This window comes from Hemiscyllium ocellatum, chromosome 26 (genome assembly GCF_020745735.1).
Source record: "Hemiscyllium ocellatum isolate sHemOce1 chromosome 26, sHemOce1.pat.X.cur, whole genome shotgun sequence".
Classification (NCBI taxonomy): domain Eukaryota; kingdom Metazoa; phylum Chordata; class Chondrichthyes; order Orectolobiformes; family Hemiscylliidae; genus Hemiscyllium; species Hemiscyllium ocellatum.
Genome location: NC_083426.1, coordinates 3555903 through 3788242, shown reverse-complemented (window position 1 = coordinate 3788242; position 232340 = coordinate 3555903). Strand labels below are relative to the sequence as shown.

Here is a 232340-nt window from a genome sequence, read left to right as displayed (position 1 = left end):
ATACATTGGAATAATGACCACCAATCAGATAGTCCTCTGTATCGTTCTGAACTAGGAAGCAGACACTCAGACTAGTAAGAGGTTTGAAATTTAAAAGCTAAGAGCAAAAACATTGTAAACATAAGTATGAATCAGTTTTGTCCAGTAGTTCTCTAAATTGAAACTAAACTTTTAGCAACAACCTGCCATTATATGTCTCTAGGATGACCGCAGGGTAGTGATTAGCAGTGAATGGAAGTTTCCTTTGTTCACACGCTGTCATATGGTAGTGCGGAACTCATACATTGCTGGGAGAAAATATACACTCCGCTACGCTCTCAGTGCATTCCAAATTGCCACCACCCTGTGGGTGGGAAAACATTTCCTCCAATGCCATCCAAATCTTCTGCCTTTCAGCTAACAATTATACCCCCCCTCATTATTGAGCCTTCAACTAAGGTAGGTAACTGCATCCAATCCAACCTGTCCATGCCCTTCATAATCTTATACCTCTCACCCACCCAAGTCTTCTCTACTCTAAAGAAAATAACCCGAACTTATCCAGCCTCTCTTCATCACTGGAATGGGTCATCCCAGACCAACATCCTGGTGAATCTTCTCTGCAGTCACTCCAATGCAATCACATCCTTCCGATAGTGTAGTGACCTGGATTGCACACTGTAACTGAAACAAAGTCCGGTACAGAAAACAAATACTGGAGATCACAACGGGTCAGACAGCGTCCATGGAGAGCAAGAGCAAGCTAACTTTTCAAATCTCGGAATGTTAGCTTACTGTCTGACCCACTGTGACCTCCAGTATTTGTTGTTTTCGGTACATATTCCAGTATCTGAAGTAATTTGTGCCTACAAAAATCCTGTACAGCTCCAGCATAGCTTCCCTGCTCTTATTTATGCTGTGACTGATAAAGGCAAATACTCCACATGCCTCCACTGCCTGCTAACCCGATACCTGCCTTCAGGCATCTGTTGGCAAAGCCCTTCTACACCTTTGAGCTTCCTAGTGTCCTGCCATTCGTGAAGTGCTCGCTTGACTTGTTACTTCCAATGAGCGTTGCCACACAGTTTTCAGGATTAAATTCCATTTGTCAACCAGTTGAAATTTCTACAAACTTTTGCTCATAGCCAAACTTCTACAGTTCCAAGTTTAGGAATAGCTGCTTAGTATTGAATCGTTTCCGTGTTGTATTGGCCAAGGCTGGGGGCACAAACAACTCATTGTTTTGTTGAGGCAGATTGTTGGAGGCTCTCGTGTGGGGTTTCTGGTGCAGATAGGGAGACCGACTCTTACCTCTGGGGAAACCATTGTCAAGGAATTTCTGTTTACTGTTGGAGATCAGTCTCTTGTGATGCTGCTGGAGATAAATACCATCTGGTTTCATTACTTATTGAAGTCACAAAGGTAATCATTTGGTTCTGGGAACCATTTTATAAGATCCCCTGTGTATATTTTAAAGCCAAATTAACTTTTTATTTACAAAATATATGATTGCACGTTCATGATCGTGCATTTCATATTCACAGTTTAGCAGACTGGGTTTGTTTTCACTGCAGTTTAGAAACACGAGTGGTGACATGATTAAAATGTATAAAATCCTGAAGGATCGTGCTAAGAAGGTGAATACAGAAAGGATGTCTCCTCATGTGGGCGAGTCCAGAGCTAGGGGACACTATTTACAAATGAGTGTTCATACGTTTAGCAAAATTATGGAAACACTGAAAGTGTGTTGGTTAAATTCAGACTGATCTCAGGATGGGTAACTGAGTAAATATGTTGTAATTCAGAAAGCACAATAACAAAATCAGGAAGACTGGAGGTCCATCTAGGTTTGGGGGTCCACGGTTACATACAAACAGGAACAAAAAGTCTGATGCAACGTTAAGACTTTGTACTCTAGCCCCTAGCCACAGGGGAGGAGGAACCTTTTCGGAGTGTTGTGTAACTTTGGAACACTTTGCCTCAGAAGGCGATGGAGGCAGGGTCATTTAACATTGTTAGGCGGGAGACAGATTCTCCTTAGGCAGGAGAATTAAAGTCATCAGGGTTTGTTGGGATTGGAAACACGAGCAGATCAGCTATAATCTTATGGAATGCTGACGCAGGTTTGAGGGACCGAATGGTCTCCACTGCTCCTGATTTATATGTGACTACAGCAACTCAGTGGCTGCTCTGGACTTTAATTTGTTCCAGGTTCCCTGGCCCAAAACCCCTTTTTATATTCTTAGATTGTGAAAATATAAACAATCTCAGTTTTTAACTCATTTCATGGGAGTGTTCTACGCTTTTATCACCCTATTTGTGAGTGTTTCTTAAATTCTGTCTGGAATGATTTGGCTCTGATTTTAAGGTTATTATCCACTTGTCCTAGACCATTAACCATCTACATTCCAGGATACAGAGGCCCAATCTTAACTCTGACAGCCTTGGTAACGTTATGTTGAATCTATGCTGTGTGTTTTCAGGAGACAGTTTGTCCTTTCCATGGTGCAGTACCCAGGACTGTAATGTACACAGTGTTTTACGGGAACTAACCAGGTACTTGTTTGTAGCTGAATCAAAACTAACTCTGTGTATGACTCAGGGGCTACAGTACAAAGTCTTAACATTTCCTTTGCCTTTTTTATTCTTGATTACTACTGTTTCCATTTATCTGTGGACCCCTAAATCTCAATGGACGTCTACCCTTCCTAGATTTTGTTATTGTGCTTATCTGGACTGAAATAGATGACCTGAGTTACCTACACCCAAATCCATCTGTTGCAGTTTAGCTGATACTTCAGCAATGTCTCCATAATTTTGTGCTCTGGTTTGTACGCTATTGCCTACGCAGTGTTCAAAGTGACTTCCACAATTCCCTGTGTGAACACTGTCTGCACTTAATCAAATGCAGGTGTAGACTGTCACCTGCTGTCAAAATTTATCCTTTTTAGCCCCAATTTGTTCTGTAGGATATCTTGCCATTGGATAGCTAAGAATGTTATAAATTAGATTAGATTCCCTACAGTGTGGAAACAGCTCCTTCAGCCCAACAAGTCCACGTCGACCTTCTGAAGAGTAACCTACCCCAGGCCCATTCCCCTACCTTTACCCCTGACTAATGTCCCTACAGGAGAACAGTACCTAGCATTATGGGCAATTTAGCATAGCCAATTCAATTAACCTAATCTTTGGATTGTGGGAGGAAACTCACGTAGACATTGGGAGAATGTGCAAACTCCACACTGACAGAGACCCGAGGCAGCAATTGAACCCGGGTCCCTGTTACTGTGAGGCAGCAGGGCTAACCACTGAGCCACCGTGCCGCCCCTTTATCTGTGGACCCTTAAATCAGTTTGCAAATGTCAGTTTGTAACCTGACTTGCAGAAATAGAACAAGGGATTGCCTTGTAACATGGAGGAGGTAGGTTTAATTGAGACGTTTGAGAGGGTATTGAATTTATTTTGGATTGTAATGGTATATGAGGAATATGGGAAAAGAAAGAAAATTGACACAGGATAATAGAGCCAGACTAAATAAGGCCAGTGCAAGCACAATGGGCCAAATGGCCTACCTCTGCACTGTAATGATTTTGTGACTTTAGTAAAATGTTTTTCCCTTTACAGAGGGAAAGGATTGAGTGTTCCTGTTGTAGCATTTCCCTTTAAAATCTATCCCAATTTGCATGGATTATCAGTCCAGTCCCTGTAATAACCTATTGCATTCAGATTCATATTGGTTCCCAGCTTCATATTAATCTTCCATGGACTAGGTTCAATTGCATAATTCTGTCAAAGTCCAGCGTTGCTATTTTAAAATTCAGAAATTTACATTCTGTGAAAGCTGAATAACTCAAAATGATGTCATACTGGGAAGAATAGTTTGTGAGATGTTTTCTGTGAAAAGAGAATTACAATCGCAGGAATGAGGAGCCTCAGGAGGCCATTCAGCCAGTTGAGCCATTGCTGTCAACAAGATTTTGATGGATATTCAAGTTTCAAATTCCACATTCCCATCTGTCCTGAATAATGTCTAATTCCCTTGTCCAGCAAAACTGTATATACCTAAATCCTCAGGTTACAGTAAGAGCACTTACCAGGGCATGTACAGCACAGGGTTAATTGCAGAGTAAGGCTAATAATAGGTATTGTTAATCAACCTATTCATTGATGTTATTACACACATTTGGACCGGATGGGACTTGAACCCAGACCTGCTAGCTCAGAGATAGGGATACTACCAGGGTACCACAAGAGTCTAGTCAGTACTTGGTTGTTTCAGGCTGGAGGAATGTCGAGGTGAGAAAGTCTGTATTAGTACATTAGAAACCTCACAGTTCTGTTGTTTTTGAAGCTAAAGTTCTTCACAGCTGTTTGAAGTTTGTTTGAAGTTGTTGCTGCAATGTGGGAAGCCCAGCATTTACCTTGCACCCAGCCACCCTTCCAAACAACAATGAGATTTGGCAGGAAATCAGTTGTAGGTGTTCATTCAGGTATGCATGTTGGCAGATACTGAGACAAAATCCCCTTTGAAATACTGTCGGGGAATCAATTGTGTTCAATTGTCTAATAAAAGGGCAAACTCGGAAATTTATTCATAACTTCACCGACGAAAGGATAGAGTAAATAGAAGGAGATGGTTAGGGAGTCACAAGGAGGATAAGGCAAAACATAAGATTCAGAACAAAGGAAGGGAAAAGTGTCTTCACACACTGCTTGGAGGTTGATTGGAAGATTGTGGTTGAGAACCAGACCATCAACATCCAAGATTAGATTCGACAGTGCAAATGTAAGGGCAGATAAATATGGTTAGTATTATTTGATTGTGAGAGGGGGAAGGGTTAATGAGTACTCAGTGGGACAAATGACCAGTTTCTCAACTGTTACCTTTCAGAGTTTTTGTATTTAATTCTTGGAATAGTTTTGAATCCCACGAGTGTTGTAACTTCAGTGGGGTAGAGCTAACACCAACACCAAGCCATGGCCTGGTGTGGATTTGAAAGCTGTTTTTGAGGTTTTACTGGCTGGACACCGGGTGAGGGAGAGTAAACATTGGATCATAAGCCTTGCCCACAGTGACACTTGTCTATTCCCACTCATGTCCCATCACCCCCTGCTGTACCTCTGATGTCTCTGGTGCTGTGAACATGTCCTGGGTTCAAGTCCCACATCAGACCTTGATAATCACCAGAAGGTGGCTCATGAGATGGATAAACAAATTCACCGTCAATCCAGAAACCTAACTGTAGCAGGTGGTTTGACCTGAAACGTAAACTCTGATTTCTCTCCACAAATGCTGCCAGACCTGCTGAGCTTCTCCAGCAGTTTCTGTTTTTGAATCTGCCTCACTGACTTTCAACAAAGAGGGTCTGTATGATGTGTCAGTATTTACATGGGGGTCCCAGGGGGAGTGTGTCAGTATTTACAGAGGGGTCCCTGGGGGGGTGCGGGAGTGTGTCAGTATTTACAGGGTCGCCCTGGGTGAGTGTGTCAGTATTTACAGGGGGTCCCTGGGGGAGTGTGTCAGTATTTACAGGGGGGGTCACGGGGGGAGTGTGTCAGTATTTACAGGGGGGTCCCTGGGGGAGTGTGTCAGTATTTACAGGGGGGTCACGGGGGGAGTGTGTCAGTATTTACAGGGGGGTCCCTGGGGGAGTGTGTCAGTATTTACAGGGGTCCCTGGGGGGAGTGTGTCAGTGTTTACAGGGGGGGTCACGGGGGGAGTGTGTCAGTATTTACAGGGGGGTCCCTGCGGGAGTGTGTCAGTATTTACAGGGTCGCCCTGGGGGGAGTGTGTCAGTATTTACAGGGGGTCCCTGGGGGAGTGTGTCAGTATTTACAGGGGGTGTCATGGGGGGAGTGTGTCAGTATTTACAGGGGGGTCCCTGGGGGAGTGTGTCAGTATTTACAGGGGTCCCTGGGGGGAGTGTGTCAGTGTTTACAGGGGGGGTCATGGGGGGAGTGTGTCAGTATTTACAGGGGGTCCCTGGGGGAGTGTGTCAGTATTTACAGAGAGTGTCCCCGGGGGGGAGGAGGGAGTGTGTCGGTATTTACTGGGGGTGCCTGGTAGAGGGGGTGGGGGGAGCATGTCATTAATTACTTAGTCCCCCCTACCCCATCAGTAATTACAGAATGTCCCGGCGGGTAGGGGGAGCACGTCAGTATTTACCTCCCAAATGTTAGCTTGAAACCATATTTATGTTGGGAAATGTGATGCTGGAAAAGCACAGCAGGTCAGGCAGCATCTGAGGAGCAGGAGGGTTAACATTTCGGGCAAAAGCCCTTCAACAGGAATGTTGGGGGGTGGTTGTGCTCAAGGGGGCTGAGAGATAAATGGAAGGGGGTGGGGCTGGCAGGGAAGGTAGCTGGATAGGCGATAGATAAATGCAGGTGTGGGATGATAGTGATAGGTCAGAGAGGAGGGTGGAGTGGATAGGTGTGAAGGACGATGGACAGGTAGGACAGTTCAAAAGGATGGTGTGAAGTTGGAGGGTTGGATCTGAGACAAGGTGGGGGAAAGGGAGATGAGGAAACTGGTGAAATTGATGTTGATGCTGTGTGGTTGGAGGTTCCCAAGGTGGAAGATGAGGTGTTCTTCCTCCAGGTGTCGGGTGGCTGGGATTTGGTGATGGAGGAGGCCCATCTCATGTCCATGGTGGAGTGGGAGGAAGAGTTGACGTGGTCGGCCACAGGGTGGTGGCATTGTTTGGTGCATCTGTTCCCTGAAACATTCCACAAGTTGGCGTCTGGTCTCCCAAATGTAGAGAAGACTACATGGAGAGCAACAAATACAATAGAAAACATGTGGTGGTGCAGGAAAATCTCTAATCTCTGACAGATATGGAAAAATCCTTTGGGGCCTTGGACAGAGGTGAGGACACAGACTTTGCACCTCCTGCAGTGGCAGGGAGGAGGTATCAGGAGGGGAGGGTGGGTGGGTGGGGAATGTGGCCCTAACGAGAGAGTCGTAGAGGGGAGGGTCTCTACGGAATGATGAAACGGGTGGGAAGGGAGATATATTTCCGTTGGTGGGATATGTTTGTAGGTGGGGGAAAGGTTGGAAGATAATGCGATGTATCCGGGTGGGGTGGAAGGTGAGGACCAGGGGGGCTCTGTCCTTGTTGTGATTGGAGAGTTGGGGTTCAAGGACAGAGGTGTGGGGAGTGGAGGAGATGTGCTGGAAGGCATTGTTAATCATGGGGGAGAGGAAATTGCAGTCTTTGAAGTAGGGGGCCATCTGGGATATCCTGGAGTGGATTTGCTCCACCTGGGAGCAGATATGGTGGAGGTGGAGGAATTGGGAGTAAAGAATAGTGTTTTTACAGTGGGGAGTGTGGTGGGAGGAGGTGGAGTCGGGTTAGCTGTAGGACTCGTGTTGCCCTATCTTTGCTCTCTTTTCTCCAATCAATTAGTCATTAAAGGATCTGAGAATCTGCTGGGAATATCCCTGACCTGTGTATTCACCCCAGCCATTGTACATACTGGGTAGACAGGCAGGAGACTGGAAGGACACAGCAAGCCAGGCAGCATCAAGAGGTGGAGAAGTCAACGTTTCAGGTGTAACCCTTCTTCAGGACTAGGGGTGGGTGTAGGGGGAGCTGCAGATAAAGGGGTGGGGGAGGGTTTTGGATGGGGAGGGGCTGGGCTATTGAGGTAGTAATAGGTGAACACAGGGCAAAAGTGAGGGCTGGAGATGAGAGTCTAAACTAGAGTGTTGCTGGAAAAGCACAGCAGGTCAGGCAGCATCTGAGCAGCAGGAGAATCGCCGATCCAGGCAAAAGCCCTTCATCAGGAATGGAACACAGAAGTGAACACAGGTAGAGGATATGGCCTGGTTGGTCAATGGGAGGAATAAATCGGGTTGGTAGCCGGATGGACGGGTTGGTCAGAGGAATGGAAGGGAGGTGGAGGGGGTGGGAAGGGAAGTTATTTGAAATTGGAGAACTCAAAGTTGAGTCTTCCAGACCGTAGGACTCAGGCACGATCTGGTACGGTCAATAAATACTGAGCCAAATATTAGCATACAGTTGCACAAGCCCCCACACCCCTAACTCAGATCCAGCATCCCAAACCAGAATTCTGATCCAACCTCACTGTCCGCGGCTGTTTGGAGTGGGGTGTGATGATCTGAAACTGAGGGAAAAAGTCCCCATTGTGCCAGTCCACAGTCCCACTGTGTGCAGCTCAGTGACTGAGGGAGTGTGGTCGCCACCTGCTGCTCTTTGTCTGAAACTGCACATCACCCACCGGGAACAATGAAATTAATCAAAAAACAGGTACATTTTTGCAAATGATCAAATTCTGACAAAACCGGGAATGTGAGAAATACAGCAGGTCAGGCAGCCAAAGGAGGCAGGCAATTGATAACTTGAAAGATCATGTTGCAGAAAAATTAACAAAATGGATCAAAATAAAATTTTCTTAATCATCATTCTTTTAAAAGCTGAAATTTAGCCACACCTTAAATGGTTCCGATTACCCTTTGGATAGTCTGGTATTGACCCCTGACTTTAAAAAGACCCAATGATGCTGACACACTTCCACAGCTAGACAGCACTAACAGGCTCAAGCACCTAAGAAGCATTATTGTTCATTTATGTTTGTTTCTCAAAAGGTTTCCCAGGTCATAGGAACAGTCAGGAAAGGGATTTGATGTTAGAGATCTGTCTGTCACATTATGTGAAAGTTACATGTTAACCTTTTGTAAAATGCTTAGAGGGTGGCACGACCACCTCTATGTCAGATGATCATGATCTTAGTCCAGAGAATTGACTTTTAATTCCCAGCTGATGATCCCACTGCAGTGCTCAGGGAATGTCACACCTTCAGAGGGTCAGTACTGAGGGAGGGCCACACTGTTGGAGGGTCAGTAGTGAGGGAGTGCTGCACTGTTGGAGGGTTAGTACTGAGTGAGTGCTGCACTGTCGGAGGGTCAGTACTGAGAGGGTGCTGCACTGTCGGAGGGTCAGTGCTGAGGGAGTTGACACTGTCGGAGGGTCAGTACTGAGGGAGTGCTGCACTGTCAGAGGGTCACTGCTGGGGGAGTGCCGCACTGTTGGAGGGTCAGTACTGAGGGAATGCCGCACTGCTGGAGGGTCAGTCCTGAGGAGTGCCTCACTGTTGAGGGATCAGTAGTGAAGGAGTGCTGCACTGTCAGAGGACTTGTCTTTCAGATAAAATGTTTAATTTAGGCTCCTTCTAATCTTCCTCGTAGACATGAAAGATCCCATGGTACCTTAGTCGGGTGATGGTGTAGTGGTAATATCCATGGACTTGTAATCCCCCGACCCTGAAGATAATGTTCGAGACGTGAGTTTGAATCTCACCACTGCGATAGTGAAATTTGAATTCAGTAAAAATTGGGAATAAAAGACTAATCTGCTGATGAACCCATAGCAATTTTTGTAAATTCCCATCTGGTTCACTAACGTCCTTACAGGAAAGAAACTTTCATCCTTACCTGGTCAGGCCTACATGTGACTCCAGACCCACAGCACTGCCCTCTGGGTAGTTCAGGGTGGGCAATAAATGCTGGTCTTGCTCATGTCCCTCAAAACCTGTGAATGAAAAACTATTTTTAAAAATCAACTGTGAGACTTGTCTTTAGCTAATTTTTTAACTCTCAACATCAAATATGCAAATCCATAGGGGCGTGAATTAGATATCACCGGAATCTTTGGGTTTTACAGTTGTCTACACAAGAAAATGTGTGTGAATGTCACTGTATTAATTTTGATGCTTTCTGTAACAAAACAAAGAATTGGAGATCTGAAACAAACAAAAACTGAAATTGCGGGAGAAACTCAGCAGGGTCAAGCAGCATCATGGAGAGAAAATGAGAGTTAACGTTTTGTGTCCAGTGACTCTGACATCTCTATTTCCCTCTCCACAGATGCCACAGACCCACTGGGTTTCTCCAGCATTTTCTGTTTTTGTTTGTTTCAGAAGGCAGTTAAGAGTTATTGCTGTGTGTGAAGTCACCGCTAGCTGAAAATGTGTTACTGGTTAAAGCGCAGCAGGTCAGGCAGCATCCAAGGAACAGGAAATTCGACGTTTCGGCCTAAAGCCCTTCATCAGGAACCTAACCAGCAACACATTTTCAGCTCTGATCTCCAGCATCTGCAGACCTCACTTTTTACTCGAAGTCACCACTAGTCCAAGCTACACAAAAAAAGGTAGATTTCCCTCCCTAAAGGAAATTAGTGAACTCGTGTGGTACTTAGAACAATCCCACATCATCATTTCCACCAAATCAGCATTTTTATTGACAGAGTCATAGAGATGTACAGCATGGAAACAAACCCTTCAGTCCAACCCAATCTGGTCCCACCTGCCAGCACCCGGCCCATATCCCACCAAACCCTTCCTATTCATATACTCATCCAGATGCCTCTTAAATGTTGCAATTGTACCAGCCTCCACCACATCCTCTGGCAGCTCATTCCATACACGTACCACCCTCTGTGTGAAAACGTTGCCCCTTAGGTTTAGGGTGAGAGGGGAAACCTATGCCCTCTAGTTCTGGACGCCCTGACCCCAAGGAAAAGACTTTGTCTATTTACCCTATCCATGCCCCTCATAATCTTGTAAACCTCTATAAGGTCTCCCCTCAGCCTCCGACGCTCCAGGGAAAACAGCCCCAGCCTGTTCAGCCTCTCCCTGTAGCTCAGATCCTCCAAGCCTGGCAATTTCCTTGTAAATCTTTTCTGAAACCTTTCAAGTTTCACAACATCTTTCCGATAGGAAGGAGACCAGAATTGCATGCAATATTCCAACAGTGGCCTAACCAATGTCCTGTACAGCCGCAACATGACCTCCCAACTCCTGTACTCAATACTCTGACCAATAAAGGAAAGCATATCAAACACCTTCTTCACTATCCTATCTACCTGTGACTCCACTTTCAAGGAGCTATAAACCTGCACTCCAAGGTCTCTTTGTTCAGCAACACTCCCTAGGACCATACCATTAAGTGTATAAGTCCTGCTAAGATTTGCTTTCCCAAAATGCAACACCTCGCATTTATCCGAATTAAACTCCATCTGCCACTTCTCAGCCCATTGGCCCATTTTTTAACATCACAATTCAAATATTAGGACAGTAGTGGTGGGATTTGTTTTCTGGATTTTTGGCTCAGTTCTCCGGGTTATTTTCCATAAAATACTTTTCCAGTGAGTGGTTATGGTGCTTTAAAAATTGTGATTATTTGTCTTCTTCTGATTTAACAGCAGGTGGAACTATTGAGCCACAGGCTGAAAACAATTGCCAAATCAAATGAAAGCTGTTTTAATTCTGTGTATTCTTTGTGAAAGTTTAATTACATTTGCCAGTCCACCTTCTCCCAACCCTTCAATGCTGTCTGGGAGGAAATAATGTGGAGGTGCAGGTGTTGGACTGGGATGGACAAAGTTAAAAATCAACGAGGTAAAAACAATGATTGCAGATGCTGGAAACCAGATTCTGGATCAGTGGTGCTGGAAGAGCACAGCAGTTCAGGCAGCATCCAAGGAGCAGCGAAATCGACGTTTCGGGCAAAAGCCCTTCACACAACACCAGGTTATAGTCAACAGATTTGGAAGCAATAGCTTTCGGAGCGCTGCTCCTTTGACAGGTAACTATAGAAATGACAGTCAGTAAAATTTGTTGGGGTGGATTTTCACCCCATCAAATCCAATGACATGGAATAATCCCTTCTTGCCAGGATGAACGTGACACAATCCAGGACAAAGCAGCAAGTTTGATTGGCACCACATCCACAAAAATCCATTCCCTCCACCCCCCGATGCTCAGTAGCAGCAGTGTGTACTATCTACACGTTGCACCACAGAAATTCACCAAATATCCTCAGACAGCATCTTCCAATACCATGGCCACTTGCATCTAGAAGGACAAGGGCAGCAGATATATGGGAATACCACCCCCTTCAAGTTCCCCTCCAAGCCACTCACCATCCTGACTTGGAGGTATGTTCCCGTTCTTTCAGTGTCGCTGGGATAAAGTCTTTTCTTTAAAGCATGCTTGCCTACATGCAGCAGATAGACTGGAGCGGTTCAAGAAGGCAGCTCACCCCCCACCTTCTCAAGGACAATAAGTGCTGGCCCAGGTAAATGCCCACATCTTGTGAATAATAAAACAATTATGATTTTTAAAATGATTCTTTCATAGGATGAGAGTGTGTTGTTTATTGCCTATCTCTATTTGCCCATGAGGAGGCAGTGGTGAGCTGCTGCAGTCTCTGTGATTACACAAATTCTCAGTGTATTCACACGCTCACACTTGGACTCTGGCACTTGGATCTCATGTACTCACTTTCACACGCACATGGACAAACATGGACTCTCACACATCTTCTCACACTCACATCTTCTCACACCCACACCCCTGTGCGTACACACACGTACATGCACTCAAGTACTCACACACATTCGCCAACACACACATTAATGCACATTGAAATGCAAATCCATGATGAATGTGTAGTGATTTTAACACGGTCAGCAAAGTGGACCTCATAGAATCTGGGTTCCCTGTTTGGGCTGTTAATTAGGGAGCCCTGGCTGACAGATGGAAACAGAAGTGTCAAGGGTTCTGCTCACTCTGAGAGCTGGCTCTGGGGGAGCTGGATCAGTGTCAAGGACTGTGCCTCTGTAAATAAAGGGGAACTTGGTGACTGGATACCAGCCTCTGTGCAGTTATTTCAGAATGCGGAGAAGGTAAAAAGCTTTGGTACAGAGATGTTCATATGAAAAGAAGAAACAGACACAAGGGTGAAATGGTTTGAAGTTGTTGAACTCGCTGTTGACTCCATCAGCTTATGAAGTGACTAATGGGAAAATTAGTTGCCAACTGTACCACTCTGTTTGCTTTCTGTTCTATGACACTCCAATTGTCCTCACCCCATAACTTTCCCTGACCCACCATTCCCATTAACTTGTTGCCTCACCATCCTTTTCTTTTTTTTAAAGATATTTTTATTAGAAATTTAATATTTTGACAGATTTACAAAAATAAACAGAACTTTCAAGCACAAACATTAATATAAAAATAGATCTTAAATATATAATCATCAAAATTCAAAGGAATGATACTAAAGAAGAAAGAAAAACAATGAAACTCAGTTAACTACTAATCTAATCCACAATTATCCAGAGTGTATAGTTGAGTCACTTACATCCTTCAAACAAGAGAAAATGTTCTCTAATACACTCATAACAGTATAATAAAAAGGAAACTATTTCCAAACAATAAGAACAAAAAAAAACATGTTTGAATGGAGATCCTCCCCCTTGTTCTCAGGGGGCCTTACTTCCTTTCTAAAGGTCCACCATATCCTCTCCCAAACAGTGTCCCACCCTTGACCCGGGCGCTCCTTAATAGGATTTAGATATAATACCGAGCTAGAGTTAACAGTGAGCACCCCACCCCCACCCCTCCCCACCCATACCTGAGTATATCTGATAGCATCAATGCCACGTACAAACACACATAACTATAAAATTACAACTCCAACAAATTACAGTTAAGTATAATAACATAAAATAGCAAGGGAAGACAACCCTGCTCCCAGAAGCAAAAGTAAAGTAGAGTAAAGTATCCATTTCTCCCCACGGAGTGTGGAAGAGGCAAGCCAACATAAATTGTCTCTTACGATTTATTTAAACGAGTCTAAAAGTTCCTTAGCCTCTTCTGGTGATCTAAAATTATACTCAGATCCTTCGTGGGTAAAGCATAACGTCGCTGGGTAGCGTAAGGTGTATTGAATATTTAAGTTCCGTAGACATTTCTTCACCTCATCAAACGCCTTCCTCCTTCGTGCCAAAGCCGGGGAGAAGTCCTGAAATAACATAATCTTGGATCCTTCATGGATCATGGCTTTAGGATCCTTTCCAAGATTTCTGGAGGCATCCAGGAGTATCTGCCTCTCCCTATAACTCTGCAGCCGGAACAGGACCGGGCGTGGGCGCTGGTTTGGGCCAGATCCGCGTACTGCGACCCGGTAGGCCCACTCCACCCTTACCCGGTCAGTTTCAGCCCCCAGGTTTAAAAGCTGGGGCAGCCATCGCTCCAGAAATACTGCTAACTGTCCCTTCTCTTCTTGTTCAGGGAGGCCCAGAAGACGGATATTCTTTCTCCGATTTCTATTATCCAGGTCATCCATGTAGATTTCAAAGGCCCGGACTCTCTGCTCCAGAGCTCGCACCTGTTCTGCAGCTGTTTGTGCTGCAGCCTCGGAGGTCGTGGCCTTTAGCTCCGCACCCTTCACTCGGCCCTGTAATTCCTCGAGAGCCTGGCTGTGCTTTTGTAACTTTTCTTCGAATGCATTCCATCTCTGTCTGGATTCTGCGATGAAATTGACGAGTGTCGTTTCCAGCCTGGCAATCATCTCTTCAAGGCCTGTTTTTACATCAGCTGCAGCAGGAGGAGGAGAGGAGGGTGGGGGAGGGGTCTTTGTTTTCTGAGAGCTGCGGGATCCCTTTGGTTTACTCATTATCCACTTAATATTAAACTGCTTAAATATAATAGTAAACAGCTAATTAAGGTTAGAAAATTTTTTGGGTGGTTTGGTAAGTGAGGTGGGGGTGAGTAACTCACTTTACCCAGGTTTTGGGAAGAGCACTGTAAACTCAGACTTGCTGAGTCGCCGCCATCTTGGATCTCCACCATCCTTTTCAATGGCATAAACCTGTCATTTTTCCAACTAAAACAGAAATTGCTGGAGAAACTCAGCAGGTCCGACGGCACTTGTGCAGAGAGAAAGCAGAATTAACCCAGTGATCTTTCTTCAGACAGTGGACCGTCTGCTGAAAATGTTCAGGGGGGAGTTGGGGACGGTAAAGGTGTAATCAATAGGTGGATTGATTAGCCCAGGGAGAGAGAAAGACAGTGAGGCAGATAAAGGGATAGATAACAGTGAGGGAGGGAGAGCGAGGTGATGCTAATATTTACCATAAATACGTGAAGGAGAGTCACATTAGGATTGAGTAAATTGCAATGTCAAGTTGAGAGTCTATATCATTGCAATAATTGTCCTGGAATCTCTGGGAATGAAAGACTGGTTTCCAGGGCATTGCTGTTGGAAACAGCTGTGTGAGAAAACAATATGAGCACCATCAACCGTGGAGACAGTTTCCTGATGTGCTCCATAATCAGGACTGAAATCTGCACTGTTCAGGTCACACTGAAGTAACCAATAACATTTATTTGCATAACATCAAATCTTCTTTGATCATTGCAACTGGGTAACAAAGCATCCTTGAATCATTTCTCATTTTTCTGTCCATTAGGGAATAGTCTCTGACATATTTAAGTGGTGGTAACGTGTCAGCTTAATTAATTCAGGGGAAATAGAGTTTATCGCTGAAAATAATCAGGGTGTCCAGTCCATATCCCATGCGTAAACTGTTTAGAAAAGCTGAGAATGACTTTAAAACACTACACGGAGCCATTTAGTAATTTTATGAGTACGTACTAATCAGTTACTTAGCAAATCAAATAAATGCTAACACCTATCAGCCTGTGGAAATGAAGATAAATTGAAAACTTTCATGACAGAATGATTGACAGGATATCATAATCTAAATGGAAGCATGTTCGGTTTTGTGAGTGTATTAGAATAAAAAATCACTGAAAACACAGAAAGGAACATTTCTTTATTATTCACACTTAATTTTCTACTGAGTTATTTTGAGCCAGTTCAGCAGAGACAGATTGCCCAGTATAATAAGCTCTTGTTTCTGTTTTATTAAGATCCCACCTCAAAGGACCAGGAGAACAGATACATCGGAGCAGCACCATCTGCAAACTGCCTCCCCCTGAGCTCCTCACCATCCTGACTTCACCCAGAGAGTACGAAGCCTGTGGAATCCTCTGCTGCAGACAGTGGGGTTTTTTTATTCATTTATGGGATGTGGGTGTCACTGACTGGGTCAGTATTTATTGTCTGTCCCTAATTGCCCCTTGAGAAGGTAGGGGTGAGCTGCCTTCTTGAACCGCTGCAGTCCCTGTGCTGGAGGTAGACACACAATGCCCTTAGGGAGGGAATTCCAGGATTTTGACTCAGCAACACTGAAGGGATAGCAATATATTTCCATATCAGGATGTTGACTGGTTTGGAGGGGGACTTGCTAGTTGTGGTGATCCCTTGTCCTTCTCCAATGGAAGAGGTTGCGGTTTAGAAGGTACTGTAAGAAGATCTTTGGTGAATTTCTGCAGTGCATCTTGTGGGTATTACACACTGCAGCTACTGAGTATCATTGATGGAGGGATTAGTTAGCAAGGTTAGATCTCACGGAATACAGGGAGAATGAGCCATTTGTTTTTCAGACTGGAGGCCTGTGACCAGTGGAATGCCACAAGGATTGGTGCTGTGTCCACTACTTTTCATCATTTATATAAATGATTTGGATGCGAGCATCAGAGGTTTAGTTATTAAGTTTACAGATGGCACCAAAATTGGAGGTGTAGTGGACAGCGAAGAAGGTTACCTCAGATTACAACGGGATCTTGAACAGATGGGTCAATGGACTGAAGTGGCAGATAGAGTTTAATTCAGATAAATCTGAGGTGCTGCATTTTGGGAAAGCAAATCTTAGTAGGACTTATACACTTAATGCTGAACAAAGAGACCTTGGAGTGCAGGTTTATAGCTCCTTGAAAGTGGAGTCACAGGTAGGTAGGATAGTGAAGGCGGCATTTGGTATGCTTTCCTTTATTGGTCAGAGTATTGAGCACAGGAGTTGGGAGGTCATGTTGCGGCTGTACAGGACATTGGTTAGGCCACTGTTGGAATATTACATGCAATTCTGGTCTCCTTCCTATCGGAAAGATGTTGTGAAACTTGAAAAAGGTTCAGAAAAGATTTACGAGGATGTTGCCAGGGTTGGAGAATTTGAGCTATAGGGAGAGGCTGAACAGGCTGGGGCTGTTTTCCCTGGAGTGTCGGAGGCTGAGGAGTGACCTTATAGAGGTTTATAAAATCATGAGGAGTATGGATAGGGTAAATAGGCAAAGTCTTTTCCCTGAGGTGGGGGAGTCCAGAACTCGAGGGCATAGGTGTGTGAGAGGGGAAAGATATAAAAGAGACCTAAGGGGCAACTTTTTCACATAGAGGGTGGTGCATGTATGGAATGAGCTGCCAGAGGAAGTGGTGGAGGCTGGTACAATGGTAACATTTAAGAGGCATTTGGATGGGTAATGAATAGGAAGAGTTTAGAGGGATATGGGCCGGGTACTGACAGGTGGGACTAGATTGGGTTGAGATATCTGGTCGGCATGGACGAGTTGGGTCTGTACATCTCTATGACTATGACTCTATGACCGGATGTTTGTGGGTGGAGTACCAATCAAGCAAACTGCTTTGTCCTGGATGGTGTCGAGCTTTTTGAGTGTTTTTGAGCTGCACCCATCCAGGCAAGGGAGGGTGTTCCGCACACTCCTGAGCTGTGCCTTGTAGGTGGTGGACAGGCTTTGGGGAGTCAGGAGGTGAGCTACCCATCACAATATTCCTAGACTCTGACCTGCTTTTTTTTTTAGATTACTTACAGTGTGGAAACAGGCCCTTCGGCCCAACAATTCCACACCGACCCGCCGAAGTGCAACCCACCCATACCCCTACATTTACCCCTTACCTGACACTACAGGCAATTTAGCATGGCCAATTCACCTGACCCGCACATCTTTGGACTGTGGGAGGAAACCGGAGCACCCGGAGGAAACCCACGCAGACACGGGGAGAACGTGCAAACTCCACACAGTCAGTCGCCTGAGTCGGGAATTGAACCCGGGTCTCTGGTGCTGTGAGGCAGCAGTGCTAATCACTGTGCCACAGTGCCACTGTATTTATGTAGCAAGTCCTGTTGAGTTTCTGGTCAGTGGTAACCCCCAGGATGTTGATAATAGGAGATTCAGTGACGGTAACACCATTGAGTGTCAAGAGGTGGTGTTTAGATTATCTTTTATTGATGATGGTCACAACCTGGCATTTGTGTGATGTGAATGTTACTTGTCACTTGTCAGCCCAAGCCTGGATATTATCCAGATCTTATTGCATTTGAACATGGACTGTTTCAGTACCTGAGGAGTTGTGAATGGTTTAGATTAGACTTACAGTGTGGAAACAGGCCCTTCGGCCCAACAAGTCCACACCGACCCGCCGAAGCGCAACCCACCCATACCCCCTGTATTTACCCCTATCTAACACTACGGGCAATTTAGCATGGCCAATTCACCTGACCCGCACATCTTTGGACTGTGGGAGGAAACCGGAGCACCCGGAGGAAACCCACGCAGACACAGGGAGAACGTGCAAACTCCACACAATCAGTCGCCTGAGTCGGGAATTGAACCCGGGTCTCAGGCGCTGTGAGGCAGCAGTGCTAACCACTGTGCCACCGTGCCGCCCATTAAATGGTGCTGAACATTGTTCACTGATGATTGCACATCCCCACTTCTGACCTTATGGTCGAGGGAAGGTCATTGATGAAGCAGCTGAAGTTGGTTGGGCCTAGGACATGACCCTGAGGAACTCCTGCAGAGATGTCCTAGAGCTGAGATGACTGATCTCCAATAACCACAACCATTTTCCTATGTGCCAGGTATGAGTTCAACCATTGGAAAGTTTGCCCCCGATACCCAATGATTTCAGTTTTGCTAGGTGCTCTTGATGTCACCCTCTGTCGAATGCAGCTTTGATGTTAGGGACTGTCTCTCTCCCCTCCCCTCTGGAATTCAGCTCTTTTGTCCATGTTTGAACCAAGGCTGGAATGAGGTCAGGAGCTGAGTGGCCCTGGGGCATCCCAGGTTATTGAGCAGGTGCTGCTTAACAGCACTGTTAATGACACTTTCAAACACTTTACTGATGATCGAGGATAGACTGATGGATCGGTAATTGGCTGGTTTGGATTTGTCCTCCATTTTGTGTACAGGACATACCTGGGCAATTCTCGACATTGTCAGGTAAATGCTGGTGTTGTAACTGTACTGGGAGAAATTGGCTAGGGGAGCAGCAAGTTCTGTAGCTCAAGTCTTAGTACTATTGCTGGAATATCGTCAGGGCCCGTAGCCTTTGCAGAAAAAGATGTCTCCAACCATTTCTTGATATCATGCGGAGTAAATCAAATTAGCTGAAGACTAGTATCTGTAATGCTGGGGACCACTGGGAATTGGTTGAGGACAAAATATTGAATGTTTTCAGGAAGGAGTTCAATTTAGTTTTTAGGGTTAAAGGGATCAAGAAATATGTGGAGTAAGCAGGAACAGGAGACTGAGTTGGATGTGCAGCTGTGATCATATTGAGTGGCAGAGTAAGCCTCAATGGGCCGAATGGCCTACTCCTCTTATTTTCAACATTTCTATGCCTTGGGAATATATCACCGTTCTTTCAGTGTCACTGGGTTAGAATCCTGGACCTCCCTCCTAAGGGCATTGTAGGTCAACTCACAGCACATGGACTGCAGCGGGTCAAGAAGGCAGCTCACCCCCACCTTCTCAAGGGACAACTAGGGACGGGCAGTAAAAGTTAATCCACATTCCATGAATGTTTTAAAATGTTGCAAATTGAAAAGAAAATCTGTTTGGCTGACAGTGAAAGATCATTCAATTCTCTATTTGCTTTCTGCTTGGTCTCTGGGGTGGGGACAGGGGGAAGGAGATGAGCAAGTTAGTTAGAGTTATAGAGTCATGCGGTACAGAAATAGACTCCTCAGTCCAACGCACCCATGCTGACCCAACTTCCTAAAGGGAACTAGCCCCATTTGCCTGCTCTTGGCTCATGTCCCTGTAAATGTTTCCTATCCATGTACTTGTCCATATGTCTTTTAATTGTTGTAACTGTACTTGCACCTACCACCTCCTCTGGTAGTTCATTACAGACACATATACACACACTCCTCTGTGTGAAATATGTGCCTGGATGTTTGGAGGTCAAAAGTCAGCTCCAGGTACAAGTCTCACCAATACTGAGAAACTCTACACCAGCAGCTCAGGAGACTGAGAGATTTCTCAATGCACTGTCCCACTGGTGGCTGTCCCAGTTTCCTGGGTTTGTATGAGTGGGATATACAGGCAGTGAGAAAGCAAAAGTATGAAATATAAGATGGAAAAGAAGACAAGGTTTCTTGTGGATACATAGAGTCATAGAGATGTACAGCATGGAAACAGACCCTTCGGTCCAACCCGCCCATGCCGACCCAATCTAGTCCCACCTGCCAGCACCCGGCCCATATCCCTCCAAACCCTTCCTATTCATACACCCATCCAAATGCCTCTTAAATGTTGCAATTGTACCAGCCTCCACCACATCCTCTGGCAGCTCATTCCATACAAGTACCACCTTCTGCATGAAAAAGTTGCCCCTTAGGTCTCTTTTACATCTTTCCCCTCTCACCCTAAACCAATGCCCTCTAGTTCTGGACTCCCCGACACCAGGGGAAAGGCTCTGTCTATTTATCCTATCCATGCCCCTCATAATTTTGTAAACCTCTATAAGGTCACCCCTCAGCCTCCAACGCTCCAGGGAAAACAGCCCCAGCCTGGTCAGCCTCTCCCTGTAGCTCAGATCCTCTAACCCTGGCAAATTTCCTTGTAAATCTTTTCTGAACCCTTTCAAGATTCACAACATCTTTCCGATAGGAAGGAGACCAGAATTGCACACAATATTCTAACAGTGGCCTCACCAATGTCCTGTACAGCTGCAACATGACCTCCCAACTCCTGTACTCAATACTCTGACCAGTACGTTGACCACTACACCTCCAATTTTGGTGTCATCTGCAAACTTACTAACTGTACCTCTTATGCTTGCATCCATATCATTTGTATAAATAACAAAAAGTAAGAGACCCAGCATCGATCCTTGTGGCACTCCACTGGTCACAGGCCTCCAGTCTGAAAAACAACCCTCCACCATCACCCTCTGTCTTCTACCTTTGAGCCAGTTCTATATCCAAATGGCTAGTTCTCCCTGTATTCCGTGAGATATAACCTTGCTAATCAGTCTCCCATGGGGAACCTTGTCGAACGCCTTACTGAAGTCCATATAGATCACATCTACCGTTCTGTCCTCATCAATCTTCTTTGTTACTTCTTCAAAAAACTCAATCAAGTTTGTGAGACATGATTTCCCACACACAAAGCCATGTTGACTATTCAAGGTCGGATGGATTCAGTGACTTGTCCAGTCTTTACACGGATGTGCATCCAGAAAATGACAGGGAGGAAGGGTTTATAATTAGCCCTGGGACCACAAGTAAACTAAAAATATCAGACGTAATTGTAAGGTCAAATGGCATAACATTCAATTATGGTGCAGGTACAGAGTGATCGCAGGGAAAACTTTCAAACTTGTTCTTTCTTGAGTTTCTTACAGTCAGGGGGTGCACAGCCAACAGTCGCAAATAATGCATCTGAATTCTGAATACATTGTAAATGAAAATGAAGGATATTTCACAGTTTCATACTTGACTGTTAATCCTCATTGTGGCTTCTTGTGAAGATTCCCATCGGTAAACCTTGTCATGAAGGAACTCCTGGGATTTCCCAGATTCCAGAAAGACAGAAGGCGTGGCTGATGAACGTCCAGCCTTGAGTTGCTCTGGTGGTGGTGATGCTTCACCAAGCCAGGGCACTGTCAGCTGTGCCATTTTGTCAGGGGTGTTTTTGAGTACAGGCTGAGTATCATTGTGGGTCTGGAAAGGGTTAATGTTGGAACTGTGCTGAAGCTCCAACTCATGTATGAAATACGCACCTGGATGAAGCTTCTGAAACTCCTGAGCTGCAGTTGGAGGGATGTGCTGCTTTCTATTCTTCGTTTTTTTCTAGTAGAAGGTTTAACTGGGACATGAAGAATATCTTTTATATCCAGAGGGCAGGGAGTGTCTGGAATTTGTTGTCTGATTTGGTGATTGGGGCAGAAACCCTCAACTCATTAAGAAGGGTCCTAGATCTGTCTCTGATGCAGTGGAATCGGTGAGGCTCCAAATCACGGGCTGGGAAGTGGGATTTTTTTGGTTTATTAATTTGTAGGATGTGGCTGGGTTAGCATAAATCACCCAACCCTAATTTCCCAGAAGGCAAACACTGTGGGTCTGGAGTCACATGTAGGTCAGCACTTTCTGTCACTAAAGGACATTTAGGGAATGAACGGTCGGTTCTCCATTCCCATCAACAACAGTTTCATTGCCATCAGACACTTAATTCCAGCTTCCTATGGAATTCAAATTCCACCATCTGCCACAGCAGTGATTCAACCCCAGGTCCCCAGAACATTACCCAGGGCTCTGGATTTATAATCTGGTAATAATGCCAACAGGCCTTTCGCTTCCCCTAGAATGGGTGCCTAGTTTATTCAGCTGGTGTGGTTTATAAAATCATGAGGGGCATAGATAGGGTAAATAGGCAAGGTCTTTTCCCTGGGTGCAGGAGTCCAAAACTAGAGGGCACAGGTTTAGTGTGAGAGGGAAAAGATTTAAAAGGGACCGAAGGAGCAACTTTTTCACACAGAGGGCTGTGGGTGTATAGAATTAACTGCTAGAGGAAGGTTGGTACAATTACAGCATTTAAGAGGCATCTGGATGGGTATATGAATAGGAAGGGTTTAAAGGGATATGGTAAAAACAATGACTGCAGATGCTGGAAACCAGGTTTTGGATGAGTGGGGCTGGAAGAGCACAGCAGTTCAGGCAGCATCCAGGGAGCAGGAAAATTGACATTTCGGGCAAAAGCCCTTATTCCTGATGAAGGGCTTTTGCCTGAAACGTTGATTTTGCTGCTCCTCGGATGCTGCCTGACCTGCTGTGCTCTTCCAGCACCACTAATCCAAAATTAGAGGGATATGGGCCGGGTGCTGGCAAATGGGACTAGATTGGGTTGGGATATCTGGTCAGCATGGATGAGTTGGACCAAAGGATCTGTTTCCGTGTTGTACATCTCTACGACTCCATAATGGGCTGAATGGCCTCTTTCTGTGCTGTAACCTTTCTATGTTATCATCATGGAGTGGCACGGTGGCTGAGTGGTTGACAGTGCTGCCTCACAGCACCAGGAACCCAGGTTCAATTCCAGCTTCAGGTGACTGTGTTGAGTTTACACGTTCTCCCTGTGTCTGCGTGGGTTTCCTCCCACTGCCCAAAGTTGTGCAGGCTGGGTGAATTAGCCATGGGGAATGCAGGGTTACTGGGATATGGGGAAGTGGGTTTAACTGGGATGCTCTTCAGAGAGTTGTTGCGGCTTCAATGGGCTGAATGGCCTACTCCTGCACTGTAGGGGTTCTGTGATCAGTATAATGTAACCTGTATCTAGTTGCTAATCAAACTGATCTTGTTATCTAAGATAAAATCCTTTTCTTCTAATACTTAGTTGGCCGTGAAGGATCGGCCATGGATATGAGAATGCCCTGAACCAGCATCAGACAAAGGATTGGGTTCTCCCCAGGGTATGGATTAATGATGCTGGAAGAGCACAGCAGTTCAGGCAGCATCCAAGGGGTAGCTGAGCTATATCACTGCGATTATAAAGGGAGGCCATGGGGGAGTGGTTGTGTCACTGACCTAGTAATCCAGAGACCCCAGGTTAATGTTCTTGCTCCAGGGTTTGAATCCTACCATGGCAGATGGTGAGATTTGAACTCAATAAAAATCTGGAATTAAACCTGGCCAAATGGTGACCACTTTGTTGTTGAAACCTCATCTGGGTCACGATTGCTGTACTGAATGAAGAGGTGCTCTACTCTCAGCGATAACAAGGGAAATCTACCATCCTTATTCAGTCTGCCCTACACGTGACTCCAGACCCATAGCACTATGGCTGGCTCTGAAAGGGCCAGGTAAGACACTTAGATCAAGGATTGGACAACAAATACCGGCCCAGCTAGTGACACCCACATCCCATTAGTGAGTACAGGAAGCCTGACAATGCAGCATTTTAAATATTAATATTTAAATTTTAAATATTTAAGGACTAGTCACCTGCTTGGCAAAAGCCAGTGAAAATCACAGGAATATTTCAATGTTTTTCATATCATTTGCATGATATAAGTAACGGTACCATTGATGTTGCTCCAATATGTGAAGGAGGAAGTTTAAATGTTAAGTTCCCTGAAGGCGATGCTATTGATCATAAATCTCCTCGATAAAATCACACCCATTGCCCAGTTTTGTGCATCTGACACGGAAACAGATTTTTCTAACCAGCCCGTCCATGCTGACCAGGTTTCTAACCTAAACCAGCCCCATTTGCCAGCATTTGGCCCATATCCTTCTAAACCCTTCCTGTTAATGTGCTGGAAGAGCACAGCAGTTCAGGCAGCATCCGAGGAGCAGCAAAATCAACATTTCGGGCAAAAGCCCTTCATCAGGAATAAAGGCAGAGAGACTGAAGCGTGGAGAGATAGGCTTGGGGAAGGTGGGGGTGGGGAGAAAGTAGCATAGAGTACAATGGGTGAGTGGGGGAGGGGATGAAGGTGATAGGTCAGGGAGGAGGGTGGAGTGGGTAGGTGGAAAAGGAGCTAGGCAGGTAGGACAAGTCATGGGGTCAGTGCTGAGCTGGAAGTTTGGAACTAGGGTGAGGTGGGAGAAGGGGAAATGAGGAAACTGTTGAAGTCCACATTGATGCCCTGGGGTTGAAGTGTTCCGAGGCAGAAGATGAGGCGTTCTTCCTCCAGGTGTCTGGTGGTGAGGGAGCTGGGTGAAGGAGGCCCAGGACCTCCATGTCCTCGGCAGAGTGGGAGGGGGAGTTGAAATGTTGGGCCACAGGGCGGTGTGGTTGATGGCGCGGGTGTCCCAGAGATGTTCCCTGAAGCACTCTGCGAGGAGGCGCCCAGTCTCCCCAATGTAGGGGAGACCGCATCGGGTCAAAGGATACAATAAATGATATTGGTGGATGTGCAGGTAAAACTTTGATGGATGTGGAAGGCTCCTTTAGGGCCTTGGATAGAGGTGAGGGAGGAGGTGTGGGCACAGGTTTTACAGTTTTACAGGGGAAGGTGCCAGGATGGGAGGGTGGGTTGTAGGGGGACATGGACCTGACCAGGTAGTCACGGAGGGAACGATCTTTGCGGAAGGTGGAAAGGGGTGGGGAGGGAAATATATCCCTGGTCGTGGGGTCTTTTTGGAGGTGGCGGAAATGTCATCGGATGATTTGGTTTATGCGAAGGTTGGTAAGGTGGAAGATGAGCACACTCTCTCAGAATTGCAAAGGACCCACTCTGTACTACATCCTCAGGAGAATTCATACTCTCAACAAACAGTATTTCAACCCCATCTCAAACATCAAAAGCTGTAAGTACAACAAATGTTTATCTACCCACCTCCATAACCAGCGCTCCTCAAACATTCCAGAAGATTCCCCCGGGCCTCTGGAACTACTTGGACTCCATTAGCCATGCGGCTGGTGCAGCTGCCACCCCCACGCTGATTGATGATGTCACTTCCGCCCCATCATGACCACACCCACAACCACTTCCGTCCCTCACAATTCCTCTTGCACCACATGTGACATCACTTCCGCCCCTCACATCATCACTGATGTCACACACTCAGTGACTTCTGCCACCCCTACTGCCATGTCTGCCACTACTTCCGCCCCCACCAACGCCACTCACCTGCATTCTGCTGACACGCCCCCCCTCCCCCCCCAGATCCCACTGTCACCATTCCTGGCCCCCAGAACCGTGAGGGGAACACCACCCCTGCTCATGACTCCACCCCCATTATCCCCACCATAACACCCACTCTAGCTACTGGCTCCGCCCCAACTCCCAGCTCCACACCCACACTAGATCCCAGCTCCCAGCCCTGCCGAGTTTTCATCATTCCCCCAAGCCTTCCCCTCACTGAGGACGAACAATCAGTCCTCAGCAAAGGACTCACCTTCACCCCCCTCCATCCACACATCAATGAATTTAATAGACGCCATGACGTCGAATACTTCTTCCGTCGCCTCCACCTCCGAGCTTATTTTCACAATCAGGACTCCCGCCCACCTTCCGAGGACCCCTTCGCCCACCTCCAACACACTGCATCCACCTGGACACCCCGCGCTGGCCTATTACCTGCCCTCGACCTCTTCATTTCCAACTGCCGCCGGGATATTAACCTCCTCAACCTGTCTACCCCCCTTCCCCACTCCAACCTCTCACCCTCACAACGCACAGCCCTCCAATCCCTCTGCTCCAATCCCAACCTCACCATCAAGCCAGCAGATAAAGGGGGCGCAGTGGTAGTCTGGCGCACTGACCTCTACACCATTGAAGCCAAATGCCAACTCGAGGACACCTCTTCCTATCACCCCTTCGATCATGGCCCCACCCCCCCATCACCAAACCATCATCTCCCAGACCATACAGAACCTCATCACCTCAGGAGATCTCCCACCCACAGCTTCCAATCTCATAGCCCGGGAACCCCGCACTGCCCAGTTCTACCTCCTTCCCAAGATCCACAAGCCTGACCACCCCAGCCGACCCATTGTCTCAGCATGCTCCTGCCCCACTGAACTCATCTCTACCTACCTCGACAATGTCCTATCCCCCCTAGTCCAGGAACTCCCCACATACGTTCGAGACACCAGCCATGCTCCCCACCTCCTCCAAGACTTCCACTTCCCTGGCCCCAAGCCTCATCTTCACCATGGATATCTAATCCCTCTACACCTCCATCCACCATGACCAGGGCCTCCAAGTCTTCCATTTTGTTGTCTCCCGATATCCCCAACAGTACCCTTCCACCGACATTCTCATTCGTTTGGCCGAACTGGTCCTCACCCTTAACAATTTCTCCTTCGAATCCCTGCACTTCCTCCAGACCAAAGGGGTAGCCATGGACACACATATGGGCCCCAGCTATGCCTGTCTCTTTGTTGGCTACGTAGAACAGTCGATCTTCCGTAATTACACCGGCACCACTCCCCACCTCTTCCTCCGCTACATTGATGACTGCATTGGCGCCACCTCGTGCTCCCGCGAGGAGGTTGAGCAATTCATCAACTTCACCAACACACTTCACCCTGACCTTAAATATACCTGGGACCATCTCTGACACCTCCCTCCCCTTCCTGGACCTCTCCATCTCCATTAATGATGACTGACTTGACACTGACATTTTTTACAAACCCACCGACTCCCACAGCAACCTGGATTACACCTCTTCCCACCCTATCTCTTGCAAAAATGCCATCCCATATTCCCAATTCCTCTGCCTCTGCCGTATCTGCTCCCAGGAGGACATGTTCCACCATAGAACACACCAGATGGCCGCCTTCTTTAGAGACTGCAACTTCCCTTCCCACATGGTTAAAGATGTCTTCCAACACATCTCATCCATATCCCGCACCCCAGCCCTCAGACCCCACCCCTACAACCATAACAAGGACAGAACGCCCCTGGTGCTCACCCTCTACCCTACCAACCTTTGCATAAACCAAATCATCCGCCGACATTTCCGCCACCTCCAAAAAGACCCCGCCACCAGCGACATATTTCCCTCCCCACCCCTTTCCACATTCCGCAAAGACCGTTCCCTCCATGACTACCTGGTCAGGTCCAAGTCCCCCTACAACCCACCCTCCCATCCTGGCACCTTCCTCTGCCACCGCAGGAACTGTAAAACCTGTGCCCGCACCTCCTCCCTCACCTTTATCCAACACCTTAAAGGAGCCTTCCACATCCATCAAGGTTTTACCTGCACATCCACTAATATCATTTATTGTATCCGTTGCTCCCGATGTGGTCTCCTCTACATTGGGGAGACCGGACACCTCCTAGCAGAGCGCTTTAGGAAACATCTCTGGGACACCCGCACCAATCAACCACACCACCCTGTGCCCAACATCTCAACTCCCCCTCCCACTCTGCCGAGGACATGGAGGTCCTGGGCCTCCTTCACCGCCGCTCCCTCACCACCAGACGCCTGGAGGAAGAACGCCTCATCTTCTGCCTCGGAACACTTCAACCCCAGGGCATCAATGTGGACTTCAACAGTTTCCTCATTTCCCCTTCCCCCACCTCACCCTAATTTCAAACTTCCAGCTCAGCACTGTCCCCATGACTTGTTCTACCTGCCTATCTTCTTTTCCACCTATCCACTCCACCCTCTCCTCCCTGACCTATCACCTTCATCCCCTCCCCCACTCACCCATTGTACTCTATGCTACTTTCTCCCCACCCCCACCCTTCCCCAAGCCTATCTCTCCACACTTCAGGCTCTCTGCCTTTATTCCTGATGAAGGGCTTTTGCCCTAAACGTCGATTTCGCTGCACTTTGGATGCTGCCTGAACTGCTGTGCTCTTCCAGCACCACTGATCCAGAATCTGGTTTCCAGCATCTGCAGTCATTGTTTTTACCTCCCTGATAATGTACCTGTCCAAATATCTTTTAAATGTTATTATTGTAACCACTCCCACCACTTCCTCTGCAACTTGATCTATGCACACATTAACCTCTGTGTGAAAATGTTACCTGCCCCATCTCAATCTCTTTTACATTTATTCCCTCTCACCTTAAATCGATGCCCTCTAGTTTTGGACTCCCCTTCCCTGGGAAAAAGGCTATTCAAGTTATCCCTGTCCCTCATGATTTTATAAACCTCTAAAAGGCCACCTCTCAGCCCCAAACTCTCCACTAAAAGTAGGCTTATCCAGCTTCTCCTTATAACTCAAACCCCCCAGCGCCAATAACATCCTTCTAAATCTTTTCTGCAGCCTCTCCAATTTAATAATATCCTTCCTATAAACCTCACACCAGCTCTCCATCTGTGGCCCGTATGGAGTTCAGGAGAATGTGACAGGCTGGGATGGTACGGTGGCTCAGTGGTTAGCACTGCTACCTCACAGCACCAGGGACCTGGGTTCAATTCCAGCCTTGGGTGACTGTCTGTGTGGACTTTGCACATTCTCCCTGTGTCTGCTGGGGTTTCCTCCTATAATCCAAAGATATGCAGGTCAGGTAAATTGGCCCTAGTGTTAGGTGCATTAGATTACTTACTTTTACCCCTTCACCTAACATTAAGGCCAATTTAGCTTGGCCAATTCACCAGACACCCGCACATTTTTGGACTGTGGGAGGAAACCAGAGTACCCAGAGGGAACCCACACAGACACGGGGAGAATGTGCAAACTCCACACAGTCAGTTGCCAGAGGTGGGAATTGAACCCAGGTCTCTGGCGCTGTGAGGCAGCAGTGCTAACTGCTGTGCCACCGTCAGGGGTAAATACAGCATTGGGAATGGGTCTGGGTGGGTTACTCTTCAGACGGTCAGTGTGGAATTGTGGTGCCAAAGGGCCTGTTTCCATACTGTAGGGAATCTAATCTAATCAATAGCAGGGATTGAATCTGGGTTCGGCAGCCAGGGCTGAGAGTTTCGAGTTTACTGACGTGCTCCAGGGATACAGTGGGAATGATGGAAGCAGCGACTGAAGAACTGGATCGCATTTGAAGGCTGACGACAGATTGGTTGGATAGAGCTTCCAATGACAAACCATTTACCACCTGGTCAGTGAGCAGTCTCCTGCAGAATGGAGCCTGTAGCTAGCTCTCATTTCACAATAGAGTCTAGTATTTACACTTTTCACGAGAAGCTAGTCAATGTTGATGAGTATTCCCATGTGAGGTGCTGAGGGAGGAGGTGCTTCTGTCTCTGAAGTGACAAGGGAAATGGGAAGGCAAGTCTGCCCTTCATAGTGAAGATAGTTCCATGATCATTATTTGAAGAGGAGCTCTTTATAGTGTGTTGATTTACATCAATCCTCAATCAATCAATGCACTGACACTGCATTGTCACATTGCACTGAGACACTACACTGACGCAGTGCTTTATCATAAGGAGCTTGCGAAGGCCATTCAGCCCCTTGCATCTTTTCCACTATTTAATACAATTGTGACTGATTTTATCTTGGCCTCAACTGCACTTTCCTGCCCACCATCTACAACCTTTTAATCTGTTATTAATCAAACATCTGACCATCTTCTCTGTAGCTGAAAATGTGTTGCTGAAAAAGCGCAGCAGGTCAGGCAGCCTCCAAGGAACAGGAGATTCGACAGGATTCCTGAAGAAGGGCTTATGCCCGCAACATCGAATCTCCCGTTCCTTGGATGCTGCCTGACCTGCTGTGCTTTTTCAGCGACACATTTCAGCTCTGATCTCCAGCATCTGCAGACCTCACATTCTCCTCCATCTCCTCTGTAACATTACTCAATGTTCCAGCATCCACCGCACTCTGGGGGAGTGAATTCCACAGATTCTTTTGAGAGGAGTAACTTTTCCTCAACCCTGTTTTAAATCTGCTACCCTGATCATAAAACTATGATCCAGTTTGCCACACATGAGGAAACATCCTCTTTACTAGGCGAAAGTGGATACTACAGATGCTGGAGATTAGAGTCAAGATTAGAGTGGCATTCGGATTAGAATCCGAATGAAGGGCTTTTGATTTTCCTGCTCCTCAGATGCTGCCTTACCTGCTGTACTTCTCCAGCACCACTCTAATCTTAACATCCTCTCCATGTCTACTGTGTAGTACATTCTTTAGAACTCCTTTCGTTCTTCTCAATTCCAGAGAGTATCAACCTTAACTGCTCAAGCTCTCTTTATAAGACAAGCTCCTCACCTCTGGAATTAATCTAGTGAATCTCTTCTGAACTTCACTGGTGCTATCACAATGCTCTGCACTGTCAAATTACATTGGCATATTACAGTAACACTTGACAGTGGCACACTGCATGGTAACAATAACATGGTGTGTTGTATTGTTATTGCAGTTCATACTACACTGTCACACCGCCCTGACACACCGCCCTGTCACACCGCCCTGACACACCGCCCTGACACACTGCCCTGTCACACCGCCCTGACACACTGCCCTGACACACTGCCCTGACACACTGCCTTGTCACCCTGCAGTTGTACTGCACTGTCACTCCAGACTAACAGGTTATACTGATACACTGCATTGACATATTCTATCAGCACACTGTACTGTTGTATGGTATTAACATACTGTATTGTTTCATTGCACTGATCCAGTACATTTGCATATTTCACTGAACCATTACATTGACATGCTGCATTGTCACAATGCACTGACACTGTACTTACACACTGTACTGACACTGTACTTATACACTTCACTGACACTGTACTTACACACTGTACTTACACACTACACTGACACTGCACTTACACACTGCACTGACACTGCACTTACACACTGTACTGACACTGCACTTACACACTACACTGACACTGCACTTACACACTGCACTTACACACTGCACTGACACTGTACTTACACACTGTACTGACACTGTACTTACACACTGCACTGACACTGTACTTATACACTGTACTGACACTGCACTTACACACTGCACTGACACTGTACTTACACACTACACTGACACTGCACTTACACACTGTACTTACACACTGCACTGACACTGCACTTACACACTGTACTTACACACTGTACTTACACACTGCACTGACACTGTACTTACACACTGTACTGACACTGCACTTACACACTGCACTGATACTGTACTTACACACTGTACTGACACTGCACTTACACACTGCACTGATACTGTACTTACACAGTTCACTGACATTGTACTTACACACTGTACTGACACTGTACTTACACACTGCACTGACACACTGTACTGACACTGTACTTACTGCACTGACACTGTACTTACACACTGTACTGACACTGTACTTACACACTGTACTGACACTGTAATTACACACTGCACTGCTGTAATGCACTGTTCAACTGCACTGGCACACATTGATCTTGATGAAAGTGTGTGTACTAACAGTTACGATGCAGCCAGTTGTCAGCTGCCTACCTCACCTGAGTGACATAAATCATTGAAACTGTTGCCAACAACAAAACACACAACAATTTGGGTGACGTTGCTCATTGAATTTCCAAATCACAACAGTTGTTTACTCATGTTTCTAATACTAGATCAAAGAGAGAGCCCTGCAAGTCTGAACATAATGCAATGGAGTGCAGTAGGGAACAACCTGTTCAGTTTGAACTATGCACCATTCAGTAATTATTAACCTGAGCATTGTGCTTGGTGCTATCAACGCTCATACACCTGCTCCTGCAGTCTCGTTATGTGTTTCTGTAATCTATGATTTCCTACATTTTGAACATAAATATTAAAACAGCATTAATTCGCTCTGACGGCTGAGTTTTGTGTAGTTTACTCAGTATAGTGCAGGTTATGTTCAGTGTTCTTGTTTCCTGTCTCACTGTATGGACTTGGATCAGTAAGAAGCTGAATGCAGCCTAGTGTGATGTCACCACATTCAGATGGAAAACCAGCTTTGGAGGGGGCTAACGTTATTAGAATGTGGCAAAACGTTTATTGATGGGGATCAGGGTCACTTAGAATAAATGTGATTGCAGTTTTGGACACAGCTAAACAATTAAGTAGCCCTGACAAATGTGCAGGAGTGTTAGATACTTTTCTGTGTGTTATGTGCACCATTACATATTACATGGAGGAATTGGTCTCAACCTCAACCTTGAGAAGACTCAAATCTTTTACCTACTCTTCCCAGGTCAAGTTCGGGACCATCTCTCCATGAAGATCAATGGAGAATTCCTCCCAAACATGGAATATTTCTTCCACCTGGAAAGCTAGATCTCATCTAAGATGGATGTTGATGTAGAGGTTCAACATTGCATTCAATCTGTGAGCACCACCTTGGGATGTCTAAGGATGAGAGTTTTCGATGACCATGACATTCGTGCTGACACCAAGAACAGTTGTGAATAATGCAGTCATCCTTCTGACTCTTCGAAAAGGCTCTGAAACTTGGACAACATATAGACACAACCACAAGGGTCTGGAGATGTATCATCAACGCTGTTAGAAATGGATTCCCCACATCAGCTGGGAACTCAGATGTACTAATATCAATGCGCTTGGAATTTAGATTAGATTACTTACAATGTGGAAACAGCCAACAGGAGCCAATAGAACTAGCTTTGAGGTCATGATCATCCAAAACCATCTCCATAGGGCCATCCATGTACTTAGGATGGGAAGGGGGGTGGGGCTGGAGGTAAGGTAGCTGAGAGTACGATAGGTAGATGGAGGTGTCAGTAATGGTGATAGATTGGAGAGGAGGGTGGAGCAGATAGGTGGGAAGGAAGATTGACAGGTCAAGAGGCAGTGCTGAGTTGGAAAGTTGGATCTGGGATAAGGACAGGGAAGGGAGGTGAGGAAACTGGTGAAATCCACATTGATCCCAGGTGGTTGGAGTGTCCCAAGGTGGAAGATGAGGCGTTCTTCCTCTAGGCGGCTGGTGGTAAGGATTTGGCAATGGAGGTGGCCCAGGACCTGCACATCCTTGGGGGAGTGGGAGGAGGAGTTAAAGTGTTTGGCCACATGGCCTGCCTCTTCATTGGGTACATGGAACAGTCCGTCTTTCACAGCTACACTGGCACTATTCCCCATCTTCTTCTCCGCTACATCGATGACAGTGTTGGCGCCACCTCGTGCTTCCACGAGGAGGTCGAACAGTTCATCAACTTCAAGAACACCTGCCATCCCAACCTCAAGTTCACCTGGACCATGTCAGACACCTCCCTCCCCTTCCTGTACCTCTCCACCTCCATTACCCGTGATCAACTCAACACGGACATCTACTACAAACACACCGACTCCCACAGCTACCTGGACTACACCTCCTCACACCCTGCCTCCTGTAAAAATGCTATCCCTTATTCCCAATTCCTCCGCCACAGAACACACCAGATGGCCTCCTTCTTCAAAGACAGCAATTTCCCCTCTCACGTGGTTGAAGATACCCTCCACCACATCTCCTCCACTTCCTGCACCTCTGTCCTCGAACCCCACCCCACCGACCGCACAAGGACAGAACCACCATCCCCACTCTGCACCACCTCCCCCGATCCCTCCCCCCACCACCCTCTGGTCCTCACCTTCCACCCCACCAAACTCCAGATATATCGCATCATCCTCCACAACTTCTGACACCTATAAACAGACCTCAACACCCTACCTGCATTTGTGAGACATGATTTCCCATGCACAAAGCCATGTTGACTATCCCGAATCATTCCTGATGAAGGGCTTATGCCCGAAACATCGAATTTCCTGTTCCTTGGATGCTGCCTGACCTGCTGCGCTTTTCCAGCAACACATTTTCAGCTCTGATCTCCAGCATCTGCAGACCTCACTTTCTATCCCGAATCAGTCCTTGCCTTTCCAAATACATGTACATCCTGTCCCTCAGGATTCCCTCCAACAACCTGCCCACCACCAAGGTCGGGCTCACCATTCTATAGTTCCCTGGCTTGTCTTTACCGCCCTTCTTAAACAGTGGCACTGCGTTTGTCAACTTTCAGTCTTCCGGCACCTCACCTGTGACTATCAATGATACAAATATCTCAGCAAGAGGCCCAGCAATCACTTCTCTAGCTTCCCACAGAGTTCTCAGGTACACCTGATCAGGTCCTGGGGATTTATCCACCTTTAATCGTTTCAAAACATCCAGCACTTCCTCCTCTGTAATCTGGACATTTTGCAAGATGTCACCATCTATTTCCCTACAGTCTATATCTTCCATATCCTTTTCCACAGTAAATACTGATGCAAAATATTCATTTAGTATCTCCCCCATTTTCTGTGGCTCCACACAAAGGCCACCTTGCTGATCTTTGAGGGGCCCTATTCTCTCCCTAGTTACCTTTTTGTCCTTAATATATTTGGAAAAACCCATTGGATTCTCCTTAATTCTATTTGCCAAAGCTATCTCATGTACCCTTTTTGCCCTCCTGATTTCCCTCTTAAGTATACTCCTACTTTCTTTATACTCTTCTAAGGATTCACTTGATCTATCCTGTCTAAACATGACATATGTTTCCTTCTTTTTCTTAACCAAACCCTCAATTTCTTTAGTCATCCAGCATTCCCTATACCTACCAGCCTTACCTTTCACCCTGACAGGAACATACTTTCTCTGGATTCTTGTTATCTCATTTCTGAAGGCTTCCCATTTTCCAGCCGTCCCTTTACCTGCAAACATCTGCCTCCAATCAGCTTTTGAAAGTTCTTGCCTAATACTGTCAAAATTGGTCTTTCTCCAATTTAGAACTTCAACTTTTAGATCTGGTCTGTCCTTTTCTATCACTATTTTAAATCTAATAGAATTATGGTTGCTGGCCCCAAAGTGCTCCCCCACTGACACCTCAGTCACCTGCCCTGCCTTATTTCCCAGGAGTAGGTCAAGTTTTGCACCTTCTCTAGTAGGTACATCCACATACTGAATCAGAAAATTGTCTTGTACACACTTAAGAAATTCGTCTCCATCTAAACCTTTAACACTATGGCAGTCCCAGTCGATGTTTGGAAAGTTAAAATCCCCTACCACAACCACCCTATTATTCTTACAGATAGCTGAGATCTCCTTACAAGTTTGTTTCTCAATTTCCCTCTGACTATTGGGGGGGGGGGGGGGGTCTACAATACAATCCCAATAAGGTGATCATCCCTTTCTTATTTCCAAGTTCCACCCAAATAACTTCCCTGGATGTATTTCCAGGAATATCCTCCCTCAGCACAGCTGTAATGCTATCCCTTATCAAAAATGCCACACCTCCTCCTTTCTTGCCTCCCTTTCTACCCTTCCTGTAGCGTTTGTATCCTGGAACATTAAGCTGCCAGTCCTGCCCATCTCTGAGCCATGTTTCTGTTATTGCTATGATATCCCAGTCCCATGTTCCTAACCATGCCCTGAGTTCATCTGCCTTCCCTGTTAGGCCCCTTGCATTGAAATAAATGCAGTTTAATTTATCAGTCCTACCTTGTCCCTGCCTGTCCTGACTGTTTGACTCACTTCTGTTCTCAGCTGTACCCGTCTCAGATCGATCTCTTTCCTCACTATCTCCCTGGGTCCCGCCACCCCCCCCCCCCCCCCCCCCCCACCCCCACCCTACTAATTAAAATCCTCCCAAGCAGTTCTAGCAAATTTCCCTGCTGGTATATTAGTCCCCTTCCGATTTAGATGCACTCCGTCCAGTGGCTGCTCATGAGGACACCATTACGTTTTATAAACATTTCTGTGTTTCATTTTTGTAAAACTGTCAATTTCCAATTCTATAACGTCTCCCAACTCTGCTGTTTCAATCCCAACTGCAAATGTGTTGCTGGTCAAAGCACAGCAGGCCAGGCAGCATCTCAGGAATAGAGAATTCGACGTTTCGAGCATAAGCCCTTCATCAGGAATAAGAGAGAGAAACGTACCTGATGAAGGGCTTATGCTCGAAACGTCGAATTCTCTATTCCTGAGATGCTGCCTGGCCTGCTGTGCTTTGACCAGCAACACATTTGCAGCTGTGATCTCCAGCATCTGCAGTCCTCATTTTTTAGTGTTTCAATCCCAAGCCTTTCCTGATGAAGGGCGTTTGCCCGAAATATCAATTTTCCTGCTCCTCGGATGCTGCCTGACCAGCTGTACTTTTCCAGCACCACTGTAATCTTACTCTAATCCCCAGCATCTGCAGTACCCACTTCTGCCCTGTTGCATTTCCAATCCTTGTCTTTGTTTACCTCCAGAGCGGACTAAGTGTTTCTTCTGTAACATGATAGTTGTGTTCCTGTGTGACCCCATGCTAAACAAAAATCTCACAATGCAAATACCACATAAAGTGCTGGCGATGTAATCATTGTTATAGTCAACACACACTTTAAAAGTCTACATTTTAGAAACCGCCTTCGCTATTCACCCAATCGCCTTACAACCAATTTGTGTTAGCAAAACATATGTTATAGTAGAACTGACTGTGTTTGAATACAGTGCTCTGTAAGATTTCTGTCTTTCACATGTTACACGTCTTAACTTAGTCCTACTCTGTGACCACTGACTTACACCAGGTCTCTGTTGAGCAACATTGTGATTTTAAAATTCTCATCCTTGTTTTCAAATCCCTCCTTGGTCTCATCCCTTCCTGCCTCTGTCATCTTTTGTCCCAGACCCTGTAAGATTTCTATACTCCTCCAGTACTGGAATGTTGCACATTCCAGACTTTAATTACTCTGCTTCGCGAATTTGCAACCTTCTTTAATACAGGCCTTAAAGCTACCCCCTTAAACCAGCTTTTGCTCATTTGTCTTATTATCTAATTTTTTGTCTCAGTGTTGTAGTTTGTATACTAACAATCCCATGAAACACCTTTTACTGTGTTATTACATGACAGATGTAATATAAGTTTGTTGTGTATGTTCAATACATTTCTAGTTTATATAACTGTGTTCATTTTTGATATCGCCATGTTCTATAGTTCTCTGGATGTTAATGTGAATTGCATTCTTACAGACAGACTGCATTGCTATAAGACTTTTAATTAATTACTCACAGCTTTGCCACCGTTTTTATCATGTGGCAGGTCAGGAGTGTTGGGAAAGGAGTGATGCTGAAAGTGTGACAGGCAAGTGTTATAAAAACTGAGACTGATATGGGTAACACGCTGTATACACACAAGTTTTAGCATGTGGGATTCTGATCATTTCGTCAGTGTTTGATTTATCCAATAGAGTTTAGGAGATGAAGGGCATTTCATTGAAAGTTACAGAATACTGAGAGGTCTGGATAGAGTGGACAGAGAGAAGATTTTTCCACTGCGACCTGAGGGCACAGCCTCAGAGTGGACCGTTTTAAACTGAGATGAGGAGGAATTTCTTCAGCCAGAGACTGGTGTATCTGTGGGACTCATTTCCATAGAACGTTGTGGATGCCAAGTCATTGAGTGAACGTAAGACAGAGATAGGTTGATTCTTGATTGGAATTATGGTCATAGAGTCATTGAGTCACACAGCATGGAAACAGACCCTTCAGTCCAACCAGTCCACGGCAAACATAATCCCAAACTAAACTAGTGCCACTTGCCTGCTCCTGACCCATAAATCTCTAAACCTTTCCTATTCATATCCTTATCCAAATGTCTTTTGAATGTTGTAATTGTACCGACATCCACCACTTCCTTAGGAAGTTCATTCCACATGTGAACTACCCTTTCTGTAAAATATTTGCCCTTCATGTCTTTTTTAAAATCTCTCTCCTCTCATTTTAAAAATGTACCCCCTAGTCTCAAAATCCCCCATCCTTGGGAAAAGACAACTACCATTAACTTTATCTATACCGTCATTATTTTGTAAGCTTCTATCAGATCACCTCTCAACCGCCTATGCTCTAGTGAAGAAAGTCCCAGCCTTTCTTATAATTCAAACATTGCATACCCGGCAACATACTGGTAAATCTCTTCTGAACCCTCTCCAGTTTGATATTATCCTTCCTATAATTGGGTAACTAGAACTGGACACAGTATTCCAGAAGGGGCCTCACCAATGTCCTGTACAATCTCAACATCTATACTCAAAGGACTGAGCAATGAAGGCTAGGGGGCTAAATGCCTTTTTTATCACCCTGTCTACATATAATGTCAACGTCAAAGAATTATGGTACCTGCACCCCTTGGTCCCTCTGTTCCACAACACTACCCAAGGCCCTACCATTAATTGTATAAGCCCAAGCCTTGTATGTTGTATCAAAATGCAATACCTCACATTTACCCAGACTGAACTCCATCTGCCATTTTTCAGCCCATTGACCCTCTGTAATCTTAAAAAACTTTCTTCACTGTCTACCACGGTCAATTTTGATGTTGCCCGCAAACGTACTAGCCATGCTTTTTATGTCTCCTCATCCAAATAACTTATATAAATGATAAACAAACAAGGACCCAAAACCAATTCCTGCGGAACACTGCTGCTGATGGGCCTCCAGTCCGAAAAGCAGCCCTCCACTGCCACTTCCTGTCTCCAGCTGTCAAAGTCAATTATGTATCCAATTGGCAAGCCCATTGTGACCTAACTTTACTAATTAGTCTACCATGTGGAACCTTGTCAAAGGCTTTATTTAAAGTTCAAATAGACAATGTCTAATGCTCTGCCATCATCAATCTTTTTTGTAACTTCCTCAAAAAAACTCGATTAAGTTTGTGAGACACTATTTTCCTTGCAAAAAACCAGGCTGATTATCCTTAATCAATTTTTGCTTCTCTAAATGTCCATAAATCCTATTTTTTATAATCCCCTCCAACAATTTACTACAGCCAAAGTTAGACTCTTAGGTCTAAAGCTTCCTGGTTCCTCCTGACATCCTTTCTTAAACAAAGGTACAACATAAGTAAGGAGATCAAGGGTTATGGAGAGAAGGTAGGTGAATGGAGTTGAGAAACATATCAGCCACTATTAATGGGCCAAATGGCTTAATTCTGCTCCAATGGTCTTAATGGCACTGACTCTCCTTCATGGTCAAAGGGGACTGACCTACACTCTGAGCAATGGGCACTGAACTGCCACCAATCCCTGGTCAATGTGCAGTTATCCCACCCTCAACTCGCTGGTCAATGGGCACTGACCACACCCAGAGACAGTGGGGTCTGCAGATGCTGGACATCAGATTTGAGAGTGTGTTGCTGGAAAAGCACAGCAGGTCAGGCAGCATCCGAGGAGCAGGAAAATCGACATTCCTCATGAAGGACTCCGGCCAGAAATGTTGATTTACCTGCTCTTCAGATGCTGCCTGACTTGCTGTGCCTTTCCAGCAACACTCTCTCAACACTGACCATACCTCTCTGGACCAGAGACATAGAGTGTCCCAATGGGTAATAACCGTACTCCCGGTCCAGAGACACTGACTGTCCCACTCCCTGGTCAGTGGGTAATAACCGTACTCCCGGTCCAGAGACACTGACTGTCCCACTCCCTGGTCAGTGGGTAATAACCGTACTCCCGGTCCAGAGACACTGACTGTCCCACTCCCTAGTCAATGGGTAATAACCGTACTCCCGGTCCAGAGACACTGACTGTGCCACTCCCTGGTCAGTGGGTAATAACCGTACTCCCGGTCCAGAGACACTGACTGTCCCACTCCCTGGTCAGTGGGTAATAACCGTACTCCCGGTCCAGAGACACTGACTGTGCCACTCCCTGGTCAGTGGGTAATAACCGTACTCCCGGTCCAGAGACACTGACTGTGCCACTCCCTGGTCAGTGGGTAATAACCGTACTCCCGGTCCAGAGACACTGACTGTGCCACTCCCTGGTCAATGGGCACTGACACTGAGTGCAAAGGGAAAGGGGCGTGGCGGTAAGTGTAGGGCGGGGCCATGCCAATGGGCGGGACAGATGGTGGGGGGGCGGGTCGATGGTAGCCATCTTTGATTGGCTGTGACATGCCCAGCCCCTATCCTGACGTCAGGGGCAGCGTGCGGACGCGGTGACGCCATGACGCAGATGGCGGCCGCGGTGGTGGCTGGGCCCCACGGTCAGTGACAGCCCGGAGCCCGGAGCGGGAGCGGCCCCTGGCCCCGCGCCGCACACACACCCCGTCACCGTCAGAGTAACCCCGGCCAACAGGCAGCGGCACAGCCCGGGCCGGCTCGGCCCCGCCATGTCCAAGTCCCTCCGCCGGCGGCGGCACTGGCTGAGCCGGGCTCAGGAGGTGGCCGTGCCCGGGGACGCGCTGTCGCTGGGCGGCGGGGCCGAGTTCGGACAGTTCCCGGTCCTGGCGTCACCGCTCAGCGGCTCCGAGATCGGAGCCAGCCCCGGGCCCGGGGACATCCTGCTCGAGGTGAACGGGACCCCGGTGAGCGGCCTGACCCGCCGCGATGTCCGCGCCGTCATCAGGCACTTCCCCCAACCCGTCCGAGTGCGGACAGTGCGGCCAGGTAACCGCGGGGGGGGGGGGGGAGAGAGACGGGGGGGAGGGAGGGAGGGAGGGGGGATTGACGAGGGACGAGTTGACCTGGGTTGAAGGGGGCGTAGGGATGGGGGGGCAAAGGGGCCTGATGGGGGTGTAGGGAGAGGGGGTTGACGGGGGGTTGAAGGGGACGGAGCGATTGGGGGCTTGACGGGGGGGGGGGGGAAGGAGCGCGTAGGGATGGGGGGGTTAAGGGGGCGTAGGGATGGGGGGGTTAAGGGGGCGTAGGGATGGGGGGGTTAAGGGGGCGTAGGGATGGGGGGATTAAGGGGGCGAAGGGATGGGGTGTTGACAGGGCGTAGGGATGGGGTGTTGACGGGGGGAAGGGGCGTAGGGATGGGGGGATTAAGGGGGCGAAGGGATGGGGTGTTGACGGGGCGTAGGGATGGGGTGTTGACGGGGGGAAGGGGCGTAGGGATGGGGGGATTAAGGGGGCGTAGGGATGGGGTGTTGACGGGGGGAAGGGGGCGAAGGGATGGGGGGATTAAGGGGGCGAAGGGATGGGGGGATTAAGGGGGCGAAGGGATGGGGGGATTAAGGGGGCGTAGGGATGGGCGGTTGACGGGGCGTAGGGATGGGCGGTTGACAGGGCGTAGGGATGGGGTGTTGACGGGGGAAGGGGGCGTAGGGATGGGGTGTTGACGGGGGGAAGGAGGCGTAGGGATGGGGTGTTGACGGGGGGAAGGGGGCGTAGGGATGGGGTGTTGACGGGGGGAAGGGGGCGTAGGGATGGGGTGTTGACGGGGGAAAGGGGGCGTAGGGATGGGGGGGTTGACGGGGAAGTGGGCGTAGGGATGGCAGGGTTGACGTGGGGGAAGGGAGCGTAGGGATGGGGGATTGATGGCGGGTTAAGGGGGCATAGGGATGGAGGTTTGACAGGGGGAAGGGGGCTTGATGGAGTAGGGAGAGGGGGTTGATGGGGGTGAAAGGGGCGTAGGGATGAGGGGGTTGACAGGGGCAAGGTTGCATGGGGGGGTTGATGGGGGCAAGGGGGCGTGGGGAAGGGAGCATAGGGAGGGGGGTTGACGGGGGAAGGGGGCGTAGGGAGGGGGTTTGACCGGGGGAAGGGGGCGTAGGGAGGGGGGTTGACGGGGGGAAGGGGGCGTAGGGAGGGGGGTTGACGGGGGGAAGGGGGCGTAGGGAGGGGGGTTGACGGGGGGAAGGGGGCGTAGGGAGGGGGGTTGACGGGGGGAAGGGGGCGTAGGGAGGGGGGTTGACGGGGGGAAGGGGGCGTAGGTAGGGAGGTTGACGGGGAAGGGGGCGTAGGGAGGGTGGTTGACGGGGGGGAAGGGGCGTAGGGAGGGGGGTTGACGGGGGGAAGGGGCGTAGGGAGGGGGGTTGACGGGGGAAGGGGGCTAGGGAGGGGGTGTGACCGGGGGAAGGGGGCATAGGGAGGGGGTGTGACCGGGGGAAGGGGGCATAGGGAGGGGGTGTGACCGGGGGAAGGGGGCATAGGGAGGGGGTGTTGATGGGGGAAGGGGGCATAGGGAGGGGGTGTTGATGGGGGAAGGGGGCGTAGGGAGGGGGTGTTGACGGGGGAAGGGGGCGTAGGGAGGGAGGTTGACGGGGAAGGGGGCGTAGGGAGGGGGGTTGACGGGGAAGGGGGCGTAGGGAGGGGGGTTGACGGGGAAGGGGGCGTAGGGAGGGGGGTTGACGGGGGAAGGGGGCGTAGGGAGGGAGGGTTGACGGTGGAAGAGGGCGTAGGGAGGGAGGGTTGACGGTGGAAGGGGGCGTAGGGAGGGAGGGTTGCCAGGGGGAAGGGGGCGTAGGGAGGGAGGGTTGACGGTGGAAGGGGGCGTAGGGAGGGAGGGTTGCCGGGGGAAGGGGGCGTAGGGAGGGGGGGTTGACGGAAGGAAGGGTGTTTGACATGGGGAGGAGGTTTGACGGGGGCAGGGAGTGTAGGGAAGCAGGTTTGACAGGGAAGGGGGTTAACGGGTCAAGGGGGCATAGGGATGCGGGGGTGACTGGAAAAGAGGGAGAAGGGAAGGGCTGAGAGAAGTGGCTGCGGAATAGTGACTAGTGGCAAAGGAAGTGAGTCGTGTTAACTGGCTGGCAGGATTTTGAGAAAAAGTGAATGGGAATAAAGGACCACAGGATCTGCACAGTTGTGAGGCACAAGACTAAGTGGGAAGTAAATAGAATGGGGAAGACTATGAAATCTTGGAAGCAGGGAATGTGGTTACTAGGAATTTGAAATAACAGGATTTGTAAATGGAAGACAAACTGGGAGAGACAGAGAAGGGAGGTAAACAGAAGAGTTTGTATCGATAAAGTAGTGAGCTGCTGATGTTGGAAATCTAAATCAAAAACAAAAATTGCTGGAAAAACTCATCAGGTCTGGGAGAGTTAACGTTTTGGGTCCAATGACCCTTCTGTGTTTAGATCCCTGAACCTGAAGCATTAATTCTGCTTTATGTCCGCAGACGCTGCCACACCTGAGTTTCTCCTGTGATTTCCATTTTTGTTCAGAGTTAATGAAGAGACTGGGTTAGGGATGGGAGGAAGGGACATGGATTGAGAACAGTGACCTGGGAAGAGACGTGACATCCACAGTTAGAAGGATTTGACAATGATTACTGGTTACGTACATAGGTGTGCATCAGACAAATATTTCACATTGATTGTGGCTGTCACTGTATGAATGAGGTGGTGTTGGATTGACAAATTGAGATGTTGTGCTGGGTTTGCGGGGTTGAATTACTTCAGTGTGTCTTATCTCAACCAGTCTGTATGACTGGGTGTTGGGCCAGTACTTTTCTGCAGAAAGAACATGAGAGAACGATAAGAGAAAATCACCCTAGAATATATTCTTCACCTTATACTGAAGGGCAAATTAAATGATATAATTTCATTACTGTGTATTATGAGAGAGGGGAGAAGAAGGCGTTTTGGTAATGTTGCTAGACTTGTAATCCAGAGTTCCGGACTAATGGTAGTATAGGCTCAGATCCCACAATAATGTCTGGTACAATTTGGATTACATCAATACATGTGGAATTGAAAGCTAGCTGCTGGAATAGTGATCATGAAGCTGTTATTGATTATTCTAACAACTCATCTGGTTCATTAATATTCTTCAGGGAAGGAAATCTATCCTTATCCAGCCTTATCTCTATGTGACTTCAGTCCCTGAGCTAATTCACTTTGGGGCAATAAGGACAGATGCACCATAAATGCTGGCGTTGCCAATAATAGGAGGAAGTGAGAACTGCAGATGGTGGAGATCAGAGCTGAAAATGTGTTGCTGGAAAAGCGCAGCAGGTCAGGCAGCATCCAAGGAGCAGGAGAATCGATGTTTCGGGCATGAGCCCTTCTTCAGAAACAAAACATTTCTGACCTGATGCTGCCTGACCTGCGTTTTTCCAGCAACACATTTTCAGCTCTTGCCTGTAATAGCCATGTTCCATGGGCAATAAATATATAGTCATTTCCTGAATTGTTGCTATTTATAGGTAGTTGTTTATTATCTTATTATCAAAGTTTTGATTATTTTTTAAAAATCATTATCAGAAAAAGGCTCTTTAACCAGGATACTAAGTTAAAGTTCTAAGTGTTTGGTATGGATGGGATACAGCGTAGAAGCTTTAGTCTTGCTGGCTTACACTTTAGTTTTAAGATCAGCGAAGCTTGTGACAATGGGGTTAAAAAAATCAAGTTGTTGGGAATCCATCAAAAATTTGTTTTTGTTTATGACGATGGGGTAAATGTGCACTCGAGCAGTGGAGATCTTTGCTTCTGTTAAGAAGCTGCTAATCTCAAGCCAGTGCAATGTAAACCATTTCATATATTGTTCTTTAAACAGAATTGGGTTTTCAGTGTGTAATGAGTGTTGCCAATAATCATGTTAGACTTTGAACTATCTTCCCTTGGGCTCAGACAGCTCTTTGAAATAAGCCATTCTGTCAGCCTATCGCTTACCTGTCTCATCTTTGCTGTAAAGGGATTATTCCCAATTTTCATTTTCTACTGTCCAGCTGGGAGAGTTCTGCTTTGTTTTCGATGTCCATGCTGGGTGCATGAAATTAGTAACGCTTGTTTCTGCAGTCCTCCCCTCCCCTCCCCACAGTATGTGAATAGAGGTGGGAGAGAACAAGGGTACAGGGAAGAAACCTCCTCTATCTGATCATCCCTTTAGTAAACTGATGGGCAGTGGTTTGATAACATTTGTACATTGAGCAGGTGGTGGGATCAGTTTGATTCTGCTGTCTGTCAGGAGAGTTCGTCACTTGTGTTGAACGTCTTAGCAGCACCTACAGCTAGCTGGAAACCACTGTCTGAGTGAAGGAATGAGAATAAATTCAGGAGTGATCATTTAATTTCTCACGGAAGATGTGAAGGTTGAGAGATGATGCTGTAGCATTCTGAGGGGATTGGGTAACTTCCTCCGAAACAAACTGTTTCACCTTGGCTAGAGTAGAACCAGGGTGCACTACCTGCACCTGATGTGTGAAAATTCCATATGAATCTGAGGAGTCAAGTTTTTGGGTGATTTTAGTGAACGATTGGTCATTTTGTTATAGTTCCCTGGGGAGACATCATCAATTGATACAGATTAACTTAAAGTGTGCATCTTAAAGATATTTTTCAAAAAATGTTTTGGGATCCAGATTCTGAGTAATTTCAGATGTTTGGTTAGTGGAATGTACTCAAAAAGAAAGGATGACTTTCTGCAACGGTTTCTAACGCTGTCTTCCTTTGTGGGTTTCCTCAACTTGTATTTGGATCTGTTGTAGACTCATTGACTAATCACAGTGATCACTTTCTGTCACCAATGTTATTTCATGTGTCTATGTCAAAGGTGAATTTGTCGAATCCTGGCCTTTATTGCTTTGTAACTCGGACCTTCTTATTTGACCTAGCGTTACGTTTATCAATGCTCAGTCCCTAATTGATCCACTGGCACATTCAGTGTGCCTCGTTTGATGTTAAATTTTCAGCATATATTAAGTATTCCCTCAGACCCTTAGATGTTTTAAAAATAATTGTAATTCTGTTGGCTCTGTGCTCTACCATTGTATGTTACTTGTTAGCAGAGCTGTTGACTGTCTGTTTTGGCATCAGGTGATTTTATCATATATTTTCAGAGATGCCATGATTTAGATGAGATCTATACTGCTATGGGAGGAGAGCTGTTGAGGTGCATTGATAGTGTCCTGACCTCTGAACCAGGAGATGTGTCATAACATCTCTCTCAACAGGCTGATTTAGAAAATATTTATATTGCTGTGGGATCGTCAACATTCACAAAGTACAATTTGAGGAGCAGAGAAAGTGCCTGTCATATTATTGTTTGGATGCCATTGTTTAAATAGATCATCTGGTTTTTATCACAATGCTATTTGTGGAATTTTGCTGTGTACAAATTGGTGGTCATGTTTTTGTTTCTTTTACTTGGTCATAAACATGGGCATTGCTGGCTGTGTATTGCCTATCCTTTAATGCCCCGGCGAAGGTATTATTGGTGAGGTGCTTTCACGAACCCCTGCAGTCTTTGGAACATAGGGGCATTCACAGTGTTACCAGGAAGGGAATTCAAGGATTTGATCCAGTGACAGCGAATGCACGGCAATATATTTGCACGTCAGGATTGAGAGTGGCTTGGAGAGGAACTTGCAGGTGGTGGTGTTCTGTTGTCTTTATAGCTGGTGGAGGTTGTGAGTTTTAAAGTACTGGCGAAGGAACCTTGGTCCGTTGCTGCTGTACATACTGATGATGCACACTGCTGTCACTGTTCATTAGTGGTGTGTGAGGCACCAGTCCAGCCAGCTAATTTGCCCTGGGTGGTTCTTGTGTTGCTGGAGCTGCATTCATTCAGGCAAATTGAGAGCATTCTCTCATAGTCCCAATGTCTACCTTTTGGATGGTAGACAGATGCTGGGAAGATGTAAGGAGAGGAACTCGCCTCAGTTAATTTGAACTGAGTACCATTGTAAGTAGCATCGACCTTTCTCTTGTAGCCGTGGTATTGATATGGCTGATCCAGATTTCTGTTCATTGGTAATTTGCAAAGTATTTTTAAATTTTGTTCATGGTATCTGGATTACTGGTCAGGGCAGCATTTATAGTCCATCCTTAATTACCCTGGAGAAGATGATGATGGTGAATATCAAGTGGAAATGGTTTTATTCTCTTGTTAGAAGTACTTCCTCCCATATACTTGTTAGCACAAATCTGGAATTTGTCCTGGTCTCATTGCCTATGGACACAGGTTGCTTCGATATCTGAGGTGACTCAGTGGTTAGCACTGCTACCTCACAGCACCAGGTACCCAGGTTCAATGTCAGCCTTGAGTGAGCGACTGTGTGGAGTTTGCACTTTCTCCTCGTGTCTGTGTGGGTTTCCTCCAGGTGCTATGGTTTCCTCCCACAGTCCAAAGATGTGCAGGTTAGCTGGATTGACTATGATAAATTGTCTGCAGTTTGCTGGTTAAGTGGGTTAGTCATGGTCAATGTGGAGTTACATGGATAGGGTGAGAGTCTGGATGGGCTGAATGGCCCCTTTCTGCACTTTAGGGATTTTATGATTCTGAGTTTAATGGTCCTGAATATTATGCAATCATCTGTGAATATCCCCACTCCTGATTTTATGGTGAAGGAGTTTAGGACATTACTCTGAAGCACGAGAGCATTCTTGTGGTTCAATGCTAGTGTCTGAGCAAAGGGTTTCAGGTTAAATTCCCACCTGCACTAGCAGTGTGTCACAACATGTGCAGTTGCCTCCTTCATTTGAGTTAGTTGCCCACTGTTTATGACTGGAAATGGCAAGACTGCAAAACTTCGATCTAATCTGCTCACTGTGGGCTCATTTAGCCCTGTCTATTTTGTGTGTTGCACTTTCTCTCGGTTAACTCCACATTTTTTAGGTCTGCTTGGGGCTGCTCCTTGCATGCCCTATTGCACTGTTCATTGAACAAAGGTTGGTCCACTGTCTTGGTAATGACTGGATGAAATACTGGGTAACAGGGTTACAGGTTGTGGTTGAATACATTTCTGCTAATGGCAATACAGAATACAGCACAGTGCAGGCCCTTTGGTCTTCTATTCTACTCTAAGGTCATGATTTGGAGATGCTGGTGTTGGACTGGGGTGTACAAAGTTAAAACTCTAAGGTCAGACGAACCTACATACTCCTCATTGTACTGACTTCCGTGTGCCTGTCCAAGAATTGCTTAAATGTCCCAAACATAACTAACACCAATGAGCTATAGTATAACCTTGCGCCTCTTGAACTCAGTCCCCTGCTAATGAAAGCCAATGCACCATACCCCTTCTTAACAACCCTATTAACCTGGGTGGCAACTTTGAAGGATCTATGGACATGGACCCCAAGATCCTTCTGTTCCTCCACACTGCCTGCTTCAACCCTGTATTCTGCAATCGAATTTGACCTTCCAGAATGAATCACTTCACACTTTTCCAGGTTGAACTCCATCTCCCACTTATCAAACCAGTTCTGCATCCTGTCAATGTCCCATTGCAACCTGCAATAGCCCTCCACACTATCCACAATTCCATCAACCTTTGTGTCATCGGCAAACTTACTAACCCACCATTCCACTTCCTCATCTAAGTCATGATGATCCCTGCGGAACAGCACTGGTCACTGAGCTCTAGGCTGAATACTTTCATCTACCACAACCCTCTGTCTTCTGTGAGTCAGCTAATTCTATATCCAGGCAGATGGATTTCCCTGTATCTCATGCCTCCTTACTTTCTGAATGAACCTAACTTGGAGAACCTTGTCAGACATCTTGTTAAAATCCATGTACACCATAATCACTGCTCTACCTTCTTTGTGTTGTCACATCCTCAAAGAATTTAATAAGGTTTGTGAGGCAAGACCTGTCCCTCCCAAAGCCATGCTGACTACCTCTAATCAAGGTATGGTTTTCCAAGTAATCATAAATCCTGCCTCTCAGAATCCTCTCTAATACTTTGTCCACCACAGATGTAAAACTGACTGGTCTTTGATCCCCAGGATTATCCCTATTTCTTTTCTTGACCAAGGAAATAACATTTGCCACCCTGCAATCATCTGGCAGTACTCCAGTAGACAGTGAGGATGCAAAGATCATCACCAAAGGCACAGCAATCTTCCTTCACTTCCTGTAGTAACCCTAGGGTATATCCCATCTGGCCCAGGGGATGATTTTCAACACATTCTCCTTCCTAATATCAACCTTTCTAGCATATCATTCTGTTTCATGCTGTCCTCAGAAGCATCAAGGTCCCTCTCAGTAGTGAATAGTGAAGCAAAATATTCATTAAGGACCTCCCCTACTTCCTCTGGCTCCATGCTCTAGTTACCTCCGTTATCCCTTATTGGCCCTACCTTCACTCTGGCCATCCTCTTGTAGAATGCCTGAGGGTATTCCTTAATCCTAACCGCTGTTGTTTCCAAATTTATAACAATGACTGAACTTCAGAAGCACTTTATTATCTATTGGTTATTCATGGATATTGGTGCTAGGACAATTGTACTTGATCATTGGTTGCAGATGTATTAGTCTTCTAGACTTGGTAGTGAGAGTCAAAAAAAACTGCAGATGCTGAAATCTGAAGCAGACGAAGAAAGAGGGTGAGGAACACAGTAGGCAGGCAGCATCAGGAGGGAGAGGGACACAGCAAGGCAGGCAGCATCAGGAGGGAGAGGGACACAGCAAGGCAGGCTGCGTCAGGAGGGAGAGGAACACAGCAAGGCAGGCAGCATCAGGAGGGAGAGGAACACAGCAAGCCAGGCTGCGTCAGGAGGGAGAGGAACACAGCAAGGCAGGCAGCATCAGGAGGGAGAGGAACACAGCAAAGCAGGCAGCATCAGGAGGGAGGGGAAAACACAGCAAGGCAGGCAGCATCAGGAGGCTGGGGAAGTCGACATTTTGGTAGTGAAGCCTATCCATTACTGGCAAAATCTCATTGCCCGTAAAGTATTTGAAATGCACAAAGTAAGGAAGTGTGGTACATCACACTGTGAGGGAATGAATGTCTGCTGTTCATTACGGGCTTATGATTCATATAGTTTGGCCTGAGGTTTTGAGGGTTCAGGGAGGAGGCAGTACTGCTGCAGAGTAGTGTTCAGTTCAGATTCCTGTTACTCCAGCTGTGGTGACAGGCCACAATCGGTTGAAGCCGCAGAGCCTTCATGGTACAATTTAGTTTGCATGGATTCCAGGTTGGTCATGGCAAACTGTGCGCCTGCAACCTCTTGCGTTCCTACCTATATCCAGTCCATCTTTGAAATGTGTGTGTTATATGCAAGGTGATTATTAACCCTTCTTTCTCTCTGCTTTTTTTCTCATTTCACACACTTTTGTTACCATCATATTCCCCCCCTCCCTCTTGCACTGACATTTAAGTCTCTTGCTGTGCCTTTTAATTTCTTTCTCTTGCTGACTGCCTTTTTTTGTGGGACTCTTTTCCCAGTTACTTTTTCTCTCTCTTGCAATCCATCTCTGACTTTCATCCTCCATTTCCCGTCTATCTCTCTGCCCCGCCCCCCGCCTCCCCAATTCCTCGTTTTCCTATCTCGCTCTCTGCTTTTTTTTCCTGTAAGATTCTAGCAAATCTTTAACGTCAAATTATTTTCTCTCCTTTTTTTTTAAATGGAAAGCAGACCAGTGATCACCTCACTGACAGATGTGGGGCTTTATCCCAGCCGATCTAGCTCAAGCTGGATTGTATATCCCCCCCCTTCTCTGATGTTCCCTAGTTTTGTGAGAGGAATTGGGAGATTGCCAGATGCGGAGGTTTAACTTCAGCCTTGGGGAATGGTTAAATGTGAATTAGTCTCTCGCTTTGCAATATGGAGGCTCTAATGCTGAGCACTAATATTTTCCCACTTCCCCGCTTCCTTTGTGTAAAACAGCAGCAGCGCGACTTACTGGAAATTGCTGATTAACACTTGCTGTTTGTGCTTAACTGGTTTAAAGCTGCACTAAAAGCCAATGTCTTTGGGAAATTGGGTATTTGTAGATTACTTAGCAGGAGTCGTCTTTGCAGTATTTATTGGCAATGTGCGTCATCACTTGCCCAGTATACATGGAGTTCAGGGCATCATGAACTTAATGGGATGAATGAGCTGTGGTAAGTTTGACTGCATATGCCTTCCAGTTTTAATTGTTACCAAGCAAGGGATTGGCAGAGACTGGGTGCTGAGTATGAGATACTCCTAGTTAAGCTGTGTCTACAATCATCTGAGGAATGTTTTGATCTGGCTCAGCTCCAAGCTGCCCAACCCCTTGGAATTTGATTCGATGTCCAGTCATCTCATTGTTTCAAGTATTTATGCTAAGATAACTCTGACTTTGACCCCCTTTTTAAACGTTTATTAGAATTATTTTAATTCCTCCTGTGTATTCAGTATCCCATCTTCTGGATGACACCAGTGTTTAATTCCTCATCGAATGGTCAGTTTACTGTTTGTTTGTTGATTATGGATAGTTCTTGAGCTGATTTTGGGGAGGTGAATAAAGGTCTCCTGTCCCTGCATCATTCTTTGTGCTCGCCAAATTCTGGCCCCTTAGCATCCCTGATTTCCTGGCTCCACCATTATATTGTCTGTACCTTTTGTTAAGCATAGGAGGTTCAAGCGTGACCATATAGATGTTTATAAAATCATGAGGGGCATAAATAAAGTGGAACTTTTCTCTAGGGTGAGGGAGTCCAAAGCACGGGGTCGTATTTTTAAGGTGTGAAGGTAAAGTTTTCATGAGGGGAAGCTTCTTTTATACTGTTTTGTGTGTGAAATAAACTGCCAGAGGAAATGGTGGATTCAGGCACAGTTTTAACATTTAAAATACATTTGGATAAAAACATGAATAGGAAAGGTTTGGAAGGGTATGGACCAAATGAAGGCAAGTGGGACTAGCTTAGTCTGGGAGCATGGTTGGTGAGGACAAGTTAGACCGAAGGGTCTGTTTCCATGCTGTATAACTCAAATATCTTAATCTCTGGATTTCCTTGCATAACTCTTTTTCCTTGAAGACATTATTTAAAATTGGATATTTGATCACGTTGTTAGTTAGCTCTCCATATGTGGCCATGTGTTATACTTGTTTTTGTGAGTAACTTGCTATGTAAATGTAGTTGGAGTGTATTGAAATTGGGCTGGAAGTGTGACATCAGGTTATATTATACTGTAACATTGTGTGTCTTTGCAAATTGACTGCAGTGGTTCCAGAAGGACAACTTCTGGGGGCAGATAGGGTTGGACCAGCCAGTGATATGAAAGAATCTAAACTGATCCGTTATGAATGTTCATCTGTGAAATAGAACATTACAGCGCAGTACAGGCCCTACGGCCCTCAGTGTTACGCTGATCTGTGAAACCAATTTGAAGCCCATCTAACCTACACTATTCTATTTTCATCTTTTTTTTTAATCCAATGGCCATTTAAAAACTATTAAAGTTGTGGAGTCTACTACTGTTGCAGGCAGTGCATTCTACGCCCCTACTACTCTGAGTAAAGAACCTACCTCTGACATCTGTCCGACATCTATCACCCCTCAATTTAAAGCTATGTCCCCTCATACTAGCCATCGCCATCTGAGGAAGAAGGATCTCACTGTGCACCCTTTGATTATCTTATTTGTCTCAATTAAGTCATCTCTCAACCACCTTCTCTGTAACAAAAACAGCCTCCAGTTCCCTCAGCCTTTCATTAAAGGACCTTCCCTCCATACTGGGCAATATCCTAGTAAATCTCATCTGAACACTTTCCAAAGCTACCACATCCTTCCAAGAATACGGTGACCAGAATTGTACACAATATTGCAAGTGTGGCCGCACCAGAGTTTTCTACAGCTGCAACATGACCTCATGGCTCCGAAACACAATCCCTCTATCAATAAAAGTGAGCACATTGTACACCACCTTAACAACCCTATCAACTTGGGTGGCAACTTTGAGGGATCTATGTACATGGACGCTGAGATCTCTCTACTCATCTATACTACCGAGAATCATACCATTAGCCCACTACTCTGTATTCCTGTAGTTCCTTCTAAGTACACCCAGGCGCAAACTTAGCATCAATAGCAATGGATTCAGCAACTGGTTGGCAGGAATTACTGAGGCTGACAGTATGAGAGATAAGTTGCAATACAGTAGCAGCATTGTGACTGCAAAGTTAGTAAGCCCAACAGTGTGAGGACAAGAATTTACGTACAACATTGAAATTCTTCTAAGACAATGGTCATTCTTGGGGCCTGAGCAGAGTTTTTTTTTGTATTTTCTTTTTCCTTGCAGAGTTGTAATGTTTTTGGTTAACTGGTACAAGTTTTAACACTCTTGGATAAAAGGAGACACTGTAGTCTCCAGCAGTCAGCTTTGCAGGTGGAATTCTCTGACGAGCACAGTGTTAACTGATTTCACAGGTCAGAAGCTAAACGTGTCTCCTGGAGCCACAGATATGATGAAGAGACAAGTATTCTGAAAATAGATCTGCATTAGTGCCTATTTCTCACTTTTAATCAATTTCATCACTGAATGTTGTAGTGAGGAAATAGATTACAGGGATTACAGATTGATCAGTTAAGCTATGAATACTGCAGTCCTTTCATAAAGAATAAAGAAAGACATGCATTTCTTTCACGCCTTTCAGGACCTGCAGATATCCCAGGATTCACCTGCAACTCTTTCACATTGTTATACAGTTGTACAGCATGGAAATAGACCTTTCGGTCCAACTTGTCCATGCTGACCAAATATCCTAAATTAATCTAGTCCCATTTACCAGCATTTGGCCTATATCTCACTAAACCTTTCCTATTCATTTACCCATCCAGATGCTTTTTAAACACTGTAGTCATACCAGCCTCTATCACTTCCTCTGGCAGCTCATTCCACCCTTTGCATGAAAAAGTTGCCCCTGAGGTCCCTTTAAATCTTTCCTTCTCATCTTAAAACTATGCCCTCTAGTTTTAGTCTCCCCTGTGTTGGGAAAAAAGGCTTTGGCTATTCACTCTGTTGAATTCTGTCATGATTTTATAAACTTCTATAAGATCACCCCTCAATCTCATAAAAATAGCCCAGGCCTATTTTGTCTGACCCTATAGTTCAAACTCTCCAAACCTGGCAACTTCCTTGTAAATCTGTGCACTCTTTCACCCTTTCTGCCATCCTTACACGGTCTGATCTGCAAGTGACCCTATATCTGCAGCAATGGGACTGACTCTTAGCTACCCTCTGGGCACTTAGGGAAAGGCATTAAATGCTGGCCTAGCTAGCAACACCTACATCTCATTAATTAATTTTTAAAAAGCAAGAGCTGCCAGGAATGTTTTCCCCACTTCTCATGGCTTAAGTAGGAGTTTGCTCATGACTACTGTGTGTCCGCCGTACAGAATCTCCAGGTGATTTGACCAGGAATCCATGTCTTAGCTGATTCTTCACGTAGCAAAGTAGTCTCTGCCTGTTTGTGGGATGCTCCTGTATGTGAATTGGCAGCATCTTTTGACAGGCTAATGGCTGGCAGCACCTTCAAGTGTACTTCATCGGTTGTTTAATCTCTTTGGGATAACCAGAGGAATTGTGGAAGTCGATACGTAAACAGTGTTTTGTTTTTTGAAATATTGGAACTTGGTAATAATGAGGGGCTGTAGCTGGCATCCCTGCTTGGAGCTGAGTTTAGAATCTGTTGTAAAACTTCAGTGACAGAAAAGAAACCTTTCCTCATTGAAATAATTGGTTGATGTCTGGAATGCATGACTTAAGAGTCTGGTGTAGACAAGTTCAATCAAAGCATTCTAAATTGAGATTATTTGAAAATTGAGACAGAGGAAGGGGGCCATTAAATTTGTCGGGCTGGAACATTGGGCAGTGAGACTGGATGAGTTTGTGGGGAGCTGGTAATGAGATCAGGGAACTGAATGGCTTCCACCTTGCAGTGTTGTGATTCTGTGATGACTGGAACCTCTGGCCTCTCAGTATTGTTCAATACTTCTGTTTTCTAATGGGCGCCTTCTCTATATAAAATTACTCCATTAAGTTATTTACAGATTGGGAACTGATTGACTGGCATTTCACTCACCAAGCTATGTACAGAAATTCTGTGGACTTGTTAGGCAAGCTGAGGTGGCAATTAGTCACAGGAACTGCACAGTAATCAGATCTATAATTAGTTGTCAGGCAGGTTTTACGAAGGTGCAGGAGGGCATGCAGTATTTAAAATGGCAGGCACTTCCATTCTACAAAGTCATATTTAGAATGAAAATTTTATCAGCAAATCAGGGATGTCATAAAAGATTGCAAAGGCTGGTGCTTTTTATTTTCTCTGGAAAGAGAAGAAACTAAGTGGAGTCTTGAGTGGTTTTTAAAATTTGTTGTGCTCCCTGTAGAGATCTGTAAGTTTAGAAAGAGATTTGAACTTCTAGTCATTAGCTGAAAGACTGACGACAAGATTTTACGTCTTCAATTTTTTGCTTCAACAAATCATTGGAATCAATATTAGCTCAACACTTGTATTGTAACATGAGAGAAATAACATCATTCCCTCTTATATTTGTTAACTAGTGAGCTGTTCACAGAATTGCAGTACGCCGATACACCCAGCTTCCAATCTCCTCTTGGAGCACTATTTTGCTGACCTGTTAACGATCTGCAATGAGCCTCTCTAGTGCTTTCCTCAATTTTTGTAGAGTTTCTTAATTTCACCACCAGACATAATGCATGTTCTATTCTCTTTTTCTCACATAGAACTCTACCGACTGATATAGATTGAGTTATAGGGAAGCCTGTGACCTGATCTCAAAATGGCATCCTCTACCACCACTGTGGCAAGATGAAACACACAAATCTTGTATTTAGGAAGAGATGCAGATTTGTTATTCTTGACTTTCACTAGTTAAAAATCAATGAATAGTTTACAGCACAACTGTTTACAATCATGTACTTACAACATCTTTTCTAGGCTTTAGGAGACTGTTAGTCCATTTCATGCAAATTTGGTACTGGTGCCTTTGTTTCTGGGTGTCAAAACTTTGGACTTTGTTGGAGAGCAAAAACTTGTTTAATCAATAAAACTACCTAAGTTTACTCTCAGGCAGACTGCAGAATAGTAACGTACCCCCTCTTTGTTTAAAATTATTTAAACTTAAATCCCATTTCTGATATATTAAGCTGGTGTACGTGGAGAAGAACTGTTTCCACTTCACCATGAATCTAGAACAAGGAGCATGAATGTAAGACTGACACTCATAGCAAGTAGGAACAAATTTTTGAAGGGGTGGAGATAATTTAGAAAACTCATGGTCAGGTGAAATGATTGAGGTGAACAAGAGTGCATTTAAGAGGAGGTTTATTGCATACCTGAGAGAGATGTGAATATCTGGCAGGTTGTTTAACCTTTGCGAGGATGCCTGCCTTGAAGCAGTTTTCCTCCTCTCTCTACAAGAATCTCAGGGAGTCCCTCTCCCACTGCAACTCCCAGGTCATTTCCTCTGCCCTGCAGCTCTTCAACCATGTCCTGAAACAAACTCGGTACCACCGCCACATTTGCTTCCTCAGTGCCTGCCTCCGTAACCAACTCATCCCACACGGACTCCGGACCACCTTTAAACCAGCAGAGTTGGGACCCAAACAGGACAAACAGTACAGACTGCAGATTCAAAAACACCAGCAATGGTTCTCCTTCAATATCCTCCGTTCCACGCTCGCAGCCATGCGCCAGCACCGAACCCCTCTACAGTCAGCCCTGACTCAGCTGAGGGCCACTCTCTCAGAATTGCAAAGGACCCACGCTGTACTACATCCTCAGGAGAATTCATACCCTCAACAAACAGTGTTTCAACTCCTTCTCAAATATCAAAAACTGTAAGTACAACAAACTTTTATCTCCCCACCTCCATAACCAGCACTCCTCAAACATTGCAGTAGACTCCCCCCGGCCTCTGGAACTGCTCGGGCGCCATTAACCATGCGGCTCGTGCAGCCACCATCCCCATGCTGATTGATGTCACTTCCGTCCCCATCATGGCCGCTTCCACAGCCACTTCCGCCCCTCTCAATTCCTCATGCACCACACATGACACCACTTCCGTCCCTCACATCATCGCTGATGTCACATGCTCAGTGACTTCCGCCACCCCAACTGCCGTGTCTGCCACCACTTCCGCCCCCACCAACGCCACTCACCTGCATTCTGCTGGCACGCCCCCCCACAGATCCCACTGTCACCATCCCTGCCCCCAGAACCCTGAGGGGAACACCACCCCTGCTCATGACTCCACCCCCATTCCCCCCCACCATCACACCCACTCCAGTTACTGGCTCTGCCCCCACTCCCAGCTCCACACCCACACTAGATCCCAGCTCCCAGCCCTGCTGAGTTTTCACCATTCCCCCGGTCTCCCCCTCACTGAGGACGAACAATCAGTCCTCAGCAAAGGACTCACCTTCACCCCCCTCCATCCACACATCAATGAATTTAATATACGCCGTGACGTTGAACAATTCTTCCGTCGCCTCCGCCTCCGAGCTTACTTTCACAATCAGGACTCCCGCCCACCTTCCGAGGACCCCTTCACCCACATCCAACACACTGCATCCACCTGGGCACCCCGTGCTGGCCTATTACCTGTCCTCGACCTCTTCATTTCCAGTTGCCGCCGGGATATTAACCACCTAACCTGTCTACCCCCCCTCCCCCACTTCAACCTCTCACTCTCTCAACGCGCAGCCCTCCAATCCTGACCACACCATCAATCCAGCAGATAAAGGGGGCGCAGTGGTAGTCTGGCGCACTGACCTCTACATCGCTGAAGCCAAATGCCAACTCGAGGACACCTCTTCCTACCGCCCCCTCGACCATGACCCCACCCCCCATCACCAAACCATCATTTCCCAGACAGTACAGAACCTCATCACCTCAGGAGATCTCCCACCCACAGCTTCCAACGTCATAGTCCGGGAACCCCACACTGCCCAGTTCTACCTCCATCCCAAGATCCACAAGCCTGACCACCCCAGCCGACCCATTGTCTCAGCATGTTCCTGCCCCACTGGACTCATTTCTCCCAGCCTCGACACTGTCCTATCCCCCCTGGTCCAGGAACTCTCCACATACGTTCAAGACACCACCCATGCCCTCCACCTCCTCCAAGACTTCCATTTCCCCAGCCCCCAACACCTCATCTTCACCATGGATGTCCAATCCCTCTACACCTCCATCTGCCATGACCAGGGCCTCCAAGCCCTCTGTTTCTTCCTCTCCCGAGGTCCCCAAAAGTACTCTTCCACCGACACACTCATTCGTTTGGCTGAACTGATCCTCACCCTTAACAATTTCTCCTTCGAATCCTCCCACTTCCTCCAGACCAAAGGGGTAGCCATGGGCACACGTATGGGCCCCAGCTATGCCTGTCTCTTTGTTGGCTACGTAGAACAGTCCATCTTCTGTAATTACACCGGCACCACTCCCCACCTCTTCCTCCGCTACATTGATGACTGCATTGGCACCACCTCGTGCTCCCGCAAGGAGGTTGAGCAATTCATCAACTTCACCAACACATTCCACCCTGACCTTAAATTTACGTGGACCATCTCTGACACCTCCCTCCCCTTCCTGGACCCCTCCATCTCCATTAATGATGACCGACTTGACACTGACATTTTTTACAAACCCACCGACTCCCACAGCTACCTGGATTACACCTCTTCCCACCCTACCTCCTGCAAAAATGCCATCCCGTATTCCCAATTCCTCTGCCTCTGCCATATCTGCTCCCAGGAGGGCCAGTTCCACCACAGAACACACCAGATGGCCTCTTTCTTTAGAGACCGCAATTTCCCTTCCCACGTGGTTAAAGATGCCCTCCAATGCATCTTGTCCACATCCTGCACTTCCGCCCTCAGACCCCACCCCTCCAACCATAACAAGGACAGAACGCCCCTGGTGCTCACCTTCCACCCTACCAACCTTCGCATAAACCAAATCACCCGCCGACATTTCCGCCTCCTCCAAACAGACCCCGCCACCAGGGATATATTTCTCTTCCCACTCCTTTCCACCTTCCGCAAAGACCGTTCCCTCCGTGACTACCTGGTCAGGTCCACACCCCCCTACAACCCACCCTCTCATCCTGGCACCTTCCCCTGCCACCGCAGGAACTGTAAAACCTGTGCCCACCCCTCCTCCCTCACCTCCATTCAAGGCCCTAAAGGAGTCTTCCACATTCATCAAAATTCTACCTGCACATCCACCAATATCATTTATTGTATCCGTTGCTCCCGATGCAGTCTCCTCTACATTGGGGAGACTTGGACGCCTCCTCGCAGAGCACTTCAGGGAACATCAACCCGCACCAATCAACCACACTGCCCTGTGGCCCAACATATCAACTCCCCCTCCCACTCTGTCGAGGACATGGAGGTCCTGGGCCTCCTTCACTGCCGCTCCCTCACCACCAGACGTCTGGAGGAAGAACGCCTCAACTTCCACCTCAGAACACTTCAACCCCAGGGCATCAACGTGGACTTCAACAGTTTCCTCATTTCCCCTTCCCACACCTCAACCTAGTTCCAAACTTCCAGCTCAGCACTGTCCCCAGGACTTGTCCTACCTGCCTATCTTCTTTTCCACCTATCCACTCCACCCTCCCCCCGACCTATAACCTTCATCCCCTCCCCCACTCACTTATTGTACTCTATGCTACTTTCTCCCCACCCCCACCCTCCTCTCACTTATCTCTCTGCCTGTATTCCTGATGAAGAGCGTTTGCCCAAAATGTCGATTTTCCTGCTCCTCGGATGCTGCCTGAACTGTGCTTTTCCAGCACCACTCTGATCTAGACTCTGGTTTCCAGCATCTGCAGTCCTTGTTTTTACCTAACCTTTGAGGCAGCAGTGACTATGTTCTTCATCCCAGCTGTTTGGTAGTGCTTTGGTGGATGTCAGTGATTGTAAGGCTGATCTGTGCCTGTGCTAAATAGTACATGATGCTGCAGTCAGGTGGAATTTGGCTCGAGTTGCTACCTCAGATTTTTTTTTCTGATGTATGCATGCTTTGAAGGAGGCTGTCATTCAGTTGTTATTTGACAGCAATCCTGTATAAGCTTCCCCCTGGTTTTGAAGCTGCTATCAACCCTGCTAAGTGTGAATAGTTTGAAGTGTCGTTGCAGCACACTCCAGACTTGTGCTCTACATGGGAGATTTACTTTTGCTGAGAGTGTGTCTAGACGTTCTGATTCTGTGACCAGTCTCAAGCGGTCGTCACTGTCTTGATGTGGTGAGGATGCCTGACATGCCAACGTGGCTAAGTGCACAAAATAGGAGAATGAGGGGAGGTGCACAACATTTGGCCCCTCAACTCTGCTCTTGCATTCAGTATGATCATGGCCAATCGCTTTGCTTTGAATTCCACAATCAAAGGTTTTGGTCATGGGCTGAAACTTGGGTTTGATAAGCTTTCCTTGGGAGGGTTGATGCTTTCCTTCAGCTTTCTTTGTACTGATTGTGAGCCTGAAATTGCCACATGCTTTGGAGGCAAGCGTCCATATTAAATTTCATGTTGAGCTCTGAACTGGCAGCTAGTGCAGTCAATGGGAAACCAAAATTATGAAGTGTACCATAGAGACTTGATTTTTGCTGATTGTTTCAGATTAAGAAGCTACTCATCCTTGGGATATGTAAATTTTGTTGCCTGGATCACAGTCATGGAAAGCATTGAAGAACCTGGAGTAAAAGAAGGCAGCACAAGTGTGGAGCTCTGCTCACTACACTATTGACTGGGGATAGGCTAGACTCCCCAGCATCCAAGACCCCTGCAAGCATTCCACATGGGAATATGTAACTATTTGTCTGTGACTTTGTGACTTTCACTGCTGATTGTTTCAAAGGACTTAGTCAGGTCACTAAACATAGTGTCGAGGGTCCATGTTCTGAACTTGGCATTCCACCTGGAGCTGTCTAACTGCATACACCACATCAGGGGCTCCGCAGGCTTTGCTGAAACCGTACTGACGCTTGACAGCAGATTCTGATTGAAATGCGGCACAGAGCAGTTTAGGAGGATTCTGGTCAGGAGTGAGGTTCATCTAGGGTTATCACAACATCTTAAAATTCTTTTCTGCATGTACAGGTGAACCATGGAGACATTGGTTTATTTTTATCATAATTCCTTGCTTCCATGTGTTTGTGAAGATAATTAGGGCTAAGAGGTTAACATGAAGGAATATGCATTGTCTTAGAACAGGCTGAATGTTATGTTCTTGTGCATCAGATTTTGTGATGCTGTATTGCTGATATCAGTGTTTTGGATTTATCATGGAAAGCTGTTTTCCTTTTGTGCGTCTCACTGTCAACACTTGAGATTATTCAAGTTCACTACCTGGCCTGAAATGGTTAGTAATGGTGATATTTTGGTTCATGAGCCTTTTCTCTGTTCTTTTCCATTTATAAATCCCCAGTCCCACCAACTCACTGCAATTGCTTGGGATTTATTGGTTTATTGATTTTCTTTTATATTGACCTCTAGTTCATTGTGGAAGCCCTTACATCACTGCAAAACCTGGAAAAATTAATTTGAAATGAATCTATGGTTAATGTCTAGGAATTTGGTCTCCTGTTGTAGTTGTTTTGTTTAGCATATTGTGCTTGTACTGGTTGCATGTAAAATGTGCTTTGCTTGGTCCCACCCCCTTTTTTTATATTTATAGTCCTGTCACTTCCTTATCCAAGTTCCAGTACAACAACTTGTTAAAACTATTTATTGAGTTGGCTTTCATGCCTTTTCCAGACTGTTCCAAACCCTGACAACAGGCAGGAAATCAGTCTTATCTCCCTTCTGAACCTGTTGCTAATGACGATGAATCAATGCCCTCTTTTTATCAATTCAGCAATCAAAGGAAACTACTTTTCTTGTTCTGTCCAAATTCTTCTGTTGTGTCATAATTGAAATCACCCACTCCCCCATAAAACAGTGATAACTTCATATTTAACATTGAACTGCTTTTGAATAATTTTTATCAATGAAATCTAATCTAAAAAAATCAATCTCTTCTTGTTTCCAACATTTTAACTGAATGTTTCTCAAGACTGGCTGTTCTGGGGTTTTTGGCTTTTCTCTTTGCATTAAGCTGAATAGTGATGCTCATAGCAGGATTCTGCTCGAGTGAATTGAATTGTATTTCCCAGAGTTTGCCTGAATCCGTTCCTTTGGTGAGTGTGCGCTGGTGTGGCCCAAAATTGTCACAGGTTGGATACACCTGCACATGTAAGCCATCTCTGGCCACTGCACAGCATGTAGTGGAGTGATAGTGTCCCTACCTCTGAACCAGAAGTCCAAGGTTCATGTCCCACCTGCTCCAGAACTGTGTCGTAACACATCTTTACAGTTTGAGTACACATATCTGTAGCACTGTGAGCAGCAAATGCCACTGCAGCCTCTGAGCTGCCTGTCAGTGATAGGTGACTATAGCACTGAAGAATGGTTGTGTTCTCTTTATGTGCAGTCCCGACTAGTGCCTTAAAGGTCTGAGAAAGATGCTGTATAAATACTGTTGGTGAGATCAAATAATTTACCAATGGCCAGATTTACACTTGGAGCTTTCCAGTGCTCACATATATGGAAGAACATGAGTTTGTCTACCTTGGTTCCAATGTTTACTCAAAGCGGAGAAAGCAAGTACCGATTTTGGTAACAAAAATGGAAATTGCTGAATAAAGCATGTCTGGCCATATCTGTAGTGACAAAATAGAGTTAACGTTTTGAGTCCAGTGACCTATCTTCCGAACTCTGTCAGTACTTGAAATGTTAACTCTGTTTTCTCTCCCCAGCTGCTGCCAGACCTGAATTATCTCCAGCAATTTATTTCCTTATCAAATTCCTGGCATCTGCGCTTATTTGTTTTATTTCACTGATTCAGTGGATGTCAGAATGTATCTTCATGAGTGGTCAATGCAGTTTGAGTTACATGTAGATGATGTTGCGTATGTTCATGAGCTCACTAGTTGCTCTCTGGAGCCTTCTGTCTGACTCCTGATGCAGTTTAAACTTGCGTAGTGCGTCAGTGGCATTGTAACAAGTAATGCTTGAAGCTGCTGCGGAGGTTTTAGTCGTTGGTCATTGGCCTCGTGGTGTTGCTGTCAGCAAAAAAGAACAATGTGGGGGTTGGGTGGCCATCGAGTGAAACCGTTATGAACTGAAAACTGATGGAATTTTTCAGCACTTCGGTGGAGCTGGATCATTACTGTGCTGAGGGATGTCGCTTGCAGAGTGATAGATTTCCGTTTGTAATTGATGTCTGCTTGACTTTGTGTCACTGGATGGGAGCATGCAAGTCTTTTATAAAATGTAGCATCATTGGTTTGCAGGCGAGTCTTATGTTACCACTATTTCATTCTCCGGGAACTTTTACCACAAACAGCATCACTTTCTATCCAGGCATCAGGCCCTGACTCATAATTGTAAAGGACATGTTACAGAAATAAGTGCATTTACCTTGCGCTTCACAAGATTCCATGTATGGTAGATTCATTGTCTGAAGGCGGTAGTTAGCAAAGAATAAGCAAGCAAATCCCTCTGGAAACATAAATGGAAATATAAAAGTACAAGGGCTTAACAATTAGATTCCTGCTGCAGTGCTTGTCCACAGGTTGTTTTATACCTAGAAAATTTTATCTGTGAATTTGAAGAAGAATAAGGAATTTTTGTAGCATGTTTTGTGTCCTCGACATTCCAAAGCACTTCATAGCTAATAAAGCATTTATTCTAGTTGGTCGCTGAAACTGTAAGTAATAGAACAGTCAGTTTACACACAGTAAGATCCCAGAAATAGCAATGTGGTGATGACCATTCACTCTTTTGTGAAGGTTTGTTGAGGTTTGATTGGTTGGGAGGTGCTGAGGAGACGGTTGCTGCTCTTTATTGATTTTTTACACCAACTTGTGGGTGCTCTTTCAACAGTACAACGCTTCCTTACTACTGTACTAGGCATGTTGGCCTTGATTTTATGCTGAAGTACCTGGATTTGAACTTGATTAGAGTGTTGCTCAATGTATTAAAAACACCAAAATTCTGCTGGTGAATTGCTAATGTTCTAAACTGAACCAGCCAGGCTGATACTGTGGCTGCAGCAGAACATCTAGTGCTAGTAGTTTTATCATGATTAAATTGCCTCCTGACTCCCTAAACCCATCTACAATGCACAAGTCTTAAATGGATGAGTGTAACTTCAACAATGAACCTTGTTACTATGGAATGCAGTTCTATCCTTTGGTTTCTTGACTTGAAGGAGAGCATTCCACTTTATCTATTGTGTCTTCATTTCTGGAACCACTCCAATAAATATTCTCCTTGTCTTGCATCAAATCACCCCTGTTTGAATCAGGATTGCAGATATTTACAGAGTGTGGGTTGGAGCACTGCAGTAGCACTGTACTGTCAGGTGTGTTTTTCAGATAAGACAATAAACAGACACTCTACCCAACCTCAAGTTGTAAAGGATCCCATACCATTATTTTGAATAGTGGAGATCTCCCCAGTCGAGTGTGAGGTGCTGGAAAAGCACAGCAGGTCAGGCATCATTCAAGGAGCAGGAGAATCGACAATTTGGGCATCCTGATGAAGGGCTCACGCCCAAAACATCGATTCTCCTGCTCCTTGGATGCTGCCTAACCTGCTGTGTTTTTCCAGCACCACACCTTAGATTCTGATCTCCAGCATCTGCAGTCCTCACTTTCTCCTAGATCTCCCCAGTGTCCCAGTGTGATATTTTAGCCTTTAACCAATTTCAGGCCTGTTTGTTATAATTCTGTTAGTGGAAGCTTGAGTGTGCAAATTGAGTGACAGCTATTATGTAGAGATGTGAAGATATACCCCCATTGGTGCCTTCATGTTTGCTACAAATAGACACATAGACATAGAGATGTACAGCATGGAAACAGACCCTTCGGTCCAACCCGTTCATGCTGACCAGATATCCTAACCCTATCTAGTCCCATCTTCAGACATTACTGATTGTCTCCTGTCCCTTTGTATGCTTGCACAGTTTTGCACTGTGCCTTGGTGAATGCCATTTTAGGGCGTCAAAATCCGTGGTTTCTCATTGTTAAACTATTTCTTTCCTTTGCCATTAAATAATTAGTGTGAGGCAGTTCTCAGACAGATGTGTGCAGCTGTATGTGGCTGTAATGGATTTCCTGGTGATTGACTCTGGTCAGATGTTGGCAGGTTTAGCTTGACCATTAAGAAAAAGCAGGCATGGTTTTCAGCACTGAACTAGCTATGTGCAACTGGGAATTATAACTTTATAACTTGGTACATTTCTTGTGAATTGGTTTATTGAAAAGTTTGGATGAATGTTTTATTATATGTATTTTCTCTCATCAGTCAAAGGCATCTGGGTGATATTGTTCTTAGTTTGATTAGAATTCTGTGAGGAGAATGAATAAAATGATCTGAAAATGAAAAAGTAAATGCCCTTAAAAATTGCTGGCAGCTCGCAGAGTCATTGTTTGAAGCAGAAGAGAGGGAATTCTTCATAAATTATTCATTCAAAGTCTGTCTAAGAAAAGCTCACATACTCCCATAATCCCAGTGAATTGATTCAACAATCTGCTCTTTGCTTTTAATTTTTTTCTTTAGCCTTGTCTCATCTTGGGACCTTTCTCTCTGTGTGTGCACATACATTACTGCTTTCTTGTAGTGTACCCTTTACACATTGGAAATGTAGTCACTGTAATGATGTAGGAAGCACACACAGCTAGTCTCCCACGTATAATAATGTGACAATCACCTGGCGATCTGTGTTCTTTTTTGGTGTTTGTTGAGGAATAAATATTGACCAGACACTTTAGAGCACTCCCTTTTCAAAGTTTTGGAATATTTTATGCTTGTTGCAGAGGACGCATGGGACCTCATTGTAATATGGCATCTGAAAGAGTGCAGTGCTTCCTCAATATTACAGTGGATATGTCAGCCTGGATTATGTGCTTAATTCTGTCCATTTTCTTTTGTCAAAGCAGAAATGAACAATCATAATAGTTAATGTGCCCATTTTTAAAGATGGATGGTCAATCTGTATCTAATGGGGATACCATGAATGAAACTTTCATCGTTTTGTTTGTTACCCCAGTTACTTTGTTCTGGTTTCCTCCTGAGCTGCTGTTTTGTGTTTGTCCCTCACTACCCAATTTGTCTCCTAAAGGTTTGCAGCATGTCTTAAGTAGAGGGCAGGAGGAATCTCAGGGGGTGAGCTCTCTGATTGTTCATTCAACGAGATCTAATTCGGTATTCATAGAGCGGAAAAATCTCTGCTGCTGAGCTCAGAGTTAATTAAACTGTAGGTGACCTGAGAGACTGCTATTACTATAGACTTTCAATCTACTTTTTACTCTTGCAGTTAACTCTGTAAAGCTGGTACACACCCAGGAGCTGTGAATTCAGTGCCAGGAAGCAGCTGGGTCTGAGTGTGCCAGTCAGAATATTCGTTAATGACAACAGCTTGCATGTAAATCAGCCTTTTAATGCAATGAAAATGTCTTAAGGCTCTTCACTGGATCATTCAGACAAAATTTGATGCCGACTGCATTAAAGGTTAGGACAGGTAACTGAAAGCTCAGTCAGAGGCAAGAACTAGAGAGGCAGACTGTTTAATAAGAAAGAGAGCTAGGGGCCTGAGCGCAGCCACCAAGGACGGAGCAATAAAAATGTCAGAAGGTGATAGACTGAGGATTCAAAATTATGCTAACCCCTTAGATCTGGGATCGTACAGTTAAGTGTAAATCATTTTCCACTTTAAATGGCCCCTTTGGTTCATGGATTCGATCTTGACTGTGTGGCAAATGCTAAGCATTTACATTTCTGTTGTGCCTTTCACACCCTAGTGTCCGAAATTTCAGGAAGAGCCTTTTTAGTGCAGTCACTTGGAGGAAGTGTTGGAAGGGAATTGTGTTGGGTGCATGATGTGGAGGGTCTGGTGTTGGACTGGGGTGGACAGAGTTAAAAATCTCACAACACCCCCAGACTATAGTGATGGGGACAGACAGCCTTGGTTTAATGTCTCATCCAAAGGTGGCACTTTCTATACTCCAGTGCTCCTTCAGTGCTGCACTGTGACTATCAGCCAGAGTTAGCAGCTAAATCATTCATTAAGGTCAAGTCTAATCATCCTGATTTTTGATCTGCTATGGCTCAGTGATGCTCATTCATGCTTCGAGTTGAAAGGCTGTAGGTTCATGCCACACTGCAGAGATTTGAACACAGAATCTAGCTTGACCCTCTCAGCATACTCCTGAGAACTAAACTGGCATAAATGTTGTCTTTCAGATGACAGGTTCAATTAAGTATCCTCTCAAAGATGCGAAAGACCAGGTGATGCTATTGGAAATAGATTGGGATTGTTCTCCATGGTATCCTGGCCCAAGCTGGTGGTAGTGTGTTTGGATCATTGATTCTGGGTGTGGCTGTGTTCAAGTGCCTAATTGTCATGTGAATATTGTCATTCTACAGTTTATTTATTCTGGATATACTGTGATTAAGGAGTGAACGTTTCAAAAAACAGTTTTTGGTCTTTGGTAGCATGGCAGGAAAGTAGCTGTGGATGGAAGTTAGCAGCAAAGCCTACCATAATTTGGATGTTTCTGTTTTTGGTTATACCAGAAATTGAAAGTGTGTGCTATTAAATTACAGACTACTAATTCAACAATTCAGTTTTGAAGTTCACTGGTATTCATTTATGTAACTTTAATTCCAGAGGTTTGGTGTTCAGACATTCAGACTGATGCTTCACCTCAATATCCCAATGATGACTTGCTCTAAATTTCTTGCTTTTCCATTGTGTAGTGCTGTACCTGTTTGGTTAACCACTGGTGATAGTGTGTGTATCAACTATCTACCTTCTCAGCACTTTCTCTCCTGATGGTAGACTGTAGGGAGAGGGGGTTGGAGGTACTTTGAGCTGATATGTTCAATGCATTGGGACAAGCTGTAATTGAAGATTAATAAGTGTGAGCGATTGGACTGCTCTACTACTAATTGCGATTGATTTTTGTCAATTGTACAGGCAGTTATGATCAATATTCTATTAAATATTGATTCTGAATGAAGTTAATTGAGTTGCCTGTTTATATGCAGCGTTGGATTCTTTAGAGGATGCAAGATGTTGATTTAAGCGATTGGTACAATTGCTGAATACTGGAACATTACAGACAGTGTCTTCCAGAATCCAAGGGTAGAGAAAGATCATAATTCACTTTGTATGTGGCAGACCATTACAAATGGAGAGAAGAAATAAGAAAATTTGTTTTTGGTAAGCTAACTGACTCTCTTAAATGACACAGTTCAGTTGGTGTTAGATTATGAATCAGTGTTTTTAAATTCTAGCTGTCTTCTGTTTACTTTCAGTCTATTGTTGAAAGAGGAGTAATTAAACATTGGAGTGTTCAGTATTTTCAACTGTGATTCATTTGACCTCATTCTTTCAGAATTCCCAACCTACCCTCCTAATGCCATCCTGCTGGTTTCTTAAATGAGTTCAGAGTCCTGGCCTCTACAATCCTTCCTGTCAGTATGTTCATCTGTTGGTCATGCTTGCTCCTTTTCTCACTCTTTGTAAAAACATTTGGTTTGGTTTTCATTAGTAATCCTAAAGCCGTGTCCTTCTGGCATATTTAAAAATGATTGTTTCTGTATTTAGTTCCTCTGTTCTGTTGAGTAGTTTGTGTCCCTTTAGGCACTCCTCCTAAAGATGTGAACATCTTTGAATTCTAAGAACAAGTTGTAGCTCCTGAAAAAAATCAGCACTGTCAGTTGCATTATGAAAAGTCTGTTCAGATAAAAAATTTCTGTAGGATTGCTGTTGGGACACTGGGTACACTATCAAATAGTTGGAAAGGATTTTTTGCATGAGAATGGATAGTTAGTCAGGGCTTTGTTTTAGCACTTTATCCAAAAGGGAGCACCTCTGTACAGCACTCCCACTTCTGCAATGGAGTGTCAGCTATATTCAATATTAGGGATCTCTATTCACAAACCTGACTCATCGCTGAAGAGTATCATCCACCAAAGAGTTGTCAAGTCAGTTATAGGAGCTCTCTGTGAGCAGTGCATTCTGTATTGTTTAATTAAAATTACACTCCTACCTTTGGGATGGGATTGGGGTGTAAGGAGGAGAACTCCCTTGCTATTATAATGTGCAAGACCACTGTCAGGAGAATTATACCAAGCCTTAAAGGATTACTTTGAAAACTTGTATAAATTTGGCTTGTATTCTCTTGAGTTCAGAAGATTGGGTAATCTAATCAGAGCACTGAAAGCAATAAAGTGGTTTTAGAGAACATTGAACAGAATTCCACTAAGTTTACTCCACTGAAACACACAATTTGAGTTAACTGAAGACCAAAACAATGACGACAAGAATAACACCCATTCTCCCCCCCACCCCCCCAAAAAGGCAAATAACCATTGAGAATCGTGACCATTTCCCCTATTGAGGAAATAATTTCAGGGAGGGTGTCATAGAAATTGACATCCATGCAAGAATTGTCAAAAGAGCATAAGATTTCCAGCGTTTCCACATTGTCTAAGTATCCAATATTACTGCCACAGTCATGAAGCTGAAACTGACTGCACTGTGTGCCAGCAAGACAATTGTCTAGGTATGCCCTGTACAGAAAGCCAAAAAGCAGAATAAATGCAATCTGATTAATCACTGCCCTATACATCTCCTTAATTATCAAAGGTATTGTTAACAGGACTATCAAACAGCGCTTTACAAAGCAATAACCCACTACTTACACCACATGGCCTACAGTGGTTCAAAGAGACCACTCATCATCATCATTTCTGAGACAATTAAGACTTAGGAATAAATAAAAATACTACTGGAAAAAACAAAATAGGGCTGGCAGCATCTATAGCAAAAGAAACAGTTAACATTGAGCTGAGTATTACTCTTCATATTCCAAAGGAGTGTCATATTGAACTTGAAATGTTAATCCTTTCTCTTTATAGTTGGTGCTAGATCTGACTTTCTCGAGCACTTTTTTTCCCAGCTTACCAGCATAATATTCTGGCGTGTAGCAGAATTGTATGTTGCTTATGTTTTGGGGAATAAATGGGGGCCTTGCCAATGATCCTCGTGCTTTGTGAATAAATGAAATAAAGAAGTATTTAACTTGCTATGAAGTGCTTTGGGCTGTCTGAAGATGTAAAATGTATGCTATATAAATGAGAGATATTACTTCAGAATCAATCTCTAAAAGTGTGCCACCGTGTACCTGCAATGTGGGCTCCTGGTTATTACCCTCCAGTCAGTGCAAAATACATCTGTGTACTCCTGGTATTGTCACTGGCTCTCATCCAGTGTCAATTGAGATGTGCTACAGTGTGATGAAACACCTTCGAAATTTAAAACCAGTTGTGCTACTTTACTGTTGATATTAAATTAGAACAAAAGCAGTCACCTTATGGAGAAATATTTAGCTTGATGGAGCCGAAACTCTGTAGGCCTGTTGTTCATGGTGTGTATTATTCTTTGTTCTCTCACCTCTTTTGGCTTTATCTTGTACCCTCCCTCTGTGCCATGCCCCCTTACATTGCATTTGTCCACTCTGTTTCCCAATTTCTGCATGTCACCAAGTGCCTCAACACCAATAAAGTGCATTTGAACTGCAGTATCTGTTTCAATGTAAGTAATGCAGCAACCAATTTGCACCAGAGGAAGAACCTGCTAACATATGTGATCAATAACCCAGGAACCTGTTTTAACTGGTGCCCATTGAGGTATTAACATTGATTAGGCCTCCAGGGAAATCCCCTCTTCTCTTTGAGTAGTGCCATGGAATCATTTACATCCAGCTGAGAAGGCAGTCATGGTTTTGGTTCATGGTGCGTCAGAGAAATGGACTTCTACAACTGTAACATTGTTAGTACCCTCCCTGCACGAAATGGCAGGATCTCCTAAATTTATTGTTTTTTTTAATCCTAAATGCTTATTTTGCCTAAGTTGGCACAAATTCTGTCCAACACCATTTTTTAATTTGTTGCTGGGGTCAGGGTACCACTCACTTGGCTTCATTTATTGTCCATCTATAATTGTACTGGAGAAGGGGGATCACCACTTTCTTGAACATTTGCAGTCATTGGGGTGTGGGGAGTTCCAGGAAGGGAGGAGAACTCCCTTGCTGTTAGGAAACGAGTTCCTGGATTTTGACCCAGTGAAAGAATGAAAGTCTGGTTTCAAGTTTGGATGGAGTGTGGCTTGGAGGGGAACTTGTGGGTTGTGGTGTTCCTAAGCATCTGCTATCCTTGCCCTTCTAGTTGGTGGAGAGCATAGATTTGATAGCTGTTGTTGGAGGCATTTTGGTGGTTTATTGTAGCACATCAGGTAGATGGCTGTTTGCATCCATCTCACTTAAAAATATTACATAAGTGATCTACCTCGACCTTTTCTAAAGGAACTCAGCATCACAGAGGCCAACCTTTGACCAATTTGATTTAGACCATGTGATGTCAAGAAACCGATGACGTTAGATAGTACAAATTCTGGCCTCTGACAACATTCCAGCAGTAATACGGAGGACATGCTGGAGAATCAGCTGTGTCCCTTGCCAAGCATCTACTCAATAATGTGGAAATTGCTCAGATATGTCATGTGCACAGAAAGCAGCACGAATCCTACCTGGGCGATTACTGCCCTATCTCTCTACTCTTGATCATGAAAACAATGCTGGGAGGGGTGTCAGTAGTGCTAGCATGCAGTTCGTGCAGAGGAATAATCTGCTTATTGATTCTTGCTTTGAATTGCACTAGGGCCATCTGACTCCTGACCTCTTTATAGCCTTGGTCAAAACATGTACATAAGGACTGCCACAAACACTACATAGGACAAACAGGAAGAAAGATAGCCACCAGGATACACGAACACCAGCTAGCCACAAAAAGACACGACCCTCTCTCCCTCATAGCCTTATACACGGATGAAAAAAACCACTATTTCGACTGGGACAACACATCTACCCTGGGACAGGCTAAGCAAAGACATGCCAGAGAATTCCTAGAGGCCTGGCGCTCCAACCACAACCCCATAAACAAACACATAGATCTAGATACCATCTATCAACCCCTCAAAAAACGAACAGGAAATGACATCACCGCAAACCCCAGGGACCCCATCCAGGAGAAAAATATAAATAGAAAACAGGAGACAACAACTTCGCTTCACTTGGAGATCGCCACTGATGATGTTACCTAGCCAGGTAATGAAACGTCTGGATATCAAACTTACAGCTCAGCGAGCAAACCTACACCCTAAACCTCAACCTGAGCTACAAACCTTGCATGTACAAAAGAGCTAAAATCCCAGAAGTAAGGTGACCATCCTTGAGATTAAGGCAACATTTGAATGAGAATGACATCAAAGAGCCCTAGCAAAACTGAAGTAAATGGCAACTAGGCCATAAGATAATGGAAATTATACTTGTTACAAAGGAAAATATTTGAGATTGTTATAGGTCAATTATCTTAATCAGAGGGCATCGTTGCAGGATTTCCTTGAGGCATAGTCCTAGGCCTCTAATCTCCCACTGGAAAAACTCTCTCCAATTGTTTCTAGTATCAGTGTAACTTAATGATCTCATTAACAGTATTGTGGTGTTTTACAGAACAGAAAGCCTGCTTAGCCTATTATGGCTGTGGGGTCTTTTTGGAGGAGCTATTCTCTTTTTCTCTGCTCTTCCTTAGACTCTTCAACTTATTTGTATTTAAGCACTTTCTTTGCTGTACTATTTTGAATTTCATAATTTAGGCATTTAAAAGCAACCAAAACTCTCCATCTGAAGTGATAAATTGGCAGCCACTATTTATTGGTTTGGTGATCAGTTTAAAGTTTTTTTCCAATTTTGAACATCTGCATCATATTTCCATTTCTAGGAGTCTGTATTTCTCTTGCATCTCTTAATAACTAATGCCTGTCCACAGCCTCAATGCCCCCTGTAAACTGGGAAAAAAACTGGATCATGGTCTGTTTGATTGCATTGTGTTGAATGAGTGAGTGTTTTCCTCAATTTCATTTTACAGGCCAAAGTCACCTTGCTTGAAACCTTCCAAAAACATCCCAACAATGTCTGGCTCCCTTCCTTGTATTGAACAGTATTGTCTACCTTCACTCTTGAACTGAGCTTTTAATCCTGGCATGTCAAGATTATCAGTTTCCACTTCCATAGCAATTTCCCAACTCAATCCTTCACTGGGACTATTGGCTGAACCTAATATCCATGTCTTTGCCCCTCCTTATATTTATTGACTCCAGTGGTCTCCTTGTATTCCTATTAGGTTTTCTAGAATTTCATCTGTTCCAAACTATCCAACCTTGTCCATTCCTCAGTCCTGTTTTCTTGGCCTGTAAAATAACTCTCAATCTGTATGGTAAAATTAATGAACTTTAATCTATATTGCAACAATCATTATCATGGAATGCCTTACAGTATAAGAAAGGCATCATGTGTCAGTGTAGTCTTCATGCATTGAAGGGCCTGTTGCTGTGCTGGATTATATTTTGTTCTTGCCTCGCATCTCATGAAGTGGTTTTGAAATATGTTGATTTGATTTTCAAGCAAACATTTGTCTGATTTTCAAACAAGCTAAATAATTCTTTTCTGAAAATGTGTTGCTGAAAAAGAGCAGCAGGTCAGGCAGCATCCAGGGAACAGGAGATTCGACGTTTCGGGCATAAGCCATTCCTGATGAAGGGCTTATGCCCGAAACGTCGAATCTCCTGTTCCTTGGATGCTGCCTGACCTGCTGCGCTTTAACCAGCACCACATTTTCAGCTCTGATCTCCAGCATCTGCAGACCTCACTTACTCCTCCTAAATAATTCTTTTGTCGGCTAAGTGTTCTTAACATTGTGAAACAGTTATGAGTACACAGGCGGTGACTGACAGGTTTCTGAAGGATAGAGCACATTCTCCTGTCAGAGGTGAGGGCTTTATTTTGCGTTAGGTGCTGGCCTGTCCAGAGATGGTTTGTCCTGTGTGCTTCAATGAACAGTGGTCAAACACTCTACAGCTGATTCGGCTGTGATGCTTTCTTCCTATAGTTTCTATTCACTAGATGTGCTATATTAAATCTTCTTTCACTGGATCTTAATTAGGTGGAACAGGCTGTCTGCTGAGAATCTAGAAAGGCTCAATTGAGTCGTCGTAGCCGACTGAGGCAGTTGCCCTATCTAGTAGCTTCATTAGTAACGGTCTCCTCTGAGTTTGGGGACTCCATCCCATTTCAGAAACTTAAGTACAAATGTAACAAACGAAAAGTTAATTGGAAGAAACAAATTAGAATGAGGGTTATCTATGAATGAAAAAAGTGGATAACAAGAGTTTCTATAATTTTTTTATAATGGAAAAACAAGGCATTGGCTCTCCAGAGACGGGCAATGGGGAATTAATTGATAGAGACGAAGGAAGTGGTGGATGAAATGAACAAATATTTTGCTTCTGTTTTTATATAGAGGATCCAAACACATCCCAATAATAGCTGTAAACCAGAAGGTGGAAGGAAGAGTTGGGACTTGGTGAAATTACCATCACCAGGAAGTGTTGTTTAGTAAACTGATAGAGCTATGACAAGTGTCCGGGTTCAGATGAAATTCAGGCTAGTGTTTTAAGAGGTTGCTGATGAGGTAATAGGTGTATTGGTGTAAATTTTTCAAAATTCTCTCGACTCAGGAAAGATTCCTTTGGACTGTAAAGTAGCAAATATAGCAGTTTTATTCAAGAAGGGATCGACAAGAAGTTCTATGTGTCTGTCAATGGGAAGGTTCTAGAATTGGTCGTTATGGAGGTTGTGTCTGCACATTCGTGAAAACACAAGGTAATCGGGGTGGGGGATGGAGCATCAATATGGTTTTGTCAAAGGGAAATGGTGTTTAACCAATTTTAGATTTCTTTGAAGGAGTAACATGAGCTCTGGATAAAGGGGAACCTCGACATATGGATTTCCAGTAGGTATTTGATAAGGTGCCATATCACAGTTCTTGCAGAAAATAAGAGCTCATGGTGTACTAATGTATGTGGATAAATAGAAAATTGGCTGGCTAATAGCAAAGCATGCATAAAAGGGTCTTTGTGTGATCGGCAGGATGTGATGAGTGGAGCCGATGCGGGTCTGTGCCTAAACTTTCTACGATTTACATCAATGATTTTGATGAGGGATGTGACTGATTGGTGGCTAAATTTGCAGTTGGCACGGAGATGGTTAGAAAAGTGTGTTGAGAAGAAGACATGAAGTTGCAGGCTGGTATCTGTTAAGTGAGTGGATAAAACTCTGGAGTATACATGGAACATAATGTGGGCAAATACAAAGTGGTTCACTTTGGCAGGATGAATATAAAAGCAGAGTGTTAAATGGAGAATGGCTGGAATTCCAAAATGCAGAGGCATTCAGGTGTTCCACGGCATGAAACCTGAAAAAATAGTGCTACATGCTGTACTTTCTTTTTGAGGAGAGTTGAATGTATAAGAATATTATACTTCAGTTAAACAGAGCATTAGTGAGAGCATTCTTGAATATGGTGTACGTTTGGTCTCCATATTTAAAGATAGATGTTAATGTATTAGAGGCAGTTTGAAGGAAACTTAGTAGATTGAGCAGATTGTCTTCTGAGGTTAGTTGGACAGGCAGTGTTTGTTTTCACAGGAGTTTAGAGGGGTGAGGGGTGACTTGTTTGAAGCATGTAAGATCCTGAAAGGTCTTGACAAGATAGATGTTTCCTCTTGGAGAATAGTCCAGAACGATGGGCATGATTTTAAAATTGGGGGTTGCTCATTCAGGGCTGCTGTAAGAAATTTTGAAGACTGTTTGGAATTTTGGAACTCTGCCTCTGAAGGTGGTGAAGGCAAGATCACGGAATATTTTTAGGGCTGAAGTAATTGGATTATTGTTAGGCAAGGGAATTGAAGGCGATTGGTGACGGATGGAATTTATAGGTAAATAGATCAACCGTGATCTTATTCAATAGCAGAGCAGGATTGAGGGATTAAATAGCCTACTGCTAATTTGTGCATTGAAGAATGTGATCTTTTAAATGAGACATTAAACAATAGCCCTGTTTGCTTACTCCTAGGAAAGATTCCACTGTTATTTTCAAAGAAGAGAGGCATTCAGCCTAATGTTCTATCCAGTGTATACCAAGCAAACTGCCAGATTGTCACTATCTATAGGAATTTATTATGTGCAAGTAGCTACTGAGATTACTACATCATAACCATTTTTATGCTTCCTAATAACTTCATTGACTGTGAATAACTTGGAGCTCCTTAGGCAAAGATAAATGCAAGTTTTATTTTTAATTTCTGTAAAAGCTCAGTTCCCCAACTGAATATGCAATGCCTGATTATTTTTCTCTCTACGCCACGACTGTTCTTGCTCATTCCACGCCTTGGATTCATGGTATTCAAGAAAAACTTGGGAAGCAAACGATAGGATCACTTGAGGGCAATGATTTTATTTAAGACAACTGAAGTTAGACTTTGCATTTATTGAAGTCTAGTTTCATGATTAAATTTGCAGAATTCATAATGTTCCTGGTAATGCATCAAATGCATTACCAGCAAATGGCTTGATCTTTCTGGGCATCACTTGAGGTGCAACTGCAGTGCTGGGTTCTAATTACCATTTACTGAAGTGTTTTTATGGAGAATCTCTGAAAGCATGGCCTAGTCTGATCTTAAAGGGTAAGCAGTATCAAAGTAGGGAGCATCTGGGCCAGTTTCATACCCAATGCACTAATTTGATGCACTGCAGCAGAGCCAGCTGTTATTGTAAACTATCATGATTCATGTTTTGCTTGCCTTGATGTTTACAAATAACTGTTTAAAACAGCAGGATTCATTTCTCCCAGTTCCTAGTATTCAAAAGCTGAATAGGGATAGTTTAAGATCAAATGCTATGTGGTCAATTCAAATTTAAGAAGACTCTGACCTGGCAAAAAGGATATGGTAATAAGAGGTTTCAGCATGGTAGATCCAGACATCAGGAACTCCGCCTTGCAGGAGGACAGGGATGTTGAGTCAAACTGGGAGGTGTTCTGTTCATGGAGTCTGATTAATGTTTGGAACAATCTTCTGTGACAGTGAAGAAGAGTACCTCCGGTCGCTTTAAGGAATGGCCAGATGTTGTACTGGGATATCTGAATGGATGAGATGATCATAATCACTGTCTCCTTTCTTCTCTTTACCGCCACACCTGATGGCAATTTGTCCCTAAACTTCCTAACAATTTGACGACTGTAGATAATTCATGCCAGCAGAAGTTAGTGTCAATGTGTGTGCGCGCCCCCAACTGTGTTATAATACTATCTTGCTGTTGTAGTTGTATAGGTCTCTCTTACTGCAGTTAGAATACTTGATGAAGTGGGCGGGGTTGTATCTTGCTGTGTGAGGTGGTTGAGGGTTGGCCTCGCTTCAGAGCGGGTACGGGATTGTGTTGGGGCAGTACATGCTCCAACTATAGTTCTGGATTTGTTCCTTGCAGTGAGGGATACTGTGCCTTTTACTCTGTCCAGATCTCTCGGTATTCTGTAAGTTTTCGGTGAGATTCCCCCTCATCCTTCTGAATGCCATTGAATACAGACCCAGAGTCCTCAACCACTCCTTAGTGATAAGTCATTCATCCCTGGGATCATTTTTATAAACCCTCTCCAAGTTCAGCACATAGAACATAGAACATAGAAGGATACAGCGCAGTACAGGCCCTTCGGCCCTCGATGTTGCGCCGACCGAGTCCTACCTAACCTATACTAGCCCAATAACTTCCAAATGCCTATCCAATGCCCGCTTAAATGAACATAAAGAAGGAGAGTTCACCACTGATACGGGCAGGGCATTCCATGAACTCTCAACCCGCTGTGTGAAGAATCTACCCCTAACATCTGTCCTATACCTACCACCCCTTAATTTAAAGCTATGTCCCCTAGTAACACCTGACTCCATTAGCGGTAAAAAGGTTCTTAGTATCTACCCTATCTAAACCCCTAATCATCTTATACACTTCTATCAGATCTCCCCTAAACCTTCTCTTCTCCAATGAGAACAGCCCCAAGTGCCTCAGCCTTTCCTCATAAGATTTTCCTACCATTCCAGGCAACATCCTGGTAAACCTCCTCTGCACTCGTTCTAAAGCTTCCACATCCTTCCTATAGTATGGCGACCAAAACTGCACACAATACTCCAGATGAGGCCTCACCAGAGTCTTATACAACTGCAACATGACCTCAGGACTCCGGAACTCAATTCCTCTGCCAATAAAGCCCAGTACACCATATGCCTTCCTCACAGCACTATTTACCTGGGTGGCAACTTTCAGAGATAAGTCCTTAGAGGGCCGAAAACTGCTCTCAATATTCTAAATGCAGTCTGACCAGAGCTCTATACCACCTCCGTTCATCTCTGACCTCGTACTCTAACCCTCTTGAAGTGAATGCTAACGTTATATTTAACTTGCTCACCGCCAGCTGAATCTTCCTGTTAACGTTGAGAATCCTGAGCTAGTCTTTGTACTTCAGATTTCTGAAGCTTTTTCCTGTTTAGAAATTATTTTAACCCTGTTTTCTTCCCATCAGTGTGCATAATCTCACACTTTTTCACGTTGTATTCCATCTGTCACTTCTTTGCCCACTTGTCTAGCATGTTCAAGTTCTTCTGCAGCCTCTCCACTTCTTCAACGCTGCTTGTCATTTGCAAACTTAGCAACAATGCCTCAGTTCCTTCTTCCAGATCATTAATGTATAACGTGAATAGTTGTGGTCCCAACACTGACCCCTGTGGAACTCCACCAGTCTCTGGGTGCCATTCTCAAAAAGGTAACTTAATTCCAACTCTCTGCCTTCTGTAGTCAGCCAATCCACTATCAATGGACTCTTACCTTATTTAGCAGCCTCCTATGTGGGCACCTTGTCAAATGCCTGTTTGAAATCCAAATAGATCGCATCCATTGACTCTTTTGTCTGATTTGCTTGTTAGCTCCTTAAAGAATTCTAATAGATTTGGCTGGCATGACCTCCCTGAGATGAAGCTATGTTGACCCTGCTGTGTTTTACCTTGCACTTCCAAGTATACCGCCACATCCTTAATAATGGACTCTTAAAATCTCAACATACACCAACCATAACTAATCTATAGTTTCCTGTCTTTTGTCTCCCTCCCTTCTTAAACAGGGGTGGTACATTAGCTATTTTCCAGTCTTCTGGGACCTTCCCTGACTCTAGTGATTCCTGAAAGGTCACCACCAATATCTCCACAGTCTTTTCAGTTATCTCCTTCAGCCACCTGAGGTGTAGTCAATCCAGTTTACCTAGCTTCAGACCTTCCAGTTGGTCCTTACAGTTTTCCAGCACCTTCCCCTGAGTGGCTACTCCACTCACCTCTGCCCCCTGACACTCAATTCTTAATGTCTTTCACTGTGAAAACTGATGCAAAGTAACTGAGTTCCTGTGCCCTTTCATCCCCATTTTTACTTCTCCAGCCTTATTTCCAGTGGTCCAATATCCACTCCTGCCCCTCTCTTGCTGAAAAAAAAGCACTTGCAATCTTCTTTAATATTACTGGCTAGTTTACTCTTCTGTTTTTTCATCACCTATCACATTATTGTTTCATTTAGAGTCAGAGTCATAGAGATGTACAGCATGGAAACAGACTCTTCAGTCCAACCTGTCCATGCCGACCAGATAACCCAACCCAATCTAGTCCCACCTGCCAGCACCCGGCCCATTTCCCTCTTAAACCCTTCCTATTCATATACCCATCCAAATGCCTCTTAAATGTTGTAATTGTGCCAGCTTCCACCACTTCCTCTGGCAGCTCATTCCATACACGTACCACCCTGAAAAAAGTTGCCCCTTAGGTCTCTTTTATATCTTTCCCCTCTATGCCTAAACCTATGCCCTCTAGTTCTGGATTCCCTGACCCCATGAAAAGACTTTGCCTATTTACCCTATCCATGCCCCTCATAATTTTGTAAAGCTCTATAAGGTCACCCCTCAGCCTCCGACGCTCCAGGGAAAACAGCCCCAGCCTGTTCAGCTTCTCTCTATAACTCAAATCTTCCAACCCTGGCAACATCCTTGTAAATCCTTTTGTGTGGATTTTAAAGGGTTCCCACTAATCGTCTTCAGATTGTCTACTTTATCTTTTATATTGTCCCTGACTCCTCCTGTCAGCCATGGGTTGCCTCCTCCTCCCCTCAGTACGTTTCTTCTTCCTTGGGGTTGATTTCTGCGCTGTCTCTCGAATTACCCCCGAAACTCCTGCCGTTGCTGCTCCACCATCTTCCTTGTTAGGCTCCCCTTCCAATTGACTCTGGCCAGCTCCTCCCTCATGTCTTTGTAGTTACTTTTACTCAATTGTAATATCATTGCATCTGATTCAGCCTTCCTTACTGTCAAACTGCAAGGTGACTTTTTTTTAATCATATTATGATGACTGTCCCCTTGGGATTCCATCACCTTTAGCTCCCTAATTAAGTCTACCTCTTACACATCGCTAATTCAAGCTGCTTTAAGTAGCCATCTCGTAGACATTCTATGAATTCCTTTTCTACAGATCTGCCACCAGCCTGATGCTTCCAGGCCACCTGCAAGTTCAAGCACCCCCAGGATTGGTGTAATAGTGCCTTTCAGACATGCCTTTTCTATCTCCGGTTTCATTTTCTTCCCCACATCCTGACTACTGCTAGATGGCATGTACGCAACTCCCATCAAGATCTTTTTTTTTCCCTTTGCAGTGCCTCAACTGTTCCCACACAGATTCTATGCCGTCCAACTCTCCACCACTTGCTATTGATTTAATTAAATTTCTTACAAACAAGGCAACCCTGCTCTCCCTCTCCCCATCTACCTGTCCTTTTGATATCTTTGTGTATCTTTGGTTATTTAGTTCCTGGCCCTGATCCCCTTGCAATCACGTCTCTGTGATACCCATAACGCCATACCTGGCAATTTCAATCTGTGTTACAAGCTCCATTTACCACAGTTTCATATACTGTGTGTATTTAGGTACAATACCCTGAGTCTTGTGTTGACTGTCTCCCTTTTCACAGTTGTCCTCTTATGTGTTTTGCCTGAAGTTAGATTCTCGACCTCTCCATACTGTGTTCCGTTACTTATTCTGGAAACATGAACCGTTGCCAAGTCCTACCTGTCCCTTTTAACTTTATTAATCATTTTCCATGCAACTGACACCTCTCTTCTCCCCCCCCCCCCCCCCCCCCCCCCGAAACCCCCACCATGCACGCACTACTTGGTTTAAAGAGCTATTCACAGCTGTGGTTTTGCGGTTTATAAGGAGTCTAGTCCCAGCATGACTCAAGTGCAGCCTGCCCCATCGGAACATCTCCCTCCTTCCCCAGTACTGATATCAGTGGGCCCATGCGGTCAAACCCATTTCGCCCACTCCAATCTTTGAGCCGCATATTTATCTCTTTAATCTTATTAACTTTGTGCCAATTTGCTTGTGGCTCAGGTAGTAATCCAGAAATCAGTACCTTTTTTGTTCTGCTTTTTATTTTAGCCCTTAGCTACTTATATTCCCTCAACAGAAACTCTTTTCTCTTTCTACATAGATCATTGGTATCTATGTGGATCTTTCCCCTCCCACTCCAAATTCCTCTGCCGCCCAGTTGAGTGAATTTGAACTTGCGCACTATGCAACACAACCTTCGGGACTCTCAATCCTGGCCACAGAGAAGTGTGTCTATTCCCATGGCTATACTATCCCTGAGGCAGAAGTGAGGACTGCAAATGCTGGAGATCAGAGTCAAGATTAGAATGGTGCTGGAAAAGCACAGCAGGTCAGGCAGCATCCGAGGAGCAGGAAAAATCGACGTTTTGCGTAAAAGCCCACACTACCGAGGACATGTAGGCCGCCTCGACTGCCACTCCCTCACCACCTTACGCCTGGAGGAAGAGCGCCTCATCTTCCGCCTCAGCACACTTCAACCCCAGGACATCAATGTTTTCTCATTTCCCCTCCCCCACCTTACCCCAGTTCCAACCTGCCAGCTTAGCACCGTTCCCATGACCTGTCCTACCTGCCAATTTTCCTTCCCACCTATCCGTTCTACCCTCCTCTCTGACCTATCACCTTCATCCCCACCCCCATCCACCTATTGCTCCCTTAGCTACCTTTTCCCCAGCCCCACCCCCCTCCCATTTATCTCTCCACCCCACAGGAGCCCAGCCCCATTCCTGATGAAAGACTTTTGCCCGAAATGTTGATTTTTCCTGCTCCTTGGATGCTGCCTGACCTGCTATGCATTTCTAGCACCACTGTAATCTCTACTATCCCTGAATGCAACTGCATTTCTCTTAACTTCACTCCCCCCCCGCATCCCCAACCCCCAACTTTGAATGGCTCTCTGTACCACCATGCTATGGACAGTTTGCCAATCCTCCCCACATCCCACTCTATTATCCATACAGGCGGGAAAGAATCTCATCTGTTAGACTGAGGCTACTTCAGGGAGGTGAAAAATGTGTTGCTGGAAAAGCGCAGCAGGTCAAGCAGCATCCAAGGAGCAGGAGAATCGATGTTTCGGGCATAAGCCCTTCTTCAGCACTACTTACGTGCCTCTGCCAGCAACACAGGCAGTCACACCCTCTTGACCCTGACCATTGACCTGAATTTAAGATAGTTAATCTAAGGGGTGCGACTGCTTTCTAAAACACAGCATCCAGGTAACTGTCCCCTCCCTGATGCGTCATAACATTTAAAACTCAGACTCCAGCTTGTTAACTCTGAGCCGGAGTTCCTTAAGCAACCAACACTTGCTACAGATGTGGTCACTATGACCCACAATAGGGTCCACCAGCTCCCATATCATGCAGTTACAACACATCATCTGGCTTCCCTTACTTTGTTCTTAATTTGATTTTTTAAAGATTTGTCTGGTCTTTTAGTTTGTAGCCAGTAAACATTTCCCCAATTTACTTTCAATCTAAGAATCGCCTATCATAAAATTAGTAGCTGTCACGAACTAATACACTTAAGTTTACCTGCAATGCCACTGTTCCTGGGCTTTGATTTACCCTGCTTAAAAAAATAACCATACAAACTAGGACCCAAACAAAGCAAGCAGAAAGCACCTCTTCCCTTTTGCATCGACTTCTTATGTTGCCTGTCGATTCTCTGAACTATATACTCACTCAATGTGTCTCACTCTGGATGTGATCTCTCCTTCCTGACTGTGTGAAGCTTACTGAAACTGTTCAGGACAGCCAGGGGCTGTGAAGAGGAAAAGAATTAATGTTTCAGGTCAAGCTGATCTTTCATTGGAAATGCTTTGGTGAAAAGTCACTTGACCTAACACTTTTTCTTTCCTTTTTCATGGGCTTCGGTACTGCTGGCAAGGCTAGTGTTAGATGCCCATTGCTAATTGCCCTCGGTCTGAGTGGCTTGCTCGACCTGAGAGCATACCAACTACAGTGTTGTGGGTCTGGAGTTGTGTATAGATTGGACTGCTTAAGGATGGAAATCTGCCATCCTTAAATGGCATGAGTGAAGCAGATGCCCTTTTATGACAGTTGGTGGTAGCTACATGGTCACCACTATGGAGACGAACTTTGTATTCCCTTGCTGGTATGAGCTGATGATATTCCTAGCTAGTATACCCACTAAACCACCGTCTCCACTTCAGCTGTTTGACCTGCTGAAGATGTTCAGCACTTGTTTTGAAGTTTTGGTGATAATGTGATGCCTTAGCAAATGTACAGAGTCGGTTTGTGTATAGATTTGTAGCTCGGGTGCCCGTTGTCGTAGTTGTGGGCATGCTCGCCGAGCTGGGAAGTTGATTTGCAGATGTTTCATCCTCTAAGTGACATCTTCAGTGCTTTGGACCCTCCTGTGGAGCGCTGCTGTACTGTCTCTTCTGGAATTTATTTGGTTCTGTTCCTGCTGCTTCTGGTTGCTGGTTCCTGTTGATCATTGCAATGCCCGGTATATCGGGTCTATGTCAACGTGTTTGTTGATGGAGTTTGTGGATGAGTGCTATGCTTGTAGAAATTCTTTGGCTGTCCTCTGTTTGGCTTGTCCTATATCATTGTGTTGTCCCTGTCGAATCTGTGGTCCTTGTCATTTGTGTGTGTGGCTACTAGGGATAGCTGGTTGTGGCTTTTAGTGGCTGGTTGCTGTCTGGGGATTGCTAGTTGTCTGCCAGTTTGCCCTATATAGTATTTCCAACAGACTAAATAACGGTATGGAATCTACAAAAAAAACGGACTAACAAACAGGATTGACCTACAAAGGATGAAACCAGAAAGCAACAACACCCCAAGAATTTATGGATTACCCAAGGTACACAAACCAGACATACCACTTAGAACCATTGTGGCACTTCAAGGCACTCCATCTCACAAACTGGCCAAAGAACTTCAACAAAAACTAAAACTTTAGCGGATCCAAACACTCCATACAATCATCACAGGAATTCCTAGATAACATCAAGAGCATAAACGTAGACAAAGATGAAGCAATGGTCTCATTTGATGTATAACAACACTGTTCACTTCAACTGACAAAATTCTAGCCAGAGAGACAATAGCCAACCTCCTGGATAGTCAGAGCAGACAAAATGATGGGGAACCTATCAATGAGGACTGCGTAATCAAACTATTAGACCTGTGCTTGACAACACACTTCACATTCAACAACCAAATTTATGAACAGATCAATGGGTCACCCATGGGCTCAGCCGTCTCTGTGCTGATAGCAGAAGCAGTGATGCAAAGACTGGAACAAACAGCCCTCTCACAAATCCAACCCAAACTCTGGATCAGATGCATGGACGATACTTCAGTTATATTAAAAGAACAGAAATCAAGAACACGCACCAGATTATCAACACCATACTCCCAGGGATCAGATTTGCAAGAGAGGAGGAAACCAACGATCAACTCCCATTCCTGGATGTGATGGTAGAAAGAACATGAATGCAGTATAAAACTGGACAGGAAAGCCGCACACACCAACCAGGTCCTGAACTACAACAGCAACTACCCCAATGCACATAGGAGGAGCTGCATTAGGACCCTGTTCAAAAGGCTACAACACATTGCAGCACTCCCGACCTACAAAGCAAAGAAGAAGAACATCTCTACAGAGTATTCACCAAGAACGGAACCCCCACAGATGCCTAACAAGCAGGCAATGCAATGAGGACATGCCACAACCTAACTCACTAGCTGCACTACCTTATATAAAAAACGTTTCGGAACTGACCGCCAGACTTCAGTGACCACTGGGATTCATGACAGCCCATAAAACACCAGCCATGTTCAGACAACAACTCTTCAGGGCAAAAGACCCAATACCCATCATGTGCAAGACAACTGTAATTTACAAGATTCCATGCAAAGACGGCACAGAACTCAAAAAGACCAAACGGCAGGCAACTAGTAATCTACATCCACAAACGCCAATTAGCCATTAAATGCCACGACCTGCTGTCCCTCGTAGCCACACATACATATAACAAGGACCACAAATTCGACAGGGACAACACAACGATCATAGGACAAACCAAACAGAGGACAGCCAGAGAATTTGTAGAAATATGGCACTCATCCAAAAACTCCATCAATAAATCATTGACCTAGACATAATATACCGGCCACTACAACGAACAACTGGAAATGGCAGGAACAGAATCAAATAAATTCCAGAAGAGACAGTACTTCACAGGACACTCCAAAGCACTGAAGATGTCACCTAGAGGACAAAACATCTGCAACTCAACTTCCCATCTCAGCGAACATATTCACAATCATGACAATGTGCAGAGAAATTAATCTCTCTTTTTCAATGGTTGATTAGAGTAGACTGTTCACAAGTGAAAGGACAAGGCGTTCAAGAGTGTAATGACAGTTCAGAGGCATTTTGTTCCTGATGGAATGAAAGGTAAGGATGATAAGATTACGGAACAATGGATGAATAAAGATATTGAGGTTCTAGTGAAGAATAAAAGAGTCTTATTTTAGGTATAGACAACTTGGTTCATTCGAATCTCTTAATATAAAGAGTGTAGGGACATTCTTGAGAGATCAGGAAGGCTATATGAGATAAGGTTAAGGATAATCCAAAGAGTTTCCACAAATACATTAAGAGCAAGAGGATAACTAGAGAGTGGGTAGGGCCTCTTTAAGATCAAGGAGGTTGTCGTTGTGTTGAATCCCAAGAGATTGGAGAGATAACAAATGAATATTTTCAATTTTTACTGCAGAGAAAGAAATGGAGTCTAGAGAATGCAGAGAAATAAACTTTGATACTTTAATAACAGTTCACATTATGAAGGGAAAGTTCGGGAGGTCTTAGAGAATTTAAAGATGGATAAATCTCTGGGACGTGATCTACTGTACCTTAGAACGAGAAGTGGGAAGTAAGAGAGGAATTTGAGACCCCTTGTAGAGATATTTGCATCATCTATAACTGCGGGTGAGGTGCATGATGGCTGGATGGTGGCTAATGCTCTACCTTTGTTTAAGAAAGGTTGTAAGGAGAAACTGGGGAGCTATTGACCTGTGAGTCTGATTTCTGTTGTAAATTGCTGGAAGGGATTCTAAAAGATGGCATTTATGCACATTTAGAGAGACAAAAATTGATTAAGGATAGTTAGCATGGTTTTGTATGAGGAAAATTGTCTCACAAAGTCGACTGAGCTTTTTTGAGAAAGTTACGAAAAAGATTGATGATGGCAGAGGAGTAGACATTGTTTATTTGGATTTTGGTAAAGCCTTTGACAAGGTTACACATGGTAGACTAATTAGTAAAGTTAGGTCACATGGGATTCAGGGTGAGCCTGCAAATTGCAAACATAATTGGCTAAATGGCAGGAGACAGTAATGGTGGAGGGTTGCTTTTTGGACTGGAGGCCTGTGACCAGCGGTGTTCCGCACGGATCAGTTCTGCATTCTCTTTTGTTTATCATTTATATCCTCATCCAAATCATTTATATAAAAGGCATGGTTAGTAAGTTTTCAGAGAACACCAAAATTGACCATAGTAGACAGTGAAGAAGGTTTTCTAAGATTGCAAAGGGATCTTGATCAAATGGGTCAATGAATTTAAAAAATGGCAGATGGAGTTCAATCTGGATAAATGCGAGGTATTGCATTTTGATACAACAAACCAGGCTAGCGCTTATAACAATTAATGATAGGGCCTTGGGTAGTGTTGTGACAGAGGGGTGCAGGTACATAACTCTGAAGTTTGTGCCACATATCGACTGGGTGGTTGAAAAGGCGTTTGGCACGGTTGCCCTTATTGCTCTGTCTTTTGAGTATAGAAGTTGCGATGTCACGTTGAGGTCATACAGGACATCAGGACATCTTTCTGATAGGAAGGAGACTAGAAATGCACGCAATATTCCAACAGTGGCCTAACCAATGTCCTGTACAGCGCAACATGACCTCCCAACTCCTGTACTCAATACTTTTGACCAATAAAGGAAAACATACCAAATGTCGTCTTAACTAAACTATCTACCTGTCACTCCACTTTCAAGGAGCTATGAACCTGCACTCCAAGGTCTCTTTGTTCAGCAACACTCCCTAGGACCTTACCATTAAGTGTATAAGTCCTGCTAAGATTTGCTTTCCCAAAATGCAGAACCTCGCATTTATCTGAATTAAACTCCATCTACCACTTCCCAGCCCATTGGCCCATCTGGTCCAGATCCTTTTGTAGTCTGAGGTAACCCTCTTCGCTGTCCACTACACCTCCAATTTTGGTGTCATCTGCAAGCTTACTAACTGTGTACCTCTTATGTTCGCATCTAAATCATTTATGTAAATGACAAAAAGTAGAGGACCCAGCACCAATCCTTGTGGCACTCTACTAGTCACAGGCCTCCAGTCTGAAAAACAACCCTCCACCACCACCACCCTCTGTCTTCTACCTTTGAGCCAGTTCTGTATCCAAATGGCTAATTCTCCCTGTATTCTATGAGCTCTAACCTTGCTAATCAGTCTCCCATGGGGAATCTTGTCGAATGCCTTACTGAAGTCCATATAGATCACATCTACTGCTGTGCCCTCATCAATCTTCTTTGTTGTTTCTTCAAAAGACTCAATCAAGTTTGTGAGACATGATTTCCCACATACAAAGCCATGTTGAGTATCCCTAATCAGTCCTTGCCTTTCCAAATACATGTACATCCTGTCCCTCAGGATTCCCTCCAACAACATGTCCACCACCGATGTCAGGCTCATTGGTCTGTAGTTCCCTGGCTTGTCTTTACCGCCCTTCTTAAACAGTGGCACCATGTTTGCCGTTGAAACACTGAGCAAGATATGAATATGTAGCTGGTAATGTCCCAAGTGGGATCTGTTACTTTGCTGCAACAATAGCAGTCCTATCATTGGGACATTCTTTCACTTTGTATCATATTATATCTTGGGTCAATGATCCTTTCGAAAGGGCTCATTGTTTACTTTAATCATTTGACTGAATAACTCAGCTCTTGGATTCCAGGCATAGCACCAGGGAGCTGCTGCTTTTACCCTTCTTGTAAATGTTCCTGGCAGCTCCCATTTTTCAGACTGCAGGGTTCCAAACAGTTTGGGGAAAAAAGAAGTGATAGTTGGCATTCATCCTAGTGGCCCAGATTTCACTTGCAGGCTTTGGCATCTGTCATAATGACTGAAGGTGTATTGAATTATAGTGCACCTTCTGAATGAGAAATCTGAGAGAAATTTGCTTTGCTGATATTTTGAGGAATAACAGTAAAACACTTTTGGAATCTTGATAAATAGATGTTTCCTTCTGAACTATAGGCCAGTGAGTTTGATGTGAATGTAGCAAAGGCATAGTGTGTTACATGAAGAGTTACAGGCTTGAATCTAATCAAAGGGCTCACATTTCACCATAAATCACAAAAACAGTGTGGGATTCAGAAACTGGAACAGTTCCAGAATAATATCCTTGTCTATGAGTGTCAGGCTCATGACTGTTTTGCACAGATTTTTATCTTAATATTTACCTGAATGTGTTATCTGTTGCTGTGTTTTATTGATGAATGGACAATGAATGAGCAATGTTGTGTGATTAATAAAGAGGTGACGCGGTCTCTTTTTGTCACACTTGGTTAAATAGCAAAGTATCCAAAATCTAATCACTGGCAAGCAGCTGCTTATAACTTGGGTTCTCTCATGAGTCGTGGCCCCTCGATTCACTGAGGCTGAGTGGAAGTACGCGATCACCCGAGTCAGGTTGTGGTTTCAAATCTCACTTGAATCTTGGACATGTGATCCAGTCTGAAGCTCTTACTTTAGTATGAGTGTGTGCTCCACTGCATCTGGTCTCATCTTTCAGGTGAGGTGCTAAATGAAGACCCTGTTTGCCCTCCATTCCATTGTCTTTAGACTCCCATCAACGTTACTAGCTGTCATCTCAAACCCAGTCTCACTCCAGTGACATGAGACCATAATGCAGCTGACATTTCCACTGTATTCCTGAAGGGCAGTATTAACATGAGGCATTAACTGTAAATCCCTGCCTACTGCTTACTCCACACTTTGTTTCTCATTGGTAGTCATTTGTTATTTTCTCTGCCAGAGCCTCTGGATCTCCCTCCCAAAACCCTGCAGCTTCCTACTTAACTCTCAAAGGTCATTTTCTTGGTGTTTGCCGTTTTTTTGAAAGGCTTGGAGATATTACTTAGATGAAAGTGGTAGAGAAATGGACCCCTGTCTATTGCCCCTTTGTGCTGCCTCTATTTCTGTCTTCCCTCTGACAATACAGTGCTCAAAGGGTTTGATGCTAGCTGAGTGAGTTGAGCAGGCACTTTTAAAATGTCACGCAGTGGTTGGTTGTTACAGTCTGACTTGTTAATCTAAGTTAACTGCTATGTGTCTCAAATACTGACTCATTTCTATGTCATGCCACCTGTTGCTTATGGATTAATTCCTACTGGGTTTACTGGTCAGTTTTGATAAGGAAACCAGTGTGGAGTTGCAACAAAAACAGAAATTGCTGGAGAAACTCAGCAGGTCTGACCGTATCTGTGGATAGCCTACAGCTAATATTTTGAGTGCAGTGATTCTTTGAGTTAGAAGCCAAATGGATAGTAAATCTTTTCTTTGAAGTATCACCGTTCATGAAGCACAACTCCGTGTCCTACCCTACCCAGTAACTAAATCCCCTCTCACACTGTCTCGGAGAACTCATGGATTGCGTTCCTCCTGCAGAATAAATCCACAGCAGGCAACATGAATGAACAATGTCTTGCCTGTAGCACCACATAAGGTAGCAGCTAATATTTGCTCCCATGTCAGAAATGTTCCAGTGTTGGTGTGCGGGAGGCATTTGTAAAAGCTGAAAGTTTTGTGAAGGTGTCCTATCTGTCTTTGATATCTTTCACATGTAGCAGTGGGAGCATGGTGAGTGTTGCTGATTTTTCTGGCTTGTCCCAGAATACTGAGGCATTGGAGTTTGTCCTTCACTGCCATAAACAGCCTGAAAAATCTCAATCTTTTATTTTTAAAAGATTGAAATTGAGTTGGGGGCAAGGGAAGATGGGTGAGATTTGTTTGAGCAATAGAGGGTTCATTTGCTTTCTGTCGGTGCAGGTGTGATGCATTGCAAAAGAAGGAATCTGCATTTATACAGCGCCCTGTATAATCATGGGAAGCTAGGAGAAAGTGAGGACTGCAGATGCTGGAGATCAGAGCTGAAAATGTGTTGCCGGAAAAGCTGTTGTGGTTCTGCTCGCCGAGCTGGAAGTTTTTGCTGCAAACGTTTCGTTCCCTGGCTAGGGAACATCATCAGTGCTGTTGGAGCCTCGTGTGAAGCGCTGCTTTGATGTTTCTTCCGGTATTTATATTGGTTTGTTCTTGCCGCTTCCGGGTGTCAGTTTCAGCTGCAGTGATTTGTATATGGGGTCCAGGTCAATGTGTCTGTTGATGGAGTTTGGGGATGAATGGCACAAGCCAACATCCACGCTCAGACAACAACTCACTAGAACAAAGGACCCAATAGCCAGCATGAGCCAAACTAACGTAGTTTACAAAATACCATGCAAGGACTGCACAAAACACTATATAGGACAAACAGGAAGACAGCTAACAATCCGCATCCATGAACATCAGCTAGCCACAAAACGACACGACCAGCTATCTCTAGTAGCCATACACTCAGACAACCAGCAACATGAATTTGACTGGGAAAACACCACTATCATAGGACAAGCCAGACAGAGAACAGCCAGAGAATTCCTAGAAGCATGGCATTCATCCCCAAACTCCATCAACAGACACATTGACCTGGACCCCATATACAAACCACTGCAGCTGAAACTGACACCCGGAAGCGGCAAGAACAAACCAATATAAATACCGGAAGAAACATCAAAGCAGCGCTTTACACGAGGCTCCAACAGCACTGATGATGTTCCCTAGCCAGGGAACGAAACGTTTGCAGCAAAAACTTCCAGCTCGGCGAGCAGAACCACAACAACGGATACCCGAGCTACAAATCTTCAATCAGATTTTTTTGCTGGAAAAGCGCAGCAGGTCAGGCAGCATCCAAGGAGCAGGAGAATCGACGTTTCGGGCATGAGCCCTTCAGGAAGAAGATTCTCCTGCTCCTTGGATGCTGCCTGACCTGCTGCGCTTTTTCAGCAACACATTTTCAGCTCTAATCATGGGAAACCCCAAAGTGCTTTATAACCAATTAAATACTTCTAAGTGTGGTCACATTGTACTGCAGGAATTGCAACCATCAATTTGCCCATAGCAAGTTCCTACAAACAGTAGCTTGATAATGACCAGATCATTTGTCCTTCATGTCACCTTGAGATAAATATTGCTCTGGAAGCTAGGGATGTTACCAATTCAACAAAGCTGACTGAGGCTGAGTGTGACACACCCCTTACAGTGGAAGGGGAGGGGAAGTTTGTGTGATACAGTTAAACATGTTTAGCGACAGGTTTGGGGTGGGTAATTTTATCTGTTGAATAAGGAATGCAGTTCTTTGCAATTTCCTCCTTTGCTCACAGCTCCTGATTAATGCTATAACTTCAGGCCTTCAGCTGATTAGCATTCTGTGTTCCCCATATTTGTAAACCCAAGTTAGATTACTGAGAACAGGCCTGGACACCGTTCCTTCGGAAGGATGTTTTAGCCCTGGATGGAGTTCAATGTAGACTTTCAAGGAGGATACTGAGCTTCGGTGTTTAAGTTATGAGGAGACATTATACAAATTAGCCTTTATTCTCTAGAATTTAAAGCGTTAAGGAGTGGTCTAATTGAGGTCTTTCGGATGGCAGGGCAGGTAAAGATGAACTATTTCCACTGGTTGAAGATTGTAGAAACAGGAGCATAGTTTAAGAATTAGGGCGAGGCGATTCAGGAGCTGTGTTAGAAAGCACTTGTACGTGCAAAGGTTAGTGGAAGCTTGGAACACTTCTTCAAACAGCAGTCGATGCTAATTCAATTAAGTTTAAATTGGAGACAGACAAATGTTTATTAAGCAAGAGTATTAAGGGATTTGGGCCTGAGGCAGGTGGATGGAGTTAGGTTACTGCTCAACCATGATCCCACTGAATGGTGCAGCAGTGTCGAGGGACTGAATGGCCTACTTTTCCTATATTGCAGGATGAGCAAAGTTTCTTAATGTAGTTTGTGTGGGGCCTGGTTTAAAGGCACATTAATAATCAGATGCAGTGGAGTCTGCAATGACACTCCCAGTGAGAATGCTGTTCCCACTGGATCCGTTTTCAGCACCATGACTATAACATAAGAGTTCCATGCTGTCCCCTTCAGGTTCTAGGTGCGTTTTTTTTGCTTGTGTAATGACTGCATTAAATTTCCTGTGACCATTAGGCTAATTGGTTATAGTTTCTTGAATCTACCTCTCTCTAATTTTTTTCCATTAAAATTGCATTAGTTATTCACAAGTCTTTGGCACAATTCCCATTTCTAATTAATTTTTTATGTGAGATGGTGCAACTGCTATTTCTTCCCTAACTTCTAACATCAGGTGTAATCTCTGGTTTATTCTTCTATGTTTAATTAATGTATCAATTATCTCTCACCTTTCTAGCATAAATATCTGTATATACTTTTATTCTCATCCACTGTTAAGTCCACCTGTTTACTTTTCCTTGATAAATGCTGAAGTGAAGTAAAGACTTCTTCCTGTCATGACCTTTTGGGATTTTTTTCATGTATCTCTTAATGATGCATCTCTACTTCAATTTGCTGATGGGATGTGAGGGTTGCTGATAAGGCTAGCATTTGTTGCCAACCCCTAATGGTCTTTTTGCAGATTGTGATGAACCATCATTATGGAGCTGCTTCCTTGAGCAATCTACTTAGTGTGGAAAGAGAACAGTCCAATGGAAACCCTTTGGTATATTGTATCTGTGTTGATACTTAGCTATCCATTTAGTCCCACTCCCCTGAGCTTTCTCCATGGCTCTGCAAGTGTTTGTAGTATTTATCCAGTTCCCTTTTCAATTGCTTCTGTTGTCTTTTCAAACAATGTACTGCAGATTGTATCTTGGTGCAGTAGGGAAGAAGTTCCAAGATGTGCAAGTGGGTGCAGTTACAACATTTAAGATACATTTAGCTAAGTTCATGAATAAGAAATGTTTGGAGGGATATGGGCCCAGTACAGACAGGTAGGACAAGTTTAGTTTGGGATTGTGTCAGCGTGGACTGAATAGCTGAAGGGTCTGTTTCTATGCTGACCCAGCCGCAGTGAAAGAGCAGTGGTATGGTATGGTGTAGTGTTGGGTTGATGGGCAACTTAGAGGGGAGCTGACACTTGGTGGTGTTCCCATGTATCTGCTGTCCTTGTTCTAGGTGGTAGAAATTGCCAGCTTATATGCTGTCAGAAACACTACTAATCAAAGATTTTGTAAGTAGTCGTGGTTGGGACTAATTTTGAATGCATTTGCTGAGCAGTTTTTCAGAGCAAGCAGATGTGAAATTGGAGCTGACGGGACTAGTTCAGATATCCACTGGATTATAACATTTTACTTTTGTGATTGTCATACAAAGTCCAAGATCCTTCCCACCCAGCATATTCATTAGAATTAGGTTCTATTGTCAAGGATTCAAGTACAAGGATACATCAGTACAGTGAAAAGTGTACAAAGCTGCCATTTCCTGTGCTATCTTGAGTGCAAAGGTGCCTAGGTCCAAAATCTTAGGTATAACTTAGAAAAATAAAGAAATAGTTAAAAGTGTAGCAGTATAGTCATCTAAAGCACAGAAACAGAGGAAGAAAATAGCAGTTAGATCAGACGAGTCTGCGCTGGGCTCCACCTTGAGGCCAGGTGTCCACAACTAGGATTTGTTTGTTTCCTGATCATGTCAGCGGACATTAATCCAGAGATCCTGTCAGATATTCTGGGTCCATCATGGTAGATAGGGCCCTAGTCATGACCAACCCATCTCCCACACTTCAACTCTCATCCCTTTTCTTCCCTCCCACAATAGTGAGTACCCTGTTCTCACTCACCACCCCACAAGTATCCATATCCAAAGATCATTAGCTGTCATTTGTGCCACCATCAGGCACACACTCCCCCCTTCTCCCTTGTCAGCCTTCTGCAAGGACCATTCCCTCCAGGACACCTAGGTCCATTCCTCCACTCCCAACACCTCCCACAGCGTCTTCCCATTCAATCATCTATCCATTTACTTCCTCCTCCTGGCTTTCCAAGGCACCAGACATATTTCAGGTGAAGCAACAATTTGGCTTGCACGTCCCTCAAGCTAGTCTACAATATTTGCTCCTAATATGGTTTGCTGTACATTGGGGATGCAGACTGGATGATCGTTTTGCAGAATACTGATGTACTATCCACAAAAATTATCCCTGAGCTTCCAGTTGCTTGCCACTTTGTTGCACCACCCTGTTCCCTGATCAGCATCTCTGTCTCAGGCTTGCTGCAGTGCTCCAGTAAAGGTCAGCACAAGTTGGAAGAACAGCATCTCATTTTCCACTTGGGCACCCTGCGACCTTCAGGATACAATATCAAGTTCAATAATTTCAGGCTTTGAGCACCACTTCGTGTGTCCTTACCCCAGTCCTCACATGGGCTGCTACAACAACAATCCATTGTCAGCTACACATAGTCCCCATTAGCATCTATCTATTCTCCTAGGCTGACCTTTACCCACTCCTTTGTCTTTTCAATTGTTTCTCTCTTTGGGCTCCATCTCCACCTATCATTTACTCCTCCCCACCCCATCTTCATCAGTTATACCAAAATTAACTAGCCAAAATTAACTTTGAAGAGGGTCACTGGATCCAAAATGTTAACTCTGCTTTCTCTCCACAGATGCTGCCAGACCTGAGTATTATCAGTAATTTATTTCCTCTGATATTCAGGCAACCTGGGTTCAAATCCCACTCTGACAGATGGTGGAATTAAAATCCCATTAAAATCTGGAATTGAAAGTGAGCTTCAGTAAATAGTGACCATGAATTGTCATAGAAGCCCATCTGTTTTGCCGTTGTCCAATAAAGAGGGGTTTTTTGCTTTTTTTAAGCAGTGTGGCTCACCTTTGAATCTGGATTTAAGAAGTGTGGCTGGCTTACAGTTACCCTCCAAAATGGCCCTGCAAGAAATACTGGTCTTGCCCACATCCCATTTTTTAAAAAAAGATAAAAAAGAGGAGCAATAATTATTTGAATGGCTAATTAATTTCCGATGGTGTTATTATAGATATGAAGAATGTGTGGGTGACCAGTGGCAGAGGAATGGGGCTGGTGGCGGTTGGAGGATTTGATCAAATCACCTAGAATACAACCAAACATGTTTGGTCACAGTGAGATTTGGGTGTTTTGACAAAGGCATGCAGCTTTCACACCAGTTAATCACGTAGATTGCAGCTTTGAATCAGGAGCAGTCAAGTTTAAAGGCAGATGCAAAAGGATGGAGGTACTTCTGCTTCAGTGGTTGTACTCACCCACATCAGCAAGATATGGTTTTCAACTGCAAACGCAATCCTGAATCCTCAACAACAAAAACAGAAATTACTGGAAATGCTAAGCAAGTCTGACAGCAACTTTGGAGAGAAATCAGTTGATGTTTCAGGTCAAGTGACCCTTCTTTAGTGTCCTTCTGAACTTTTCCAGCAATTCCTGTTTTTGTTTCTGATTTACAGCATCTGCAGTTCTTTCAGTTTTTATTTAATATCCCAAATGTTCAGTCTTGTTCAGCTTTAGGGGTGTGCTGTACTGTTGGAGCAGCATAATTAAACTATTACTTAGAATGGGGTGAGTTTCTTACAAGGAAAGGTTAGATAGGCTATACCTATATCTGTTAGAGTTTCAAAGAGTCTCGATGTGACTTGATTTAAACATACGCAATCCTGAGGAGTCTTGACAGGATAGGAATGGAGAGTATATTTCCACTCATTGGAGAATTTAGAACTAGGGATCTCTGCAATTATTTAAATTAGGTGATTTTCTTTTGAGGCTTGAGTGTCTTTGGAGCTCTCTTTGCAAAAAATCTTCATGAAAGCAGATGCTTTCTAAGGCCGATGCTGGAGATTAGAGTCAGGATTAGAGTGATGCTGGAAAAGGTCGGGCAGCATCCGAGGAGCAGGAAAATCAATATTTCAGGCAGGAGCCCTTCATCAAGACCTTCCTGAAACATCGATTTTTCCTGCTGCTCGGATGCTGCCTATCTGCTGTGCTTTTCCAGCACCCACTCTAATCTTGACTCTAATCTCCAGCACCTGCAGTCCTCACTTTTGCCTTGCAGGTAGATTCATGTTAACTAAGGAGTTGGAAGGTTCTTGGTGGTAGGTGGAAATGTGGATTTGAATCCATGGTCAGATCGGTCATTACCTTATTCAATGACCATGTTCGGGGGCTGATTGACTGACTTGTTTTGCTTCTAATTCATATGTAATAGCGCAGCAGAGCATGGTTAGAGGTGAAGGGAGCAGTGCACAGTTAGAAGGACGGGCAGTGACAGGACTTAGCTGAAGTGAGCTGACTGAACAAGTTCATATGGATGTTTAATGGAAAATTGGGAGAGCGCTCGGCAATGTTTTTTCAACTGATGGATGAGCTTGGTGTTTTTGTGATTGCTGTTAATGGAATCTTGCTGTGTATGAATTGTACCTTAAACTTGTTTCATTTAAAATTAAAAGCAATTGATCTCATTTGCAATGCATTTGTGAAACAGGATCAAATCTACCTGCAAGCCTTGTCCTCTGTGCCAGCATTTATTACCTATCCCTTACTTCCCTTGAGCTAAATAGCTTGCAAGGCTATTTCAAAGGATAGTTAAGAGTCAACCCCATTGCTCTGACTTGGAGTCATATATTGACCAAACTAGGTAAGAAAAATAGATTCCCTTCCTTAGTGAGTGAACCAGGTGGGGTTTTACGACACTGGTAATGGTTACGCAGTCACCGTGAGATGACATTTTAATTCTGAATATCTGTTAAGTTCAAATTTTACCAACTGCCATCAAATCAACCCCACATCCTCAGAACGTTAGTCTGGAATCCTGGATTACTCATGCAGTGATTTTACTCTTAGGCCACTGCCTCCCCTGAAGGTGTTGGTATTCTTGATGAAAATGCAGTGCCTTTGCCTTCCTCTTGACTGTGTGATGCTCTTCACACATCAACAGTCCCCATTTCCTTTTGAAGATCTTTGTGTGACGTTTGGGAATTCAGTAAAGATGATTCAACATACAGCAAAGATATTGAAAGCCTGATGTGGCAACTGTAGACTAGGAGCTATAAATTTGAGAGTCACAAATTAATCCGGTAGAAAATTCAGGAAAACCATCTTTATCCAGAGCTTGTGTAAGTATGGAACTTGCTACCATGTGGAGCAGTTCTGACGAATAACATAGAAGTATTTAAGGAAATATAGGCAAATCCATAAGATAAAAAGGAATAGATGAATATATTAATATGAAATGAAATATGCTGGGAGGGACGTTCTTGGGGAGCAGTGATACCTGTAATAACCAGCTATGTTGCATGTTTCTGTGATTTATTTCTACGCTGACTGCTGTTTGGAATGTACAATCATTTTTAAATTGTACATTCCACACACACACTCCCCACCCTCCTGAGCTGGATGACGTTTTATTTCCATGTTTAACAAAATGACAGCAACAACAACATTATTTAAACCTGTTTTTATTGAAGCTATGTTGCTCAGCTCCAGTGTGGTTAATGCCACCTATTTTGAGCCCCAGCTGCTTCTCTCAGCCACTGCAAAGAGTTATGATGACTGGTTTGCTATTTGAGTAAATGTGTGTATATATAGTGAGGAACTGGTCAGAGGAAAACTGGAATTTGCTTTCTCATTCCCGAGAATAGAGAAGATGGGTGTTTAAGGTAAAACTTGGAAGGTTTTGGAGCAATGAAAATGGTTGATGCTGTTAAAGCTATTGTCTTGTTGGCACGGTGGCTCAGTGGTCAGCACTGATACCTGACAGAGCCAGGGACCTGGATTCAATTCCCCTCGGACGACTGTCTGTGTGAAGTTTGCACATTCTCCCGGTGTCTGCTTGGGTTGCCTCTGGTTTCCTCCCGCAGTCCAAAGATATGCAGGTTAGGTGGACTGGTCATGCTAAATTCCCCTATACTTTGCAGGCTGGGTGAATTATTATGGGAAATGCAGTGTTACAGGGACAGGGTGGTGGCGGGGGCTGGTGGGGGTTCAGTGGGAGTATTGGGGTTCAGGGTTGGATTCTCTTTGGAGTGTCTGTGTTCATCCAATGGGCTGAATAGCCTGCTCCGACACTTTAGGGCTTCTATGATTCATCCCTGTCTTAAATGGCTGACCCCTAATGATTGTCACGAGTGATGGTTATTGCGCACTGTTCTCCCATGCAAAGTTCAATTATGGTATTCATTTGGAAGTCTTTTGCATATTGCTATCCTTTGGTCTGTGTGTCTTGGTAGCAGGTGCTCTCAGACAGTGGTGCCTATCGTTCTAGTTCTTGATTTCTAAATTAGATGTCAGCTTTGGTACATTGGGGAGCTCTTTTTGCCCATTATCTGAAATGCATAATCTGACTTCCTTAGTGTGGCACAGAGAGGCATTGTTGAGCATGCTATCTTTCAGATGAGACAAACCAAGTCACCATCTGCCTTCAAGGGAGAATGTAAAGATTCTTAGGAGACCATTTGAAGGGAAGCAGCAATATCTACCCGTTGCCCTGGCTAGTTTATCTCTTGACTGTCATTACTCAGTCTGTTATCATGATCTGTTTGTGAAATTACCATGTGCAAATTGATGATTACAATGAAAGCACATGATGTCCTGAGATTGTGAAAAGGATTGTATAAGTATAAATGCAAGCTGTTCTCATCTTTCTCAAAATCCTAAACTGATTCTCTAACCAGCCCTGAATATTGAGTCTAATTTTCAGGTGTTAATTTATACAGCACTATCATCGTTGCACTGAGCATCTTATACCTTTCTCTGAGGTCCTAAACCAGTTGCTGGCTGAGTTGAGCTGAGTATTCTCTGGCTACTTGCGTATTGAGATTGTTCATCAGCTCAAGTGTGTGTGTGTGTGTGTGTAACTTACGCGATCTCTAATTCTAAAGCGTAACTACTTCAATTTCTGCAGGATGCCTTTTTGAAGAGAAATTCACTGACCAACATTTTAAAACATTCAGGCAGACTTGATTGATGTAAAATGTTTAGACTTTGACTTTGAACTGATTTAAGATTGTTGCCTGATGCTAGTGTGGTTCCTGGCACCCTGTGCCAATTTATGCCAACCAACTGTAGCTGTAGAATCTGTAAATTGTTGCCATCCTGCGTATACCTGGCCTTGGTGTGAGATGGTATTTTGGAGATTGGGGAAAGTTTGCACCAAAGGGTATGTGTACCTGATCCATGACCCAGCAAGCCCCTTTGGCTGAACAATTTCTTGAGTCCCCTTAAATGATGCAAAAACTCTTCTGGAAGTGATGTTTGGATTTATTTCCAGGAAATTGATCTTACTTGGGATGACAGTGATTGCCTCTCTTCTGGAACATTTAGATGTGCCTTGTTAGCTTCTGTGCCCCATATGTTGCTCCTAAGTGCTGTAAGAAGTTATTGCTCTGGCCAACCACTTTGCTTTCTTAATTCTCAGATTCTAACATGTTTGAACTACTTAGAAATTGGAAAGTTAACCCCTTTTTACCATTGGATAGTCCTGTCAGGATACCAACATGTTTTGGGGTGTTATTTAAAAGTACATTTTTAGAGCACAGTGGCTCAGTGGTTAGAACTGCTGCCTCACAGCACCAGGGTGCCAGGTTCGATTCTAGCCTCGGGCGACTGTTTGGAGTTTGCACATTCTCCCTGTGCCTGCGTTGGTTTCCTCTGGGTGCTCTGGTTTCTTCCCACAGTCCAAAGACGTGCAAGTCAGGTGACCTGCTAAATTGCCCATTGTGTTAGGTGCATTAGTCAGAGGGAAATGGGTCTGGGTGGGTTACTCTTCGGAGGATCGGTGTGGTCTGGTTGGACCGAAGGGCCTGTTTCCACACTGTAGGGAATCTAACCTTTTATGACCTTGGCTGTCCCATAGTGTTGTATGGCCAAAGGATTATTTTTGTAATTAGGGAACACAACAGCTAGTTTATGCGCAGCGCACTTGCACAAAACAATAGTAGTGATAGTGACCAAGTTGTATATTTGGTGCTGGTGGTTGGTAGATACCCTTTGGTCAGGCAAAGGGTCAGTTGCCAGTCTTACCAGATCATTGGGCTGCTCACTCATTAGAGAGAGAGAGACAACTGGTGATGATTTAACCTGAGGGCCACAATACCTCAGGCAAGGGAGAGGTTGAGAAGTGTCCTTCATTGTAGCCTCAGTCACTGAGGGAATTGAATACACACAGTTCGTAGCACTATGCTTTGCAAGCCAACCACATAGACAACTGAGCTAAACCTATCCCCGGATAAGGAGTAAAATTACTCTCTCGCTTTTGAAATAGGGACCATGGGATCTCTCTCACGATGGTGAGTTTTACATCTCATCTGAAAGGCAGTGCATTCAGTCATGTAGCACACCCTTGGATACTGACTTGGAGTGTTGACTGGACTTTGTGTTTGGGTTGGGGACACAAAGTGGATCTTGTGCCTGTGACCTTTTGTTTCCAGAGCAAGAGTGCCACCACTGTTGGTGCAATTCCGGTCTCCTTCCGATCGGAAAGATGTTGTGAAACTTGAAAGGGTTCAGAAAAGATTTACAAGGATGTCGCCAGGGTTGGAGGATCTGAGCTACAGGGAGAGGCTGAACAGGCTGGGGCTGTTTTCCCTGGAGTGTCAGAGGCTGAGGGGTGACCTTATAGAGGTTTATAAAATTATGAGGGGCATGGATAGGATAAATAGACAGTCTTTTCCCTGGGATCGGGGAGTCCAAAACTGCAGGGCATAGGTTTAGGGTGAGAGGAGAAAGATATAAAAGAGACCTCAAGGGCACTTTTTCACACAGAGGGTGGTGTGTGTATGGAATGAGCTGCCAGAGGATGTGGTGGAGGCTGGTACAATTGCAACATTTAAGAGGCATTTGGATAGGTATATGAATAGGAAGGGTTTGGAGGGATATAGGCCGGGTGCTGGCAGGTGGGACTAGATTGGGTTGGGATATCTGGTCGGCATGGACGGGTTGGACTGAAGGGTCTATTTCCACGCTGTACATCTCTATGACTCTATAACTGATCAGTGATTGTCAGTTCATAGTCTCTTTAACGTGCTTGTGCTATGATGTTTACCTTTTTTCCTCTTGATATCTGATTTGAAAAGCAGCAATTGCAGTTATAAAAGCACAAATACTCATTTTGTAAGCAATCATGTGACTGATGTACGGAAATGCTAGGCTTGCTGTAGCTTGCAGTGCTGAAGAGACAAACCTATAATTTGTGTGTATTTAAAGCTGCCACTAAGTGATTCTGATGACTGGTATTTTTGTTGAGGTGCACATATTTAAATCCGTTCTTTTGGCTCGACTGCTGTTCTTTTTTTGATAAGGGCCCTCTTTCCCCCTTCCCCAATTTATTTAAACCCTCTTTGAGCATCCTAAGATGAAGCTGGTCATTAACATAAAAGAAAAATACTGAAAATTTGAAATGTGAACTGAAAATATTGAAGTGATCAGCAGACTAGGCAGTGTCTGAACAGTAAGGGTAAAAAATGAGGTCTGCAGATGCTGGAGATCACAGTTGAAAATGTGTTGCTGGTTAAAGCACAGCAGGTTAGGCAGCATCCAAGGAATAGGAAATTCGACGTTTCGGGCATAAGCCCTTCGTCAGGAATGAGAAGAGTGTGCCAAGCAGGCTAAGATAAAAGGTAGGGAGGAGGGACTTGGGGGAGGGGCGATGGAGATGTGATAGGTGGAAGGAGGTCAAGGTGAGGGTGATAGGGCGCGGCCCCACCCCACTCCGGCCTATCACTCTCACCTTGACCTCCTTCCACCTATCACATCTCCATCGCCCCTCCCCCAAGTCCCTCCTCCCTACCTTTTATCTTAGCCTGCTTGGCACACTCTTCTCATTCCTGACGAAGGGCTTATGCCCGAAACGTCGAATTTCCTGTTCCTTGGATGCTGCCTAACCTGCTGTGCTTTAATCAGCAACACATTTTCAACAGTGTCTGAACTACTGAATATTTCCAGCATATTCCAGTTTTATGTTAAAGTTAGTCTCACTCTGTTGTCTCTGCATGAAAAAATATCTTAGCATTTGTATGGATTTTCCTCCTCCCTGGTGCTGCCTGTTAACATCTCCATTTACAAGTGTCTTGCCAGTATTTACCATTCAACTGGCATCACCGAAGGCAGATGATGTCGTTATTTGTTTCATTACCATTTGTAGGAGCTTGCTATGTGTGAATTGACTACGGCATTTCCTACAATACATCATTAACTACATTTTAGAAATACTTTACTGACTCCGGCCAACATGCTATTATAAGCTAAAATAAAGAATTGCAGATGCTGGAGATCTGAAACAAACAAAAATTACTGGGAATGCTCAGCAGGTCTGGCAGCAGATGTGGGAAGAAAGCAGAGTTAACACTTTGAGTCTGAACTCAAGTTCTTGATGTTAACTCTGTTTTCTTCCCACAAATGCTGCTAGATCTGTTGAGTTTCTCCAGGAACTTCCATTTTTGTGCTGTTATAAGCTGATCATGATAAAGTGTGGAAAAATCTTTCTCATGGTGAGTGGCTAAGGTTGTGAACACACTGCCTGAATGTGTATTAGAGATGGGTTGAATTGAGGCTTTCAAAGGCCGTTGAATGATTGGTTCTGTTCATGCAAACAGTGTGCATGATCCTGCAGAAGATGCAGTGGAAGGGCATTAAAACATGCTGCTGAATAGCCACCTGCGTTTTAACTGTTCTGTGATTCAAAGTATTGGTCCTCATTGTTGATGAGAATGACCTTTATTTGTACCATGTGTTATAAGCAACCACAGCACTGTGTGAAGATGAATGGCTGGAAGTGAATGCTCGTATCAAATTATTGAGCAAATGAGGACAAACATTGAAGCTGTCTGTTGTTTGCTGGATTGGGTGCCCAGTTTTGGGCATGATGTTTGTGATATTTTGTGTGGAATTTTAAAATTTGGTTTACTCTGAGATTAGTGTGTTGAGTTTTCTGATTCAGTCATTTCCTAAAAGTGGAAGATTCATTATATAAGGGCAATTAGGGATGGGCAATAAATGTTGGCCCAGCCAGTGACACCCAAATCCCGTGAAAGAATTAAAACAAAGCCATAATGAAGGCTGGAAACCATTGTAAAGGGTTGGTGATTCTATCCCAACAAGGCTGGGGAAATAATGAGGAGCCAGGGGCATGGGAGTTGAATAAATACTTTCCATCAGTACCGATAGTAGAAAACACCTAAAACCTCCAGGAGCTACTCTCTTATAAGAGACCGACGACTGGTGTTCATTTAACTTGAGGATCACCTTGTAAGAGAGATTTGAGAAGGAGTGGTGACATCAGCTGATTGTTTCTCCTACTTGGAGAGTCTGGGACCAGATGATATGTTCATAATCAGAAGTTGCATGTTTAAGACTCAGATAATGAGCAATTTATTCTCTGTGTACTGAATCTGTGGAATTATTTACTGCAGATGTTTATTTGGTAAAGGAATCCAAGAGTATAGGGAAGAGACAAGAAAGTGGAATTGGGGATTATCAGGCTATGGTCCAACAGGTTTAATTGGAAGCACTAACTTTCGGAGGTGATGAAGGAGCGGCGCTCCAAAAGCTAGAGCTTCCAATTAAACCTGTTGGACTGTAACCTGGTGTCGTGGGCTTTTTAACTTTGTCCACCCCAGTCCAACACCGGTGTCTCCAAATCATGAGGATTATCAGGTCAGCCATAATCTCATTGAATGGTGGAGCAGATTTAATGGGCTGAATAGCCAACTTCTGCTCAGACATTTTATGGTCCTCTTCCTGAATGAATTTATAAATGTCATTGCGTGCGTCCAGAGCACAGATCGTAAAGTTTCTCAAACACCTAGCCGACATATAAAAAAGGAAAAAGGGTGAGAGTCAGATTTATTCAACACCCTTGTGCCTGAATCTGAATGAGGGAGTACTAAACAAATCCTGTTCAACAAATGTGATTTATTGCATAAGCATTCTTCGTATTGGCACTGTCACCGTAACTGCAGGTATGTGATTCTGTAAGAATGGAAACAAACAGGATGAAAACTAGAGAGGCTGAATAGGCTGGGGCATGTTTCCCTGGAGCGTCGAAGGCTGAGGGGTGACCTTTATAGAGGCTTATAAAATCATGAGGGGCATGGATAGGGTGAATAGCCACAATCGTTTTCCCAGGGCAGGGCAATCCAAAACTAGAGGGCGTGGGTTTAAGCTGAGAGTGGAAAGATTTAAAAGAGAGCTAAGGGCCAAGGTATGGAACAAGCTGCCAGGGGAAGTGGCAGAGGCCAGTTCAATTACGACATTTAAAAGGCATCTGGGTGGGTGCATGAATAGGATGGGTTTAGAGGAATATGGACCAAATGTTGGCAAATGGGACTAGATTAGTAAAGGATGTCTGGTCAGCATGGACAAGTTGGACCTAAGGGTCTGTATTTGTACTGTATAACTCTAAGATCCTTCATTTAAAAAAAAATAAAAGCTAGCAAATAGATCTGATTTCCAGCTGACTTAGTGAACCTCCCCACTGTGTGAATGGGGGAGTACATCTGTGTGGGTTTAAGCAATTAACCAAAGAGCTTTTAGTAACATACACTAGACTAACCGGTTGCATACCACAATGAAATGCATTCTTCACATTGTCCTACTTGTCACTAGAGGGGAGTGCCACTAGTATGTGACACCACTATGTACCAAAATAAATCCTAGTAACTATATTTACCTTTAGAAAAGTGTACACAGTGCTTAATGACAAACCTGACTCTGTGACCACACTGGCACTGTGATTGTGCTCTAGGGCAATGCATGTCTTGGTATCTGGCAGTCTGGGGTCATTCACCTCCATGAGGGTGTGAATGGATATCTGTAATGGTGAGTGCCCCAGGCTTGTCAGTCTCTGACATTCCATACATCTGGTTGGTCAGAATCCAAACACTGCCCATCTCCTTGAATTTGCAAAGCAGCCTCATGTCACTGTTTCTGTAGTAACCTCAGGTTAATGTTAAATTGTTGGCATCGCTCCTTTAGGTGGATACATATGATATGGTGACATAACTTTGAAGAAAGTAAAAGTCTGGGATCACGGCTATTGGACTGCGCTTACTTTATCTTGAAGTATGAATGTGCTGACACATTCCTGCACGTTCTTAGTTGACCCTGCAGAAGGCGCTACTGAGCTTCTTTGAATTGCTGCTGTCTGTGTGGTGAAGTTAGACCCACAGTGCTGGGAGACTATACGCCAGGATTTTGATTCAGCCACCGTAAAGGAGCAGGTTATATAACCAAGTCAGAGTGGTTTGCTGCTTGGAGGTGATGCTGCTATCTTTGTTCGAGGTGGTGCATGGTTACAGGTTTGGGAGGTGGTAATGACACCATGATAAGTTCCTGTGCTACATGTGACTATATGAGCCACACTGAGAGAGTGTCAGATTTCTGAGTGGACAGCTTAGAGCAGCTGGTATGACTTACATGAGTTCTGAAAATGTGTTGCTGCTAAAGCACAGCAGGTTAGGCAGCATCCAAGGAACAGGAAATTCGACGTTTCGAATAGGGTGATAGGGCGCGGCCCCACCCCACTCCGGCCTATCACACTCACCTTGACCTCCTTCCACCTATCACATCTCCATCGCCCCTCCCCCAAGTCCCTCCTCCCTACCTTTTATCTTAGCCTGCTTGGCACACTCTTCTCATTCCTGACGAAGGGCTTATGCCCGAAACGTCGAATTTCCTGTTCTTTGGATGCTGCCTAACCTGCTGTGCTTTAACCAGCAACACATTTTCAACTCTGATCTCCAGCATCTGCAGACCTCACTTTTTACATGAGTTCTGAAAGTTTGCCTTTATTATAAAAGGATTGTGTGTCAACTATGCCTCACTGGGCAACAGGCTACGTTTTGAAGTGGAAGCTCATACGTTGTGATTCGAGACCTGAACACACAAATCAGGCTGCCACTTGAACACTGTATTGACGGGAGTGCACATTCAGTGGTCCCTTCATTCGGGTCAGTCCTAAAACAAAGGGCCTATCTGCTCTGTTTAAAAGAAACTTCTACGATTCTATTACAAGTGCAGGCAGTTCTCTCTGGTATCCTGGTCAAACATATCTCCCTGCTAGCATCAAAACAGTTGATTATTTTGCTGTCATGTTGCTGTGTGGGGGCTTTCTGTGTGCAGTTTGGTTATGTGTTTCTATGAACAGCAGTCAGAGCTGTCCTGAGGATACAGCTGACGGTGCCAGACCTTGTGCTTCGAGAGAGGTTGCACTGTGACCATAAACACTGGAAGGGGTCGGGGTGACCTTTTGAATGGTAGAGCACAGCACAGTAGGATCTTTTGTTTCATTGCTGCCTTCAGACTAAACTGGAAATGTCATTCATGCAGAGGAGCTGCAGATTGTGATTTTCCACAGGGTGGGGTTCTCTGCTTGGTTTTCCCTGGGTCCTGCCTCTCCACCCTCAAGGGTCTTCTCCAACAGCAGTGGCTACATTTTATTGACTGTGAACTGTCATGAGGTTGCAAAAGGCTCGAGCGACATGTCTCTTCCTTCACATTTACAAGCAAGACTGAACTTAGGCAAGATTCTGGCTCTTGGGGAAGCATTCGTTTTTGGGTTATTGAATCTGGGACTACAGAGTGGCCGATGAAACAAAATGTATAACAATCCCTTCAACTTGTGCTTGTGTGTTTCACTTTATTCTCCAATTGAAAGGTGAAGTAAACACATGGGCATGATTGAGCACTTGGGTTGATAGCTACTCTTTCCACTTAGTTTTTCCAGCCAAAATTTATTTCCAGAAAGTGCTGATTTCCTCTCCACTCACCTACCCTTTCATGACACTTCAGTTCCTGTGCTGTGGATTTGCTCCAAGGACAGCCTCCTCAGAATACCTTCAAAGATCATCAGGAAGCTAAGTCTCAATGGGTTGACTGACCCTTTGAAAACTTCAGATAAGGCCATTTCTGCATCGGTTCAGTCTCAAGCTTATAATTGCTTCCATAGCCAAATCAGAGAGAAATTGGCCACTCCCTCTGTGGAGAGAGCGGGAAGTTGTTCCCCCCACCTTTGTCAGTACCCTCACATGCATCCTGTCGGATCAGAGAAGAAAACATGGTTAGAAGTGGGAAACTATTGAGATGCAGAGAGATTTAGGGGCCCACATATAAAAATTACTTCAATTTAATGAGCAGGTGACAAAGTAATTTGAAAATGCTAATGGGATTTTGCCTGTTACTGAAAGAGACTGAAAGACCAAGAGGTGGCAGATATATAAAACTTGAGTTAGACTGTGTTGGGCGTTTAGTCAGGATCCCAGTCCAGAGTCTCTGAGAATGGTTCGTATCCCAAGTATTTCTTTTGGTGACCTTGGCGTAACTGTCCTTGTACAGACACTTCATGAATGTGAAGTACGCTGTCCTTTAGTTTTTAATTGATTTGCATTATCTGATGTTACAAGGAAGCCTACATCTATGCAGGTGGAAGTTACCTGGGAGCTCCGCAGAATCCAGAAATGCTATGTAAACTGTTCAGAGGGAAGGAGGGACCAACACAAAATGGTGAAGGAGAGAGATGAAAACTCAAATTATGGAGGGATAAATGCATAGACTGGCAAGACCTTGAGAGCTGGAAATGTCAGCGTGCGATGTGCGAGATTGTTTGATGTGCTCTGTTCCAGTACTTGGGCAGCTCCGATGGTGCTCCTTACGCTTGCAGTCTCATCTTGCTCATGCTGGGCTTTAAGGATGACATACATGGGTCGGTAAATTGAATTAGGACTGGTTTTGGTTTTATTTCCCTTTAACATGCTGTGCATTGTAAAAATTCAGAAAATTATATAAAATTCTTAGGGGTTACTTTCTCAGATTCAACAAATCAATTGAAGTTGAATTTTTTTGTTTGCAATTGATACTGCGGGTTTTTAAAAAATTCAAACATTACTGTTTCTTTCTGCTTTCTTGATTTACAAGTTGTTCGGTTGTTAAGCAAAGGATTGTGTAGCAGCATTCATCAGTGATAAGTGTAGTGAGGATAAATCTCTAGGACGAGTGGCAACGCTGGTATTTTATGCAACATATTCTTGAGAGCAATGTTGGCCAGGCCTGCATTTATTGCCCATGCCTTTAGTGCTGATGGTGAGAGCCACAGCCATCATGTGGATCATGATTTTGTTGTAGCCTTTTACTTCTATTTTGACATGGCTATTTGAGTGCATTGAACTGTCAACCATATTGGGTCAGGGGTCAGCTGTAAGCAAGAGGTGAAAAGGTGATATGTATCCTAGTTTTCCTAACCGCTTTGGTGGGATTTGAACTTTTAAGCTGTCAATTATTAGTACCAAAACTATTCTGTACAAACCCTTATGCATTGAATTCAAGGCACTGGACCTCCAGTAGCACATATTGCCCTTGGAAGGGAGAATGTGCAGCATCCATTCAACACCTAGGGGTGAGAAGGTTAAGTTGTGAAGACTTAGTGGCACATATTGCATTTTGAAGTTTTAATCTGCTCAGGTGACTTTACCCATTGGGTGGGTGGAGGTTGAGGGTGGGGGGAGGAAGAGGAATGGGAAGGATTTCACCATCACTATTTGTTACAGTGTGGTTGTGTGGCATTTGTTGTCACATTCTGTCAACCCCATTGACTTGAGCCGCAGTGCAAGGTAGGGGAAGCGTTTATCTATGATGCTGTATTTTGAGTAAAGAGGCAATCTTAAACAAATTCAACTACGCTAGATTTAATCATGTTGTCCGCAACATCTGAATGGATGAGCTGATTCCTCATGGGGAATGTTTTTAAATTCTTTGCTAGTTTTATGAGAGAGTTTTCGCACTATGATATCTATACTTCTGCATCCTTTTCTAATTTCACAGTAATGTTGCCTGGTTTATGTGGCTTGGTGAGAAACCGATGGCCAAGACTGCAAGCTCACTGAGGATGACACTGGGCTTCTGGCAGTGAGTAAAGCATTCCTGCCAATGGCAAGGTCACTGGGAACCTCTGACCTCTCATGTGCTGTGTAACCAAAAGCTGATGAGAAAATGCTAAGAATAGTTGAAGTGCCTTTCATTGCTGGAGAGCATTCAATCCAGGGAGACTTCAAAATTGGTTTCACATGTTTTGAGTTTGCTTGACTCTGAGCAACACTCTAATCTTGACTCTGGCAACTTCAAATCAAACTCAGCTTTAGGCGTACTCTGGTTTGTCCCAACTCAAGTGAGTGAGACTACAGTTGCATTTTAGAAACTAACATGAGATTGGAAGAGGGCCTTTTGCAGAGACCTGTTCAACAGTACTGTTAAAATGGATGGGGTCACCTGAACCTCTTGTAGAACATCGCCTATGGGCTTGTGTCTGTACTTTTCGGAGCACATTACTGGTTCCCTTTTTGCCTATGACTATCCTGAAATTTGGAGGGAAACTTTGCACATAAAAGGAGTGGAGTATCAAACCCAGAATGGTGAGGTAATCTTCAGTTTCTTTTGATGTTACTGAGGCAGCCTTTCTGTTGGTTGGTTTTATTTCAGAGCAATGCCTAATTGCCATTGATTCCGATTTCTCTGCACTCCAGCTGGCTTGGAGTAGTCAAGACACAGGAGGGAGGTTGGAGCCAAACATTGATCAGATTTTCTGGAGAGGATGTTGTGAAATTTGTTTCATTTCCTGCATGGTCTTTTGGACTCTTGACAATATGAGCTCCCTTGTAATGATTGCTCACCAAGCAGAGAGGCAGCTGTAGTCACTGAACCTTACATTGTAGATGCACACTTTTTTTTTAAACTGAAGAGCACTGTTGGTGTACTTTATCTCTCAGACTCCTGTAGTTCAAGGAAAACACCCACCACACCTGAAGGGTATCTTGGAATAGTCAGTCACTTCGAGTCTTGCAGTGGAGTTGGGCAGGGAGAAAGAACATTTCTAAATTGGCCAATCCTGAGCTGTTGAAACAGGGGTGTGCTGAATGATCATTCCCATCCCAAACTCGCCCTCCCAGCTCCAAGCAGTAATTTGTAGGTAGGGAGCAGATAGTGGGGTTATATTTGAACCCTGAACTAATTAAATACCAAGACAGACTTGGACGACTGAATGGCCACTTTACTGATATTTTCCTCTGAACTAATATCACATGGTGTGCATAACAGGGATAATGGAGTTTGCAAAAAACAAAATTCCCGTCAGACTGTTTATACTCATTTCCTTTTAGAGTTAGGTAATGCCCTGTAGTGTTTCAGCACAGCAGTAATGCTTAGATAAAAGAGGTAATAATCCTTAAACTTGGTATAAGGAATAGAGTTATGAAAAGAGGAAGGTGGAGCAATGGTTGTGTTACAACAGAACTTTCTAGCAAAAGAAACTTGGGAACTGGACAAAAAGGAAATGCCAAAAGCTCTGGAGGACCAGAAGTGAAGTGTTCTGGGTGTGATGTGGTTTTTACAGTTAGTTAGAACTGGGAAGCAGCCTGTGTCACAATGGAAAGAAGCCTGTAATTGAGGTGCTCGGGCACCGAGAGCTGGTAAAAGTCTGAATGCTGGATGCGTGCAGCCAGGAGCATAGAGTTTTTTGTTGTGTGTAGCAAACTAGCATACAGACAAAACAAAAATAAATTGCTGGAAAAGCTCAACAGGCCTGGCAGCATCTGTACAGAGAAATCAGAGGTAATCCTCAGAACTCCTCCATTTGGAGGAAAGGTCACTAGGCCCGAAACGTTAACTCTGATTTCTCTCCATGGATGATTAGATTCCCTACAGTGTGGAAACAAGCCCTTCGGCCCAACAAGTCCATGCCGACCTTCCAAAGAGTAACCTACCCAGACCCCATTTCCCTCTGACTAATGCACCTAACACTATGGGCAATTTAGCATAGCTAGTTCACCTGACCTGTATATCTTTGGACTGTGGAAGGAATCCAGAGGTAACCCATGCAGACACTGGGAGAATGTGCAAACTTCACACTGTCGCCTGAAGCAGGAATCGAACCTAGGTCCCTGGCGCAGTGAGGCAGCAGTGCTAGCCACTGTGCCACCCCGTGCTGAGCTTTCCCAGCAAATGCTCTTTTTGTCTCTGATTTCCAGCATCTCCAGTTCTTTTGGTTTTTATTTAGCACACAGACAAAATAGTTGACAGTTTTAGCCTTGTTAAGCTCTTGTAAAACCCTTTATGAGCAGTATGAAGTGATTTTGAAGCCTCAGGGTGTCCTGGAATTCTACCACTAAACCGTTCTGAAATTTTAACTTTCCCACCACTTCTAAATCCTCCTGGAAACTCATCTCCCTGACAATACCATAATATCTCCTCTTTGTTTTCATGTCCCTCTTTCTAACCATCGTCCCCTCCCTTCCCCAATTCCTGTTACAGCCTCTGTTGAAACTGATCTTATTGTGCACTCAGGCTAACATGTTAATATTGTATCAAAGTTGCCTCTTCACCATACCTCCATTCCCACAAAGAGATTTTCTTTCTACATCTGTAGGCTGTTTTAAGGAGTTAATGCATATAACTGAATATGTTATAATTGCTCCAGGGAAGTCTAGTCTGTCCTCTGTAATCGAATCCCATTACAGCACTACAGCCTGGCAGAGCTCAGTTTGACTTCTGTTCAATCCAGTGACATTATCGTGGAAGTATTTATTGCTTTTAGAAGCTCCTTTTAATGTTATAAATGGAATCATTTGCTCAATGTGTGAGATAAATCCAGTGACCCTGGTGATGGGTAATTCTGCACTAAGGCAAATTATTGTTGTCCTTGCTGCAAATTGTCCTTTCTGTGCCTTCTGGTGCTCCTTTTCACAGGCTGTGCTGATGGATGAGGTTGTAAAAAAAAAATTAAACCATTGATTGCTTTTTACAGGCAGAATAATAAACAAGGAGCTTCGCCACTACCTCAGTCTGCAGTTCCAGAAGGGATCGGTGGACCACCAGCTACAACAGGTGATCCGTGACAATCTCTACCTGAGAACAATCCCATGTAAGTGCAGTCTACAGTGCAGCAATGTGGATGGTGTGCCTGTGTCTGTCTGTCATATCAGTAGTAGTCTGGTCGCATCATACAGCCAACTCATCAGTTTCCATGTGTCTTTCTCATTGCCTTGCAGCTGCCACATCACAGGAATGCAGCCAAATCAAGCTCTATGTTCTATAGTTTTGGCTGGAAAGTTAAAGATTGGCTTTCCAACAAATGATTCTGGCTTTAAGTCCAAGACTATGGGCCATAACTAAGACAAATCAAGAGTAGTTAGATTGTGAAGCATGCCACACCAGGAGTAGTTGTGAATGGTACAGTGGCTTTTAAGAAGAGGCTGGATAAACACGAGAGAGAAAGGAATAAAGATTATGCTGATGGATTTGGCTGAAAATTGAGCACTAGCATGGTCCAGTTGGACTGAATGGCTTGTTTCTCTGCTATAAATTCCATTATAGCTTCATGAATAATTGAATTGGTGAGGCCAATAGTCCGAGAAACTATCATGGTTGTGAAGAGGAGTCGTTGGACTTGAAATGTCAATTCTGTTGCTGTCTTCACAGATGCTGCCAGACCTCCTGGTCTCTCCAACGTTTAGTTTTTAATTTCAGGTTTCCAACATCTGAATAGTTAGCTGATTTTATGGCACTGTGGGGCATTCCTGTTGGCCTGGGTGCCTGGAGGTGGGGGGCGGCATTGTCCAGGTGACCCTGATCAAGGATGCACACCTAAAGGATATTTCTTGACACTGTGTCGTGTTGGAGGTTTCCTCTAGTCAACTGATCCAGTGTATTGTAAGTGTTGTGTATTTACTGACCTGCTCAAAGATCTTAGCCTGTGAAATTCTTTTCACTAGCAATTATCTCTTCAAGAATAAAAGAAAGCCTTTAATTTATATCTGCCAATAACAGGCAGTGAGGTGTAAAAGCTAGCACATTTTTGGCCAATAAAATCCTTGATTTTTTTAAATCTCGGGTATTAATAGGTTTTTCCCCATAGGTTAGACCATAACCATGGTTTTTGAGAGTCAGGTGAAGATCCTGTTCATGTCTTTGATGTACAATACCGAAGTTGTCTTGATCCAATAAAGTTGTTTTCAGGGAACAGAAAGACACTTGTGTTGTTTTATTTAGATGCCTGACAACCTGACTTGGAATTATATCATTTATTCCGTGACTGTTGCCAGGTCAAATCCTGGAACTCTTAACATCACTGTGGAGACAGCTGCACTACATGGATTACAAATGTTCAAGAAGCTGGCTTGCAGTGATCACCTTTCAGGGCAATTAGGGATGGGCAATGAATGCTGGCCAAGCCAGAGACACTTGCAACCTATCAGTGAATTTAAAAGAAAACACTGTTCCCCACATAATCCCAGCAGTTTTGTTTATGAACTGAGAGCCTTGAGACTTGAGAAACTTTCGAATTATTTATCATAAATGCAATATTCATTACATGACTGAATTAGTAATTAAAATGGGGGAAAAATGCCTTAGATGTGTAATAATATGAAGACCACTGGAACCTAAAAAAAATTTCATCGGTAAAATGTAGCACAGATTTACAACATTCACTGCTGCAAGAACTTTGATTCATTATGTGGTTGTATCAACTAAAAGTGCAAAATTTGACCTACTCTTGGGAAATAAAGCAGGGCAGGTGACTGAGGTGTCAGTGGGGAACCACTGTGGGACCAGCGACCATAATTCTATTAGTTTTAAAATTGTGATGGAAAAGGATAGACCAGATCTAAAAGTTGAAGTTCTAAATTGGAGAAAGACCAATTTTGATAGTATTAGGCAAAAACTTTCGAAAGGTAATTGGGGGCAGATGTTCGCAGGTAAAGAGATGGCTGGAAAATGGGAAGCCTTCAGAAATGAGATAACGAAAGTGCAGAGACAGTATGTACTTGTAGGGTAAAAGGAAAGGCTGGTAGGTCTAGGGAATGCTGGATGATTAGAGAAATTGAGGGTTTCGTTAAGAAAAAGAAGCACATGTCAGGTGTAGACAGGATAGATCGAGTGGATCCTTAGAAGAGTATAAAGGCAGTAGGAGTATACTTGAGGGAAATCAGGAGGACAAAAAGGGGACATAGCTTTGGCAAATGTGGTTAAGGAGAATCCAAAGCGTTTTTGCAAATACATTAAGAACAAAAGGGTAACTAGGGAGAGAATAAAGCCCCTCAAAGATTAGCAAGGCCACCTTTGGGTGGAGCTGCAGGAGATGGGAGATAGACTAAATGAGTGTTTACTGTGAAAAAGGAAATGGAAGATATAGAATGGGGAAATAGATGGTGACATCTTGAAAAATGTCCATATTACAGAGGAGGAAGTGTTGGATATATTGAAATGCATAAAGTTAGATAAATCCCCAGGACCTGATCAGGTGTACCCTAGTGTTGGATATATTGAAATGCATAAAGGTCGATAAATCCCCAGGACCCTGGGAAGCTAAAGAAGTGATTGCTGGGCCTCTTGCTGAGATATTTCTATCATTGATAGTTGCAAGTGAGGTGCCGGAAGACTGGAAGTTGGCAAACGTGGTGCCACTGTTTAAGAAGGGTGGTAAGGACAAGCCAGGGAACTATAGACTGGTGAGCCTGACCTCGGTGGTGCACAAGATGTTGGAGGGAATCCTGAGGGACAAGATCAGTACGTATTAGGAAAGACAAGGACTGTTTAGGGATAATTAAAATGGCTTTCTGTGTGGGAAATTGTGTCTTCGAACTTGATTTGAGTTTTTGAAGGAGTAACAGAGGATTGATGAGGGCAGAGTGGTGTGCGGGATCTCTATGGACTTCAGTAAGGCATTCAACAAGGTTCGCCGTGGGAGACTGGTTAGCAAGGTTAGGTCTCATGGAATATAGGGAGAACTAGCCATTTGGATACAGAATTGGCTCAAAGGTAGCAGGCAGAGGGTGGTGGTGGAGAGTTGTTTTTCAGACTGGAGGCCTGTGACCAGTGGAGTGCCACAAGGATCAGTGCTGGGTCCGCTACTTTTCAACATTTATATAAATGATTTGAATGTGAGTATAAGAGGTATAGTTAGTAAGTTTACAGATGACACCAAAATTGGAGGTGTAGTGGACAGCAGAGAAGGTTACCTCGATTACAATGGGATCTTGATCAGCTGAGCTAATGGACTGAGGAGTGGCAGATAGAGTTTAATTTTGATAAATATGACGTGCAGCATTTTGGGATTGCAAATCGTAGCAGGTCTTGTACACTAGGAGAAAGTGAGGACTGTAGATGCTGGAGATCAGAGTCGAGAGTGTGGTGCTGGAAAAGCACAGCAGGTCAGGCAGCATCCAAGAAGCAGAAGAACCGATGTTTTGAGCATAAACCTTTCATCAGGAAAGGCTTGAGTTGGGGCTGAGAGATAAATGGGAGGAGGGGTGGGGCTGTATGGAGGTAGTTGGGAAAGCGATAAGTGGATGAAAGTGAGGGAGAAAGTGATAGGTCAGAGGGGCAGTGATGGACGGTCCGGAGGGCAATGCTGAGTTGGAGGCTTAGGACTGGGATAATGTTGCTGGAGGGGAAATGAGGAAGCTGTTGAAATCCACATTTATCCCGTGTGGTTGCAGGGTCCCAAGGTGGAATATGAGGTGTTACTCCTCCAGGCGTCCAGTTTGGTGGTGGAGGCAGTCCAGGATCTGCACCTCCTTCAGAGTAGGAGGGGGAGTTGAAGTATTCAGCCTCGGAGCGGTAGGGTTGGTCGCTGCAGATGTCCCAGAGATGTTATCTGAAATGATCAGCAAGAAGATGTCCTGCCTCTCCAATATAGAGGAGACCACACCGGGTGCAACGGATGCAGTAGATGACATTGGTAGAATTGCAGGTGAATTTCTGATGGATGTGGAAGGATCCCTTGGGGCCTTGGACGGAGATGAGGGGCGTGATGTGGGTGAGGTTTTGCAATTCCTCTGGTGGCAGGGAAAGGTGCCAGGTGTGGGCTGATTGGGGGGGTGAACATGATGAGGGAGTCGTTGAGGGAATGGTCTTTTCAGAATGCTGATAGGGTTGGGGAGGGCAATCTATCTCCGGTGGTGGTATCCATTTGGAGGTGGCGGACGTGGTGGAGGAGGATGCATTGTATGCGGAGGTTGGTGGGGTGGAAGGTGAGGACCAGGGATTCTGTCCTTGTTGCGTTGAGAGCCGTGGGGTTCAAGGGGGGTGGTGCGTGTAGTGGAGGGCATCGTCAACCACTTGGGAAGGGAAGTTGCAATCGTGAAAGGAGGAGGCCATCTGGGACTTTGAGGTGAAATTGATCATCCTGGGAACAGATGCGGCAGAGGTGGAGGAATTGGGAATAAGGAATGACGTTTTTACAGGAAATAGGGTGGAAGGAGGTAATCCTGGTAGCTGTGGGAGTCGGTGGGTTTGTAGTAGATGTCTGTGGTTAGTTGGTCACCAGAGACTCTGGCGAGATCCAGGTGAATTTGAGGTTGGGGTGGAAGGTGTTAGTAAAATTGATTAACTGTTCAACCTCCTTGTGGGAACACGAGGCAGCGCTGATACAGTCATTGATGTAGTGGAGGAACAGGTGGGGTGTGGTGCCGGTGTAATTGCGGAAGGTGGACTGTTCTACATATCCGACTAACAGGCAAGCATAGCTGGGTCCCATGTGGGTGCCCATGGCTACCCCTTTGGTTTGGAGGGAGTGGGAGGATTGGAAGAAAAAGTTGTTGAGGGTGAGGACCAGTTCAGCCAGGTGAATGAGGGTGTCAGTGGAAGGGTACTGGTTGGGACGGACGTGAGAGGAAGAATGGAGAGCTTAGAGGCCTTCATTGTGGCAGATCGATGTGGACAGGGATTGGATGTCCGTGGTGAAGATGAGGCGTTGGAGGCCAGGGAAATAAAAATCTTGGAGGAGGAGAAGGGTGTGGGTGGTGTTCCAGTCGTAAGTGGGGGCTTCCTGGACTAAGGGGGACAGGACGATGTCACGGTAGGAAGAGATGAGTTCAGTGGGACAGGCGCAGGCTGTGATAATGGGTCGATCGGGGCAGTCAGATTTGTGAATCTTAGGAAGGAGGTAGAATTGGGTGATGTGGGGTTCACAGACTGAGGTCGGTGGCTGTGGATGGGAGATCCTTAAGCACTTAATGGTAAGGACCTAGGGAGTGTTGCTAAACAAAGAGAGACCTTGGAGTGCAGATTCATAGTTCCTTGAAAGTAGAATTGAAGGTAGATAGGATAGTGAAGAAGGCGTTTGGTATGCTTTCCTTTATTGGTCAGAGTATTGAGTACAGAAGTTGGGAGGTCATGTTGTGGCTGTTCAGCACATTGGTTAGGCCACTGTTAGAATATTGTGTGCAGTTCTGGTCTCCTTCCTATCGGAAAGATGTTGTGAAACTTGAAAGGGTTCAGAAAAGATTTACAAGGGTGTCGCCAGGGTTGGAGTATCTGAGCTATAGGGACAGGTTAAATAGGCTGGGGCTGTTTTCCCTGGAGCATCGGAGGCTGAGGGGTGACCTTATGGAGGTTTATAAAATCGTGAGGAGCATGGATAGGGTAAATAGACAAGGTCTCTTCTCTGGGAGAATCCAGAATTAAAAGGCATAGGTTTAGAGTGAGAGGGGAAAGAGAACTGAGGGACTATTTTTTTCATGCAGAGGGTGGTGCGTTTTGGAATGAGTTGCCAGAGGATGTGGTGGAGGCTAGTACAATCACAACATTTTAAAAGGCATCTGGATGGGTATAGGGTTTGGAGGGATGTTGACCGGGTGCTTGCAAGTGAGACTAGATTAGGTTGGGGTATCTGGTCAGCATGGACGAGTTGGACCGATGGATCTGTTTCCGTGCTGTACATCTCGATGACTCCCTGACTCTAATAGGCCCTGTTTTTAAACTATTAAGTTTCTTGAGCACTTTGATCCAAGAGGATGGGAGGTTCTTGTGGACATCAAGGGGAGTGGGCAAATGCTGATCCTTCCTCTTAACGCCAGCTTTATGATAACGGGATGTTGGTTCTTTCTATGTCTTATACATTTCTCCTATATAAATCAATGTCCTTTTTTCCCTAAATAATTGGCCTGAATTTGCATAAATGTATATGTTTTACATCTCAGGATATATTTGAGCTGAACCAGTGCTGGATCCTCCGAGCTCCCTGCTTCAATTATTGCTTTCATTCACCATGTCCCATCTCAACCAATGCTCCAGCGCATTCACTTTGAGTAAAAATTTTTCCTTGATGTACAGCCTTGTGTTTAAGATGTAAGGAATAAGAGCAGGAGGAGGCTATGTGTCTCCTCAAACCCAGTGAGAATCATATTCCAAACAAGCTGTTAAACTGAGTCCAGGTCTGCCCTCCTGTCTGGGCATCTCCCCAGTGTCTGGCGCAATATTAATTTTTCAGCCAACACCGATAAATAAATTGTCTTTATCACCTTGCTGTTTTGAAGGAGCTTGCTGTGTGGAAATTGGTTGCCACAGCTTCCCAGACTATTAACAGTGACTGTATGTCAAAAGGGTTTAATTAGCTCAAAACATGATTGGTTGGTTCTGTATAAACGTGTTTCTCAGTGTCCTTCAAGTACTCGTCCAATTTAGTTTTAAGTGGTTGTCTAATCTCTGTTCTTATCGAACCTCGGTGAAAACATTTTTCTTTCATCCAGATTCTACACTTACTCATCAAAATATCTTTCTGCTCTCAATAAACAAACTCTTACTGAATGGTAACCAGCTGGAATCTGATTGCTTGAATTTTTTTTTTGCTTTTGTTTCAGGCACTACAAGGCCACCCCGTGAAGGTGAAGTGCCAGGGGTTGATTACAACTTCATTTCTCTAGAGGAGTTTAAAACCCTCGAGGAGAGCGGAGCCCTTCTGGAAAGTGGAACCTTTGATGGTGAGTCACTGAATCCTTGCCCTTGTTTCACTTGCCTCCTATTACAGCTGCTTTCCTCAATAATTGTTGTGCCAGATGCTGGGAGGCAAGGGGGCACTCACAATGACACTCTTACCCTTAGGGTCACTTCTGCTCCCCGACATTCAAAACGCTTCTGAAATCACCAAAACCAACTTGTATTTATCTAGTGCCTGTTATCATTGTTAAACATAACAAAGCACTTCATAAAAGTCTTGTCGAACAAAGTTGTGTCCAGTATTGGAGCTATTCAGAAGTAATCAAAAGTTTTGCTCACGTAGTAATCTAGGCATTTCTTAGAAATGTGGAGTGGTTTAGGGAGAAAATTGTAAAGTTAGTTCTGGTCCTCTATAAAAAAAAAAGGAACTGGAAAGTTATAGGGCTGGGGGAGATTATCGTGATAGAACAGAGGGGGTTGGTGCAAGACCATGGGGTTTTGAAACTGAGGATGAGAAAGACCTGGTGCTGGCAATGGTCAGTGAGCGCAGAGGTGATGTGAGAGTCAGATTCAGTATAATTCAGGGTTTAGTGTATCCTTTATGTAGCTGCAGCAGTAACTTAGCATGTGAATAATGTGTTTAAAAAGTAAACTTTGCAGAATAGTGTTCCATAAACAGTGTCCCATCTGGCGTCTATGGCAATGCCACTTTTCAGTGCCAAAGTCATGTTTAGGCCTATGCTCGGCCTATAACAGATATTCCCATATTTGTAGCTAATAAATGCATGTTTAGATCTTTTTTTGCATGTTAGGAGTTGGCAGTCGTTTTTCAGCTCAAATGCCTGTCTGCTGTTAAATTGTATTGATCGCAAAAGTTGCCACATTGGATAAAGTGGGTGATGTAAGCCTTACTATCTAGAAGAATGCATGGAAGTTTAAGACACCCCCTCACAAGCAGCCTGATTGTAACCAACAAGCAAAAGATAAATTGTCTTGTACCAACACCAGTTTATATTTAATCGACAAGTTGGTCCCCGTTTTCAAAGGAATTTACAACATTTCAAAGTCAATTTATGTACAGTGATCAATGGCAACCAAAAATCTCCACCTAACTGTGAGGCTGCCAATATTCTGCCTTTCACTGAAGTTTTCCCTACTAGTGGGAAGGAAGAAATTTCTGAATGGGAGGCTCCTTTATTTTTAAGCTCTGTCCTTTGGTTGTTTAATGTTTTACCTACTTCAGCCCATATTGTGTGGTTCTGGTGTTCTGTACAAAGGTGAAACTGCTCATCATGGTTAAAATTATCTGGTCTCTTGACATAACTAAGTACAAGTGTTTGTTGACTCTCAATACCATTTCTTCTCATCAAATTCCTCTCTCCCATTGTCAGTTTTGATTGCTTTCTTCTGTATTCTTCCATTAACTGCAATCACCTTCCTACACTAAGGTGACCAGAACTGTACATAATATTCTAGGTGCTGTCGCACCAATGATTTAGGAACTGTTAGAATTGCCTCACTTTCAGCGGAGTATTGACCTTCTGATGCATCTCAACATCTGATGATTCACTGCCACTGAGCATTGTTGTGGTAGTTTCAATTTGTCAGTCACTAGCCTTTCATTTTCCATGCATACTGATCTTTCCAGTTTAAGAAATCATCTATCCATTTTTCTATAATTTCCTTAACCTTTCAATTCTCTGATTATTAAGAGCTACTTTTTTACTTCTTTAAAATTGATTTCTGCCCTTTATGCAGCTTTTCTGCTACTCAAACTCATATTGCTACCTCCAAACCTGACCATTCCAATGCAGTCAAGGCTGTTCTATCCTGCAGAAACTTGAGGTCACCCAGAACTCTACCGTCTCATCTTAAATTGCGCCAAAGTTCTGTTCATCCCTGATTTTTGTGCTTCCTATCTACATTGGTTTCCTCAAACCCATGATTAAAGTTAAAAACCATCCAACACCAGGTTATAGACAAGCAGGTTTATTTCGAGTACGAACAGCTCCAACCTTGAGTTGCTCGTACTTTTGAAATAAACCTGTTGGAGTATAACCTGGTATTGTGTGGTTTTAACTTTGTCCACCCCAGTCCAACACCCGCTCCTCCACAACTTGAACTCATGAGATTATAAGAACCAGGAGCAGGATTACACCATTCAGACTATCGAGTCCGCCTCATTCAGTAAGTCATAGCTGATCTGATTATGATTTTAACTTCACTCTCCTTTCTGTCTCTCCTGTAGACCAAAAATATGTCTGACTTAGTGTTAAATATATTCTATAAGCCATAACTAATTCAGTAATTAGTATCCTTTAAAAAATCTGCAGTCCTTAGCTAGTCTGGCATATGTGTGAATTCAGAAATACAGCAATGTGATTGACTCCTAACTATCCTCTGGGCAATTAGGGACAGACAAGAAATGTTGAGGTAGCCAGTAACGCCCTCATTCCATAACAAATTTTTAAAATCTTGCCTCTAATACTGTTCAATGAATTCTAAAGACTAAGTACCTTTTGAGAGAAGAAATTCCTTCACCTGTCTGTCTGAAATTGGGACCTTTTTATTTTTAAACCAAAGCTGATGTTACCAGACCTTATACTAGGTTCCCCAATTTGTTCGGATTCCATATTGGATATCTCAAGCTGTTGCAGTCCTGTGAGAGGGTGTGAACTGGTTTCCCTTCTTTATTTACCCACCCCCTCTTTATCCTGACTCCATTCTTTTAAACTGGTGTGCAGGACTTATTCAGAGCCAGTCTTTACCTACAATGCAGGGTTACCAGGGGATAGTTCTTCAACTGTAATTTCACTGCTGGCTAATGCTTGAACCCTGCCTGGTATACACAGGCACTTAGCCACACTTGCACACTCCAGTAGAGTTGCAACTGGCTTTGTAACCCCTATAAAAAGGAAAAATGCATAATGTGTCTGCACTTTGGGACATAATCTTCAGAGTAATTTGCTGTTCTGTAGAATTGTCAGTCCACTGTAATCTTTGTAGTCACAAGATCATCATCCAGACTGCTTGAACTTTCTTCGACATCTTTAGATGTTACATTCCATTCGTCCCACACAAGTTTTTTTTTCTTACTCTCGCAGTTGTCCGTCTAGCTGTCCTTTTTTGCTTTTTTTTTAAAAAAAACACACATATTGGAAATAAGGGAAGAAACTGTCTGCAGAACTTTGGGGTTCTGACCTGTGCTCATGTCAGCCCCCTTGTTCTAGAATTCCCCAACAGGGGGGAGTTTATTCTCGGCATCCACCAGATCCAGCTCCCTCAAATCTGAAAAACATTTTAATCAGGACAGCTCTGGTTCTTCTAAACCTCCAATGGATAGAAGTCTAACCTTCTCAACCTTTCCTCACAAGACAAGTCCTTCATCTCAGGAATTAGCTTGGTGAAGCAACTCTGAATTTTTCCAGTTAAGCAACATCATCATTCTCATCCTCATCCTTGCCTTAAATCTCAATGTTTTCTTGCCTTTCCCAATTTCTGTAACTCTTTCCAGCTCCACAGTTTCCAGTTCCTTCATCCCCATTTTGATTGCTGCACCATTTGTGGCTACACCTAAAGACTCTTTGTTCTCCTTGAAGGCGGCTGACAGTTAAATGTGTTTTGCTAGCGCTTTTTGTTCCAAATTTAGAATGTTTTAGTATATAAAGCATGCTTGCTGAAGGCATGTGGTTAAGTGTAAACTGGCAGCAATGGGGCCAGTCTTGGGTAAGAACTTGTTCAAATGCTTCTGCAGCATAGTGATTATCACAGCCATTTTCCACGTGAAGGATCCCTAATTTGAAACAAGGCAGGAACATTAGGGATGCTGATTTTACTTCAGTTGCGGGGAGGCATTGCTCTGAAAATCTAAAGGTTCAGGTCTGGAATTAAGCAGCTCTTACTCACTACTTTTCACTGTTTCAGAAATTTTTGAAGGTGGTGTTTTATAGGGTGATGAGCTATATCCATGACTCTCTGCTCTCGAACTGAATAGAGATTAACTTCTGGGTCCCACCTTCTGAACCAAGTGGCTTTCATGAGAATAAAGCAGGGTGTTGTGATGATTCCTTTCCTCCTTGAAGTTCTCGTCTCTTCATGAAGCACTTCCAATTTCTCGGTGATAGAACCAACACACAGTGACCTTTGCATCTTAGGTGGTCAGCTTCCATTATAAATGTGTATATGGGTAGTTCCAACAAGGTCAGAACATATAACTGGAAAATAAGAATGGAATTCTGTCACTGCTGTCATCTAGTTATCCTTTGTTCTCTGATTTTAATTTACTTTAATACCATGCTTGCAATTTCACAGAATGTGAACTAACATGAGTATCCCTACATTCCATGATGACTGACATTATTGTGACCATTAACCATTTTCTCAAGTTTGACAAATCCCAAGTTAAGGAACTAGATAATGAAGTCAGCGTGACTAAGGGGAAGAGTAGGCAGGGAGCAGATGATGAATGCAAATGGACAGGTGGTCTGAGGTGCATTTGTTTCAATGCAAGAAGTGTAGTAAGGGTAGATTGGATTAGATTAGATTTAGTGTGGAAACAGGCCCTTCGGCCCAACAAGTCCACACCGACCCGCCGAAGCGAAACCCACCCATACCCCTACATTTACCCCTTACCTAACACTATGGGCAATTTAGCATGGCCAATTCACCTGACCTGCACATCTTTGGACTGTGGGAGGAAACCGGAGCACCCGGAGGAAACCCACGCTGACACGGGGAGAACGTGCAAACTCCACACAGTCAGCCGCCTGAGGTGGGAATTGAACCCGGGTCTCTGGCGCTGTGAGGCAGCAGTGCTAACCACTGTGCCACCGTGCTGCCAAGGCAGACGAACTTAGGACTTGGACTAGTACCTGGGAGTATGATGTTATTACTATTACAGAGACTTGGTTGAGGGAAGGGTGTGATTGGCAACTAAATATCCCAGGATATTGATGCTTCAAGTGGGATAGAGAGGGAGGTAAAAGGGTGGAGGAGTTGCATAGCTGGTCAGGGAAAATATCACCTATGCTGAGGAGGGGACTATGGAGGACTGGAGCAGTGTGGCAATATGGACAGAGCTCAGTAATAGGAAGGGTGTGGTAATAATGTTGGGGCTGCAGTACAGACTTCCCAACAGGGAGCGTGAGACAGAGGTACAAATATGTAAACAGATTATGGACAGATGTAGGAGCAACAGAATGGTGATAGAAGATTTTAATTTTCCCAACATTGACTGGGATTCAATTTGTGTTAGAGGTCTAGATGGAGCAGAATTTGTAAGAAATGTCCAGGAGGGTTTTCTAGAGCAGTATTTTAATAGTCCAACTCTAGAAGGGCCCATACTGGACCTGCTGTTGGGGAGTGAGCCTGGCCAGGTGGTTGAAGTTTCAGTAGGGGATTACTTATGGAATAGTGATCACAATTCGATAAGTTTTAGAATACTCATGACAAAGATAAGAGTGGTCCCACAGGAAGAGTACTAAATTGGGGGAAGGCCAACTATACCAAAATTGGGCAGGAGCTGGGGTTTTGGATTGGAAGCAGCTGTTTGAAGGGAAATCCACATTTGATATGTGGGAGGCTTTTAAAGAGAGGTTGATTAGAATGCAGGGCAGACCTGTTCCTGTGAAAATGAGGGATAGAAAGGGCAAGATTAGGGAAGATGGATGACAGGTGAAATTGAGAGACTAGTTAAGAGGGAAAAGGAAGCACTCGTGAGATCTGAAGACTGACGAAGCTTTGGAATAATATCGGGAAAGTAGGATCAATCTGAAATAAGGAATTAAGAGAGCTAAAAGGGGTCATGAGATAACTTTAACAAAGAGGCTTAAGGAAAATCTCAAAGCCTTTTATTCATTTATAAGGAGCAAGAGGAACTAGAAAAATGGTTGGCCCACTCAAGGACAAAGGAGGTAAGTTATGAGTGGAGTCAGAGAAAATGGGTGAGACTCTTAATGAGTACTTTGCATCAGTATTTGCCGAGGAGAGGGGCATGATGGATGTGAGGTTAGGGATAGAGGTTTGATTACTCTAGGCCAAATCGGCATAAGGAGGGAGGAAGTGTTGGGTATTCTAAAAGGCATTAAGGTGGACCAGTCCCCGAATGGGATCTATCCCAGATTACTGAGGGAAGTGAGAGAGGAAATAACTGTGTCCTTAACAGATATCTTTGCAGCATCCTTGAACATCAATGAGGTCCTAGAGGACTGGAGACTTGCTAATATTGTCCCCTTATTTAAGAAGAGTAGCAGGGATAATCCAGGTAATTATAGACTGTGAACCTGATGGCAATGTCAGGGAAGATGCTGAGGGATAGGATTTTTTTTTGATTAGACTTTTGATTAGACTTACAGTGTGGAAACAGGCCCTTCGGCCCAACAAGTCCACACCGACCCGCCGAAGCGCAACCCACCCATACCCCTACATTTACCCCTTACCTAACACTACGGGCAATTTAGCTTGGCCAATTCACCTAACCCGCACATCTTTGGACTGTGGGAGGAAACCGGAGCACCCGGAGGAAACCCACGCAGACACGGGGAGAACGTGCAAACTCCACACAGTCAGTCGCCTGAGTCGGGAATTGAACCCGGGTCTACAGGCGCTGTGAGGCAGCAGTGCTAACCACTGTGCCACCGTGCCGCCCACAAATCTATTCCCGTTTGGAAGAAAATAGGCTTATCAGTGATCAGCAACATGGTTTTGTGCACGGTAGGTCATGTCTTACCAACTTAATATAGTTAAAAATCTCTCAACACCAGGTTGTAGTCCAACAGGTTTATTTGGAAGCACTAGTTTTCAGAGTGCTCCAAAAGCTAGTGCTTCCAAATAACCCTGTTGGACTATAACCTGGTGTTGTGTGATTTCTAACTTTGTACACCGTAGTCCAACACTGGCATCTCCAAATCACAATTTAACAGAACTCTTTGAGGAAGTGACCAGGTTGGTAGATGAGGGAAGGGCTGTAGATGTCATATACGTGGACTTCAGTAAGCCATTTGATAAGGTTCCCCATTGTAGGCTGATGTAGAAGGTGAAGTCACATGGGGTCCAAGGTGTACTAGCTAGATGGATGAAGAATTGGCTGAGCAACAGGAGTCAGTAGTAGTGGAAGTGAGTTTCTCAAAATGGAGAACTGTGACTAGTGGTGTTTGAGACCACTGTTGTTTGTCATATACATAAATGATTTGTAGGAAGATATAGGTGATCTGACTAGCAAGTTTGCAGATGACGCTAACATTAGTGGAGTAGCAGATAGTGAAGGGGACTGTGAGAGAATACAGCAGAAGATAGGAGAGTTTGGCAGAGAAATGGCAGATGGAGTTCAATCCGGGCAAATGTCAGGTGATGTATTTTGGAAGATCGGCTGTTCAGGTCCATTGTACCCTGAAGGTGGCAACACCGTTAATAGAGTGGTCAAGAGGCATATGGCATGCTTTCCTTCAGTGGACAGGGTATTGAGTACAAGAGTTGGCAAGTCATCTTACAGTTCTTTAAGACTTTGGTTTGGCCACATTTGGAATACTGTGTACAGTTCTGGTCGCCACATTACCAAAAGGGTATGGATGCTTTGGAGAGGGTGCAGAGGAGGTTCACCAGGATGTTGCCTGATATGGAGGGTGCTAGCTATAAAGAGAGATTATAGAGATTAGGATTATTTTCACTAGAAAGATGGAAGTTGAGGGGGGACCTGACAGGTCTCCAAAATCATGAGAGGTGTAGACATGGTGGATGGCAAGGAGCTTTTTCCCAGAATAGGGGATTCAATTACATGGGGTTACAAGTTCAAGGTGAAAGGGGAGAAGTTTAGTGAAGGTATCCGTGGAAAGTTCTTTATGCAGAGGGTGGTGGGTGACTGGAATGCTTTGCCAGCGGAGGTGGTAAAAGCAGGCACAATAGCATCATTTCAGATTTATCTAGATAGATACGTGAAGGGACAGGGACCAGAGGGATACAAGATCCTTAGAAAATAGGCGACAGGTTTAGATAGAGGATCTGAATTGGCGCAGGCTTGGAGGGTTGAAGGACCTTTTCCTGTTCTGTAATTTTCTTTGTTCTTATCTGCAGTACTGGGTGGTGGTGGTATAGTGACAGTAGCACTGTATTAGTAAGCCAGAAGCCAAGGCTAATGTTCTCAAGTCAGGTTCAAATGCTACCACAGCAGATGGTGAAATTTCAATTCACGTTAAATTCAGAAAATTTAAATTTGAATTCAATTTATCAGCATTTAATGACCTTAAAACCATTGGTTTCTGTTGTTAAAATCAAATTGGTTCACTAATGTCCTTCAGGGAATGAAATTTGCTGTCCTTACCTGATTTGTCTTATGTGCGACTCCAGATCCATAACAATGTGATTGACTCTTAAATGTCTTCTGAAATGGCCCGAGTGAGCCACTGCGAAGATTTAAGAGAAGGAAGTAGATAGTTAGCTGTGTTTCTTTTTGGTGGTACAGACTTGATGGGCTGAAGACCTTTTTCTGTACTCCCTGATTCTGACTGAAACTGATCGAGGCAACAACAGATCCAGCCCTTGGATCCTGCAAAGTCACTGAAGTTGGAAAGGGTATGATATGTAATCAAGGTGGGGTACTTCATGCCATGGCATATGCCCCAATTCTACCATTGCTTTCAAGGTGGGGCACCGGCCTTACTTCAATGGAGAGTGTAGGAGGGCATTGCCAGGAACAGCTGTAGCTGAAAATGAGGTGTCAACCTGCAGAAGCTGTACAGGACTGCTTACATGTCAAACAGTGAAAGCAGTATGCATAGACTCGGCTTAAACTCTCACAGCTAACTGATCGGACTTAACCTCTACAGTTCTGCTGCATTCACTCATGGATGGTGATTGGCATTTAAATAACTAACATGTGTAGAAGGCAGCCCACCCTTAACAATGGGGGAGCCTACTGCGTCAATGCGAAGGTTGAGTTAAAGAATTTGCCCATCTTCATGACGTGTTGAGTGCATGATCCATCACTACCTCCTGAGATTTCCAGCATCAAAGGTTCCAGTATCTTCGACTAATTCCATTCATTCCATGTGATATCAAGAAATATCTGACAGCACTGAATACTGCAATGTCCTGATGGCATTCTGGCAATCATATTGAAGACTCATGCTCTAGAACTAGCTAAGCTGTTCAAGTGCAGCTACATCACTAGCATCTACCCAACATTGTGAAAAATTGCCTGTGTTTGTTCTTCGTTATTACTATTTCACAATGCTGGAACTTTGTTGCTAACAGCTGAAAATGTGTTGCTGGTTAAAGCACAGCAGGTCAGGCAGCATCCAAGGAACAGGAAATTCGATGTTTCGGGCCGGAGTCCTTCTCATTCCTGATGAAGGGCTCCGGCCCGAAACGTCGAATTTCCTGTTCCTTGGATGCTGCCTGACCTGCTGTGCTTTAACCAGCAACACATTTTCAGCTCTGATCTCCAGCATCTGCAGACCTCACTTTTTACTTTGTTGCTAACAGCAATGTTTGTCCCTACACCCCAAAGACTGGAACCGTTCAAGAACCAGTTCACCATCTCCTTCTCAAAGGCAATTAGGAATGGGTAATAAACTACCCCATGCAATGACAAGCTCATCCCTTCAACACTATCTTTAAAAAGAATTCAATATACTTTTGCTCCACGTCACCACCTTTCACCTTTCCTCATCTAACGTTATCATATTCTTCAGTTCCTTTAACATTCTTATCGATCTTGTCCTCCGTTATATCTGCACTGCCAGCCCCTCCACGTTTTGCACTTTCATTTCTCTCTTGAGAAAGAGCTTTCTTCTGAATTCTCTGCTGAATTTATTTGTGACCCTTATGGTTGCTAGTTTTGAACTCCCCCACAGATCAAAACTTTTCTTTGTACGTGCACTACCAAACTCTTTATATTAGTTAGTTTTGAGAAGGTTTGTAGCTCAGATTGAGGTTCTGGATGGAGGTTTGCCTGCTGAGCTCAGCGAGCAAACCTACATCTCTTTATATTTTTGTATCTGTGGAATAGTTCAAGAGCAAACTGTTTTTGCAATCCCTTCACACCCATCTCCACTCAAAAAAAAACCCCTCCTATCAAGCAAGATAAAATGAAAGTGTTCTGGATGATTTCCACTTCATTTTGAACTCAAACATTTCCAGCCAAGGTTAGTATTACTGTCTGCTGTATGAGTCCTGGTTGGTTTTGAACTTCTGTTGCTCATCTCAACTGTTAAATCTGATTTCTCTCCACAGATGCTGTCAGACCCGCTGAGTTTATCCAGCAATTTCTAGTTTTGTATCTTACCTGGTAATCTGGTTTTACGCTTAAGGGAAGCTTTAGCTTTGCAAACATTTTGATGTGGGAAATATGCAACTGAATGATACAGCTTTATTTCTGAACTTTGATTGAGAAGTGAGTATTGGTAAAGTGCTATGAAGTTGAGAACCTCACTTGTTCTTTGTGCTGCCCTGAACTCGTCAGGTAATTTCTACGGGACACCGAAGCCTCCTGCAGAGCCTGGCCCCTTTCAGCAGGATGTGGTTGATCAGGTTGTTCTGGACGATGGGTCAGAGGAGGCACAGAGGAAACGAACAACATCTGTGAGCATGATGCAGCGAGCCGACACCATGGTCCCAGATGAAGAGGAAGATGATGAAAGACCCACTGCCAATGGGACCAGTTATCCAGGTGAGGCAGAGTGAGGTCACAGGCATGTTCTGACATTGCCTGGTATTGATGTTCCTGTGACTGTGTTTCTTTTTACTGTGCTTGCACTTTTGCTTAGAATGTTATGTGGTAATCCATCACTATGGGAAGGTTTGCTGATGTTCATCTTGCTGTCACACTTTCCTTTAAGAACAAACAAGGTGAGAAAAGCAATTAATTGAAGTAGTTGCAGTCACCGAGTCAGAGAGCTGGAACTGAATGTGATATTACACATGGGCTGTATTTAGCTTCTTGTACAAGACTGCTCCTCTTGTCTTTCTTCTTGTACTTGTCATAGCTAACTATACATCCAAGCATTTCACTGCATATTTTACAAAGCGTAACCAGCACAGACACTTGTATTCGCTAGCTGTGTGATATTTTATCCCAGGCCAATATAAATCTGTCAAGGTCGAATTTAACTGTTCAGTCTTGTGCAATCTGTCTTGCGTGGCTTTCACTTTTCAGTCTCGAGGGTAATCAAGGGACCTTTTTCATTCTGAAGGACCAGGGCCCAGCCACACCGAGGGCGTAACAGAGTTCAGGTACTTGGATCCGGTTACCAGGGAAGACTTAGTCGAGCCATTGCCAAGCAATTGGGAGATGGCCTACACTGACAGTGGGATGATTTACTTCATCGAGTGAGTATCTGTCACTGAATGTGTCGGGGTCTTTGTAAAATTGAGATTGATTGTTTTGACCTTTAGTAATATATAGTAACAACAATTCACATTCATATAGCGCATTTAACAAAAGAACATCCAAATTGCTTCTCAGCTGTGTTAAGTGAAAATTTGTCATGGTGCTACGTTCGGGAGGATTAGCACAGATGACCAAAAGCTTAGTCCAAGAGGTGAGCTTTAAATGCACCTTACACAAAATAGGATGAGTGCAGAGTTTTCCAAGGGAATTCACTCTGAGCTACGTGATAGGCTGTAATCGTAGGGAACACAATTCCATTTTATTGTCCGCAGCAAACTGCCAAATTCAGTTACTCCTCTTGTACCCAGTACAGCCAGATATCGATTAATAACCTGACAAGTTCTTAGCATGCATTGGAAAGATGTTAAAAGTGTGCAGACTTGTCTGACATTTAGGTGTTTGCTGATACTTCCTCCTCTTTACTTCTGGGTTCCTCCTCAGCCCCTAGTACTATATCATTGTGTTTCAGTAACCTTACACAGTCTTTCTGTAATCCAGCTCCCTTTCCTATGCTCTCGCTCTCATGCATCTATACGTAGATAGGGAGAGGTTTCTTGCATCACTGTTATTGTTTGAATTGTAATTTTTCTCTCCTTTCACAGTCATAACACGAAGACAACTACTTGGCTGGATCCCCGTCTTGCAAAGAAAGCAAAGCCCCCAGAGGAGTGTGGTGAAGGGGGTAAGTAGATGTGGCATGATTTGCTCTTCAGGCATAAGTATTTTTAATCAAGGATACTAAAGTGTTTCCATTTAGTTTTTCCATTGAGAGTGCAGTTTGGCATTGAAGCACACTCCTCTTGTACTGTACTGGAGGTCTCTGAAGGTAGCCTCACTTTTCAAGTCATCCAAAATGGTGTAACCACTTTGTTTTTGATTTGGGCTGAAAGGAAGTTTTCGGCTGTAGATTTTATATAAATAATTGTTAGTGATTCTGTTTTCTATGTTGCGCATGTACCCTACTTTGTTAACTTGTTCCAGCTATGTTGCATTGTGTATTTACATGTGTTTATACAGAAACCTCTCCATGTAACAGGAAATCGGGTGGGGTGTTAAAACTGAGTGCTGAATACACACAGCAGACCAGTCAGCATCTGTGGCAAGGGATGAGACAGGTTATCACTGCTGTGCAACGCTTTGTGGGAACAACAACACACTGATCATGCTGAACACTGTTCAAACCTTTTCCTTACTACCATTCGCTCAATAGGTTTTGACATGTGGCTGGCAAAGATGCCTTTTATGGCGAAGTTGGCATTTAGATGATATCCTTTCTCTTAATCCTGAAGTTCCAAATGTATCAAGGTGGTCAGACAGGCCAATTACATCACATAACAAAGCTGTATCCCATTAGTTTCTTGGTTTCCTCAAGTTTCTGTAGGTTATTTATTGCATGTTTCTTTGTAAATCTGAGAGCTGTTTCTCGTTGCTAGTGATCAGTAACTGCTATCATCTGTGTGACACCTTTTGTTGTCAAGTAGACTCAGGTGGAGCATGAGCACCAACATTGTTCAGTTAGACTAAATGAGCATGCTGTTAATATAAAGGAATAGGAAGAGAAGCTGTGCACAAACTACAAACTGGACAGGTAAGAGTGGGTCAAAATGAGCTGCTTGCTCTGAAGTGACAGTGTTGAAGGATTATTACTCCTGCTGTGTGGAGAGAAGCAAAGAGTATTTACATTAGTTTGGAAGAGGCTGCCATTCTCCCTACAGGGCAAAGGAATTGAGCAAATCTTATGTGTTGGAGTTTAGGAGTTATCAATATCTGTAGCCAGCAAAGAATAACCTTGCCATGGGTTTATGGTGACATGTTCCTTTTGATAGATGCTGACTAGATACCCTGTGCATCAATTATCTCAGTCTCCTCAAAGTTTCCTTTTTGCTTCATGCAGGTTGTTGGTGAATTTATCTACATTTAGACTGCAAGCCGCTCTCTTGTGTAGACTGCTACTCAAATTAACAAAATGTTACATGGAGAGTCTGATATTAGCTGAGAGCATCAGTGGCTGTCATTTGATTGAGGGGTTCGAACAATATTCCAAACTGGCAGAATGAAGCCCTAGACTAGGGGATTCTGGACCTCACTGGACACCTATCTTTCTGTGCATTTTATCTTGACTCCCAAAGTAAATCTAAAAGAAAAACCCATGACTTGGTCAGAGGTTGTGGTGCCACAAACTTCTGACCTTTTTTCAGTGTCCACTTTGCTGTGAGAGGTATTTGTGCATTTGACATAAGGTGTCACGTTGAGAGGTGTGTGGGTATGGGAAATTATTACATAGGGAAATTTCACTGAGGCAATTCAAATCACGAGGGTAAAGTTTGAGCAGCGACTGACCTGCGGGTGAACCCTGAGATTACATCACAGCCTGAAGCTGCTCCCTCGTGTCTATTTTATTCCTTTTTCCACCAGTTTTCTCTCTTCCTCTCCTGAAGGCGCTGACCCCATGCTGGGGCAAGGTTCCACGGGCACCGGTTGCCCTCCAGCACCTCGCCCAACTGGCCAGTCTACATCTATAAGCCTATACGGTGAGTTTTGACAGCCTATTCAACTCTGGAGGCTTCACGGATGAGTCCGTCCTGGATTCTGTCCTCATGTTGATGTCCACACAATCATGCTTGGCTGCCGTGTGGAATCTTGACCCCTCCTTAGGATATCAGCAGTTCATTTGAGCAGGTAGAGCTACACAGGCACAGAGTGGGGCACTAAACCCTGAGATTTCCTTAACTATATCTGTGACCTTGGACATCGAAAGACCCATATATGTCTATCTTTATTGAAGTAAAGAATGCATTCCTGTATTTAGGGTTTTGCACAGTATCAGATCATTTCAAGGTATGTTGCAGACTGGGTAATGTACTGACGTAATTTAAATTGAGGTTTTTGGATCTGGTTTCTTTGACTGATTGGCATTCACACTGGAGTATTCTCCATTGCTTGAAACTTTAAATACAGATGAAAGAGAGAGAGAGTTTAGAGGTGAGAAGAATGATATATGTATTAGGAACAGGAAGTAGTCACCTGGCCCCTCGAACATGCTCTGCCATTCAGTAAGATCATGATTGATCTGCTTAATCCAGGTCCCTACAAACCCCACTAACCTTACAAACAATCTGCCTACCTCTGCCTTAAAAATATTCAAAGACTGCTTCCACCGCCTTTTGATGAAGTATTTGAAAAATGCAAAAGTAAAAACTCAAATCGCAAGCAATAAATTCAATCAGTATAACTGTACAAAGATATATGCACTATTTTGCTATATAGCCAAAGGTGTTAGGAATTGCAAGCACTTGAGTCTTATATAGCATTTCCTGTTCTTGTGACGTGCTAGGTCTATTGAATTTTCAAGATTGCAATCAATAGATTTTTGTAGGGTGAAGGTATTGAGGAATATAAAGAGAAGGCAAGTAATTTAAAGTATTGATTAGGTGTTACCAAATAGAATGATGGAACAGCTTCGATTGAATGGTCTCCCCTCACCATTCCAGAGTATTTCACTATCAGTTCAGTACTGCTGTCCCCTCTTTACTTATGTAAAAGGGATGCTGCAGCCAGTTTGCACGCATCAACTTCCCATAAACTGATAGTCCAGTTGGTGAGTTAACCTTGCATTCTTGGTTGAGGAGTGAATGGTAGTCAGAATCTTTTACATCACCTCAAACTAGGAAATGAGGTCTTGGATTAAGATCTCTTCCAAAGGGCATCAGAAATGACAGCATTCCCTCTGCTCTGTGATAAGGATTCAGACTAGATGATGCACTGGAGGTCCTGAACCCTGATGTTCTGATTCGGAAGTGAGTGTGCACTCTCTAATGTAATGTAGATAATAATGGAGCTGTACAGACTCTCAGGGATTATGGGCATGCGCTCATCCTAAAAAATAGGACTGAACTCAGCAACAGTATATTCGGCAATAGTGAAGTAATGAAAGATATCATACACGGAGCACTTATCACTGAAAGCTTTTAGAGTGCTTGAAACAATTAATTTTACAGTGACAGGATAAAAGCAAATACAAGTGCTCTATGCCAGTAAACAGCAATGAGAAGAATGAGCGATGGATTTATTTTTGGTTGTGTTTTAAGTGAAATGTTGGCTGGCATATCAGGAGCATATCCTGCTCTTTACTGCCATGGGATCTTCAGTATTTGTCTGGCATGCCAGAGAGATGGGATCTTGGCTTTTGCCTCTTTGGTTGCAATGCCAATGTAGACCTTTACACCTTGAGAAAGGAATGATTTGCACTGAACCACCCTGGGATTGAGAGGTGGCTGTGTGTTCAAAGTACCTTGAAAAGTCATGAGGCTGAACTAATGGCAGCCACAATATGAAATAGTTTGGTTTGAGTTGTGTGCAGGAGTAATTCTGTGGATGGAAGTTTTTGTCATGTTTTTGATAGCATGTGGATGTCACAGGTGTGGCCAACATATGTTGCCTGTTCCTAATTGCCCTTGAACTTGGCTTGCCAGGCTATTTCAAAGGACTGCTAAGAGCCAACTACACTGGGATACAGGCACCATTGCAATGTGTCTGGAGTCATATGTAGGCCAGGATACGTAAGGATGGTATATTGCCTTCAAGTTTTCTTGAACAGTTATGGCTGACTTCAATCCAACCTGGAGTGGAAGTGAGTGAAAATGAAACAACAGAGGCAGAAACAGTGGGATTGTTTCCTGACTCGCCCTGTTACAGACACGATTTAGAATCAGTTGTGTCTTGAACTCATTTTTCTGTGAGCAGTTAAACGCCAGTGTAGGACTGGAGAAACATTGGATAAGTGACAGCACCATTCATTCAACAAGCCATAAAGGAATAAGAAATGGCCTTGAAAATTCCCGTTGAAGAAAAAGCCTGAATGTAACCAAGGGTTATAAAGATAAATTGAGCAAAATGCTCAAATATGGAAAAGATAAATCAAAAAATTAAATGGGATTGGAGAACTGGAGACATTGCCTGAAACAAATCAGAAGAGCGTTGACATTGATATTTTAAAAAATGAAACCGAGAGATGATTGCAACCTTAGACTATGGAGCTTGGAGTGCAATGGAGGTTATTCATTCATGGAGTCTGTTTCCGTACTCGGTCTTCAATTCGAACTGCCTGCCTTATACCCACTCCCCTATGTTCTTTCTATTCAAATAGTTAGCATTTGCTCAGTAGAGGATTAACCGACAGGAGGATTGTATTTGGCATGGACACTGATATTCTGGAAATCAGGTCATGAAATTAAAGGAAGATAGTTGAAATGCTGAATTAAAATTCTGTATGAAAAATGCCTCAATGTCACTGATGTGACCAGCTTCTGTGGCACATTCAAGAGAATTTTGAAGTCAGTATAAAACAACCACATAAATTAAAGGTTCTTTATTCAATTTCCCGACGACATTGCTTACATCCTGTGGTCTCTGAATATTTTCCCTTGGAGGGAAGGATGCTTGAGGGAACAATCTCTCATTCATAAAGGATCTTTCATGTCAGAGCATTTCAAACTGCTGTACATTCGGGGACCTTTGTAATGTGTAAGCAAATGTGACAATGAATTTAAAGATCTCTTGGGTAATATGGGATAAGTGAGAAGTAAATTTGTTTTGGCTGGGTTGGCTGAGGGTTGATGTTGGCAGGACATCAGGGTGGATCCCTCTGCTGTTCTTTAATGCTGTGGGGTTTTATTTCACCTTTGTTTCAAATCTCCTTTGAAAGACTGCAAATGCTTCATGCTGGCAGGGCTCTCTGTGCGCATCCTCTTTACTGTGATGGTGACAGCCTGGATTATTTCCTTCAATGGATCTTGAATCCACAATTCTTTAACATAGCTGAGGAAGACAGCAACTTACATAATGCCCTTAATGCAGTGTAATGTCTAACACACTCCATCTGAACATAAGGAAAAAAAATTGACACTAATCCCTATGATGTACTCGGGCAAATAACCAAAACTTGGTTAAAAAGTGTGCTTTTGAAAAGTGTTTTTGTAAGGAGGTGAAGGTTTAGTGAGGGAATAAAGAGCTTGCGGTGCATGGAGCTGAAAACATCTTTACCAGTGGGGGTGAATTTAAAACTGGGATGCTGAAGAGGCTAGATTTGGAGCAGCTCAGATTTCGGGGAGAAGGATTGTGCAGAAACCTTAAATGAAGGGTGATGATTTTAAAAAAAGGAACATTTTACTGGGAGCTGTTGTGGGTACAGAAGCTGGGTCAATGGGACTTTGTGCATGTTAAGGTAGGATACAGGCAACAAAAGTTTGAATGAACTCAGGTTAATTGGGTAAAACATTGGAAGATGCCCAGGAGTGTACCGTAGTTGTCAAGGGCTCAGATGAGAGAACAGCTACTAACAGAATCAACTTTGTGTATTCTGAGGTTTTGAGGGAGATTTTATAGGTACCTCTCATAAGGGTTTGGCTGTGGGGCAGTCTGAGCATGAAGCATGGTATCTGTTATTTAAAGGCAATGAACTTGAATCGTAACTAGTAGTTGGCACTGAGTTACCAGAGGAAAGTTCTGCTTGACAAATGTTGCTGCTTTCGTTACAGATTGAGCACCCTCTATAAATATTGACAGATCCTGCAGTGATGTAGGTCCTTCGTGTCATCTTCCTGCTCAGTAGTCTGATTAGTTGTCAGACCCAATTTGTGTGTAGCAATTTGCTACAAATAACAATAGGATTACTAACTTTTTGGTGGACAATTAAAATTACTTCTCAATACCAAGGGTAAATTTTCCCAATAGTACCAAAGGTGTTGTATGCGCATTCACCAACAGTGGATGTGGAATCTTTATTTAATACCTTATTTGGAAGATATCTTACACAGTGCAACGATCCATCAGAAGTGCACTGGAATTTTGTAGCATTATCAGAGTGGGGTGTGAATCCAAATTAGTGTGTGATCACCAAACCAAACAGACATTTGGTATATGTTAAATGTGGCATTTGCAAAAGCTTTGTTCCACGTTGAAGATTTTTAATCAGATTAATAGCCACTGGAATTCATAGTGGTTTGCATAGACCTGATTTTTCAAAAGAAACCAAGGAGTATCTATTTGATCCTGAGGTGTTGGCAGGCTGTGCTTGGACCTACATTTTTTTCTTTCTGGATGAGAGCCCTCCAATTCAACAACTAGGAAAATAATTATCTAAGGTGTGTGGTACCTTGTCAACTTGTCTCTGTTTATCAGAAGTGCTGAAGTTCCCATGATTCTGCTCACTGTTAGTCAAGGTCAATCTTCCTTACCAGTACAGCACAATGTGTTGGCTGTGTGTAATTCAGTGTCTCTAAGGCCACAAGGTGTGTGCTGTGATTTGCTCGATTTTTTTTTTACAAGCTGATTGATCTTGGCAGATGCTCAAGTCCGGAAGAGTATTTTAGAATTTGTTCTTGGGAAATAGGAGATTGTGGTAAAGCTGTGTTTACTTCATATCCTGAGGGCAATAATGGCTGTTTATTGTGAAGTTGACTTCAAATGTAACTTGACAGAATAAAATCGGCAGATTCTCTTTTCTTAACCAACAGTAGTGAACCATTTAGATTTTATACAGCTTTCTAGACTGTTTTATCTGTTAACCAACAAATTATCGCATTGTTGAATCTAGTTTCAAAGATTGCTATGATTGGATTTGAATTAGACCTCCAGTTACTCGAGCTAGGAGCAAAGTATCGAGGTGCTTATTTTATAATTTCTGTGATGCTGATTTGGAAACATCATTGTGTAGCATCTTAGGCATAATAGATATATGCTTACATTTTCATGTTTAAAAAAAATCTTTCAACTGTGGATGCTGTTTGCAGCAATATTTCCCTCTTGTAGAATCTGTGTGGGTAACAGTACAAAAGGAGGCCGTTCAGCCCCTTGAATACACACTAGATATTTGCAAGAGCAAGTTAAGCTAGTTCCCCTCCTTTGCCTTTTCCCTATAGCCTGCAACATTCCCCTGCCCTGGTGCTCAAACAATTTCCATTAGAAAACCACACTGAACCTGTCTCCTCTGTGTGCTTTCAGGAAATGCATTCCAGACTGTAATGATGTGCTGCATGAAGTTTTTCCCTTGTGTTACTTTTGATTCTTTGGTTAATTATAATCATTTAAATTACAATGTCCACATATTATACTGGGAGCTACCTTATCAACTTGTCATTTTATCATCGCCTTTCACTGGCAGAGAATGTAATTTCACCAAAACTGTACTGAAACATATCAAGATATTTTCTAAATAAGGACATTGAAGTTTATAATGAAAATATGTATTCACAGAATGTAGAAATTCAAATTGGGCACCGAATACATACATGTACTTTGGTCCAATTATCCTGAATCATCGGATTATGGAATAGGGCATTCAGACACTCTGACCTACTCTTCCACTCAAATAGAATATGGTATGTTTGTAGCTTGACTCAACTTTTCTGACTACTTGTTCCACTTCTTTTGACATCTTCAAAGAAAATCTAATGACCTTGTTCCAAAGTACCTTAGTTGATTACCAGGCTCAACTGTTTTTGAGAAACAAGTTCCAGATTTCCATTGTCCTTTTTAATTCTGGATTAGAGTGGTGCTGGAAGAGCACAGCAGGTCAGGCAGCATCCGAGGAGCAGGAAAATTGACGTTTCGGGCAAAAGCCCTTCATCAGGAATAGAGGCAGAGTGCCTGAAGGGTGGAGAGATAAGTATTCCTGATGAAGGGCTTTTCCCCGAAATGTCGATTTTTCTGCTCCTTTGGATGCTGCCTGACCTGCTGTGCTTTTCCAGCACCATTCTAATCTAGAACCTGGTTTCCAGCATCTGCAGTCCTTGTTTTTACCTTTTTGATTCTTGAGTAGTCTGGTTCAGCTTCTAAAGATGTGTCCCCTTAATATGGCTTCCCCTAGTGCGGTATATTGCTTTATAAAAACCAAAGGACTCTGGATGTTGGTGATATTGGTTTTTCAGTTTTCCTGCAATGTTTTGGAAATCTTGATCAGATTATTTCAAACCTTTTGAATTGAAGGGTCTACGGGTCAAGTTTATGAAATCTGTCATCTTAATTTAGCTTGCTGTCCTGCTGCACCCTCTCCAAAGGCTCACGTATCATTTTATTTGTGGTATCCAAACTGAACAGAGTGCTTCAGATGGAGTCTGACCAAAGCTTGACAATTGAAACATTTCCTCAGTTGTGTTCCAACCCCAGTGAGTTAAAGACTGTAATTCTTTTACATTTTGAGCACTAGGGTGTTTTTCCAAGCCACACAATAGGTTTACAGTAACTTGTGTACGTGGGTGTTAAAATTCCTTTGCTCTTCAACAACTCCTAACCTCTGAGCATTAAGAAAAATTGGTTTGTCCCTTTTGAATTTAAAGTAACCGACCCCACATATATCCTTCATCTTCCTTAATTTTGCATATACAGTGTGTTCAAATTCCTTTCTGTAATAACTTACTCCTATCCACACAACTTACTGAGCTCTCTAATGACAGCTTGCAAAGTGGTGGATTTGTTTGCCCTTCATCAATGCATATGATAAACAAGTGAAAGTGCACGTTGCTTTTTGGCCATTAGATTATTTTTGCTTTAGACTTAACAGAATCATTGATTTGTGATAGCGTAGAAGGAGGACATTTGGTCATTGCATGGGCCAGGACAAATGCAAGGAGAAATTCATGTGCTCAGTCATGTACCCTCCATCCCTGCCAAACACCCTCCATCCCTGCCAAACACCCCCCTCATTCCCCCTCTTCAGATATTTAGAAAAACTGACAGTGCACAAGGAGGCCACTCTGCTCATCACATCTGAGCTAACTAAAACACCTAACCGAATTCCTGTTTCCAACGTTTAGTCTGTCTCCTTGGAAGTTTCAGGAGTTGAGGTATATCCCTAAGCACATTTTTAAATGAGTTGAGGGTTTGTGCCTTGAACAGCCTTTCAGGCAGTGTGTTCTGAATCCGTATCACCCTCTGGGTGAGAAAGCAACTTTGTTTGTCTCCCCTCTAATTCTTCAACCAGTCATTGACTGACTGGCTTACTAAGGGAAAAATGTCCTTTCCATTCACTTTGTCCAATCTTGTACACCTCAATCAAATCTCTCTTCAGCAAACTCTAAGGGCAGCAATACCAACTCATCCAATGTTTCCTCATCTCTGCAATTTTCCATTTTTAATCTCTTGTCTGTGACCTTCAAAACAAATTTTAATTCATGTTAAAAGCTTTTCTCCAACGTTATAAGCTGTAATTTTTGCAAATCTCTTATTTGGAACTTCAAATAAATGTTCTCAGAGGTTTAGACAGAGAGCATCCTTGGATAGCTGCTTCTGCTCCTCATACTTGTGACCTCTGAGATTGCACTGGATTAGTCCAGGATGACCTCCGCTCCTCTTGTCATCTTGCTCTTTGATCTAATGCTACCTCCTTGAGGATCAGGAGTGTAAGAGGGTGAGGGAGTGTTTCCATTTGTAGCAGGGGACTTGATGTGTCCTTGCTGTGTGCTGTAAACATTTTACAATTGTCTGGTAGTTAATGCTGAGTTATTGTTGTGGTATTGATCAGAATGTTTTTAATTTTTAAACTTGTAGAGCTTCCATATGGCTGGGAAAAGATCAGCGATCCGGTTTATGGTTTCTACTACATTGAGTAAGTTCCTGGAGAGTAAAGGTAAAATGAGATCTCTTTACAGCAGGGTTTATCCCAATGTTTTCAGCATCAGATGTTCTGCTGGTGGTCTCCTCTGCTGTTGTGCTGCTGGTACCATCACTAGGAGTGAATGTGCTATTTACCCAAGTTGGTCAATAACCTGCTGCTGGACTTCTCCAGTCAGTAATTCTCTTCAAACCCTCAAATTTTTAGATAGCTCTAGAACGTTAGACTTTTTGTGTTTCATTGACTATTATCGGTCTGTTTGTGTGGTGCTGGAAAAGCACAGCTAGTCAGGCAGCATCCAAGGCGCAGGAGAGTTAACATTTTGAGCATAAGCTCTTCATCAGGAGCCTTCCCGGTCCTCACCTTCCACCCCACCAATGTCTGGGTACAGCGCATCATCCTCCGCCATTTCTGCCACCCTCCAGCATATCTTGCCTACTTCCCATGCATCTGCCCTTGTACCCAATCCAAAGACAGAACCCCCCCCGGACCTCACTTTTCACCCCACCAATCTCCAGATATACCATATCATCCTCTGCCGTTTCCGCCACAACATTCCTGATGCAGAGCTTATGCTCGAAATGTCAACTCTCCTGCTCCTCGGATGCTGCCTGACCGGCTGTGCTTTTACAGTGTCACACTTTTTGGCTCTGATCTCCAGCATCTGCTTTCTCCTGTATCAGCCCGTTCCCAAGTGACAGACAGAAATGGCTCATGCCTCAGAAAAATCAATCTTTCCTCTTTCCTTTTCCACTCCTTAACACTGTTCTTCTATTGTGTCGATTCCATAGCCTTTCCTGTACCCCTTACTTGAACTCTGAAGTAACCACCTTGAATCACCACCACCACCATTTGGTTCCTTGCCCAACTAACCAGGTGCCTTCTGTTTTCTTAGTCTGTTTGGGAGTAGATAGATAAACCTGGGAGTACGATACTGGTTGGTTGCAAATTAACCTTGAACCTTTTAATCCCAGTACAAGCCGAGGCAATGACTTGGATGGGATTCCAGCAGTTGGATGGGAGAGTGAGGGAGAAATGTGAGTGAACGTGAATGATGTTGCTCAAGTAAAGTTAATTCTTTCTCTCTCTCTCACTGCTCCTGCTCTCTTCCCCCACCCCCCTCTTCCCTGCCCGTGTCCCCGCTCCCTCCTTCTCTGCACCCTTTCTGTCTGTCTGCGTCTCTCCCTTTCCTTCCACCGCTCCCTCTCCTCCACATTCTCTCTCTATCATTTCTCTTTAGCCACATAAACCAGAGGACACAGTTCGAGAACCCAGTTGTTGAAGCAAAGCGGAAGAAACAGTTAGTTCTTCAGCGGGACAGTCAACGAGGAGTGCATGGGGACCAGCGGCCAGGTACTGCAACTCACCTTCACAAGTGGAGAACTTGCGTTTCTTTGGTGTTTCGTCACCTGAAGCACACCTAAAATATAGGATAGTTAATGAAGTACCTTTGAAGTGTAACCGCTTATTTAATATGGTCAATCTCCAGGCTTCGGTTGATAATTAGCAAATAAAATACATGCCACACAAATGCCAAGCAATGATCATCTCCGACAAGGGAGAGCATAACTGTCACTACTTGGCATTCAGTGGCAATATCTCTGAATACTCCACTGTCAACATCCTGTGGGTTCCAACTGACCAGACACTGATCATTTATCTAAATGCTGTGGTTACCCGCGCAAGTCAGAGGCTGGGAATTCTGTGGTGAGTAACTCACCACATGTCTTCTCAGACTTGCATTATCTACAAGGCGCAAGTCAGGAGGAGCATTTTGCTGCACAGCTGTTGACAAGCTCCATGGATGCCAAATGGTGTGCTGACACATCACTTGCATTTTTGGAAGCTGCTGCCATGCACAAACCTCAAGTCCATGGCGAGGGGAAATAGGGGGAGAGTTGGTCAGGAATATGTTAATATACTCTCCGCTTGGATAAGTGTGGCTTTCTCAACACTTGAGAAGCTCAACCCCATCCAGGAAAAGGCTGCCGTATTGACCAGCACCCCATCCACCACCTTCAATGTATTCTCCGTTAACTACCAGTCCACAGTGGAAGAAGTGTACATTATCTGCACGATGCACTACAGCAACTCAGCCAAGCTCCTCCGAAAGCACCTTCCAAATCCACAACAGGTACAACACAAGGACAAAGGGAGCAGATGTACATGAACAGCACCTTCACGTTACCCTCCAAACCTGACGGCATCCTGACCTGATTGGTAGTATCCAATCCTTCGCTGTCACTGGGTCAAAATCCTGGAAGTCCCACCCTAAAAGCATTGTGAGTATCCTTACACCACAGGGAATGAGAAAGATGGCTCACCACCTTCTCAGGCCATTGATAATGGGCAAATAACTCTGGCCTAGTCGGTGAGGTCCATATCCTGTGACCTAATATATATCAAGAAACACGGTTTTGCAATGTGTATGTTGTTTTAATTTGCAATTGAGCTCCCACAAGGCATAGTAAAGTAAATGATCAAAGTTTTTTTTTGTTAATCAAGGTACTCAACTTCAGAACGTTCAGAATGTTTGCTGGTATCTGGCCAATATTTATCCTTCAGCTAGTTTAATGGTCACTTATTTATTCATAAGATTTTTCTCTAGTGGGATTTGAACTGCTCACCTCTGGATTGCCTTATTCCAGTACCAAAACCAATTCACAACTGCATTTAGAACGGGAACTCTTCAGAGAGGGCGCATTATTTAATGTTTGCAGCTACAACACCTGCAATAAACAAAAGTTAAACATCAACTTTAGTGCCGATGCAACGCTGATAAGTTTGGTTTCCTCCAAACTGGAAATCTGCAAAGGGGCCTATACTCATCCAGCTTCTCTTTCCCATTTCTGTCCTGTTTTTCCAAAACTTGTTTCTATGAATAATGTAGTGTAATCTCATGTTTCTTTCTGCCTTTTCATTTCACTTTATAAATGCCTGTTTTTCAGTTTTTGCCAACGGCAGACATGGAGTAGTGACTCCTCACTCCCGGTTTCTGTGCATTATGTGTACTCTTGCCTTTTCTTTACAATTCAAAAAGCCCTTCCTTCACAAACCGAAACTGCAGTCAGGCAGGTAACTATGTGAGATATCAGATCCATTTTGGTTTTGTAAACACTAGGGGCCTTGTGCTGTCTCCTGTGTTTCAGGCAGAACAAATGGGAATACTGGTAAATATTTGCTTTATGTTAACCACTTACCTGCGAATCCAGAAAGCTGCCTCCCTGATCTGCATTCTCACTTAACTCTCCTTCCTTTTTTCCCACACTGTGCTGTTGCTGTCGCTGTTCTGGATAAGATTGAGTACAGATTAACATTTGAAGTTTAGCTCAGGAGTAGTCTGTTCAGCTCTTCTCTAGGAGAAAGTGAGGACTGCAGATGCTGGAGACCAGAGTTGAAAAATGTGATGCTGGAAAAACACAGGCCAGGCAGCATCCGAGGAGCAGGAGAATCGACGTTTTGGGCATGATTCCTGAAGAAGGGCTTATGCCTGAAACGTCGATTCTCCTGCTCCTCGGATGCTGCCTGGCCTGCTGTGTTTTTTCAGCATCACATTTTCCACCTCAGCTCTTCTCTAACCTATTCACTCAATTAGAATGTGACCTGTATCTTGGCTGTAACCTTTGCCCTTACCCAACCAATCTATCCATCTCTAATTGATCCCTGATGTCTACAGAGTTTTGGTAGAGTGTTCCAAATTCTCACTGTCATGTGAAGAAGTGATTCCTGGTTTCACACTTGAACAGTGTGCCTCTAATTTTAACGTTATGTAACTCTTCCCAGAAGCCAAAATAATGAGAAATAGTTTTTCTCTCTCTCTCTCTATCCTGTCCAATTACTTAAAGAATTTACTAACCTTCTTTTGATCACACTCACCCAAGCCAAGAAATACAAGCCAAATTAACAACTTTGTGATCTTTGAACATCTTGGACACTTTGACAGATGATTTTGGATTTGAGTAATTGGTCAAGTCACTATATTTCAAATCTCTGTCTTTCTCCTTCCCCCTTCCCTCCACTCCTGTTGCAGAGAGGCCAATGTTTACTCGGGACCCCTCCCATCTTCAAGGGATGCTCATTAGGACCACTCTGCAGAAGAGCACCATGGGATTTGGTTTCACAATAATTGGAGGGGACAGCCCAGATGAGTTTCTGCAGGTGAAGAATGTGATCCCGGATGGCCCTGCAGCTCAGGATGGCAACATGCTGGCAGGCAAGTGACTCGAATTCCTCTTTAAGGCTGTTGGGCACTTGGAGATTTAACATTCACAGAACTTCCCGTTCCCCACCATCTCCCTGTACACAGCATATTGGGGAGGGGGTTGGTTCAGGATGAATGGCACTGGAGAATAACCAACATGTCTTGACACATCCACAGAGAGAGAGAGAGAGAGAAAAACAGTTAACATTTTTGAGTCCAACTGAAGGGTCACATCGGACTCAATGTTAAGTCTGTTCCTGTCTGCACAGATGTTACCACATCTGCTGAGCTTCAGCATCTTGTGTTTGTTTACAGTTCCCAAATTCTGCAGTATTTTGTTTTTATTTATAGAGAATAATAAATCGAGAAAAGGGCGTTTGGAGAACAACGGCAAGGTGCTGGGACTGGAGCTTCTGAGTGGGGTAGAACGATAGGACAAAGCTTGGAAGACTGATGCCAGTGAGTGGGTGGGTGCCAGGGTCAGGCATATTTCTTAGCTGGTTCCCATGAGTTTATTAAATCAGTTTGATAGTTATTTTTGAACATGCAAAGCCTGGCATTGTACGCGTCCATAGCCAGGTTAAATTTGAATGAGTCTGGCTCTGATCATGGCCTCAAATGGTTAACGTGTATGCTGTGCAATCTTATCTACAGGTGATGTAATAGTATATGTGAACAGCACCTGCGTCCTTGGGCAGACTCATGCTGATGTAGTGCAGCTTTTCCAGTCCGTTCCCATCAACCAGACGGTGAAGCTGATCCTGTGCCGTGGTTACCCCCTTCCCACGGAGCCCCAGGTGCCAGCTGTCGATGTTGTGACTGCCACTCCCATTCTGGACGGATTGCCTGTAGTGGGGAAGCAAGCCTCGTCTGGACAGAGCCTACAGACAACTCCAGGGCCTGCTGAACAGAATGGGAATGAGGTTTCTGCTGGTGGCGTCGAGCGTTTAAATGGACCGTACTTGGGCCTGACTGAAGACCGCTCTTCAATGACTTCGTCAGCTGGTTCGCAGCCAGAGGTGCTGACTGTCCCTCTGCTGAAGGGGCCAAAGGGCTTTGGCTTTGCTATAGCAGACTGTCCAGCTGGACAGAAGGTGAAGATGATCCTGGACAGTCAATGGTGCAAAGGGCTACAGAAAGGTGACGTTATCAAGGAGATCAACCACCAGAGCATGCAACAGCTGAGCCACGCCCAGGTGGTGGAGATACTGAAGGATTGTCCTGTGGGGAGTGAAATATCGTTACTGGTACAGAGAGGAGGTTTGTCCTCATGCTGTTATTATCTTTTAATTGCCTTTAGCTCATGCTGTTTCATTGCACTCGTCTCGGTGTTGCAGAGTAAAGAAGGGCCCATGAGAAAGAATGCAGTAAAATGCTGACAGCAGAATCAAAAGGAGAGGGGTTATAACTATCAGAAAAGACTGAACAAGCTGGGACTCCTTTCTGCCTAAAGCGCGAGCTGAGGGTTCACTTAATGCATGGGTTTAAGATTACAAAAGAATTTGATTGCCTGCATATAGGGTTGATGTTTCCACTTGAGACAAGACCAAGACTATTGACCATCAGTATATGTAATCAATCCACTAGGGCATTCAAAAAAAACCTCTTGTCGAGATAGTGGAACTACAGGGAATACTTCAGGTGGCTTATATGAATGCATGATAGACACGTGATAATAGAACAAATCTGTTTGAGTGATTTAAGGATGTGAGTTTGCATTAACACTCCCAGTGTGTGACTGGGGGAGGTTCTGTACTAGAAATTCTATACAATTTCTTTGGGCTCTGATTGCAGCCCAGCACTTTCCCTTCACCATTATATTGTGAATTTGGCATCTTCAACCAGCACTTGTGTCCAAAAGTGGAAAAGCCTCAGAGACCAGTGAGAGATAACATTGAGGGAAATTCTGTTGACTGTGTGGGAAGAGTAGAGTTGAGTTAGAATGTGGTTAGGGTTCTAGAATCCAATGCTGCTTTTCTAATGCTAAACTATGCATCAATCCTTTTTGTGAAGCACCCACAATAGTGTTGATGAAAGCTGTACTGTATAGTCCTGAATTCAATTTGTGGAGCAGATTGTGGCTTCAGAAGGTATTTTCCTATGACCTTTCTGTTTCATGTATTGTAATGAATTTTCTTTTTTAACAGGTCCTCCTTCACCTGCTAAAACTATGAAAACCGTAAGTTTCAGAATTTGTTTTGCTAACAGTGGGTCTTGGAGTTTGGACGTGTTCCTTCCAGTTGGATTTAACTGGAGTGTTATTTGTGCCGTTAATGGTCTCTGCATGCACAGGATTTCACAACTAACTAAAGCCATTCTAAAAAGCAAATTAAAAATGGTAGCTGAGTTGTGTGTATGTAATCAAGTGAAGTTCTTGCCTCGGATCAGAAGATTGTGTGTCGATGCCTCCAGGTTCAAGATTAAGTACAAAATACAAACTGAGAATCAGACTAGGATCCGTAATGTAACATGAAGAAAGAGCAAATTTAGGATTAATCTTGGGCAGTTTTTTCCTAAGGAGGTGTGGCCAGTGTATAGACTAAACTTGGGTAGCTAGGTGGAGGCAGTAACCATGGAATTATTTCATTAACAGTAGAGTTAGTTTATCTTTCTGAATGAGTTAGATTATCTATCTTTGACATGTACAATACTGTACATGATTTCATTGTATTTTTGGCTAGATTTCAAACCAGATTCTCAAGATGATAATTCGAATGTTTTTGGCTGGCAATAAACTAACAACTTACATTTATGTGAAAGTAAGGACTCTGGTTTCTGGAACCATGAAGAGAAAAACAACATTCTAGAAAACTCCTCCATCTGTGGAGGGAGCAAGAGTTGTGTTGTAGGTCAATGATCTATTGTCAGAACTGGACGACTTGTTGGTCTTAACTGTCTTTAAAAAAGCACTGAAGGAGGAAGGTCCACAGCTATCACGGAAGGCAACAGTTATTTTAAAAAGGATTCTGGTGAAAGGCACAATCATGATGGTAATAGGACAGTAACAAAATATGGGCGCAGGTCGCTGCCAAATATCAGGGTGAGGGTGGAAAAGCTATTGTGTGAATTTGGAATGTGGCAGTTAAATTAGCTCTCCTTCAATCTGTAGTAATGTAGCAGTATCTAAAGAATCTTGAAAGATAACCACCAAATCATCCACCATTTCTAAGGCAACTTCCTTCAGGACTCTGGTCAGGCCCTTTAATCCCATCAGTTTCTCCAACACTATTTCTGTACTCATACAGATTTGCTTCATTTCTAGTACGCTATCTGTGTCGTCCTTTGTGAAGACAAAAGTGGAATATGAATTTAGTTTATCAACCATTTCTTTTTTCTCCATTATAAATACCCCCATTTATGACTGTAAAGGGCATGCACTAGTTTTCACCAAACCTTTTTTCTCTTTACAGACCTGTAGAAACTTGTACAGTCAGTTCTTGTATTCCCTGCAAGCTTACTCTGATATTTGATTTTCCCTTTCTGAATCAATCTCCTCTTCTCAGCTGACTTTTAAACTGTTCCCTGTTCTCAGGTGTTTAGTCTTGACAATTTGTGTGCCTTTTTTTTTGCATTTAGTATGATCTATAACTTCTCTTGTAAGCCATGGCTTACATTACACAGGAATAAACAGTTTTTGTTCTTCACCCAGTTGCTCTTGGAATGTTTGCCGTGGTCTATCCATTGTCATTCATTTCAGTAACATTTCCCAATCCATCACGACTAACTCACACCTCATAATCTCCTAGTTTGCTTTATTTAGACTCCTGGCCATAGTCTCAGAATCTATGATCTCATTCTTCACCTTGATGACGATTTCTATCATATTCTGGCTGCATATCACCAAGGGCTGTCTCACAACTACATTACGGATTATTTGTTTCTCGCTGCATAATACCCAGCTGATCTGGCCTGATCTCTAATTTGGTTCCTCCTCATATTAATCCAGAAAACCATCCCATACACATTCCAGGAATTCCTCCCTATACTGTTGTGATACCCAATTGATTCACCCAATCTATATTCAGATTAACGTCACCCATAATCACAATATTCTTTACTGCGCTTGCATTTCTAATTTCTACTTTGATGCCATTCCCAGCATCACCACTACAGTTTAGTGATTTATGTATCACTCCTACTAATGCTTTTTGACCCTTGGTATTTATCAGTTCTACCTGCACATATTCTGCATTGTTAGAGGTAATATCTTTCCTCAATATTGTGTTTATATCCTCTTTAACAAGTAATGCAACTCCACTGCGTTTTTCACTTGGTCCTTCCTAAGTACTGAATGCTCCCAGATGTTCAGTTCCCGTCGCTAGTCACCGTGCAGCCATGTCTCCATCTGTAATCCCAACTCAATCATACCACTTTGCACCTACTTGCATGATTAATTCATCCACTTTATTTCAAATGTTCTCAGCATTCAGGCACAAAACCTTAAGAGTCATCTTTTTAGCATTTCTTGTCCCGTTCCCATTCTTTTATTTAAACACGGCTATTTTCAATTCTGGCCTTTAGTTCCTCTGCCTATCACTTCTTTTGTTCCCCCTTCTATCTGTTGGTCTTATCCTTGATTCCTGTCTCCTTGCATAAATTTCCATCCCCTGCCAATTTAGTTTAAACCCTCCCCAACCACATTAGCAAATAAACTCTCGGAATCTGACCTATTATGACCCATCCTCCATCTTGTTCACTCACTTCATCTGTCCATGTATCTTTGCAGCTTCTTTATGTCCTTACCTCGGCTTACCTTTCTACCTAGCCTTGTATCATCAGCAACCTCAGGTTAGTCTTTCTTTTCTGGAACTTTCATCTGGAGACGATGCTGATTCTTCAGACAGCAGCTGGGTTGAAGATTGGGGCTTTTGCAGCATCACCACTAAAAGGTCAGAAATTTGGGATGAGGTGTTGACTGCTCTTTCAAGAGATAGGCTAAATAATTTACATCTGTCCTATAAGATTGTGAAATGCGGGGAGAACCTTTGACATGGCTTTACATAATTTCTCTGCATTATTTGTATTTATATAATTCCCTTGTATTTTGTAAAATTTATTAAAAATCTTTTCTATTCTCCGACTTTTCTTCCCAGACTTTAGAGCAAGAGGACAACCAACCAGGCTCTCAGAATCTCTCCCCAAGTGTTCCTATCCCTCAGCCAATGCCGTTCCCACCCAATGCTGTAAGGCCTTCCTCGCCCAAGCGTGACCCGACTGAAGTGTATGTGCAATCCAAGACCATGTTTGACAGCAAACGTAAGTGACATGGAGTGCAAGCCACTGTGTTCTTGGTAGGAAATGGTGGTTTTGGAAATCCTTTACTGCTAACTATCAGTAGTGTAGTAGTTTAATTGAAAAATGTCACTGGGAGATTGATGGGAATTTGTCCTATTCAATAATTATAAACTCGATCAGGTGAAACCGTTTGATGAGGAGGGATGTCTATGGCAGCTCATGTTGAGAAGCAGCAAGGTCAAATCAAATAATTGAACATTGGAATTGAAAAAGAATTGTGCACAGATGTGCTAGTGTCCGACTTGGAAATATATCACTGTTTCTTCAGCATCATTGGGTTAAAAACCTGTAACACCCTCCCTAAGGACATTGTGGATCTAGCTACAGCACATGAATGGCAGTGGTTCAAGAAGGCAGCTCACCCCCACTTTCACAAGGGCAACAAGGGGCTGGCAATAAATGCTAGTCAGCCAGCAACTCCATGTGCCTTTAGTGAAAAGAAACAAAAGTCAGATTTATTCAGTTCAGTTTCCTGGGCTTTGAACGTATGCCCTGATGGTCACTGGTGCAATACCTGTGTCATTAGGTTACTGTGTGCAGTGAACTGGAAAATGCCAGGTCATAGTAATTCACCAAATGGCCTGTCTGCTTCATCTTGATTTGTTTTCAGAATATGATTTTCCAGTAACAGAGATCTGACTTTGCTTCCTTGATGCAAAATGTACTCAATAGTTGTACCACACAGACTCAGGCACATTCCAGCGCTCACTACTAGACAATGCTGAGCTCTTCCATTGAGCAGTGTGCTAGAGGTTTGCAGCAATTGAACTGGATGTCCATCAGTTTGAAGACTAATCCTGGTCCCAATCCAGTGACTGATGATAGTGCCAAAAAAACATGCTGACGCTGCCATCGAGGATCAATATTTAGACAACTAATGTGTCCAAGTGAAGAGTCAGGAGAGAAGGAAAGGAAGTAAAAACGCCGATCGTTCTGAGTTAATCAGCAAACAGTCCAATTTATTGATTCTCCCCGTCAAACCCAATTAAGTTTTAAATGGGCTCTGCTTTCTCTATTTGTATATTTGTTCTCAGTGAGTTGACCATAACTAGAGGTCACAGTTTCACAGAACTCTGCCTGGTCATCTTGTGATCTGAGGACTGAGCAAATTTGCCACTAAAGCAGAGCACGGTTTTGACAGATACATATCTTTTCTGCTGGAGCAGACTGTGCATTCACAGTCAGCTGTGAATCCAGGCTGCAAGTGCTACACTGTCTGTGGTTCAGCAGCATGTCCTGGAAAGTGGATTCTAAGAAGCAAAAGTAATTTCTGGATTGGTTGTGCTACGTAAATATTCATTGTTTTGCACACATCTTGGGGCTAGCCACTACATCATCTCTGACTCTCATCCCTGTTTATTGTCCTTCAGCTCCAAACACAAAGGACATTGACATCTTCCTGCGTAAGCTGGAGAGTGGGTTCGGATTCCGAGTGCTGGGTGGAGATGGGCCGGATACACCTGTAAGTTCCCTGCAACTCTCGAGTGTTTGCTCTTGATTTCATGTTGCTTCTAGTGCAAACTCTTGTTAATAGTGAGTGACAATAGGCTGAGGGAACCCGCACATAGATTGATACTTTTGTAAATGTAAAATGCACCCGTGCTACAGTAGTTGGTGTGAGTGTTTGATAAGGACAGGAAATCTGAGCAGGAATAGATATTATGGCCCATCAAGTGGCACCCCGAGTCAGTACAATCATGACTCATTGTGGGCTTCACCTCTACTTTTTCTGCTATCTTTCCATGTCCCTTGATTTGCTGAGAGACTAAAAGACAGTCTGTCACAAGTATAAGTATATTCATTGATGATGCCTATGAGTTAGAGATTTCCAAATATTTCCACCTATTATTTAACTGGAGAGAGACTGCAAAAATGGTGCCATACAGAGGAATCTGGCTGTTCTGGTGCAGGGAGTCCAAAGCGTTAGCATGCAGATGCAGCTCATAACTAAGAAGGCAAATTAAATTTTGGCCTTTAATCCAAGGGGGTTGGGGTTGCTGTTTAAAAATAAGCAAGTCTTATAGTGATTGTGAAGAGGCTATACCTGGGTTATCGCATACAGTTTGGATTTCCTATTTAAGAAGGGGCAGTTTCGAAAAGGTGCACTAGGTTGGTTCTCTGGGATGAAGAGATATAGAATCCCTAGTGTGGAAACAGGCCCTTCGGCCCAACAAGCCCACACCGATCCTCCAAAGAGTAACCCACCCAGACCCATTCCCCTACATCTACTCCAGACTATTACACGAAACCTACACATCCCTGAACTCTATGTGCAGTTTAGCATGGCCAATTTACCTAATTGCACATCTTTAGATTGTGGGAGGAAACTGGAACACCCAGAGGAAACCCTCGCAGACACGGAGAATGTGCAAACCCCACACTGTCAGTCACCCATGATGGGAATCAAACCCAGGTCCTAGCACGGTGAGTCAACAGTACTAACCACTGAGCCACTGTGCTGCCCCAATCCTTGACTAATCAGCAATTGCTAAACTGGTTGTGCCTTTATTCAATTGAGTTGAGAAGAATGAGGGGTGATCTTCTTGAAATATACAAGATTCTTAAGGGGCTTGAAAGGTTAGGTGGGAAGATGTTTCCAATACTGCAGGAATCTTTAGCTAAAGACCATAGTTCAGAATATGGGACTTTCATCTTTGAGGTGAGTAAATGTCTGGAAGACTCTAACCCAGGAAATTGTGGAGGCTAGATCACAAAGTATTTAGAGAGGAGATTGAATTTTGAAATAAAGGAATTGAGGGCTGTGAAGAACAAGCATGAAAGAGGAGTTGAGGTCAGGTGGGGGGGTGTGGTAGTGGTGGTGCAATTAGCTAATCGCAAAGTTAAAACTGACGGATTTTTAGAGGAGGATATTATTGATAAGGTTCTGAGAGGTGTACTTGAAGTTAAGGTACAATCTGGCCATCCACCTTAACCACACAGCAAGCTTGGGGGGGGCTCTGTTCCTGTGTGTTAGCAAACGTATAGCCAGTCAGCTATTGCTTTCGTCACTTGTTATGTAACCGGTAGGTTAGTTCATCCAGTGACACATGTTCAGCTGTAAGGATTGCATGATTTAAGCGAGAGTGAGATTGACACAAGGGAATAAGGACCTGAAGTAGTGCGTGACTCCTGTTATTGTAATGAACTTTCTCAGTGTAAGTGTTAGAATCTCTCAGATGCTGCAGTCTATTTACACCTTGCCTGTTGAATAATAAATGTCTTTCACCAAGGTTTGGTTGATGCCGTGTAGAATCTGAGTTAACATGAGCCTCCTTTTTTCTGCACCACCCTCATCTCACCATTTCAGGTTTTGATTGGAGCAATAATCCCGCTGGGGGCAGCAGAACGCGATGGCCGCCTGCGTGTAGCTGATGAGCTGCTTTGTGTCGATGGTGTCTCTGTTAAGGGGCGATCTCATCGCTTTGTGTTGGATTTGATGCAAAATGCAACTCGAAATGGTCAGGTGTTGCTGTCAGTGAGGAGGAAGGTGCTGCCCTCTGGTGAGTGTGACCACACGGTTAGTTCCCAGTTGGTGTGAATGTGGCCAGGTCCATAAGACCATAAGACATAGGAGTGGAAGTAAGGCCGTTTGGCCCATCGAGTCCACTTTGCCATTCAATCATGGCTGATGGGCATTTCAACTCCACTTACCCGCATTCTCCCCGTAGCCCTTAACTCCTCGTGACATCAAGAATTTATCAATCTCTGACTTGAAGACATTTTGCATCCTGGCTTCCACTGCACTCTGCGGCGATGAATTCAACTGGCTCACCACTCTTTGGCTGAAGAAATGTCTCTGCATTTCTGTTCTGAATTTACCCCCTATAATTCTAAAGCTGTGTCCGCGGGTCCTAGTCTCCTCGCCTAACGGAAACAATTTCCTAGCGTCCACCCTTTCCAAGCCATGTATTGTCTTGTAAGTTTCTATTAGATCTCCCCTTAATCTTCTAAACTCCAATGAATACAATCCCAGGATCCTCAGCCGTTCCTCGTATGTTAGACCTACCATTCCAGAGATCATCCGTGTGAATCTCCTCTGGACATGCTCCAGGACCTTTTCAAAACCCTTGCTGTTCCCAGGAATTTCAATTCATTCATGGGATGAGGGCATTGTTGGCTGTCTGGCATTTATTGCCCATTCCTAATTGCCCAGAGGGTAGTTGAGAGTCAGTCACATTGCTGTGGGTCTGGAGTCACATGTAGACCAGACCAGGTAAGGATGGCAGTTTTCTTCTCTGAACCAGAAGGGTTATTTTTTTCCGACAACTGACAATGGATTCATGGTCATCATTAGATTCTTAATTCCAGATTTATATTGAATTCAAATTCCACCATTTGGATAGATTAGATTAGATTCCCTACAGTATGGAAACAGGCCCTTCAGCCCAACAAGTCCACACCGACCCTCTGAAGAGTAACCCACCCAGACACATTTTCAAACCCTATATTTCCCCCTGACTAATGCATCTAACACTGATGGGCAATTTAGTGTGGCCAATTCACCTGACCTGCACATCTTTTGGATTGTGGGAGGAAACTGGAGGATCCAGAGGAAGCCCACGCAGACACTGGGAGAATGTGCAAACTCCACACAGTCACCCAAGGCAGGAATTGAACCTGGGTTCCTGGTGCTGTGAGGCAGCAGTGCTAACCATTGATCCACCATGCCACCCGTGCTATGGTGGGATTCACACCCAGGTCCCCAGAAAATTATTTGGATTTCTGGATTAATAATCCGGTGATAGCATTACCAGGCTGTCGTCTATACTGGAGGAGTGTCCCTGTTTCAAGGGGCAACCTGAGGCTTTCATTGTACAGAATGAGTCTCTCCAACTAACGTCTGGTGATTTAGTCATAGAGATGGACAGCACGGAAACGGACCCTTCCGTCCAACTCATCCATGCCAACCAAATATCCTAAATTAATCTAGTCCTATTAGCCAGTCTTTGGCCCAAATCTCTCTCAACCCTTCCTATCCATGTACCAATCCAATTCCTTTTAAACATTGTAATTATACCAGCCTCCACTACTTCCTTTGGCGGCTCATTCCATACACAGACCACCCTCTGTGTGAAAATGTTGCCCTTGGGTCCCTTTTAAATCTTTCCCCTCTTACCTTAAACCTACGCCCTCTAGTTTTGGACTCCCCTACCCTGGGGAAAAGAACTTGACTATTCACCCTATCCATGCCCCACATGATTTTATAAATCTCTATAAGGTCACCCCTCAGCCTCTCATGCTCCAGGGAAAACTGCCCCAGCCTAATCAGCCTCTCTCTATTGCTCAAACCCTCCAACCCTGGGAAATCCTCATTAATCTTTTCTGACCCCTTTCAAGTTTCACAACATCCTTTCTGTATACATGCAGTGCTCCAAAACCGACTGAACCAATGTTGTCTACAGCAGCAACGTGACCTCCCCACTCCTATACTCAGTGCAATGACCAATAAAGGAAAGCATACCAAATGCTTCCTTCACTATCCTATCTACCTGTGACTCCACTTTCAAGAAACTATGAACCTGCACTCCGAGGTCTCTTTATTCAGCAACACTCCCCAGGGCCTTCCCATTAAGTGAGTAAGTTCTGCCCTGATTTGCCTTTCTAAAATGCAGCACCTCACATTTATCTAAATTAAGTTCTTACTGCCACTCCTCAGCCCCTTGGCCCATCTGATCAAAAGCCCATTGTAATCTGTGGTGACCTCTTTCAGTGTCCACTACATCTTCAATTTTGGTGTCATCTGCAAACATTCTAACTATACCACCTATGTTCACATCCAAGTCATTTATATAAGTGACACAAAGCAGTGGACCCAGCAATGATCCTTGTGGCATATCACTGGTCATCGGCCTAAGGCAACCCTCTGCCACCACCCTCTGATTTCTATCTTCGAGCCAGTTCTGTATCCAAATGGTTAGTTCTCCCTGTATTCCATGAGATCTAACGAGCCAACAAGTCTGCCATGAGCAATCTTGTTGAAAGCCTTACTGAAGTGATCAATAAACACGTAGAAATTAATCTCCACCCTGAAGTGAGATTAAGTGATTTGAGCTTCCGTTAAGCACCATGAGCTTGACATGATTTAAACACACAACCTTCTGATCTAGAGTCAGATGCAGTACTGTTATGCCACAAGCTCATCCCTAAGTTGAAAAGGTTTGTGTCATGGAATTGTGCAGCTCAGGATCTGCCAGGTGTGCCAAGTCCGACGACTTTGCTCTAAATCAGTAGAATCATTATGGTCACCAAGTCCTCCCTCATACAGTAATACAACTTGGAAACTTACCAACCTTAACCTTGCAGTTGCTGGCTCAAAACTCTAGAATCCCGTCCCCATCACTTCAGGATGAGACCCGTGAAAAGTGGTATTAAAGCAAGCCGGTGAAAATAATGACTTTCAAAAAGGGGCTGGGTATTTAGTTGAAGGGGCAATGATTGGAGTAAAGAGTAAGGGAGAGGGTCTAACAAACTCGTACAGCGCTACCCAACGATTCAACAAATGTTTATTTGTGACGTCTGTATCCTGAGAATGAATAGTAGACATAATAAAAGACATTTCAGCTGAGAGTGAGTGAACCATGTTGGTCAGATGCAGATTGCATTGTACTAACCCGGGGCAAAGGAAGCTTTCCCCTTTTGGAGGAAATTTTGGGGCCATCCTCTCTCTCTAACTCTCCTGTTTTTGTGTGACAGAGGACCTACGTGACTCCAGTCGGGATGAGAATGCTGAAGCTGCAGAGAATGGCCCATCTGGGATAAATCACACTGAGCTTGTGAACAAGCCCCTACAGGGTCACACCCCAGCAGAGTCCCCACAATCATATGACATTGTCCTACAGCGGAAGGAGACGGAGGGTTTCGGATTTGTCATCATCACCTCGAAGAACAGACACCCCACTGTGGGTGAGTAAGTTGATGGTTGCTAAGGGAGACAGGCAGTGAGGATGACATAGGCCACACAGGTCTGCTCAGCACAAAATAGCATCAATTCCTTGGGTTTTGCAGCTCACTGGGCTACGAGTTCCACAGATACCGGGTTGTGACCTCCAAAGCAGTGACTGCTAGTCTAACGCCTCTCCTTCATGTTTGAAGCTATTCTCTCATTGGTTATTTAGGCTTGTAGGTGTTACAATGAAAACCCAATTCTGTCATTCTGTGCAATCGATGTCCAGCAGGTGTCAGTGGCAGGTTACCAGGCGTAAGAACCTAATTGATCTATATGGTTCATTGTTGCCCCTCAATCTCCTCTACATCTAAGGAGGTAGTTGCAGGTTAGTTACATGGCTGTTGGAGCAAATAACTGCAGATGTTGGAGTCTGTACTGAAAACAACAAATAGCTGTTGGGTTGTGCAACAGTTAATAAACCTGTCCAATCACTTCCTGCATAAAGGTTCCAACAAAATAGCAGTGATTAATTGAAAAGTCACATCATGGTCAGATATTTGAACATCTGAATTGGGAGCAGAAGTAGACTATTCAGCCCCTTCAACCTGCTCTCCCATTCAATAAAATCGGAATTTCCTTATTCTTATCTACTTCCAATACTCTTAGATCTTTGTTGGGAAGGGAATCAGTTTACTTCCACCTCTAAAATATTCAATGACTTTGCCTCCACTACCTATTAAGTAATTTATTCCAAAGTTACGCAGAAGTTTAAGAGAACGTTCTGCTAGTCTATGTTGAAATAATGGGCCCTATTCTTAACACACGGTCACCTCATTGTGAACTAACCCACAAGAGGAAACATTCTTTGCCACACGCACCTTGTCGAAGCCATTCAGTATCTGTGACTCCTGCTCTGTCCCCATCCTTTTAAAATTGTTTTATCGCCACCTGCACCCCCCCCCCCTCCCCAACCAGTTTACTACCCCACACTCGTGGGGAGTGACAAGGAGAAATTGATGGGAAAACTCAAGTCTGACAGCATCAGTGGGGTGAGAAACAGACTTAATATTTCAGGTCCAGTGACCCTCCTTTAGAACTGTTTTTTTTAGTGCAGGTGATAGGATGAGGGGAGGGGTACAGAGTAGATGATAATTGAAGATAGAGCCAAAAGAGAGACAAAAACAGTTGGACAAGGGAGTGGACAGCGATCAGCCTGGGAGAGTGAATAGCTGCTGATTGGGACTGTTCGTGGCTACAGTGGGTAGTGTGTAATAGCTGATCATGTGATAACAAGGCCTGTTGTGTGAGGTTTGGACAAAGAATATGAGAGAAGATGCCTCAAGCCCTTAATATTGAGTTCAGAAGGCTGTAGTGTTCCCAACTGGAAAATGAAGTGCTGTTTTTCCAGCCTGTGCTGATCTTCACTGGAGCACTGCAGCAAGCCTGGGACAGAGATGTTGGCCAGGGAACACAGTGCTGTATTGAATTGGCAGGCAACTGGAAGCTCAGGGTCTTTATTGCAGGCAGCATGTACGTGTTCAGCAAAGTGGTCACCCAGTCTACACTTTATTTCCACAGTGTAAAGGAGACCACATTGTGAGCAGAGGAGGCCTGGACTAGATTGAGGGCAGTGCAGGTAAAGCGCTGCTTCGCCTGGAAGGTGTCTCTCAATCCTTGGCAACTGAGGAGGGAGGAAGTAAATGGGCAGGTGTTAGACTTTCTGCAGTTGCAGGCGAAAGTGCAACGCAAGAAGAGTGGGGGAATGGATGTATGTGGGGGGAGGTGGGGGTGGAATGTGGATGTGAGGAGTGGGAGGGAACGGTCCTTGCGGAAGAGGAGGGGCTTATCCATTGAGTGGTGGCATTCTGCTGGAGATGGAAATGGTGGTGGCTAATGATCCTCTGGATGTGGATGCTGGTGGGATGGTAGGTGAGGACAAGAGGATTCCTATCATTATTGCAGGAGGGAAGAGAAGAGGTAAGGGCTGAATTGTGGGAGATGGATCAGGCTCGACTGAGAGTCCTGCCAACTATATGGTGTTGAGGAAGAAGATGACCACTTCAGAGGCCTCTTTGACAAAGTTAGCATCATCAGAACAGCTGCAACAGAGGAACTGAGAGAATGGAGTCTTTACAGGAAACAGGATTTATAGTCAAGGTAACTGTGGGGGGAGTTTGGTTCGTTGTGGATATTGGTGACCAGCATATCCCCAGAAATGGAAACAGAGATGTCGAGGAAGGGAGAAGTCAAAGATGGACCAGTGAAGGTGAGAGCAAATTTGCAAGCAAAATTGATAAACTTTTCCAATTCTGTATGAGGAAGGGTAGTAGCACTGATGGTATCATCGATATACTAGAGAAAAAGTAGTGGGTTTGGGCTGGAATTGGATTGGAACAGGAATGTTCTACGTTCCCCACAAAGAGACTGTCATAATTCTGTCCCATGCAGGTACCCACGGCCAGCCCTATGACTTGAACAGCCCTTGAGTAATCAATAAAAATAACCAAAACAGAACAAATAATCACTATGGTGATTGTTGGCACTGAACTACAGATGATTGAAGTCCAGATGTAGACTTGTAAAAATGTTAATGCAGCTCCCTCACAATGTCACTCAACAGCAGGACTTGCGTTACTGACTGAGCAGCAGCAGAAATATAGTCATGTCTTTGTGACCTCTAAACTCGTGTGCCAATGCAATCCTGGCAGGTCTCCCACAAGCTTTCTCTTCAATTCCTACCACCCCCTCCCCCCTCTTCCAAAGAACCTTTGAAAGAGGAAATGTTCTCAGAGCTCTCATCAAAATGACCTGAGTTTAATTTTATGGTTTTGTCCCTAATTCTGGATCCTTAAATCTCTGCTCTGAAACTCATTAACCCTCTCCTGTTACTACTTTGTCCACAGCAGTGCCACATAAAATTGGCCGCATTATTGAGGGGAGTCCGGCTGATCGCTGTGGGAAGCTGAAGGTGACTGACAGAATCTCAGCAGTGAACGGCCAGTCTATCGTCCAGATGCCCCACCATGACATTGTGCAGCTGATCAAGGACGCGGGTCAGACGGTCACACTCACCGTCACTCCTGAAGAAGGTACTCATCCAGAAGTTGTAGGCACATCTCACCTTAAGACGGTCTGGGGCCTGTTGTGATCCTTGTGATTCGTGTGACACCCAGCCTGTCTCAGCTAATCTGCAAGTACCTGCTATTGCTGGGACCATGGCATCACGGCCCATGAGTTGGGGGTAATCCAGCAGTGAGAGGACAGCACAAAGCCCCTTTCCCAAAACCCAGGCCCTGTGTAATTGAAGTGGGACAAATCAGTGAGTGAGAAATGCCCAAATGCATGGGGCGGAGTTCCTGGATTATTGATTTAATGATAACTAATTCTAGAGTTAAAAATCTCACAACACCAGGTTATAGTCCACCAGGTTTAATTGGAAGCACTAGCTTTCAGAGTGCCGCGCTCCTTCAACACACAAGCAGCAGCACTCCGCAAGCTAGTGCTTCCAATTAAACCTGTTGGACTATAATCTAGTGTTATGAGATTTTTAACTTTGTACACCCCAGTCCAACACCGGCATCTCCAAATCAGTTCTAGAAAGAGTCACTTTCATTACCTAATCTTTTAAAACACGATAATGTAACCTTGACATGTTTTAATTCGGCAAAAGCTGTAAAGAGCTTGAAACACATTTAATTGTAATTAAACACTGGAAAACAATTGATAACATTTCAGGGTTGGATTCCAAGGGCTAAGTTACAGTCACAGGTCTGATTGTAAGTGTTTTCTCGTTTGTGTCTATCAAGATCATGTGATGTATTTTGAACCTTGGACACAATAGGTTGTTTTGCTCACTCTCGTCACGGTTGGCAGAGGCTGGGTGTGGCTTACGGCTCTGACAGTGCTTCTGCCAGCTCGATCCTTTTAAAGAGTCTTGCTGAGGCATTGTGACCAGTCTCGTTTTTCCCTACACAATGTAAGCATTGCAGTTTGCAAAGCTAGCTTTTCATGGTGTCCCTCGGGTTTTGAGGAATGTTGTTGCCTGGAGAGTAAACAACATTGTCTAGATGCCAAATCAAGGTTATCACAACCAGAGGCAAGAAAGAAAAATAATGTTCTGTTGAGGGGGTGTGTTTGAAATGCTCAAGGTATTGTAAACTAGCTGATGGCCAGTGATACACTTCTAAAATACAGAAGACATGGAATGTCCTCTGGACAGAAGGCAATACACAACAGGTGATCTGTCTTTTGTGAAGTTGGTGGAGGGTGAAATATTGTCCAGGAGACAAAGTAACTTCCTGCATATCTCTGAACAGTTGCTGTGGGATTGTTTGTTAATGCCTGCCTGAGAAGGCTTCTGTTTAACATGCATTCAAGTCAGCAAGTCCAGAAGAAAAGCACTTCCTCAGCACTGCTCTGAAATGTCAACCTGGGTGATGTGCTGAAATTTCTGGATTGGCATTTGAACTTAAACCTTCACAGAAAATTCCCAAGCGTGCAACCTCGGCTCCACATCTGAGTACTGGCTGCTGCTGATGTTGAGGCATTGTTCCCATAATGTGTGCTGACCATCTTTCGCTCTGTCTGAGTGACACTGCCTGTTTGGGATCGGATTGAATTGAATATTTTATTGCCACGGGTTTTGCTGTAAAATGCAGTGAAAGGTTTATGTAGTCGCCATGCATCAGTGCAATTCTCAATAACTTAAAATAAAAAGATTTTTGCTGGTTAAAAACTGGAATGAGGTGTCATCACCACGGGGGTCTTGGAACCAGGCAGAGGCACCCCTTCATTCTCAGTGGGATAGAATCAGGTTCCTGGGGTGACAAGCTGGTGCCTTAGCCAGTTTAACCTGATGAGCCACCAGAATGAAGCATGGTTCTGTAGTGCAGTGCAGCTTGTTGAGAATTGGTACCCTTCTGCTGAGAGAAGCCATGTCTTATTCCCTGGATTGTAACCTGGGTTTGGGGCGCGGGGCTTTTCACTGACCAGACTCTGATCTTTCCTGGCAGGTGTGCAAACTCCTGACCGCTGCCTCCTATTGTTATGAGGCACTGAGCCCCGAGCCTGTGCTGCTCGGAGGAGCTGTCAATTGTTCAACTTGTTGATTTTTATCTTTCCTTTGAGATGTGACTGGCCCCCCCTCAGGAGACAGCTCAGCGAGACAGAGCCCAGCGCTACAGCACAAACCCATGGCACGGACCCCAGCAGTACCCAGTCCAGTGGCTGACAACAGGTGAGCACACAAGGTGGCTGTAAGGATGTGCTAACTGGGTGCTGGTAAAGGCCAAGAAGAACAGAGGGTTTGGTGGTGAGGGAGGAATGGGGATGCATGGGAGTGGGGACTGATGCTGGGAGAAAGGCTTCAGCCACTGTTTTACTGAAGCAGAAGTTGGGTAAATGAGGCTCGTCTCTAATGTTCTCCTGTGATTGTCCTTTCCATTTCCCTGGTAATGGGAGGGGTTGCGAAACAGGAAATTGTTGATGCCGTGGTAAATGTGTGGGGGAAAGGAAGGGCCTCATAAGCTCTCTGTTTAACAGTAAGACAGATGGAGATGAAAAGAGCAGTGGACAGACTGCAGGATGTGACTATGTGAAGCCTTCAGCTTTGGACTACAGACAGACTCCATCTGAGCAATACCATCAGCCAACAGCTGACAGAGAGACGCGGGCTGCAGGCAGCAGGCTCTCCCAGGTACGGCTAAAATTGTTTGCTGTAATGCAGGTGAATGAGGGAAGTTTTTTTCAATGTTTGAGGCCTCTGTAATATCAAGCACTTCCTTCCAAATTCTATTTGCCCATGACCTCCCCAAGCTCTTCTGCTCAGAACACAGGTAACTGCATCTGGGTTGGCACGGTGGCTCAACGGTTAGCATTGCTGCCTCTCAGCACCAGGGTCCCAGGTTCGATTCCAGCTTTTGGTGACCAGCTGTGTGGAGTTGGTACATTCTCCCCGCGTCTGCATGGGTTTCCTCTGGGTTGCTCCAGCGTCCTCCTACAGTTCAAAGATGTGCGAGTTGGATGGATTGGTAAATGCAGGATCAGCTCTGGGTAGGCTGCCCTTTGGGTGGTCAGTATGGACTCGATGGGCCAAATAGCCTGTTTCCACACTTAGGGTTCTATGAATTCATCACTTTTGGTATATTCAAGCCTCCGAGTTGTTTATTTTGCATTGTGCAAATATCATTCTTCAGTGAAATTGCCCAAAGATTCAGAAGAAAGGAAGTTACATAAATTCTTAAATCCCTGGTTAAATCCCAGTTGGAGTATTGAGGTAATTCTTGGCTCCATACTTTAGGAATGATCGAGAAGGTGCAGAGGAGATTTTATTTGAAGGGTGCAGAGATTCTGTGGGCAGGTTTGTATGTTTCCTCTTGGAGGAGAGAAGGTGAAAGGGTTTTCAGGGAATGTTCAAATCATGAAGTAATTTCTAAAGAATTTTAAAAAAGGGAAGCTATTTCCACTGGAGGGAGAAAACAGAATTAGTGGAATTGGTTAAAAACATTGTAGTGAGTCATCGTGTCTTGGAAAGTACTGCATGTAAGGATGATTGTGAATAATATTTTTCAAAAGGAATCAGGATAAATGTTTTCTTTCAAGGGGGAAGAGCAGAGAAGCTGCACTTATTGAATAACGCTCTAGAAGACAAAGGGCTTTAAGATTAGAATAGATTAGATTCCCTACAGTGTGGAAACAAGCGCTTCAGCTCAACCAGCCCACATCGACCCTCCGAAGAGTAACCCACCCAGATCCATTTCCCTCTAACTAATGCACCTAACACTGGACAATTTAGCATGGCCAGTTCAGCTGACCAGTACATCTTTGGACTTTGTGTGGGAGGAAACTGGACCACCCATGCATACACGGGGCGAATGTGCCAACTCCACACAGCTGGTTGCCAAAGGCTGGAATCGAACCTGGGACCCTGGTGTTGTGAGGCGATAGTGCTAACCACTGAGTCACCGTGCCTCCCCAATCACCTTGTGTTCTTAAATTCTATTTTAACCACGATACAATATTTAATGAGAACTTGTTAGCACTGGAGCAATATTTGAGCATTAAATTCAAATGCCAAACACTACTTATAATTTAATTTTACTTTTGAAAGTTTTCCTCCGTAAATCCCAGTTGTTAAAGCAATTGTGAAGCTGTCAGATTGTCGTAAAATCCACTGCTTCCCTAATACTTAAAGGAAGGAAGTCCACTGGCCTTGCCTACTCCTGGCATTACATGTGATTCCTGTGCCTCGTCTGAGGTGTTTGACGTGTAACTGCACTCTAAAACAGCCTAATGGGCAGTAACTGCCACTGATAGCCATGTTCTGAGGGAGTTAGAGTATTTTAGCTGCACTGGCCCACCCACTGAATTACTCCTACTTCAGGGTTTCAAGACCTTGTTATTTGTTTTCATTCTCTCTCTAATCTTCTGTGTGTTTCCAAATAGAACTCTGATTGCTTCTCTGTGGAACTGGAGAGGGGTCCCCGAGGGTTTGGCTTCAGTGTTCGTGGAGGCAAGGAATACAGCATGGGCCTCTTTATCCTCCGCCTGGCAGAAGGTGGTGCTGCATTACTCGATGGCAGGATCCATGTAAGTGCTCCCTTGGTAATCTGGCTTAGTAATGGAGGACTGGGGTAGGTCATCATGCCACTTGCTGTGTTTTGTGGCAATGCCATTTTATGGTAGTCCATTCATTTGAGATGGTTTTACTATGAGATGGGAAGAGAAACAGATCACACCTCTCATCATGTGAACAAAGGTGGGGTTTGGTGTGAGGAGACATGAGGAAGATGGCATTAAGGGAATCAAAGTGTGAAAAAAGATTTTTTTTTAATAGGACGTTTGCAACGCACCCTGCCTCACTGTCTAACAATCCCCTTCTCCCACCTCGACTGAGCTGCCCCTCTGTTCCCTCGATGCCTCTCCCTTTTCTTGCCTCCATTCCCAACAGCCCCCAGTTGCCACAGTCCGAGATGTGATTTGTTTTTTTTCTTCTCTTGCAGGTTGGTGACCAGATTGTTGAAATTAATGGCGAATCTACTCAAGGGATCACACACAAACGAGCCATCGAGTTGATTCAGTCTGGAGGGAGGAGAGTGCACCTCGTGCTGAAGCCAGGCATAGGTCAGGTGCCTGACTTTGGTGGGTTTCCCTATGAATCTTAATTTTTCAGACCAAATTCCTGTAATGTGTGAAGTGATGGGCATTGGGAGTGGTGAAGAGAGTAATAGTGAAGCAGTAATTGTGCCCCTGTTGCAATTCAAACCCAGTTCCTGAAACGGGGCTGAATGCTGTTTCCTCTGTGGCAGTAACTGCTATAAAATTCTGTTTGAGACCTCTCTGAATCACTGCCCTCCCTCTACCCCTTCCCTGCCCCGGTCTGCGTGTCTGTCTGTCTCTTCAACCTACTCTTGGCCACTGGCTTTGCAGAAATGTAATCTTCTGTGGAACTTATTTTTTATTCTCATAGTTACATTTAGTCCTAGGCTTCTCCCTCCTCCCCCTCTCTAGGAATGGCACCTTGCAGCCTCTCCACCTGTACGACACACGAGCAGCGTTGAGGCTTCCCATCTCCTCTCGTCTCTCCTGGGACCTGGTAAATCTGCATGTCTTTTACTTGGTTTTATTCAGACTTTCAAAACCTTATTTTTGCAATTTTGATTCATCATGAACCTTGCTCTTTTTCCCTCCCTCCCTCCCTGTCACCTTTTTGGAGGCGGTGGGGAGGTGTGGGTTTTCGATGGTGACAAGCAGCTCGCACCAATTGTGCAGCTTTGAATTTGACCACAATTTCAGGATTTAATATGAGCACTGGCCAATTTGGAAATTCTGAAATAGTGGCTTGAGGTTTCATGTTGTGTCAGGTCAGCGACTGTGAGATGAATCTGAACTGTGGATCTGTCAAAACCACCACCCCTAACCCCTCATTTTTCTTTTTATTCTTTCACTTGTTTTTCCCTTGCATGCCTCTCACTGTTTCTCTTTCTTTGCCTGTGCTCATGCTCTATATTACTCATGGTCACTCTGCTTCTCTTCCTTGCCCACCATCTCTTTCTTGCTTGCTTAGGCTCCTCTTCTCCCTCATCCTCGCGGCTTTCTAGTGGAGCTTTGCTGATCAGTTTGAAACTCCCGAGCTGATGATTTCTAGTGTCATAGTTCAGAACTCCAGTCAACAATCTAACTTGGCTAGAGTACAATTCGCACATTATAGACCACATCCTGACCCCTGGATGTCCCAAAGTACTCTGCAACCAGTAGAAGACACTTTCTTGAAGAGTGATCAATGTAGTAATTCAGGAAATGCATCAGCCAGTTGTGTATAATAAGGTCCCACAATGTTTTTAGTGATGTTAACTGAGAAATAAATGGTAGTCAGGGTTGGCCTGCTCTTCAAAGTAATGATGTGGCATTTTATCTCAGTTGAAACCAAAATGGCAGCAGTCAGAGTAGATGGAAAGATGTTTCCACTTTGGGAGGCAAGACCTCAGCGGAAAATACAAGTTAGTCACTAACTAATCTGTTTGGGAATCTAGAAGAACAACTCTTTTATCCAGTGAGTGGTTAGACTATAAAATGTAGAAGTAGGCCATTCAGCCCATTGATTCTGCTCCAACATTCAATTATGTCACGGTTGATCTGATTAATCCTCGCTCCACTTTCCCTCCTTTTCCCTACAACTCTTGATTCCTTTGCAACTTGAAAATTTCTGTCAGCTATGAATGTATTTTATGACCCAGGTAAAGAATTCCACAGATTCACTCTGAGAAAAAAATTCTCATCTTTCTTAATTGAGTGACCCTTTAGTCTGTGATCATGCCCTCTGGGTGACCCTTCACTCTCTGGTAATGCCCTCTGGGTGACCCTTCACTCTCTCTGGTAATGCCCTCTGGGTGACCCTTTACTCTGTAGTCATGCCCTCTGGATGATCCTTTAGTCTGCAGTCATGCCCTCTGGGTGACCCTTCACTCTGTGGTTGTGCCCTCTGGGTGACCCTTCACTCTGTGGTTGTGCCCTCTGGGTGACCCTTTACTCTGCAGTAATTCCCTTTCCTCATTTCCCCTCCCCCCACCTTGTCTCAGTCGGTTCCCTCAACTCAGCACCGCCCTCCTAACCTGCAATCTTCTTCCTAACCTCTCCGCCCCCACCCCACTCCGGCCTATCACCCTCACCTTGACCTCCTTCCACCTATCACATCTCCATCGCCCCTCCCCCAAGTCCCTCCTCCCTACCTTTTATCTTAGCCTGCTTGGCACCCTCTCCTCATTCCTGATGAAGGGCTTATGCCCGAAACGTCGAATTTCCTGTTCCTTGGATGCTGCCTAACCTGCTGTGCTTTAACCAGCAACACGTTTTCGACTGTGATCTCCAGCATCTGCAGACCTCACTTTTTACCCGAGTAATGCCCTCTGGGTGACCCTTCACTCTGTGGTAATGCCCTCTGGTCCTAGCCTCTCCCACAACAAGAAACAATCCCTCCACATCTAGCCTGTGAATCTTATGTGTTTCAAAGGTTATAACATGTACTTCTATACTCCTGTGAGTACAGGCCTGAGCCGTTCAATCTCTCCTACTGTGAGTGTTAGCATTGGAATCTCATTACCAAATTACTATTGCTTCATTTCAGAGGAACTATATAATCCAGGAAGGGTGAAGAGTGTAGAAGGACATGCTGAAGGGTGAGTGGGGAAGGGATAGATGGAGATTTGCTGTACGGCATGAGACCAAATGACCTGATCCTGTGCTGGAAACATACAGTGAGCAGATTGATCATCTGTAGTTGGGACTGACTGGCATCCAGCCTCATTCACACTGAAACATCAAACCATGTCTGCGCACAACACTGCCTTCATCATTGTGAATTGACAGACGCAGGGTAGCCTGTATGTAAGCCTGTCCTGATGATAGGAAACTACTTGAGAGAATTAAAGTAAATAAAAGCTGTAGCGTGACCTGGTAATCTCATAAGAGGTGTCCCATCAAGGGAGGTTATTAGTGGGCAACAGTCACTCTCCCCTTCCTTTAGAGCAAGAGGTCAGTGAGATAACTTGACCCTGTTACTGCTGCTCTGTCACAGTCAGCCTTAGCTATCCCCCATACTCTCAATGATCCTCACAACTTACACCCTATAAACTTGAAATTATCCATAACTCATGCCAAGACACACACTCCCTTCATCTGTTAAACTCACTGAACTGCACTTACTGCTGGCCTGACAGTACCCCAGTTTTAAATTCTTCATTTTAAATCCCTTAACAGACCTGCCCTTCCTATCTCTATAACTTGCACACCATCCCTTCAACTGTATTAAATTGCTGTACCTCTGACCTCAGCCTTTGGCTTGGGCCTTAGGTCTGGAATTACTTTCTACCTCTCTCTCTGTCTTGTCTTTAAGACCAATCAAAATTCTGTCACTTTTCCTGATACTTCCTTACGTGGCTAGTGACTAATTTGACCTGATAAGTCCCAGTTGAAGACATTTTACTGCTTTAAAGGTACGATATAAATGTGACTTGTTTAGCCTCCAGCAGGTAGGATCAGTAGAAGGCAAACTAATAAACCAGAAGTCTGAGACTTGAGTTGCTATTTTGAGATTTACATTTGTGCTTCATTTCTGAGGAAACTTGCTCCCAGCAGCCTACATTCTAACTAGGCAGTTAGTGTTTACTGCTGAATTGACATTCTCTGAGTTGCATTGTACCTGAGCCTGTATAATCCTTTGTCCTGATGTGTGATTTTTCCCAACCCTCCAAACCCCCTCGTTTTCAGCTGGTGCTTGTTGTAGGTGCTGATGCAGTCAACTTGAATGATCGTTGTTTCACCATGCGCTGGCTGGACAGGACTGTTCAGTAGATGCTTTAATGGGCCAATCTATTAAACATTGTAGCAGAAGACCATTCACTGACTCAAGCCTGTTGTGCCACTGTCATCTACCTCGATGTCACTTTCCTTCACTCTCCCTGTTTCTTAGTCATTTGTTTCCTATTGATTTCCACCTTGAACATTCTCAATAATTGATCTGGGATAGAGAATTCTGCATATTCACCACTATCTGAGTGAAGCTATTTATCCTCTTCTCAGTCCAAAATGGCTTGTTTTTTATTCTGAGACGCCCTGGTCCCACCCCCAGACAGGGGAGACCTTCCTTCCAGCCACTCTGCTTTCAGTGTCCCTGAGTTTTACCTCTCATTCTGTTCAACTCCAGACCATGCAGGCTCAGCCTCTTTAACCTCTAAGGCCAGTCCTGTGATGTGGGAGTTTGGCTACTGTGGAACACTGCCTCATACAGCTAGTTTCCTCTCTCTGATTGGGTTCATGAATCAATTGGTTAAAATATTCTGCCATCCTTTTCTGATGTCAGTCATGCACTATATGTAGAAGTAAGATTCATCCATTAATTTCCATCAAGTAGTATTGAAATACTTGATCTGTGGAACCTCCGAGCCAAGTACCTCACCCATATAAACCGTAGAATCTGTGATCTGCTCTCCTCCCTCTCCCCCTTCTCTCTCTCTTTCCCTAACCCCCTTTCTCCCCATCTCCCTCTTTCATTCTCGCTTGCGCTCACTCTCTCATGCTCGCTCGCTCTCTCGTGCGCTCGCTCTCTCTCTCGTGCTCACTCTGTCTTTCTCGCTCACTTTCTCTTCCCCCTCGCCCCCTCTCTGATAGAGGAGGGATGCACTGTGTGAGGTAGGAAGGGGTTTGATATGCATGCTGAGATGTAGGGTGCATCATGCAGGAGGGAAATGGGATGTGTAGTTTTTTATTCTTTTTGTGGATCATATTTGTTTTCTGTCTAATGTGGAATTATAAATGCTTTGCTTATTTTCCAGACAATTGGGATACCCAGAGCACCCCATATACCAGCCTCCAGGAACTAAACACAGCTGCTGAAAACCAGCCATTGCCATCCAATCCACATCCCAGTCCCAACCCTCATCTCACTGACCCTGCAGAGACTTTTAAACATGAGAAGATATGGAGAGATCATGACTCGCCCACCAGTGCCCAGTGGGCACCCAGACCCCTGGCTGCCGACCCGCACTGGACACCGGCTAGAACTGTGAACCTCACAGGTGGTCAGAATGCGGAGGAAGGAGACGAGTCGGAAATTGTGAAGGATGGGGTAATAAAACCAGATGGAGAGAGTGGGCACAGTCCGAGGCAAGAGCGACTGGCCAGGAATGACGAGGTGTTGGCCACTGGCATCGAACGCAGGGCCCTGAGCCCTCACAAACATGGCAAGAAGCAAGCTGCTGGGTACCGGGAGCAGTCAGCTAGCCCCAAAAAAACCGAGAAGCAAAGGAGACAGACGCCAGATGCATCAGGAAGCCCAAGGAGGGGAAGGTTTAAAGAACAGTCAGAAAGCAACCAGGGCAGCTTCCGGGAAGTTGAAGCAAAGGAAAGGCCAGTAGGAGGTACGACTAGATCACGGAGTCCAAGGAAGGCCAGCAGGAAGGATAGAGAAGGAAGTAGAGAGGAATTGGACAGTGTGACTCTGGGAGAGAGAGCTGAGAGCAGAGATGATGGGTCCAGCCTAGTTAAAGTGGCTCATTCTAAACAGGTGACTGACCAATCTGAGAGCCCAAACCACAGACACTGCAACAGGAGATATGCTCACCCACCCTCTAGCACTGTGGAGAATTTGGCTAGTGCCTCACTCCAGTGCAGTCCTCAAAAAAAGAGACCCACGTCACGTGCTGGGGAGCAGGAAACATTGCAACCTCCTGACCTTGGTCAAGGAGCAGGCAGAACCATGCAGGACAGCTCCCACTCTACAGCGATCGAACAACCTAGCGCCTTCAGCAAGAGTGATGATCAGTCAAAGAGCCTGGAACAAAGGAATGCAGAGCATGATATGGAGAGGCATGGTGAGGAAGTCCCCTCCATACAACACTCCAGCCCTGCACCCAGAACTGGACCTGCTCCAAGAAAAACGCAAATAACCCCTGGACCCTGGAAGAAACCAGATGCTCAGAGACCCATGTAACCAAAAGCAAACTTCGTTATATATGTTAAATTATTTTTATAAACTTTTGATTTCTGTTAAGTGTCAATTGCATCTTATTTAAATTTGAGTAGTGTAGTCAGTTTTTTGCATTGAAATATTTTAGTTGAAGTGAAGGATTTTTCAATTTTCTCCATTGTTTGGACAAACTTGTCTGCCTCATAATGGCAGTACAGGCTGTGAGACACTCCTGTTTTTATGAACAGATGTTGATTGTGTGCAGTTTACACTTTGTACAACAGTGACCCATTCCTCACACTCTGGCACATTGTCTTTGCAATCACAGCGGTGGTTTCACAGTCCATACTCCCAGTCAGTGCCAGCTTGAACATCTCAACCACACAGCCACCGACTCTAATGGTGTGTGAGCTATCAGAAATTTACTGTCACCAAATCTCTGCCTTTGAAATGAGTTATCGCTAACTGGATGTGACGCTGTTGACTAGCGAGTGTTTCTGTGCAGGTTTGCAATCAACACAGGTTAATGAACTGAACACCTTGGACACCACCCCCATGGCCACTATTTTTTGTGTTACATGGGCCTTTAGCTTTTATTGTCTGTGAATGCCTTAGTGTTCAAAAGCCTGTCTCATATGCTGTGTCTGCTCTCAAACAGCTCACTGTCACACTGTGCATGCATTGCTCTTTGATGTTTTCTAATACTGTACACAAGAAATTTCTTGCAGTTAATCTGGTGCCAGTATTCTGACCACCAGAGATTTCGGACTCCTGTCTCCTCTTTGAGTTCTGTAATGTTATCAGGTTCTTCAAGTCCAGATTATAAACTGCTATTCATTGGGTTCTGTAACTTGTTTTGTGTATGTTTCATTAGACTACCAATCAGTGTAAAATATTTTGTTTTTCTGTGATTTTGATGCAGTTTATAAACATCTTCAGTATTTTGAACAAATTCAGTTTTTTAAAAATTATTTTTATTCAAATTTTGCATTTCCTGTGCCATTTGTGTGTTGGAGTCTCATCATGTTCCTGTTTTGTTTGATTTGTCTTTTCTGTTCTCCACTGAAATCAGTGTTGTGGGAAATTCTCGACCTTAACTCATTGTCATAGCAGCAATGAAATATTCTGGAAATGAGCAAGGCAGGTGATAGAATAGAGTTCTTGTTTGTCACTTCCCTGTCTCTCTGAAGACTTTGTGAAACCTCTTGAATTTGCCTCATTTCCCAGCTTTCGTTCTGCAAGGTGCTCTCTCCAACCTCGAATCATGTTGCCATTTTTTATACCTTTACCAAGTCACTTAGACTGTCATCCAGGAATGTGCATTGGCCAAAACTGTATTCCATTACCCTGTGAACTGTCAACCCGCCAACCCTTGTTCTGCTAAGAGTGTGTAGGAGATGGAACAGAGACCCCGGACTGTGTGTGGTGAAGGTGGAGTCTTGTGACTATTTTACTGCTGTATTTCATATTCTGTTCATGCCAAGAGTTGAACATTGGAGTCCACGCGAAGGTGGTTTGAAATTCCTCACAATTCATACACTGCTCAGCTCCAGTTTCCACCCCCACACTGTTGATGTCTCATTTTATTTCCTTGTTGGTGCAGTAGACTAACACACATTGCTCCCTCCCCAACATCAGTAACGTTCACAACATCTTGTAGACTGTACAGTACTCATGGCATGGATGCAGTCTTTGAGTAAAGCTGAACAAGCCTTGAGTGTGTTGGTTGTAAATTTTTATACTGTACAGTCTCTATAAATACTGTCATTAGGGCGAGATCTGTAAACCCTCATATTTTTTTAATGTATGACATGAGAATTGCAAATCCTTTGTCATGGTGTTGCACTGTAAAATAAACCTTAACTTTCAATCTCAGCACGTGTTTCAAAACTTTTGGTCATGATGATGAATGATTATCTCTGCTACAATATGCTGCCTTTCCCACTCTAGTGGGACCATTACATGGCCTGTTTTGTTGTGTTAAAAACACTATGTAAATGCAAGCTGTTTGAAAACCATGTGACTTGGTAAATTGAGTCAGAGTACTGCACCTTCCGTTCATTCTCTCAGTTGGGTCAGGGAGGTTGTTAATAGCCTTGAGTCAGATTAATGTGAAAATCAAGTCTAGCAGAGGTGATTCAGCTTCATGTTCCAGGTTAGAGATTGATTTCGTTCATCGGTGGAGTGGGAGGGGGAGTTAAAGTGTTGAGCCACGGGGTGGTTGGGTCAGTTGGTCCGGGCATCCCAGAGGTGTTCCCTGAAGCGTTCCGCAAGTAGGCGGCCTGTCTCCCCAATATAGAGGAGGCCACATCGGGTGCAGTGGATGCAATAGATGATGTGTGTGGAGGTGCAGGTGAATTTGTGGCGGATATGGAAGGATCCCTTGGGGCCTTGGAGAGAGGTAAGGGAGGAGGTGTGGGCGCAAGTTTTGCATTTCCTGCGGTTGCAGGGAAAGGTGCCGGGAGTGGATGTTGGGTTGGTGGGGGGTGTGGACCTGACGAGGGAGTCACGTCTGGGGGGAATCTGCGGTCTTTGAAGAAGGAGACCATCTGGGCTGTACGGTATTGGAACTGGTCCTCCTGGGAGCAGATGCGGCGGAGACGAAGGAATTGGGAATATAGGATGGCGTTTTTACAGGGGGCAGGGTGGGAGGAGGTGTAGTCTAGGTAGCTGTGGGAGTCAGTTGGTTTATAGTAGATGTCTGTGTTGATTTGGTTGCCCGAGATAGAAATGGAAAGGTCTAGGAAGGGGAGGGAGGAGTCTGAGACAGTCCAGGTGAATTTGAGGTCGGGGTGGAATGTGTTAGTAAAGTGGTTGAACTGTTCAACCTCCTCATGGGAGCACGAGGCAGCGCCGATACAGTCATCGATGTAGTGGAGGAAAAAGTGGGGGGTGGTGCCAGTGTAGTTGTGGAAGATGGACTGTTCCACATATCCTACTCATTGATTTCGTTCAGTCCAAAATCGGTTTGCTTTCTGTAACATTTATTTCCCTGGCTGAACTGACCAATCACTCTGGGTCTTTTTTTAAAAAAAGAAAAAAAATGCTGTTGGTTGTTTTGGGTCACTGGTGATGATGCTGTATGTAAATTCAAATCCTTTCTTCACATTACAATGAAAAAGTAAAATGAATGAATTGGATGCAAGCTTTATTTGGAAATAAATTATACAGTTAAACACAGCTGAAAAATAAATTGATCTAAAGAGTGCACACTGACCCAACTCCCTCAAAATACATGATTTTAGCAGCAACATGGAATGATATTTTATAATGTCAGTCTTAAATTCCAGCTTTGCAGATGAATATGGTAATCAGACCTGACCCGTACCTGGATAAGAGTTACAAGTTGAGGAAAGAGTTGGGTGAGATTTAAAAAAACAAAATGCTAGAAATCAGGTTGTCAGATACCAGCAAGGAGCAGAGAAAAGCTGTTCGTGCTTCAGAGTGAGACCATCTTTCATCAGAACCAGAGAAAAGACTGAACTGTAATCGAATTTAAACAACTAAGAGATGTTCTGCAACCACGTTCATTTATTACTCCGATCTCTGTGTTACTGCTTGTAGCATCTGCTCGGGGGAAGGCTGCTCAAGTAAGGTGACAGTAGAAGAAAAAAATACTAAATGGCTCCCTTGAGCTTACTTGATTGTTCCTGCCCTGGTGTCTCCCTCTCTGTTGTCCAGGGGGCCATGACCCATGCAGTCCAATGGGAGAACCTCCCCATTCCACACTCCCCAGCAGATTTGACACAGTCTCTCATCTGTGTGCACACACTTCTTCAGCCTCCTTTTCTTGTGACTCCAGTCAAAGCCCAAGGTCATTTAATCTTCCACAGCTGGGGAAAAGGAAAGAAATAGAGCGTAATTCACTAGTACTCAAAGAATCAGCAGTAACTGAGTGGGTGAGAAAGTGGAGGGCTAAATGCCTTGCAGTCTAAGGGAATGGGGGCAGGAGAGAGCACCGGGTGAGAGGGTGGTCTGTGTTGACATTTGTTTGGAATGGGGTAACTCACCCTGAGGTTGAAGCCCAGCAGGTCACTGATGACTCCAGACACTGCTGACAGAATGACGACCCGTGTAATGTTGTACAGCAGAGGGTTCATGGTCAGTCCGTACACCCGGAATGGAGAGTCCAACTCCTGTGGGGGAAGGGAGAAGCACAGCACTGACCTGCTGATGATAATGCTCCCAATTCCATCTGCACGTCACAACCCAGACTTATCATCCCTCCCCTCTTGTAGAGAAACAGCACCCTCAGACACTTCCTGTAGCAGTCCATTATTCTGGTGAGCCAGTGAAAGCTAAACTACTGTTCAACTGTGTAAAGAATGACAGTATATTTGGCTCTGTCCTAAGCACCAGTGTTAATTACCTAGTTATCTGTCCTGCGATAGGGAGATGAAATGGAAGTAATGCAGGCGAAAGTTTGAAAAATGGGACTTGCTCACCTTCAGTAATTTTGTGGCAAGTTTTAGCACATTGTTCACGATGGAGAGCTGTTCCTTCTTGTTGGGTTTCATTTCCATTTTTAAATACAAGTTGATCTATTGAAGGGAAGACGAGGCATTGATAAGAATTTACTGCAGACTGCCAATACAGCCCCATCCTTCAAAGCAAAGCCAATTTAGTTCCCTTTCTGAACACTCGCAGCAAACCTGCTGAAATTATACAAACAATTTCTGCATGTCTCTAAGAAGCGGTTGAGCAGAGCGGTTGCACTATTAGATGGTCTAAGAAACAGGTAAAAATCCAAATAATTGCAGGTGTTGGCAATCAGAAACAAAAACCGAAATCGCTGGAAAAGCTCAGCAGCTGTGCAGAGAAATCAGTTAATGTTTCGGGTCTAGTAACAGTCTCCCCATTAACAGGTTCTGCTGAATAAAAACATTAGGTACATACCTGTTCTGTGAGCAAGATGGAGACATTATTGTATTTCCTGCTGATCTCTGAGCCCAGTGTGACCAACCTTAGTAGGAAAATGGCCAGGGCTGCTCCCCAGATCAGTAGCTCCCAGTTATACAGAGAATCCAGAAAGCTCATGTGGCCATGAAGGATCTTGGAAATGAAGGAAAGAATTTTTGTGTTACGGAAATTGATTCTAATAAACCAATCGCTTCCCCACAAGTCAGAAATGTGATGGAATATTTTCCACTTGCCTGGCTGAGCATAGCTCCATCGCTGCAAGCAGCCTGCTCGATTTATCTAAAAACGAAGGATGCTGGAAATTGGAAACAAAATCAAGTTGCTGGAAACACTCAGCAGGTCTGGCAGCATCTGTGGAAAGAAATCAAAGTTAACGTTTTGGGTCTGATGACCCTTCGGAACTGATGGTAGCGAGGGAAAAGGTTAGTATTCGTGCATAAGATGTCACTGGACCTGAAATGTTAACTCTGATTTCTCTCCACAGATGTTGCCAGAAGTGTTGAGCTTTTCCAGCAATTTCTACCCTTGATTTACACCCCACCCACAGAAATTTGCTCTCTCTGCCATTCATGCTTAGTAATAGCAATGTATAAGGTGCACTGCAGAAATTCACCAAAGATCCTTCACAGTTTCCAAACCTGTGACCGCTTTCACCTAGAAGGACAAATGCAACAGATAGCGGCACCTACAGGTTCCCCTCTCAGCCATTGTCGGTGTTCACCTGAGAGGGTAGTCAGGGCTTTAATTAACATATTTATCTTAACAATAGTAACTTCCGATAGTGTAGCAAAGCCTCAGTACTCATCCTCTGACAGCGCAGCGCTCCCTTGGCACTGCACTGTGGTCATAAATAAAAGTTCCTTCTTGCAATACATTCAGCACAACCTCTCATTAAGGCAACGTACTGGTGCTGCTGGTAATTTGGGCAGGAACTGGGTGCTTGGGGAGAGTAAGATTAACGAAGGGGAGGGTGGTTACAAGAATGCAATGAAACAATTCAAGTGAAATCAGAAATGATGATGTTCCCTCTTCTTCAATAAATGGAAAGACATTCTGAATCTTACCTGGGCACAGCAGATGAAAGCGATGGACAGAGTAAGTAGGAACGCTGATGAAACAATGACATCAACTGAGCGTTGTGGGCCCCGCCTCTGTGACAGTAAGAATGAAATAAAGGAGAAAAAGAGAAATAGGAAGAGTTTAGATTACTTACTTAGTGTGGAAACAAATCCACACCGACCCTCCAAAGTGCAACCCACCCAGACCCATTCCTCTACATTTACCCCTTCACCTAACACTACGGGCAATTTAGCATAGCCAATTCACCTAACCTGCACGTTTTTGGACTGTGGGAGGAAACCCACACAGACACAGGGAGAACGTGCAAACTGCACACAGTCAGTCGCCTGACCTGAACCTGGGTCTCTGGCGCTGTGAGGCAGCAGTGCTAACCACTGTGCCATTCCATCAGAAGAGGGAGTGTCAGAATGAGCAAAACAGTAAGTGGTAGAAAAGAGTTGGAGAGAGAAAGAGAGATGTTAATCATAGAATCCCTGCAGTATGCAATTCAGAACTAAGTCCGCACTGACCCTCCAAAGAGCATCCCATCCAGACCCACCCCCTACCTTATCCCTGTAACACTGCATTTCCGTGTCAATCCACCTAACCTACAAATCTTTGGATTGTGGAAGGAAACCGGAGATCACAAGGAGAATGTGCAAATTCCACACACCGTTGTCCGAGGGTGGAACTGAACCGGGGCCCACTGGCACTGTGGGGCAGCAGTGCTAACCACTGAGCCACCATACCATGTGTTGTTGATAAGACTGGTACAGATTAAAGTTTATGTGATGATTGCCCAAGAATTTCTTCGGAGTGGCTTTCTTACTACAGACACATGTAAGTTATTTTAACCGGAAATGTTGGAACATGGAAATTCTCCTCCTGCTCTTACTTTCTATAATTCAAACTCTGGCCATTACTTTTCTGATGGAGCCAAACTGGCGTCAGTTGTGAGAGGGACGACTTGCTTCTATGAACAGCACATTTGATCGCTTTGCAGCTTCCCAGATATACACCTAAGGGATTATTGCTGTCCTCCCAATTGTCAAATTCTCACTCTCCAGGAAGATTCTATTCTGCCTCCAACTCTCTGACTTCCTAATCCATTCTTTTACTCTCGTACCTCCATTACTCAGGCATCTCCCCTCCCCAACCCTCAAATGGTTAGCTCCTCTTTCTCTACACATCGTCAGGAAGATTTGGTGTTAAAGGAGCTGAGGGAAATGGGGACTTGGGTCATAAATAACCAGAAAAATTAATTCATCTGGAAATAAAACTCACATAATCTGCTCTCTCCCGTCTACTATCCATTAACTGAGACAGTTTCAATTAACCTGCTGTTCCAGTCTGTTATATGTGGCTCATTCAATGCTAAAGGCAATTGCGTTTTGACAGTACTCTGTATAATCATTAGCCCAATGTGGAAAATAAACGTGCCCATCAGAAAGAGGAGATGATTCATTATTGAGAGTGAGTCCATTGATCAACTTCACCCCAGTCAGTGTCTGTGTACCTGGTTGTTGGTTTGCAACCTTTTCAATTATTTCAATCTGAGCCACTGGGCTCTAGAATGATCTCCGGAACCTTGAGATTCCTTCAACAGGGAGCAGGCCTGAGCCACTTGAATCCAAGGTTGGCCCCCTCACTTTGATTTGCTGCAGGCTCTTTCCTCACTGGCCGAATGACCCCGGGGAATCCTCCAATCCCTTCCCCAGCCTTGACCGATGGATCTAGTGCACCTCCTCTATGGGTATTTGCTTGGTCCGAGCCTGTTACCCTCCTCACACACACTCAGTGCTGTTGGTGAATCAGTTCCCACCACCACCTCAAGGGATAATTCAGGATGGGTAATAACGTTTGTTAGTGAATCTCACAACCCAAAAGCAAACTGAAAAGAATAATTAATTGCAGACTATTGTAGTGATACAGCCACACCTACAGCACACAAATAGAATAACAGAAGCAGACAAAATGGGCTGAATGGTCTTAACAGAATTAAATCACAGGCCATTCAGCCCATCTTGCCTGTGCCTACTTTTTAGTACAGACATTCATTTAATTCTACTTTGCTGTTCTTACTCAATACCTTTATTAATATATTCCATTTGAAGGTTAATCCAATTCACTTTGAATTAGATTCAGCTGCCCTTTCAAACAGTGAGTTACAGGTCACGATGACTTCCTAGGTCAAATAATGCTCCATATCACTTCTGGTTAATTTGCCAATCACCTGAAATCCAAATATTCTGGATGCCCATCTCCTGCCAGCAGAGCCTGATTTAACAAACTGTGTGTATGGTACGATTCGATGAGTTCCACACTTACCTTCAGGTAGGAACGCAGTGACAGCCACATCTTAATGTTCTGCACCTTCTTCAGCCTAAAATGAGGGATCTCAGACTTACGAGCCTTCCTCGCTGATGTCAGATGGCTGAAGAGCTTGGCAAATAGGAATCGCTACAGAGACAGCAATGAACAAATTAAGGGTTTGACCTTACCTCAGAGTAAGGTCAAGCACAGCAGTATCACCATTCAATGGTGTTACCATCACTGAATCCCCCACTGTCAACATCCTGGGAGTTACCACTGACTGAAAACTCAACTGCATTAGCCACACAAACACAGTAACTACAAGAGCAAGTCAAACACTAGGAATCCTATGGTGAGTAAGGCTCCTCCTAACATCCCAAAGACTGTCCATCATCGACAAAGCACAAGTCAGGAGTATGATGGAATACTCCCCACTTGCCTGGATGGGAGCAGCCCCAACAACACTCAAGAAGCTTGATACCATCCAGGAAAAAACAGCCATTTGATTAGCACCACATTCACACACATCCCCTTCCTCCACCACCAATACTCTGTATCCATAATTCACAGAGTCATACAGCTTTGAAACAGACCATTAAGTCCAACCAGTCCATGCCAAACATAATCCCAAACTGAGCTAGGCCCACATCCCTGCAACCCTTTCCTATTCATGTACCTATTCAAATGATTTTTAAACGTTGTAATTGTACACATCCACCACTTCCTCAGGAAGTTCATTCCACGCACGAACCACCCTCCATACAAAAAAATTGCCCCTCATGTCTTTTTTAAATCTCTCTCCTCTCACCTTAAATGTATGACCCATACTCTTGAAATCCCCCATCCTCAAGAAGAGACAACTGCCTATCTATACCCCTCATGATTTGAAAACTTCTTTCAGAACACCTCTCAATCTCCTACACTCCAGTGAAAAAAGTCCTAGCCTGTCAAGCCTTTCTTTATAGTTCAAACCTTTCACATGCTGATAAATCTCTTCTGAACTCTCTCCAGCTTGATAATTTCTTTTCTATAACTGAGCAACCAGAACTGCACTGTTTTCTGGAAGAGGCCTCACCAATGTTCGGTCTTGTTCATTCTTTAAAATATAAATGAAGAGAAAGGACTTGGGAATTGATAGTTGGAAATCCAGAATGTGCTCTGCATGCTAACAGAATTGTTCTGAAAAGAAGTGGGTGCGGAGGCTGTTCACTGGGATGTTGCCTGGACTGGAATGTTTCGGGTGTGAAGAGAGACTGGAGAGCTTGAGGTTGTTTTCCTTTGAGCAAAGAAGGCTGAGGATGACTTGGTTTAGCTGTTCACAATTGAGGTATGCAAATAGACAAAACTTTGCTCCTTCGAGGGGTCAAGAACAAAGAGGCATAGATTTAAAATAAGGAGCAGGAGATTTGGAGACAATTATTAAAGGATTTTTCTTTTCACCCAGAGGGTGATGGCTATCTGGGACTCAGTCTGAAAGGCTTGTAGCTGGAGGAACTATCGAGACATTTACGAGCATTTTGTTACTATTTCTGGAGCTTTCCTATTACTGGCCACTCAGCATGTCTTTCAACCCAGACTATTTTGGAGACTAATGGCACAGTGGCAAGCACTGCTGCCTCACAACGCCAGAGACCCGGGTTCAATTCCCGCCTCAGGCGACTGTCTGTGTGGAGTTTGCACATTCTCCCCGTGTCTGCGTGGGTTTCCTCCGGGTGCTCCGGTTTCCTCCCATGGTCCAAAAACGTGCAGGTTAGGTGAATTGGCCATGCTAAATTGCCCGTAGTATTAGGTGAAAGGGTAAATGTAGAGGAATGGGTATGAGTGGGTTGCTCTTTGGAGGGTCGGTGTGGACTTGTTGGGCCGAAGGGCCTGTTTCCACACTAAGTAATCTAATCTAATCTAAACCTCAATGTATACTCAAAAGACTGAGCAATGAAGGCTAAATGTCTTTTTTAACCATCCTGTCTATATATGATGCAAACTTTACAGAATTATATGCTTGCACCCCGAGGTCCCTCTGTTCTCCAGTAATTGTATAAGCCCAAGTGTTGTTTGTTGTACCAAAATGCAATGCCTCGAATTTATCCAGATTGAACTCCATCTGCCATTTTTCAGCCCATTGACCAATTTGATCAAGATCGCTTTGTAATCTCAGAGAACTTTCTTCACTGTCTACTATGCCACCAATATGCTCCTATGTGTCATCCCCAAACGTATTAACCATGCCTTTTAAATCCTCATCCAAATCATTTATATAAATGACAAACAAAAGAGGACCCAGAACTGAGCCTCCGACAATGCCGCCCAAACCCGCAACCACTCCCATCTAGAAGGACAAGGATCAGCAGATACATGGGAACACCACCCCCTGGAAGTTCCCCTCCAAGGCACTCACCGTCCTGACTTGGAAACATATAGCCATTCCTTCACTGTTACTGGTTCAAAATCCTGGAAATCCCTCCCCAGTGGCATTGTGGGTCTACCCAAACCGCACGATCGACAGCATTAAGACAATAAAGGCAACAAGCAATAGGAACAGGAGGAGACATTCTGCCACATGAGCCTGTGACGCCATTCAATAGGGGACCTGATACAGGTGTATAGGAATGATCTGACATTCCCCATGTCCACATTCCCCATAATAAGGTTCAAGAACAGAGTCTGCCAACCCCCTTGTCAAGGAGTAACTCGGGTCAGACAATAAATGCTGGCCTCACCTACATCCCATGACCGGAAAATAAACCTTACAGAGAGAGTGCGCTGTCACTCACCTGTTTGTACGTTTTCTCTGCTACACAGAGAATGAAGAAAACCATCCACGTCAGACAGAACCGTTCGAGAACATTAATGAGCACCAGGCTGAGCAGCAGTCCATCAGGACTTGCACCACAGGCAACTGTCAGGAACTCCGAGACCGAAGACGATGCCAGCTGCTCAACGTCCTTGTTTTGGAAAAGGCGGAATGCGAAGGGCAGCAAGGTAAGGATCATTGTCACCAAATATCCCAGGATGCGGTAACCATTCTCCTGCTCAAAGGTACTGGCCTGGAGGGATGTCAGGAAAACAGCTGCCTGTTACAAAGCATCGCAGGGCTGGGAAAGTGCAAGTAGAAAATAATGCAGGGAAGGGTGCAGAGGAAATTTACCAGAATCATGTTTGGGATGGAGCAGTTTAACAATGAGGAGAGGCTGGATAAACGGATTTTTTTTTCTGATCAGACAGCGGAGAGGGGACCTGATAGAGGTGTATAAGGTCATGAGGAGCATGGACAGGGTAGATAGAAGCAGCCGGTCCCCTTAGCTGCAGGGTCAATAACAAAGGGGGTATAAGTTTAAGATGAAGGGGAAAAGGGTTAGAAGGGATTTGAGAATTAAGCTTTTCACCCAGAGGGTGGTAGAGGTCTGTCTGGGAGGGGGGGCCCCGGTTAAAGCAGGAAACTTCACAACCTTTAAAAGGTACTTGGATGAGCACGTGAAAGGCTATCAGTCAAGTTCTGGAAAGTGGGATTAGTGTAGATAGGTCAGCATAGCCTCGATGGACCGAAGGGTCTCTTCTGTGGTGTGTGACGATGATTCACACTATATCACCTTCCCTGGGTCACCATCCCTTATAGCCCACCACCTACAGCAAAAGTCATCCTTAAAACCCCATAAGAGGTAGGAGCAAAATTAGGCCATTCGTCCCATAAGACCATAAGACATAGGAGTGGAAGTAAGGCCATTCGGCCCATCGAGTCTACTCCGCCATTCAATCATGGCTGATGGGCATTTCAACTCCACTTACCCGCATTCTCCCTGTAGCCCTTAATTCCTTGTGACATCAAGAATTTATCAATTTCTGCCTTGAAGACATTTAGCGTCCCGGCCTCCACTGCACTCTGCAGCAATGCATTCCATAGGCCCACCACTCTCTGGCTGAAGAAATGTCTCTGCATTTCTATTCTGAATTGACCCCCTCTAATTCTAAGGCTGTGTCCACGGGTCCTAGTCTCCTCGCCTAACGGAAACAATTTCCTAGCATCCACCCTTTCCAAGCCATGTATTATCTTGTAAGTTTCTATTAAGTCTCCCCTTAATCTTCTAAACTCCAATGAATACAATCCCAGGATCCTCAGCCGTTTCTCATATGTTAGACCAACCATTCCAGGGATCATCCGTGTGAATCTCCGCTGGACACGTTCCAGTGCCAGTATGTCCTTCCTGAGGTGTGGGGACCAAAACTGGACACAGTACTCCAAATGGGGCCTAACCAGAGCTTTATAAAGTCTCAGTAGCACAACGGTGCTTTTATATTCCAACTCTCTTGAGATAAGTGACAACATTGCATTCGCTTTCTTAATCACGGACTCAACCTGCATGTTTACCTTTAGAGAATCCTCGGCTAGCACTCCCAGATCCCTTTGTACTTTGGCTTTACGAATTTTCTCACCGTTTAGAAAGTAGTCTATGCTTTTACTCTTTTTGCCAAAGTGCAAGACCTCGCATTTGCTCACGTTGAATTCCATCAGCCATTTCCTGGACCATCGTTTGCTCGAGCCTCCCCACTTTGCCAATACGACCTGTCCACCCATCTACCATCTGCAAACTTAGCAACAATGCCCTCAGTTCCTTCATCTAGATTGTTAATGTATAATGTGAATAGTTGTGATCCCAACACTGACCCCTGTGGAACTGCACTCGGCATGGGCTGAATGTAACACTGTATTCTGCAGTGTTACCCTGATGTACCAATGTAAGATATGATTTGTCTGGTTAGCATGCAAAACAATACTTTTCACTGTGTCTCGGTACAATCTCGCGACAATCATAAATCAAATCAAATCCTGAAAAAAGTCTCTTTATCTCCACTCTCTGCCCTTTGCCAGTCAGCCAATCCTCGATCCATGCCAGACCATGGGGCTCTTAGGGAATAATCCGAGTTTCTCCAGCCTGGCTTCATCGCTGAAACTCTCCATCCCAGGTGACATCCTGGTGAATCTCTTCTGCACCTTTCCTCCTACTTTGGTCCTTTCCCGAAAACCTACTCCATCTACTTTGCCCTTTCCATGTTTCCTGGAACCTTCCGGCTCCTATCTTCCCCTCCGCTTTTGCCTACTCTCCTCAGCTCTATCCCCATCTCAACCATGACCATCCTCCAGCATGAGTCTTTACACCTCCCACCACCCCTCCACCTCGCTCTGAGTTCTCCCAGTTCTGGGTTTGTCCTGAACAAATTACACTCCAAGCTAATTTCACTCCCTCATCACAGTCCGCACCAATGTCGTCTTGCCTCGGAATACGCACCTTCTTCATAATCATTTCACTGATCTCCAGAACTGACATGTCAAACTTTTTACAGTCGTTCGCTTCCCAGACGATAGCACTGACCCGCTGGGAGGCTGTGCTGCTGCTGTATAGCCATTGTAAGTGGTTCTGAAAATAAAACACAGCAATTTTAGTTATGGCTACTTTTAAAAATTATTCACAGGGTGTAAGTGTTGCTGGCTGTGACAGCATTTACTGCACACCCCTAATTACCCAGAGGTTAGTTCAAGGTTAACTACACTGTTGTGGGTCTGGAGTCGCGTGTCGGCCAGATCAGATAAGGATGGCAGTTTCCTTCCCTAAAGGACATTAATGACCTTAAAGGAAACATTTTATTTTCCCCAATAATGTTCAGCTTCTAGGTTTTTACTGAATTCAAAGATCACCATCTGTATCTCTGGAACATTCGTTGGGTCTCTGGATTAACAGTCCAGTGATAATACCACCAGCCATCGCCTCCCATCTCTGAAACTGTTACTGTCCATCTCTCTGAAATAAAGCAGGAACCTTCGTCAGTAGATAGGGAAGGGCGCAGAGGCTGGAGGAGGTGACAGAGATAGGGAGGGAGGTGTAGGGGTCAGAGGAGGGTATAAGGATAGGGAGAAGGGTGTAGGGGCCGGAGAAGGGGACAGGGATAGGGAGGGGTGTAGGGGCTAGAGATGGGGACAGGGATAGGGAGGGGTGTAGGAGGCTGGGGGTGTTGACAGAGATCGGGAGGGGTGTAGGGGCTGGAGGAGGTTACAGAGATAGGGAGGGGGTATGGGGCTGGAGGAGATGATAGAGATAGGGAGGGGTGTAGGAGCACAGAGGTTTACACACTGTCGGGAATCTGGTGTCTAATCTACATCAACCATAAACCTATCGAGTGTAGAGACTGTTAAATTATACCATGATGATGCAGTGACCCAGTTCTAGAAAATGGCGATGGATCAAATTTGGATTAATGCGAGATTCGGTTTTGTCCAAAAATCATCCCTTCCCAGTGGGATAACCGGAAATTTTAAAGGAAGGCTTTGTTGGTTGCTCCGTGCTTAATTAGATCAGCAGCTTGTATCTGACCATCACTTGTCATCTGACTGTGCCATCCAGTGACACAGCAAGGGTGAATTCAGGCCTAGCTATGCCTCACCACTAGAGTTCCCATGAAAACGATGTGAAACACCTGTGAACATAGCTAATAGATTCGATGCCCTACAGTGTGGAAACAGACCCTTCGGTCCAACCAGTCCACACCGACCCTCTGTAGAGTAACCCACCCAGACCCATTTCCCTCTGACTAGCACTAAGAGCAATTTAGCATGGCCAATTCACCTGCCCTGCACATCTTTGGACTGTGGGAGGAAACCAGAGCACCCGAGGCGAATGTTGTTCCTCTTTTCAAGAAGGGTAATAGGGAAATCCCTGGCAATTACAGACCAGTCAGTCTTATGTCTGTGGTCAGCAAAGTTTTGGAAACAATTCTGAGGGATGGGATTGATGACTATTTGGCAAAGTATAGTGTGATTAAAGGCAGTCAGCATGGCTTTGTGACGGGCAGGTCATGCCTCACAAATCTTATTGAGTTCTTTGAGGAGGTATCAAGACAGGTCGACGACAGTCGAGCAATGGATGTGGTGTATATGGATTTCAGCAAGGCATTTGATAAGGTTCCCCATGGTAGTCTCATTCATAAAGTCAGGGAGTATGGAATACAGGGAGATTTGGCTATCTGGATTTAGAATTGGCTGGCTGACAGAAGGCAGAGAGTAATTGTAGATGGAAAGTATTCTGCCTGGAGGTCAGTGGTGAGTGGGATCCTGCAGGGCTCTGTTCTTGGGCCTCTGCTCTTTGTAGTTTTTATAAATGACCTGGATGAGGAGGTTGAGGGGTGGGTTAGTAAATTTTCAGATGACACAAAGGTTGGAGGTGTCGTCGATAGTATAGAGGGCTATTGCAGGCTGCAGCGTGACATAGACAGGATGCAGAGCTGGGCTGAGAAATGGCAGATGGAGTTCAACCTGAATAAATGTGAAGTGATGCATTTTGGAAGGTCGAACTCGAACGCTGAATATCGGATTAAAGGCAGGATTCTTGGCAGTGTGGAGGAACAGAGGGATCTGGGTGTGCAATTACATAGATCCCTCAAAGTTGCCACCCAAGTGGATAGGATTATTAAGAAAGCATATGGTATTTTGACTTTCATTAACAGGGGTATCAAGTTTAAGAGCCGTGAGGTTTTGCTGCAGCTCTACAAGTCCCTGGTGAGGCCACACTTGGAATATTGTGTCCAGTTCTGGTCGCCCTACTATAGGAAAGATACAGAGGCTTTGGAGAGGGTGCAAAGAAGGTTTACCAGGATGCTGCCTGGACTGGAGGGCTTGCCTTATGAATAAGCTCGGACTTTTCTCTCTGGAGAGAAGGAGGAAGACAGGAGACCAGATCCAGGTGTACAAAATAATGAGGGGAATAGATAGAGTCAATAACCAGAGACTTTTCCCCCAGGGCAGGATTGACTGGTACGAGAAGTCACAGTTTGAAGATATTAGGAGGAAGGTATAAAGGAGACAGAAGTAGGTTCTTTACACAGAGAGTTGTGAATGCATGGAATGCATTGCCAGCTGTGGTGGTGGAGGCAGAGTCATTAGGGACATTTAAGCGACTACTGGACATGGATAGCAGTGAGTTGAGGGGTGCGTAGGTTAAGTTACTATATTTTACATTAGGAGTAAGTCTCAGCACAACACTGTGGGCCTATTCTGCACTGTATGGTTCTATGTTCTATGAAACCCACGCTGACACGGGGAGAATGTGCAAACTCCACACAGACAGTTGCCCGAGGCTAGAATCAAACCTGGGACCCTGGTGCTGTGAAGCAGCAGTGCTAACCACTGAGCCACCGTACCATACTGCAGGAACGTTAAAAGTGTGTTTGATGGAAGCTAACCCAGTGATTGAGAGATTATGGTGAGAAATGGACATTAATAACAAGCAGAGGATTTCCCCATTGAGCTCTTCAGCCATTCTGAAACATGAGACAAACTGGGGACAGTTCTGACAAATAGCTGCTGCTTGTTTAATAGCAGTCGTTAAAATCCAGCAACATTCCTGGTGCTGGAGAAAGAATTTATATCATAAAGTCTATTCACAACATTGACTTTTTTGTCTTATATAAAAATATCTAAATAAAACTACATATATACATATATACCACAGGTGAAAGGAAAAAAGAATAAACTCCAGCCACTCGCCTCTAGTCTGAACTCTATCCTGTGTCATTACCCTCCCTCTGAGCCAGGAGGGTCAGGTCCCACTTGCTCCTGAGGTGGGGGCAGTAACACACACCAATCACTGGCTCCCTGCTTCCACCTGGTCTCAGACATTCCTGCCAATTCCATTCGATTATAACATTCCCTGTGGAAAGGTAGAGGTGAGAATGCCTATCCCACACATTGAAGAATGTTTGATAACGTGGTGCAAGCAGCTCAAGTAGAGAATATTCCCATTTCTGATCGAATCCTGTAGGAAAGGGGGGCATGGAGCCAGTGTGTGGGCAAATCAGGTTAGGCAGTGACATCAATTCCGGAAAAGGGTCACGGCACTCCGAGTGGCTCAGTGGTGAATACTGCTGCCTCACAGCGCCAGGGACCCGGGTTTGATTCCAGCCTCAGGTGACTGTCTGTATGGAGTTTACACATTCTCCCCGTGTCTGTGGTGATGGGGACATTGTCTGTCATCAAATCTGCCCGTTCAATCTTGCCCATCACTGCAGCGAAGCTGGCACCCTTACCTGGTCTGGTCTACATGTGACTCCAGACCCTGAGCTCCGTTCTGAAAAAATCCCGCAAGGTCACTTCGTTGCATTCGAAGCAGTTGCTCACCCCCACCATCTCGAAGAGAACCAGAAGTGGGCAGTAAATGCTGGTTTTGCAAGACCCACCCGCAATCCTGTGAATGAATTTAAAATTATACAGACCGCAGGCAGCCATTCGCCTTTCTGACTGGTGCTAGCTCCTTGATTGATAATGTTATGGGGTGTTCTACAACATTAAGGAAGTCTGCACCAATACAAAGTTATTGAAAGAGCTGGACAGTTGCTCTCCAGCCAGGAGGACTCACCTGTTGGTTTGCCTCCTCTGTTGGGGTCTTCTTGGACCGAGTCGGTCTGTGTACGCCCTCACACTCACTCTCACTGGAGTAAGAGGAATGGCACCGGGGTCCATTGAGGAGGTCATCCCACAACATGTCCTCTGTCTCGGAACCGTGCTGGCTACTCTCCGATGCTGGCTGTGACCTGTCACAGGTCAGGGAGCTGAAGGTCATATAGGACTTAGAACTGTTCTGAAAGATATGGAAGCATTTTAATGATAAAGCATTTAGCAAACAAGAGGCTTTCTGTACACAGACCTGCTGCACAACAAAATCCTGTCAACACATCAGCCAGAGGTGGAACTAATCACTGTAAAAGTTAACTCCAGCATAGTCAGAGAAAGAACAATGTTGATTACTTACCAACGCGTAGTTTATACAAATCCAGCTCTCACCAAGTGTAAGAACGACAAGCTGTTTAACAACTGTTCATGTGGAGAATGTTGACAATAAAGGAGAAAGCAAGATTCTCTTCACTCATGAGGAGACAGTAAAAGGATGGCAGATGCTGGAAGCCAGAGTCAATAGACGGGAAACTGGAAAGGCACAGCAGGTCAGGCAGCATCCGAGGAGCAGGAGTGTCAATATTTGAAAGGGGTTGGGACTAAAACCTGCCACTCAAGTTGAGATAGGGTTGTTAAGAAGGTGTATGGTGTTTTGGTTTACATTAACAGGGGGATTGAGTTTAAGAGCTGCAAAGTTTTGCTGCAGCTCTATAAAACCTTGGTTAGACCACACTTGGAATATTGTGTCCAGTTCTGGTCATCTCAGTATAGGAAGGATATAAATGCCATAGAGAGGATGCAGAGGAGCTTTACCAGGATGCTGCCTGGATTGGAGGGCTTTTCTTATGAAGAGAGATTGAGTGAGCTAGGGCTTTTCACACTGGGAGAGAAGAAGGAAGAGAGGTGACTTGATAGAGGTGTACAAGGGAATGAGAGGCTTAGAGACAGTAGATAGCCAGAGACTTTTCCCCAGGGCAAAAATGGCTGTCATGAGGGGTCATAATTTTAAGGTGATTGGAGGAAGGTTTAGGGGAGATGTTAAAGGTAGGTTCTTTACACAGAGAGTGGTGGGTGTGTGGAATGCACTGCCAGCAGTGGGAGTAGAGTCAGAGACATTAGGGACATTTAAGCAACTGCTGGAGAAGCACATGGACGGCAGTAAATTGAGGGGTGTCTGGGTTAGGTTGGTCTTAGATTAAGATAAATGCTTGGCACAACACTGTGGGCCGAAGGGCCTGTACTGTGCTGTACTGTTCTATGTTCTATCCTCAGATGCCCGCTGTGTTTTTCCAGTTTCACATCTATTGACCCTTCCCTTCAGGAACATTTTGACCAAGGAATTTATCAACTCAGCTCAGGAGTGATATACACTCCAACCAGTTCACGTTTGACAGAAGTAAACATCACTCCATACTGTGTGGTTCAAGGGCAGAAGTATTATCTCAGAAATGAAATTACAGATTTGATAGACAGCAAGAGAGAATAAGCTCCTGTTACCTCGATTGGTCAACCCAAAAAATGTCTTGTTCTCAGCACTGCCCACTGCTAGTAGATTCTCTAAGTGCACAGCAGCATCAGACCCTCACCCTGATTGGATAATCCTCCACACAGTGCGGAGGTGCAGGTGCTGGACTGGGATGGACACAGTCAGAAGCCACAGGACACCAGGTTATAGTCCAACAGATTTATTTGAAAGCACCAGCTTTTGGAGCGCTGCTCCTTCAGCTGGCGCAGTGAGAGAGATGCTCACAGAGAATTTATAGGCAGAGATCAATGGGCAGAGTGATCAAAAGATCATATAAATGTGTGAGTGGAGTGTCAACAGACTGAATAATAAGTCTCTGCAGATGATGAAGAGTGTCAGACAGTGTGAGTAAAGTAGTGAGTAAATGCTGCAGATCAGAGTCAAGATTAGAGTGGAGCTGGAAAAAAGCACTTCCTGGGCTTCCTGACAAAGGGCTTTTGCCCAAAATGCCGATTTTCCTGCCCCTCGGGTGCTGCCTGATGTGCTGTGCTTTTCCAGCACCACTCTAACCTTGGTAGGAGTAAAGTGTCAACAGCTGAATAGCAAGGGAAGGTATGACCTGTAATCCGACGAATTGAGGCAGAGAGATAATTACAAAAAATTAAAAATAATGCGGTGCTGGAAAAAAACCAAATGGCCAGAATAGCATGATAGGGATAAGAGTCACTTGCCGAGAGACAAACCAAAGTAATAAATAATTTAAAACAGTACGAACTAATTACGGGAGAGAGACCATAACAGGTAATCAAGGTGATGGTAGACGAGAGTGAGTACAGCAGATGCTGGAGTTCAGAGTCTATATTAGAATGGTGCTGGAAAAGCACAGCAGGTCAGGCAGCATCCGACGAGCAGGAAAATCGACTTTTTGGGCAAAAGTCCTTCATCAGGATTTTCCTACTCCTCAGATGCTGCCTGACCTGCTATCAAGGAGATGGTGTCAAGAAGGGACAGGAAGGAAGGTTTTACACTGACCAGTGTGGTGAGGTTACATGCTCCACACTGTCAGTGAGCTGGATTGAGGGACGGCACTGATAGTGTGAGACAGAAGGCACAGCAGCTCTGGGTCTAGGTTCCAATCCAGGGACTTGAGCACATTCCCCACGCAAACACAACCGTACAGAGGGAGTGCCGACCTGTCAGAGGATCAGTACTGAGAGTGCTGCACTGTCAGAGGGTCAGTACTGAGGGAGTTACGCCCTGTTAGAGTATCAATACAGAGGGAGTGCTGCACGGTCAGGGTGTCAGTACTGAGGGAGAGCCGTCCTGTTAGAAGGTCAGTATTGAGGGTGTGCAGCACTGTCAGAGGGTCAGTGCGGAGGGAATGCTGCACTATCAGAGGGTCAGTACTGAGGGAATGCTGCATTGTCAGAGGGTCAGTACTGAGGAAGTGCTGCACTGTCAGAGGGTCAGTGCTGAGGGAGTGCCGCACTGTCAGAGGGTCAGTACTGAGGAAGTGCTGCACTACAAGAGGGTCAGTACAAAGGGATTGTTGCACTGTCAGAGGATCAGTACAGAGGGAGAACTGCACTGTCAGAGGGTCAGTACTGAGGGAGAGCCGTCCTGTTAGAAGGTCAGTATAGAGGAAGTGATGCACTGTCAGAGGATCAGTACAAAAGGAATGCTGCACTGTCAGAGGGTCAGTACTGAGGGAGTTCCGCCCTGTTAGAGGATATGTGCAGGAGGAATGCTGTGCTGTCAGAGGGTCCGTACAGAGGGAGTGCTACACTGTCAGAGGGTCAGTACTGAGGGAGTGCTGCACTGTCAGAGGGGCAGTACTGAGGGAGTGCTGCACTGTCAGAGGGGCAGTACTGAGGGAGTGCTGCACTGCCAGAGGGTAGTACAGAGGGAGTGCTGCACTGTCAGAGGGTCAGTTCTGAGGGAGTGCCGTCCTGTAAGAGGATCAGTATAGAGGGAGTGCTGCATTGTCAGAGGGTCAGTACTGAGGGAGTGCTGCACTGTCAGAGGTGCTGTACTGAGGGAGTGCCACGCTGTCAGACGGTCAGTACTGAGGGAGTGCTCCACTGTCAGGGGATCAGTACTGAGGGAGTTACGCCCTGTTAGAGGATCAATACAGAGGGATTGCTGCACGGTCAGGGCGTGAGTACTGAGGGTGTGCTGCACTGTCAGAGGGTTAGTACTGAGGGAGAGCCGTCCTGTTAGAAGGTCAGTACAGAGGGGGTGATGCACTGTCAGAGGATCAGTACAAAAGGAATGCTGCACTGTCAGAGGGTCAGTACTGAGGGAGTCCCGCCCTGTTAGAGGATCAGTACAGGAGGAGTGCCGCCCTGTCAGAGGGTCAGTACTGAGGGAGTGCTGCACTGTCAGAGGGTCAGTACTGAGGGAGTGCTGCACTGTCAGAGGGTCAGTACTAAGGGAGTGCTGCTCTGTCAGAGGGTCAGTACTGAGGGAGTGCTGCACTCTCAGAGGGTCAGTACACAGGGGAGTGCTGCACTGTTAAAAGATCAGTACAGAGGGAGTGCTGCACTGTCAGAGGTTCAGTACTGAGGGAGTGCTGCTCTGTCAGAGGGTTAGTACAGAGGGAGTAATGTTCTGTCAGAGAGTCAGTACTGAGGGAGTGCTGCACTGTCATAGGGTCAGTACGAGAGGGAATGATGCACTGAAAGAAGGGCCAGTACAGAGGGAAAGTTGCACTGTGAGAGGGTCAGCAGAGAAGGAGTGATGCACTGTCAGAGGGTAAGTACTGAGGGGGTGCCGACCTGTTAGACGGTCAGTACTGAGGGAGTGCTGCATTGTCAGTGGGTCAGTACAGAGGGAGTGCGGCACTGTCAGACAGTCAGTATTAAGGGAGTGCCGCCCTGTCAGAGGGTCAGTACTGAGGGAGTGCTGCACTGTCAGAGGGTCAGTACTGAGGGAGTGCTGCACTGTCAGAGGGTCACTACTGAGGGAGTACTGCACTACTAGAGGGTCAGTAGAAAGGGAGTGCTGCACTTTCAGTGGGTCAGTACTGAGGGAGTGCTGCACTGTCAGAGGGTCAGTACAAAAGGAATGCTGCACTGTCAGTGGGTCAGTACTGAAGGAGTCCCACCCTGTTAGAGGATCAGTACAGAGGGAGTGCCACCCTGTCAGAGGGTCAGTACTGAGTGAGTGCTGCACTGTTAGTGGGTCAGTACTGAGGGAGTGCTGCACTGTTAGTGGGTCAGTACTGAGGGAGTGCTGCTCGGTCAGAGGGTCAGTACTGAGTGAGTGCTGCACTGTTAGTGGGTCAGTACTGAGGGAGTGCTGCACTGTCAGAAGGTCAGTACTGAGTGAGTGCTGCACTATTAGTGGGTCAGTACTGAGGGAGTGCTGCTCGGTCAGAGGGTTAGATTAGATTAGATTACTTACAGTATGGAAACAAGCCCTTCGGCCCAACAAGTCCACACCGAACCGCCGAAGCGCAACCCACCCATACCCCTACATTTACCCCTTACCTAACACTACGGGCAATTTAGCATGGCCAATTCACCTGACCCGCACATCTTTGGACTGTGGGAGGAAACCGGAGCACCCGGAGGAAACCCACGCAGACACAGGGAGAATGTGCAAACTCCACACAGTCAGTCACCTGAGTCGGGAATTGAACCCGGGTCTCTGGCGCTGTGAGGCAGCAGTGCTAACCACTGTGCCACCGTGCCGCCCACAAATACAGAGGGAGTAATGTGCTGTCAGAGGGTCAGTACTGAGGGAGTGCTGCACTGTCAGAGGGTCAGTACTGGGGGAGTGCTGCACTGTCAGAGGGTCAGTACTGAGTGAGTGCTGACCTGTTAGAGGGTCAGTACAGAGGGAGTGATGCACTGTCAGACGGTCAGTATTAAGGGAGTGCCGCCCTGTCAGAGGGTCAGTACTGAGGGAGTACTGCACTGTCAGAATGTCAGTACTGAGGGAGTGCTGCACTGTCAGAGGGTTACTACTGAGGGAGTGCTGCACTACTAGAGGGTCTGTACAAAGGCAGTGCTGCACTACTAGAGGGTCAGTAGAAAGGGAGTGCTGCACTTTCAGTGGGTCAGTACTGAGGTAGTGCCGAACTGTTAGAGGTATAGTACAGAGGGAGTGATGCACTGTCAGAGGGTCAGTACAGACGAAGTGCTGCGCTGTCAGAAGGTCTGCATTGAGGGAGTGATGCACTGTCAGAGGGTCAGTACAGAGAGAGTGATGCACTGTCAGAGGGCCAGTACAAAGGGAGTGCGGCACTGTCAGAGGGTCAGTACAGAGGGAGTGCGGCAATGTCAGAGAGTCAGTATTGAGGGAGTGTTGCCCTGGCAGAGGGTCAGTACTGAGGGAGTGCTGCTCTGTCAGAGGGTTAGTACAGAGGGAGTAATGTGCTGTCAGTGGGTCAGTCCTGAGGGAGTGCTGTACTGTCAGAGGGTCAGTACTGAGGGAGTGCTGCACTGTCAGAAGGTCAGTACTGAGGGAGTGCTGCACTATCAGAGGATCTGTACTGAGGAAATGCTGCACTGTCAGAGGGTTACTACTGAGGGAGTGCTGCACTACTAGAGGGTCCGTAGAAAGGGAGCGCTGCACTTTCAGTGGGTCAGTACAGAGGGAGTGCCGACCTGTTAGAGGGATAGTACAGAGGCAGTGATGCACTGTTAGAGGGTCAGTACACAGGGAATGCTGCACTGTTAGAGGGTCAGTGCAGACGAAGTGCTGCGCTGTCAGAAGGTCTGCACTGAGGGAGTGCCGCACTGTCAGAGTGTCAGTATTGAGGGAGTGCCGCCCTGTCAGAGGGTCAGTACTGAGGGAGTACCGCACTATCAGAGGGTCAGTACAGAGGGATTGCTGCACTACTAGAGGGTCAGTAGAAAGGGAGTGCTACACTGTCAGAGGGTCAGTACTGAGGGAGTGCTGCACTGTCAGAGGGTCAGTACTGAGGGAGTGCCGACCTGTTAGAGGGACAGTACAGAGGGAGTGCTGCACTGTCAGAGGGTCAGTACACAGGGAATGCTGCACTACTAGAGGGTCCGAATAAAGGGAGTGCTGCACTGTCAGAGGGTCAGTACTGAGGGAGTGCTGCACTGTTAGAGGGTCAGTACACAGGGAATGCTGCACTGTTAGAGGGTCAGTGCAGACGAAGTGCTGCGCTGTCAGAAGGTCTGCACTGAGGGAGTGCCGCACTGTCAGAGTGTCAGTATTGAGGGAGTGCCGCCCTGTCAGAGGGTCAGTACTGAGGGAGTACCGCACTATCAGAGGGTCAGTACAGAGGGATTGCTGCACTACTAGAGGGTCAGTAGAAAGGGAGTGCTACACTGTCAGAGGGTCAGTACTGAGGGAGTGCTGCACTGTCAGAGGGTCAGTACTGAGGGAGTGCCGACCTGTTAGAGGGACAGTACAGAGGGAGTGCTGCACTGTCAGAGGGTCAGTACACAGGGAATGCTGCACTACTAGAGGGTCCGAATAAAGGGAGTGCTGCACTGTCAGAGGGTCAGTACTGAGGGAGTGCTGCACTGTCAGAGGGTCAGTACAGAGGGAGTGCTGCACTGTCAGAGGGTCAGTACTGAGGGAGTGCTGCACTGTTAGTGGGTCAGTGCAGAGGGAGTGCTGCACTGTCAGAGGGTCAGTACAGAGGGAGTGCTGCCCTGTCAGAGGGTCAGTACTGAGGGAGTGCTGCACTGTTAGAGGGTCAGTACTGAGGGAGTGCTGCACTGTTAGTGGGTCAGTGCAGAGGGAGTGCTGCACTGTCAGAGGGTCAGTACAGAGGGAGTGCTGCACTGTCAGAGGGTCAGTACTGAGGGACTGCTGCACTGTTCGAAGTACCAGCTTTTTTATTGAAATGTTAAACCAAAGGCCCATCTAATCTTTGCTGGATATGAAAAATCCCATACTACAGAGAGTTATTCCTGGGGTTCTGACCAATCAGCCTCTCTCGGTGTCATAAGAACAGTTTCCTGGATCACTGTCACGTGGTTCTTTATGGGATCCTGCTGTGCTAAAATTGACTGCTGTGATCCCTACCTTAAAGCAGTAATGACTCTCTGAAAGGATGGCATAGTGGCTCAGTGGTTAGCACTGCTACCTCACAGCACCAGGACCTGGGTTTGATTCCAGCCTCAGGCGTCTGTCTGTGTGGAGTTTGCACGTTCTCCCCGTGTCTGTGCGGGTTTCCTCCCACAGTCCTGGGATGCTCAGGCGAGGTGGATTAACCATGGGGAAATACAGGGTTCAAAAGTGGGGGGAATGGGGGGGGGGTTATCTGGGTGGGATGCTCTCCAGAGGGTCGCCCTGGACTTGATGATCCAAATGACCTGCTTCTACGCTGTAGGAATCCGATTAAAAAGTACTTCACTTGATGTAAAGCAGAGTCTGAGGGGTGGAAAAGGAACTCTAAACCCAACTTTCTCTCAGCATCATCCCAACTTGCATCTGAACTCATTCTCCTTTCTAAACCCCAGTGAATATAGTCCTAACTGACCCAGTCAGTCACGCTGGATAAACATGAAGGAGAGAGGGATCGAGAGCTGTGCTGAAGAGGTGAGGGTGAGGAACAGTCTTGTGTGGAGTATGAGTGCTAAAGTAGAGCGGTTGGGCTAAATGGCCTGTTTCTTCACTCGGAACCTTTGCCTGTTCTCTCAGGCTGCTAGGCAAATCTGCTTCAAGCTGGTATAAAAACAGAAAGTGCTAGAGAAATTCAGCAGGCCTGACAGCATCAACCAGCTGTATCCCTCACTGTCATTTTCTCTCTATCTTCACATACCTGCTCATTCCTTCCCTCCTCCCATCACCCCACTCCTGTCTTCAGCATATACACCATCTTTTTCCAGCTCGTATCAGTTCTGAAGAAGTCATGCCAGACCCGAAACACTAACTCTGTTTCTCTCTCCATGGATACTGCCAGACCTGCTGAATTTCTCCAGCACTTTCTGTTTTTATACCAGCTTGAAGCAGATTTGTCACACAGGCCGAGAGAACAGGCAATGGTTCCAAGTGAAGAAACAGGCCATTCAGCCCAACCGCTCTACTTTAGCACTCATACTACACACAAGACTGGTTCCTCACCCTCACATCTTCATGTGTATTCAGCGTGATTGACTGGGGTTTAGAAGGTTGGGGGGGGTGGGGGTGTGGAGGTGTATGTGTTGGACTAGGACCAGGCAGACTAAACTCAGAAAGGATGACCGCAGAGTCCCCCAGGGCTCACAGGGCAGACCATTTAGGACTGAGATGAGGAGAAATGTCTTCACCCAGAGGGTGGGGAGCTGGGGGAATTCACTGCCACAGAAAGTGGTTGAGGCCAAAGCATTGAATGTTTTCAAGAAGGAATTAGATACAGTTCTTTGGGCTAAAGAGAACTAACAATATGGGCAGAAAGCTGGAACCGGGGACTGAATTGGATGATCAGCTGTGATCATATTGACATGGCAGAGTAGGTTTGAAGGGCCGAATGGTCTACTGCTGCTTCTATTCTATATGTTCCCTTTAAATGGGTGAATATTACTCACCTCAGCACTCCTTGTGTGAGTGAGTTCCACAGTCTCTCAGGTTAAAGGAGATTCTTCTGTATTCCCAATTAGATTTCTCAGTGAATGTTTGATATTGATGGCTCTGAAAGCCATTTTCTCTGTGGCTATGCAATCAAACATTCCCCCGATTTCTGGAGAAAAAGTCCCCTCCCCATCCCTGCTCCTGATGACCAATCCCCTTCACTGTCAGTAATTAGAAACGGAACCAAGAGCGATATGAGGAACATCTAAAGTCACACAGCAAGTGGTTTGGGTCTAGCAACGCACTGCCTGGGGATATGCTGGAGGCAGCTTCAATTAAGGCAGAATCAAACTGTAACCTGCAAAGGAGGAAGGTGCAGGGGCGTGGGAAACAGCTAGGAGAGTGACCCAGAGAGGTGAGAGCTGGTGTAGACACAATAGGACACATGGCTTCCTTCTGTGCTTTGTAACAGTTTTGTGATTCACTCCAGGAGCCCCCTGAGTTAGGGGTGAGGCACATTACTCTCACACCTTGGCACCTGCCAACTGGATTCATCCAGTGATGTAAATAGTGCACTTCCTTCTCACTGAATTAGTACCATTCCCCCCAGCTCCTACCCACTGCCGGAGAGTAGGCCAAGAGCAATGAAAACTCACTCATGTCTAAGATTCAGGGTCAAGTTGACCCAGCCCTAAGCCAGTGCCACGTATTTGTTAAATTCACTGGAGCTATTCATACCTGAGCCGGGAGTGTCGACTCAACCTCAGAGTCCACTAAACTGTCCGAGTCTCGTTTTGGAATCTCCCATCTTGGAATGATTTCTCCACTCTATAAGTTGATGGAAAAGGGAGATGGTTGTAACAAAGGCGGTGCTCAGGTTAAATTACTGTGCTTTATTTCATATTCATTCAGAGGAAGTGGGCAGTGTTGGCTGCCCATCCCTAGTTGCCCCTTGAGAAGGAGGTGGTGAGCTGACTTCTTGAACCGCTGCAGTCCGCCTGCTGGGAGTTGACCCTCAATGCCCTAAGGGAGGGAATTCTAGGATTCTGATCCAGCCACACTGAAGGAACTCACCAGAACGAAGGACCCGATACCCAGCATGAGCAAAACCAACGTTATGTGCAAAATCCCATGCAAGGACTGCACAAAACACTACATAGGACAAACAGGAAGACAGCTAACGATCCGCATCCATGAACACCAACTAGCCACGAAACGACATGACCAGCTATCCTTAGTAGCCACACACGCAGATGACAGGCAACATGAATTCGACTGGGACAACATTACTATTATAGGACAAGCCAAACAGAGAACAGCCAGGGAATTCCTAGAGCCATGGCACTCATCCACTGATTCAATCAACAAACACATTGACCCGGACCCAATATACCGGCCACTGCAGCGGACAGCTGGAACTGACAACCGGAAGTGGCAGATACAAACCACTATAAATGCTGGAGGAAACATCACAGAAGCGCTTCACAGGAGGCCCCCAAGCACTGAGGATGTCACCTAGACAGGGGGCGAAACGTTTGCAACACAAATTCCCAGCTCAGCGAACAGAACCACAACAATGAGCACACGAGCTACAAATCTTCTCCCAAACTTTGAACACTGAAGGAATGCCAACACATTTCCAAGTCAGGACGGTGAGTGACTTGGAGAAAGTGCGGACCGCAGATGCTGGAGATCAGAGTCCAGATTAGAGTGGTGCTGGAAAAGCACAGCCGGTCAGGCAGCATCCGAGGAGCAGGAGAATCGACATTTTGGGCATAAGCCACTTGGAGGGGAACTTGCAGGAGGTTGTGTTCCCATGTATCTGCAGCCCTTGTCCTTCTAGGTGGAAGTGGTCATGGGCTTGGAAAGTATTGCCTGAGAAGCCCTGGTTAGTTCCTGCAGTGCATCTTGTAGTACACACTGCTGTTCCTGAATGTCAGTCGTGGAGGAAGTAAATATTTAAGGTGATAGTTGGGGTGATGATCAAGCAGGCTGCTTTGCCCTGGATGGTGTCAAGCTTCTTGTGTGTTGTTGGAGCTGCCCCCATCCAGTCGAGTGGGGAGTATTCCCTCACCCTCCTGACTTGTGCCTTGTCGATGGTGGACAGGCTTTGCGGAATCAGGAGGGGAGTTACTCGCCGCAGTATTCCCAGCCTCTGACCTGCTCTTGGAGCCAGTGTATTTTTAATGGCCAGTCCAGTTGAGTTTCTGAACAATGATAACCTCCAAGCTGCTGTTTGGTAAAGGGGTCAGTGACAATAAGGTCACAAGAAATCCATGATAACAAAAACTGAAACACAGTCTGGTGAAGAGGCACTGAACTCAAAACATTAACTCTGCCTTCTCCCTACAGCTGCTAGACCTGCTGAGTTTTGCCAACAATTTCTGTTTTGTTTCACACCTCCAGCATCTGCAGTTTTTTATTTTTACTGACACCTGTGGGGTTGGGGACCTCCCGAGGAGACTGGTGTGGATTCTCCATAACACTTCTGGCTGCAATTGTTGCAAATACACCAGCCTTCTCTTTTGCACCAATGGGTTAGGCTCCGCCCTCAAAAAGGATGGGGATGTTGGTGGAGATTTTTCCTCCAATGAGTTCTTTAATTATCCACCACCACTCACTGCTGGATGTGGCAGGACTGCAGAGCTTCGATCGGATCTGTTGTTGTGGGATTACTTAGCTCTGTCTGCCATTTGCTGCTGGTGCTGTTTGGTTTGCAGGTAATCCTGTTTGACGGCTTCACCAGGGTGACACCTCATTTTCAGGTGCTGCTCCTAGCACGCCCTCCTACACTCTCCATTAAACCAAGGTTGATCCCCTGGCTTGATGGTAATGGTTGAGTGGGGGACACAGATTGTGCTGGAGTACAGTTCTGCTGCTGTTGATGGCCTACAGTGCATCATCGATACCCAGTCTATTTAAAAGAGACCTATTTAAAATCTATGATGTTTAGCACGGTCATAGTGCAACACAACATCATGCAGAGTATTCTCAATGTGAAAATGGGACTTCATCTCCACACATGGATATCTGCAGCCAGCAGACTGGTGAGGATTGGATTGAGTCTGTTTTTCCCCTTTGTTGCCATGGTTAATCTGTACGGAGGTGATTAGCTCAGGCAGTAGTGCAGCTGATGAGCCGTTCTTGGCGATGCACAGGGTGGTCCCCCACCAGTCTCCCTCAGTGTTTCCTCCATGCAGTGTTCAGCAGGAAGGAGGGGAGGGCTGGACAGAAGATCCACTCCAGCCCCAAACCCCATTGGGATGGACCCTTTTCCTATCCATCTTAACCAGTTACGTATTTCAGAGAACTCAGCAACACCCTCCGGTGTGACCCTCCAATGTGACCCTCCGGTGTGACCCTCCAGTGCGCAATTCTAATTTGGACAGAAATGGGATTATAGGTGAGACAGTAAACAAGAGAGGAGAAGTCCCTAGGTTACCTTTGCTGCTCCCAGAGTTTGGACCTGGGTTTTCTTTCTGAGGTGTAACGTGAAGTTGTTCAAAGTGACTTCTCTGCTTTGCTGAAGTAATAGCCGTCGTGACTGGCTCTCCGTATCCTCACTGGAATTCTCATCAGAGACACGGCTCCTCGTTCGACAGTGAGCACCCTGTAAGCATTGCACAGCGTTTCAAACTCAGCTCATTCCCATTGCTAACGTCAGAAACAGGCAACCTCTCTCAAGAATTACATTTTTGATTTTTTTTTCTTAAAAGAGATTAAAACATGAGTGAGCAGGCCACACCAATGAATCCCATGCCTTTTTAACCCATTCACTGGTTATCCAAGTATCAGCAAACAATCTATTTGATAATTTACTAGATTAGCCAATCTAGCAGTTGTTTAGCATATTACGAACAGATCTCCAAGGTAACCAACGTGCCATTCTGCAAACTTCACACCATCCGATCTACAGTATGATATTCAGGACAGGAAACAAAGGGAGGGTCAAAGGGGTTGAGGTATACAATTACATCACCCCCCTCACAGGAGGATGAGAGTAGGGAGAACAGGGTCAGGATTTCATGGTCACAGGAGTGTGCTGGCAGACAGCAAGCTGGTTTGAAGTGTGTCTACTTCAACGCCAGGAGTATTCGGAATAAGGTAGGTGAGCTTGCAGCATGGATAGGTACCTGGGACTTCAATGTTGTGGCCATTTCAGAGGCATGAATAGAGCAGGGACAGGAATGGATGATGCAGGTTCCACGGTTTAGATTTTTCATTAAGAACAGGGAAGGTGGTAAAAGAGGGGGAGGTGTGGCTTTGTTAGTCAAGGATAGTATAATGGTGGCTGAAAGAACTTTTGATGAGGACACATCTACTGAAGTGGTATGGGCTGAGGTTAGAAACAGGAGAGGTCACACTGCTGGGACGTTTTTATAGGCCTCTGCTGAATTCCAGGGATGTGGAGGAGTAGATTGGAAAATCGATTCTGGGTAGGAGTGAAAGGAACAGGGTGAATATTATGGGGGACTTTAACTTCCCCAACGTTGACTGGAAATGCTATAACTCTAGTACGTCAAATGGATCAGTTTTTGTCCAATGTGTACAGGAGGGTTTCCTGACACAGTATGTCGAAGGGCCGACAAGAGGGGAGGCCACACGTGATCTGGTGCTTGGTAATGACCCAGGCCAGGTGTTTGATTTAGTTGTAGGTGAGCATTTTGGAGAGAGTGACCATAATTCAGTTACATTTAGTTTAGCGATGGGAGGGGATAGGTACATGCCACAGGGCAAGAGTTATAGATGGAGAAAGGGCAAGTATAATGTGATTAAACAAGACTTAGGAGGCATGGAATGGGGCAGCAAAATACAGGGGATGGGGACAATGGAAATGTGGAGCTGGTTTAAGGAACACATGTTGTGTATCTTTAATAGGTATATCCTTGTCAGGCAAGGAGGAGGTGATAAGGTAAAGGAACCATGGTTGCAGTTTGGATTAGAAACTGGCTTTCTGTAAGAAGGCAGCGAGTGGTGGTTAATGGAAAATATTCAGCCTGGAGTCTGGTTACTAGTGGTGTGCCAATTTGGGACAATTGATATTTGGCATTTTTATAAATGACTTAGACGCAGGTGTAGGTGGATGGGTTAGTAAGTTTGCAGACAACACTAAAGTCGGTGGAGTGGTGGACAGTGTGGAAGAATGTTGCAGGTTGCAGGGAGACTTGGATAAACTGCAGAACAGGGCTGAGAGGTGGCAAATGGAGTTCAATGCCGATAAATGTGAGGTGATTCACTTTGGGAAGAATAACAGGAAGACAGAATACTGGGTCAGTGGAAAGACTCTTGGTAGTGTGGATGTGCAGAAAGATCTTGCTGTCCATGTACATAGATCCCTGTAAGTTGCCACCCAGGTTGATAGTGCTATTAAGAAGGCATACGGTGTGTTAGGTTTTATTGGTAGAGGGATTGAGTTCTGGAGCTGTAATGTCATGCTGTAACTATACAAAACGCTAATGCAGCCTTACTTTGGAGTACAGTGTGCAGTTCTGGTCACTCCATTACAGGAAGGATGTGGAAACACTGGAAAAGGTCCAGAGGCAATTTACCAGGACATTGCCTGGTCTGGAGGGAAGGTCTTATGAGGAAAGGCTGAGGGACTTATGTCTGTTCTCATTAGAGAGAAGAAAGCTAAGAGGCGATTTGATAGAGACATACAAGATGATCAGAGGATTAGATAGGGTAGACAGTGAAAGTCTTTTCCCTAGGATGATGATGTCAGCTTGTACGATGGGGCATAACTACAAATTGAGGGGTGATAGATTTAAGACAGATGTCAGAGGCAGGTTCTTTACTCAGAGAGTGGTAAGGGCGTGGAATGCCCTACCTGCTAATGTAGTTAACTCAGCCACATTAGGGAGATTTAAACAATCCTTGGATAAGCACATGGATGATGATGGGATAGTGTAGGGTGATGGGCTTAGATTAGTTCACAGGTCGGCGCAACATCGAGGGTCAAAGAGCCTGTTCTGCATTGTATTGTTCTATGTTCCAACTAAATGCCAGAAATTCATCAAAGGGGCAGAATGGATTCCTCATTCTGCTTTTAATTTATTCATTCACGGGGCATGGACATCGCTGGCTATCCCAGCATTTATTGCCCATCCCTACCTGCCCTTTGAAAAGGTGGTGGTGAGCTGCCTTCTTGAACCGCTGCAGTCCATTTCCTGTGAGTGAACCCACAATGCCATTAGGGAGGAAATTCCAGGACTTTGACCCAGCGACACTGAAGGAACAAGTCAGGATGGTGGAATTGCTGTTCCTACGTATTTATTCCCCTTGACCTTCTCGATGGAAGTGGTCGTGGGTTTGGAAAGCCATGTCTAAGGAGCCCTGATGAGTTGCTGCAGTGCATGTTGTACATGGTCCACACTGCTGCTACTGAGTGTCAGTGTTAAAGGGAGAGGATGTTTGTGGATGTCGTGCCAATGAAAGGGGGCTGCCGTTCTGACCTGCTGTTGCAGCCACTGTATTTATGTGGTGAGTCACTTCAGTTTCCGGTCAATTACAACCCCCACTTTGTTGGTAGTGGAGGTATCAGTGATGGTAACACCATCAAATGTCAAGAGATGGTCATTGCCTGGCATTTATGTGCCACTTATGTTACTTGTCACTACTCATCCCATGTCTGGTTATTGACCAGGTCTTGCTGCATTTGAACATGGACTGCTTTAGTATTTGAGAAGCTGCGAATGGTGCTGAACATCATACAAACATTAGCAAATGTCTCCACTTCTGACCTCACGAAGGTCATTTATGAAGCAGCTGGACAAGGCTGGGCCTAGGACACTACCCTGAGAAACTCCTGCAGGGATGTCCTCATTTGAATCCAAAAATTCAAAACAGGTGCTGGGTCCACTTCTTTTCATCATTTATATAAATACTTTGGATGTGAGCATAAGAGGAATAGTTAGTAAGTTTGCCGATGGCACTAAAATTGGAGGTGTAGTGGACAGCGAAGAAGGTTACCTCAGATTACAATGGGATCTTGACCATGGAGACAATGAGCTGAGAAGTGGCAGATGGAGTTTAATTCAGATAAATGTGAGATGCTACATTTTGGAAAAGCAAATCTTAGCAGGATTCATACATTTAATGGTAAGGTCCTAAGGAGTGTTGCTGAACAAAGAGACCTTGGAGTGCAGGTTCATAGCTCCTTGAAAGTGGAGTCACAGGTAGATAGGATAGTGAAGGCAGCGTTTGGTATGCTTTCCTTTATTGGTCAAAGTATTGAGTACAGGAGTAGGGAGGTCATGTTGCGGCTGTACAGGACATTGGTTAGGCCACTGCTGCAATATTGTGTGCAATTCTGGTCTCCTTCCTATTGGAAAAATGTTGTGAAACTTGAAAGGGTTCAGAAAAGATTTACAAGGATGTTGCCAGGGTTGGAGGTTTTGAGCTATAGGGAGAGGCTGAACAGTCTGGGGCTGTTTTCCCTGGAGCGTCGGAGGCTGAAGGGTGATCTTATAGAGGTTTACAAGATTATGAGGGGCATGGATAGGATAAATAGACAAAATATTTTTCCTGGGATGGGGAGTCCAGAACTAGAGGGCATAGTTTAGGGTGAGAGGGGAAAGATATAAAAGAGACCTAAGAGGCAATTGTTTCACCCAGAGCGTGGTACGTGTATGGAATGAGCTGCCAGAGGATGTGGTGGAGGCTGGTACAATTGCAACATTTAAGAGGCATTTGGATGGGTATATGAATAGAAAGGGTTCGGAGGGATATGGGCCGGGTGCCGGCAGGTGGGACTAGATTGGGTTGCGATATCTGGTCGGCATGGACGGGTTGGACCGAAGGGTCTGTTTCTGTGCTATACATCTCTATGACTCTATTAACTGCTTCTCTCTCCACAGATGATTGTAGTTTCTCCAACATTTTCTGTCTTAATTTCAAACTTCTAAAATCCGCAGTATTTTCTTTTATTAATGTCTTTCTTTGTCCCAGATATGACTCCAATCAGTGGTGAGTTTGCCCCCTGAAACCTATTGATTCCAGTTTAGCCAGAACTCCTTGATGTTACACTCGGTCCAATGGAGCCTTGATGTTAAGGGCTATCTCTCTCCCCTCCCCTCTGGAATTCAGCTCCTTTGTCCATGTTTGAATCAAGGCTGTAATGAGGTCAGGAGCTGAGTGGCCCTGGGGGATCCCAAACTGGGCGTCACTGAGCAGGTTATTGCTGAGCAGGTGTTGTTTGATAGTGCTGTTACTGACACCTTTCATCACTTTACTGATGATCGAGGATAGATAATGGGGCAGATTTGCCCTGACTTTTGTGTACAGGACATTCATGGGCATTTTAAGCATCAAACCTTGACAGAATCACTGAGGAGACTTACTCTCCCAGGGTTGGACCCAGAGCCTGAGTTGCAACGTCCAACTTTCCTCGATAGGGTTCTTGCCTGCATTGCCCTGTGGAAGAAGTAAATGACACGATCAAATCCATAATCTTCAGGGAATAATCTAGGGGAGCTGCATGGTCAAACTCCAGATGGATCCAATTCCAATCAGACCCCCACCTTGAACGCAGGGTCCAGCAGTTTTTTTACTCCATTCACGGGACATGGACATCACTGGCTGGGCCAGCATTTATTGCCCATCCCTATTTGCCCAGAGGGCAAGTAAGAGTCAACCACATTGCTGTGGGTCTGGAGTCACATGTAGACCAGATTGGGTAAGAATGGCAATTTCCTTCCAGAAAGGACATTGATAAACCAGATGGGTTTTTCAACAATCAACTCATGGTCATCATTAGACTCTTAATTCCAGATGTTTTATTGAGTTCGAGTCCTACCACCTGCCAAGGTGGGATTCAAACCCGGATCCCCAGAACATTACCTGGGTATCTGGATTATCAGCTCAGTGAGAATACCACTAGGTCATTGCCTCCCCTCCTGAGTTCCATTCAAACCCTCATTTTGAGCATTGGATCCAGTTCTGGACATTGAAAAACAAATGGCGTACTCAGGCCCCGGGCGCAGTGGGACAAGGAGCACAAAGCCAATCCCAACTTGCAAAGATTACATTAGAAAGAGGAGAGTAATGGCCAACAATAATAAAACCAAAGTCAAGTTGACTATGATTTGGAGACAACCATCTGATGAAGAAGCAGCGTGCTGAAAGCTAATGCTTCCAAATAAACCTATTGGACTATAACCTGGTGTTTTGTGATTTTTAACCCATTGACTATGGACTTGCTGACCTGCCCATCTTTCCCTCAATGTCTTCCATTGAAATCTCACAACTTCATGTCGAAATCTCTCCACGGTCTTGTCAACCAAATTGGTGCGAGGTAATGGGGAAATGCTGACATGCAATTGTGCACTGATGTAAGATTGTTAATACATTGAAATCGGAGAATCACAGTGTGTGTTCACTTTCCGTTACCGGGTCTCGATTATTGAGTTCTCCCAGCTCAGGGCTCACCTCCTGCATCTGCTTCCGTTTGTAGGTGATGGGGTGTTTCGCTGTGTGGAGACGATCTGGCAGTGAACCGTCCCCAGGAGCAGCATCAGAACCATCGGGCTCACAATCTCACTGAGATACAAGACAGGCACCAGCAAATACAGACCAATCGACATCACTGAGAACACAAACACAGGCAATGGAATCAACATCCATTCTGGCACAATAACTTAGAAATGAAATTGCAATGGCTGGTGAATGATCAAGAAAGTTCTTGTAAAGCACCTTCCAAGAGGTAGAGAGCCAGTAGCCATGTGAAGGTACCCAGTGAGGTTACCTGGATCCACCATTGATAGAAAAATGGGAAAAACAACACTCGCACTATTCCCTTCCGAGTGAGAGAGGTCCAGGGACTCTCTGGTTTGGCTTTGACGAACGTTGACCCTGGACAATGAAGGGAAATCAGTTAGTAATGATAGAGAGGCAATGGATAAGGCATGAATCATCTTTAGAAGGACAACAACAGGACAGAGGGATACAGGGAATTGATACGTTTGAGGTGAAGCTGGATAAACCCACCAAGGAGGAAGAAGCTGACAGATGTGGAGCAGGTTGGATGGGGGGGTTTATGTGACGTATGCACCATTTGGCCAGAAAATCCTGAAATTCTATGCATATATATAATTTGCTCAGAACACAAACAAAATACAGTTGTTTTATTCCAACAAATGATGTTTCAGACTGCAGTGCATCATACTCTACCCTGAAGCCTCATGGAGCTCTCAATGGAGGGGGAATGTAAGGGGAGTACCACTGGAACAGGAATAGGCCATTCAGCCCCTCAAGCCTGTTCCACCATTGATCAAGGTCATGTGTGATCCCTGGTCTAACTCCACAGACCTGCTTTTGGCACATATCCCTTTGCTTAATGGAAACTTAGTTATCTCAGGTTTAAACTGAACAACTGATTCAGCATCCACTGCTGTTTGTGGAAAGCGAGTATCAAATCTCTCCTACCCTTTGTGGGTACTCAGTGAACTCTTCCTCAGGGACAACAAAATCGGATCAGAACAGAAGGAGCTCTCTGACGCTCCCAGCATCTGTCTGCTCAAAGCTACAGGAACATAAGAAATAAGAGCAGGGGTAGGCCATTCAGCCCATCAAGCCTGTTGCTGTCATTCCATTACATCTTAGCTGCTCTGCCACAGGCTTTAACTCCCTTTTGTGCCAGGTCTCCAATATTTCGAACATCTACCTAACACCTCTTTAAGCACTTCCAGTGACATAGCCTCCACTACTCCCAGTGGCAGAGAATTCCAACATTCACAACTCTCAGGGAGATTAAATTCCTTCACATTTCCCAATGGGATTGTACAACATAGACACTGTATACTCATGTAAACCACTATATGAATTGCATAGTATCTGTGAATTTTTCACACAATTAATTACAACTGAGGGCAATAATTGATTGGTTGGCCATTTGTCCTCACTATCCACTCTTAGTCCCCACCAAAGCAAGGAACACAGGACAGTGTGACATGTTTACATTGGCAGGTTCCATTGCAAATGTAAATGAATGGAGTTGAGGTCAGGCACAATTTAATTAAACAATGGGACAGGCTCAGATGACTGAATGGTCTTAAGACCATAAGATATAGTAGAATTAGGCCATTCGGCCCATTAGGTCTGGTCTGCCATTCGATCCTGGCTGCTATGTTTCTGAACTCCATTCAATAACCTTTGATCACCTTACCAATCACGAACCCATCTATCTCTGTCTTAACTACACCCAAGGAGTTGGCTTCCACAGCCTTCTGTGGCAATGAGTTCCACAAATTCACCACCCACTGAAGAAATTCCTCCTCATCTCAGTTCGTTGAGTACAGACTTGATTAGATACAGGGCCCCAAACTGCTCTCAACATACCAAACGCAGTCTGACCAAAGCCTTACATCACCTCAGGAATACATCCCTGCTCTTGTATTCTAGTCCTCTTGAAATGAAAGCTAATGTTGCATTTGCTTTACTAACTGCCAACTGAACCTGCATGTTAACCTTAAGAGAATCTTGAACTAGGACTCCTGAAGCCTTTCCCCATTTAGAAAATAATCTATACCTCTATTCTTCCTATCAAATTACATAATCTCAACTTTCCCACATTATATTCCATCTCCCACTTCTTTGTCCACTCTCCCAGCCTGTCCAAGTGCTTCGGCAGCCTCCCCATTTCCTCAACATTATCTGCCCTCCACCTATCTTTGTGACATCGGCAAACGTAGCAATAATGTCCTCAGTTCATTTATCCAGATCGTCAATGTATAAAGTGAATAGTTGTGATCCCCTGCCCCCTGTGGAACTCCACTAGACACCAGCTGTCATCCTGAGACCCCTTTACCCCCACTCTCTGCCTTCTGCCTGTTAGCTAATCCTCTAGCCATGCCAGCACCTTGCCCCTAACACCATGGGCTCTTATCTTATTTAGCAGCCTTCTGTGTGGCACCATGTCAAACGCCTTCTGGAAATCCAAGTACATCACATCCATTGGCTCTCCTTTATCTAACCTGTTCATTATCTCCTCCAAGGATTCTAACAGATTGGTCAGGCATGACCTCCCTTGACAAAGCTGTGCTGACTCAGCCCTATTTTATCAAATACTCCGTAATCTCATCCTTTATAATGAACTCCAAAATCTTATCAATGGCTGAGGTCACGTTAACCAACCTATAACTTCCTGTCTTCTATCTGTCTCCTCTTTTAAACTATGGACATTACATTAGCTATTTTCCAGTCTCCTGGGACATTACAGACTCAAGTGATTCCTAAAATATTACCACCAATGCCTCCACAATCTCCTCCACTCCCTCCTTCAGATCCCTGAGTTAGTCCATCCAGCCCGGGTGATTTATCCACCTTCAGACCTTTCAGCTTCCCCAGCACCTTCTCCCTAGTGATGGCCATTACACTCACCTCTGCTCCCTGACTAACTTAATGTTCTGCTATGCTGCTGGTGTTTTCCACTGTGAAAGCTGAGGTAGAGTACCTATTCAGTTCCTCTGCCATTTCTTTGTTCCCCATTACTACATCTCCAGCCTCATTTTCCAGTGCTCCAATGCCCACTCTTGCCTCTCTCTAATCTTTTATAGATCTAAAAATACTTGCAATCTTCTTTAATATGACTAGTTAGTTTACTCTCATATTTCTTCCTTCCTTATTACTTTTATAGTTTTTTATGCTGATCTTTAAAGGCTTCCCAATCCTCTGCTTCACCACATTGAATACTTTCTCTTTCATTTTTTTGCCGTGCCTGACTTCCCCTGTCAGTTACGGTTCCCCCATCCTCCCCTTAGTACGTTTCTGCTTTCTTGGGATGAATTTCTGCTGTGCCTCCTGAATTACCCCAGAAACTCCTGTCATTTCTGCTCCCCCATTTTCTCTCTAGGTTCCCCTTCCAATCAACTCAGGCCAGCTCCTCCCTCATGTCTTTGTAGTTAGCTTTACTCAACCGTAATACCATTACATCTGATTCCAGCTTCTCCCTCTCAAACTGCAGGGTGAATTCTCTCATATTATGGTCACTGCCCCCTGGGGGTTCATTCACCTCAAGCTCCCTAATCAAGTCTGCCTCATTATACATCACCAAATCCAGAAATGCCTGCTCCCTAGTGAGTTCCACCACCATCTGCTCCATAAACCATCTCATAGACATTCCATGAAGTCTTTTTCTTGAGTTTTACTACCAACCTGATTTTCCCAGTCCACCTGCATATTGAAGTCCCCCATGATGACTGTGCCTTTCAAACATGCCTTTCCTAGCTCATAATTTATTTTCTTCCCCACACCCTGACTACTGTTAGGAGACGTGTATACAATTCCTAACAAGGTCTTTTTATCCACGGGTCCTCAAATCCACCTTCACAGATTCTACTCCTTCTGATTGTCTATTGCTTCTTGCTATTGATTTAATTTCATTTCTTACTAATAAGGCAATCCTGCCCCCACTGCCGACCTGCCCATCCTTTCAACAGGAAGTGTATCCTTGGATATTTCGTTCCCAGCCCTGATCCCCATGCAGCCACGTCTCTGTGATACCCCCAACGTCAGAGTTACTCATTTCAAACTGCGCTACAAACTCATTTAGCTTGTTTCATATATTATGTGTATTTAAATACAACACCCTCTGTCCTGTATTGAGTGCCTCCCTTGACCCAGGGAGATAGTGAGGAAAGAGATCGATCTGAAATGGGTACAGCTGAGAACAGACGTGAATCAAACAGTCAGGGACAAGGTAGGACTAATAAATTGAACTGCATTTATTTCAATGCAAGGGGCCTAACAGGGAAGGCAGATGAATTCAGGGCATGGTTAGGAACATGGGACTGGGATATCATAGCAATTACAGAAACATGGCTCAGGGATGGGCAGGACTGGCAGCTGAATGTTCCAGGATACAAATGCTACAGAAAGGATAGAAAGGGAGGCAAGAGAGGAGAGGGAGTGGTGTTTTTGATAAGGGATAGCGTTACAGCTGTGCTGAGGGAGGATATTCTCAGAAATACATCCAGGGAAGTTATTTGGGTGGAACTGAGAAATAAGAAAGGGATGATCACCTTATTGGGACTGTATTATGGACCCCCCCCAATAGTCAGAGGGAAATTGAGAAACAAACTTGTAAAGAGATCTCCGCTATCTGTAAGAATAATAGGGTGGTTATGGTAGGGGATTTTAACTTTCCAAACATCGACTGGGACTGCCATTGTGTTAAAGGTTTAGATGGAGACGAATTTCTTAAGTGTGTACAAGACAATTTTGTGATTCAGTATGTGGATGTACCTACTAGAGAAGGTGCAAAACTTGACCTACTCTTGGGAAATAAGGCAGGGCAGGTGACTGAGGTGTCAGTGGGGGAGCACTTTGGGGCCAGCGACCATAATTCTATTTGTTTTAAAATAGTGATGGAAAAGGATTGACCAGATCTAAAAGTTGAAGTTCTAAATTGGAGAAAGACCAATTTTGACGGTATTAGACAAGAACTTTCAAAAGCTGATTGGAGGCAGATGTTCGCAGGTAAAGGGACGTCTGGAAAATGGGATGCCTTCAGAAACGAGATAACAAGAATCCAGAGAAAGTATATTCCTGTCAGGGTGAAAGGTAAGGCCGGTAGGTATAGGGAATGCTGGATGACTAAAGAAATTGAGGGTTTGGTTAAGAAAAAGAAGGAAGCATATGTCAGGTATAGACAGGATAGATCGAGGGAATCCTTAGAAGAATATAAAGAAAGTAGGAGTATACTTAAGAGGGAAATCAGGAGGGCAAAAAGAGGACATGAGATAGCTTTGGCAAATAGAATTAAGGAGATTCCAAAGGGTTTTTACAAATATATTAAGGACAAAAGGGTAACTAGGGAGAGAATAGGGCCCCTCAAAGATCAGCAAGGCAGCCTTTGTGTGGAGCCACAGAAAATGGGGGAGATACTAAATGAATATTTTGCATCAGTATTTACTGTGGAAAATGATATGGAAGATATAGACTGTAGGGAAATAGATGGTGACATCTTGCAAAATGTCCAGATTACAGAGGAGGAAGTGCTGGATGTCTTGAAATAGTTAAAGGTGGATAAATCCCCAGGACCTGATCAGGTGTACCCGAGAACTCTGTGGGAAACTAGGGAAGTGATTGCTGGGTCGCTTGCTGAGATATTTGTATCATCGATAGTCACAGGTCAAGTGCCAGAAGACTGGAGTTGGCTAACGTGGTGCCACTGTTTAAGAAGGGTGGTAAGGACAAGCCAGGGAACTATAGACCAGTGAGCCTGACCTTGGTGGTGGGCAAGTTGTTGCAGGGAATCCTGAGGGACAGGATGTATATGCATTTGGAAAGGCATGGACGATTCGGGATAGTCAACATGGCTTTGTGCGTGGGAAATCATGTCACACAAACTTGATTGAGTTTTTTGAAGAAGTAATAAAGAAGATTGATGAGGGCAGAGCAGTAGATGTGATCTATTTGGACTTCAATAAGGCATTCGACAAGGTTCCCCATGGGAGACTGATTAGCAAGGTGAGATCTAATGGAATACAGGGAGAACTAGACATTTGGATACAGAACTGGCTCAAAGATAGAAGACAGAGGGTGGTGGTGGAGGATTGTTTTTCAGACTGGAGGCCTGTGACCAGTGGAGTGCCACAAGGATCGGTGCTGGGCCCTCTACTTTTTGTCATTTACATAAATGATTTGGATGCGAGCATAAGACGTACAATTAGTAAGTTTGCAGATGACACCAAAATTGGAGGTGTAGTGGACAACGAAGAGGGTTACCTCAGATTACAACAGGATCTTGACCAGATGGGCCAATGGGGTGAGAAGTGGCAGATAGAGTTTAATTCAGATAAATGCGAGGTGCTGCATTTTGGGAAAGCAAATCTTAGCAGGACTTATACACTTAATGGTAAAGTCCTAGGGAGTGTTGCTGAACAAAGAGATCTTGGAGTGCAGGTTCATAGCTCCTTGAAAGTGGAGTTGCAGATAGATAGGATAGTGAAGAAGGCGTTTGGTATGCTTTCCTTTATTGGTCAGAGTATTGAGTACAGGAGTTGGGAGGTCATGTTGTGGCTGTACAGGACTTTGGTTAGGCCACTGTTGGAATATTGCATGCAATTCTGGTCTCCTTCCTATCAGAAAGATGTTGTGAAACTTGAAAGGGTTCAGAAAAGATTTACAAGGATGTTGCCAGGGTTGGAGGATCTGAGCTGTAGGGAGAGGCTGAACAGGCTGGGGCTGTTTTCCCTGGAGCGTCAGAGGCTGAGGGGTGACCTTATAGAGGTTTACAAGATTATAAAGGGCATGGATAGGATAAATAGGCAAAGTTTTTTCCCTGGGGTTGGGGAGTCCAGAACTAGAGGGCATTGGTTTAGTGTGAGAGGGGAAAGATATAAAAGAGACCTCAGGGGCAACTTTTTCAAGCAGAGAGTGTTATGTGCAAAGAATAAGCTGCCAGAGGATGTGGTGGAGGCTGGTACAATTGCAACATTTAAGAGGCATTTAGATGGGTATATAAATAGGAAGGGTTTGGAGGGATATGGGCCGGGTGCTGGCAGGTGGGACTAGATTGGGTTGGGATATCTGGTCGGCATGGACAGGTTGGACCGAAGTCGGCATGGACGGCTGTACATCTCTATGGTTCTATGAGTTTTCCTCATATCTGCTGTGCCTGAAGTTAGATTCCTGACCCTCTCCATCTGATCTGTCCTGTTACTGTCCGGAAGCTGTGTGTGTGTGTGTGTGTGTGTGTGTGTGTGTGTGTGTGTGTGTGTGTGTGTGTGTGTGTGTGTGTGTGTGTGTGTACGCGCGCTCTCACATCGGGATGAGGTGATGTTGTGGATATTTGCTGTTTGACTGAGCTGGATGATACGTGATTAATGAATGCCGAGAACTCCCCTCGCCGCTCTCACCTCTGACAAGGTCAACATCTATCAGGTCAACCTTTATCCGGCCTGTTTTCTTTGGTCGGCTTCGCAATCCCTGCAAATTAAGCATTGACAGATTCACTGGTCAGTGTGAGACAGGTAGGTCAGACAGGACATTGTTTGTATCCATGTCTTGTACAAGTGGAACCTACTGCATACGGTCCAGTTTACACTCAACATAAGCAAATTATTGGCGCTCATTTTAAAAGCGCGCACACACTCTCTCTCTCTCTCTCTCTGGGAGCAGAACAATTACCATTTTAAAATTTCACCTCTTATTTAAAAATAATCTCCAGAATCAGAAACGGTGGGAATCGTTTGCACCTTTCTGGTTTACTGAAAACAAATCCGTGATTGTTTATGAAAAATTGTAGGGCCATGTTTCAACAATGCGCCAACATTAATGACTCCCATTCACTCACATTGCACCCACACCATCGCAACCAGGCACACCATCCTCCCTGCCCCAACATTTGGGGAACACTCCGAAGAGACACAGAGAGTCTCTAAACCAGGAGTGAGATGCACGGAACATTTTAAATGGTTACATTATTCATACAGCTCACCTTAATCTCAGTTTGCTCAATGGACCTTTCCCAGATCTGCTGATCATATGCTCCAATCTGAAATAGAACAATTCCAATCAGGCAGGTTGTTAGATGAAAGACTGGTGGAACATTCCACCTTGTTCTGTTTGTTGCAGCCCATCGTATTAGGACTGCAACCATATTGCCAAAACATAACTCACAACAGAAAAATAGTCTGTGATTTTGGAGAAGAGTTGTAGCTCAGGTTGTGGGTCAGGTTGTAAGTTTGCTCCCTGAGCTGGTAGATTTGTTCTCAGATGTTATGTCATCATGCCAGATAACATCATCAGTGAGCCTCTGGTGAAGCGCTGGTGTTTTGTCCCGCTTTCTATTTATGTGTCTTGGTCTGTTGTGGTGGGTGATATCATTTTTGGTTCTGTTTCTGAGAGATTGGTAAATGGGGTCCAAATCGACGTGTCTATTGATGGAGTTCCAGTTTGAATGGGCAGGCCTTTAATAATTCTTGTACGGGTCTTTGTTTAGCCTGTCCCCGGATGGATGTATTTAGATTACTTACAGTGTGGAAACAGGCACTTCGGCCCAACAAGTCCACACCGACCCGCCAAAGCGCAACCCACCCATACCCCTAACCTAACACTACAGGCAATTTAGCATGGCCAATTCACCTGACCCGCACATCTTTGGACTGTGGGAGGAAACCGGAGCACCCGGAGGAAACCCACGCAGACACGGAGAGAACGTGCAAACTCCACACAGTCAGTCGCCTGAGGCGGGAATTGAACCCAGGTCCCTGGTGCTGTGAGGCAGCAGTGCTAACCACTGTGCCACCGTGCCGTATTGTCCCTGTCGAAGTGGTATCCCTTTTCATCTGTGTATAAGAATACTAGTGATAGTTGGTCATGTCTTTTGGTGGCTAACTGGTGCTTACATATTATGGTGGCTAGTTTCCTGCCTGTCTATCCAATGTAATGTTTGTTGTGGTCCTTGCAGGGTATTTTGTAAATGATGTCCGTTTAAATTCATCAGCAGCTGTTTCAGGATGGTGGTGAGTTTGTGGGCTCCCAAGATGCCTAAGGGCCGGAGTAATCTGGTCATCATCTCCGAGATGTCTTTGATGTGTGGCAAGGTGGCTAGAGTCCCTGGGCGTGTTGTGTCTTCCTGTTGAGGAATCGGCAGACTGCACCTATCATGTACCTGTTCTTCCTGAATACATTGTACAGGTGTTTTTCCTCGGCTTCTCATAGTCCCAGGTGCTGCAGTGTGTTGTGGCTCATTTAAGTAATGTTCTGATGCAGCTCCATTTGTGGGTGTTGGGATGACTGCTCCTGTATTTGAGTCTCTAGTCAATGTGTGTGGCTTTCCCATAAACGCTGGTCTGTAGCTCTCCATTGGCTATGCGTTCCACCATGATGTTGAGGGAGGGGAGTCTGTTGCCTGGTATGGAGACAAGGTATAATGAGGAAAGAATGAGGGACTTGAGGCTGTTTTCATTAGAGAGAAGGTTGAGAGGTGACTTAATTGAGACATATAAGATATTCAGAGGGTTAGACAGGGTGCATAGTGAGAGCCTTTTTCCTTGGATGGTGATGGCTAGTACAAGGGGACATAGCTTTAAATTGAGGGGTGATAGATATAGGACAGATGTCAGAGGTGGTTTCTTTACTCAGAGAGCAGTAGGGGCGTGGAATGCCCTGCCCGCAACTGTAGTAGACTCGCCAACTTTAAGGGCATTTAAATGGTCATTGGCTAAAAGTCCTGACATTGGTGATCCTACAGGCATCCCGTTGATTTATTTTTAGGTCTTGTCATTGAAGGTGAAGTGGGTTGTGAGACACAGGTCTACTAGTTTGAGGATGCTGTCGTTGCTGATGGAGTTGGTGCTGTCAGGTGTTTCTGTCCTTCATTCATCTGGCAGTGAGGCCAATGTTCATTGGCCAGGATGATGTTTACTGATGTGAATAGAGCTGTTACGTCAAAGGAAACCATGACCTCATTATCCTCTAACTTGGTGTCTTTGATCTTAAGGAATTCCTGGGTAGAGTGCGTGGAGTGGCTTGAGTCTTCTCCCAAGTGTTTCAGCTGCCTTCTTGTAACGCTGCAGTCCATGTGCTATAGGTAGGCCCACAACGCCCTTAGGGAAGGAATTCCAGGATGTTGACCTAATGACACTGAAGGAACAATGATATATTTCCAAGTCAAGACGGTGAGTTCCAGATGGTGGTATTCCATGTATCTGTTCTTCTTGTCCTTCTAGATAGAAGTGATCATGGGTTCAGAAGGTGTTTTCTAAGGAACCTGAGTGAATATTGTGCTCAGGGTGTATGGGTGGCTATGTACATGAGGGAGTGACTGGAATGCAATTGTCTGTGTGTATGAACGAGGACTGAGTTGAAAACAGACAACAAAATCTTACAGCTACATTCAATGTTGTAAACCTCAGGGGCAGAATTCCTGCCCAATATATTGCTGTTCAAACTGATCAAAACCACATGGGGAACTGCTACAGTTTCTGCTAATTCATCAAAACAGTTAATCAAAACAAATAAGGACCATGAAACACAAAACAACAAACATGTTATAAATTAATATTTTTGTACCAAATTAGAGTCACAGAATTATAACCGTAAGGAAAGACCTGAGTCTCAAAGTGAAGACTGAGGGATGACCAAATAAAGATCTTTAAAATTATGATTTGGAGATGCCGGTGTTGGACTGGGGTGTTCAAAGTTAAAAATCACACAGCACCAGGTTTATTTGGAAGCACTAGCTTTCGGACCGCTGCTCCTTCAGGTGGTTGGCCTGATGAAGGAGCAGCGCTCTGAAAGCTAAAGCTTCCAAATAAACCTGTTGGACTATAACCTGGTGCTGTGTGATTTTTATCTTGAAAATTAGTTGTTTATTTGCTAGCCTTGGACCTGGAGTGTGGATGAGTAAATGCAATGTAATGGAAATAGATAAGATTTTGAGGACACTTGTCAGGATGATGTAAAAAGGATGCTTCCTTTCCTGGGAGAATCTAGAACTAGGGGTTGCTGTTTGAAAATAAAGGATCCAGCATTTAAGACAGAGAAAAGGAGAATGTTTTCTCACAGTGTCATCAATCGTGGAGTTCTTGCCCAAAAGGCAATAGAAATACAATCTTTGAGTATTTCTGAAGTCAAATGAATTGGTGAGACTGCAGCTGGAGAACTGTGTACAGTTTGGGCACTATAGTTAAGGAAGTGGCAATGGAGGCTGTTCAAAAGGGATTAATTTGGATTTGATTCCTGGGATAAAGGGATTGGTTCACCAAAAATAGCTAAACAGGTTAGGCCTCTATTCATTAGTAGAAAGTAAGGACTGCAGATGCTGGAGATCAGAGTCAAAAGGTGTGGTGCTGGAAAAGCACAGCAGGTCAGGCAGCATCTGAGGGGCAGGAGAATCGATGTTTCAGGCATAAACCCTTCATCAGAAATGTAGATGACTTATGCCCAAAACATTGATTCTCCTGCCCCTCAGATGCTGCCTGACCTGCCATGCTTTTCCAGTGTCACACTTTCCAACTCTATTCATTTGTGTTTGGAAGAATGAGGGTGATCCTATTGAAGTACACAAGATTCTGAGGGGGCTTGACAAGGGTAGATGTTGAGAAGATGCGTCCACTAGTGGGGGAATTTCAAACTAGGGATACAGTTACGGAGTAAGGCGACACTCATTTAAAACTGAGGTGAGAAGCTATTTCTTCTCTCAGAGGGTGGTGAATGTCTGAAGTTCTCTACCCCTGAGAGTTGTGGTGGCTAGATCACTGAAAATATTTAAAGAGGGAGTGGTTAGCTTTTAGGAAATATCAGGAAATTAAGGATGTCAAGAAGCTAGCGTGAACTATCCGAGGATGGGGACAGATTAGCCATGATCTCTTAAATGGCAGGATGGGCTTGAGGAGCCAAATGGCCTTCTCCTGTATCTGATGTTAGGGAGACTAGAAACTCAGAGCCATAAACAAAAGGCAGTCACTTATAAATCCAATACAGAATTCAGGAGAGACCTCGTTATCCACAGTGTAGACAGAATGAGAAACCTCCACAAGGAGTAGTTTTCTGATAATATCACTCTGGCATCACCTCTCCCAAAAAGCATTGATACGTGATATATCCACAGGTGGAGGAAGGGTTGGGCAGCACAGTGTGATAGTGGTTAGCACTGCAGCCTCACAGCGCCAGAGACCTTGGTTCAATTCCACCCTGTGTGACTGTCTGTGTAATGTTTACATATTCTCCCAGTGTCTGTGTGGGTTTTCTCCCATACTCCAAAGGTTAGGGTGAATTGGTCATGGGAAATTGCCCCATTGTGGCTAGGGATGTGCTGGTTAGGTGGGTTAGCCTTGGGAAATGTGAAGTTATGGGGATAGGGTGGGGTGATGGATCTGGTGGAGAGCTCTTCAGAGGGTCAGTGCAGAAAAGATGGGCAAAATGACCTCTTACCACACTGTAGATATTCTGAGTATGGGAACTGGCTCATGTGGAACCTAATACCAGCAAAGGATAGGTGGGTGGAATGGCCGTCAGCCCCAAATATCAGGTACATACCTTTCTCTGGTACCACGTTATGGTGTCAGTTGTTTTCGAGGCCATTTGGTGTTGAGTCATCAGGGGCTCATCTTATCCTCAAAAGAGAATTGAAAACAGCAGCTCAGTTTGGGGTTTGTGACGTTACTGATTTTAACTCAATGACAACAAAAATATTCCCCAGCCCCAAAACCTTCAGTTATAGAGTTCAAGCACAGCTCCCTCCCCAATGTCCATCCACCAGAAATACCTCCTCACCAACTCCCAACACCTCCGCCAGGTTACTCATACCCTGCCTCCCTCAGAACCTTCAGATCAGAGACCCATCCAACATCTGGCACCCCCAAGCCTCCCCAAAAATCCAGATCTCCCCTACCCCTCCCACCCTGAGACTGGGGACCACCTCCCTCTGGGACTCTGAAAGAGACTCCACAACCTACCCCAATGCTGGAGCAACATTATGTGACCGTCCCCAACCCAGCTCTGCTCTGCCAATCCCCACCCCCTCATATCCCCCTCTGAAATATACCCCTGCCCCCAGACTCCAGCCTAGTGTCCCCACCCACATGGTAATGCCCAGCACCCTTCTCCTTTATTGCTGCCCCTTCCTCCTAGTATTTGCACCACACCACCCCCCCCCATCCTGATGATTCCCCTCCTCCCAGTATTTTCCATTCCTCTGTATATACCCCCTCCCCCGGTATTTACCCCCTCTCCTGTGTATTTACTTTCTTCTCCCGGTGTTTACTCTCTCCCTCCCCCGGGTATTTACCCCCCTTTCCCGATGGTTAGCCCCTTCCCCTGATAATTTATCCCCTCCCCCAGTATTTACCCCCCTTTCCCGGTGGTTACCCCCTCCCCCAGTATTCACCCCCTCCCCCCGGTATTTACCCCCCTCCCCCAGTATTCACACCCTCCCCCCGGTATTTACCCCCCTCCCCCGGGTATTTACCCCCCTCCCCCCGGTATTTACCCCCCTCCCCCGGGTATTTACCCCCCTCCCCCGGGTATTTACCCCCTGTCCCTGGGTCCCGTTCTCGCTCGGGCCCGGAATCTCCATCGCGGAAACGGCAACCCTCATGAATATTCATCATTGTATTAATATTCGATGAGGCTGCATACATAATAAGGTGGTGTATCAATCTGCTCCTGCATATTTAATAAGGCTGGCTCCGCCCTCTGGAACGGGCCCCTACGTCACAAAGGGCACAGCACGATCCCGGTTAACCATTTCTGTCCCACGCTCCGATCTCAGGCTTCACTTTGTTCACAATTTCCGTCCAATCCCAAAAGCAGCTCCGCAACTCAGACTGGACCCCCCAGCCCCAACCACCCCCACACCCACCCCCCCCACCCACACCCACACCCACACCCCCAACCACCCCACCCACACCCACACCCCCAACCACCCCACCCACACCCTCCACCCACCCCCACACCCTCCACCCACACCCACACCCACACCCTCCACCCACACCCACACCCCCACCCACCCCCCCACCCACACCCCCACCCACACCCCCACCCACACCCCCCCCCCCACCCACACCCACACCCACACCCCCAACCACCCCACCCACACCCTCCACCCACCCCCACACCCTCCACCCACACCCACACCCACCCCCCCACCCACACCCTCCACCACACCCTCCACCCACACCCCCCACCCACACCCACACTCCCACATCCCCCAACCACCCCACCACACCCCCACCCCCACCCACCCCACCCCACCCACACCCACCGCCCCACCCACACCCCCAACCACCCCACCCACACTCCCACATCCCCCCACCCACACCCCCAACCACCCCACCCACACTCCCACATCCCCCCAACCACCCCCCCACCCACACCCACACTCCCACATCCCCCCAACCACCCCCCCACACCCCCACCCACACCCCCACCACCCCACCCACACCCACCGCCCCACCCCCATCAACCCCACCACACCCACACCCACCCCATCAACCCCACCACACCCACACCCACCACACCCCCACCACCCCACCCACACCCCCACCCCCACCCCCCCAACACCCACCCCCCACCACACTCCCACACCCCCATCAACCCACACCCCCACCCCCACCCCCACCACACTCCCACACCCCCACCCCCACCACACTCCCACACCCCCATCAACCCACACCCCCACCCCCACACTACCCCCCACCCCCCACACTACCCCCACCCCCCACACCACCCCCATCAACCCACACCCCCAACACCCTCACCAACCCACACCCCCAACACCCTCACTGCCACCCCACACACCACCCCCACCCCACACCACCCCCACCCCTTCCCACCCCCCCACCACACTCCCACACCCCCATCAACCCACACCCCCACCACCACCCCCCACACTACCCCCACCCCCCACACCACCCCCATCAACCCACACCCCCAACACCCTCACCAACCCACACCCCCAACACCCTCACCGCCACCCCCCACACCACCCCCACCCCACCCCACCCCCACCCCTTCCCACCCCCCCATACCACTAACATCCCTACCACCCTCACCACCATCCCTTCCCACCCCCCACACCACCACACCCCCACCACCCTCACCGCCAACCCCCACACCACCCCCACCCCACACCAGCCCCATCAACCCACACCCCCACCCCCCACACCACCCACACTCCTACCACCCTCACCACCATCCCTTCCCACCCCCCCACCACTGCCCCACCCCCACACACCACCCCCCTCCCTCACCACCGCCCCTCCGCACCCCCATACCACACTCCCCACCACACACCACCCCCACCCCCCACCACCCCACACTGCCACCCCACCCCCCCACCACCTCCCACTCCCCACCCCCCCACCCCACCCTCACTCACCACTAACTCCTCAACAACCCCACTCCCACTCCCAACACCCCACTCCCCACCCCACATTCCACACCATCACCCCACCCCACCCCCATTCCACACTACCCCCCCACTCTCCACCACCCCACACTCCACACCAACCCCCATCCCCCACCCCTCACTACCTCCCACTCCCCACCCCACATCTCCCCCACTCCACACCAACTCCCATCCCCACCATGGCCCCTCCCCACCCCGCCACCCCCACACCACCTCCCACTCCCCGCCCCACCCTCACTCCCCACCCACCCTTCATCACCCTCACTCCCCACCCCTCACCAACCCCACTCCCACCCCCACATTCCACACTACCCCCCACTCCCCACCACCCCACACCAACCCCCATCCCACACCACCTTCCACTCCCCACTCCACACCAACTCCCATCCACACCACCACCCCCCCCACCCCCTTCCCTTCCCCCCCTCTCCCCCATCCCCTTCGCCCCCCACCCCCTCCGCCCCTTCCCGCCCCTCCGCCCCCTACCCCTTCCACCCCCCCGCCCCCTACCCCTTCTCCCCCCTCCCCCCACCCCCCTTCCCCCTAACCCTTCTCCCCCCCACCCCCACTCCACACCAACTCCCATCCCCACCACCGCCCCTCCCCTCCCCACCCCATTCCCCACCCCCTCCCCCTCACCCCCCTTCCCCCTAACCCTTCTCCCCCCCTCCCCTCTCCCTCCACCCCCACTCCACACCAACTCCCATCCCCACCCCCACCCCTCTCCCTCCACCACCCCTCCCGCCCCACAGACCCACACCACCCCTCCCTACCCCGCCATCCCCACCCACTCCCACTCCCTAGCTCCCAACTGCCACCCCACCACCACCCCTCCCCATCCCCCACCTGCCATCCCTCCCCATCCCCCACCTGCCATCCCTCCCCACCCACCGACCCCCACCTCCCACTCCTCCCAACCCCACAAAAGTGATTACACTACAAAGTATTTATTTGACTCTAAACATTTTTCCAATGCCCTTTGGCTATAAAAGACTCAAGGGAAATGTATTAATTTGTCTTGAACTTAAGTAACATTGGATGTATTTATAATGCCTGTTACTGCCCTCCTGTGTCAATGCATTGTAATTATTGCTAACTCATGGTCCTGCGCAGAAACAATATGAAACCACATTTTATGACACACAAATAGTTTACATATGAGGTTGGGAGAAATACGTTACATATTATTGAAGAGGGAATACCTAAATAACAGGAACTGCAGTTCATCCAACAGGAAATACTGGTGGAAATCTGATTGTGGACCACAAAAGCAGTTATGCAATCCCTGAGAAACAGTGACACAGTGCCATTGCTACCATGATTAAAAGGTGAATGAGTTAGTCCAATTATTAAATCAGTGATACACTGTTTAGCCAAACAGAAAAGAGATTGAAGACTTATTTTGGAAAACAGAACATGAAGTATCCAGGATATAGGTTTCCTCACATCGCTGGAAGGTTTGTTTTCAGACGTTTTGTCAATATACTAGGTGACATCTTCAGTGAAACTCCGAATGAAGCAATGGTCGTGTAGCCTGCTTTCTATTTATATGTTTGAGGTTCTTTGGATCAGTGATGTCATTTCCTATGGCAATATCATTTCCTGTCTTTTTCTCAGAGGGTGGTAAATGGGATCCAAGTCAATGTGTTTGTTGATAGAATTCTGGTTGGAATGCTATGCTTCTAGGAAATGCCAGACTACTCAGACCCCTTGACATCATGGTAGCCCACAAACCCACCAACACACTAAAACAACAGCTAATGAACTTGAAAAACCCAATACAGACAAGAAGCAAAACTAATGTCATTTACAAAATACCTTGCAAGAATGTAACAAACAGGGCATTGGGCAAACAGGCAGAAAACTAACCACCAGGATACATGAACATCAACTAGCCACAAAAAGACATGACCCACTCTCATTAGTATCCTTACATTTGGATGAGGAAGGACACCACTTTGACTGGGATATCATATCCATCCTAGGACATGGCAGAGACACACACAAGAATTCCAAGAAGCATGATATTTCAACCGAAACTCTATCAAACACATTGACTTGGATCCCTTGAGAAAAAGAGCGGGAAATGATGTCACCAAAGGAAATGACATCAACAACCCAAGAAAACCCAAACATATAATAGAAAGCGAGCTACACCGCTGGTACTTCATTTGGAGGTTCACTGAAGATGTTACCTAGTTTGGTGACGAAATGTCAGAAAACACACCTTCCAGCTCAGCGAGCACACCTACATCCAGAACCTCAACCTGAGATACAAACCTTCTCAAAATATGAAGCATTCCAACAAGAAACACACACTGTTTAATTCTGCACCATCACAAACACTTAAATCACTAAAGAGTGAAGATAGAGACAGTATAGAAGCAACTTTGCTCCATATCTAACCATGTGCTATCTCTGTCCTGGTAGTGTTTGATTTGCCATATAAATACTTTGGCTTCAAGAGCAGGTCAGATGCTAGGAATCCTTCAGTGAGTGACTCATCTCTTGGCTCCACAAAACCTGTCCACAATGTACAAGGCACAAGTCAGTAGTGTGGTGGAATACTCTCCACTTACCCTCAGAAAGCTTGACAACATCCTAAACAAAGCATCCCACTTGACTGGTACTATATCCACAAACAGTCACTCCCACCACACCTATCCTTACAAGCAGCAGTGTGTAGCATCTACAAGATATACTTCAGCAAGGCTCTTTATAAAAAAGTTCTCGTCACACTACCATCAATCCTCCTGTGTCACTAAGTCAAAAACCTGGAACTCTGTCCCCCAGAATTGTAGTGGTACCCATACCAAATAGTCTGCAGCATTTTAAGAAGACATCTCTTACCACCTTCTCAAAGACAACCAGGGACAACACTGACCCAGTCAGTGACAGCACATCACAGAAACAAATAAAAAAATTCTACTGAGAAGGTTTATTCTGTATTTAATCCCACACTGTCCCTATCCTGGATGTGTGTAATGGTGAGAGTGTAGAGGTAATTTTACTTTTTACCTGCCCTGGAAATGAGAATCAATGAGGATTGTGGAGTGAATTAGAACAGGGCCACAGGTAGAAACAAAACTGCAGACTCAGATGAATAAATATCCTGTGATTTTACCATGAGACTAATTCTATGTTCACAGCATTCTGAACTTCCCACCCTGCTGTTTTGATGTAGCTGAGGAGGGGGTGGGATGAGGATGTATCTGACAGCAAACAGTTTGATAATTGACCCTGCAAATAAATAAATTAATTTGTTTTTTATTTGTTGTATTCTGAATCTATTGAGGTCAGCTCCCCAGACCATATTTCTATGTGATTCTGTAGAAAGAAAAACAAGTTTTATTTCTACAGCACATTTCACATACTTGGGATGTTCCTAACATCCAATGAAGTACATTTAAAATGTAAACAGTGTGGTAATGTAGTAAACACAGCTGACTAGTATCCCATCAAAGGCTGTTCAACTGTTTTGAGTTTAACAGAGTACAAAACACAACAGGCTGTTTGTACAAAGGACACGCCCACAAACAGCAATGAGATAATTGGAGGGATAGTTCAGTTTCACTATATTAGTTGAAAAATAAATCTCAGTCAAGACATTGGGGTGCATTCACCTGCTCTTTGTTATAAACGTTTTAATCCATCCAAAAGGATAGACTCTTATTCTACAGACCTATACAAAGGACGGCAGAACATTTCATTTATCCAATATCTTTAAAGTCAGAATCACAGAACTTTCCCCTATTAACACAGTATTTCATCAAGCACATCAGCCTACATTACTTACTTACTTAATATTGCTTGATTCCAATCACCCAATTAATTCAATTTTCTAATACCAAATAGCTGATTTCATTTTGCATACTCCTAATGATCCGATTTAAACACCTTTAGCACTGTTTAAAGCAAGCAGTGGGACTTGAACCTCCCACCTGCTGACTCCGTGATGATAGTATTTACCTGCTGGTCCCATTGCCTTCATAAGAATAGAACAAATAAAACCCGGGCAATTTCCTAATTGACAAACTGCACGCAAAGCTAAATGTGCTAAAATAATCTGGCTGGAATGTAATTAAGTTTACAATTAGTTACTATAAATCTAAATGTGCTCCTCAGTGGAGCAATAGTTCTGAATAGATGTTGAAATAAAAATTATTTGTTGCAGGACACTGGCAGCAACTGGAATCTGTGCAAGTTCACAAAGCACAAACATTGTTGGAAAAATTATTCAGTACTCCAAATACCACTACTTATTATCATCATTTGAAGTATCAGCCATCTTTCTCCGTATTTACTATTCTTTGTATAAAGTGCTTGGATAGATTGAAGATTGTGAATGATCAATAAAAGCAGCTTGATTTGAGCAAGTTGCTTAAAGTACTGAATTTTTCACAATTGGTTTCTTCAAGAACTAATGCAGCTGGTGCTAGGACAGAATAGTCTGTGTGGATGTGAAGACTAAGATGCACACTGAGCAGCAGGGGCGTAAAGGGAAAAGAAGGGCTGGAAATAGATTGGGGTAGAGAATGAGAAGTGAATGGTAGCAGGGAGAGACAAATGAGAAGCAATACAGCGAGAGGAGCAATGCTGAGTGGGAGATAGGGAAATGGGAGAGAGATGCATTGATCAGCTGATAACTTGTAGGCAGAATTGAGGTGGATTAACTGCTACATTTGCTTCAATAACACAAATTTTAATATAATCTACTTCATTTGAAGTGCTTTGAGATATTGACGGTACAGTATGGTGACATATCCTCTTATGCAGTTCATTGGATTATCAAAGGACTGTTTAACCAGGTTAAGCTGCAGTTCCTGTAAAACCATCAATATTATGGAGTGCACACAGATACTAAATAGGTTAAAATGCTTCCACTTATAGAACGTGCTGATACAGTGAAATGAAGCGGGCTGGAGACAGATCATGTAGAATGTTAAAACCAGTAGTAACTACTGGGGCTGAATGGCCTGTCTGTGCAATTAATTCTATGTAAGAATGATTTGCAAAGAACATCACAATAAAGAAAGGACAACTTCAGCACTTTTTCAGTTTATTTAAAAAAATACTTCAAAGAAATGTTCTATGTATTTCATTTGCGCGCTCAAATTTAAAATCTTACAAAGCAACATTTCAAAAGGTTAAAACATGCTTCATATAGTGAGCTAAAGAAATTCACTGAGCAAAGGGTTAATATCACATAGAGGTTTATTTATTTTAAAATGTACCATCTGCTCACACTCCGCGTCATTAAAAAGTTATTACACCCTTCACTGAGACAAGGATTTATAGGGTTTGCAATAGAACTAAGGCCAAGCAAAGCAAAGCTTACTTCCCAAGCAAATGCTTTTCTGGAAATCATAATTGCAGGTAAGCTTTTCATGAATACATTTTCTCAGTGGACCACTGGCTTTGCACAGAGGTGTGTGTGTGTGTGTGTGTGTGTGTGTCTGTGTGTGTGTGTATGTATACACATGTGTTGAGCAGTACTTTGTAAAGTCAGTACAAATGCTTGCCCATTCACAAGATTAGGTAACATGAATCTGGTGCCCGCCCCAAGGTAAATGAGCACATGCAGAGCATGAATGCTCCTTTACTTCTGATTTGCAAGGGTGTGGGTGTATGTGTGGAGGGAGGGGACTGGGAGCTCTTGTGTTTTATTTTGACATGGTAATGAACACACCCAGGAATCAGGGAGGGGCCACTCCACCAAAAGGTAGGGGAGTGGCTTATCTATTCGAAGAGTTATTTAACACTTGCCCAATTCTGGTAGATCACAGCAAGGAACCAATGTTCCCACGAAAGCCTTAGCTGAATGTGGGCAGCACACTTTCCACTGGATGATACTGGATCACCAGGAGTCCTGAGAGATTTATTGCCCAAACTGCTCCATGGATTCTGAAGCCATTTGGACAATCCCTCCCACTGGTCCAATTGAGACCAGCATCATATCCATAACATATGCATGAGCTTAGTGTTTCAGCAACTCATTCAATGAAACACATCGGTGGATCCCCCATCCAAATCTCCAATGATATCTGGTAATATTCTCAAAGTCCTATTCAATAAGTTGTCAAATGGAATCTAGCCAATTTCAAGTGAGCCTTCCATCGTTTGTCAGTGAATTAATATTTTCTCAACCCAGACAGTGTACACTTACAAAGCAAAACATTCCACTTTTGGGACTGAAGGAAGGGCCTTATTATGGATGGCAGTGGATTAAAGCCAATGGGTGAGACATAACGGACAGGTGATCCACAAGTGTCTACCTTCCCCAGTCTAGCATAGAATCAGATAAATCCACATGTAAGACGACATTCGCTCTTGGATCCAGACGATGGAAGATGTACAACATGACAATGTAATGATCCTAAGAACAGACTTACACAATTGCAGTTGGACATTGCATTGACCCTCAGCCCCCACCCCCAAAAACAGACAGACTTGCAGTGCGACAGCGTCACAGTTCTGAAGATTTATAAGCCAATGATGTCGATAACGCATGCACACTGGCTGAAAAGTTTACATTAATGTAAATATACTCAACACAAATACAAAAATACAACACCCCTGAGGGCATTAACTCTGCTACACTGATAGAAATGTTCAAAAATAAAGTAGATGTCTTCATAAATTACTGCTAGATACATTGAGGCATTTCAATAATGACGACTATTGGTAAATTAAGATAAACCTGAAGGAATTCTCCTGCAAGCTACGATATTACAATATCTTAAAGGAGCCATACTTTGTTTTAAAACAACTTACAAATATAAATGGATAAAAAATTACAAATACAGTAAAGTGATTAGAAAATACAAGTGCCTGGGAAGCAATTTTTACTTTGAACGACCAAGTTTTACCTTAAAAAAATCATCTTCGGGACAAGACAATGTATATAGCTCCTCTCATTAAAAAGTGGAGAACAAGTTTGTGGAATTCCTACTTCCCTATATGTCTGGATGATTAAATTATTCTTCAGTAGAAAGTTGTCCATCATGTTGGCAAGTGCTTATTGCTTAGAAGCCGTTTACACAGATTCAATTATTTGACCATTAAATTCTGCAGGTTTAAAAATTAGAATGCGCCATCTGCTTAGAGCATTTCTGTCTTTACGGCAGCCGTGTCAGAGATTCAACAAACGGGATTAGTTGAGGCATTGGTTGCAGGAAGTAAATGATAGACTTGTTGAAAGAACAATGTTGGGAAAAACAGATTTTTCCTGAGGATCAGCCACCTAGTTTCAACTTCGTTCAAGGATGCAGGATTTAGAAAATGGCTGAATGACTTATTCCTGTTCTGACGTTTTATGGTGATTCAATTAGTAATCAAAGCAAATAGAGAGCCCAAATGAATAGTGACAAAAGGTATACAATGGACCCCGCATTAGATGAAACTTTGTCATATTGACAGAATAACGTTGAGTGACTAACTTGACTAATCCTGTTTCTATGTTCCAAATGGGTAACGTGCAGTGAGCTACCAGGTATAGTGACTGGAATTAAGAAAGAAATTATTTTCAGTGTGTATTTATCACCATAATACCATTGAGTTTCCTCAAGTATATATGTATGTAGCTAAAGGGAAGCATGAAACATTCACTGAAACAGGTCTTTTTAGTGAATCTGAGTTGAGTTGCCCACACCAAAAGTGTGTTTGGGAAGCTGGTGAAACTGATAGAATATAAAAGGTATGAGAGACTGTTGGATACAATAGTTGAGTCAAAATGAATGAGCCAAGTGGGGTGAATGATGCTGTCTCTTGTGATGAGTTAATCCAATTATTTTGACATCAGGTTTGACAGCAAGACAGACCTGGAAAGTCTTCCACCTACAAGTTATTGGCAGCAGCATCTTTATTATCTTACTTCACAGCACAAGAGAAATGACATTTCAAGTGTCTTTAATGAGCATTAAACATTTACGATGCATTAAGGTTGTGAAAGGTGTTATTAAAACGCAAATTATACTCTAATCCTTTAATACAAGTTGCAAGGTTTCCTTTTCATGCCCATCCAACAATGGAACTATGTGCTCCCAACCTTCCATTTTTTTCCCATCAACATAATCACCGTCACTGCCAAACAGATCAATAATCACCGTCACTGCCAAACAGATCAATAATCACCGTCACTGCCAAACAGATCAATAATCACCGTCACTGCCAAACAGATCAATAATCACCGTCACTGCCAAACAGATCAATAATCACCGTCACTGCCAAACAGATCAATAATCACCGTCACTGCCAAACAGATCAATAATCACCGTCACTGCCAAACAGATCAATAATCACCGTCACTGCCAAACAGATCAATAATCACCGTCACTGCCAAACAGATCAATAATCACCGTCACTGCCAAACAGATCAATAATCACCGTCACTGCCAAACAGATCAATAATCACCGTCACTGCCAAACAGATCAATAATCACCGTCACTGCCAAACAGATCAATAATCACCGTCACTGCCAAACAGATCAATAATCACCGTCACTGCCAAACAGATCAATAATCACCGTCACTGCCAAACAGATCAATAATCACCGTCACTGCCAAACAGATCAATAATCACCGTCACTGCCAAACAGATCAATAATCACCGTCACTGCCAAACAGATCAATAATCACCGTCACTGCCAAACAGATCAATAATCACCGTCACTGCCAAACAGATCAATAATCACCGTCACTGCCAAACAGATCAATAATCACCGTCACTGCCAAACAGATCAATAATCACCGTCACTGCCAAACAGATCAATAATCACCGTCACTGCCAAACAGATCAATAATCACCGTCACTGCCAAACAGATCAATAATCACCGTCACTGCCAAACAGATCAATAATCACCGTCACTGCCAAACAGATCAATAATCACCGTCACTGCCAAACAGATCAATAATCACCATCACTGCCAAACAGATCAATGAAACTACAGGCCATTCAGCCTTGATTTATTCTGCTATTCAATGAAAACAACTTGAGCTCAATTCCATTTACCCACTTTTTGTCCATACACGTTGATATTCCAACCCAATAAATAGCAACTGATCTTATTGTGGGGAAACAGAGCTTCACATTTTCACTATCTGAAAGAAAGTGTTTCTTGATTTCACTCTCTGATTGATTGATTCTGATAAAGATCAAACCCCTTTTATTCTGGAATTACTCCAGAAGGGAAACAATTCTAACAGAATGGTTTTATTATTTTAAAGTATCTCAATTATGTCACGCCTAACTTTCTCAACTCAAGGGAATACAAGCCTAAATTTATGGAACTGCTTCCCCTAACGTAGCCCAAATATTACACAAACTTCCTGCACAGGTTGAGTTTAACAGCTGAACTTTGCCAT

The 232340-nt window shown here is 44.8% G+C and overlaps 2 protein-coding genes across 7 annotated transcripts; one reads left to right on the top strand and one right to left on the bottom strand.

The window, feature by feature from the left end:
- Positions 1-40313: 40313 nt before the first annotated feature.
- On the top strand, positions 40314-173326 carry magi3a (membrane associated guanylate kinase, WW and PDZ domain containing 3a). 4 transcript variants are annotated; one of them, XM_060845279.1, is made up of 23 exons: positions 40314-40741; positions 112204-112320; positions 119042-119161; positions 129574-129780; positions 130304-130439; positions 131103-131182; positions 132939-133031; positions 141046-141103; positions 142350-142462; positions 145140-145322; positions 145965-146570; positions 147458-147489; positions 150404-150566; positions 151976-152067; positions 153913-154105; positions 157299-157508; positions 160395-160580; positions 162619-162727; positions 163033-163186; positions 164935-165078; positions 165492-165630; positions 166000-166084; positions 170319-170407. In XM_060845279.1, exons 1-22 carry the CDS (start codon positions 40465-40467, stop codon positions 166047-166049), a joined length of 3462 nt encoding a protein of 1153 aa, XP_060701262.1. In that variant the 5' UTR covers positions 40314-40464; the 3' UTR covers positions 166050-166084; positions 170319-170407. The 4 variants fall into 4 exon arrangements, with proteins under 4 accessions (XP_060701262.1, XP_060701260.1, XP_060701259.1 ...); XM_060845277.1 differs by lacking the exon at positions 166000-166084 and having other exon boundaries at positions 160398-160580; positions 170319-173326; XM_060845276.1 differs by lacking the exon at positions 166000-166084 and having other exon boundaries at positions 170319-173326.
- Positions 173327-174582: 1256 nt separating this feature from the next.
- On the bottom strand, positions 174583-221168 carry LOC132828134 (protein PHTF1-like). 3 transcript variants are annotated; one of them, XM_060845047.1, is made up of 18 exons: positions 221099-221168; positions 220105-220181; positions 215558-215614; positions 214977-215046; positions 207811-207969; positions 207547-207703; positions 206460-206532; positions 201563-201730; positions 198859-198948; positions 189142-189363; positions 185026-185154; positions 182515-182787; positions 179759-179890; positions 177436-177522; positions 176348-176503; positions 175897-175992; positions 175462-175587; positions 174583-175284 (listed from the first exon to the last, which is right to left on the bottom strand). In XM_060845047.1, exons 2-18 carry the CDS (start codon positions 220162-220164, stop codon positions 175267-175269), a joined length of 2073 nt encoding a protein of 690 aa, XP_060701030.1. In that variant the 5' UTR covers positions 220165-220181; positions 221099-221168; the 3' UTR covers positions 174583-175266. The 3 variants fall into 3 exon arrangements, with proteins under 3 accessions (XP_060701030.1, XP_060701031.1, XP_060701032.1); XM_060845048.1 differs by lacking the exon at positions 175462-175587; XM_060845049.1 differs by lacking the exons at positions 214977-215046; positions 215558-215614; positions 220105-220181; positions 221099-221168 and having other exon boundaries at positions 207863-207963.
- Positions 221169-232340: the final 11172 nt, after the last annotated feature.

Excerpts from the sequence above, each read along its gene's own strand:
- LOC132828134 (XM_060845047.1), bottom strand. The coding sequence starts at position 220,164 with ATGACTCAACACCAAATGGCCTCGAAAACAACTGACACCATAACGTGG. Across the intron at positions 201,731-206,459 it reads CTGGGTCCAACCCTGGGAGA|GGTGCTCACTGTCGAACGAG; the intron begins GTAAGTCTCCTC and ends CAATGCTTACAG. Across the intron at positions 198,949-201,562 it reads AAACTCTGGGAGCAGCAAAG|AGTGGAGAAATCATTCCAAG; the intron begins GTAACCTAGGGA and ends ATCAACTTATAG.
- magi3a (XM_060845276.1), top strand. The coding sequence starts at position 40,465 with ATGTCCAAGTCCCTCCGCCGGCGGCGGCACTGGCTGAGCCGGGCTCAG. Across the intron at positions 40,742-112,203 it reads AGTGCGGACAGTGCGGCCAG|GCAGAATAATAAACAAGGAG; the intron begins GTAACCGCGGGG and ends TGCTTTTTACAG. Across the intron at positions 165,079-165,491 it reads TACTCGATGGCAGGATCCAT|GTTGGTGACCAGATTGTTGA; the intron begins GTAAGTGCTCCC and ends CTTCTCTTGCAG.